Source organism: Anomaloglossus baeobatrachus, chromosome 8 (assembly GCF_048569485.1).
Source record: "Anomaloglossus baeobatrachus isolate aAnoBae1 chromosome 8, aAnoBae1.hap1, whole genome shotgun sequence".
Taxonomy (NCBI): Eukaryota; Metazoa; Chordata; class Amphibia; order Anura; family Aromobatidae; genus Anomaloglossus; species Anomaloglossus baeobatrachus.
This window is the reverse complement of record NC_134360.1, coordinates 78312989-78564106: the sequence shown is the minus strand read 5'-3', so window position 1 is coordinate 78564106 and position 251118 is coordinate 78312989. Positions and strand designations below refer to the sequence as shown.

Below are 251118 nucleotides of genomic sequence, written 5' to 3'. Positions count from 1 at the left end.
TGCTATTTATATGTGAGGCCGCATGGCACATTTTATAAAAATATTTTAGTGTAGGACTGCTTCAAATGAGATTTGCCGTGACGTGGCGAAGCAGCTCAAGAAATTGCAATTTTTTGCCAAAAATCTCAAAAAAAAAAAAAAAAAAAAAAAAAAAAAATTTTTATAATGCAGTTTGGAATATTTGATGCCTTAGTGCACATTGGTGCTGGCTCTTTGTTGTTTCTTTGTTGAATTGGTCGGTGGTTGACCTCCACCTTGCTATGCACCCCAATTTGGGATGTATTCCATCTGTATAGATTTTGGCGTTTGGTGACTGTTCACATTGGGTCATCAGGCTTTGTCCACAGGCTATATATATACTTCATGCAGCATTTGCTTGGACCTGTCCCGCCCACAGCCATGACTCAGTCATGGGTACGGGACTGCAATAGACCAGGTGAGTGCTGCTGAGAGCAGTTCTGCTATTTATATGTGAGGCCGCATGGCACATTTTATAAAAATATTTTAGTGTAGGACTGCTTCAAATGAGATTTGCCGTGACGTGGCGAAGCAGCTCAAGAAATTGCAATTTTTTGCCAAAAATCTCAAAAAAAAAAAAAAAAAAAAAAAAAAAATTTATAATGCAGTTTGGAATATTTGATGCCTTAGTGCACATTGGTGCTGGCTCTTTGTTGTTTCTTTGTTGAATTGGTCGGTGGTTGACCTCCACCTTGCTATGCACCCCAATTTGGGATGTATTCCATCTGTATAGATTTTGGCGTTTGGTGACTGTTCACATTGGGTCATCAGGCTTTGTCCACAGGCTATATATATACTTCATGCAGCATTTGCTTGGACCTGTCCCGCCCACAGCCATGACTCAGTCATGGGTACGGGACTGCAATAGACCAGGTGAGTGCTGCTGAGAGCAGTTCTGCTATTTATATGTGAGGCCGCATGGCACATTTTATAAAAATATTTTAGTGTAGGACTGCTTCAAATGAGATTTGCCGTGACGTGGCGAAGCAGCTCAAGAAATTGCAATTTTTTGCCAAAAATCTCAAAAAAAAAAAAAAAAAAAAAAAAAAAAAATTTTTATAATGCAGTTTGGAATATTTGATGCCTTAGTGCACATTGGTGCTGGCTCTTTGTTGTTTCTTTGTTGAATTGGTCGGTGGTTGACCTCCACCTTGCTATGCACCCCAATTTGGGATGTATTCCATCTGTATAGATTTTGGCGTTTGGTGACTGTTCACATTGGGTCATCAGGCTTTGTCCACAGGCTATATATATACTTCATGCAGCATTTGCTTGGACCTGTCCCGCCCACAGCCATGACTCAGTCATGGGTACGGGACTGCAATAGACCAGGTGAGTGCTGCTGAGAGCAGTTCTGCTATTTATATGTGAGGCCGCATGGCACATTTTATAAAAATATTTTAGTGTAGGACTGCTTCAAATGAGATTTGCCGTGACGTGGCGAAGCAGCTCAAGAAATTGCAATTTTTTGCCAAAAATCTCAAAAAAAAAAAAAAAAAAAAAAAAAAAATTTATAATGCAGTTTGGAATATTTGATGCCTTAGTGCACATTGGTGCTGGCTCTTTGTTGTTTCTTTGTTGAATTGGTCGGTGGTTGACCTCCACCTTGCTATGCACCCCAATTTGGGATGTATTCCATCTGTATAGATTTTGGCGTTTGGTGACTGTTCACATTGGGTCATCAGGCTTTGTCCACAGGCTATATATATACTTCATGCAGCATTTGCTTGGACCTGTCCCGCCCACAGCCATGACTCAGTCATGGGTACGGGACTGCAATAGACCAGGTGAGTGCTGCTGAGAGCAGTTCTGCTATTTATATGTGAGGCCGCATGGCACATTTTATAAAAATATTTTAGTGTAGGACTGCTTCAAATGAGATTTGCCGTGACGTGGCGAAGCAGCTCAAGAAATTGCAATTTTTTGCCAAAAATCTCAAAAAAAAAATAAAAAAAAAATTTTATAATGCAGTTTGGAATATTTGATGCCTTAGTGCACATTGGTGCTGGCTCTTTGTTGTTTCTTTGTTGAATTGGTCGGTGGTTGACCTCCACCTTGCTATGCACCCCAATTTGGGATGTATTCCATCTGTATAGATTTTGGCGTTTGGTGACTGTTCACATTGGGTCATCAGGCTTTGTCCACAGGCTATATATATACTTCATGCAGCATTTGCTTGGACCTGTCCCGCCCACAGCCATGACTCAGTCATGGGTACGGGACTGCAATAGACCAGGTGAGTGCTGCTGAGAGCAGTTCTGCTATTTATATGTGAGGCCGCATGGCACATTTTATAAAAATATTTTAGTGTAGGACTGCTTCAAATGAGATTTGCCGTGACGTGGCGAAGCAGCTCAAGAAATTGCAATTTTTTGCCAAAAATCTCAAAAAAAAAAAAAAAAAAAAAAAAAAAAATTTATAATGCAGTTTGGAATATTTGATGCCTTAGTGCACATTGGTGCTGGCTCTTTGTTGTTTCTTTGTTGAATTGGTCGGTGGTTGACCTCCACCTTGCTATGCACCCCAATTTGGGATGTATTCCATCTGTATAGATTTTGGCGTTTGGTGACTGTTCACATTGGGTCATCAGGCTTTGTCCACAGGCTATATATATACTTCATGCAGCATTTGCTTGGACCTGTCCCGCCCACAGCCATGACTCAGTCATGGGTACGGGACTGCAATAGACCAGGTGAGTGCTGCTGAGAGCAGTTCTGCTATTTATATGTGAGGCCGCATGGCACATTTTATAAAAATATTTTAGTGTAGGACTGCTTCAAATGAGATTTGCCGTGACGTGGCGAAGCAGCTCAAGAAATTGCAATTTTTTGCCAAAAATCTCAAAAAAAAAAAAAAAAAAAAAAAAAAAATTTTTATAATGCAGTTTGGAATATTTGATGCCTTAGTGCACATTGGTGCTGGCTCTTTGTTGTTTCTTTAATGACTGCCTAAAGTCTGGAAGTAATGGACGTCACCAAACATTCGGTTTCCTCTTTTGTGAAGTTTTGCCGGCCTTTACTACAGCTGACTTCAGCTGTTACTTGTTTGTGGGTCTTCATGCCATAGGTTTTGTCTTAAGCAGGTGAAATACATGCTCGGTGGGTTAAGATCTGGTGATTGAATCGGCCACTGCAGAATATTCCACCACTTTGCCTTAAAAAACTTCTGGGTTGCTTTTTCAGTATGCTTTGGGTCATTGTCCATCTGTACTGTGCTGCGCCATCCAATCAACCTTACTGCATTTGGTTGAATCTGAGCAGAAAGTATAGCCCTGTACACTTCAGAATTCATCCAGGTGCTTCTGTCTTCAGTCACATCATCAATAAACACTAGTGACCAAGGGCCATTGGAAGCCATGTATGCCCAGACAGCACACTGCGTCTGACATGTTTTACAGAAGATGTGCTGTGCTTTGGATTCTGAGCCTTTCAAACCTTCTCCACACTTTCTTCTTCCCATCATTCTGTTGCAGGTTGATCTTAATTTTAATTGTCCAAAGACTGCTATTCCAGAACTGGGCAAGTTTTTTTTTAGATGTCTTTGGCAAAGTCTAATCCGGCCTTTCTATTATTAAGGCTGATTATTGATTTGCACATTGTGGTGAACCCTCTGCATTTGCTCTCATGCAGTCTTCTTTTTACGGTAAACTTAGATATAAATGCCTACTTGGAGAGTGTTCTGCACTTGGGTGGATGTTGTTAAGGGGTTTTTCTTCACCATGGAAAGGATGCTGCGATCATCCATCACTGTTGTCTTCTGTGGATGTCTAAGCCTTTTTGAGTTCCCAAGCTCACCAGAGCCCCTTTTTTGCAGAATCTACCAAACTATTGACTTGTCCAATCCTAACATTTCAGATATCTCTTATGGATTTCTTCTTTTTTTTCAGCCTAATGATCTGTTTCTCTTATATTGAGAGCTCCTTTGACCGCATGTTGTGGGTTCACAGCAACATCTTCCAAATGCAAATACCACACCTAGAATCGGCTCCAGACCTTTTATCTGCTTAATTGATGCTGAATTAATGAGGGAATAGCTCATGTAGCTCATTAAAGAGTTTTTCAGGTAATTGTCCAATTACTTTTGGTTCCTTGAAATAGAGGCAGCTACATATTAAAAAGCTGTAATTCCTAAACCCTTACTTCAATTAGGATGTGAATACCCTCATATTAAAGCTGAGCGTCTGCCCTTTAAGCCCATACTGTTTATATAACTATATTTTGAATATGCTTTGGTAAACAGCTAAAATGCCAAAACTTGTGTCACTATTCAAATATTTCTAGACCTAACTGTATTTCCCTATGGCTCAATAAAATCCAGGAAGTTATGAGGATGGAAGACCTCACTTCATCATTCATTCTTTCAGCCTTCTTAAATTGTATTTTTGTATTAAAGGGGTTATTTGTGCAAAAGGACTTTTATTACCTGGAGTTCGGATTCCATAAAAAAAAAGCAAAATAAATCATACTTGCTGTCATCCTGGATTGAGCACAAGTTACGCCTTGGTCTGCACAGGTGTCAAGGAGAAAATACATAGTTTCAGGAAATCTCCTTCTTAACCGTGAATGTCTGCTGTAAGCTTGAATTGAGGGTCGCTGAAAGCCGGCTGAGATATTCAGACCACACAATATATCTGGTATGAACTCCTTCTCAGTGACGGTGCACATGTGACGTGCTTTATTTTTACAAGCCTTTTATAGAACAGTAATGGGTTAATCTCTTAGTAAAATTCCTAAGTATGCCATTGGCTATATTAAAGCATATGTCGAAAGCCTGTGACGTTTATCCATATTTGGAATTTTTCCTCTCCGTCTCTTCCATTGCTCATGGTGCCATTGTCATGTAGCTCCGGGATGCCTTATCTTCAATCCTTCATAGCTCAAGGGGCCCTTGACTCATGATGTCAGCTGCTGACCTTGGTGTACACATACTTTGTTCCTGATACGCAGCAGTAATCAGAATTCTCCAAGCAGTCAAAGGACCACAAGGATTGTGGTCAGTTTCCGCACCATAGCAAACATCTTCATCACAAGTAAACAGCCCATGTTTAATGTATCAGCTGGGTCTCCTGATGGAGCTAATTGTTTAATATATGCGCATGAGGCAGTTACCTCAGGTCAGGAGACCCGGTGGTCAGGTCCAGTGTTCTGATCCAGGCACGTTCCATGTTTCACAGTTGTATGCCTCCTGCCTCAATCATATGAAGGTGTGACTGCAGTTCACACCCTTACATCATTGCACTTATGCCAAGATAACTAACCAATATTTAGGGCTACATTTTTAGATGTTGGTTACTCATCCTGGCATAGGTGCAGTGTTATAGTGAGGGTGTCAACTGCAGTCACACCTTCATATGACTTATACTGCGACAATCACAGACATATAATAGTGTTTGCTTTCTGTATACATCGAATACTGGCAACTGGCCAGGAAAAAAACAGGATCTTATAAATGCATGATTTGCATTGATAAGGATACACTGTATAGTTTTTGAAACTATTAATTAGAGTTAAATGTATTGAAGTGATGGAAAATTGAAGCAGAGATTAAGCTGATTGTGATAGCAGACTTATTGGGTTTTCCACTTCTGTCATATTGATGACCTATTCGTAAAGGGACTTTGTCACCAGGTTTTTATCACCTAATCTGAGAGCAGTATAACGTAGGGGCAGAGATCCTGATAAAAGATTGGTGGGTAGAGACCTGGTACTCCCACTGATCATTAGTTACTACCGTAGCTGCCCGGCATATAGAATATAGTAGAACATCACCATTCTGTCACACTATTTAGTGGTCACTCCCACTTATAATACTCCCTAATAGGAGCCTGGACATATTTTCGTTCACAAATACAATGTGTTGACATGCACAAATATGCCAGCATATTATTAAGAAAAAATGAGAAGGCCAACTTGAAATCCCTCTTATCAGAGAAAGAAAAATGTTGCAAAGGGAAAGAAAACAATAGTAAGAAAACATGATTTATTTACCCAAATATTAATAACATGAAAAACTCACCACATATTGGTATTGTAGAACCTAAGGTTTAAATACATTTTGCAATAGGTCTGTAATGAAAAAGGTTAAGAAACATGGAGGAATTATATTATTTTATACAGTGGCATGCAAACGTTCGAACACCCCTTGTCAACATTACTGTTAGTGTGCAGTGTATCCTTAATGACTGTATATTGGGAACCTCACCCGTACATCTGCACCTAAGGAAATTAATATAGTGTGCACGCCACTTCTCGATTGTGAGCAGTTAAGCAAGTTGCATCTCTAAAACAAAAAGTTAAAGAGGATATATTTCCTTTGTATTTTTAGTAAAAAACAAACAAAAAAACAACAATAATTTTCATCTTTTACATTATAAAAATGTAAAACAAAAAAAAAATGGCAAAAGTTTGGACACTCTTCGAGATTTGTGTGCTCAATAACTTTGATCAAGGTTTCAGACCTTAACTAGCCTGTTAGGGTTATGGCTTGTTCACTATGATTGTTAGTAAAGGCCAGGTGATGCAAATTTCACAGCTTTATAAATACCCAGCCTCCTTTAACCTTGTACCAAAAGACACTAGCCATGGGATCTGCTAAGCAGCTGCCTAGCGCTCTGAAAATGAAAATGGTAGAGGCTCACAAAGCAGGAGAAGGCTATAAGAAGATAGCAAAGCGTTTTCAAGTTGCTCTTTCCTCAGTTCGAAATGTAATTATGAAATGGCAATTGGAGAAAAAGACATGGATCGCACATCCCAAAAATACATTGATCTAAAGCCGCTAGGCAAAAATTTAAATAGAACGTGAGGTTCTTAGTTACCATTCTGATCAGACTGTATTAAGCCCACTGCCACGTCACGGCGAACCTCTAGAGTGGGTCCCTATCCTAAGCCTTTGTAGTGCGGCACTGTGCACCAACCACTGCTGCAGCGACAAAGCACCAGCATAGCAGGCGACCCGGTGCCTCACAGCACCCATGCTGCAAGGCAAAGCCCCCAAGGCTCCAAGCCGCACTGCCCCACTGTCACGACACCACCACAACAGCGGCCACTGCACAGCACCAACACACAGTGAGAGGAGCTGCGCACTCACCTCCCACTGGCTCCCATAAGTAAACTGGGAGCAAAAAAGGCTGACCCCTCTTGCAGTCTCCTGCTAATTAAAAACACCTGTGCCGAATGGGGGGGGGAGTGCAGATCCAAGCAAAAAAAGGAGGGGGATAGAACATATTAATATGCCAATTGGAGAAAAAGACATGGATCGCACATCCCAAAAATACATTGATCTAAAGCCGCTAGGCAAAAATTTAAATAGAACGAGAGGTTCTTAGTTACCATTCTGATCAGACTGTATTAAGCCCACTGCCATGTCACGGCGAACCTCTAGAGTGGGTCCCTATCCTAAGCCTTTGTAGTGCGGCACTGTGCACCAACCACTGCTGCAGCTACAAAGCACCAGCAGGGCAGGCGACCCGGTGCCTCACAGCACCCATGCTGCAAGGCAAAGCCCCCAAGGCTCCAGGCCGCACTGCCCCACTGTCACGACACCACCACAACAGCGGCCACTGCACAGCATCAACACACAGTGAGAGGAGCTGCGCACTCACCTCCCACTGGCTCCCATAAGTAAACTGGGAGCAAAAAAGGCTGACCCCTCTTGCAGTCTCCTGCTAATTAAAAACACCTGTGCCGAATGGGGGGGAAGTGCAGATCCAAGCAAAAAAAGGGGGGGGATAGAACATATTAATATGCTAATTGGAGAAAAAGACATGGATCGCACATCCCAAAAATCCCAATTATGAAATGGCAGTTACCAGAAACCGTGGAGGTCAAGATAAGATCTGGAAGACCAAGCAAAATATCTGTGAGATCTGTTCGTAAGATTGCTAGAGAGGCAAATCGGAACCCCTGTGTGACTGCAAAAGACCTTCAGTAAGATTTATCAGACTCTGGAGTTGTGGTACATTGTTCTACTGTTCAAAGACACCTGCACAAAATATGGCCTTTATGGAAGAGTCATCAGATGAAAAACTCTCCTTCATCCTCACCCAGATGTTAAGCGTCAGAAGTATGCAAAAGAACATCTAAACAAGACTGATGCATTTTGGAAACAAGTCCTGTGGACCAATGAGGTTAAAATAGAACTCTGTGACCCAAATTATTAAAGGTATGTGTGGAGAACAAGAGGGCACTGAATTTCGGGAAAAGAGTATCTCACCAAACATGGGGGGTGGCTCAATCATGCTTTGGGGTTGTGTTGCAGCCAATAGCAGAGGGAACATTTCACGAGTAGAGGGAAGAATGGATTCAATGAAATTTCAACAAATTCTTGATGCATACATAACACCATCTGTAAAAAAGCTGAAGTTGAAAAAAGGAGAAAAGAGGATGGTTTCTACAAATGGATAATGATTCTAAGCACAAGTCAAAATCCACAACAGACAACCTCAAAAGGCGCAAGTTGAAGGTTTTACAATGGCCTTCACAGTCCCCTGATCTGAACATCATTGGAAATCTGTGGCTAGACCTCAAAAGAGTAGTGCTTGCAAGATGAGCCAGGAATCTCACAGAACTGGAAGATGAGCCAGGAACCTCACAGAACTGGAAGACTTTTCCAAGGAAGAAGGGATGAAAATCCCGCAAACAAGAATTGAAAGACTCTTGGCTGGCTACAAAAAGCGTTTATAAGCTGCGATACTTGCCAAAGAGGGTGCTACTATGTAATAAGCATGCAGGGTGCCCAAACTTTGTTAATTTAAAAATGTAAAAGATGAAATATACAGTATATGTAATTTTTTTTGCCTAAAATATAAAGGAAATATATCATCTTTAATTTTATGCCTTTTAGAGATAATTTTATCTTCAACTTGCTTTACCGTCCACAATAATACTAATTTTGACAAGGGGTGCCCAAACTTTGTACCTTTCAATTATACAACCAAAACTAGCTAGTTCTATCTATCTATCGATCTATCTATCCATCTATTCATCGCGTTGCACCATACATGTTTATATTCAGGACACGCCACTTGTTGTAAGCAGATGTGCCGGGGCAGGAGCCGGTTTCACGTCACGTTCCAGTAGGAGGAACAGACTCTGTGTCTCTGTCAGCTGTTCCTGGATAATCAAATGGTGCACTCCTTACCAGAGCACTTATTAAACTCTCAGGTATTCTGTTACCTGCATGATCAGGTATCATTGTACTTAGTGAATTATTAAACCATCCTCTCTTCCCCTCTCCCTGTGATCAACGTCCAAACTCCGCTGGCAGAGGTATCCTTCTTCTTTTTTCTTGCTGACTCCAGGAGAGAGCAGCCATGGCTCGAGAAATGGATTCCATATATACCTCCACAATTGCCTCTTATAAGGTGAGATTGCTCCCCTCCATTGATATTTCATGCATAGAATGATCTATTCTTATGTATATCTGATTTAATGGATGAAGGGAAATCTATAAATTTAGCCCAGATTCTTAGTTCTATAATTAGAAGATGGAGGTGAACGTATTGTGCTGTTTTGTACTGGTGGACATAGAAGAGGGTCCCTGTGCAAGTATATGGGTATATGGGTCCTCATAGCAGTTCCTCGTATCCTGCTTTGGAGTGGGCATTGGGCCCCTTTAGCCTTTGGGCCACTGGGCGGCTGCAAAGGATACATCAATGATATGTCTGCCCCTGCTGTTTTGAAAGAAAGAACAAAAGTTTCATGAAAAATTTAGATTCACTACTGTCTATGTTACTGGATGTCCTTTACCAGTAGGAGCAATCCGATAATGGATCAAGGAAGTCTCGGGGAATTCCCTCTCATTGTGACCCATGATGTTTTATAAGAGCGAATATCTACTGCCTCATAGATTTCAGATTAGTAATAGAAACAGGAGGGAAAGTAGATTGTCTGCAGCTTGGACTTATCTTAGGGAAACCTGCCTAAGGAGTAATGGCACCGATATGTATGTTCTGCTGTATCTGCAATTTCATCATACAACGGATCAGTGTCGATGACTAAATTGAGTTCAATTGTAAATAGTTAATGTGACTCTCATGATGAGAACCGGCTTTACAGGGAGAAATTAGTGATTTTTGCTGCCAAGGACATATATTAAATTTCATTATAGCACTGGTTCACTGTATTGTAGAATTTAGAAAGATCAATACTGGTAACATAAGGAAATACAGATACGCTGCTATAGTCGCACATCCAAAGCAAAAGGACTTATTCAGCCAATGTATTAACCTCATTTTTTATGTTTTCTTTGCAGAAAATTTTAGGTCAATTTAACCCAGCTCTGGAAAATCTTGTATACTTAGGTAATAACTATCTACAAGCATTAAGTGGTAAGTGTCCTTGCTAACCCATATACCCACTGTCTCCCTCCCGATTATATATTTATATATATACTAGAAGGTGGCCCGATTCTACGTATCGGGTATTCTAGAATTTACGTATTGTGTAGTTCATGTATGATTTTTGTTATATATATATATATATATATATATATATATATATATATATATATATATATATATATATATAGAGAGATGTTGTTGTCTGTAGTTACCAAGTGTTTGTGTAGGGGCTGTACATGTTCTGGGTGTTGTCTGGGTGTGACGGGGGGTGAGAGCGGTGTTGTATGTGTGTTGCGTGTGTTGCGTTGTTTGTGGAGCGCTGTGTGTCTGTAGCGTTGTGTGTGTGTTGCGCGGTTTGTGTGTGTGTGGTGTGTTTTGGGGGGAGGTATGTTTTGTGCAATGTGTGTGTTGTGCGGTATGTGCGTATATTTGTGTGTGCCGCGGTGTTTGTGTGTTGGGTGTTGTGTGTGTGCAGCGTTGTCTGTGTGTGTGGGTGTCTGTGTAGGGCAGTTGTTTGTGGTTCCCAGTGTGTGTGTGTGTGTGTGGTGTGTTGTGCAGTGCGCGCGCGCGTGTGTGTGTGTGTGTGCATCAGCCTCTCTTCTCTCAGCCTACCTCTCCCAGCCTCCCTCCTCCCAGCCTCCCTCAGCATCAGCCTCCCTCTCCCAGCCTCCCCAGCATCAGCCTCCGCCAGCATCAGCCTCTCTCCTTCCAGCCTCCTCCAGCATCAGCCTCCCTCTCCCAGCCTTCCCCAGGATCAGCCTCTCTCCTCCCAGCCTCCGTCCTCCCAGCCTTCCCCAGCATCAGCTTTCCCCTCCCAGCCTCCCTCAGCATCAGCCTTCCCCAGCATCAGCCTCCCGTTCCCAGCCTTCCCCAGGATCAGCCTCTCTCCTCCCAGCCTCCTTCCTCCCAGCCTTCCCCAGCATCAACTTTCCCCTCCCAGCCTCCCTCAGCATCACCCTCCCTCAGCATCAGCCTCCCGTTCCCAGCCTTCCCCAGGATCAGCCTCTCTCCTCCCAGCCTCCTTCCTCCCAGCCTCCCTCAGCATCAGCCTTCCCCTCCCAGTCTCCCCCAGCATCAGCCTCCCCAAGCATCAGCCTCCACCAGCATTAGCCTCTCTCCTTCCAGCCTCCTCCAGCATCAGCCTCCCTCTCCCAGCCTTCCCCAGGATCAGCCTCTCTCCTCCCAGCCTCCGTCCTCCCAGCCTTCCCCAGCATCAGCTTTCCCCTCCCAGCCTCCCTCAGCATCAGCCTTCCCCAGCATCAGCCTCCCGTTCCCAGCCTTCCCCAGGATCAGCCTCTCTCCTCCCAGCCTCCGTCCTCCCAGCCTTCCCCAGCATCAGCTTTCCCCTCCCAGCCTCCCTCAGCATCAGCCTCCCTCAGCATCAGCCTCCCGTTCCCAGCCTTCCCCAGGATCAGCCTCTCTCCTCCCAGCCTCCTTCCTCCCAGCCTCCCTCAGCATCAGCATTCCCCTCCCAGTCTCCCCCAGCATCAGCCTCCCCAAGCATCAGCCTCCACCAGCATTAGCCTCTCTCCTTCCAGCCTCCCCCAGCATCAGCCTCCCCAAGCATCAGCCTCCACCAGCATCAGCCTCCCTCGTCCCAGCCTCCCCCTCCCAGCCTCCCCCAGCATCAGCCTCTCTCCTCCCAGCCTTCCCCATGATCAGCCTCTCTGCTCCCAGCCTCCTCCAGCACGCCGTGCTCCTCTGCCGACACTCACACACCCGATCGCATCCACTCACACACACCCGATCGCATCCACTCACACACACCCGATCGCATCCACTCACACACACCCGATCGCATCCACTCACACACACCCGATCGCATCCACTCACACACACCCGATCGCATCCACTCACACACACCCGATCGCATACACTCACACACACAGACACTGACGATATCGCACATACGCGCTTATACTCACAACATCCGGGGATATCACATGCTTCTGGCCATGTGATCCTCCGGCAGGTCCTGGAAGCTCACAGCACAGTATCGAGGCCGAGAAGCAAGCGATATCCCAGGATGTTGTGAGTATGTGGATGCGATGTGATGTGTGAGGTGTGTGTGAGTGTGATCTGATTTGTGTGTATGTGTGTGCTGTTATGTGTGTGTGCTGTTATGTGTGTGTATGTTCCGCAGCTGCAGGACCTTGATGTGTGGATGCGATGTGATGTGTGTGTGATGTGTGTGTGAGGTGTGTGTGAGCCGGTGTACACTGGTAACTATGATACACATCGGGTAACTAAGGGACCTTAGTTACCCGATGTGTATAATGGTTACCAGCTTTCACGGCCTCCGTGAAGATCCCAGCATCGCAAGGTTATGTCTGGCGCTGCCGGGATCCTGACGGAGCCGGTGTAGAAGCAAGCGATATCCCAGCATGTTGTGATGTGTGAGGTGTGTGTGAGAGTGAGTGTGAGAGTGAGTGTGATCTGATGTGTGTGTGTGTACTCACCTGGGAATCGGGGCTCCGTGTCAGTTGGGCCAGAGTGGATTGCGTGAGGGGGGCGGGGCCTGCAGAGAGCCGGGGCGAGAGGCCAATCCGTGTGGGGGGGGGCGGGGCCATGGCGAGCCCAGCGGCCAATCAGCTTTGTGTCACCGTAAGGACACAATTTCGGAGCATGACAGACAGACAGACAGACAGACAGACAGAATAAGGCAATTATATATATAGATATATATACACACACACACACACACACACACACACAGTGTGTATATATATATATATATATATATATATATATATATATATATATATACACACAGTATATATACTGTATATATGTCCTCACATGTACAGGACTGTGGAATGAATGATGCTTTAAAAAAATATTAGTAGTAGCTGTAGAACCCGATGTTGCTCGGGATAGTAGCCAAGTCTCGCACTCTCACTCTCCCACCCTCTCCCTCTCACCACTGAAATTATATTACCTGACATATAAGCTGTCCTTCATTGCCTATAGCAACCAATCAGACCTCCTTGACCTATAGCAAAATAGAAGCATACCTGTGATTGGTTGCTATAAGCCACCTGATAAATAGCTAGGTGAACTGTCAAAACAGCCAATATATTACCTCAAGCATCCAGTTTCTGTGTGTGTTTGTGTGTGTGTGTGTGTGTGTGTGTCTTTCTGTGTCTGCATTTTTCAATGTGTGGCTCTTTCTGTGTGTGTGTGTGTGTGTGTGTCTCGGTGTGTGTCTCTTTCTGTGTGTGTATCTTTTTCTTCTTTTTCTTTTTCTGTCTGTCTCTTTCTGTTTGCGTCTCTTTCTGTGTGTGTGGCTCTTGTCTCTTTCTGTGTGTGTATCTTTCTGTGTCTGTATCTTTCAATGTGTGGCTCTGTGTGTGTGTCTATCAGTGTGTGTCTCTTTCTGTGTAGGTATCTTTTTCTGTCTGTTTCTCTTTCTGTGTGTGTCTCTTTTTGTATGTGTGTCTTTCTGTGACTCTTTCTGTGTGTCTGTCTTTTTCTGTGCATGTGTCTCTGTGCATGTGTCTCTTTCTGTGTGTGTCTCTTTCTGTCTGTCTCTTTCTGTGTCTGTCTCTCTTTCTGTGTCTCTTTCTGTGTATGTGTCTCTTTCTGTGTATGTGTCTCTTTCTGTGTATTTAACACACATCAATCTAAAATCAGTAGCAGGTAGAGCAATCAAACATATACTAAATCATTAGGGGAGGAATACTCCAAAAAACCATCACAAAAATAGGGGTGGATCCAGACTTTTCTGGAATCCAACCCAAATAGCACAAACTCATAAGCTTATTAGAAAAAGAGAAAACGAGTTTTTAAGGTGCAAAGGGTAACAAATTTTTATTAAACACAGGTGGGGGGAATCCAAACAGTCATTAAAAACATGTAAAAACATAAATGGCGGTTGTCCCCTACATTAGGGCATGGTACATGAATTAGAATGTTAATACATACAACATATGGACAGCACGTACTTGATGGTGCAGAAAGGGCACCTGGGTATTAATTCATACAGGCCACAAAGGAAAAAAGTAACAGCACGTTATCGGACAAGGTTACTGAAATATTCCATAATTAACACAAGACCACAGAGTGTGTCTATATCAGGCATAACAAGCTTATATGTGCAAAGGCACTAAATAGATATACTGCTTAGAGCGCTCTCAGGTCATGCTGCCGATAAAGTACATAGCATTGTAAAGTTTGTAGCCATAATAAAGTTTAAAACCCCAGTCAGAGCCCACACACATGAAGCACAGTGCAACAGGAGCCCATTACCAGTCCAACCACGTGAGGGGGAAAGGTCCGCCAGTCACTGCAGCCTCAGAAGACCTACGTACGTTTCGATATTGATTATATTAAATCTTCATCAGGGAGGAGGCATGAGGTGCACACACTCCCCTGTCGCTGGCTTTTAAATGTGCCACAATGATTGCCGCGGACCCGGAAGTCTCGCTCGCGGCAATCACACCTGGCGCCGGACGAAAGAACGCGAGATGACGGCCGTCACGTCATCTTCGCGCATGCGCGGGAGCGGGGACGCGTCACCAAGGCTCCCGCGCATGCGCGCGACGTATAGACGGCCCCAGCTACGCGCGCACGAGCGGCACCAGATGCGACTGCACCGAGACAACCGGATACCACGGCAAATATAAACAGATCTCTCCGTAATATGGAATAACATAATAGCATTTAACAAGAAGGTAACACTAAATCGCATAGAGAAGTCCATCTTTAGTTGTTCGTGTGATTTGGGAGAGATGGTGGATCTCAAACAGCAGGCATATAGTCATTTTCTAGGTCCTAAAAAAGGAACATGCATAAATCAATAAATAAGCCAGAACAATAGGGAGGGATGCACAAAAATTGAGGCAGATTAAAAACAGTTAAAAACATAAATAAAAAGGACAAAGGATACAGGTGAAGGAGCAAATGGCAAATTTAGAATGAACAACAGGCATAATCCCAAAATGGAGCACAAAATATATATATATATATATATGTGGTCCATTATATATATAGAGAGGTGATCACAAAGACCATAATATCACAAAAATACCAAATAAAGTGCCTTACAAGGAGGCAGACTATGCAGAGTCAAGGAGATATCCGCACTACAAAAAAGGGGCATAACTCACTGATTCATTTAAGCCCTTAGGGGCCAGTGTGTCCAGGGTCACTATCCACTTGGTCTCACACTGCGCCAAGCGCTTTTTAAGATCACCACCCCTGATCCCTCCAATTACCACATCAATCCCCCTTATCTTCAATTTTGAGGGGTCACAGGAGTGATGTGATCTAAAATGTCTGGGCAGTGTTTTGAGTATTGTGGGGTCCACCTCCGTTTTGGCCGCAGCAATGTCCCTTACATGCTCCCTGACCCTAATGCGGAGCTCTCTGGAGGTGAGTCCCACATAGGTCAGGGGGCATGTGCATGTTGCAAAGTACACCACATGTGTGGTTGAACACGTGATGTAGTGTTTGATGTTATAAGTTTTCTGTCCATCAGATGAACAAAATGTTTGGCTACGAAGGACATTGCAGCATGCCACACAGTGGCCACAGGGAAAACAACCCTGTAAAGGACCATGAGAACCAAAATAGTTGACTCGAGGTGGAACATAGTGGCTCTGGACCAGTATGTCCCTCAAATTCCTTGCTCTCCTAGATGTCATAAGGGGATTCTGAGTGAGCACACTAGCCAGAATAGGGTCGGTCATTAGAACCGGCCAATGTTTTTTCAAAATCCGGCGTATGGTCTCCCATTCCTGACTGTGTGTTCCAATGAACCGCACCGCGGTATCACGTTCCGCTGGTTTCTTCGGGGCACCAGTGAGTAGTTGCAGTCGGGGGGTGGTTTTAGCCCGATTGTAACCCGCCCTAATGCTCCTACCACTGTATCCCCTCTCACGGAAACGTTCCCTGAGGTCAGCCGACTGGGCCTCAAAGCTGTCATTAGAAGAGCAAATTCGCCTCATCCTCAGATATTGTCCGGTGGGAATGGCACGAATTGTAGATGGATTATGATCAGATGTAGCATGTAGCAGAGCATTGACGGAAGTCGTCTTGCGAAAGACGTCCGTCTGGATCACTCCCCTCTGATCCACCTTAATCAAGATGTCAAGGAAGTCTATCCTATGTCTGCTACTTTTATAAGTGAGTTTAATATTGAGATCATTGATATTTAACTGTTTCATAAATAGATCTAGCTGCTCCGCTGTACCCTGCCACACAAACAACACATCGTCTATGTATCTAAGCCAACACTGCACATGGGTGCTAAGCCCGGGGCCCTCGTCCGCAAAAATCTGCCTCTCCCAGTAACCCAGAAAGAGGCCTGCGTACGAAGGCGCACAAGCCGCGCCCATCGCAGTGCCGCGTTGCTGTAAATAATAGATGTCTTTAAAGACGAAGAAGTTGTGTGACAGCACAAACTCAAGCAGCTCGATAATCAGCTCACTCAATTCACCATTCCGACCGGACATCTCGAGAAAGAAGCGGACAGCTCGTATTCCATCCATATGAGAAATACACGTGTATAAGCTCTCAACGTCGGCTGTAACAAGGATCATGTCCTCTTCCAAAGAAATGCCGTCAATGCGCCTAAGGACGTCCGTAGTGTCCCGGACATAAGAGGGTAACGTTTCAACCAAGGTTTTTAGGTGGTAGTCTATGAATCGGCAAATGGGATCACATAAACCCTCTATGCCCGACACAATCGGACGACCAGGCGGGTTGACGGCATCCTTGTGGACTTTAGGCAGTATGTAAAATGTAGGGACTTTGGGATATTTCTTACACAGCCCATCAAACATTTTCTTGTTGATCAGGCCGGTATCCAGAGCCCTACGAAGTATCGCGGTGAGCTCAGTGGAAACAGCAGTCAAAGGATTGGAGGATAATTTTCTATAGGTGCTCTTATCCCGAAGCTGTCTAAGAACCTCCTGTTCATACTTAGCACAAGACAGCACCACAATGTTACCCCCTTTGTCAGCGGGTTTTATCACAATATCATGGAAACCCTGCAGCTCAATCAGAGCCTTCCTTTGGGAGTGAGTCAGATTATCCTTTTTCCGATTGGTCGGGATATTTTTCAGGTCCTCACTCACCATTTTAGTAAAGATATCAATTGCAGGGCTAATGGACAATGGGGGAAACTTAGTTGACTTGGGTAGAAGAGCATCTGGGAACATACCTGTTGTCGGGATCTCCTGTTCCTGGAGTAGATCCTCAAGGTTACGTATAGCCTCACGTTCCACCACACTGTCGGACCCGTCATTCCGCTTATAAAAGAGTTTTTTGAGAATTAGTTTTCGTGAGAACAGGTTTAGGTCCTTCAAAGTTGAGAACAAGTGGAAAGCATTAGAAGGAGAAAAGGACAGACCACGTGAGAGGACCTCCACCTGAGCCCCAGTGAGCACCCGTTGAGATAGATTAAGTACCTGGAGTTTGTTCCCTTGACGTTTGTTCTTATTATATGTCACTGGTGGCCGGTTTCGATGTTTAACTCGTGCCCCAACAGAGTCTCCAAGGTCCGTGGAGCTCACTGAGGCCCCGGAGGAGGAACCACCTGCTGAGGTCATAGACACTAATGATGAAGATCTTAAACGGGGGTTCTTGTTAGCAGTGTCCCCCGTGCGTCCTCTGATTGTATTGTTTCTCCATCTATATGCCCTCCGTAGGGTATAGTCCTGAATATCCCTATTCAATTTCTTTAGTTTGAAGGTCCTGATTTCCTGCTCCCATTTCTCCAACTCTTTATCGATCTCGGCGTAAAAACGGGTGACGACAGTTGGTGTACACGTTTCCGTCAGGCTTTTTTCCAGTGCCTCTAATTCCGCTTCAATTGAGACCAGTGAGGTGGAATTATGGTCCCACAGCAAGCCCAGGAAGCCCCGAGAGCATGTTTGTGCAAGTTCTTCCCATTTAGTTTTAAAGGCTTCATCTTCCAAAGGGAAGGAGGGGAAAACCTGCACACGGAGACCCCTGGGCACTAAATCTTTCTCTAGATACTTCCCCAAAAACGCTTTGTTCCACCAAAGTCTGGTGCGCTTCTTAAGTAACTCTTTGTATTTGGTCATGGTCACCTCATCAGACTGGATGCCATTGCTCACATCACCTGTAACCCCACCGGTCTTAAGGACGTCGTCCAACTGTAACTGCCAGGTGCTGTCCCTGGCCCGAAAGGTCATGGCGGCTGGAGATATATCTGTAATGAACAGAATGAATATGATTAGGGGAGGAATACTCCAAAAAACCATCACAAAAATAGGGGTGGATCCAGACTTTTCTGGAATCCAACCCAAATAGCACAAACTCATAAGCTTATTAGAAAAAGAGAAAACGAGTTTTTAAGGTGCAAAGGGTAACAAATTTTTATTAAACACAGGTGGGGGGAATCCAAACAGTCATTAAAAACATGTAAAAACATAAATGGCGGTTGTCCCCTACATTAGGGCATAGTACATGAATTAGAATGTTAATACATACAACATATGGACAGCACGTACTTGATGGTGCAGAAAGGGCACCTGGGTATTAATTCATACAGGCCACAAAGGAAAAAAGTAACAGCACGTTATCGGACAAGGTTACTGAAATATTCCATAATTAACACAAGACCACAGAGTGTGTCTATATCAGGCATAACAAGCTTATATGTGCAAAGGCACTAAATAGATATACTGCTTAGAGCGCTCTCAGGTCATGCTGCCGATAAAGTACATAGCATTGTAAAGTTTGTAGCCATAATAAAGTTTAAAACCCCAGTCAGAGCCCACACACATGAAGCACAGTGCAACAGGAGCCCATTACCAGTCCAACCACGTGAGGGGGAAAAGTCCGCCAGTCACTGCAGCCTCAGAAGACCTACGTACGTTTCGATATTGATTATATTAAATCTTCATCAGGGAGGAGGCATGAGGTGCACACACTCCCCGGTCGCTGGCTTTTAAATGTGCCACAATGATTGCCGCGGACCCGGAAGTCTCGCTCGCGGCAATCACACCTGGCGCCGGACGAAAGAACGCGAGATGACGGCCGTCACGTCATCTTCGCGCATGCGCGGGAGCGGGGACGCGTCACCAAGGCTCCCGCGCATGCGCGCGACGTATAGACGGCCCCAGCTACGCGCGCACGAGCGGCACCAGATGCGACTGCACCGAGACAACCGGATACCACGGTATACGTACTTGATGGTGCAGAAAGGGCACCTGGGTATTAATTCATAAAGGCTTCATGTGTGTGGGCTCTGACTGGGGTTTTAAACTTTATTATGGCTACAAACTTTACAATGCTATGTACTTTATCGGCAGCATGACCTGAGAGCGCTCTAAGCAGTATATCTATTTAGTGCCTTTGCACATATAAGCTTGTTATGCCTGATATAGACACACTCTGTGGTCTTGTGTTAATTATGGAATATTTCAGTAACCTTGTCCGATAACGTGCTGTTACTTTTTTCCTTTGTGGCCTGTATGAATTAATACCCAGGTGCCCTTTCTGCACCATCAAGTACGTGCTGTCCATATGTTGTATGTATTAACATTCTAATTCATGTACCATGCCCTAATGTAGGGGACAACCGCCATTTATGTTTTTACATGTTTTTAATGACTGTTTGGATTCCCCCCACCTGTGTTTAATAAAAATTTGTTACCCTTTGCACCTTAAAAACTCGTTTTCTCTTTTTCTAATAAGCTTATGAGTTTGTGCTATTTGGGTTGGATTCCAGAAAAGTCTGGATCCACCCCTATTTTTGTGATGGTTTTTTGGAGTATTCCTCCCCTAATCATATTCATTCTGTTCATTACAGATATATCTCCAGCCGCCATGACCTTTCGGGCCAGGGACAGCACCTGGCAGTTACAGTTGGACGACGTCCTTAAGACCGGTGGGGTTACAGGTGATGTGAGCAATGGCATCCAGTCTGATGAGGTGACCATGACCAAATACAAAGAGTTACTTAAGAAGCGCACCAGACTTTGGTGGAACAAAGCGTTTTTGGGGAAGTATCTAGAGAAAGATTTAGTGCCCAGGGGTCTCCGTGTGCAGGTTTTCCCCCTCCTTCCCTTTGGAAGATGAAGCCTTTAAAACTAAATGGGAAGAACTTGCACAAACATGCTCTCGGGGCTTCCTGGGCTTGCTGTGGGACCATAATTCCACCTCACTGGTCTCAATTGAAGCGGAATTAGAGGCACTGGAAAAAAGCCTGACGGAAACGTGTACACCAACTGTCGTCACCCGTTTTTACGCCGAGATCGATAAAGAGTTGGAGAAATGGGAGCAGGAAATCAGGACCTTCAAACTAAAGAAATTGAATAGGGATATTCAGGACTATACCCTACGGAGGGCATATAGATGGAGAAACAATACAATCAGAGGACGCACGGGGGACACTGCTAACAAGAACCCCCGTTTAAGATCTTCATCATTAGTGTCTATGACCTCAGCAGGTGGTTCCTCCTCCGGGGCCTCAGTGAGCTCCACGGACCTTGGAGACTCTGTTGGGGCACGAGTTAAACATCGAAACCGGCCACCAGTGACATATAATAAGAACAAACGTCAAGGGAACAAACTCCAGGTACTTAATCTATCTCAACGGGTGCTCACTGGGGCTCAGGTGGAGGTCCTCTCACGTGGTCTGTCCTTTTCTCCTTCTAATGCTTTCCACTTGTTCTCAACTTTGAAGGACCTAAACCTGTTCTCACGAAAACTAATTCTCAAAAAACTCTTTTATAAGCGGAATGACGGGTCCGACAGTGTGGTGGAACGTGAGGCTATACGTAACCTTGAGGATCTACTCCAGGAACAGGAGATCCCGACAACAGGTATGTTCCCAGATGCTCTTCTACCCAAGTCAACTAAGTTTCCCCCATTGTCCATTAGCCCTGCAATTGATATCTTTACTAAAATGGTGAGTGAGGACCTGAAAAATATCCCGACCAATCGGAAAAAGGATAATCTGACTCACTCCCAAAGGAAGGCTCTGATTGAGCTGCAGGGTTTCCATGATATTGTGATAAAACCCGCTGACAAAGGGGGTAACATTGTGGTGCTGTCTTGTGCTAAGTATGAACAGGAGGTTCTTAGACAGCTTCGGGATAAGAGCACCTATAGAAAATTATCCTCCAATCCTTCGACTGCTGTTTCCACTGAGCTCACCGCGATACTTCCTAGGGCTCTGGATACCGGCCTGATCAACAAGAAAATGTTTGATGGGCTGTGTAAGAAATATCCCAAAGTCCCTACATTTTACATACTGCCTAAAGTCCACAAGGATGCCGTCAACCCGCCTGGTCGTCCGATTGTGTCGGGCATAGAGGGTTTATGTGATCCCATTTGCCGATTCATAGACTACCACCTAAAAACCTTGGTTGAAACGTTACCCTCTTATGTCCGGGACACTACGGACGTCCTTAGGCGCATTGACGGCATTTCTTTGGAAGAGGACATGATCCTTGTTACAGCCGACGTTGAGAGCTTATACACGTGTATTTCTCATATGGATGGAATACGAGCTGTCCGCTTCTTTCTCGAGATGTCCGGTCGGAATGGTGAAATGAGTGAGCTGATTATCGAGCTGCTTGAGTTTGTGCTGTCACACAACTTCTTCGTCTTTAAAGACATCTATTATTTACAGCAACGCGGCACTGCGATGGGCGCGGCTTGTGCGCCTTCGTACGCAGGCCTCTTTCTGGGTTACTGGGAGAGGCAGATTTTTGCGGACGAGGGCCCCGGGCTTAGCACCCATGTGCAGTGTTGGCTTAGATACATAGACGATGTGTTGTTTGTGTGGCAGGGTACAGCGGAGCAGCTAGATCTATTTATGAAACAGTTAAATATCAATGATCTCAATATTAAACTCACTTATAAAAGTAGCAGACATAGGATAGACTTCCTTGACATCTTGATTAAGGTGGATCAGAGGGGAGTGATCCAGACGGACGTCTTTCGCAAGACGACTTCCGTCAATGCTCTGCTACATGCTACATCTGATCATAATCCATCTACAATTCGTGCCATTCCCACCGGACAATATCTGAGGATGAGGCGAATTTGCTCTTCTAATGACAGCTTTGAGGCCCAGTCGGCTGACCTCAGGGAACGTTTCCGTGAGAGGGGATACAGTGGTAGGAGCATTAGGGCGGGTTACAATCGGGCTAAAACCACCCCCCGACTGCAACTACTCACTGGTGCCCCGAAGAAACCAGCGGAACGTGATACCGCGGTGCGGTTCATTGGAACACACAGTCAGGAATGGGAGACCATACGCCGGATTTTGAAAAAACATTGGCCGATTCTAATGACCGACCCTATTCTGGCTAGTGTGCTCACTCAGAATCCCCTTATGACATCTAGGAGAGCAAGGAATTTGAGGGACATACTGGTCCAGAGCCACTATGTTCCACCTCGAGTCAACTATTTTGGTTCTCATGGTCCTTTACAGGGTTGTTTTCCCTGTGGCCACTGTGTGGCATGCTGCAATGTCCTTCGTAGCCAAACATTTTGTTCATCTGATGGACAGAAAACTTATAACATCAAACACTACATCACGTGTGCAACCACACATGTGGTGTACTTTGCAACATGCACATGCCCCCTGACCTATGTGGGACTCACCTCCAGAGAGCTCCGCATTAGGGTCAGGGAGCATGTAAGGGACATTGCTGCGGCCAAAACGGAGGTGGACCCCACAATACTCAAAACACTGCCCAGACATTTTAGATCACATCACTCCTGTGACCCCTCAAAATTGAAGATAAGGGGGATTGATGTGGTAATTGGAGGGATCAGGGGTGGTGATCTTAAAAAGCGTTTGGCGCAGTGTGAGACCAAGTGGATAGTGACCCTGGACACACTGGCCCCTAAGGGCTTAAATGAATCAGTGAGTTATGCCCCTTTTTTGTAGTGCGGATATCTCCTTGACTCTGCATAGTCTGCCTCCTTGTAAGGCACTTTATTTGGTATTTTTGTGATATTATGGTCTTTGTGATCACCTCTCTATATATATAATGGACCACATATATATATATATATTTTGTGCTCCATTTTGGGATTATGCCTGTTGTTCATTCTAAATTTGCCATTTGCTCCTTCACCTGTATCCTTTGTCCTTTTTATTTATGTTTTTAACTGTTTTTAATCTGCCTCAATTTTTGTGCATCCCTCCCTATTGTTCTGGCTTATTTATTGATTTATGCATGTTCCTTTTTTAGGACCTAGAAAATGACTATATGCCTGCTGTTTGAGATCCACCATCTCTCCCAAATCACACGAACAACTAAAGATGGACTTCTCTATGCGATTTAGTGTTACCTTCTTGTTAAATGCTATTATGTTATTCCATATTACGGAGAGATCTGTTTATATTTGCCGTGGTATCCGGTTGTCTCGGTGCAGTCGCATCTGGTGCCGCTCGTGCGCGCGTAGCTGGGGCCGTCTATACGTCGCGCGCATGCGCGGGAGCCTTGGTGACGCGTCCCCGCTCCCGCACATGCGCGAAGATGACGTGACGGCCGTCATCTCGCGTTCTTTCGTCCGGCGCCAGGTGTGATTGCCGCGAGCGAGACTTCCGGGTCCGCGGCAATCATTGTGGCACATTTAAAAGCCAGCGACCGGGGAGTGTGTGCACCTCATGCCTCCTCCCTGATGAAGATTTAATATAATCAATATCGAAACGTACGTAGGTCTTCTGAGGCTGCAGTGACTGGCGGACCTTTCCCCCTCACGTGGTTGGACTGGTAATGGGCTCCTGTTGCACTGTGCTTCATGTGTGTGGGCTCTGACTGGGGTTTTAAACTTTATTATGGCTACAAACTTTACAATGCTATGTACTTTATCGGCAGCATGACCTGAGAGCGCTCTAAGCAGTATATCTATTTAGTGCCTTTGCACATATAAGCTTGTTATGCCTGATATAGACACACTCTGTGGTCTTGTGTTAATTATGGAATATTTCAGTAACCTTGTCCGATAACGTGCTGTTACTTTTTTCCTTTGTGGCCTGTATGAATTAATACCCAGGTGCCCTTTCTGCACCATCAAGTACGTGCTGTCCATATGTTGTATGTATTAACATTCTAATTCATGTACCATGCCCTAATGTAGGGGACAACCGCCATTTATGTTTTTACATGTTTTTAATGACTGTTTGGATTCCCCCCACCTGTGTTTAATAAAAATTTGTTACCCTTTGCACCTTAAAAACTCGTTTTCTCTTTTTCTAATATACTAAATCATGTATCCGGCTGCGGACCGGACACTGAGTAAGTGAACAACTATTCTACAATAATTGTCAGAGTGATATTGCCCCACCCTGCCTAATAAAAGCTAACTAATGGCCTCCCCAACATGTTTCACCATGTTTGGCTTCATCAGGGGGCTAAGGCGGGCTTTGCACGTTGCAACATCGCACGTGCAATGTCGATGGGGTCAAATCGAAAGTGACGCACTTCCGGCGTCACTTTCGACATCGTTGTGTGTAAATCCTAGATAATACGATTAACGAGCGCAAAAGCGTCGTTATCGTATCATCGGTGTAGGCTCCGACTTTTCCATAATTATGCTGCCGCGACAGGTACGATACTGTTCCTCGTTCCTGCGGCAGCGCACATCGCTGTGTGTGAAGCCGCAGGAGCGAGGAACATCTCCTTACCTGCCGCCGGCGGCTCTACGGAAGGAAGGAGGTGGGTGGGATGTTTACATCCTGCTCATCTCCGCCCCTCCACCGCTATTGGCCGCCTGCCGTGTGACGTCGCTATGACGCCGCACAACCCGCCCCCTTAGGAAGGAGGCGGATCGCCGGCCAGAGCGACGGTCGCAGGGCAGGTGAGTGCATGTGAAGCTGGCGTAGCGATAATTTTCGCTGCGCCAGCTATCGCAAGATATCATACCTGCGACGGGGGTGGGGACTATCGCGTGCGACATCGCAGCATCGGCTTGCGATGTCGCAACGTGCAAAGCCCGCCTAAGGCTATGAGTCATATCACTCTGACAATTATTGTAGGACAGTTGTTTACTTACTCATAGTGTCCGGTCCGCGACCGGATATGTGTTTTAGTATATGTTTGATTGCTCTACCTGCTACTGATTTTAGATTGATCTGTGTTAATTTGTTAGGATTAATAGATAAGTTTTATTAATCTTTCGTTTAGGGTACCTCTAGTTGCCCTTTGGGCAAATTGTTTTTGCATTTATAAACCTACGCTGATTATGTGTATGGATTGAGGTTTAGTTCTTTCTGTGTATTTGTCTCTTTCTGTGTGTATCTCTTTCTGTGTGTGTCTCTTTCTATGTGTGTCTCTCGGTGTGTGTGTCTCTCGGTGTGTGTGTGTGTATGTATCTCTTTCTGTCTGTGTTTTTCTGTGTGTCTTTTTCTATGTCTGTGTGTCTCTCTTCTGTGTGCATCTTTCTGTGTGTGTGTCTCTTTCTCTGTCCATAATAGGAGACGATAATAACAGATTTGTTCCCAGCAGCATTGATTTTAATTTAAGCAGGTTTTATGGCGAATAACTGTAAAGCGTGGGGGTTAAATGTTCCCTTCAAAACATAGTCTATGACGTTCCCTGAGTCAAATGAAGTGGATGTGCAAAATGTTGTGATTGTAAATACGATGGTGTGGATTCCTTTAGCTGACGCACGCAAGCACACATACACACATACTGTACATACTGCGCTTTATATATTAGATTATTGTTGTTGTTATTATTATTATTATTATTATTAGTGCCATATAGTAAGTATTTGATTTTCTTGCAAAGTAACCAGAACATTGCACCGGACATTCGTTCTGAGCTTTTTATCTATGGATATTTGGACATTATTGTATCTGCACATAAACTAGAAGAGATAGTCCAGAATTCTGCTAACCATGGTCATTAGCCATTCTTTGCTACGTACAATCTGAATACCATTCATGCCCTTCCTAGCATCATATGAGAGGGATCGGTACTCACAGCTATCAGGGATTTAAGGGTCTTCAGGAGGGAATCCCAACCTGTACCCCTAGATGCCACTCTGTGTGGTCGCCAACCAACAGGACACAGATATACTTATCTGTGCCCAAACTAGACCCAGCTGGCATAGAGGCAGAGAGCAGCCGCATTCTTCTAATGTAGGGAACAGAGTGCCGTCATTAGATAGCAGCTTTGTTCCTTCTTTCCTGGATGCCCCCAAATATCATGGGTGTTAGTGGAGATTTTGGAAGATACAGGATAGCGCCCACTAGTGACTTCTCATATAACTCTTCCATATGTGAAAGAATAAGAGCAAGGAGCAGGTAAGAGTTCATGGTGCACTGTGTGGGGGGACACTATCTGGTACATATGGCCGACACTGTGTGACATTGTTATCAATGTGTCTAGTATAGTTGTGTTTGCCAAGAATGTGGTAGACTGCAACGTGCCATTAATGATAGAGATTATCTGATCTGATGTGGTTGGCCCTATTCACTTAAATCATAAAGTTATAGCATATGTTAGCAATTTGCCATCTGTAGTCCCAGACTGAAAGAGAGCAGGACTGTTCATGTAGGATGATCAGCCTTGTTTTGGTTACCCACACCTATGGTCCAAATTTTACTGACACATTATTATTATTATTATTATTATTATTATTATTATTATTATTTATTATTATAGCGCCATTTATTCCATGGCGCTTTACAAGTGAAAGAGGGTATACGTACAACAATCATTAACAGTACAAGACAGACTGGTATAGGAGGAGAGAGGACCCTGCCCGCGAGGGCTCACAGTCTACAGGGAATGGGTGATGGTACAATAGGTGAGGACAGAGCTGGTTGTGCAGTGGTCTACTGGACTGAGGGCTATTGTAGGTTGTAGGCTTGTTGGAAGAGGTGGGTCTTGAGGTTCCTATCCACATTGCCGTTATTATGATGGGAAACTAATTTTGATCACTACTGATGTAAAAAAAAACAAACAAAAAACCACAAAAACAAATACAAAAAAAATGAAAAAAACACACACAAAAAAACCCCAAAACTACACTGTGTGCAGAATTATTAGACAAATGAGTATTTTGATCACATGATAATTTTTATACATATTGTCCTATTCCAAACTGTATAGGCTGAGAGCCAACTACCAATTAAGTAAATCAGGTGATGTGCATCTCTGTAATGAGGAGGGGTGCGGTGTAATGACATCAACACCCTATATAAGGTGTGCTTAATTATTAGGCAACTTACTTTCCTTTGGCAAAATGGGTCAGAAGAGAGATTTGACGGACTTTGAAAAGTCCAAAATTGTGAGATGTCTTGCAGAGGGATGCAGCAGTCTTGAAATTGCCAAACGTTTGAAGCGTGATCACCGAACAATCAAGCGTTTCATGGCAAATAGCCAACAGGGTCGCAAGAAGCGTGTTGGGCAAAAAAGGCGCAAAATAACTGCCCATGAATTGAGGAAAATCAAGCGTGAAGCTGCCAAGATGCCATTTTGCCACCAGTTTGGCCATTTTAGAGCTGCAACATTACTGGTGTATCAAAAAGCACAAGGTGTGCCATACTCAGGGACATTGCCAAGGTAAGGAAGGCTGAAAAACGACCAACTTTGAACAAGAAACATAAGATAAAACGTCAAGACTGGGCCAAGGAATATCTTAAGACTGATTTTTCAAAGGTTTTATGGACTGATGAAATGAGAGTGACTCTTGATGGGCCAGATGGATGGGCCAGAGGCTGGATCAGTAAAGGACAGAGAGCTCCACTCTGACTCAGACGCCAGAAAGGTGGAGGTGGGCACTGGTATGGGCTGGGATCATCAAAGATGAACTTGTGGGACCTTTTCGTGTTGAGGATGGAGTGAAGCTCAACTCCCAGACCTACTGCCAGTTCCTGGAAGACAACTTCTTCAAGCAGTGGTACAGGCAGTGGCGTAGCTACTGCTTTTGCCGCCCGGGGCGGTTGTCAAATTTGCCGCCCCCCTCCATTGGCCGTCGATAATCCACAAACTTTCAAAAATCCGGAAAACCATCAAAATATTTATTTTTCATGGAACTACAATCAAAGATCTAATTAATACTTAGTGCAAACACACTAGAGGAGACTTATTCCAATATAAAAACTAATTTTTATTGAAAAATAAACATACATTAATATGAAGGTGCATTTTCCATATAATCAATAATGAGGTAGGTGGATTTTATCACACCCACCCACCTGGGAAACTAACCACATTAACCCATCTTTGCTCCATGAGCTAAGTAATAAATACTTAAGTCTAGTGAGCCATGTAATAAAGAAACACCACAGGGTCAAATAGTCATAGTGTGGAAACAAAGTAAATCAGACTTACCCATAGTGTAAAAATAGAGGGTTTTTGCTGGCAGTTCCCACTTGCCTGCACCCCGCTGAGGAAGCATTTGCGATAACGCGCGTCCGGGAGAAAAGGTTGCTCACTCACCCACTCTGGGACTGCTACATACATACAGACACACAACTCTGTAGCTGCTGCATACATGCATACATACAGACACACACAACTCTGCTACATACATACAGACACACACACAACTCTGCAGCTGCTACATACATACAGACACACACAACTCTGCTACATACAGACACACACAGCTCTACTGCATACATACATACATACACACACACACAACTCTGCTGCACATATAGACACACACACGGCTTTTGGGGGCCCGCACACGCGACTTCTGGGGGCACGCACACACTGCTCCTGGGGGCCCGCACACACGGCTCCTGGGGGTTGGGGAAAGCCCATGCAGCTCACTGGGGCCCATAAACCGGGTGGCTGGGAGGGAGTATACAGGTCGAGGGGGGTAGCACTTACCGCTCGGTCACGGAGGAGAGGGGGCCCACACAGCGCCGGAGGTCGCTGGCTGACACTGCGCCTCCTTCATCTGTGGGACTGAGCAGGCCGTGTGGTAGCTCCGCTCACAGATGAAGCTCAAACCAGGAGGACGCTGTGGTCTTAAAGCAGGGGTGGGGAACCTTTTTACTGCTGGGGGCCATTTGGAAAATTCTACCAGCCTTCAGGGGCCGCACCAAATTATTAACTTGAAAATGACCCGGCTATAATTGGTCAAACAATTAACTATACCCTATACCCCTACTGTGGCGGCCGGAGCTGATTCTCTTTGGTGCGACTGTGATATTTGCTTCTCACAACTGCTTTTCCAGGTTTGTCTTTGTTTGGAGCGCAGATTGGTAAATCATATATATCACACAGGAGACATTGTACATACACACACCGCTCTGACACACTGGCCGTATACTGCACACAGCCTTGACACAGTTGTCATATTTTACACCGGCCATACATATTAGTACACATGCACAGGAGATACACACACACACAAGCCATACATAGCATTCAACATGCCGTATACACAGTACACACACGCACGCCGTATACACAGCACACACACGCACGCCATATACACAGCACACGCGCGCCGTATACACAGCACACACGGCGTATACACAGCATACACACCATACACACCATATACACAGCACACACTTACACACGCCATATACACAGCACACACACACGCGCCGTATACACAGCACACACATACGCGCCGTATACACAGCACACACACGCACGCCGTATACACAGCACACGCACGCCGTATACACAGCACACACACGCATGCCGTATACACAGCACACACGCGCACGCCATATACACAGCACACGCGCGCCGGATTTTCCCCTCCCCTGCCTTAAAGGGACGGCAGCCACAGTTTCCTGCCGAGGACTGCGGTCCCCGGAACTCAGCCCGGGGACAGCAGAACTGAAGGCGAGTGGCCAAAATGCCGCCCCCCTGACATATGCCACCCCCCTGACATGTGCCGCCCGGGGCGGACCGCCCCCTCCACCCCCCCTTTGCTACTTCACTGGGTACAGGCAGAAGTCGGTATCGTTCAAGAAAAACATGATTTTCATGCAGGACAATGCTCCATCACATGCATCCAACTACTCCACAGTGTAACTGGCCAGTAAAGGTCTAAAAGATGAAAAAATAGTGACATGGCCCCCTTGTTCACCTGATCTGAACCCCATAGAGAACCGTTGGTCCCTCATAAAATGTAAGATCTACAGGGAGGGAAAACGGTACACCTCTCAGAACAGTGTCTGGAGGCTGTGGTGGCGGCTGCACGCAATGTTGATCGTAAACAGATCAAGCAACTGACAGAATCTATGGATGGTAGGCTGTTGAGTGTCATCATAAAGAAAGGGGGCTATATTGGTCACTAATTTTTTGGGGTTTTGTTTTTGCATGTCAGAAATGTTTATTTCTAAATTTTGTGAAGTTATATTGGTTTACCTGGGGAAAATAAACACGTGAGATGGGAATATATTTGGTTTTTATTAAGTTGCCTAATAATTCTGCACATTAATAGTTACCTGCACAAACAGATATCCTCCTAAGATAGCCAAATCTAAAAAAAAAACACTCCAACTTCCAAAAATATTAAGCTTTGATATTTGAGACTTTTTGGATTGATTGAGAACATAGTTGTTGATCAATAATAAAAAAAATCCTCTAAAATACAACTTGCCTAATAATTCTGCACACAGTGTAAACACAACTAATGACATCAATACGGATGGAAAATAATTTTCTTCTTCTGTATGAAAACTGGACATTTTTTGTACACACCTCTGAACTTAAGCTAGCAAGATTTTCTAGCATCAAAAATGCAACATTTTGTTGTGCAGGACAAAAATAGACATTACAGAGATTTGCTAATATTTGTCAGACTATGGTTATCTAAAGTTGAAGCTTCACGTTAAAGACATTAACAAGTTTACTGCACAGAAAGTTTAGATATGTCTTCACAATGATCTATAATACGCTCTGATGTCCTCTCTATCCACAGGTCTATCTGAAGTTGCTGAGTCTTATTTTAATGCAATTAGGAAGATAGGTGAACAAGCGTTACAGAACTCTGCGTGTCATAGCCTGGGTGAGTCAGTGCAAAGAACTTAATAGGTTTTTCTATAAAATGTATTCTATTGTAATGTATATGCAAAGGAAATGTGAAGATATTGGAAGTAATTAAAATGATTGCTACGGTTTACAGTTATCAGCATATCTACTGCCTAGGGAAATGACTGGATAGAGAGTAGTAACTAATCTTTCTAGTGGAAGGGAGAAAAAAAATAAAACATAGTAGAGAAGAAAAAAATTGTTGGGGGAATGAATCTGTAAATTTTAGAGTACGGTTGCAGTAAAGTTCTGAAAACTCTTGAAAAATAATTCACTAATGCCAAGTCTTTAGTAATTTGTCATGGGTACTTTTCATTTTAGCAGTGAGATCCACCATCCTCATAACCTTCTACATTTTATTGAGCCATAGGGGAATATAGGTCCAGAAATATTTGGACAGTGACACAAATTTTGGCATTTTAGTGCTATTCCAAAAAATACTCTACCATTCTATCATTCTATGATACTATATTCAAGATACAGTTACATAATAAATATGAGCTTAAAGTGCAGACTCAGTTTTAATTTGAAGGTATTCACATCCTAATTGGAGTAAGGGTTTAAGAATTACAGCTCTATAATACGTAGCTGCCTCTTTTCCAAGGGAACAAAAGTAATTGGACAATTATCTCAAAAGCTCTTTAATGGACTGCATGGCTTTTTCTATTGTTTATCTATCATCAATTAAGGAGGTAAAAGGTCTGCAGCTGCTTCCAGATGTGGCATTTGAATTTGGAAGTTGTAGTTGTGAACTCACAACATGGAGTCAAAGGAGTTCTCAATGGAAGAGAAATTGACCATCATTAGCCTGAAAAAAAGAAGAAATCCATCAGAGAGATAGCAGAAATGTTAGTGGTCAAATCAACAGTTTGGTACATTCTGTAAAAAATAGATGTGCACAGGTGAGCTTGTGAACTCAAAAAGGCCTGGATATCCAAGGATGACAACAGTAATGGATGATTGCAGGATCCTTTCCATAGAGAAGAAAAACCCCTTCACAACATGCACCCAAGTGAGGAACACTGTCCAGGAAATAGGTGTTTCAATATCTAAGTCTACCATAAAGAGATGTCTTCATGACAGCAAATACAGAGGGTTCACCACAAGGTGCAAACCTTTTATCAACTTTGAAAATAGAAAAGTCAGAATAGACTTTGCCCAAAACAATCTAAAAAAGCTGTCCAGTTCTGGGAATCATACTTTAGATAGATGAAATGAAGATCAACCTGTACCAGAATGATGGGAAGAAGAAAGTATGGAGAAGGATTGGAGTGTATCATGATCCAAAGCACAGCACAGCATCTATAACACATGGCGGAGGCAGCATGATGGACGGGCATGCATGGCTTCCAATAGCACTTGGTCACTAGTGTTTATTGATGATGTGACTGAAGACAGAAGCAGACGGATGAATTCTGAAGGGCTATTCTTTCTGCTCAGATTCAAGAAAAAGCGGCAAGGTTGATTGAACGGCGCTTCACAGTACAGATGGACAATGACCCAAAATATACTGCGAAAGCAACTCAGGAGATTTTTAAGGTAAAGAAGTGGAGTATTCTTCATTGGTGGAGTCAATCACTAGATCTTAACCCCATAGAGCTGCATCTCACATGCTTAAACAAAAGTTAAAGCAGAAAGACCCACAAACAAGTAACAACGGAATTCAGCTGCAGTAAAGGACGGAAAAGCATCACAAATGGGGAAAACCAGTAGTGAGTGACGTCCCTGGCTTCTAGACTTCAGGCAGTCATTGCCTGCAAAGGATTCTCTACAAAGTATTAAAAATGAACATTTTATTTATGGTGAAGTCAATTTGTCCAATTACCTTTGAGCCCTTGAAATGAGGAGACTGTAAATATATGGCTGCAATTCCTAAACAATTCACAGGATATTTTTGTTAAACCTGAAAGTCTACACTTTGATTTTAGATAAAAAATTAGTGGCATGAAGAGCTCAAATCACGAAGATCCAGTCGCTGACCAAATATTTCTGAATCTAACTCTATCTCCTATTATGTGTGTGCCGAGATTTTTTTAGACCCATAACTTTATTTTACTGTTGATAGAGCTTGTTCTTTTGCAGATCAAGCTGTAGTTTTTATTGGTACGGTGTACACATGTTTTTTAATCACTTTTATTGTAGCCTTGTCTATTTTCTTTTCCTCTACAGCATTTACTGGATGGATTTAAATATTTATATACGGTATTTTGAAAGGTTGGACTTTCATGGATGTGTTAATTTTTATATTTTTTTCAAATGGAAAACCTTTTTTTATATATATATATATATATATATATCGTATATATTTTTTAAAATAATCTGTCACCACTTTTTTGGCGTATAAGCTGTGGCCACCACCACCGGGCTCTTATATACAGCATTCTAACATGCTGTATATAAGGGCCCAGGCCGGGGGCATAACATAAGAAACACTTTATAATACGGTCGCGCCTTATGGGTGTCTCCATTGTCTGGTACCGGCGCCGCCTCTTTTGGCCATCTTTGTTCTCCTTCTTCTCTAGCCGCGGTGCATGACGGGTCCGATGTCATACACACTCGCCGGCATTCATGTCCTGAGCAGGCGCACTTTGATCTGCCCTGAGCAGGGCAGATCAAAGTATTGTAGTGCGCCTGCGCAGGACCGACGAGTGTGTATGACATAGCCGCGTCACGCACACAGGCTTCAGAAAGAGGACAAAGATGGCCGAAAGAGGTGGCGCCGGCAGCGGACAACGGAGATGCCCATAAGGCCCACCACACAACCGTTAGGTAAGTATTATAAAGTGTTTTTTATGTTATACCCCCGGCCTGGGCTCTTGTAGACAGCATGTTAGAATGCTGTATATAAGAGCCCGGTGGTGGTGGCCGCAGCTTATATGCCAAAAAAGTGGTGACAGGTTACCTTTAACTATTTTTTGCATATTGGTTTTAGTCCCCTATGGAATTTGAGCATTTATATAGTACAATCACTTTTTACCATGGTGCTCTGTCCTCCTATTCTCCAAAATGGAGCTGCAGAACTATGGGAACACTGTGGATAGTCTGAATCATACCTATCCTGTCTTTCCATTGGTGTGAAGTTGACCAGAGCCAATGTCACACAACCACATCCTGGGAATGAGGCAGTCAGACGGAGGCGTCCCTATTTGGAGCCTTATACAAGCATTAACTCCCTATGGTCCAGGCACCATAAAGCTACCAGCAAGTATATATTCAATTGAATGGCTAAAAAGACCTTTATCTTGGGACTTTCTACATGGTATATTGCTTTTCGAAATTTTCTCTTCACCTCACATTCCTTTCTTCTGCCATGCAGCGACTATGTATGACAAAGGCACATTAATGCTGAAATGTCCGTTTCTATTGGTCACCAGTAAATAAAAAATCCACACGTTTTTTGCAAAGAAATATTAATTTCTACTTTGTCTCATTTATTAAGAAAAATAAAAAAGTGCAGTGTTCCCTTCTGGATATATGACTTGGTCCTCGGTCCTTTCACTAGCACCTCTAAAAAATAATATTTAGTGCACACTAATACTATTTTGATTAAAAATAGCAGCATGCAGCCACCCAGGTTTGTCGCATCCATTAGATGTGACAATCCTGGAACTTTACCCGGCTCATCCATATTGCCCTGGTGTGGTGGCAATCAGGGTAATAAGGGGTTAATGACAGCTCACAGCTGCCACTAAACCCTAGATTAGTAATGGGAGGCGTCCATGAGACCCCCCATATTACTAATCTGTAAGCGAAAAGAAATAAAACACAAAACACAGAAAAAATCCTGTATTTGAAATAAAATACAAAATACACCCTCTTTCTCACGTTTATTAACCTCCAAAACACCCAGTTCCGACGTAATCAACACAAGGTCCCACAACTATTCCAGCTTTACTACATTATTGAAGGCACAGTGCTCGGAAACAGAACATGACTGCACACTGTGTGCTTTAGGCAGAGAATGACTGAGTTGCAGCAATTGAATGATGACGTCACTCAGTTTATTTGTGGTCACAGGTTTAGGTTCCCACGGTACCCCAGCTTTAACCGCAGGTAACCTGACCTCAAGTGACCTCATTAAACTCAGTGACCTCACAAACCTGCATCTCCTGCCAGAAAACCGTGGGGGGGTTTTTTGCGAAGAGATGCAAATTTGGTGCTTAAATTTATACATCATATTCCTGCACCCAATCTGCATCTTCTGGCAAAATATTGCACCAAAACACGATTCCTCAGCACAAATTGACAGGCTGCTGATTAAAAAAAATCTGCAACTCAGATCAATTTCCATGGGATTTGATCAACCCTTATCCACTTTGCTGCTGCTATATTGTGCTGTAGATTTTCCATCATTGTATTTGGAGAGAAAGTACACTGTTCGTCCATCCCATGTCAATTGATCTTTGTAATATCTTTGTGAAAAGCCATCATGTAGCAATGGAGTTTAAGTGCAAGTTATTTTTACCAATCTGTCAGTTTTCTTGACATGATTGTTTAAGGAAATATTTGCATTTTGCATAATATGACAATGATAAACACATTTTTCTTTTAAAACTGTGCTGGCATTCCTCCTAGAAATGTATAAATAAATTGACAACTGGGTGTTGCCAGCTAAGAGTAACCCTCTGACAAAGTTCAATCAGCACACTTTAAGCTTGTATAGGGACAAACCATTTTGATGAAGTGAATTGTAACACTCAATTGTCGATTTATTCTTAAATTACCAATAGAAATAACTGAGGACGGCAGTGCAGAATTAAAAAAAAAAAAAGTTACAGAATTGGAATCTCACGGGAAATACAAAAAATGAGTAGAGCTGGACCCAGCCGTTTCAGAACTATATTCTATCTATATAAGGCCTTTAAGATATTGGAGAATTAACCAATTGCAATTGTTTAAGTTCATTATTTAATTAGGTAACTTATTTAATTATTTCTGTATGCCAACCCAGTTTAAAACTAGAAAGATGAAAATCACTCTTCATCACTGCAATTTATGGGAAGGAATCATATCTTATTTTAAAACAATTAATTAAAAGCATTCAAGCTTTCTTTTAGCAGTAATGATGGGCGGACCCGGACTGCAAAAGTCCAAATCCACGCAGTTTCAAACGTACCCGAATGCCATACCTGGGATTGGAATTCTTGGGGAATATCGGCTAATGATCAAGATCCAGCAACTTGGGAAACAAAAAAAAAAATAAAGGAAAAATAAAGAAAATAAGAATGAAGCAATCGCTTCATACTTACCGAGTCTCTGGTGCAGAGGTAACTACTCCCAGGCCACTCACTCTTCTTCTGGGGCCACTCATTATTGCTCATCCATATGCACTGCTTTCCCCCATCCACCGATTGTCCTGGTGTCTGTGATTGGTTGCAGTCAGACCCACCCTCAGCCTGTGTGACCACATCTGATTGCAACCAATCACATGCGCTGTCTGCGGGTCACTATCGAGGTGTAACACTAAATAAATGAAAAAAATTGGTGTAGGGTCCCCCCATATCATGATACCAGCACAGATAAAGCATACTGCTACAGGCTGCAGCCCCCAGCCATGTGCTTTTCTTGGCTGTTTATCAAAATAGGGGGAACGCATGCAGCTTTTTTTTAATATTTAAATAACTAATTTAAAAAATCATCGTGCAGTCCCCACCATGTTTGATACCCAGCCATGATAAAGCCCAACAGTTGGGAGCTGTTATTCTCAGACTGGAGAGACTGAGGATGGGCCCTCTAGCCTAAAAATAGCAGACTGCAGCCTCCCAAGATTGCCGCATCCATTCGATGCCACAGTCCCAGAACTTTACCTGGCTCTTCCCAATTGCCCTGGTTCGGTGGCCATTTGGGTAATAAGGGGTTAATAACAGTCCACAGCTACCACTAAGCCTTAGATTAGTAATGGGAGGTATCTATGAGACCCCTATTACTAATCTGTAAGTGAAAATAAACAAACACAAACACCCAAAAATCTCATCTTCCTTCTATCACGATTTTTAACGCCAGATTCTGGTCCCCACTGGACTTATATAGGAACCGGCATCCGGCCAGATATGTGGAATCAATTCCGAGCCAGAACTGGATATTTTTTTAAACCCATTTAGATCCGCCAGTCCTGGTTATCTGCGAGTCTGCCCAACACTATTTAGCAGTCATTTAGGAGTTAATTTTTTTATTAACCTGAGAACAAATTGCCGTTTTCTACATCCTTTCTGCTTTACAGACTTCCCTTATCTTCTGAATGATGTTTTGACTTTGATATGGCTTTCAAAAGTTGAAGCAGTTGCTACAACAATTAACCAACAATGACTGAATATATACTGTATTTCTATACATCACACCCTCAAATGCCTAACAACAGATCTTTACAAAGAAAGTCTGCATTAAAAACAGAAATTGAATATAGACTGTCATTAAAAGGCAAAGGCAAAAATTCCCAAAAATAAAAATTCTATAATGAAAAAATGATACCTGAGCTCCATTGGTGTCCATAAGCACAGAATGACTGTTCAAACCAAGAACAGGCGCTTAGTGCATCAGCGCGGGGCTAATCATTTAAATGCACCTTCCCTTCTCTGACTCTATAAAGCCAGAGCTGTCAATCAAAGAAAGGGGGTGGAGATAGTGGAAAAGCAAGTAGGTGGGAAGATGCACTTAAAGAATTTGGTCACCCAAGGGTGCATCAAACGCCTATTCTTGGTTTGAACAGTCAGTCTTTGCTGATGGAGTCCATTTAATCCATAAACAGGCAAATACATCCCTGTGTTAGGATATTAAAGAGAAGACTACTGGGTTAGACAACAATTATGAGCAAGAATTACCCAAAATCAATGCTCCATAAAAATATATACTAATATCACAAATCAGTTGTAATAATTTCTAAATAATCACTGTCAAGTAAGATAAAAAGCACACATTTATGCAAAAAAAAGTCATTGTACTGATAAGACCCTGAATCACCTAAGTAAGGATTTGTTGTTTATTTTCCTAAGCGTTAGGGTACCGTCACACTTTAGCGACGCAGCAGCAATCCCACCAGCAATATGACCTGGTCAGGATCGCTGCTGCATCGCTACATGGTCGCTGGTGAGCTGTCAAACAGGCAGATCTCACCAGCGACCAGTGACCAGCCCCCAGCCAGCAGCGACATGCAAGCGATGCTGCGCTTGCACGGAGCCGGCGTCTGGAAGCTGCGGACACTGGTAACTAAGGTAAACATCGGGTATGGTTACCCGATGTTTACCTTAGCTACCAGCGCACACCGCTTAGCTTAGCGTTTGCAGGGAGCAGGAGCCGGCACTGGCAGCGTGAGAGCTGCGGAGGCTGGTAACGAAGGTAAATATCGGGTAACCACCTTGGTTACCCGATGTTTACCTTGGTTACAGCTTACCGCAGGCTGTCAGACGCCGGCTCCTGCTCCCTGCACATTCAGGATTGTTGCTCTCTCGCTGTCACACACAGCGATGTGTGCTTATCAGCGGGAGAGCAACAATAAAAAAACGAACCAGGGCTGTGTGTAACGAGCAGCGATCTCACAGCAGGGGCCAGATCGCTGCTCGGTGTCACACACAGCGAGATCGCTAATGAGGTCACAAAAACCGTGACTCAGCAGCGATCTCAGTAGCGATCTCGCTGTGTGTGAAGTACCCCTTAGACTATAAACACAGATAAGAAATCATAGATCAAGGAAAGTTGAACTTGATGAACTTGTCATTATGCATCTACAGTCTTGGCCGAAAGTGATGGCACTCTTGAAGTTATTGCAATTACTCATGTTTTACTATACACATTTTTATTTGCTTTGTGTGTATTAGAAATAGACAAAAAATAGGGAAAAAGGTAAATTGTACATAATTTCACATAATACCCCCAAAATGGGCTGGACAAAATTGTTGGCACCTTTCTAGAATTGTGGGTAAACAACTTTGTTTCAAGCATGTGATGCTCATTCAAACTCACTTGTGGCAAGTAACAGATGTGGGCAATATGAAAATCACACCTGAAACCAGATAAAAAGGGGAGCAGTTGACTCCATCTTTGCAACGTGTGTCTGTGTGCGCCACACTAAACATGGAGAACAGAAAAAGGAGAAGAGAACTGTCTGGAGACTTGAGAACCAAAATTGTTCAAAAATATCAACGATCTCAAGGTTACAAGTCCATCTCCAGAAATCTTGAAGTTGCATTGTACACGGTGCACAACATAATCAAGAAGTTTACAACCTGTGGCACTATAGCTAACTCACTGGATGGCAGAAAAAAAATGATGAAAGGTTGCAGTGCATGATAGTCCAGATGGTGGATAAGCAGGCCTAATCATGTTCAAAAAATGTTCAAGTTGTCAGGTTCAGAGTGTATGTGTCAGCACAAACTGTCTATCGGCATTTAAATAAAATGAAATGCTATGGCAGGAGACCCAGGAGGACCCTACTTCGGACACAGAGACATAAATCAGTTAGACTGCAGTTTACCAAAATGTACGCAAGTAAGCCAAAGTCCTTCTGGGAAAGTGTCTTGTGGATGGATAAGACAAAGAGATTTTTGGTAAAGCACATCATTCTACTGTTTATCGAAAACAGAATGAGTCCTATAAAGAAAAGAACACATTACCTATGGTCAAATATGGTGGAGGTTCAAAGATGTTTTGGGGTTGTTTTGCTGCCTATGGTGCTGGGAGCCTTGACTGTGTGCAAGGGATCATGAAATCTGAAAATTATCAAAGGATTTTGGATGGCAATATAGTGCTCAGTGTAAGAAATTAAATATTTATGAAAAATGACAATGTAGGACTTGTGGCAGCGGGACTAGCAAATAACAAAAGAGCTACTGCCCAAGCATAATGCAGAGCAGAACACGAGGGTGAGGTCCTGCCAGGATTGGGAGCGATTTTGATTTTTTGTTCTTGGGTCATTCTTTCTTCTATGACCATTATTTGGCGCAATTGTGTGAGTGATCTTGTTTTGTATTATTTTGGCCTAAAACATATAAATAAATATAGTAACATGTTTATTTTCAGGAGAACCTTAGCATTTCTGGCTTAAATGTCACAACCAAAAATGTCCAACCAGCATGGTGCACTGCATTTAGGCATAATGAATTAATGGTGTTATTGATGACTCCAAAGAGTGTGTGCAGTATCCTGGGAGTGTTTGTACTTTGAGCTTGTTAACTAAATTGCATCCAACATTCTTTTATTACACAACGTAAGGACTTGTAAACTGATATCTAGTTATAAAGTCAAAGTTCTTCTATAGTAAACTGAATGAAGGTGATAATCCTTACCTTGCTGTCTATTTATGTGATTTTTAGAACAAAAAAGACAGTTGCATTTGAAAATGCTAAATGTTAACAATGGATATGAGAATGTGAACATGCATTACTACTAGGAAAATTTATATAAAATTTGAGAAACTGAGCATATAAAAAAGGCCAGTTTTATGTGAGCCCAACAGCCAACGTCAAGGTGTATCTCTTAATGTTGGGTCTCTATCTATTCTAGTGCCTCTCTTTGGGTTAAGAAAAAAACCTCCAATGTGATTGGATTTCTGTGATTTTTATAACAAAAAAGAGACAGTTGCACTCTGAAATGCTAAGATATGTTAACAATGAATATGAGAATATGAACATGCATTACTGCTAAGAAAATATATATACAAATTGTGAAACTTACATACAAAAAAGGCCAGTTTTATGTGAGCCCAACAGCCAACGTCAAGTCGTATCTCTTAATGTTGCATCTTTGTCTACTCTAATGCCCCTCTTTGGGTTATAAAACCTCCAATGTGATTGGATTTATGTCATTGTCAGGAATCATAAAAATATATACTTCTCCTAGTTTTTCTCTCATGGGTTTCCATGGTAGAAATGATTACGGTAAAGCCAGAAGGAGCGTCCGTGTGCTAATAGCTGCTTTTGTTTATAATTTGATTTTGCGGATGAACAAATGTGTCGCCCACAAAACTGCACTACCATTACTATTGGACATGTGGTTGTGTCGAAGAAACAACTGTTTCCCTACAAAATAAAGGGATTGCCTTTTAAGCAACCAAAACCCCATGCTCTGATGACTGTTTTTTGACTGTATGACCCAATTTAATCAACGTGGATCACCAGCAGTAATGACCCTGCTAAACAACGTGCAGTCAAAGCTTGTTTGTTTAGGTAAAAAATGCATGAAGTCAACGGTAGACGGTTTGTGACCACGTGATGACCACGCCACAACAGTGCCATCTGGCATTACCCTTAAATATTAATGTGAACCTGTGAATTTTTGCTCTTTGCTTTGATAGTTTGAGTTAAGTGAGTGATATTGGGTGGTGACCCCTAATTTTTGATATCTGGCACTGGCAGCCTTTCTTTAAACATGGATGTGTTTAAGCATTGAGCCTTATAACTACAATTCTATTATCATGCTCATTTTTTTATATACTATTATTAGATTTTTCTTTTGGCATTTCCATGTTTATACATTTTTAGGAATTTGTTTAATTCTTGTCAGCAATTTGTTCGTCTAAGGGTTCATTCAGATGCCCATTTTTTTTCAACTTACGAGAAAAACATTCCTAAGTTTCATCAGTGATTTTGTTTAGATTTTCATCAGTTTGGTCCCAAGTTTCAGCAGTTTTTTTTCAGATGAGAAACAAATATTTTAACCTATCCAGGAGTGCTGTGCAATTTTTTCACTGACCCATATACTTGCATTGACAATTTTGATCCAACACTCGAGATCAATATCTGCAATTTTGCATGGACCAACCAGTCCGCAAAAAATCAGACATGTGAAGAGCGCCACATACATACGAGTGGTATCCGTGGGAAACACGGACAGAACTTGTATGAGAAAAATGGACGCCCGAACAAGGCCTTTCTTTTGTTTATCTTGATATCGTTTTTACATTTCATTCTAAGGCGGACTTTGCACACTACGACATCGCAGGTGCGATGTCGGTGGGGTCATGTCGAAAGTGACGCACTTCTCTCTTCTCTTCTCTCTCTCGACATCGTAGTGTATAAATCCTAGATGATACGATTAACGAGCGCAAAAGCGTCGTAATCGTATCATCGGTGTAGTGTCGGCGGATTCCATAATTACGCTGACGCGACGGTCCGATGTTGTTCCTCGCTCCTGCGGCAGCACACATCGCTGTGTGTGAAGTCGCAGGAGCGAGGAACATCTCCTACCTACGTCACCGTGGCTCCCATCGTCTATGCGAAGGAAGGAGGTGGGCGGGATGTTTACATCCCGCTCATCTCCGCCCCTCAGCTCCTATTGGTCGCCTGCCGTGTGACGTCGCAGTGACTCCGCACGACCCGCCCCCTTAATAAGGAGGCGGTTTGCCGGCCAGAGCGACGTCGCACGGCAGGTGAGTGCATGTGAAGCTGCCGTAGCGATAATATTCGCTATGGCAGCTATCACAATGATATCGCAGCTGCGACGGGGGCGGGGACTATCACGCTCGGCATCGCAGCATCGGTTTGCGATGTTGCAGCGTGCAAAGTACCCCTTAGAGCTTCGTAAGGCTACATTCACACATCTATGTATTTTTGAACATCTGTATAAAACGCTCTGTTTTGTTCTCATGTGCTTTCCTTAGTGCCTTGTAACACAGTGAAGGGTGTGGTGCTGGATGGAAGGTAGATTTCTCCCATCATGTGCCTTTCACACTGGTGAGCAGTAGAGAGCAGCAGAGAAGGAGGTCAAACTGCCCTGAACCTTCTCTGCTAGTCCGGGTTTTCGGACAACGCCCAAGTTGCACAGATGCAGGATTAGAATAGTATAAATAGGCAGCCCAAACTTCTCACTAGGGTTTGTGTTTGGGCTGTAGGTTTTATGGGAATAACATACCTGAATTGACTGACATGTCCGGGACCTATGCCATGCTGTTTAATAAGATGGACTTCTCCTTGACATAGCTGTCTGAAGGAAGACTGTTTGTTTGTTATCAGTGTGAATAAAACACTGACTTTTTAGACTGTACCGCCTTACTACGTCCCCGCCATTGCCTAACAGAGCTGATTCCCTGCAACCTCCATGTTTCTTTTGTTTTTTTTTCACAAACATTTTTAAAATCTGAAAAAAATAAACGGTCTGAGCTTTTATTTATCCATTGACTCTCAGCAGTGGATCAGTAAATAATGATGAAATAATGATGAAACGTGGATGAATCTGTACCGCCCCAGTGCCAGCAGACGGGCTGCTGCTCGGATCCGGATCCGCGGTGGCTTGAGGGATCTCCGGACCCGGGAGGAGCCGCATGGACACTCAAAATGAAAGGGGGGTATTTACAAGGGGTGTAGTGGTTAGAGTTCGTGACACCACCCACGGTTTGTGGTAAGGTGTAGTATGACCACTGCTGTGGAGAGTGCCCGGTGGCGATGGTATGGCAGCTAGGTGTTTAACCCCTCCGTGGGTAGGGGGAGAGTGCCCTGGGGCTTGGTGGTGGTGAGAGGGGAGCACCATTAGGAAGGAAAGGGTCACTGCGTACTCACTCAGTCCAATAACGCTGACACCGACAACTTGGAAACCAGAATTCTTAGCACCACTGTAGCAGGGAGGGAGTACGCTTGGATCCCGTGCCCGATGGTGTTGCTTGTTAGCCTGTGACCTTTTCCTTGGCACTTTCTTTACTGGTTGGCCCCTGTAGTGTAAAACTAGTCGGGTCCCGCTCACCCATATGGCTAACGGAGTGAGCTTGCTCTCAGGGTTCACACTTGGGATTTTCTGGACTGTGTATTGGGAAAGTCCTATTCCCCTCGTTGCGCTAGTACCCCGATTTTGGAGCGGGTGAAGAACGAATCATGAAGTCTTCACCCTCGTCAGGTAAATTACCAGGACGCTTGAAGCTACTTCCCGGCATAGGGTCCACGTACCCCGCCATGCCCTGGCCCCTGCCCGGAGATGGCTCAAGGCTGCCGGCTGCCCTGCTCGGCAGTTCCGTGCCCCTTGACACGATCCCTTGCGACCGGGGTTCCAGCTCCTACCAGGCCCAGACCAACGTCTGCCACCTAGTAACTGAGGACCCCAGCTCCTAACCTCCTCCAATAACTTGTGACCTCTCCTCTCAAGAGTCACCACTTGACTGACTACTCCTGACACTCATGACCCTCCCAAACCAACCCCCCAAGTGGGCGGCCCTATTCCCTTAAGGCTACCCATTGGTGTGTCTGGTGCGTGTGGTGCAGAGTGTTTCTAGGATTTTTGATTGGCTTGTTCTTAGCAACACCAAAGGCCAGGGACCCGTAACCAAGGAGGAGATGGACACCATGCAGAAGGGCAGATTGCAAAATGTCCTGTGACAACCTGATAGGCCAGGGCGTCACATTCCCCCTTGGTTAAACGTAGCTCGTCCCCGAGCTACAGGACACCAGAGTTTTTTTGTTTTTTTTTAAACTGTAAAAAAAGGTAGAAAATGTTAACATTATTTTATTAAAACTTTCATCCCACGCAAGGGAGGCACTTTTCTTAAACGTTACTTAACTATAGAGAGTTCATCGCCCAACGGTGGGACGCTACCGGTTTTTGTGGTAACGGAGGCTCAACCTACTCCGTTGCAGCCCCTTCCTGCGACAGTCCAGTCCCAATGTCCCGGATCCAATTAACCCACCACCCAAACAACCTGAACCCCTGGAAACCTACGGTGGGTCCGTGACAAGGTTAAGGTCCCGGCCATGGTCTTAGACGACTCTGGTTGGCACAGGAGGTGCAACTATATACAATACACAAGTTCGTGTTGGTCACGCCAGTCCTATAACCATGGTCCATCTTTACTTATATATATCTAAAACATAACGGAGTCCATGTACCGGGTGTACATTCTGTAAAGGAAACTGGTTGTTAATCAGGTAAGTTCTTCGTTCATTTGTAATTGGTTACTCAAGCATTCATTTGCTAACATCTCTACATGAAAAACCACAAACTGTGGAAAATAATAACCAAAAACACCGAGACCTAACAGTTCTATGGCATCGTAAAAATACTGGTATTTTAACATTTTTCTTAATAGTAGATGGCCGGGTCCCGTAGCCACGCTTCCTTGCGACTATGTGCTACTGACGCCGACACGAACCCTTCTTCGAACATCACATGCTTGGTTACTTCTAGGGCATACCAGCCCCGCTCCCCGCAGTTCCGGGTGTAGGTAACCATTTCCTCATGTTGAAGGTTGCGCTCGGGGTGGTCCCAAGGGAGATGCTGCGCCACATCTCATTGGGACACAAACACCCCGGCAGTGAGGCCTGCTTCTCGGATGAAACCCCATCCCTGCTCTGGGTCAAACTGGTCTACAAGGCCACGGCACCGTGGCCCCTTAACCCAGGAGGCAGCGATCCTCACTTGCTCTTTTTCTGCTCTATTACGGGCGGCAAGGTCCCGTCGTCGCCGGTCTCGGGTTGCTATCTCAGCTTGTAACTGGTATTGGTGTCGTTCCCAGTAGGGGTCGTCAGCGTCCGGCCTCAGCTCCCTAACTGGTACTGGCTTGATGTGGACTCTTGCGGTCCCAACAGACGTCGGGATGCCGCACAGTAGTGGAACCGATGGTTCTGCAGGCTCCGCTTCCGTAGCTGTGAACTGAAGAACCGACTGCTCCGCAGTGTCCGGGTGCTTCGCCTCTGAGGACTGGCCCGGGGATGCGGCCGCGTCTGGTCTGGCCGGGGCCAGGACGACCGCTGTCATGACTGGGATGATGGTCGAGATTGGGGCTTTTGTAGCTGAAGACTCATACACTAATACTGCGAGTTCCGCTGCCGGGATTGGTGTGGGCAGCTCGGTGTCTGCCGAGGACAGGGTAGGTGACGGTGGAAGGCTTGCTGCGAGCGGGGGCGGTCCGGATCTCTCAGCCACAGTGGCTGGATTTGGGCAATCAGTAGGGACTGGCAACCGCTTACCCTCTCTTCACGTGAGACTTCCATCTCACGGGCTCGCACCGCCATCGCTATGCTCCTCATCTCTTCCCTCCAGTGGTTCAGTATGAAAAGGAACTGCGTCTGCATTCTCCTGCACAGTTGTTCTGTCTCTTCCTCTCTCCATGTCGCAGTCCCGGAAACAACACGTTCCGGTGACCAGTCTCGCTCCGCCATCTTGCCTCTGTGTTGTCCAGGAACGTTATGGCAGAGTCCTGGCGTCCCTGCTCCACTTCCGCTGTTGTTACATTCTGGCACGCCCGCTTGGTTTTCACTCAGCACTTTTTCGCGCGCTGTGGCCCTCTGGGAACTTCCGGTTCCAGCCTCATACGCAAGACGAAGGGACCGGGCTTAGGCTTTGCGCGCTTTCTCGGGGAAGACAGCATTTTGGCGCGAAAAGATGGTGGAAAATGGCGGAATTGTCGGGAAGGAGAATTTTGACTCGCGGTTTTCGGCTTCAAGGCGCACGTCACCCAGGTAAGTGGGTCCTGCTCGTATGCTGTTCGCGACGCCAGAAGTTTCGAGGTGTACCGCCCCAGCGCCAGCAGCTGGGCTGCTGCTTGGATCCGGACCCACGGTGGCTCGAGGGATCTCCGCACCCGGGAGGGGCCGCGCGGACACTTGAAATGACAAGGGGGTATTTACAAGGGGTGTTGTGGTTAGAGTTCGTGATGCCACCCACGGTGTGTGGTAAGGTGTAGTCCCGCTGCTGTGGAGAGTGCCCAGTGGCGATGGTATGGCAGCTAAGTGTTTAACCCCTCCGTGGGTAGGGGAGAGAGTGCCCCGGGGCTTGGTGGTGGTGAGAGGGGAGCACCGTTAGGAAGGAAAGGGTCACTGCGTACTCACTCAGTCCAATAACGCTGACACCGACAACTTGTAAACTGGAATTCTTAGCACCGCTGTAGCAGGGGGGGGTACGCTTGGATCCAATGCCCGATGGTGTTGCTTGTAGCCTGTGACCTTTTCCTTGGCACTTTCTTTACTGGTTGGCCCCTGTAGTGTAAAACTAGTCGGGTCCCACTCACCCGTATGGCTAACGGAGTGAGCTTGCTCTCAGGGTTCACGCTTGGGATTTTCTGGACTGTGTATTGGGAAAGTCCTATCCCCCTCGTTGCGCTAGTACCCTGATTTTGGAGTGGGTGGAGGACGAATTATGAAGTCTTCACCCTCGTTGGGTAAATTACCAGGACGCTTGTAGCTACTTCCCGGCCTAGGGTCCACGTACCCCGCTGTGCCCTGGCCCCTGCCCGGAGATGGCTCAAGGCCGCCGGCTGCCCTGCTCGGCAGTTCCGTGCCCCTTGACACGATCCCCTGCGACCGGGAGTAACTTAGGACCCCAGCTCCTAACCTCCTCCAACAACTTGTTGTGACCTCTCCTCTCGAGAGTCACCACTTGACTGACTACTCCTGACACTCCTGACCCTCCTAAACTAACCCCTGTCTTCCCAAGTGGGCGGCCCTATTCCCTTCAGGCTACCCATTGGTGTATCTGATGGGTGTGGTGCAGAGTGTTTCTAGGATTTTTGATTGGCTTGTTCTTAGCAACACCAAAGGCCAGGGACCCGTAACCAAGGAGGAGATGGACAACATGCAGAAGGGCAGATTGCACAATGTCCTGTGACGACCTGATAGGCCAGGGCGTCACAAATCTCTGAAATATAAAGTCTGCCTTCCATCTTTCATCCACTTTATACAGATCTCCATAGATTGTAATGGCTGAGTTTGATTCGTAAAACAAATGAGAATAGGACCTGCTCTGAGTCTGTCGAATCAAACACACGGATCTGTTTTTAAAAGGGAAGTGTGTAAATATCAGTGAAACTCTATGGATCCATGAGCTTTAAGTCTGGAATGCCCTTTTAATACTTTTTGACGTATTACAATACATTTCTATTCAGCAATGTTGGTTTCTTTTGATTATTTGGCATTATTAGGATATAAACTCTCTACGGCGTATTTCTGATAGGTTGATTTACAAATACCGTAATCTATTGGACCTACATTAATTAAATCTTTTTTGTATGGAGATATAAAGATCTAATTTGAGTAATACCAAGGACACTTGTTTTGTAAGGATTCATTTTAAAGGCAACCTGTCACCTTTTTTTCCTTCTAAACTAAAACTAGCACCTTAAACAGCACCTGTGCTGCATTCTATCGAGGTGCACGTTAGCCCCTCCTTTCGCCGTCATCCCGCGCTGAATGACGCGGATGACGACTCAGACGCCATCCATGTACGCGGGCAAAATCTCCATATTCCCGGCTCACGCAGGCGCACTTAGTTCTGCTCTGTTACGTGCAGAGCCGAAAACATAGGTGCTCCTGTGCGAACTGGCGAGTTCTCTACGCAGACGCAAGATTTTGCCCAGTGATGTACATGACCTGTCCCGCTTTATCCACATTGCCGGGCACCTATGTTTTTGGCTCTGCCTGCAACAGGGCAGAGTGAAGTGCGCATGTGCGAGCTGGGAATATGGAGATTTTGCTCACCTACGTGGATGGTGTCTAAGGCGTCATCCATGTCAATCAGCACAGGATGACAGTGAAAGTAGGGATAAGAGGCACAGATTAGGTAGCCTGTTGGAGTGAGCAATTTGTATACTGGGAGTGAGATTTTATAAAGGTATTTTTGTGGTTAGGGGCTCAGGGGGTAACATGCACCTTAATAGAATACAGCACAGGCATTGCTTATGGTGCTAGTTTTAGTTTACAAGGCCAAAATCTGGTGACAGGTTCCCTTTAAGTTAGTGACCCTAATTAAACCCAGACAAGGAGAACCAATGTGGTACTGCACTATCGGGTCTTCTGATTCAATACTGCGAGGGACAGGAGGAGCGACTGTAACCATCAAGGCTCTGTACAGCAGTGCTCACCAGAAGGGAACCAGTCCAGCAAAGATCATAAGAGAAGGTAGAATTGTGGCACACTCTGTTGTATCAAAGTCCTTTCTTTATTATAAATGCATAAAAGGTGAGTGGGTCCGAGACCAAATGCTGGCACTCCAGAGGACGATGGCCTTTTCGAGCTGCTGTGCTTCTACAGGTCCTAGGAACCCAGTCTGACAGTGTCTCTCAGCGCCATTATGACATTCGGCTTTTCCATTTCATACAATGCCATACTCTCCCACTCCTGCTTTAGCACTAGTCTCTGCTTCTGTCCCCATGTTTGTTGATAGGTTTCAGCGGTGATGCCACAATAACTAAAGTGGATGTATTTTATCACTGGGCTCATTGGTCTCTTGCTGTCTGTATTGTCACGATGACCTCTGATACCTATGATTGGGAACAGCGGTCTATTCGTTCTAGCTGTGCCGTCACCACTGCAACCTGTTGACAAGAAAGGTCAGCACTGGACTTGGAAGGGTGACCATTATAATGTTGCTATTTCTATACCTACAAGCTTATTAGCAAATGAAAAGTAATCCTGGACAACCCCTCTAAAGGAGTTGTCGGGCTATGACAAAGTAAAGCAAAATTTATTGAACCTTGAAATGCATGTAGCTATTTTTTCTCTGCTCGATTTATGAAACTGAACATGGACAAAACAGAATTCATTATCTTTTCTCCTCCTCACTCAACCCCCCCAACTGACCTATCCATCAAAGCCAATGGCTGGTCAGTCTCCCTAGTCCCACATGCTCGCTGCCTGGGGGTAACTTTAAACTCTGATCTCTCTTCCAAGCCACACATCCAAGCCCACTTCACCTCCTGCCACCTCCAACTCAAAAATATTTCTCGGTTTAGTACATTCCTTTCTCATGAAGCTGCAGAAATGTCGCGGGGGGGGAGGACGCTGCCCTCACCACGCTCGGGTCCGGCGCTGCTGCTGCTCGGTGGCTCGAGCGGTGGGCCAGATCCGGGGACTCGAGCGGCGCTCCTCGCCCGTGAGTGAAAGGGGTGGTTTGGTTTGGGGATTTGGTCCGTGACGCCACCCATGGTTTGTAATGAGGTTGGGGGCACCACCGCTGCTATTGACGGGGATCCCGGGAGCGATGGCAGGGAGCAGCTGGGATGTTTCTCTCCCCTCCGTGGGTAGGGGGTTGGTGGTCTCGGGGCCCAGTGAGGTGACTGGGAGACAGGGTCGGGAAGGTGCAGGGTCGTTTGGACTGTGCAGCGCGGTGCCGGATGGCACGGTAGTACTCACTCAGCCACAAATGGATGCAAAGTCTCTGGTAAACCAAACGGCTGGATGGACGGGTCCCGCAGCCGGCTGCTGTGGTTTCTCCCGGACAGTTGGTGGTGGCTGCCTTTCCCTGCACCTTTTGTGTATGTTCGGTCCCGATGGCTTCCCACCGGTAACCCGCTCCCCAGCGTGTATATGTGCCGGAGGAGCCCTTTTGCCCGCAGGCTCTGGCCCTTGGAACTCTAGCTGTGGCGGTAGCTGTATTTCCTTGTGCTGGTTGGACGGTTGCCTTCAATTGGGTCTTGGCTGTTAGGAATCCCCTGGGGTTCTGATCACTGACTGATTTGACCTGTTTAACGGCGACTCCAAGCCTAGTCAGGATCCGCAGGCCCTGCCGGTTTGTGCTGGCTTCACTTCGCTCCCCGGTTCGGTACCGGCGGGCCACCGCCCGTCTCCGGTCCTACGGTTCCGCGTTGATCTGCCTCTCCTGCAGACGGCCACCACCGTCTGCCAACCTTGCTCTAGTGCCCGGGCCACACACCCGGACACGGTCAGATTGCTCCTCCACTACCACTTTACTCCTCTCACTTCCACCTCTCTAACTGATCTGCCTTCCTTTTCCTGCCTCCAGGACTGTGAACTCCTCAGTGGGTGGGGCCAACCGCCTGGCTCCACCCCACCTGGTGTGGACATCAGCCCCTGGAGGGAGGCAACAAGGATTTTGTGTCTGGCTGATGTGCCTATCTCGGGGTGGGGGTGCATGTTGCAGTCCCTGTGACGACCTGGCTAGTCCAGGGCGCCACATTCCCCCTTGGTTAAATTCAGACCGTCCGCGGGCTGCCCGTCCATCTCCGGTTTTATTTTTCAACTGTAAAAGATTTAAAACATGTGAAAACATTCAACAGAGGCATATTTATGAATCTTCCCTTAATGGGAGGCACGGTACTTTAACGTTAGAAACACATTTTTATTAATAACGGTCGGCTTCCGCTCTCTCACCCAAACAACCTGGCCCTGATGCTGCCCCTAAGAAGTGGGCAGCACCCCTTGACCCCAGTCCAGATCCAGGCTGCCCGAGCGGGAACGGGTACGGTGTCTCGCACACGACTGTCACTTCAGGGGACCCCACATCCATGGGGGACCCCTGACCCCCGGAGGAACGCCACCGGTTGCGGTAGTGGCGGGCCTGGGCCTACAACCTGCAGTAACCTTGAGTTGTACACAGTGCCACATGACCATCTCCAGCCTCACCTACTGTCTACTGTATCCTCACCCATCCCCTGTAGACCGTGAGCCCTCGTGGGCAGGGTCTTCTCTCCTCCCGTACCAGTCTGTGCCTTGCATTGTTCATGATTTTTGTACTTGTCCCTACTATGGTATACCCTTTTCACATGTGAAGCACCATGGAATAAATTGCGCTATAATAATATCTTAAGTGCTCTGGTGGGGTATGTGTGCTAGCACTTTGTTTTAGTCCCAGTGCATTCCTGGGAACATTAATGATTTGTATAATAATATCTGTGGCCTTTATCCTCTCTGTACATAGACCAATTATACCAGCCTGGACATTTTATACTGTATTTTCAAAGGTCTTACAATACACAATTTCACAATATTGTACAGGTGCATGACCTACATCACATTTTATTTTAAGCTTATGCTTTTATTGGTATGTGTATCCTGTATACTCATTTGTCTGGGGTTCTTTTCTTGAGAAAACAGTGAAAATGGATTATACATAACAATGTTTACTGTGCAGTAAATAGTTGCAGTGTTTAAGGTTGAAGGTAGACTTAAGTCCATTGAGTTTAAGCCATGACCTAACCCATGGGGCAGCCTCTCTTAAATTTTAGAAGTGTCTCAACCATTACAACATCATGTGACACAGAGTTCCATAGTTTCACTGCTCTTACAGTAAAGAATCTGCGTCTGTCATTATGATTAAACCTCCTTTCCTCTAATTGTAATGGATGCCCCCTTGTCCCACTTACAGGCTGAGGTGTAAAAAGATCATTAGAGAGAGCTCTGTATTGTTCTCTCATATATTTGTACATTGTAATAAGATCGCCCCTAAGCCTTCGTTTTTCCAAAGTGAATAACCCCAAGTTTGATAACCTGTCTTGGTATTACATTACCCAATTCCTTTAATGACCTTGGTTGCTCTTCTCTGCATCCTGCTCTAGTTCAGCTATGTCCTTCTTATACACCGGAGACCAAAACTGTACCCAGTATTCTAAGTGTGGTCGCACTACTGATTTGTATAGGGGTAAAACTATGCTCTTCTCATGAGCATCTATGCCTCTTTTAATGCATCCCATTATTTTATTAGCCTTGGCAGCAGCTACCTGACACTGATCTGTAAAACTGAGTTTGCCCTCCACCCATATACACAAATCTTTTTTAGTGACAGTTTTACCCAGCGTTTTATAATTGAATGCATAGTTATACATTTTATTTCCTCTGCCCTAGTGCATGACCTTACATTTATCCACATTAATCTTCAATTGCCATTTCTCAGCCCAAGCTTCCAGCCTAAACAGATCCCTCTGCAATATTAAATTATCCTCCTCTGTATTAATTGCCTTGCATAGTTTAGTATCATCTGCAAATATTGAAATTCTACTCTCAATGCCCCTACAAGGTCATTACTAAATATGTTAAAGAGAAGAGGGCCCAATACTGATCCCTGTGGCACCGACTGTTAACTGTGACCCAGTCCAAGTGTGTTCCATTAATAACCACCCTTTGTTTCCTATCACTGAGCCATTTCTTAACCCAGTTACAAATATTTTCCCCTATTCCCATTAATCTCATTTTATGTATCAACCTTTGGCATTGCACTGTATTAAACACCTTTGAAAAATCCATATCAGCAACAATAGTTCTTTTTTTTTTCTTTTCTTAACATTGGAGCCTATTGGTATACATCAACGTATTGCTAAACCAAGGTATAAACCAACACATGTCATCAATTACCATATTTTCCATACTAGAAAACACACTTTTTTCTTCAAAAAACTGGGGGAAAGTGGGGGTATGTCTTATAATTTTATAATCCGCATATAGCAATGGTGGTGGAGTGAGGTCACAGAAGGCAGGGTCGGGGATACTAAGGGCTCGGAGGAGGGGATATCACTGCAGTGGAGCGGCTTAGGAGGGTCACAGGATGGAGGGTAGGTAATACTGCGTGCTTCATTGCTCTGCCAGCAGTTGACGTGATGGATTTCAAGAAATAGTTGCGGAGGCCAATCTGTGCACGCTCTGCCTTTATGGCCATTTTCTTGAAGTTCATCATGTCATCCGCTAGTGGTTCAATGGAGCCCACAGCCTAGCGGCAGATCTATAGGCCCGCCGCCACAACACCTCGAAGCTCACAGTATTGCCAACCCTCCATCCAGTGACCCTCCTGAGCCGCGACACTCCATCCTCTGAGCCCGCAGCATTGCTGACCCTGCCTCCTGTGACCTTCATGAGCCGCTCCACCATTGCCGCTTCCCCCAGGTGAGCTAATAAAAGAGGCACTAGGATTATAAGACGGACCCTCATTTTAACATTAAAAATGATTTTTTCCTATTTTCCTACTCTAAATTTGCGGTGCGTCTGATAATCTAGTGCGTCTTATAAAATGAAAAATACAGTATATATCTGATACAAGGCTCAAACGTCAGCTACCAAAACCTGGATGTAAATCAGATTTAGTGCAGTGTACAGGATCCATGATTTGGAACCTGTCTCCCTTGATTGTGTGACTGAGATAATGACCATTAGGCCTCATTCACACATCAGTATTTTTGATCAGTATTTCATCAGTATTTGTTAAAACCAAGAGTGTTTCCAAAACAAAGAACAGGTGTTAATCCTTCAATTATAGTTTTCACTTTAGCATACAAACACTGATGAAACACTGATGCAAAAATACTGACGTATGAATGAGGCCTTAGGCTAGGTTCACACACTGCGTTTTTTTGGCGCTGCGTTTTTGTGCGTTTTTTGAGGCAAAAACCGCACAAAACCGCACCCGCGTCAAAAAACCGCGCGCGTTTTGCCGCGATTTGGTGCGTTTTTTGCTGCGTTTTTGCTCACTGCGTCTTTATGCGTTTTTTATCAGTGAACAAAAAAAAAAAGGTCTGATGTCATTTCCTTCTTCAATATGTTCTTCATTCTCCACTAGTGTATGCAGGAGAGCAGACAGCAGCTGCAGAACTACAAGGCTCAGCATGCTCCATCCAGGACTGTATGCTGGAGAGTCAGGGGGAGCAGACCTACAAGGCTCAGCATCCTCCATCCAATAGTGTATGCAGGAGAGCAGACAGCAGCTGTTGAACTACAAGGCTCAGCATCCTCCTTCCAGGACTGTATGCAGGATTTCTTTGCCCCCCCAAACAAAAAAAAATGACGTGGGCTTCGCCATATTTTTGTATGCTAGCCGGGTACAGCAGGCAGGTACGGGCTGCCCCCAACCCCCAGCTGCCTATTTGTACCCGGCTGGGAACCAAAAATATAGAGAAGCCCTTTTTTTTTTAATTATTTCATGAATTTCATGAAATAATTAAAAAAAAAAAATGACGTGAGCTTCGCCTAATTTTTGTATCCAGCCGGGTACAACTAGGCAGCTGAGGATTGGAATCCACAGTGTAGGGTGCCCATGCTTTCTGGGCACCCCCGCTGCGAATTGCAGTCCGCAGCCACCCCAGAAAATGGCGCTTTCATAGAAGCGCCATCTTCTGGCGCTGTATCCAACTCTTCCAGCTGCCCTGATGCCGGGTGGCTCACTGGGTAATAATGGGGTTAGGGCTAGCTGTATAGTATCAGCTGGCCCTAAGCCCAAAATTCATGGTGTCACGCCAATATTAGACATGGCCACCATGAATTTCTAGTAAAGATAAAAAAACCACAACACACAGAAAAATATTTTTATTAGAAATAAAACACAACACAATTAGTGACTCCATCTTTATTGAAATAAAGAACCCCCCTGCGCAGTAATCCTGGGTCAAGGGTCCCGCGCCGTCCAATCCGGATCCAATATCATCTGATCGGTTTGCTGGAAGGCAAAGCGATCAGATGATATGTCAGGCTCAAGGGGCTGAAGCACATCACACATCAGCTGATTGTATAAAAGCCGTTTATACAATCAGCTGATGCATCGGTGCAAAAAAAAACCCAAAAAACAAACTACTTATGTGCTGATTACCGGCAGCTCCTAGAGCGATTGGAGGAGTCTGATCCCGTCCGATCGCTGCAGCAGCTGCCGGTAATCCGGGATGAAGTCTCCTGACGCATCCGCTGATAACCGGCCGGGCGCCGGCGTCAGCCTGAGACTTACGATCAGCTGATGCGTCAGGTGACTGCATCAGGTGATCCATCGCCAGGTCCTGCATCCTGCAGGCATACGTACCCGGGGAGACTGCACATGTCGCGGGCGGGGAGGAGGGTGTCAGCACTGCGCTCACCCCTCTGCTCGGGTCCGGCGGCTGCCGCTGCTCAGTGGTGGCTCGAGCTGTGGGCCGGATCCCGGGGGTTCTCGAGCGGCGCTCCTCGCCCGTGAGTGAAAGGGGTTTTTGGGTGTGGGGATTGTTTATTGTCCGTGACGCCACCCACGGTTGTGGTGATTTCACCACCGCTGCTCTATATGGGGGATCCCGGGAATGATGGTGTGTAGCAGCGAGTTGTTGTGTTGCCCCTCCGTGGGTAGGGGTTGGTGATCCCGGGGCCCGGTGATGATGTGGGAGATGCAGGGCCTGGTGGGCGCAGGGACGCGGGGGCAGCGCTGTGCCTTGCGGTACTGTGGTACTCACTCAGCCTGAGACGGTGACACAGTTCTCGGTAAACAAACGGCTGGTTGGTCGGTTCCCACGGACGGCTGCACTTGCTCTCCCAGTAGGTAACGGTGATGTCCCTTTGTCCTGCACCTAATGTTCGTGTGTTGGTAGCGATGGGTTCCCACCGGTAACCCGCTCCCCGGCTTCAAGCTGGACCGGAGGAGCTCTACTCTTTGCCCGCAGGCGCTGGCCCCGAGGAACTGGTGCCCTGGCGGTGGCGGTGTTCCTCCTTAATGGTTGGACTGTTGCCTTCAATCGGGACTTGGTTGTTGGGGGATCTACGTCTCCTTCACTGACGGATTTGGCAAATTATGGCGACTCCTAGTCTTGCCGGGGTCCGAGAGGCCCCTGCCCTGGTGCTGACTGTCCTTCGTACACTGCTCCAGACCGCCGGGCCACTACCCGTCCGCGGTCCTTCCAGGAACTTCCAAACGGTCACCCCGCCAGACAGTCACCGCCGTTGCTGACCTTGCTGACCCTGTCCTGCACACAGCTGGACTCACTTCAGGCTTTCTCTCTGTCACCTTTCACCTTCCTTCAGCTCCTCTTACTCTCCTCCTTTACCACTTCACTTCACTTCCTTTCACTTTCACCTCCTGAGCTAGACTCTAGCTCTTCCCTGAGCTGACTGCCTGGTTTTCCCGCCTCCAGAGCTGTGTACTCCTCGGTGGGCGGAGCCAACCACCTGGCCCTCCCCCTGGTGTGAACATCAGCCCCTGGAGGAAGGCAACAAGGATTTTAGTAGCTTTGATGTGCCTACCTGGGGTGTAGGGTGTGATGGTGCAATGACCTGTGACCCCTGGCTTGCCCAGGGTGTCACATTCCCCCTTAGCAAAATGCAGACCGTCCGCGGGCTGCCCGTCCAACACCGGTTTTATTTTTCTGAAAAGGCATAAAAGTAAACGGTAACATATTTACATTTTTAATAACTCTTCCCATACGGGAGGCACATTTCTTTAACGTTTCAAATGGTTTACGGTTACGGTTTCCGCTCTCTCCCACCCAAGTAACCTGGCCCTGATGCTGCCCCTAAAACCCAGGCAGCACCCCTTGACCCACAGTCCAGCACACGGTACCCGAGCGGGATCTGTCCTTCCCCTCCAGAGGATAGCCACCGGTTCCTGTGGTGGCTAGGCCCCAGCCGGCTCTACTGCGGGCCCTCCCTCCAACCTGCCTCTCCGGAGGCGGCACTGCGGAAAACGGTAACGGTAACCAACTTATTTACAAGCCACTTAACGTTTGTGGGTGCCCTGCAAGTTCACGGGCTTGTCCATGGAAAGTCCTCCATGCAACTTTTTAAACGGTCCCCACGGGGACAACGGTGCCGGCAACGGCCGGTTCTTTCAATCACGGTAGAATCAGGTAACTTCTTCGGTAATTACTTTCATTATTTCAGAACTGTCACACAACTTTTTCAACAAGAACTCTGTAGTGGCCCCAACGGGGCTGCTGCTGCGGGCATCCGCTGCCCTACTCCGGACTTTCAGCTTCTTCCGAGGGAGGGGGTGCGGGACTCACCCTGCTCTCCTGGCTACCCCGCAGTTTTACATGCAGGGCAAACCACCCTCTCTCTCTACAGTGCCGGGTGTACTGTACCAGATCGCCTGGCATAAGGTTACGGCCGGGATGTTCTTCAGGCAGGTGGGCATTCACATCCCGCCGCGCTACAAACACTTCGGCATCCAGGCCCGGTTCATAGATAAACCCGTAGCCCCGGCGGACATCAAACCGCCTCACCTGCCCCTCGTACAGCGGTCCCCGGACACGGAATGTTGCTTGCCGGAGGTTCTCCTTTTCTCTAATGGCCCTGGCCACCAGCTCGGCCTTCTTTCTCTCCCGTTCACCGATCTCCAGACCCAACGGTACCGGCTCCCTATCCCAATACGGCGCTGCTGCGAGCTCCGGCGCACGGGTCAGGCCCCGCGGGACATTCCGGACGTTGCCCACTGTCAGGAATCTGGGCGGCGTGTCCCGCGGTGTCTTGGCCTTGGGCGCTGCCTTACAGCAACAACCCGGCGCTACCTCAGCCGAGGTGTGGGGGATGGGCATAGGGGCTTTCCGCTGCTGGGCCTTCGGCTCGGAGCGGGTCATCAGCTCCGGCTCGGGGGGGTCTTTCATGGGATGCCTCCGGTTCAACCTTCGGGACCTTCCAGGGCAACACCTCCGGTCGACTACGGGCTCCGGCTACAGGTCGGCCCGCCTGGGCGGGGATGCTGGGTATTGCTACCGGTTGCGGTGGTAGCAGGCCTAATGGCGGGGTCATGGCCTCCGGGACGGGTGGCGAGGGAGGCAGCGGGGGGAGAGGGCTTGGACCGGGTCCCGCAGCCGCGATGACCGGCCCTTTCAGGGCATCGGGGCGTGGGTCACTCACCCTCCCTTTCTCCGCTTCCTCCTCGCGTCTCCGCACGGCTGCTATAACGTCCGCCATGTCGATCTCCCACTCCTCCCTGAGGAGCTGCATCTTAACCTGCAGCCGTTGGTAGAGCTGCGCGGTCCGGATCTCCACCCACGCCGCGGTTCCAGGCGCAGGGGCTACGGTGTCGCGGGACGGCATCCACATGTTGCTGGCGGCTCTTCCCAGGTACAAGATGTCTGCAGAGTCCTGGCGTCCCTGCTTTTTTATAGCTGCGGTTACATGCAGCCAGCCGCCATCGCGTCCCCCTTAGCTCTTTCCGGCCCCTCCTCTCTCGGGGCGGGGTTTTTGGCCTTCGCGCCTCAACTACTCGAGAAGACGCTCGAGCGGGAATTTTTTCGCGCCAAAGATGGCGGCTTCTGAAATTTTCCTGCCGGATACCTCCGGCGGTCACAAGGCGCACCTCTACCAGACGGCAGAGCGGTAGGATCCTGTTCGTGACGCCAAGTTGTCGCGGGCGGGGTGGAGGGTGTCAGCACTGCGCTCACCACCCTGCTCGGGTCCGGCGGCTGCCGCTGCTCAGTGGTGGCTCGAGCTGTGGGCCGGATCTCGGGGGTTCTCGAGCGGCGCTCCTCGCCCGTGAGTGAAAGGGGTTTTTGGGTGTGGGGATTGTTTATTGTCCGTGACGCCACCCACGGTTGTGGTGATTTCACCACCGCTGCTCTATATGGGGGATCCCGGGAATGATGGTGTGTAGCAGCGAGTTGTTGTGTTGCCCCTCCGTGGGTAGGGGTTGGTGATCCCGGGGCCCGGTGATGATGTGGGAGATGCAGGGCCTGGTGGGCGCAGGGACGCGGGGGCAGCGCTGTGCCTTGCGGCACTGTGGTACTCACTCAGCCTGAGACGGTGACACAGTTCTCGGTAAACAAACGGCTGGTTGGTCGGTTCCCACGGACGGCTGCACTTGCTCTCCCTGTAGGTAACGGTGATGTCCCTTTGTCCTGCACCTAATGTTCGTGTGTTGGTAGCGATGGGTTCCCACCGGTAACCCGCTCCCCGGCTTCAAGCTGGACCGGAGGAGCTCTACTCTTTGCCCGCAGGCGCTGGCCCCGAGGAACTGGTGCCCTGGCGGTGGCGGTGTTCCTCCTTAATGGTTGGACTGTTGCCTTCAATCGGGACTTGGTTGTTGGGGGATCTACGTCCCCTTCACTGACGGATTTGGCAAATTATGGCGACTCCTAGCCTTGCCGGGGTCCGAGAGGCCCCTGCCCTGGTGCTGACTGTCCTTCGTACACTGCTCCGGACCGCCGGGCCACTACCCGTCCGCGGTCCTTCCAGGAACTTCCAAATGGTCACCCCTCCAGACAGTCACCGCCGTTGCTGACCTTGCTGACCCTGTCCTGCACACAGCTGGACTCACTTCAGGCTTTCTCTCTGTCACCTTTCACCTTCCTTCAGCTCCTCTTACTCTCCTCCTTTACCACTTCACTTCACTTCCTTTCACTTTCACCTCCTGAACTAGACTCTAGCTCTTCCCTGAGCTGACTGCCTGGTTTTCCCGCCTCCAGAGCTGTGTACTCCTCGGTGGGCGGAGCCAACCGCCTGGCCCACCCCCTGGTGTGAACATCAGCCCCTGGAGGAAGGCAACAAGGATTTTAGTAGCTTTGATGTGCCTACCAGGGGTGTAGGGTGTGATGGTGCAATGACCTGTGACCTCTGGCTTGCCCAGGGCGTCACACACACACCCGGAGCGGCGGTACCGGAAAGAGGAGCTGGGAGCGGGCATGGCACCGGAAGTCTGCAGACAGGTGAGCATGACTTTTTTTTTTTCTACTGTTAACTTTTGTTTTCGCAGCTGCTTCCACCTCCCGCCCAGACATGTCGCCGCACGGCAGCAGACATGCACAGGATGGGAGGTGGACGCAGCGGTGATGGTACCGGGAGGATTCACGCTTCTGTGTTTACTGACAGAAGGAATCCTCTTCCTGTACACGTCACTTTACTACCCTGCGTTTATAGCTGCGTTTTTGGTCTTAGAAACGCACTAAAACGCACCAAAACGCACCTATTTGCGTTTCTCATTGCGTCTTTCAACATCCCATTGCACTCAATGGATGAAAAGCGCAGTGAAAAACGCGGGAATAATTGACATGCTGCGTTTTTGTGGCACCACAAAAACGCAGGTGAAAAAAAACGCTGTGTGCAGACAGCAAAAATGAAAACTCATAGACTTTGCTGGGGAAGCAAAGTCATGCAGTTTTCTGAGCAAAAACGCACCTGAAAACTGTGCAAAAACGCCGTGAAAAACGCACTGTGTGAACTTACCCTTAGGTTGTGAGCCCCATCAGTAGGACAGGTGTAATCATTAACATAAAGATATGTGTAGTGTATGCAATAGGAAATAGTCAACAAAATTATGTTTTTTATTATTATTCAACTATCACTTGTACTCAGCAATGTAACTACTTTAGTGCAACACCATTTTGGTCAACTGACCAAGAAAAAAAAATCTCAACAGCCTTTACAGTATATGTCATTAATGATAAGAGTTCTTGTAAAACAAATCTGTTCCAGGAAGTAACCTTTATGATCGTTTGCACTTATCTCTTCTCTCTGCTGAGATTCACTTAATGACAAAGGACTTTGACACTAGAATATAGAAAAAAAAATCATACGGCGTACTTGCTTTCACACCCTCTTCATGGTTATTTACAACCACACTTTCTTGCTTTTCTTTGCTAACCCAGCTCAAATATGTCTCCTTGGTGCTGTAATATTAACCCTTTAAATACATATCTACCATTTTGTTTTTTAAAAAAGGTTGAGTATAAGCAGCAAGCATTTGTAAGATCATTCATGTTTAAATTCCTTGTTTGCCGTGGTTGCTGAGTATAAGCAGCAAGCATTTGTAAGATAATTCATGTTAATATTCCTTGTTTGCCGTGGTTGCTGACTATAATCAGCAAGCATTTGTAAGATCATTCATGTTTAGATTCCTTGTTTGTTGTAGTTATGGAGTATGGTGCTGGAAGACACAGAGTATTTATGCCTCTATTCTATAAAGTCATAGGCACTCATTGTGCCATTGTATGGTCAATATTGAGAGGTCCATTATAACCCTATAGAAGTATATGGGCTCTACATTGCAGATCTGACTCAAGCATATAAATCGGACAAGTGCAATCCGACAAAAAAGGAATTGCACTAGAACCAATGTTATTCAATGAGACCGCTCAAATCTGCTTGTCTTTTTCTTCTTAGCTCTCTTTGGCATGAAAAAAAATTGCAGAATGCTAGGATTTTACTCCAAAATTGGTACAGTTCGAGAAAAAAAATCGGATGCGTTACGGACCATCAGTATATCATCCGACATTTATGGATACATTTAAATTTTGTAAAATGGAAAACTTTAAATGGTCCTGAAAAAGATTAATAGCTAGTGAGTAAAAAACGGATTCCAGACAGACCACACACTGATGACAAGTGAAAAAAAAATCATCCCACTTTTCTGGATGAGAATGGGACCAATTTTTTTATACACTCATGTCACCCCAGCCTTACTTATATTATGGTTAAAGTGGTTGTCCCTTTGACAAAATACATTTTAATGAATAGAGCTTAGAATAATAATACGTTCCCAATTGGACATGTTAATAAAAATGTTCCTGTTCTGAGATAATCTTATATATGTGCCCCTGCTATGTACTGTGTAATGGTTGTGTCAGACCATGCCGAGATGCTCCAGTAGTCCATACATACCACAGCTTCTGGCCAAGGAGGAAAAATAAGTCAATTACAATAAGTGACTATAAAGATGAAAAAGCAAGGGTTCAAAACTGCTCCTTTCTAAGGTAACACATTTCCCAACCTGAGGTAACACATTTTGTGCCTGTGGCAGCACAGAAGTGAATATTTCTGCCATTTCTCCAGCCCTCTAAGCTAATCATAAATCATGCCAGTGAGGTAAGAGCTCTGGCCGTTGCTGAGCTTATATGTCACGGACTTGATTTATCATGAACTCACAGGACTGGTGATGTGGCAGAAACACTCGCTCCTGTGATAAAACAAAACAAACAGGGAAATGTGTAAGCTCAAAAAACAGAAGCTGTAAGCCCCTTCTTCATCTGTATACTCACTTATCAAAAGTGACTTACGCTTCTTCCACCCTGGCCAGGAGCTGTGGTATGTGCCAACAATGAACTGGAGTAGCTCTACATGGCCGGACATGGTCATTACACAGTACATAGCAGGTGTACATGTATATGATTATCTCAGCACAGGGACATTTTTTAAGACACACAATAATGGAACTTATTCTATTCCAATATCTATTCATTAAAATGTAGTTTGTTCGTGGGATAACCCCTTTAATTAAGAAGTCAATGCTGCCACAAAGACAAAACACTACAGAGATTCTATGGTATCATGTGAAAGGTTTATTCCCAGAATCATTACACGGTCTCAGTTTTCCGTACATAATTAATCATGCATTCCAATACAATGATCCCCTCAAGGCTCTCTTTACCTTGCATTGCCACTGGATCAGTCCTTGAGTATTTCTAATGCAATAGTTGGAGTATGCACAGATGCATCTAATGACCCTGTCTAATAAAACATTATCAAGGCAGCTTTGCTGCTCTGAGAGCTGGATATAATACAGCTCAGCTGTGCTATGCTTGGCTCTCAGGATACCAGTGATTCCAGCTGAAGCTGCACCTAGTAATCTTGGTTCATTCATGAAAACCAATTGCACCTAATCCCCTTGTCTGAAGCGGGCTTTACATGCTACAACAAATCTAACAATGTGTCGGCGGGGTCACATCGTAAGTGACGCACATCCGGCATCGTTAGTGGTGTTGTAGCGTGTGACAGCTACGTGCGATTGCGATTGAACGTAAAACCGTTCATCGCATACACGTCGTTCATTTCCATAAAATTGCACGTCGGGTTGTTCAATGTTCCCGAGGTACCACACATCGCAGTGTGTGACACCCCGGGAACGATGAACAGATCTTACCTGCGTGCCGTGGCTCCCGCCGGCAATGCGGAAGGAAGGAGGTGGGCAGGATGTTTACGTCCCGCTCATCTCCGCCCCTCCGCTTCTATTGACTGGCTGCCGCGTAACGTCGCTGTGACGCCGAACGTCCCTCCCACTCCAGGAAGTGGATGTTCGCCGCCCACATCGAGGTCATATGGAAGGGTAAGTGCGTGTGACCGCAATTAATCGTTTGTGCGACACAGTCAACAAATTGAACGTGCCGCACATACGATGGGGGCGGGTACGATCGCATACGATATCGTATGCGTAATTGCAAGGTGTAAAGCAGGCTTAACACCGAGCCAGCGTCATTACTGCACTGACAGCAGGGTTATAGCACAGCTCAGCTATGCTTTGCACAGATCTGATATGCATGCAGGAGGTAGCATGGTCATGTTTAATGGATTACCCATCACACTAAATACTTGATGTGGATATATATTTTTTAAAAAAGTAACCTTATGATTTATTTTTTTTTACAAAATCTTGTGTATGCGCATTGCAATAACTGAGTACAATGATTAGTCTATTACACTACTTTTCTGTCTCTCCTTTCTGTGTCCTTTCTATCTCCACTTTCTTCCCCTCTCTCTTCTTTCTGCCTGCTATACCTCTCTGAAGCTGGGACGCATACATCCGGCTTCACAGTGCGCATAACCGGAAGTGTCGGGACTTCTGATTATGTGCACTGAGCCTAAACTTGGCGTCGGAGGCAGTGACAATGTACAGGTACACGTGTCCATGTCGATGACCCTGGGCGTTTTATAGCATGTTAGCAGACTAGTCGGGGGAAATAACGCCCTTGTGACTAGTCCCTGCGCTCATTAGCATATTATAAAGGATCTTTAAGAATACTTTTTCTATAGATCCCTTTATCTATGCTAGTGTATACAGTAATGGTTAGGTAGGGATTAGAAATATGCATCCAGAACTGCCCATGTTTCTGGCTGCATTTTACAACAGACAGGTTCCCTTTAATTTAATTAAATTTTTCACTTTGCAGAAAGTAGTAAAATGCCTTTAAACATTCTCTCTCTCATTATTCTGGTATTTGGCAAATATAAATAATTTTGGTTCCTAAGTGACCTAAAACGGGAAAGGTTTATTCTCATTTCATGTCAGATAGTGAGAAAAACATTACATGTGTCTTTTTAGATAGTGTATGTAAACTTCTGGTTTCAACTGTATATGTCCCCCATCCTAGGCTTCTTTCACGTATACAGTATATGTCCCCTTCTCGGTATCTATGTCCCCAGTCCTGGTCCCATCCTGGTATATATGTCTCTCATACTGATATACATCTCCCCTATGCTGCTGCTGTTGTTTAACACAGTAACACATCCCCGACATTCTACTCACCTTCCTCCGCTCCTCCTGCCACCCTTCTACAGACAGTGCAAGATTTGGCAGCTTACATCGACGTGCGCTCCATGGTGCATGATGTAATTGCCATATGTCCTCATTCAGGGGCACACTGACCGTCTCTGATTGGCCAACACAGTATATTGCAGTGTAGGGACTGGAGTGGTCTCTGCACTGCAATACACTTTATCTGAATGTGCGTCCTCAGATGCACATCCAGCTGAAGCAGGCGCTGGGATAATTCCAGGTGTGCTGGGACTTGTGCAGACATGTCTCAATAATGATTTTAAATTGTGAAACAATATATTATGACATACTCAAAGAGACAAGATCTTCAGTTATGTAACCGCAATGTTCTCCCTTTCAACATTATAGGTCAGATACTCATCCAGATGGCTGATAACTGCAAAAATGCAAGTTCTGGACTTCAGATAGTGGTAAGGAATTGTAAATATAATGTTTCTACTATACAACCTTTATAATTTTTTTTAATACATTCATAAATTATCTGAGTGGCAAATATTTCAGAAGAACCAAATATAACAATGGTATTGAGCCTGCTTATTGCATTGAAGTATTCGATCTTGTGGCTTGATATCTGGAGAACTCAGCACAGAGAGATGGGTGGAAGCACGCCATAATTAAAGAGCCAAGAGGGGAAGAAGCTCATCCAGCTTATTTATCCAACAAGTCCAGATTCAGATAAAACATAACCTTTATTCTCAACGTAGAAGCAAGCCACCATGTGAATACACGACAGTATGTTTTCATTAAGCGGTCAGCAACAGACTACGCGTTTCGGCATCTTAATACACCTTCATCATAGTCTAGGTCAGTGATGGCTAACCTATGACACACGTGTCAGAAGTGACTCACCGAGCCATTTTTGCTGACGCGCGGCAGGGGCAGGCAGCTGTATCTCAATCTATAAGACAAGGTGCGGCCGCTGTTGATTTAACTAGAACTGAATGTGCAGCTAAACTGTTCTAAAATGACCGGCCTGGGTGGGCCGCACATGCAGTTCTAGTTAAATCGCCAGTGGCCTCGGCGTGTCTTATAGATCGGGATGCGGCCGCAGGTAATTTGTGTTCTGTACCTTTAATCAGGGTCCAGAGTGAGGCATGCTTACGTAACACGCCTCTCTCTAACCCAGGGGACTTAAACACGTGGACTGCGGGCCGCATGCGACCCCTGAGCTTCCTGTGACCCACTGGCCCCCTGACGATTGCAGCCCTATACCGGGGGCCACAGCCATTTGCGCTTTACTTCAGATTTTTTATTTCCTCTGCTGCGCACAGGAAATCTGCAAAGCTTCACCAAAGCCAACCGCCGGCCAATCAGAGGCCAGCAGGTGACGTTGTTGTATGATGGGGCCTGCCAGCCGCAAGACACAGAAAAGGTGGACACACAAATTTTATGTGGCAGAATCAACAAGTGGGACACAATTGTGAAGTTGAACAAAATGTATTGCTTATTTATTTGCTTATTTGAAACATTTATAAAAAATAATATACTGAAAATTGGGGCGTGCAATAATATTCGTCCCCTTTAAGTTAATACTTTGTAGCGCCACCTTTTGCTGCGATTACAGCTGCAAGTCGCTTGTGGTATGTGTCTATCAGTTTTGCACATCGAGAGACTGAAATTCTCGCCCATTCTTCCTTTGCAAATAGCTGGAGCTGAGTAAGGTTGGATGGAGGCGTTTGTGAACAGCAGTTTTCAGCTCTTTCCACAGATTCTCGATTGGATTCAGGTCTGGACTTTGACTTGACCATTCTAACACCTGAATACATTTATTTGTGAACCATTCCATTGTAGATTTTTCTTTATGTTTGGAATCATTGTCTTGTTGGAAGACAAATCTCCGTCACAGTCTCAGGTCTTTTACAGACTCCAACAGGTTTTCTTCAAGAATGGTCCTGTATTTGGCTCCATCCATCTTCCCATCAATTTTAACCATCTTCCCTGTCCCTGCTGAAGAAAAGCAGGCCCAAATCATGATGCTACCACCATCATGTTTGACAGTGGGGATGGTGTGTTCAGGGTGATGAGCTGTGTTGTTTTACGCCAAACATATCGTTTGGCATTGTGCCCAAATAGTTCGATTTTGGAGTAATCTGACCAGAGCACCTTCTTCCACGTTTGGTGTGTCTCCCAGGTGGCTTGTGGAAAACTTTAAACTACACTTTTTATGGATATCTTTGAGAAATGGCTTTCTTCTTGCCACTCTCAAATAAAGGCCAGATTTGTGCAGTGTACGACTGATTGTTGTCCTATGGAAAGACTCTCCCACCTCAGCTGTATATTTCTGCAGTTCATCCAGAGTGATCATGGGCCTCTTGGCTGCATCTCTGATCAGTCTTGTCCGTGTTTGAGATGAAACTTTTGAGGGACGGCCGAGTCTTGGTAGATTTGCAGTGGTATGATACTCCTTCCATTTCAATATGATCGCTTGCACAGTGCTTCTTGGAATGTTTAAATTTGTGGAAATCTTTTTGTAACCAAATCCGGCTTTCAACTTCTCCACAACAGTATCACGGACCTGCCTGTCGTGTTCCTTGGTCTTCATGATGCTCTCTGTGCTTTAAACAGAACACGGAGACTATCACAGAGAAGGTGCATTTATACGGAGACTTCATTACACACAGGGGGCTTATATTATCATCATTAGTCATTTAGGACAACATTGGATCATTCAGAGATCCTCAATTAACTTCTGGAGTGAGTTTGCTGCACTGAAAGTAAAGGGGACGAATAATATTGCACGCCCCCATTTTCAGTTATTTATTTTTTAAAAAAGTTTTAGCAACAAATTTTGTTCAACTTCACAATTGTGTCCCACTTGTTGTTTATTCTTCACCATAACATTCATATTTTTATGTTTGAAGCCTGAAATGTGGGAAAAGGTTGAAAAATTCAAGGGGGCTGAATACTTTTGCAATGCACTATATCTCTTCTCTCCCTCCCTCCAGCAGTCATTATTTCCTCTCCCCTGCTCCCCCAGCAGTCATTATCAGATAACGTTTTGTTCTTAGAGCTACAAATATCACAAAATGATAGATTTTTCAAGAAGTGACACACCATCCGAGTTATGCTGTTTTTTTTACGAATTTTGACATACCAAGCTCAAAAGGTTGTCCATCACTGGTCTAGGTGATGATGAAGGCAAATTAAGACACCGAAACACGTAGTCTGTTGCTGACCGCTCACTGAAAACATATTCTCGTATATTCACGTTTCCCCAAAAATAAGATCTACCCACAAGAAAAGCCCTAGTAGGATTTTGTTGTTTTTTTTTTTTTTGAGCATGCTTAAAATATAAACCCTACTCCAAAAAGTTACCCTAGTTGCAGTTCCATAAGGAAGTGTCCAAGCAACTATAAGAAGTTAAGGAATACAGCAGGACTCTTCATCAAAGAAAGCAGACATCCCTAAAAGAAAGCAGACCCACCCCAAAACAGAAATCGCACTCACCCAAGCCCAAATAATCACAGCTGGCAAGTGCCGATGGTGAATGGGCTCTCACACAGAGATCTGCATTGCTGCCAGGTCCTCACTGTTCCAGCTGCATTGCACTGCAGCTCTTACAAACAGATTGTGTACCAGTATCACTCCACAAATGTGATACTGCTTCCAGTCACTAGGGGGAGCCAACCGCTGTAGAACACAGGGCGATGCACATTTGTATGTGAGAGCCCATTCACTTGCCAACTCTAATTGTTTGGGCTTTGATAAGTGCAATTCTTCTGGGGGTGTCTGCTTTCTTTTGGGGGTAAACTTAGCAATACATAGAGAATAATACATTTAAGCAGGTAATTGAAACCTTTGTAAAAATGGTCTGTACCCACCACTATAGGACTGGTTCTGTACCATGAGAATAGCAGATCAGATAAGATTAATGCAAAATGTTGATGTTCCAGAATGTGATGACAGGATTAGATCTGAATAAATGTGGATTGTTGTTCAGAGCAAAAAATAAGACCCTGTCTTATTTTCGAGGAAACATGGTACTTTCCATGGAGAAAACTAGCTGCCATCAAACAACCTTGGCAGTAACTTATCTCCAGGAAGAAGAAAAGTATCAAGCATGAAAAATCCAGCACGTTATTTCTTTGTACCATAGCATCATCTGCGGGAGAAGAGTCGGAATTCATTAGATGATAGGCCAGTTCACCAAAATAATTTTAACCCATTCACGACCATGGAAGGAAAGATCCGTCCTTGTGCCCTGGGCCTTAACGACCAAGGACGGATCTTTCCGTCATGGCGGAATCGCGGCACCGGAGCCTCCGGTGACTGCGATCGGTTAACATAAACCGCAGATTCGGGGAGGAGGGGACCTGTACCTCACTGCAGGAGGGGTGGTGCCTCCTCCCCGGACCTACGGAGGCTGTGATTGGCTGACGAACGCCGCTCAACCAATCACAGCCACTGTAATGTTCCAGCCACTTAAAGTGACTGAAACATTGAAATCCAGCCCTGGCCAGTGCAGCTATAGCACTGGCCATTGGCTGGAGCTGGGTGACCTCACTGGATCACCCTCCCCCAGCTCCAATAACTCTGATTGGAGAGATCGGCCTTGTGACCGATTTCTCCAATCACAGTGTACCTGTTGCCGGTGACCGCCCCCGTCATCGTCCCTGCAGCACGCCAGCACAGTGAGTGTACACAGTGCAATGGCAGGGCGACAAGCTCCGGTCCCATGCTGTTATGAGACCGGAGCATGGGACCCGGAAATTGCCGCGCTGCCATTGCACTGTATGAAACCGGCCTCCCGATCCGCCGCTGCCGCTGCCCTCCGCCGCGATCTGCCACCCGCATCCCCACCCCTCGTATCTGCTGCCCGCACCCTCATCCCCACACCTCCCGATCCGCCGCTGCCCTCCGCCGCGATCTGCCACCCGCACCCTCACCCCCACACCTCCCGATCCGCCGCCGCTGCCCTCCGCCGCGATCTGCCACCCGCACCCTCACCCCCACACCTCCCGATCCGCCGCCGCTGCCCTCCACCGCGATCTGCCACCCGCACCCTCACCCCCACACCTCCCAATCCGCTGCCCTCCGCCGCGATCTGCCACCCGCACCCCCACCCCTCGTATCTGCTGCCCGCACACTCACCCCCACACCTCCCGATCCGCCGCTGCCCTCCGCCGCGATCTGCCACCCGCACCCCCACCCCCACACCTCCCGATCCGCCGCTGCCGCCCTCCATCTGCCACAGTGCCACCGGTCCCCCCTGATCTGCTGCCCGGCCCCTTTCCCTCGTGATCGGCTGCTCGTCCCCTCACCGCCGTGATGTGCGCTCCCTCCCCTGTCATCGCCGTGATGTGCGCTCCCTCCCCTGTCACCGCCGTGATGTGCGCTCCCTCCCCTGTCACCGCCGTGATGTGCGCTCCCTCCCCTGTCACCGCCGTGATGTGCGCTCCCTCCCCTGTCACCGCCGTGATGTGCGCTCCCTCCCCTGTCACCGCCGTGATGTGCGCTCCCTCCCCTGTCACCGCCGTGATGTGCGCTCCCTCCCCTGTCACCGCCATGATGTGCGCTCCCTCCCCTGTCACCGCCGTGATGTGCGCTCCCTCCCCTGTCACCGCCGTGATGTGCGCTCCCTCCCCTGTCACCGCCGTGATGTGCGCTCCCTCCCCTGTCACCGCCGTGATGTGCGCTCCCTCCCCTGTCACCGCCGTGATGTGCGCTCCCTCACCTGTCACCGCCGTGATGTGCGCTCCCTCACCTGTCACCGCCGTGATGTGCGCTCCCTCACCTGTCACCGCCGTGATGTGCGCTCCCTCACCTGTCACCGCCGTGATGTGCGCTCCCTCACCTGTCACCGCCGTGATCTGTGCTTCTCACCTGTCACCGCCGTGATCTGTGCTCCCTCCCCTGTCACCCCCGTGATGTGCGCTCCCTCCCCTGTCACCCCCGTGATCTGTGCTCCCTCACCTGTCACCCCTGTGATCTGTGCTCCCTCACCTGTCACCCCGTGATCTGTGCTCCCTCACCTGTCACCCCTGTGATCTGCTGTCCGCTCTCCCTCACCTCTCACCCCCGTGATCTGTGCTCTGCTCACCTGTCTCCTCCGTGATCTGCGCTGCGCTCCCTCCCCCACCTCTCACCCTCCCCGATCTGCTGCCTCCTTCATCTCCTGTGATCCAGCTGCTTAGATCCATCCTGTAGGGTAACTATCCCCAATCTTACCTCCCACTCCCCTTCCCACCCATCCCCCCCTCCCCCCATCCTCTGCCGCTCCTGCATCCACTGCGCCCTCTCCCATCCACCCCCACCCTATCCCAGCCGCCGTCTCACAATCACAGATGCTCCCCTTATATGCCGCTGCCCCTCCATCTGCTGCCCCCCCCATCTGCCGCTGTTTTTTTTTTCTATGCCATGGGGGTCTAGTTTCCAAAATGGGGTCACATGTGGGGGAGCTCTACTGTTTCGGCACCTCAGGGGGTCTCCAAACAGCATGGAATACGCTAATTATCCCAGACAATTTTGCGTTTGAAACGTCAAATGACGCTCCTTGCTTTCCGAGCCCTGCTGTGCGCCCAAACATTTGATTTCCACCACATATGAGGTATCTGCGTACTCAGGAGAAATTGCACAATACATTTTATGGTGCAATTTTTCCTGATACCCTTGTGAAAAAAAAAGCTACCTGGTTGAAGTAACAATTTTGTGGTAAAAAAATTTTTTTTTATTTTCACAGCTCAACTCTATTAACTTTTGTGAAGCCCCCAGAGGCTCAAAGTGCTCAATAAACATGAGGGGTCTAGTTTCCAAAATGGGGTCACATGTGGGGGAGCTCCACTGTTTCGGCACCTCAAGGGGTCTCCAAACGCAACATCGAATATGCTAATTATCCCAGACAATTTTGCGTTTGAAACGTCAAATGACGCTCCTTGCCTTCCGAGCCCTGCTGTGCGCCCAAACATTTTATTTCCACCACATATGAGGTGTCTGTGTACTCAGGAGAAATTGCACAATACATTTTATGGTGCAATTTTTCCTGATACCCTTGTGAAAAAAAAGCTACCTGGTTGAAGTAACAATTTTGTGGTAAAAAAATTTTTTTTTATTTTCACAGCTCAACTCTATTAACTTTTGTGAAGCCCCCAGAGGCTCAAAGTGCTCAATAAACATCTAGATAAATTCCATGAGGGGTCTAGTTTCCAAAATGGGGTCACATGTGGGGGAGCTCCACTGTTTCGGCACCTCAGGGGCTCTCCAAACGAAACATGGTGCGGCTAACGATTCCAGCTAATTTTCTGTTCAAAAAAGTCAAATGGCGCTCCTTCGCTTCCGAGTCCTGCCATGCGCCCAAACAGTGGTTTTTCGCCACATATGAGGTATCTGCGTGTTCAGTAGAAATTGCCCAACAAATTTTGGGGGTTCATTTAATCCTGCTACCCTTGTGAATATGCAATATTTGAGGCTAAATTAACATTTTTGTTGCAAAAAGTAAAATGTTCATTTTTTCCTTCCACATTGCTTTAGTTACTGTGAAGCACCTGAAGGGTTAATAACCTTCTTGAATGTGGTTTTGAGTAGCCTGAGGGGTGCCGATTTTGGAATGGTGTCACTTTTGGGTGTTCTGTGTCATGTAGACCTTTCAAAATTGCTTCAAATGTGATGTGGTCCCTAAAAAAAGTGGCTTTGTAAATTTTGTTGTAAAAATGAGAAATTGCTCATAAACTTTGAACCCCTATAACTTCCTTAAATTTTTATTTTTTTTTCCCAAAATTGTTCTGATGTAAAGTAGACATGTGGGAAATGTTATTTATTAATTATTTTGTGTCATATGTCTCGTTGGTTTTAGAGCATAAAAATTCAAAGTTTGAAAATTACAAAATTTTCAAAATTTTCACGAAATTTCCGTTTTTTTTCACAAAGAAACGCAAAAAATATCGGCCTAAATTTACCACTAACATGAAGCCCAATATGTCACGAAAAAACAATCTCAGAATCACCGGGATCCGCTGAAGCGTTCCAGAGTTATAACCTCATAAAGTGACACTGGTCAGAATTGCAAAAAATGGCCTGGTCTTTAGGGTCAAAATAGGCTTGGGGCTGAAGGGGTTAAATAGAAACTGTCACCTGCAGAAATGCCATTTCCATGCAGATATCGGGGTAATCTGCAGATGAAGGGAATTTTGTTACTTACCGTAAATTCCTTTTCTTCTAGCTCTTATTGGGAGACCCAGACGATTGGGGTATAGCTACTGCCCTCCGGAGGCCACACAAAGCACTACACTAAAAAGTGCAAGGCCCCTCCCCTTCTGGCTATACCCCCCCCGTGGTATCACGGGTTCTCCAGTTTTAGTGCCAAAGCAAGAAGGAGGAAGCCAATAACTGGTTTAAACAAATTAACTCCGAATAACGTCGGAGAACTGAAAAACCGTTCAACATGAACAACATGTGTACCCGCAAACAACAAAAAAATCCCGAAGGACAACAGGGCGGGTGCTGGGTCTCCCAATAAGAGCTAGAAGAAAAGGAATTTACGGTAAGTAACAAAATTCCCTTCTTCTTCAGCGCTCTATTGGGAGACCCAGACGATTGGGACGTCCAAAAGCTGTCCCTGGGTGGGTAAAGAGAAACCTCATGTTAGAGCTGCAAAACAGCCCTCCCCTACGGGGATGTCACTGCCGCCTGCAGGACTCTTCTACCTAAGCTGGCATCCGCCGAAGCATAGGTATGCACCTGATAATGTTTGGTGAAAGTGTGCAGACTCGACCAGGTAGCTGCCTGGCACACCTGTTGAGCCGAAGCCTGGTGTCGCAAAGCCCAGGACGCACCCACAGCTCTGGTTGAGTGGGCTTTCAGCCCTGAAGGAACCGGAAGCCCAGCAGAACGGTAGGCTTCCAGAATTGGTTCTTTGATCCATCGAGCCAGGGTGGCTTTAGAAGCCTGCGACCCCTTGCGCTGGCCAGCGACAAGGACAAAAAGTGCATCTGAACGGCGGATAGGCGCCGTGCGAGAAATATAGATTCTGAGTGCTCTCACCAGATCTAGCAAACGTAAGTCTTTCTCATACCGGTGAACCGGCTGAGGACAAAAGGAAGGCAAGGATATATCCTGATTAAGATGAAACGAGGATACGACCTTAGGGAGAAACTCCGGAATGGGGCGCAGCACTACCTTGTCCTGGTGGAACACCAGGAAGGGAGCCTTGGATGACAGAGCTGCCAGCTCAGACACTCGCCGAAGCGATGTGATCGCAACAAGAAACGCCACTTTCTGTGACAGGCGAGAAAAGGAAACGTCCTTTAGAGGCTCGAAGGGCGGCTTTTGCAGAGCAACTAGTACTCTGTTCAGATCCCATGGATCTAACGGCCGCTTGTACGGGGGCACAATATGACAGACCCCCTGTAGGAACGTGCGCACCTTAGGAAGACGTGCTAGACGCTTCTGAAAAAACACAGATAGTGCCGAGACTTGCCCTTTAAGGGAGCTGAGCGACAAGCCCTTTTCCAACCCCGATTGCAGGAAGGAAAGAAAGGTGGGCAATGCAAATGGCCAAGGGGATACTCTCTGTGCAGAGCACCAGGATAAGAAAATCTTCCCAGTTCTGTGGTAGATCTTAGCAGACGTTGACTTCCTAGCTTGTCTCATTGTGGCTACGACTCCTTGAGATAATCCTGCGGACGCTAGGATCCAGGACTCAATGGCCACACAGTCAGGTTCAGGGCCGCAGAATTCTGATGGAAAAACGGCCCTTGGGACAGTAAGTCTGGTCGGTCTGGCAGTGACCACGGTCGACCGACCGTGAGATGCCACAGATCCGGATACCACGATCTCCTCGGCCAGTCTGGGGCGACGAGTATGACGCGGCTGCAATCGGATCTGATCTTGCGTAACACTCTGGGCAAGAGTGCCAGAGGTGGGAAGACGTATGGGAGCCGGAACTGCGACCAATCTTGAACTAATGCGTCTGCCGCCAGAGCTCTTTGATCGCGCGACCTCGCCATGAATGCCGGGACCTTGTTGTTGTGCCGGGACGCCATTAGGTCGACGTCCGGCACTCCCCATCGGCGACAGATTTCCTGAAACACGTCCGGGTGAAGGGACCACTCCCCTGCGTCCATGCCCTGGCGACTGAGGAAGTCTGCTTCCCAATTTTCTACGCCTGGGATGTGAACCGCGGATATGGTGGATGCTGTGTCCTCCACCCACATTAGAATGCGCCGGACTTCTTGGAATGCTTGCCGACTGCGCGTCCCTCCTTGGCGGTTGATGTATGCCACCGCTGTGGAGTTGTCCGACTGGATTCGGATCTGCTTTCCTTCCAGCCACTGTTGGAAGGCCAGTAGGGCAAGATACACTGCCCTGATTTCCAGAACATTGATCTGAAGGGTGGACTCCTGCGGAGTCCACGTCCCCTGGGCCCTGTGGTGGAGAAACACTGCTCCCCACCCTGACAGACTCGCATCTGTCGTGACCACTGCCCAGGATGGGGGCAGGAAGGATCTTCCCTGAGACAATGAGGTGGGAAGGAGCCACCATTGTAGAGAGTCCTTGGCCGTCTGGGAAAGAGAGACTTTCCTGTCCAGGGACGTTGACTTCCCGTCCCATTGGCGGAGAATGTCCCATTGAAGTGGGCGCAGATGAAACTGCGCAAAGGGAACTGCTTCCATGGCTGCCACCATCTTCCCGAGGAAGTGCATGAGGCGCCGTAAGGGGTGCGACTGGCCTTGAAGGAGGGATTGCACCCCTGTCTGTAGGGACCGCTGCTTGTTCAGCGGAAGCTTCACTCTCGCTGCTCGAGTATGAAACTCCATGCCAAGATACGTTAGCGACTGTGACGGTGACAGATTCGACTTTGGAAAGTTGATGATCCATCCGAACGTCTGTAGAGTCTCCAGCGTAGCATGTAGACTGAGTTGGCATGCCTCTTGAGAGGGTGCCTTGACAAGTAGATCGTCTAGGTAAGGGATCACCGAGTGTCCCTGAGAATGCAAGACTGCTACCACCGCCGCCATGACCTTGGTGAAGACCCGGGGGGCTGTCGCCAGACCGAATGGCAGAGCTACGAACTGAAGATGGTCGTTTCCTATCACAAAACGTAGAAAACGTTGATGTTCTGTAGCAATTGGCACGTGGAGATAAGCATCTTTGATGTCTATTGAGGCAAGGAAGTCTCCTTGAGACATTGAGGCAACGACAGAGCGGAGGGTTTCCATCCGGAACCGTCTGGCGTGCACATGTTTGTTGAGCAGCTTTAGATCCAGAACAGGACGGAACGAGCCGTCCTTTTTTGGAACCACAAAGAGATTGGAGTAAAACCCTCGCCCTTGTTCCTGAGGCGGTACAGGAACCACTACTCCTTCCGCTCTTAGGGAGTCCACCGCCTGCAGCAGGGCATCTGCTCGGTCTGGATGTGGGGAGGTTCTGAAGAACCGAGCTGGAGGACGAGAACTGAACTCGATTCTGTACCCGCGAGACAAAATGTTTGTCACCCACCGGTCTTTGACCTGTGACATCCAAATGTCGGAAAAGCGGGAGAGCCTGCCCCCGACCGGAGATGCGGAGGGGGGGGGCTGGAAGTCATGAGGTAGCCGCTTTGGAAGCGGTTCCTCCATTTGCTTTCTTGGGGCGTGCGTGAGCCCGCCAGGAATCTGAGACTCTTTGCGTCCTCTGAGTCCCTTTGGACGAGGAGAATTGTGTCTTGCCCGAACCTCGAAAGGACTGAAACCTCTGCTGCCATTTTTTCTGCTGAGGTTTGCTTGATCTGGGCTGGGGTAAGGAAGAGTCTTTACCCTTGGACTGTTTAATGATGTCAGCCAATGGCTCGCCAAACAGTCTATCTCTAGATAAAGGCAAGCTGGTTAAACATTTTTTGGAACCAGCATCTGCTTTCCAGTCCTTTAACCACAAGGCTCTGCGCAAAACTACCGAATTGGCGGACGCCATTGAGGTGCGGCTGGTAGATTCTAGGACCGCATTGATAGCGTAAGACGCAAACGCAGACATCTGCGAGGTAAGGGACGCCACTTGCGGCACCGCTGGATGTATGACAGCATCCACTTTTGCTAAACCAGCTTGGAGTGCCCATACGGCTGCGAATGCTGGAGCAAACGACGCGCCGATAGCTTCATAGACAGATTTTAACCAAAGGTCCATCTGTCTGTCATTGGCATCCTTAAGTGAAGCGCCATCCTCCACTGCAACTATGGATCTAGCTGCAAGTTTGGAAATCGGGGGGTCTACTTTTGGACACTGGGTCCAGCGCTTGACCACATCAGGGGGGAAAGGAAAACGTGTATCCTTAGAACGTTTAGAGAAACGCCTTTCTGGATGAGCGTCGTGTTTCTGGATTGACTCTCTGAAGTCAGAGTGATCCAAGAAAGCACTCAATTTACGCTTGGGATAGAGGAAACGAAACTTCTCCTGCTCTGCAGCTGCCTCCTCTGCAGAAGGAGCTGGGGGAGAAATATCCAACAGTCTATTAATGGCTGAGATAAGATCGTTTACCATGGCGTCCCCATCCGGGGTATCCAGATTGAGAGGGGTTCCAGGATAAGACTCCTGATCACTCTCTTCAGACGCATCACAGGGCGACTGATTGCGCTGAGACCCTGAGCAGTGTGATGACGTTGAGTGTCTTTCCCAGCGAGCTCGCTTAGGGTGGCTGGGGCTATCATCTGAGTCATAATACTCAGCCTGGGAAGCCGGGGACCCCCTTGCAGTCTGGATTAATTCCAACTGAGGGGGATTAGAGGACAGAGACCTCGCCGTGTCCATAGACTGAGCCCCAGTCATGGATTGCAAAGTTTCAAGGATTTTTGCCATAGTCACAGACATTCCATCAGCAAAAACTGCAAAGTCTGTCCCTGACACCGGGGCAGGACTTACAAGCGTCTCAGCCTGGGTCACTACCCCTCCGGACTCCGGCTGGCGAAGCAGCACCGGATCTGAGCATTGCACACAATGGGGGTCTTTGGAACCTGCTGGTAGAGCAGCCCCACATGCAGCACACGCAGTGTACACAGCCCTAGCCTTGGCAGCCTTGCGTTTTGTGGATGACATGTTGCTGCCTCCTCAGAGCGATCTGGGGTATCCAGCCAGGAAGCGACCTCACAGCGCAAGAAATAAATAAATATATATATCTGGTGACACAGTACACCAATACACACTGAGGCACTAGAGGGGCCAGCTGAAATGCCGCTTAACTCCCGCTTAAGAGCGGGTGTGTGGTCTCCAAAAGCCCCCTAGTCCAGGTCTCCCAGAGCCTTGCGTCCTTCCTCTAGCCAGACTGCATGTAATGGCTGCCGGCGTCCTGGGAGAGGAGGGGGGGCGGGCCCTGGGCGTTCCTGGCTAAGAGCGGGAAGCCTGCTTCCCTCTGTGCCTAGTGAGAGGGCTGGAGCATGTAAATCAGGCTCCAGCCCTCGTCGCTGCTGCGAAACAGCGTCTCTCCCCTACCCTGATTGACAGGGTGGGGGCGGGAACGAAGCGGAGCTAGGCCGCAAAAAACCGGGGACTGGATTTATAAACGCCGCCGCCGTAAAAGCGCGGTCGGCGTGTCCCCGGCGCACTACAAGTCACAGCAGCGCCGCCGGTCCAGTGGGGGTCGGCGCTGCGTTCCCACAACACAAAAGTCCCCCAGTAAACTGCAGGAACACCAACTCAATCGTTACGGTCCCCGGCGCACTACAACACCCAGCCAGCCCGGAGTGTGTCTGTGCCTGCCGGGGACACAGAGTACCTGTATGATGCAGGGCCTTGTCCCTGATTGTACTCCTGCTCCGTATCCATCAGGTGCTATGGGTCTGTGGATGGAGCCCGGCGTCAGAGCTTAGAGGCCGGCAGGATCCCACTTCCACAGAGCCCTACAAGGGGATGTGGAAGGAAAACAGCATGTGGGGCTCCAGCCCCTGTACCAGCAATAGGTACCTCAACCTTACAACACCATCCACGGGTGAGAAGGGAGCATGCTGGGGGCCCTATATGGGCCCTCTTTTCTTCCATCCGAAATAGTCAGCAGCTACTGCTGACTAAAATCTGTGGAGCTATGCGTGGATGTCTGACCTCCTTCGCACAAAGCTTGAAAACTGGAGAACCCGTGATACCACGGGGGGGTATAGCCAGAAGGGGAGGGGCCTTGCACTTTTTAGTGTAGTGCTTTGTGTGGCCTCCGGAGGGCAGTAGCTATACCCCAATCGTCTGGGTCTCCCAATAGAGCGCTGAAGAAAAATAGAATTTCAGTCTTGCCTGGCTGCTTTACTGGAGCAATGACTTTATAGTCCCCTACACCCTCTGTCAGTCTGTAGCAGCAGGAAGAATAGCCAGTTGGTGTAAAATGTCTACACACCCCTGTAAAGATGACAAGTATTTGTCATGTAATAAAATCTTACCAAGAAGAATATTTTAAAAACTTTTTCTGCTCTTAATGTCACCCATAACCTGTATAAATCCATTGAGTGTAGTCAGTACACAGCTGCTATTATTTACAGTGCTCCTCATGAACCCCATATAAAGTTTAAAGGGAATCTGTCAGCAGGTTTTTGCTCTGTAAGCTGAAGCCAGCATGCTGCAAGGGTTAACCCAGAGAATGTAGGGATGCCTGTTTTGTGAAGGTCCGATCTGCTGTTTATTTGCTATGCTTCTTTAAGCAGCAGGACCCTTTATCATTGCTGGACTACAATGTCACGCACATGGCAGTCCGGCATGCCCCCTCCCCTGATTGGCACCTCACTGCCAATGTACAATCTCTCTTGAGAGCCTGGTGGGCGGGGACAGCTCCCTGGGCTCAACTACGTGACTAAAGCTAAAAATTCTGATTGTATGAGAACGGCTGCAGCCAGTAATCTAAGTGATACATCATTGGATTCAGGGTCTCTTTGCTTACATTATACTGCTCTCAGATGAAATAGCAAAAATCTGTTGACAGATTCACTTTAACTGTTCTACTGTAGTAGTTTTTTTTTTATACATCTGCTATAAATTAATTTTCTGCTACAGTAAGGCAGCCCAACAGGAGTACCACCATATCTGAAGGTAAATAGTATTTCTGAAGGTGACAGGTTCCCTTTAATGCGCATGGGGGCATTGAGGAAACAACTTTCTACCTGTATTTTTGTTATGTATTATATCTTAATAATTTTAAAACTATGGACAAATGATCGTCACTTCTTTAACTCATTTATTAAAAATCCACAGACTTTTGAGCCACAGTAATTTGTGAATGTTTTATAGGTTCAGACATTACACAGTGAGATTATCCAACAAATGGGAAAGAATACAAAGCTGGACATGCAGTTTATACGAGTGAGTAAGATTTATAATATACTGTATATATCCTGAATTTACATTCTGTAAATGTCCTTCCAGAAATTTCATGTACCGGTATTTACCCCAAAGTGTTCTGAATATGCAACCACTACTGGACAACCCCATATTAATGGATGCAGGGAGATGGAAAAAAAAAATCGATATTCACTTCACAAACTGGTGCTAAATTGTTTCTTCCGGCTCAGACAAAATATGAATACTGTAGCCAATCAGCGGTTTGTGATGCCCCCACTAGATGTTGATGCCAGGAGACTGGTAGTGGACGCATAATTGAGTTTGGAGGGAGGTATAGATTTTTTTCATTAGCTCCTTTGGACTGTTAATAAGGGGTTATCCAGTATTGTGCAACCCCATCCCAGGGTGATTTTCCGTTTTTCGTTTTTGTCTTTTTGCTCCGCCTTCTTCCGAGAGCTGTAACTTTTTTATTTTTCCATCAATCTTGCCATATGAAGGCTTGCTTTTTTGCAAGATGAGATGTACTTGTAAAAAAAAACCAAACAAACATAGGTTTTACCATACAGTATGCTGGAAAACGGCAAAAAAATTCCAAGTGAGGAAAAATTGCAAAAAAAGTGTGTTTGCACGATTGTTTTTTGGGATATTTTATTCGCCATGTTCACTATATGGCAAAACTGAAGTGTCTGTGTGATGCCTCAGATCGGTATGAGTTCGTAGAGACCAAACATGTATTGTTTTACTTTTATCTAAGGGGTTAAAAAAAAATCAGAAGTTTGTCCAAAAAAGTGGCACATTTTTTGTGCCATTTTCCGCAACCCGAAGCATTCTCATTTTTCAGGATATGGTGGTCAGTGACGACATATCTTTTGCGTCCTGAGCTCACATTTGTAATGGTACCATTTTTGCGCAGATGCTACGCTTTGATTGCCTTTTATTGCATTTTGCGCAAAATTTACGACGACCTAAAAGCATAATTTTGGCGTTTGGAATTTTTTTGCCGCTACCCCCGTTTACTGATCAGAATAATTAATTTTCTACTTTGATAAATAGGACATTTCTGAATGTGGCAATGCCAAATGTGTGTATATTTTTTATTTTATTTAACACTTTAATTTTCAATAGAGGGAATGGGGGGGGGATTTGAACGTTTAGGTTTTTTTATATTTAAAACATTTTTTAAAACTTTTTTTATTTTACTGGTCCCCAAGGGGGTTATAAGGATCAGCAGTCTGATCGCTCATTAATTTCTCCAGATCAGAGCCGCACAGCTCAGATCCGCCGAAATGCTCGTCTTCTGTTACAGCCTCTGCTCTGTCGGCTGTAACAGGAAGTGAGTGACGATAGCGACAGGAGTCATCACATGACCCTGTGCTACTATGGCAACCATCGGCTCCCTGTAATCACGTCACGGGGCCTCCGATGGTGGCAGGTAAGTGTGTGTTACCTGCTGCAGGCATTTAAATCATGTTATCACATTTTGACACTGCGATCTAAGGGGTTAACAGGTGCGGGTGGATCGTGGATCCACCTGAGCCTGTGTGGCACACGTCTGCTGTACAAATCAGCAGACTTACAGGGATCTCTGCTGGCTCACCGCAGCAGCCAGCGGTGATTACCCCTTCGTCATTTAGGAGGTACCGGTACGTCTTCGGTCGTGAAAGGGTTAAATGGAATCTATTAGCAGAATATAGAGACATTGCTGCAATCAGAGTTTATATGTCACTTACTGAGCTGCTTCCTGCAGTTTTGATAAAATTAATGCTGGAGATTATTACTAAAGAACTAGTAAATCCGCTGCCATGTAGTCCAACCAGACCCCCACCGCTGTGGCTTTCTGCCTATGCACCGTGTACACAAAAAGCTCAATCAGTGGAATGGGAGAGATTATACAGAGCTGGTGGCTTTGCAGCAGATAAAAAAAGTGATTTTATCAAACCTACTAGTAATCAGAATCAGGGTATCTGCCCCTACAATTCCCTGATCTCAGATGAGGTAACAAAAACCCGGTGACAGATTCCATTTAAAGGTATTTTTCCAATTTAGACATTGGCTATTTAGAAAGATCACTTGACAATAAGCAGATCATATTATCTTCCTGCTCTGTTCCTCAAAGATTAGCCGTAATTAGTGGGTCACTTGACAGCATATATTTCCTTGCAGCGCCCCCAAAGGGGAAAATAAGCATTACACAGTGCCCATTCTATAATTGTTTATGTATAATGCAAGAAGGATCGGTCCTCTAAAGTCAGTCTTCAGGTTACCACCACACACAAGAGATATAGCTTTTGTGTTCAGAATTTCAATAACACAAACAATTCCCTAAAGGGATTGTGAGGGTAGGCCTGGGCTATGGGCCGTTTGTCCAAATGTAATCAGATGATCTGTGTATGTAAATAATCAAAATATAGATGTCGTTGCATACTTATCTGTGTGTCTATATGACAATCGCAGAGACTCCATAATATGATTCTTTCTAAGATGTGTGTACAGTAAGGTGTTAATGGAGATAACAAAGCCAGAATGCACAAAGAACAAAGAGGGATTGAAAGAGAATTTATCATCATGATTTTCTCACGAGCTGGCATGAGGGATGTGAGATGTGGGATGTTCACTCCTTGTTGTTGCTTCTGTGTCGCCAGGGGTTAAGGGGATACCCAGAACCGGGCCAAGGGGTTGCTTCTGGAAAGGGGATCACGGTGTCGTGGCCCGGTCCGTGCTCCCTGGTTCCACAATAAAAAGGGGGGTTATGTTCGTGACGCCACCCGTGGAATGTGATCAGAGATGACCACCGCTGCTGCAGAACCTCCGGGGTGATGGAAGGCAGCTTGAGATGGGACGGCTCCCCACGGGTAGAGCCTTTTCCCCGGGGCAGTGTGTTAGTCTATGGGGGGAGTGCAGGACACGAGCACAATAAACAGGCAGACTCACGGTTTTGCAGTTTCTTTGTCCTTTACTGTAGATGGCATTCAGCAGAGTACTGTCCACGGAGTCTGTGAGGGGTTCAGGGCTTCTCCCACCCAGCCGGGCCGTTTTGGCTTCCTTGCCTGCACTGTGTGTCTGTGGCCCCGCTGCTGAGTGAACTATGCAGCTGGCTCTGTGCTCCTCGGTACCGACCTGACAGGCAACTCGAGTCCTTACTAGTATGTTCCTGAACTCTGCGTTTGTTGCTTGTGTCTGTGGTACAGGTGAAAGATCTGGAATCTTCACTTCTCTGGTGGTAACTGTGCAGCATGTAACCTGCAGTCTCGGATCCAGCATCCGTTCTGTGTGCTCCACTGGGGATGAGCTCAGCAATGCTCTGCCTCCCAGGAATGTTCTCTGTGTAATCTGTCTCCTTTCCTCAGACCCTCAGCTAGGCCTGGAATTGGTCAGTGGATCCTGAGGTGAGCTAAAGCCAGCTTCCAACCTGCAGAGATCTTGTCTCCTCAGTGCTCTGCACTGAACTTCCAAACTGAAACTACTTCTGACCATTTCCTCCCCCCCAGCAGAATGTACAGGGAAGCAGCTTGGTCTCCCCCTTCTGGCCAGGAGGTCTTGGTGTTGTGTGTGGGGAGTTAACCCTTTGTGTTGTTACTGTGGCAACCCTGGGGTGCCACATTCCCCCTTAGTGAAGAACAGTACTCCGGGACTGTGAAACAAACAAACAAGTTATCACAACAATTGTATATATACAGAGTCTCAAAAGGAAAAAATACAAAAACCTTAAAGCTCAAAAAGAGTCCAAAATGTTCAAAAATATGTAAGTGGTCATACAGTATAGTCTCTGTAGGTACTGGGCTTTTGGTCTTAACGTTGCAATTAAATAAACATTTCAATCAACAAACACTTCTTAAAGGTGTCTCTACTCTGGTCATAAGTGCAGTAGGCCTCACGGCCCTCGGGCCACCAACAATGTGATCAAGTTGTAACTCTCCGTGCTGCCACCTTACACCACTCTTCTCTCACCTTTTCTGTACAATAAACTGTTACGGTTTTTCATATAAACATTATAACATATGTACATTTTATATGCAATTCCACATTAGTCTTTATATCTTGCTGGTATCTGACCCTGAGTACTACGCTGTGACCTGCGTACTGCTGGTGTACTGGGTGTACTTAGCATAATGGTGTGGGTGGAAGTGTACCTATTTGGTGTTTCTGGTACTTGTGAGGATGGGGGGCTGACTGTAGGACTGGCAAGCTCACTGGGACCAGGAATCTGTTCTTCCTCTACGGTTTCAACTTCCAGTTCTTCTTGTCTTGAGACTTCTTGTGGTATGGGTTCTGATTGTGGTTCCACCACTTGAGGGAAGGCGATCATTGGGACTACTACTGCTCCATAGTAATTTGGCCATGTTTTTGGGAAATCTCCTAAGACTGTATGGAATACATCTTCTTCCTTCTTGACAGGTTGTACCTGTATGGGTAAGGTGACTTCTGGTGTCTTCAGGGTTTCAGGACACGGTTTGAGTTGATCTCTTGACACGACAGCTGATGTCCTTCCTTCATCCTTACTGATTAGACACACTTTGGGATTATCCATACTGGATGGTAAGACTGTATATGGGGTGGTTTCCCACTGATTATCCAATTTGTTTGTGCGCCGTTTCCTCTTGAGAACTTGGTCACCAGGTTGCAATGGGGTTGCTAGAGCATGCTGGTTGAAGTTTCTCTCCTGTCTTCCCCTAGCTTGTTGGAGACTTTTCTCTACGCACTCTTGTACTTGGCGATACTGCTGCTGACGTAGGGTATCCCAATTGGATTCTTGAACTTCTGCATCTGGCTTCAGAATTCCCATATCTAAATCAATTGGCAGTTTACCGGGCCTTGCACGCATGAGGTAAGCGGGGGTGCAGTTTGTAGAACTCACCGGGACATGATTGTACAAGTCCACCAAGTCTGGCAATTTCTCTGGCCATTGATTTCTTTGTGACTCTGGTAAGGTCTTCAACAGGTCAATCACAATATGGTTCATCTTCTCACATAAGCCATTTGTTTGGGGATGGTATGCTGTTGTGCGGATCTTTTTACAGCCATACATGTTGCAGAATTCTTGGAAAATCTGTGATTCAAAAGCTGGACCTTGATCTGCAAGGACTTGTTCTGGGTAACCATGGGGTCTGCAAAAGTACGTCTGGAATGCTTTAGCTGCTGTTCTAGCTGTAAGGTCTTTCACGGGTACCACCACTAAGAAGCGTGAGTAATGGTCCACGATGGTTAAGGCATAGACATAGCCGGACCGGCTTGGTGACAACTTGACGTGGTCTAATGCGACTAGCTCGAGTGGTTGCTTGGTTACTATGGACTGGAGTGGAGCTCTCTGGTTCTGTTGATCCTTTCTTCTGAGGTTGCACGGTCCGCATTTTCTACACCAATCTTCAATTGATTTTCTCATGCCAACCCAGTAGAATCTTTCTCTTAAGAGCACTTCCAACTTTTTCCAACCAAAATGACCAGCACCGTTGTGGTAAGCTTCCAGAACCATCTTGACATCTCTCTTGGGCACGATGATCTGCCAGACCAACTCATGTGTTTTTGGAGTGGTGTGCCTTCTACAGAGCTTCCCTTGGTACAGGAACAATTTACCTCTCTCCTTCCAGAGATGTTGCGTCTCAGCTGGGGCATTCTGATTAGGGTAAGCACCTTGTTGTGTAAGCAGTTCTTTCACTAGCTTCACAGCTGGATCGCTGTCTTGTGTGTCAGCCCATCCGTGGTGTGCTAATGGGTTGAGAGTTGCCTGCTGTTGTTTTTGGTAGACACTCGGTTGATACTGTCCCACCTTAGGACGGTGAAAGGCCGGCAGCTCAATTTCTTCCAGACCCTCCGGTTCCTCTTCCACGTTCCCCGAGTGTGGCATCCGGGATAAGGCATCTGCATTCCCATTCTTGTGGCCTGCCCTGTACTTGATGACAAAGTTGTAGTTTGACAGTCGGGCTATCCACCGCTGTTCCAGTGCACCTAGTTTTGCAGAGTCCAGGTGGGTCAACGGATTGTTGTCAGTAAAGATGGTAAATTCTGCAGCTGCCAGGTAGTGTTTGAAACGCTCTGTTACAGCCCAAACTACTGCCAGTAGTTCTAACTTGAAGGAGCTGTAATTCTCTGGGTTTCTTTCTGTAGGCCGGAGCTTCCTGCTTGCAAAGGCAATAACTTTCTCCTTGCCTTCCTGCCTTTGAGACAATACTGCTCCCAGTCCCACGTTGCTGGCATCCGTGTACAAAATGAAGGGTTGATGGTAATCTGGATATGCCAGGATCTCTTCTCCTGTCAGTGCCCACTTCAACTTCTTAAAGGACTCTTCTCTCTCATCACTCCACTGGAAAGGAGGATTTCGGGCTGCAGACTTCTTTGACTGTCCTACCAGGATGTCTTGTAGGGGAGCTGCTAGCTTCGTGAACCCTTTTATAAATCTTCTATAGTAGCCTACCAGTCCCAGGAATTGCCTCACCTCTTTCACGCTGGTGGGTCTCGGCCAATCTCTGATCACGGTAACTTTTTCAGGATCTGGTGCTACCCCTTCTGAGCTCACGACATGTCCCAGGTACTGTACCCTTGGCTTTAGAAGGTGACACTTGGATGGCTTGATTTTCATGCCGTATCCGGATAAGGCTTCAAACACTTCTGCCAGGTCTTGTAGATGCTGTTCATAGGTCTTGGAGTAGACTATGACGTCATCCAGGTACAGGAGGACAGTTTCAAAGTTCTTATGTCCTAGGCAGCACTCCATCAGTCGCTGGAAGGTTCCAGGTGCATTGCAGAGTCCAAATGGCATACAATTGAACTCACAGAGGCCCATCGGCGTGGTGAACGCTGTCTTCTCCTTGTCAGCCTCTGCCACAGGAACTTGCCAATACCCACTAGTCAGATCTAGGGTGGAAAAGTAAGTAGCGGATTTTAATGCAGCCAATGACTCCTCTATCCTAGGTAATGGGTATGCATCCTTGTGTGTAATGCGGTTGATCCGTCTGTAGTCTACGCACATCCTCATGGTCCCATCCTTTTTCTTAACTAGCACTAGTGGGGCTGCCCAGGGGCTACAACTGTCTCTTATTACCCCTGCTTCTTTCATTTCTTTGAGCATGTCTTTGGCGCATTGGTAGTGAGCCGGTGGTACTGGTCTATACCTCTCCTTTATGGGTGGATGGTTACCTGTGGGTATAGTGTGCTCTACCCCTTTGATCTGCCCAAAGTCTAATGGGTGTTTGCTGAATATTTGTTCATATTCTTTCACTACCCTGTATACTCCATGCTTTTGATGGGAGGGTGTAGAATCGGTACCTACATGTAGCTTTTGGCACCAATCCTCCAGCTTTCCCTCTGAGCCATTGTCTTCCGCCTGACTTGACGGCTTCAAGGGCTCAACGGTGGTGATGGCGTTGTTATCAACCGTATATAGCTTAGCCATGGTAGCATACTTTGGTAGGGTGACCTCATCTTCCCCACAATTTAGAAGGCGTATTGGCACTCTTCCCCTGTGTACCTCAACTATTCCTCTGGCCGTCAGTACAGTGGGCCTACTGTCTGAGTACACGGGTTCTACCAGGGCCTGATAGTCTCGCCCTCTGATGCCTATTGCAGCTCTACACCAGACCAGCATTTCCGTTTTGGGAGGAATTACAATAGGTATTGGGTCACTTACCCTTGCACTGCCAATTTCACCTCCTGACATTTCTACCTGCTGCTTCAGCATCAAGGCTTTAATTTCCTTCTGCAGGAGTCTCTGTTGCCCAGGTTTGGCAGTCTCGACGATCTGCTGCAAGACAGTAATTACCTCTGCAAAACAATTTTCAATTACATTCATTCCTAGCAGCATAGTTGGTTCACGTTCTCGTCGGTCAACATCAACAATGATAATACCCTGATTCTGCAATTCTACTCTCCCAATCTTAATGGTCATTTCTCTGAAACCAACCTGTGGTACTAATTCACCATTGCTAGCCCATATATTCAATGCAACATTAGATGGACCACTGCTAACGTCTGAATCAGCCCAGTACCTCTTATAAAGGACATGCGGAATTGATGATATTTGGGAACCAGTGTCCAGCAAGGCGTTGAGCGGAATGCCATCCAGCACGATGGGGATGACTGGACGTCCCCCCACATACTTGTCGTGCCAGGGTGAAGGACCTTGAGAGTTCATTCCTGAGGAGCGGCCCGCCTCCCCAGGGAATCCCCATTTAAAGCACATTCACGGGCAAAGTGACCTGGCTCCTTGCAACGGCGGCAAATGGGCTGTCCATCCGGCTGGTAGCGGTCGCTGGGTCGTCCTCTCGTCGCTTGGTATCTCCTAGGCCTCATCCACGGGACATCCTCCTTGCTGGTCGCCATCTCAATCTTAGGTGCAGACTTGGATCCACGCAGCTCCTGGACGATTCTAGCCATGGAAGCAACAGTGTCTGTCAGGGCATCAAGCCTTTGATGGAGAGCCTCATTAGTGATCGGCTCCAGGTGGTTAGCAGCAGCCGCTGACATGGCCGATGTCACCGGTACTACTGGCTGCTGGGGTGCCACTGTAAGGTGTTGAACAGAGTCTATATCCTGCGGCTCCTCCACCTGCTGGAGGCGGATGGCTCTATCCTTTAGCTGGGCAAATGTTAGTCCTGGATCCTGGATCACCATCATGCTCAGTTGTCCCCGGTGGGAAGGGGATGAGAGTCCATCCAGGAATTGGTCTATCAGCAGCTTATCTGCTCCAGGGGCTAAGGCAGGTTCTGCTAATTTAAGTGCTCTGAGCGCCTCCTGTAAGTTTAAGGCAAAGTCTCTTGCGCTCTCTCTAGGTTTTTGCTTGCATCCAAAGAACCTCATTTTAGCTCGGCTGCCAGCAGTGGATTCAAAAGCTGCTTTTAGTCCAGCTACTATATGCTCTACAGTGTCCTTTGCATCGTCCGGCCAGGATGTAGCCTCCCGCTGGGCATTGCCAGTTAACTGTCCCATAAGCATACCAACACGCTGGGTTTCTGTCAGGGGGTACATGCTGTAGTAGATTTTTAGCTTTCCGATAAAGTCAGTAAGTGTGTTGGGCTCACCTGAATACTGCGGCAGCCACACTGCACCCGGGGTGTACGGCATCAGGAACGGCATGATAGGTGCCGCTGCCCCTCCGGGTACAACAGCGTCTCCCTGCTGCGACATCTTTGCGCCCCCTTAGTTAATTTCACCAGTCTTCTTGACAGCAAGCCTGGGACACTTTTCTGCGTTTTCGTTCGGGTCGCAGCACCGAGCGCACCTCCTCCGCAAGCAGTGGGCGGAGTCTTAGTTTAGGCGCGCTGTTCTCCCGCGCGTAGCAGCTAATGGCGTGATTAAAGATGGCGCCTGGAAAATTTTACCAATGATGTTTTTGGATTTTTCCAGGTATCTTTGCAAAGTTTAAAGTCCGTTCTTTGTTGCAACAATTCACAGTGCAAGTCTTTTATGCGATGCAATAAGTCTTTACAGGCGCACGTCACCCGGGTTGCAGCCGGGTCCAGTCCGCATCCTGTTCGTGACGCCAAAGTTGTGTCGCCAGGGGTTAAGGGGATACCCAGAACCGGGCCAAGGGCTTGCTTCTGGAAAGGGGATCACGGTGTCGTGGCCCGGTCCGTGCTCCCTGGTTCCACAATAAAAAGGGGGGTTATGTTCGTGACGCCACCCGTGGAATGTGATCAGAGATGACCACCGCTGCTGCAGAACCTCCGGGGTGATGGAAGGCAGCTTGAGATGGGACGGCTCCCCACGGGTAGAGCCTTTTCCCCGGGGCAGTGTGTTAGTCTATGGGGGGAGTGCAGGACACGAGCACAATAAACAGGCAGACTCACGGTTTTGCAGTTTCTTTGTCCTTTACTGTAGATGGCATTCAGCAGAGTACTGTCCACGGAGTCTGTGAGGGGTTCAGGGCTTCTCCCACCCAGCCGGGCCGTTTTGGCTTCCTTGCCTGCACTGTGTGTCTGTGGCCCCGCTGCTGAGTGAACTATGCAGCTGGCTCTGTGCTCCTCGGTACCGACCTGACAGGCAACTCGAGTCCTTACTAGTATGTTCCTGAACTCTGCGTTTGTTGCTTGTGTCTGTGGTACAGGTGAAAGATCTGGAATCTTCACTTCTCTGGTGGTAACTGTGCAGCATGTAACCTGCAGTCTCGGATCCAGCATCCGTTCTGTGTGCTCCACTGGGGATGAGCTCAGCAATGCTCTGCCTCCCAGGAATGTTCTCTGTGTAATCTGTCTCCTTTCCTCAGACCCTCAGCTAGGCCTGGAATTGGTCAGTGGATCCTGAGGTGAGCTAAAGCCAGCTTCCAACCTACAGATCCTTTCTCCTCAGTGCTCTGCACTGAACTTCCAAACTGAAACTACTTCTGACCATTTCCTCCCCCCAGCAGAATGTACAGGGAAGCAGCTTGGTCTCCCCCTTCTGGCCAGGAGGTCTTGGTGTTGTGTGTGGGGAGTTAACCCTTTGTGTTGTTACTGTGGCAACCCTGGGGTGCCACACTTCAAGGTTGAAGTTGAATGTTGTATTGTATAATCGCGAGGGTTTTTTAAATACAAGAGTCAGAAGTATGCTTCTGCTCAAACGATGAACACATATCATTGCCTGGTTCATTAATATCTGCACAGATTTGATTTGAACTCCGACTCTGTGACCCAAAAACGAGAGACCCCATTAAATTCCCAACCTTGATAGGATGACCCCTTTAGCTGAGAACCTGCTTGATTGTACAGGGACTGTTTTATCCACATTATCTTGTAAATCAGTTACCCATATCTTGCGATCTGGAAAATCAGAGTGAACATTTTTTTTTGTAACAGTATAGAGTCAGCTGTCTATATCTGTTCTATACAAGGATACAGTGGAGGGACTGTCACAATTTGATGAGGGCCATCATACAATCCATGATGTGCTGACAACTCCCTGTAGCTGAATTGCTTCTATTAAGGGCATAGTGTTGTATAATATATTGTACACATATCAGTTTATTGCTTGTATTGATTTTAGCTCCGGTATTTTATTTTCCATTCTTACATAGGACAGCCAAAACCGTTATGAAATGGAATATCGCCAGAGAGCAAGCATGCTTGATAAATGCATGCAAGATGCTTGGAAAATGGAGAGACAAAGGGACCGTAACTTGCAAAGTATGAAAGTAAGGACAAGATACAAGTCTTTATTCCAGCCCTACTGGCATTGCAGATAATAATCAATATTTCCAACATCATGGCAATGTCATGTAATGGAATCTGTTAGCTCTTCTATGTAGGTGTTATTGTGTGGTATAACCTTTGTATAGTTTAATAGCATTGCATAGTCGCCATGTTCATTGGGCACATTGCTATAATAGATAAATTGCCGCCACATTAGTTATCAGAAGATTAATTAAGGATAGGTGATATGTGAGGCTATAGAGAAATGTATTAGTAGTATCACATCCTTGTAAATGAACAGGATTCAGTTTTATTAACCTTTTGGATTGACCAACAGCACAGAATCATTATTAAAGGGTGAACCTGAACTGTAACGTTCAGGGTCCATACCAGACACATAGTGTCTGCGCATGGACCCCGAACACAGACTTCTCAGGGAAGTCCATGTTACTGTTTGGGTTTGGCCACCTGGATAAAAAAAAGGAAGTAAAATGGGGATTAAAACAGGACCATTTTACTTACCGTGTTTCCACTTGGCTGTCACACTGCTTCCTGATCCGCACATTAGAACTCATGAATATTCACTGCTTCCCCCGCCCACCCTCTGTGATTGGTTGCAGTCAGACAGTGTGACAGCTGCACGGAAACTCAGTAAGTATAACTGTCCTCTTTTAATCCCTCTTTTGTCCCTTTTTTGTTTATCTAAGTGGCTGAACCCGAACAACAAGGGTGCTTTCACATCAGCGTTTTTTTTGCCGGTCGGCAGATAAACGCAAACTGCATTTGACCAGTGTAGTGCTAATGTGGCGCCCCTGACCTGGTCAGGCACCACTGAGTACTGCACCCATGCTGGGGACAGTACAAAACAGGTAATCCAGAAGGCTGACCGAGGTGTGACTACACAGGCGCATAGTGATCAGGTCTCAAACATTTACCTTTGAGAGGACCCCTGGGGATCCCAGGAGGGGGCGAAGCCTCCATCTCCACTCGAGGGGTGGAGGGGGCGAAGCCTCCATCTCCACTCGAGGGGTGTGGTAGAGAGCCTGGTTGCTAGGTGACGTAGGCAAGAATAGGAGAGGAGGAGCAGTGAGCCAGTTTAGTGTGCAGCTCAGGGAAAGCAGACGTGAGGAGCAGACCCTGGAGCTGTTGCAGTCTAACAGCGTCCGCGCAGTGACTACCGACGGGGGAGAACGGTCACCTGGTAGTGCTGCCCGAAATCCACACACAGCTAAAGAGAGAGCAACGGAGTGGAAAGTAAGGAGACTGTCAGGGAGAACCAGGCCCAAACGGGTAGCAGGTCCCAGTGCAGGGATAGATTCACCTTTCCTTTGCCAAACCTGCATGAGGGGGCACTTTACACCCCCAAGACAACACCACAGAGTCCGCAGCCACGTAGCCACAGTGAGGGCCCATAGCTCACAGGAGGCAAGCAGCCGGAGTGATCTGGTCCAGGCTACAAGCAAACGGGCCAAAACGAAGGGGAGAGAGGCACCAGCAACTTCCCTGGGCGACCCCAGCAGGGCTTCAAGCAGGGGTTACCCCAAAACACAACGGGCTAAGGAAGGCGAGTTGGTAGTCACCCTCATCAGTCAGCCTGAGGGACACCTGGTTCCAGCCTGGTTCATCCCAGCTATGCCCGGGTTACTCACCCTGCCATCATCAGTGAGTAAAACCCCTGAAAGACATCCTGCTTGTGCGTGTGAGTCATTCTGCGACTTGTAGTTCCACACACCTACACGGGACCCTGGGGCATGCCTCACTCTCAGGAGGCTATTACAACTGACTGCACCTACCATCAGCCCCAGGCACCCCTAACCTGCAGTGGCGGTCTCCACTGACCGCAATTCTGAGAGTGGCGTCACGACAATCAAAATAGAAGATTTCCTACCTGTGACAAGATCCAGCCGCGTGGAGTCCCTGAAGGTAATGCACCGCTGCACAGACACCGAACCTCGGGGCCCCACACATCTGGCGTCACGAACAGGATAAGGACTAGACCTGTTCAGACAGGTGACTATGTGCCTGGGCGGTCCGCTTGGAAAATTGGAAGCGCCGCCATATTGCCACCATGAAAAGCGCGCTGAAAAACAACAGCAGCCCGCGCTGGGAGAAGTTACCGCCCACGAAGAGGTGTGGCTACCCAGAGATCCCCTGAAGGGTCCTGGTCTCGCAAGTGATGAGAGCGGAGGCGTTCAGAGACGTCGGGAAGGAAAGGGAGCCAGAAGCCTGCTGCTGGAAAAGGCAGAGCAGAAACTGATAAGCCTGCTGTTGGGTGAAGAGTTCAAGGCAGTGAAGGAACTGGCACTGAGGCTGCAAGGAAGAGTCGGAGGCCTGCTGCTGAGAAAAGATCTGCAGAGCAGCGACGACGCGGTGAAGATGGCGTCTGAAGATAGGAGCCCAGAGCCGGGTTCCGCTGCCTGGTGGTCCTGGGAGCTTGTCCAGTTCAGTAACCGACTGGAAGCGAGGATCGTGCAGCAGATCCGAGAGGGACGTGCGGAGCTTCTGGAGATGGCTGCAGCGGTTCGGGCCTATGAGAGGGGAACCGCACGACGAGTGCCAGACCGAGCGGCGACGACTCAGGCCCCGACGACGTTACCGATGGGTGAGTCCTGTGTTGCCCCTGTCAGCGCGAGTGTCCCGACCCTTGCTGCCATGCCCGCGGTCCCTGAAGAGGCGCCCGGCGCTGCGACGCTGAACCAGGCCGCAGCCACGCCAGGTGCGGCCCGCCGAGCCCAGGCCGCCGCAACGATGCCCAGCCCGGCCCGCAAAGATCTGGCTGCCACCGCGACCCTCCTCCACGCCGCAGGTGTGACGCTGACCCAGGCCGCCGCCATGCTAGGCCCGGCCCGCCAAGACCCCACCGCAGCAGCGACGCTCGTCCGCGCCGCAAGTGAGGTGCTGAACCAGGCCGCAGCCACGCCAGGTGCGGCCCGCCAAGGACCGGCTGCAGCTGCGACGCCAATCCAGGCCGCAGAAGCGCCCAGCCCGGCCTGCACAGATCCCATCGCAGCTGCGACGCCAATCCAGGCCGCCGCAGCGATGCCCTGCTCGGCCCGCCAAGACCAGGCCGCTGCCACGCCAGGCTCGGCCCGCCAAGACCAGGCCGCTGCCACGCTAGGCTCGGCCCGCCAAGACCAGGCCGCTGCCACGCCAGGCTCGGCCCGCCAAGACAAGACTGTACAAGTATTTACCCCGGCCTGCAAGGCCAGAGCAGACACTGCTCCCCAGCCTAAGGAAGTCCCTGCTAGGAAGTCCCTGCTGGGGGAAGACCCCGAATACTGGAAGCTGAAGGCTGATCTAGAGGCCCACTTCCCAAAGGAGATGGTGGACCGGTATCTGCTCCCTCCGCATACTCACCGGAAGACCCCTGCAACATTCATGCCAAAGAGTCCCCCGCCCTGGCCTGCTGATGAAAATCCATCCCTAGCGCTGCCACAAGAGGAGTGCCCAGAAGAACTAAGGGGGAGGGGAGGCCAGGAAGCTGAGAAGCTGACCCCAGAGCCATCAGCAGTGGATGCAGCACCAGTCCAAGAGCCAGAGATGCTGCCGTACTCCCGCTGGGATGAAGAGGGCCCGACATCCTCCGCTGAGGAAGATTTGCCCAGATACCACACCTGGGAGCCTGCAAGCAGTGAAGTAGCAGCCCAGCAGAACCCAGCCCGCAGGACACGGCGCCGCAGCAGGACAAGGGATCCACCTGCACAGCAGTCTCCCGAGAAGAAGGACGAGGTCACGGCCAGAGACTTAGAGGAAAAGCGGTCCTTGAGAAGAGCCAAATCGCAGGTCAGAGGCCCACTTTGTCGAGGAGTAGTGGAAGACTTTAGTTTAAAATCAGGATATGGCTTTATAGTTGTACCTGGAATGAAAGAAGGCATATTTGTGAACAGAAGGGATGTTAGAGCACATTTACCTAGAGGACATCCAGGAAGAAACCTACAGATAGGAGACTCAGTAGAATTCACAAAGCACCAAGGAGAACGCGGATGGTACGCACTAGATGTCAGACCATGTACCAGAAATCCCTACAGTAACCCTGCTGTCTCAACACTACAAGATAAAGAAAGAGAAAAAGATAAAGACACAGAAGAAGAGGAAAGAAAAGACAAAGAACCCATTGATGAGACCACTACAGATGATGACAGAGATGGAGAAAGCAACAGGTGCCGCAGCCCTACAGGCCCAAGCCCTGGTAAGGAGGAAGAAGGAGCAAAGTCCATGTAAAGTAAAGTAAGAAGTACAGCAAGTTAAAGTACAGGTTTGCAACGTTTACAAGTTCAAGCATGTGCCCACATGAACTTATGTGAGAAACCCTTTTGCACTTTAACCCATGAACCTTAAGGCTATGAACTGGCTATAGCCACAAACTCTCGCAGTGTTTATAGTTACCCCAGAGGTACAACCACTACCAGGGAGCACGCCTGTTTATGGGGCCTGGCTCTCCACCACAAAGAGGGTACCTGGTCAGCACCAACTGTGGAGGCCGCCTCTACATCCTGCCAGAAGTGGCTGAAGGCGCGGCTCCACCAGGCCAGGTATACCCTGAAACCACCAGACCATGAAAGCCGCCTCTACATCCTGCCAGAAGTGGCTGAAGGCGCGGCCAACGGGAGAGGCAGATGGGAAGAAAGGTCTGGGGAAGCTGATGGCCCAGACCTGGTTACCAAAAGAAACCGGTGACCTGCCGCCTGAGAGGGTTTAGGGTGGGTTAACGGACTTGTGGGTGGAGGGTGGTGATGTATGGTACCTGATGGTTTTAAAACGTTTTACCATGTTTTACTGTTTTGCGCATTTTAAAATGTTGTCTTGCAGCCCGAGGACGTGCTGGTGATAACTAAGGGGGAATGTGGCGCCCCTGACCTGGTCAGGCACCACTGAGTACTGCACCCATGCTGGGGACAGTACAAAACAGGTAATCCAGAAGGCTGACCGAGGTGTGACTACACAGGCGCATAGTGATCAGGTCTCACACATTTACCTTTGAGAGGACCCCTGGGGATCCCAGGAGGGGGCGAAGCCTCCATCTCCACTCGAGGGGTGGAGGGGGCGAAGCCTCCATCTCCACTCGAGGGGTGTGGTAGAGAGCCTGGTTGCTAGGTGACGTAGGCAAGAATAGGAGAGGAGGAGCAGTGAGCCAGTTTAGTGTGCAGCTCAGGGAAAGCAGACGTGAGGAGCAGACCCTGGAGCTGTTGCAGTCTAACAGCGTCCGCGCAGTGACTACCGACGGGGAAGAACGGTCACCTGGTAGTGCTGCCCGAAATCCACACACAGCTAAAGAGAGAGCAACGGAGTGGAAAGTAAGGAGACTGTCAGGGAGAACCAGGCCCAAACGGGTAGCAGGTCCCAGTGCAGGGATAGATTCACCTTTCCTTTGCCAAACCTGCATGAGGGGGCACTTTACACCCCCAAGACAACACCACAGAGTCCGCAGCCACGTAGCCACAGTGAGGGCCCATAGCTCACAGGAGGCAAGCAGCCAGAGTGATCTGGTCCAGGCTACAAGCAAACGGGCCAAAACGAAGGGGAGAGAGGCACCAGCAACTTCCCTGGGCGACCCCAGCAGGGCTTCAAGCAGGGGTTACCCCAAAACACAACGGGCTAAGGAAGGCGAGTTGGTAGTCACCCTCATCAGTCAGCCTGAGGGACACCTGGTTCCAGCCTGGTTCATCCCAGCTACGCCCGGGTTACTCACCCTGCCATCATCAGTGAGTAAAACCCCTGAAAGACATCCTGCTTGTGCGTGTGAGTCATTCTGCGACTTGTAGTTCCACACACCTACACTGGACCCTGGGGCATGCCTCACTCTCAGGAGGCTATTACAACTGACTGCACCTACCATCAGCCCCAGGCACCCCTAACCTGCAGTGGCGGTCTCCACTGACCGCAATTCTGAGAGTGGCGTCACGACAATCAAAATAGAAGATTTCCTACCTGTGACAAGATCCAGCCGCGTGGAGTCCCTGAAGGTAATGCACCGCTGCACAGACACCGAACCTCGGGGCCCCACACTAACAAATTAGTGGCCATCAGGAATCCATATTGGAAGTCTGTCTTTAAGAAACCCTTTAAGATATTAGAATGGTTCATATTAGCTTGTTTCTCTATAAGATTCCCAGACACCTGGAGTTATATTCTACTGAGAAAAACATGTCTTTTCTGTAGTTTTCCCAGACACCAGGAGTTATAGTTCTAGTGAGAATCACTCAGTCCCACATAGTTTTCTTATCAATAGTTACTGAGAATATGCGTGTTTATAGTTTGGTAAAACGTGTGAAACCAGGAGCTTTTTGGCATGTCTCATCCGATGATGCATTTGTCCAGTGTATGTTGGCATCTGAAGAGTAGGCCACTCAGAAGGGGGATACTATATTGGACAAATGGAACCTGTTAGAGTCTGCATAACAATTGGTTACGTAAGCATTTTGTTTTTAAGTAAGATATTGACTGGTGAAGATTTCAGCAAAGTCAGAAGCCTGTTTACCTGTGGAGGGGACGCCCGTGACACCACAGTGTGGATCCTAGGAGTTTCTCTGTCTTTGCTGTTTTGCTTCTCATAGCTGATGTTTCCGGGCACATGATGTTTGGCTCCTGGTGAAGTTTCTTTCTTCTGTAGTGTGTAATGTAAGTACTTTACCTTTGTGATCTATATTATGCAAAAGTGTACGCAATATCACACTATTTCCTATTTTCTGTAATCATTTAATCATAATAAAATTTGTTGCCTTCTGTAAAGCCGTATTCGATCCCTTTAAATACTTGTCAAAACAACTGGATCATTTACAAATGCGTTGTCATTTCAATTTATTTGCAATGGAATCGTAGCATGATGCGGTTACATGCGGTTGCGTGCGGCATACACTGGATCCATTGTTTTGCGGTATTTTACCATATGTCAAAAACGTTACTTGTTGCCTTTTGTCCTCGGGCAAAATACTGCATGTCAATGAATCCGTTAGATTGTGGTGGTCTAGTTCAATAGATGCCGGATCCTGATAGACAGGATCCTGATTTCTGTACTGAGCATGCCCAGAAAGCAGCCTGGCGTGTTCAGTACAGAATTTTCTTTCTTTCTTTCTTTCTTTCTTTCTTTCTTTCTTTCTTTCTTTCTTTCTTTCTTTCTTTCTTTCTTTCTTTCTTTCTTTTTCTTTCTTTCTTTCTTTTTCTTTTTCTTTCTTTCTGTCATTTCATTTTATTTGCAATGGAATCGCAGCAAGATGCGGTTACATGCGGTTGCGTGCGGCATACACTGGATCCATTGTTTTGCGATATTTTACCATATGTCAAAAACGTTACTTGTTGCCTTTTGTCCTCGGGCAAAATACTGCATGTCAATGAATCCGTTAGATTGTGGTGGTCTAGTTCAATAGATGCCGGATCCTGATAGACAGGATCCTGATTTCTGTACTGAGCATGCCCAGAAAGCAGCCTGGCGTGTTCAGTACAGAATTCTTTCTTTCTTTCTTTCTTTCTTTTTTTCTTTTTCTTTTTCTTTCTTTCTTTCTTTCTTTCTTTCTTGTACCGCTGCATCAAATCGCATGTAGAAGGATCCACTAGAATTAACAATTGCGGTTGCATGCGTTCAACATTCAATCCACAGGATCCAGTCACATGTGTTTTGCGTTTTTTTTTTTTTCCGACCGGCAAAAAATGCTGATGTGCAAGCACCCTAACATGGACTTCCCTAAGAAGTCCTTGTTCAGGGTCCATGCATGGACAGTTCGGGTTCACTCATCACTATTAACATTTTGGAATGGATTTTAATCATAAAATGAATCATGACACATACAGACTGCCAAATAATTGTGCGCACAGTGTGTATATGCATATATTGATTGTTATTGGTACAAAATAAACAAAGTTATCAATGTGGGGGATTTATCAATTTTGGTAATAGAAATCTGCATTTCATAGTTAACAATGTTATCTATTTGTGTACAACATAAAGGCACAATGTTTTCTATTTGTAAACACACACATTATATACTGTATGTATGTTTGACCTTCATCTGTCAGTTCACCCCTTTAATTATTTGGCTAGTTGTCCTGTCCAGTTTGCCTTCCCTATGTTATTCTCCGTTTCCTTAATGGTGACTCCCTGTACCTTACTTCTGAGTTGAGGAGGTCTCCATTGGATATTGGATCCCATAGTCTCTTACACTAATCGTAACTTCCTTGGTGATTTGATCTTACATCTTTTGCAGGAGAAAGTGAACATGTTGCACTCCGACATGCTTTTATTTGTCAGAGAGAGTCAGCAAGCAGCAGAACTGGAGGAGAAGCGAAGATACCGGTTTCTGGCAGAACGACATTGGCTACTGTGCAATACCTTCGTGCAATATCACAACCGGGTACGGAGTTTCCCCTTTTCTCTTAAAGCTTTTAGTTACATAAATCAATTTGCAGACAGATTACCAAAGGAGAGTGTTGAAGGCAAAGAGCTGCTGCGGATCAGGAATGTGATCATTTATACTCGCCAAGTTCAAAATTACAGTACAGTGTAAAAATTCTGCAAAGTAAAAATGCTTTCAAAAACAGAAATGTTACTAATTTATTTTTATCAATTAACAACCTAGAAGAATTGATTCTATTTTGAATGCAAAGGGCGGTCACACCAAATAGTAATTTTATTCAGTTTTCTTTATTGTTCATTCACTGTGTGTCACTAAGAGGTTTTTACAAGCATTACCAACTGTCCTGGCGGCATCCGGATCTGTGGAGGCTACAAATTTTTGCACTCTGCCTGCTAAGTCCTCTGATATCTGTGATAACGCAAGGGAGACTCCGGATTTGACCCACAGACTTTTAGTTCACAGGCGGGTTAGCAAGCAAGAGTTCATCCCTGCTGGGCTGCTTGTTAATCTCCTTTGATCACATCCTGTGGGGGAGCCAGTCACATTCCCTCCCCTCCTATATATGCTGGCTAGACAATTCCATTATTGCCAGCTAAAGCTAGTCTGTACTGGTCTGGTGAGGTATTGTGATCCAGACTTACTGATCATTGTAGCACTTTATTGTTGTTAGTGGTTGTGATATTAACCCTTGTTTTCCTCTAGTTACTGCCTTAGTTCTCTTGCTTTTCTCCTTAGTTTCTTACTCTTTCATTCTGTGCGTTTGCAGTGCGTCTGAGTTTTGGGTTTACCCTGTCTGTCTTTAGTTTCATTAATGCCAACTATAGCTAGTCTATACTGGTCTGGTGAGTAGAGATGAGCCACCCCCCTAGAGTTCGAGTTCGGTTCGTCGAACGGTGCCCCGTTCGACGAGCCGTTCGACGAACCTCTCGAACCCCATTGAAAACAATGGGAGGCAATCACAAACACCTAAAAACACCTTGAGAACACCCTCAAAGTTGTCCAAAAGATGACAAACAACTCCCAAGACAACACAAACACATGGGAAAGTGACAAGAACAAATACCAATGCGAAAACTAAACAGCTGGACGAGGAAAAAGAGGAGGAGACCCAGATATAGGCATGGCATGCCCTTATAAAATCATGTAAAACACAGCAAGGGGACTCCAAGCAGACTCTCCCTTTTTTCCAAAAATTGGGCGCCACAGACACCACTTCAGTGGCAGCACTTGTGCTCCAATTGTACACTTCACAGGTATATTTGCATTAAGCACATTAAAAAATACACCAGCCTTAACTGTCCCCAGGATGACACCGGGGTAGGTAGCAAAGTCTTTGCTGAACCATGACTTGTTCATCTTGTCTCATTTTTAAAAACACAGCAAGCAAGGGTTACTCCAAGCGGAGTCTCCCTTTTTTCCAATAAGTAGGGCCCCACAGACACCACTTCAGTGGCAGCACTTGTGCCCTAGTTGCAAACAGGATGTTTTTATTTGCATCAAGCACATTCCAAAATACGCCAGCCTTAGCTGTCGCCCGGATGACACCGGGGAAGGTCTAGCAAAGTCTTTGCTAATCCCAGATCTGTTCATCTTGGCTCATTTTTAAAAACACAGCAAGGGTTACTCCAAGCGGAGTCTCCCTTTTTTCCAAAAATTGGGCCCCACACACACCCACCCATTCAGTGGCAGCACTTGTGCCCCAGTTGCAAACTTGACAGGTACATTTGCATCAAGCACATTCCAAATGCACAAGCATTTACTCTCCCCAGGATGACACAGTGGTAGTAAAGTCCTTGCGGATCCATGACTTGTTCATTTTGATGAACGTTAGTCTGTCCACATTGTCACTGGACAGACGCGTGCACTTATCTGTCAGCACACACCCAGCAGCACTGAAGACACGTTCAGAGACAACGCTGGCAGCTGGACACGACAAAATCTCCAAGGCGTAAGTAGAGAGCTCTGGCCATTTTTCAAGATTTGAAGCCCAAAATGAGCAAGACTCCATTTGCAAAGTCATGGCATCGATGTTCATTTGGAGATACTCCTGTATCATCCTCTGCAGCCGTTGACTACCGTATGTGTCAGACTTCTTGTCTCTGTTGGCCTTGCAAAGGATTGTCTAAAGAAAATTATGAAATGATTCAATAAAATTGCTGTTACCAGCACCAGATACGGTGCTGCTGGTACGGTTAGGCTATGTGCGCACCGTGCGTTTTTCGCGGCGTTTTTGCGCGTTTTTCGGGTGCGTTTTTGGCCTCAAAACTGCAGGACTTTGCTTCCCCAGCAAAGTCTATGAGTTTTCATTTTTGCTGTCCGCACACATCTGTTTTTTTTCAGCTGCGTTTTTGTGGTGCCACAAAAACGCAGCATGTCAATTATTCCCGCGTTTTTCACTGCGCTTTTCATCCATTGAGTTCAATGGGATGTTGAAAGACGCAATGAGAAACGCAAATAGCTGCGTTTTGGTGCGTTTTGGTGCGTTTCTAAGACCAAAAACGCAGCTATAAACGCAGGAGGTGGGTAGGAAAGTGACATGTACAGGAAGAGGATTCCTTCTGTCAGTATATACAGAAGCGTGAATCCTCCCGGTACCGTCACCGTCGCTTCCACCTCCCGTCCTGTGCATGTATGCTGCAGTGCGGCGCCATGTACAGGCAGGAGGTGGAAGCGTCTGCGAAAACAAAAGTTAACAGTAGAAAAAAAAAAAGTTATACTCACCTGTCTGCAGCCTCCCGGTGCCATGCCCGCTCCCATCTCCTCTCACGGTATCGCCACCCCCGCTCCGGCTGTGTGCAGACGGCCGGGAAACCTCCGATGGATGCAGGACCTGGCGATGGATCACCTGATGCAGTCACCTGACGCATCAGCTGATCGTAAGTATCGCGGTGACGCGGGCGCCCGGCCGGTATCAGCGGATTCGTCAGGAGACTTCATCCCTGATTACCGGCAGCTGCTGCAGCGATCGGACAGGATCAGACTCCCGCCCCATCGCTGCAGGAGCTGCCGGTAATCAGCACATAAGTGAGTATTATTTATTTATTTTTATTTTTTTGCACCGATGCATCTGCTGATTGTATAATCGGCTTTTATACAATCAGCTGATGTGTGATGTGATTCAGGCACTTGATCCTGACACATCATCTGATCGCTCTGCCTTCCAGCAAACCGATCAGATGATATTGGATCCGGATTGGACGGCGCGGGACCCTGACCCAGGATTACTGCGGAGGGGGGGTTCTTTATTTCAATAAAGATGGAGTCACTAATTGTGTTGTGTTTTATTTCTAATAAAAATATTTTTCTGTGTGTTGTGTTTTTTTTTTATCTTTACTAGAAATTCATGGTGGCCATGTCTAATGACACCATGGCGTGACACCATGAATTTCGGGCTTAGGGCAAGCTATACAGCTAGCCCTAACCCCATTATTACCCGGCGAGCCACCCGGCATCAGGGCAGCTGGAAGAGTTGGATACAGCGCCAGAAGATGGCGCTTCTATGAAAGCGCCATTTTCTGGGGTGGCTGCGGGACTGCAATTCACAGCGGGGGTGCCCAGAAAGTATGGGCACCCTGCACTGTGGATTCCAATCCCCAGCTGCCTAGTTGTACCCGGCTGGACTCAAAAATTGGGCGAAGCTCACGTCATTTTTTTTTTAAATTATTTCATGAAATTCATGAAATAATTTAAAAAAAAAGGGCTTCCCTATATTTTTGGTTCCCAGCCGGGTACAAATAGGCAGCTGGGGGTTGGGGGCAGCCCGTACCTGCCTGCTGTACCCGGCTAGCATACAAAAATATGGCGAAGCCCACGTCATTTTTTTTGTTTGGGGGGGGCAAAGAAATCCTGCATACAGTCCTGGAAGGAGGATGCTGAGCCTTGTAGTTCGACAGCTGCTGTCTGCTCTCCTGCATACACTATTGGATGGAGGATGCTGAGCCTTGTAGGTCTGCTCCCCCTGACTCTCCCTCAAGCATACAGTCCTGGATGGAGCATGCTGAGCCTTGTAGTTCTGCAGCTGTCTGCTCTTCTGCATACACTAGTGGAGAATGAAGAACACATTGAAGAAGGAAATGACATCAGACCTTTTTTTTTTTGTTCACTGATAAAAAACGCATAAGGACGCAGTGAGCAAAAACGCAGCAAAACGCAGCAAAAAAACGCACCAAATTGCGGCAAAACGCGTGCGTTTTTTGCCGCGTTTTTTCGACGCAGGTGCGTTTTTGTGTGTTTTTAGCGGCCAAAAACGCACAAAAACGCAGCGTCAAAAAAACGCAGTGTGCGCACATAGCCTTAGACTGTTGATGACGAGACCGTCCCATGTTTGTCAAGTTACAACTGGGAGATTCACTTCGTGCACCACTGGGGTTTGGTGGAAAAGCCGAGCTAAGATTGAGTAACAGCTTCTGCTGATACTCCTGCATACGTGCGTCCCTTTCTATGGCTGGAATTATTTCACAAAATTTGGACTTGTACTGGGGATCTAATAGTGTGGCAACCCAGTAGTCATCATTACTTCTAATTTTGACAATCCGAGGGTCATGTTGTAGGTAGTGCAGCAAGAAGGCGCTCATGTGTCTTGCGTATCCATGCGGACCAAGTCCTTGCTGTGTTTGTGGCATAGAGGTGCTAACCGTTCGTTCTTCTTCTGACATCTCCCCCCAACCTCTTTCAACGGAAATGTGACCAAGGTCTCCCTCATCTGCTGAGTCTTCCATGTCCATGGACAGTTTGTCCTCCTTTTCTTCATGTTCTCCTGCACCTTCCTCAACATTTTGCCATCTACCATGCGCCCTTGTTTATCCCTCTCCCCCATCATCCCATGCCTGCCGCCTTGGTGATGATGAACGTCTGGACCTTGGTGATGTTGTTATCCCTTGCGCATATGAATCCTCCTGTACTTCCTCCCCTTCCTGTTGAACCACCCCCTGACTCCGAATAGTGTTTAGCGTGTGCTCCAGCATGCAAATGACTGGAATTGTCATGCTGATAATGGCATTGTCAGCGCTAAACATATTCGTCGCCATGTCGAAACTGTGCAGAAGGGTGCATAGGTCCTTGATCTGAGACCACTCCATCAGGGTGATCTGCCCCACCTCTGCATCTCGTTGGCCCAAGCTATACGTCATGATGTATTGCACCAGTGCTCGGCGGTGCTGCCACAGTCGCTGTAACATTTGGAGAGTCGAATTCCAGCGTGTCGGCACATCACGCTTCAGGCGATGAACCGGCAGGCCGAAAGACTTCTGGAGCGATGCAAGTCGCTCAGCTGCGGCGGTTGAACGGCGGAAGTGAGCAGACAGTTTTCGTGCCCTGTGTAGAAGGCCATCTAGGCCGGGATAGTGTGTTAAAAATTGCTTGACAACAAGGTTCAACACGTGAGCCATACAAGGCACGTGTGTCACCTTGCCCAGGCGAAGGGCCGCCCCCAGGTTTGCAGCATTGTCGCACACGGCCTTACCTGGCTGCAGGTTGAGTGGAGACAACCATTTATGAAACTCGGACAGCAGAGCTGACCACAACTCAGCCGCTGTGTGACTCTTATTTCCAAGACATTTCAAGCTAAAGACCACCTGATGCCGTTGCGCTCTGCTGCCAGCATAGTAAGGAGGTGTGCGTGATTCCTTGTGCGCAGTTACAACACTGGTGGCCTGACCAGGCAGGCTTGGGGCGGAGGTGGAGGAACCAGACGAGGTTGAGGAGACAGAAGCGTTGGAGGAACTTATACATACAGAGGATTGACGCACAAGTCGTGGGGACGGCAAGACTTGTTCAGCAGACCCTTCTCCATCTATCACCATAGTTACCCAGTGCCCAGTCAGCGACATGTAACGCCCCTGTCCATGCTTACCTGTCCAAGTATCGGTGGTGAAATGCACCCGCTCACACACAGAGTTTCTCAAGGAAGCAGTGATGTTCTGTGCGACATGCTGGTGTAGCGCAGGCACACCTTTCTTAGAGAAGTAGTGGTGACTGGGCATCTGGTACTGGGGCACAGCGACGGACATAAGGTCTCGAAAATCCTGTGTGTCCACCAGGCGGAAAGGCAGCATTTATGTAGCCAAGAGCTTACAGAGGGATAAAGTCAACCTCTTAGCTTTGTCATGGGTCGGAGGAAATGGCCTTTTATTTGTCCACATCTGAGGGACAGAGATCTGGCTGCTGTGTGTAGACGGTGGTGAGTAGGGTGTCCCTGGAAAAATGCAGGTTTGTGAGGAAAGTGCAGGCGTAGACATGATGTTGCCTTCATCCAACTTTAGTGCTATCGATGTCTAAGAGAGCTGTACACCCGCACTTGTTTCCCCTTCCAAACCAACTGACGACCTACCAAGCAAACTGCCTGTTGTGGTTACAGTGGTGGAAGGTGTGCGTGGAAAACCAGGTGTGACAGCTGTCCGCACAGTCATAGCAGATGAAGAGCGCGCGGATGCACTGGAAGGGGCAGGCAGTGGTTGGCCCGCTACGCTAGGCCGCATTGCAGCACAGTGAGCTTCCCACTGGGAATTATGCTTGGTATTCATGTGATGATTCATGGAAGAAGTTGTCAAACTGGTGAGCTTTTTGCCTTTACTTATAGATTCCCGACAAATTTTACAGATCACATGATTTGGGAGATCCTTTGCAAGGTCAAAAAAGGACCAGGCTAGGCAAGGCTTAGAGGACATGCGACCTGCAGAGCCACCCCGACTTGTGCTCAGAGGCAGAGTGGTGGCTGAGGATGCAGTTGTAGACGTGCTACCAGTACTCCGACTCTGTCCAGGAAGGCGCAAGGTAACTTCGTCGTCAGTTGCATCCTCCTCCACCGCCTCTGTTGACCTCCTCAAGTGCCTGACTGTGGATTGAGAGTAAGTGGGATCTAGAACTTCATCATCAAACGTTGTGTTTGCACTTCCCTCGCCCTCAGACCTAGCCTCTTTCAGCCCTGACCGAATATTTAAGTTGTCATCCCAATCTGGTATCTGCCTCTCATCGTCATCAGTATGTTCCTCATTGTCTACACCAACAGACGTTACAGTTTGTGAATGGGGGTCTACATTATGCTCATAAACATGGTCAGCAGGGCCTGAATCTGAGTCACAAAGCTTCTGGGCATCACTGCAGGCCATTTCCTGGTCTGTACTCACTGTAGCTTGGGAGCAGACCTCTGATTCACAGGCTATAGTGTGACTGAACAGCTCTGCAGACTCAGCCATCTCTGGTACACCATACTGTGCAGGGCGGGTGGAGACTTGATAGCTGGGAGAAAGCAAGTGTGATTGGGATGACAACTCAGAGGACTGTTTTGTTTTTTTTGATGTGGTAGTTGAGGTGGAGGAGAGGGCACTTGTTGGAGCACTTGAGATCCATTCAAGCATGTTTTTTTTTGTGCATCATCTACCTTTCTTACAGTTGTTCGGGTCCGTAAAAAAGGGAGCACATCGGATTGTCCACGGAAAGTAGTAGACCTCTTACTTTTGCTGGAAGATGGCCTATCTTCAGCAGATGTTAATGTAGCTTTGTCACCTTCCCCATGGACACAAACTTTTTTCCTTTTCCAACACGCCTGTTCCCCTTTCCACCAGCATCTGTCCTTTAGCCACTCATTTTGTTAGCGACAAGATTAGCCACTTAAAATGTGGTAGCAAAAATTGAGAGGTGGTGTAGATTGCAGAGGTGGTCTAGCTTTGACAGCTGAAGAACCAACACTGACTATCCCTGACAATGCAACTATGGCCCTAAAACTGGCAGCACTGTTTGCTATAAAAATAGCGTAGCAAAATGTGCATGAGGGTTGAATGCAGAGGTGCTGGAAAATGCTTGGCACAAGTGGGACACAAAATTAGTATAGCAGCCACTTTTTGGATGCCACTTATGTTCAGCACTGTTTGTTATAAAAATAGCATAACAAAAGTGGGCAGGTGGGTTAAGTGGCCGGGTTCTCTGGGTCAGTGGACAGGAAAGGAAGCCTCACTTTCTATCCATCCTAATGGTGAAATGCAGTAAGGAATTCCCTGAGCTTAGGCACACAGAGGCTGTTATCTGAAGCTGTATACAGCATTTCCATGGACCTGACTGTTACCTATGGCTCTGAGCCCGAGGAAATGAGCCCTGAAAAGGGCTGAAATAAACTACTGTCCTTAATCTGTAGAGCGCTGTGTGTATAGCGTACACAGCCGGAGCAGCGACAGGAGCTGTATGAGTGGTGACTGTCACCTACACGCAGAAAGCATATAATGGCGCCGTGAGGGAAAATGGCCGTATTTGTAATGCAAGGACATGTGACATGGACAGCCTATGACACATGCCCTTGCTTGTCTGGCAAAAAAGACCACTTAGCTGTGTGTGTGTCTGGGATTGGTTGACATGCTGGTCCGCCCCACTGCACGCACGCTTAGGGGAAAAAAAAAAAAAAATGGCGATCGCCATTATCCCAGCAGCACTGATCTAAACGCGCCGTCCCCGCACACTATACGCTGGAATAAGATAGTAGTGTCAATCACAGAGTGACTCACACTATTACAGTGACAAGCCAGCTAGTAACTAGCTAGGCTTTTTGCTGATCGAACCGTTCTCGAACGTAACTCGAGCTATCGAGCTTTTAGCATAAAGCTCGCGTTCGAGTTCGATGTCGAGCACCCCCCAAAATCACTCGAACATGAAATTGGCGAACCTCGAACATCGCTCAACTCTACTGGTGAGGTGTTGTGATCCAGACTTACTGATGATTGTAGTACTTTATTGCTGTGAGCGGTTGTGGCGTTAACCCTTGTTGTACTCTAGTTGCTGCCTTACTTCTCCTGTGTTTCTCCTTAGTATCTTACTGTTGTTCCTGTGAGTCTTCAGTGTCTCTGAGTTTTGTTTTTTCCCTGTCTGTCTTTAGTTTCATTAACACCAGCTATAGCTAGTCTATCCTGGTCTGGTGAGGTGTTGTGATCCAGACTTAAGGCCGCTTTACACGCTACAACATCGCTATAGCGATGTCGTTGGGGTCACGGAATTTGTGACCCACATCTGGCCGCGCTAGCGATGTTGTTGCGTGTGACACCTGTGAGCGATTTTGAATCGTCGCAAAAATGTTCAAAATCGCTAAACGGCAACATGCCCCCCTATTCCCAATTATCGTTGCTGCTGCAGGTACGATGTTGTTCATCGTTCCTGCGGCAGCACACATCGCTATGTGTAACACCGCAGGAACGAGGAACCTCACCTTAACCTGCGGCCGCCGGCAATGTGGAAGGAAGGAGGTGGGCGGGATGTTAAGTCCTGGTCATCTCCGCCTTTCCACTTCTATTGGGCGGCCGCTTAGTGACGTCGCTGTGACGCCGAATGAACCACCCCCTTAGAAAGGAGGCGGTTCGCCGGTCACAGCGACGTCGCAAGGCAGGTAAGTAGTGTGACGGGTCCGCGCGATTTTGTGCGCCATGAGCAGCGATTTGCCTGTGACGCACAAACGATGGGGTGGGTACGCACGCTAGCGATCTCGCTAGCGAGATCGCAGCGTGTAGAGCGGCCTTTACTGATGATTGTAGCTCCTTCCTTCCCTGGTTGTGGGGGAGAGGGAACAGATTAGTTCTCATCAGGCATCTCTACCATTAGGGGTAACCCTGAGGTTAGGGATAGCCTAGGGTTCCCTAGCATGAGGGATAATATAGGAGCCCCCTGTCCCTTTCTATCCTACAGTCACATTTTGACAGTTTGGATTTTGTTAATTGTTAAAAGTAACACTTCAGTTTTTTAAAACTACATTTTTACTTTACAGCATTTTTGTCACAAATGATAGGTGTGGAGGTATTAATCTGTGTTTTCTTTGTGTTTAGGCTCATGGTGTGCTTAACGTACGATTGTCTAATTGGAAAGAACAGATTGATGCAAGCAGAGCTCAGGTGGGTTTAGCTCATCAGAATTTTAAATCTGGTCGGTAAATAACTAGCCCAAGGGATTCAATAAATATGGTCCTATTACAGGAAGCAACACTCATTGTTTAAAAAGTGGATCTGCCACCAAATTTCACAATACAAACTACATATATTATTAGTAATGATGAACGAATAGTAACTATTGTGTGTCAAGAAAGGATTCACGACCTTTGACGTAAACTTATGTCAATGCGATCATGCTGGCACAGGAACTGTGCCTTGCCCGATCATCGCCTGGAGTTCAGCATGAGTGATAGCAGAGCTCTGGCTGTTACAGCCAGGGACAGTGTTCCTTCCACCTTTAGCTGTTTAACCCCCTAAATCAATAGCGATCACTGTATTTAGGAGGCTAGGAGGAGTTTGTTCCCTCACCCACATGATCAGAACCCCTGCCAAGTGATCACAAAGGCCTGATCATTGCCATGGCAACCCAGGTCTATCAGCTATGGTGGCCTGTTAGACCATGCCGGGGTGTTTATTCAGAGTAACTCTGACTGGTCTAATACATTGCAATGTATTTGTATTGCAATGTGTTACTGTGGCGCCCCTGACCTGGTCAGGCACCACTGAGTACTGCACCCATGCTGGGGACAGTACAATACAGGTAATCCAGAAGGCTGACCGAGGTGTGACTACACAGGCGCATAGTGATCAGGTCTCACACATGTACCTTTGGGAGGACCCCTGGGGATCCCAGGAGGGGGCAAAGCCTTCACCTCCACTGGAATAGTGGAGGGGGCCAAAAGCCTCCATCTCCACTCAAGGGGTGTGGTAAGAGAGCCTGGTTGCTAGGTGGCGTAGGCAAGAACAGGAGAGGAGGAGCAGTGAGCCGGTTTAGGGCAGAGTCCAGGGAGCTCCGAGTGGAGCAGACCCCTACCCCTGGGCTGTTGCAGTCTGACAGCGCCCGCGCAGTGGCTACCGACGGGGGAGAACGGTCACCTAGGAGTGCTACCCGAAACCCATCTCCAGCTAAAGAGAGAGCACGGCGTGGGAAGTAAGGAGACTGCTAGGGAGTACCAGGCCCAAACGGGCGGCAGATCCCGGAGCGGGGATAGATCCACCTTTCCTTGCTAAACCTGCCGGTGTGGGGCCCTCAAAGCCCACACCACAACACCACAAAAGCCGCAGCCACGTAGCCACAGTTAGGGCCCATAGTTCACAGGAGGCAAGCAGCTGGAGTGATCTGGTCCAGGCGACAAGCAAACGGCAAACGAAGGGGAGAGAGGCTTCAGCAACTTCCCTGGGTGACCCCCATAGGGACTAAAAGTCGGGGTTACCCCAAACCACTAAGGGCTAAGGAAGGCGAGTCGGTAGTCACCATCATAAGTCAGCCTGAAGGATACCTGGTTCCAGCCTGGTTCATCCCAGCTACGCCCGGGTTACTCACCCTGCCATCAACTGTGAGTAAAACCCCTGAAAGACATCCTGCTTGTGTGGGGTTATTCTGCGCCTTGTGGTTCTACCCGCCTACACAGGGCCCTGGGGCTTGCCTCACTCTCAGGAGGCTACTACACCCTACTGCACCCACCATCAGCCCCAGGCATCCCTTAATCTGCAGTGGCGGTCCCCACTGACCGCAATTCTGAGAGTGGCGTCACGAAAAATAGAAGATTTCCTACCTGTGACAGGATCCAGCCGAGTGGAGTCCCTGAAGGTAATGCACCGACACAACACCTGTGGGGCTTCACATCTGGCGTCACGAACAGGATAAGGACTAGACCTGTCCAGACAGGTGACCATGTGCCTGGGCGGTCCGCTTGGAAAATTGGAAGCGCCGCCATATTGCCACCATGAAAAGCGCGCTGAAAAACAACAGCAGCCCGCGCTGGGAGAAGTTACCGCCCACGAAGAGGTGTGGCTACCCAGAGATCCCCTGCAGAGTTCTGACCTCGCTTGTGAAGAGAGCGGAAGCGTCCAGAGACGGCGGAACGGAAAAGAAGCCAGCAGCTTGTTGTTAGAGAAAATGGCGTCTGAATGCAGAGACCCAGAGCCAGGCTCCGCTGCCTGGTGGTGTCGGGAGCTTGCCGAGTTCTGCGAACAACTGGAAGCCAGGATCGGAAGGCAGATCAGAGAGGGACGTGCGGAGTTCCTGGGAATGACCGCGGCGGTTCAGGCCTATGAAGAGAGAGCCGCGCGCCGAGTGCCAGACCGGACGGTGACGACTCAGACCCCGATGCTGCCAACGATGGGTGAGTCCAGTGTTGCCCCTGCCAGCGCGAGTGCCCCGATCCCTGCTGCCATGCCCGCGGTCCCTGAAGAGGCGTCCGGCGCGGCGACGCTGAAGCAGGCCGCAGCCACGCCAGGTGCAGCCCGTCAAGCCCAGGCCGCCGCAGCGATGCCCTGCTCGGCCCACCGAGAGCCGGTCCCCGCAGCGATGCCCAGTCCGGCCCGCAAAGATCCGGCTGCCACCGCGACCCTCATCCGCGCCGCAGGTGTGACGCTGACCCAGGCCGCCGCCATGCTAGGCCCGGCCCGCCGAGACCCCACCGCAGCAGCAACGCTCGTCCGCGCCGCAAGTGAGGTGCTGAACCAGGCCGCAGCCACGCCAGGTGCGGCCCGCCAAGCCCAGATCGCTGCAGCGACGCCCAGCCCAGCCTGCAAAGATCCCATCGCAGCTGCGACGCCAATCCAGGCCGCGACAGCGACGCCGATCCAGGCCGCCGCAGCGATGCCCTGCCCGGCCCGCCAAGAACCGGCCATAGTAGCGATGCCCGCTAAGCCGCCAGCTGCAACAGCGACGCTGATCCAGGCCGCCGCCATACAGGGCGCGGCCCGCCAAGACCAGGCCGCCGCCATGCCAGGCGCGGCCCGCCAAGACAAGACAGACGTACCATTGTTTACCCCGGCCTGCAAGGCCAGAGCAGACACCGCTCCCCAGTCTAAAGAAGTCCCTGCTAGGACGTCACTGGTAGGTGAGGACCCCGCATACTGGCAGCTGAAGGCTGACCTGGAGGCCAAGTTCCCACAGGAGATCGTGGACCGGTACATGCTACCTCCGCATACCCCCAAGAGGATTCCGGCAACCCCTGCAGCAACCACGCCAAAGAGTCCCCCGCCTGGGCCTGCTGATGAAAGTCCATCCCCAGCACTGCCACCAAAGGAGTGCTCAGAAGAACTAAGGGGGAGGGGAGGCCAGGAAGCTGAGGAGCTGACTCAGGAGCCACCAGCAGTGGATCCATACCCAGAGCCGGAGATGTTGCCATACTCCCGCTGGGATGAGGAAGACCTAACACCGTCTGCTGAAGAAGATCTGCCCAAAAGCCTCACCTGGGAGCTTGTAAGCTGTACCTCGCAGAATCCAGTCCGCAAGACACGGCGCCGTAACAGAACCCAGTCTTTCCCTGCACCGCAGTCCCCAGAGCAGAGAGATGAAATAACGGCCAGAGACCTAGAGGAGAAACGGTTCCTGAGAAGAGCCAAAGCCCAGGTCAGAGGACCCCTTTGTCGAGGAGTAGTGGAAGATTTTAGCCTAAAATCAGGATACGGCTTCATCGTAGCACCTGGTATGAAAGAAGGCATTTTTGTCAACAGAAGAGACGTTAGAGCCCATTTGCCCAGAGGACATCCTGGAAGAAACCTACGGATGGGAGACTCAGTGGAGTTTACAATGCATCAAGGAGAAAGAGGCTGGTATGCACTAGATGTTACACCATGTCCTAAAGAAAAAGAAACAGACAAAGAACCCACTGATGAGACCACCACGGATGATGAAAAAGATCGAGAAACCAACAGGTGCCGCAGCCCTACAGGCCCAAGCCCTGGTATGGAGGAGTAGAGGAAAGTAAAGAAAGAAGTACAACAAGTTACTGTTTTGACCAGTTTGAAGTTTTTTTTTTTTTGCAACGTTTATAAGTTTAAGCAATGTGCCCACATAAACTAATGTGAGAAATGAACCTTAAGGCTATGAACTGGCTATAGCCACAAACTCTCGCAGTGTAAATAGTTACACCAGAGGGTACCACCACCAGGGCCAGCCTGTTTAGGGGCCTGGCTCGCCTGCAACCAGGGAGCACGTCCGTTATGGGGCCTTGGCTTACCTGCAACCAGAGAGCATGCCTGTTTATGGGGCCTGGCTCTCCACCACAAAGAGGGTACCTGGTCAGCACCAACTGTGGAGGCCGCCTCTACATCCTGCCAGAAGAGGCTGAAGGCGCGGATCCACCAGGCCAGGTATACCCTGAAACCACCAGCCCATGAAAGCCGCCTCTACATCCTGCCAGAAGTGGCTGAAGGCGCGGCCAACGTGAAAGGGTTTGGGTGGGTTAACGGACTTGTGGGTGGAGGGTGGTGATGTATGGTACCTGGTGGTTTTAAAAATGTTTTACATGTTTTAATGTTTTATGCATTTTAAAATGTTGTCTTGCAGCCCGAGGACGTGCTGGTGATAACTAAGGGGGAATGTGGCGCCCCTGACCTGGTCAGGCACCACTGAGTACTGCACCCATGCTGGGGACAGTACAATACAGGTAATCCAGAAGGCTGACCGAGGTGTGACTACACAGGCGCATAGTGATCAGGTCTCACACATGTACCTTTGGGAGGACCCCTGGGGATCCCAGGAGGGGGCAAAGCCTTCACCTCCACTGGAATAGTGGAGGGGGCCAAAAGCCTCCATCTCCACTCAAGGGGTGTGGTAAGAGAGCCTGGTTGCTAGGTGGCGTAGGCAAGAACAGGAGAGGAGGAGCAGTGAGCCGGTTTAGGGCAGAGTCCAGGGAGCTCCGAGTGGAGCAGACCCCTACCCCTGGGCTGTTGCAGTCTGACAGCGCCCGCGCAGTGGCTACCGACGGGGGAGAACGGTCACCTAGGAGTGCTACCCGAAACCCATCTCCAGCTAAAGAGAGAGCACGGCGTGGGAAGTAAGGAGACTGCTAGGGAGTACCAGGCCCAAACGGGCGGCAGATCCCGGAGCGGGGATAGATCCACCTTTCCTTGCTAAACCTGCCGGTGTGGGGCCCTCAAAGCCCACACCACAACACCACAAAAGCCGCAGCCACGTAGCCACAGTTAGGGCCCATAGTTCACAGGAGGCAAGCAGCTGGAGTGATCTGGTCCAGGCGACAAGCAAATGGCAAACGAAGGGGAGAGAGGCTTCAGCAACTTCCCTGGGTGACCCCCATAGGGACTAAAAGTCGGGGTTACCCCAAACCACTAAGGGCTAAGGAAGGCGAGTCGGTAGTCACCATCATAAGTCAGCCTGAAGGATACCTGGTTCCAGCCTGGTTCATCCCAGCTACGCCCGGGTTACTCACCCTGCCATCAACTGTGAGTAAAACCCCTGAAAGACATCCTGCTTGTGTGGGGTTATTCTGCGCCTTGTGGTTCTACCCGCCTACACAGGGCCCTGGGGCTTGCCTCACTCTCAGGAGGCTACTACACCCTACTGCACCCACCATCAGCCCCAGGCATCCCTTAATCTGCAGTGGCGGTCCCCACTGACCGCAATTCTGAGAGTGGCGTCACGACAAATAGAAGATTTCCTACCTGTGACAGGATCCAGCCGAGTGGAGTCCCTGAAGGTAATGCACCGACACAACACCTGTGGGGCTTCACATTACACCATTGCTTAGACTAATAAAAGTTAAAGTCCCAGACAGGGACTAAATATAAATATATGAAGATAAAGGGGAAAAAAAAAATCATCTCCTGCAAAAAACAAGCTGCCACTCATCTCCATCAGCTGAAAAATTAAAAAGCTATAGCTGTCCGAATACAACAATGCAAAAACAATTCTTTTTTTTTATAAAAATGTTAGTGTGTAAAAGCAGAAAAACATAAAAAACACAAAAGCTCTGGAAAAGCTAAATGGCTCCTTTCCTCCCCAAAAGAAATGCATTGAATTCTGAGCTCCCAAATCCAAATGTCCCCCTCCCTTTCTGAGCACCACAGTATACCTAAACCACAACTAGTGACCACATGTTTCAGTACTGCAGCAATAAGAGCACGCTTAATTTATGAGTTTGTGTCTCCAGATGCACGACCTGGGCACAATGTACTGGGCATTACAATGAACTGGGCACTACAATGGCAGATTTGCAATTTTTACTCAGCAACTTCAATTGCGTGTTTGTTTCTGGAAAACATCTATGGAGTCCAAATTGTTACTACACTTGTAGATTGATTCCCAGAGGGGTGTAATTTCCATATTCGGGTCACTTGAGGGGGGATTCTGCTCTGTATACGGAGTCCGTAAACTATTTTACAAAAATTTGTTCTCCATTAATCCAATAACACGCCTTCCCTCCCTAGTCTTGACGTGTCGCTAAGCCATACTGTACAGCCACATTCAGGCTATTGCCACTTTGAGCAGAAATAGTGTGACAAATTTTGATAATTTTTCCCATGTGAAAATCTAAAATCTGGTGATAAAACAAAATTTTTCTGATAAAAATGTAATTATACTAGTGATGAGTAAGTGTGCTCGCCACAGCTTGTTACTTGATTTGAGCCTCGAGCATATGAGTTTGAAATGCTCGAGTTTCCCTCTGACTTACATTATACTCGGGTTTTTAGTTGCGACGGAGCACCCCGATGCTTGATCGAGTAAGGAGCAGTGACGAGCTTGCTCGCCCATCATTATTCATACCCAATGGTATAAAATTCTGTGACACACTTCTGTTGTCAATATGATCACTGATAAATTCATTGAGATGTGTAATTTGTAAAATGGGGTCACTTGTGGAGGGGGGGGTGGCTGCTCTGGCTCCTTAGTGACTTTGTCAATGTGACATGCACCCACAAACCATAACTGCAAAATCTGCACTACAATATGGCGCTTCTTCCCTTCTGAGCTTTGCACTGAGCCTCGAAAGTAGTTTTTGACCACATATGGGGTATTTCCATAGTCAGGTCAAATTGCTTAACAAATTGTACTATTCATTTTCTCCTATTTCTCCTTTTGAAAATTCAAAGCTTGGGGCCAAAGCAACATTTTATTGGAAAAAAATGGTAATTTTTCATTTACCCAGCCCAATGTTAATCAATTCTGTGAGTCGCTTGAGGGTTAAAAATGCTCACTACTCCCCTAGATGATAACCTTAAGAGGTGCAGTTTCTAAAATAAGGTCACTCGTGGGGGTTTCTGCCATTTTGGCATGTCAGCGACTCAACTGTGACATGGCATCGGCAATTTATTCAATCCAAAATACATTTCAAAAATTGCACTAATGTAAAGTAGACATGTGGTAGATGTTATATATTAACTATTTTGTGTGCCATAATTCTGTGGTTTAATGGCATAAAATTTAAACGTTTGAAAATTGTGAAATCTTCAAAAATTTCGCCAAATTTCCAATTTTTTTCCCATAAATAAACGCATAAATTATCATACAAAATTAGCACTAACATAAAGTAAAATGTGTAATGAAAACACAATCTCAGAGTAATCGGGATCAGTTGAAGTGTTCTAGAGTCATTATCTCATAAAGTGACACTGGTCAGAATGGTAAAATTTGGCCTTGTAAGGCTGGTGAAAATAGACTGGGTGGTGAAGGGGTTAAAGGATTTTTCTCATGTAAGTTAATTGTTTTACTTAACTAGTTAACATGAAAACAAGCAAGTTTGCAATTGGTATCCATGGATCTCAGCCACTAGTGACTGCCCATACCATAGAGGAGTGTGTGCAATCGTTACTTTTCAGGAGAATAGTTAGCGCCTAACATGGAAGTCATCACTCTCCAGCCCATTCAGTTCTATATAGCAATTAGCTGCTCACCTTCCTCACACTTCCGATGAGTCACTCTTATTAATCCTGTAGAATCTTTATGCCCAGCACCTACCATCACAACTCTCACTTTTCTGAGCTGTGTGTTTGTTCAATTGCCCTGTCATCTCTTTGTAAATGCAGTGGCAACTGTGTAGACACTGAACAAACCACTGATAGTAGAATGTGTTACAGTAGAACATGCGCTGAGCTTTATAGTTCTACTAATACTACAGCTCTGCTACTCACCAGAACTGTCACTTAAAGAGGAGAGTCTTCCCCGCCAGAAACCAGGAAGTGAGGAGACTACTGAGTTGTGAGTGCTCAAGAGAGAACATGAAAATGTCACTTCAAAATACTCATTTAATAATGTATGCAGATTGTGTTGTGAAATCTGGTGACAGATTCCATTTAATAGGCTTTAAGTTAGTAACCTTGTGAATTGTATCTAAAAGTGAAAGGGAACCTGTCAGGTGCAATATGCACCCAGAACAACAAGCAGTTCTGGGTGTATATTGATAATCCCTGCCTAACTGTCCCTGTATCTAGTAGGATAGATAAAGGGATCTTTAGAAAAAGTATTTCTAAAGATCCTTTATGATATGCTAATGAACAAATGGACAAGTTGAAAGGTATTATTTCCCCCGACTAGTCCGCCCTCTCAGCATGTTAGCATGCTCACAGGGGCATACTAATATGCCATTCAATTCCCATTGCCCAGTGTCAATGGCAATGAGGCGCGTACCTGTGTCCATTGTCACCACCTCTCAGACACCAGGTTTAGGGTCAGTACGCATGATCAGAAGTCTTCCGGCCATGCGCAGTATGAAGCTGGGTGTATGCATCCCAGCTTCAAAGAGGTCTAGTGAGCATGACCAGAAGTGGAATGACTTCTGATCATGTGCATTGAGCATAAACCCGGCTCCAATGCTCCTCTGGGAAATATGCGAATTGTCTCTTCAGGGAGGAAGTAAACAAACTAGCGCCATCTATTGGAAGAAGTCCTAATTGTCAAAATTTAACGAGACTTGTCATATGACTTAGGATGTTTGCCAGATCAGAACCTCAATTTGCACACATGATATTTCGGATAGATTGCCCCTCGTCAGTGCAAAGTATGAGATCTGATCTGGCTGTATGAGAAACTATGTGAACTATGCTAAATGTGTGAAATTATGACCAATTTGCCTTTTTTCCCCAGGTTTTCTTGTGTTGTTTCAATACACACAAGGGAAATAAAAGTATATAACGAAACATACGTAACTGCAATAATTTTCTTGGAGACAATACTTCATTTCTGGAACAATTTCAAGGGTGCCAAAACTTTCTGCCATGACTGTATGCATTTACTTTTGTATGTACTATCCAAATATGTTTATTTTTATTTATGATTCAGACACCAAGATCTGTAGTTGATGTTGTATCCATGGTCCATCGACAAGAACAGAATAATACAAGAGCTCCTGTTGAGCATACTACACGAGGCTTGCGTAGGACACCATCTAATGGTAAGTCAAATATTTTCATGTCTGTCCTTATTCTCTTATTCCTGAACATATTAAAACATTTTTGTTTTTTTATTCCTTTTCTTCCAGGAACGTTAGGCAGCTCTCGCTCTCGTTCTAATTCCTTTGGCGAGGTAGCAGTAGCTGCAGTTGCAGCTGCAGCAGCGTCAAATGGTGGAAATAGGAAGGTCCAGGCCATTGTAGACCATAAACCAGGAGGAAACCCTACCATGTTGCAGTTTTCAAAAGGCAGTGTGATCACTTTACTGGTATCAGAAGCACGTAATGGTTGGCTGTATGGAAAACTGGATGCTCTCTCCACGTAAGTCAGGTTTAGGCAACATGCGTCAATATAGCCGAGTAGAGCACTTGGCTGTCAGGTTCATAAACTTGGAATGTGGTACTTCTTGGTGGGGGTTACAGCGGTGGGCTTCCTAAGAATCAGACACTTACCCTTTTTTTTTAAATTCTTTATTTAACATTTTAGAATACAACATAGATGGGTAGGGAACCATCATGACACTTTCTTACAAATTATGACAATGTGGATTCAGAAAAAAAAAATTAAGTATATTAACAACTTATAACACTGTCAGGTGGTTTCAGGAATAAAGAAAAGGGGATGTAAGAAGAAGGTGGAAGGGGATGGGGGGAGAATTATGAGGAAGAATATAGGGGTATAATACATGAGACAGTAAGATAAAAAAGGGGGAGCAACAGGAGAAAAGACAAAGAAGAAAAAAAATAAAACCTGCTAAGTTTTTGGTTTTTTTTTATCGAAATGAGACTTCTCATTGCATGCTGATCAGATGCAAATTTTCAACTAACTTCTTAGTATGATAACGATGCATTTAGCCAAACCTCACAGTCAGTTAAATCTTTTCCATGTTTGGTTTTTGGCAGTCTGATTTTTTCAAGTGTACCTGTCTGGACTGTCTCTCTGATCCATTCTTTAAATGAAGGTGGCTCTTCACTCTTCCAATGTCTTGTTATGACTATTTTAGCAGCATTAACTATTTGTGGTAACAGAGAATTTTTCCTAAGGAGTGACTTTGAGGGATCTAAGTTGAGGAGAATGAATTCGGAGGATAAGGGTATTTCCGTATTGGTCACCTTTTTAATATGGTCTCTAATTTTTTCCCAGTAATTTTGGATTTTTGAGCATTTCACCAGGATATGTGACAGGGTACCTAGTTCAGATCCACATCTCCAGCAGAGTGGGGAAATTGAGCTGTTTATTTTATTTAATATAATTGGAGTTTTATACCATCTTGAGACTATTTTGTAGTTTAATTCTTGATACCTCACCGAAGTAGTGAGGGAGTGAATGTTCCCTAGAATTATTTGGATTTCTTCTTGGAGGAATTTTGTATTTAATTCTGTTTCCCATTTGTTCAAAAAGTCTGGAACATCAACATCTTGGGATAAGTTTTTATGTATTTTGGATATTATTTTTTCATTCTTTGTTGTGTTTAGAAAGAGTTTGAGTAATGGTGGGTCCGCAGTTGAGGAAGAGATATCTGGAAGGTGTAGATTTATTGTATCTTGTAGGATCTGAATATCTACTTTCTCCAGCTTTAGTGTGGAAATAAGTGCATTAAATTTACCTTTATTCAGTGAGTCCTTTTTGTCTATTAATGACTGTATTGGCATGGTTTTATATTGATCCAGGTGGCTCAGTTTTTTCTTGAGTGATCTGTAGGTATTGGGGATTAGGTGAAGAATAGGGGTGGCTTTGCAGATCCTTGGTATCAGATTCATTTTTTATTTGTTTTATGCCAAAGTTTGAGAGTTGTTATGGTATAAGGATTTGTGATACTTTTGTATTTGAATTTGTTAAAGGAAGTAGGCCACAAGTAATGTAGAAATCCTCTATGTAAATCGCTCAATTCAAGTATCATCCAAAGTTTTGTTGATGTGTGGGACTGAAGCTCAACCACTCTTGCTATATGTGCTGCTGTCCTATATTTTTCGAAATCTGGAAGGTCAAGACCTCCTCTATGTCTCAGATTTACTAGAATTTTGTGTTTAATCCTATGACTTTTCCCTGCCCATACAAACTTTGATATTATAGCATTCATTTTTTTAAAAAATTGTTGGGAGGGTTTGTAAAAGGTAAAGAGCTTTGGGTAGAATTATCATTTTTATCAGATTAATTCTACCAAACCAGGAAATCGGGGCGTCTTTCCATGACATCAGGGAAGATTCTACTGCCTTTAGTAAAGGCATAAAGTTGAGTTTGTAAAGGTGATTGGAAGAATTACTGAGCTTTGTACCTAAATAGGTGATGGAGGAACATTCTTTAAAGGGAGAGAGAGTAGACAGCTTTTCTTTGTTTTCAGATTATAATAGGATATACATTATATTGGACTTAGAGAAATTTATTTTAAAGTTAGAAATTGTGTTAAAGAGACGCAGTTCTGATAGCAATTCTTGTATAGAGTCATTTGGGTTTACCAAAAAGAATAGAATCTCATCTGCAGAAGCAGCGCATTTATGTTCAATTGTGCCAGTCTTCAGTCCTTTGATTTTGGGGGATTGTCTCATTTTTTGTAAAAGGGTTTCCAGTGTAAGGATGACTAGAAGGGGGGGGACAATTGGCAGTCCTGCCTCGTACCATTCTGTATATCAAAGCTGGGGGACAGTATATTATTCACTTTGACTCTGGCTGAGACTTACCCTTTTTTAAAGCTGGCCATACACAAACCGCTGACAGCTTTTTTTATCAGGTAAAATTTAGGATCCTGCTGCACTCTTGTAACTCCATGTTTCTTGTTACTGACTCTCTAAACGGTCGCTTAACTCAGGAACAGAAAACAGGCATTGGGTATTTCCAAAACTTTCTTTATTGCATCTTAATTGAAAATTTTTAAACGTGACATGTTAAATTCCATCCACAAATGGCTTTTCTCAAGCTAACATTAAAGAGAGAAATAAGTCACCAGGTTTTTGCTACCCCATCTCAGAGCAGCATGATGTCCTAGAGGCAGACTGCAGATATGCCCATAACCCTAAACCATGAGCTAGCCTCCTTTACGTGACCCCAAAGAAAACACAACAGGAGACCATATTCTTGTTGGATGGGGACATACACAGCTTTATTTTACTTTCATCTCCATGAAAGCTCAAACTCTACTTTAAAACAGTAAAAACAGTAAAACACTGTCTCCGGCACAGTAGGCACGCCCATCTCCAGTAGGACAAGTCAGCCCCCGGGTCTGTACTCTCCATCTTTTTCTTGGACCCCCAGCTGTGACTTGCACTCTAGATAAAAGAGAACATATTACAAAAGTTTTCAATAGAGGGAGGGCGGGAAGCTCGGTCAGCGGATGCTGGTTAAGAGGAAGCGGGAACATGCATCCCAGCCATATAAAAGGCCAGGCGCAACCATCCTATAAAAACCACTTAGGGGAGAAGGCAAGGGGCACAGAATAAACCAATAAAGGGGGAGGCATATAAACCACAAAACCCCCATAACTCGGACCATGGCTCTGCAATCTTACGCCCTTTCCCCCACGGACCACCTCATTATTCTATAGCCCTTTTATTAAGGGAAAAAAAACAAGGGAGAGAGTAATAACAACCTGAAGCAAAAACCTAGAAATTTGCAGTCTGGGACCACTTCCCTACTGCAGTTCTACCAGTTCTATGAATGCTGAGCTCTGTATAACCTCGCCTCCAACACTAATTGGTAGCTTTTTGTGTACATTCTGCATAGGCAGAAAACAATTGTCTTGCTGCATATGCACATGGGATATGAATAATGTTATATATTTTTTCAGTGTCTTTTCCTGGTTTTGTACAGTCTTTGAGACGCCCTGATATTTCCAGACAACTATCTGTCATCTAATAAAGTTTATAAGCATTTGTTAGACCTTTGTTTGCCATCTTTATCCATTGATTCTATATTCCTCTCAGATTTGGTAGAAAAAACCTGGTGACCTATTCTATTTAAAATAAACAACAACCACATATCATATCTTAATCCATAGTTTATGTACACTGACGAGCAAAAGGGTAACAATGTTTTGACTTTTTGGCTTTAAAGCTCCATATCTCACCCTCCACTACACCATTGAGTGTGAGATGACCTTTATTTTATAGACAATCACTTTTGTTATCTCATACATAAATTTGACTTACAACTATTTAGCATATGATTAGTTATGCAGATTCTTGTCATGTCACTGCATTGTTACTGTTTTGCGCCTGGTGGTGGAAAAATGACAAATTACAACCTGTTCTCACATTCCCTAATAGCTCAGTGTGTTATTAAATTGATTCCAAACTGAAAAAGTCACTGGTTCAAATCAAGAAGCAGCCATGAAGAAGATTTCCCAATAAAAGAGAAACCGCATCATCCAGCTCATTGATGGTGTTCTCTCGGCCAAGAATATTGTTAAACTGCATCATGTGAGGGCCAAGACAGTTGAAAGAATATTAAATAAAGTCTGTCCTCTCAAAAGCCAAGAGATGGATGTCCAGGCAAAATATCGGAATCAACAAGTCTGCTCATCACAAGGCCTATCAGTTCTTCCTCGAGAAACATGACAGTGGTGGTGGCTTGTATGCTTCATAATAGTGAAATAACAGATGTCCGTGCAAGTACCGTGCGATGCAGGTTACACAAGTCTGAAATGGTGGCACAAAAAAAGTGAATAAGCCTCAACTTCAAGAAGTGTTGGCTCAAGTTTGCAAAAAAGTATGAAAAGTGGACAGTAGAAGATTGGAAACTGGTGATTTGAAGGGATGAGACAAAAGTCAATAGACTAGGCTCTGATGGGTGCAAATGAGTCTGGAAGAAACAACAGAAAAAGGGGCTGACTAAGAAATTGAAGGAACTGTTAAGTTCCATGGAAGAAGTCTGATGATATGAGTTATTTCACAGTCAAAGGAATTGGATACTTGACCAGAATCGATGGTGGTCTCAATGCTGAGCTACATGTGAGTATCCTACAAGAACAATTACTTTGTACACTCGAGTACTATGGGTATGAGAAGGACAACATAGTGTTCCAGGAGGATAATGACTTTGAAGCACACATCGAGATGGTCGAAGAAATGGTTCAATGACAATGAATTAGAGGTGCTAAATTGGCCCCCACAGCCCCAGACCTCAACCCAATCAAACACTTGTGGGTAGAGTGGAAGAAAATCGTTATATGTACTCAAGTAAGTTAACCAGTATGTGCCAACACTGGGAAAGGTGTAGAAGAGACTGGGATCAAATTTTGTCAAGATATGCTTGAATCTGATTCAGATTCTTAAAATTGCTGATTTTAAAATGAAAATCTTAAAAGAAACTCGTTGATGGCTATGGGAAGCGATTGATAGCAGTTATTTAATCCAAAGGGTGTACAACCAAATATTAAGTTGATAAAATGATATCCAATTTTCCTTTTTAACTCTGTTTTGTTTTGTGTTGTTCCAATACATACAAAGGTAATAAACATGTGAATAACACATGACTGTATCTCTGTTAGCGGCTTATCTTTTAAGAACTGAATGATTGGGAAGCTGAAATCAGAAATGCTGGATCCATACTTTCCCCGACATTATTGGTCAGGTGTCCCCATACCCATAGGCTGACCTGCCAGACCCTTCAATATTGGCAAGTTTGGCCAACCGTAGTCTAATAGACAGGCGGTAAGGATCGGACACTTGGATTTAATCTGCCTGAACCTTCTGTGCTCAGGGAGATGAGCTGCCCCAGTGGTTTACTCCTCACTTCCTACTGAAGACACATGCTGATGTCAAGAGGGATAACCAAATAAGACAATAGCTAAGTGTATGGCCAGTGTTAGGTTAAATCTCCTTTTAAAGGTGTTTTCCAATCATCATATTGATGACTAAAGCCTGCTTTACATGAGTCGATCTATCATGCAAATCGCTGCCCGTGGTGCACAAACTCATTTAACCCCCGTCACATGCACTTACCTCCCGGACGACCTCGCTGTGGGCGATGAACGTCCACTTCCTGAAGTGGGAGGGACGTTCGGCGTCACAGCGACGTCACATGGCAGCCGGCCAATAGAAGCGGAGGGGCGGAGATGAGCGGGATGTAAACATCCCGCCCACCTCCTTCCTTCCATTAAGCCGGTGGGTGCCGTGGGACACAGGTACGCTGTGTTCATCGTTCCCGTGGTGTCACACGGAGCAACGTGTGATGCCACGGAAACGATGAACAATCTGCATCCATGAAAATAAACGATATTATGAAAGTTAATGACGAGTACACGACTCACGATTTGTGAGCGATAGTGCATTGCTAAGAGGTGTCAAACGAGACGACGTCGTGCGCTATGCCGGATGTGTGTCACGAAAACCGTGACCCCGACGACATATCGCACAATATATCATCTCGTGTAAAGCCCGCATTATCCTTAGGATATGAAGAAGAAGAAAAATCGGCACATCCAGAATAAAATGTATTCTTGCTTTATTTGCACATAGAATTAAAAAAAAGTCCATCCAAAAAATGAAGACCCTGATGCGTTTCTGACGCAGGAGAGCGTCCTTAATCATAGGCTAACGTTCTTAGCAAACACTAGATATTTATGTGTGCAGATTAATAATATAATTAAGGAAAATTAGAAAAACAGGTTTAAAACCACTCATTAAAAACAAAAAAGGGATTGGACAAAAAACAAGGGGGGAGGGATTGTGAGACAGCGAAGTATATCATACAGTATCTTATACAAAATACTATCAACATAGCAATATCTTCACTAAATATTTCCATAAGGTATGAACTATAGATATGATTGATATTATATATAGTGAATGTAATTGGTTCTGATGGTGTTTGCAATGTGCTTAGCTATTTTGGACATATTTTATTTATTTGTTTATTTAATTTTTTTTTTTTTTGTAATTATAGAGAAATTCATCATGGAATGTTACACATCATATTTAGTGGAGATATTGCTATGTTGATAGTATTTTGTATAAGATACTGTATGATATACTACGGTGTCTCACAATCTCTCCCCCCTTCTTTTTTTGTCCAATCCCTTTTTTGTTTTTAATGAGTGGTTTTAAACCTGTGTTTCTAATTTTCCTTAATTATTTTGTTAATCTGTGCACATAAATATCTAGAGTTTGCTAAGAATGTTAGCCTATGATTAAGGACGCTCTCCTGCGTCAGAAACGCGTCAGGGTCTTCATTTTTTGGATGGACTTTTTTAAATTCTATGTGGACTAGAATACAAGAATACATTTTATTTTGGATGTGCCGATTTTTCTTCTTCTTCTTCATGTTATAGTCCATCTGGTGGACTTTTATTTGTTGCACTCCGTGGATGTGTGATGACTCATTAGGAGTGTCAAGCTTTCCTCTACCTTCTGTTTAATTCTTAGGATAGTATCAGATCGGTGGAGGTCTATCAAGAATCAGCTGTTATTAGCTCTGGTCACAGCCAGATATAAACATTGAATCAAGCAGATCTGACCCGCCTTCCTTATTGCAACTCATCCGTAATTGTCCTTTCCTTTTGTCTTCATAGGACTGGCTGGTTTCCTGAGGCCTATGTAAAATCTATGGATGCTGATTTCAATTCCAGGCAAGACACACGTCATGGTTTATAATGAATGGGTGATTTCAGTAATGTGTCAGACCAGTGTTTCTCAACTCCAGTCCTCATGACCCACCAAACAGATCATGTTTTTAGGTTTTCCTCAGTCAGGTTTTCAGGATTTCATTAATGTTGAACAGGTGTTGGCATTATTCCCTGTCTAATATGGAGGAAAATCTGAAAACATGATCTGTTAGTGGGTCTTGAGGACTGGAGTTGAGAAACACTGTATTAGAGTAATGGTTGCACCTAAACCACTTCCCTTTATCCTCTCTCGCTCTTCATTTGGCCTTCATGGACATGTGTTGTTTTTTTTCATCCATACTAATGATGTAACTATGGAGCAATCCTGATCATCACGCTGCAGTACACATGGTTTCTATACATGATATGCTGTAATGTCAGTATTGATCTGTCCATCCAGGCCCTCCATGCTACGTAGCGCACACAGTGCCAGCGATCTCCTGGAGGCTACGAACAACATCCCACAGCCGGACTACAAGCAGAACTCCGCAGATCAGAGGTTTATCCCTAAAGCTTCCAATGCAGCTCCTCCACTACCTCCAATGAACAACAATGTAAAAGTAAGAGCAGCAATGCTTCCCGGCTAAAATCACACTGATGAAGACTGAATGAATACAATTGACTGAAGTGTATCAATCCACAAGCCATACTTTGTAATGTATTGGCCCATATACACTCAAGTACTAACGAGACCAATGCCGACTTGCGCTTTTTTTCTCATGCCAAAACATCATGAGAAAAAAAATCGCAGCATGGTGCAAGTGCATCCAATATTCGGATGACATGCAACCATACAGGTTTATGGGTACATAGAAATAATCGGACTGCACTGTCATGTCATCTGAGTGCAGTCCGGTATACGCCGGCACAGACAATGGAGAACATAGAGAAATTAATTTCCCCGTCTTTTCCTCACCTGTGCTCCAATTCTCGTAAAAAAAAAAAATCAGATTTCTCTGATAAGATATATTACAAAGTTGCTTATTTTCATGAATAACAAATAAAACAGTTACTCTTTAAAGAGGTTGTCCACTACTTTTATATCGATGGCCTATCTTAGGATAGGTCATTAATGTCTGATCGGCCAGGGTCCGACACCCGGCACCCCCATGATCAGCTTCAACGGTGCCGGCGGTGGCATTAGGAAAAGCTTAGTTCCGGAGCTGCTCTGTCTTCTCCTAGCGGCAGCGGCCAGATACTACACATCCGCCTCCTATTTATTTTAATGGAAGGCGGATGTGCAGTGCCGCTATCAGAAGATGGGGCAGCTCCGGAACTGAGCATTTCTTGCTGCCGCCGGCATCGGCCGCAGTTTATTGGCGTTGGTGTGGGTATCTGACCCTAGATGATCACACATTGATGACCTATCCTAAGGATAGGCCATCATTGTTAAAGTAGTGGCCAAACTCATTAAGACAAAGGCATATGTATTCTGATAAAAATTGGATTTTGCCACCCACAGAAGGTTCAGCCAGTAACAGACTGCAGAGTGCAACATTGCATGGTTATACAGACTTGTACAGTCAGTAGCTCCCCATGATCTTTCATCCTTTTCCCCTATTTTATATTCTCGGATATATACTACCACATACTCTCAAACTCCTCTCTCTTCCCAGCAGGGTCCCTTTAGCTCCATCCTCACATCTATGACACCTGAGCCACACTTCTGGTGGATACAGGATGAAAGCTCTGACTGTTAAACGTATGATACTTGTTACCAACCCTACAAGGAGGTCCTTAGACTGTGATAGAAGCGGGGATAGATATATACATCCTGTATATAGGACGCTACAGTGTGGAAGATACTCACTGCAGGGCGTGGCTTGTGTGTGTGTGTGTGTGTGTGTGTTACGCAGAAGGGATACACAAATTACATTACTGACACTTGAAATTTCTCAAGGACCCACAATGTAGAGGGATATACTTTAGATTCATCTATATAAACACGAGCATTCAATAGTTAAAGGTGTTTTCCAGCCCCCAAAAAATAAATAAATGTGATTAAAGGGAATCTGTCAGCAGGTTTTTGCTACCTCATCTGAGAGCAGCGTGATATAGGCAAAGAGATCCTGAATCCAACAATGTATCACTTAGATTACTGGGTGTAGCCATTCTGACATAATTAAAATTTTTAGATTTAGCCATGTAGCGGAGCTGAGAGAGCTGACCCTGCCCATACCAGGTTCGCTATAGATATTGTGCATATACCGTGAGGTATCAATTAGAGGAGGGGGTGAGCCCGACTGCCGTGCAAGTGACATTGTAGTCTGAGCAATGAGAAGTCCTGCTGCTTAAACAAAAGTAGCAAATACACAACATTTTTTATTTTTTTTTCACAACATATCAAACCTTGACAAGACAGGCATTCCTGAACTTTCTGAGTTAACCCTTGCAGCATGCTGTCTTCAGCTTACACAGCAAAAACCTGATGATAGATTCCCTTTAAAAGGGTAATATATAAATTACTAATATAGTTCAATTCAGACGTGGACAGAGACAGAACAGGGTCCATGTTCAAAATCAATATATGAGCCAATTGCAGTCAAATAGCTCATCATAGCGCCCAATTTCATCTGTTTTGGAGATGGACCTGGTATCCCCTTATCTTTTAGGCCCCTGTGCGGCTGCATAGGTTGCACCCATGGTATGTCCGACCCTGGTTCACTCATGCCGGGTGCTCCATTCCCTCTATTAAAAAGGTCTTGTCCCTGGTCTCGCCAGGTTCCCTTCTATTTCTTCGGACAGTGGTTCTTATGTCAACACATGACCAGAGCAGTGAGTGAAGAAGACTGGCTTAGCTATTGAAATGTGAAGTCGGCCAGCCCTCTTTACACGCTGCTGTGGTCATGTACTAAAACAGGAACCAATATCCTGTATGAAGCCCTGGGCCAGAAGTAAGGTCGACTAGACCCTAAACTAGCTCTTCTAATAGAGGATTGGGGCACCTGAGCCCAATGACCTACATAAGTATGTTACGGTATTTAATTTAAATTGAATGTATTATATGGATTTTGGGATTTGACAACCCCTTTAACTATTCCATAATCCCAAGCATGTTACATTGGGCTCTGTCATCAGTAGACACATAGTTATAACATTTATGTTTTCTATCTTCCCATCTTTGCATGAACCTTCTTTTTCCCTAGAAAGCTACATGCTAAAAAGTCTAAATAACAGGATATAGACAACATTTTGCAGTGGCTACATTTTTTGCATTTTAGCATTTACATCACATACAGTACAGTGCAAAAAATTTAGGCATGGATGGAAAGAAAATGCTGCAAAGTAAGAATGCTTTCAACTATTGAAGTGATCATTTTTATTAAAAGGGTTGTCCATTACTTGGACAATCTCTTCGCAATGTTTCTCCTTTTTTAAATAATAACACTTATATTCACTTCTGGTACCTCACCGGCATTGTCTTTCCAATGATCACGTAATAGTGTGACATTATGCGATCGCTATGGCCAATCAACAGCCGCTTCTCTATCCTCGCCTTTGACAAATCACTATTATGCAGAGGAAGTGAGCATGCCTGCTCTCTCACTTTCTCTGGATGCATGTGATATGTCTGAAGGTACAGTCAAGTGGACACTAATTTGGCCACAGGGATCACGTGATGTCACACTGGTACATGATCATGGGAGAGACGGTGCTGATACCGCTTCAGGTTACTCTGGCAAACATATTCGGTTTTCGGCTTCCTCTGGCGAACATTTTTGGTCTTCGGGTTCCTCTAACGATTATATTCAGTCTTCGATTTCCTCTGGCGATGGTATGTGGTCCTTAGGTTCATGTGGCAGTGGAATGCGGTCCTTGTATTCCTCTGGCAATAGAATGTGGCGTTTGGGATTCTCTGGTGACAATATTCGATATTTGAGTTCCTCTGGCAGTGCTATGCGGTCTTTGTGTTCCTCTGACAGTGGTATGTGGTCTTTGGGTTCCTCTGGCAGTGCTATGCAGTCATTGGCTTCCTCTGACAGTGGTATGCGGTCTTTGGGTTCCTCTGACAGTGGTATGCGATCTTTGGGTTCCTTTGGCAGTGGTTAGCAGTCTATGGGTTCATCTGACAGTAGTATGCGGTCTTTGGGTTCCTCTGACAGTGGTATGCAGTCTTTGGGTTCCTCTGACAGGAGTATTCGGTATTTGGGTTCCTCTGGCAGTGGTTTGCAGGCTTTGGGTTTCTCTGGCAGTGCTATGTGGCCTTTGAGTTCCTTTGACAGTGGTGTGCGGTCTTTGAGTTCATCTGGCAGTGGTATGCGGTCCTTAGATTCCTCTGGCGATAGAATGTGGTCTTTGGGTTCCTCTGGTGACAATATTCGATATGCGGGTTCCTCTGGCAGTGCTATGTGGTTTTTGGGTTCCTCTGGCAGTGCGGTCTTTGGGTTCCTCTGGCAGTAGTTTGCAGTCTTTGGATTCCTATGGAAACAATATTCAGTCTTCATGTTCCTCTGCAGTGGTATACAGCTTTTGGTTTCCTCTGGCAGTGGTTTGCAGGCTTCTGGTTCTTCTGCTCTCAGTGCGCATCCAGATAATTCCCTTGCAGACTATACAGTTCTGCTCAGCTGCGCATACGTCCATTGTCCTGATGATCTTGGCGGCAACTCTGTCTTCCCGCTGCTTTTATATTTACTAACTGTGACACAGTGTTCACCTGACTCAGCGTCTTCTCGTCCCTTGAGGAAACACACCTCCTTAGAGATTGGTTCCTGGTGACTCTGGTTCCCCAGCAGATGGCGATGATGGTGCACAATGTCCATCCTCTTATACCTAGAAGAATTTATTCTGTTTTGAAGGCAATGAGTGGTCACAACAAATATTGACGCAATATAGATTTCTCTTCTCTTCAAACGCTTTGCATTTTGGTTAATTGAATATAAAATCGAAGTATTAATTGTTTTGATTTTTTTAAAGCATTGTTACTTTCTATCAGTTTTTCCACACGTGTCTAAACCTTTTACACAGTATCGTACATCTGCATGTATTTGTTATGTATTTGTCTGTGTGTTATTAATTGTTCGCTTTTTTTAGTCGCAGAGGTCTGGAGAAGATGGGGTTCGTGGAAATCTGTTTCCTAAGTAAGTCCTGCTAAAAGAAAGTACCTTGATATAATAGGAAGTTTAATTCAATATATGTTTGTCTGGAAAGTAAAATGGAAAACTATATACTTAGCATGCAGATTTTCCTCTTAGTTGTTATTGACCCCGAGCCTTATTACTGCACAGCAAAAATGCTATCAACTAAACTACTGTTCTACCATTGCTGTGATTAGCAAAACACGCTCACACTGGCGCATAGAAAATAAGTCTCATTCTCATCCAGAAAAGTGGAAGGAGAGAAATCCGTTTGGTATTCCGTATGTCATACGAGTGCGCAATTTTTGTTTTCCTCGCCTTGCATCTGTAAGCAAGTTGATATTTTTTCTCAGCAGCTATTACTCAACAATCATTTACTGAGTTCTATGCTACAGAATGGCAATGTATCTGTAAAAAATGGATGCCACTATTATGGTCTGGTTAATTTGGTGCTCCTTGCACTGTCCGCCTCAGCTAATCAGTGGTGCAAAGCACGGGGAGCATGAATCAGAGTCTGGCTGCATGATTGCAGCCATGTTTGTTTTACTATGAAACCCTCCAGCATTTCAGAAAAAATATAGTTAGAAGAACTGACTGGGGACCATAGCCGGATGCGAAAATAGTCTGGTGCAACCCTGAACTGACTTCTCCTAGTGTCGCTGCAAGTAATTGATCAGACAATCACCAATCACCTGAAGCAGTGCTAGGAAAGACCTCCCTTGGCTGTTGGTGGACTAGTCCTTCTGGCTATGGACCTCTGTCGGATCTTCTAAGGCAGTGGTATAAATTTTTTTTCACCTAGGCCACCATCAGCAATATATGGTTGCCTTCAAAGGGTGGCTAGTAATTGTAAGGGCTCATGCAGATCTCCATGTAATATGATAGAGCATGAATTGCAATGCACAAATTGGCTAGGGGCTATAAGCTGTGCATGGGTAGTAGGGATGTATGAGAACTGTCTCTCAGTAATAGGGCTGTACCGCAGCTGTTCCTGGGTAGTAGGGTTATATGAGAGCTGTCCTTGGATAGTAGGGCTATACGACAGCTGATCCTGGGTAGTAGGGCTATACAACAGCTGTCCCTGGGTAGTAGAGCTATATGCCAGCTGTTCCTGGGTAGTAGAGCTATACGACAGCTATTCCTGGGTAGTAGGACTATACGACAGCTGTCTCTGGGTAGTAGAGCTATAAATGAAATGTTCCTGGGTACTGGAGCTATACGCCAGCTGTTCCTGGGTAGTAGGGCTATACGACAGCTGTTCCTGGGTAGGAGGGCTATACGACAGCTGTCCCTGGGTAGTAGGGCTATGCGACAGCTGTCCCTGGGTAGTAGGGCTATACAACAGCTGTCCCTGGGTAGTAGGGCTATACGACAGCTGTCCCTGGGTAGTAGGGCTATAGGACAGCTGTCCCTGGGTAGTAGTGCTATACGACAGCTGTCCCTGGGTAGTAGGGTTATACGACAGCTGTCTCTGGATAGTAGGGCTATACGACAGCTGTCCCTGGATAGTAGGGCTATACGACAGCTCTCCCTGAGTAGTAGGGCTATACGACAGCTGTCCCTGGGTAGTAGGGCTTTACGACAGCTGTCCCTGGGTAGTAGGGCTATACGACAGCTGTCCCTGGGTAGTAGGGTTATACGACAGCTGTCCCTGGATAGTAGGGCTATACGGCAGCTGTCCCTGGGTAGTATGGCTATACGACTGCTGTCCCTGGGTAGTATGGCTATACGACTGCTGTCCCTGGGTAGTAGGGCTATACGACTGCTGTCCCTGGGTAGTAAGGCTATACGACTGCTGTCCCTGGGTAGTATGGCTATACGACTGCTGTCCCTGGGTAGTAAGGCTATACGACTGCTGTCCCTGGGTAGTATGGCTATACGACAGCTGTCCCTGGGTAGTAGGGCTATACGACTGCTGTCCCTGGGTAGTAGGGCTATAAGACTTCTGTCCCTGGGTAGTAGGGCTATACGACTGCTGTCCCTGGGTAGTAGGGCTATACGATAGCTCTCTCTGGGTAGTAGGGCTATACAACAGCTCTTCCTGGGTAGTAGGGCTATACGACAGTTCTCCCTGGGTAGTAGGGCTATACGACAGCTGTCCCTGGGTAGTAGGGCTATACGACAGCTCTCCCTGGGTAGTATGGCTATACGACTGCTATCCCTGGGTAGTAGGGCTAGGGTAGTGGGGCTATCCGAGAGCTGTCCCTGGTAGTAAGGCTATAAGAGAGCTGTCCCTGGGTAGTAGGGCTATCTAACAGCGGTCTCTGGGTAGTAGGACTATAAGAGAGCTGTCCTTGGTAGTAGGGTCACGCAGGAAACAGAAGAGGTGCAGCACTGGAGAAGTCCTGAAGCTCATAATCTATTTAGAACTAAGGAGAAAAGTTCAGATGATAAGTGATACTGAACACATACACTGGGTATTTTCTGTACTTTTTAATATAAAAATAATAATTTTGCAGACTTAACACCCAACGTTGTCTCTGGGAGATAAGAGCATATATCTATAATATAATAATCCTGCATTGCGTTAGACAATGCGACCATTTTCATTTTCTTTTCCTTTCTACTAGGGGAACAAATCCATTTGCAACGGTAAAGCTTCGTCCCACCGTGACCAATGATCGTTCTGCTCCTCTTATACGGTGAGACAAGATCAGGAGACGATAAGTTATATTTCTGAATCATGCCACCGTTTTCTGGAGTCCAGAGGGTTCAACAATAAATGAAGCACCTTATAATCAAGAATGGCCAAACTGGTGTCATTAAATATAGACCTACAGCCAGTTTGCACCCATGGGTTGGAAACTATTGCACGTTTTGTACATTGATGTTCCAGCGATTGTAAATATCTCCCATCAGATCTTCATGTTGGATTTATTGTGGATGATGTCATCTCCTTGTTGCTTCTGTGAAAATGACCATTTTGTGGTGTTTGCAGAAATAAAATAGATTTGGTGACTTGCACTTAAATACCTTGTAAATATATATATTAATAAGACGTGATTATGGAAAAATACTGATGGATGTAAATAAAGATCAATATATTACAAAATTGTGTGAGATCCCTGTTTTGCTTAATACTCAGAATTCTTTCTATTCTTCTTCTTTACATAAATCCCTACTTCTGCTTATTAATGTGAGAACATAAAGGGGTCACACTGTGTACAATATATGGGGAAATATTCCGCTACCCACTGTACAGGCCTACGGAAAAAGAGACGGCCAAATAGGTGAGAAATTAGAACCTAAACATTCTGTTACACTGCCATCTAGTGGACTTTAAGAATATTTCAGTTTTGGGTATAGAGCAAGATATTTTCATATCAAATTGTCCAACTCTTTTTTTTTTTTCTTTTCTCTTTCTTACATGTCTCTATTTAGGGCTAAACAACATTTTTTTCAATTGGGTTTCCTTAAAAAATTTGCACCGTTTTGCCTTACAGGCTCTTTGTTTTACTGCACAATTAACTTTGATGTGGCCTTGGGTCATAAATCAGCTGAGGGGAGCAAAACAAACCCAAAACAGCAAAAAAAGATGCATAAGAGTTAGAATCTCTGGTACAATGAGCTCACTGACAGATTCCCAGTTAACTCATGCAGTGCAACATGAGGCTAGAATTCAAACGATGACAAACGTTCATCTAGCCCCAATTTTAAGCAAAAAATATATGTATTTAAAGGGGCTGTCTGATCTTTAATGACAAGTCTGCAGTAACTCTATTCCTAGTTACATTTTTCACACTTTCTCCTTATTTTCTATGGGTAAAAAAACACTGCAAAAACACAAAGAATTTTCACGTTGCAGTTTTCTTATTCGATCAGGAAATAAAAAAACGTGTATGAGATTTTTTTTAAATCTTATAGCTTTTGCTATAAGATCTCAAATTTGGACTCATCAGACCAAAGCACAGACTTCCACTGGTCTAATGTCCATTACTTGTGTTCTTTAGCCCAAACAAGTCTCTTCTGATCGGTCCGACTTGCATGAAAAAAACTCGGCTGATTTTAGTTCACGTTAGGTCAGTGTGCAATGCAAGTGCGATGCTTTTTTTAAATTGTTTCCAGGCTAGCAGAGAGTGTGTAATGCGTGTGTGATCCATGTGTGATCCTTTTTTTTCTCAGCAGCTGTCATCTGCCATTCAGCTCTACTACATGGCCGCTGACAGCAGCCACAGACAGCCATGTAGCAGAGCTGAATGGCAGATGACAGCAGACACAGACAGAGCCGCACGATCAGAATGAAGTCGGATGAACGTCACCAGACTTCATTGTCATCCCGTGGCTCTGTCTGTGTGGCATGGCCTGATTTTCGGTCACCGGTGAAGGTCTCACCGGTGACCGCAAATCCCCTGAGTGACCACAGTGAGCCGCGCGATCAGCGGTGCTGTCACTAAGGTTACTCGCGGCCACAGCTGAAGTCCTCCCGCTGAGATCTGTGGCCGCGGGTAACCTGAGTGATGTCATCGCTGATAGCGCGACTCTCTTCAGTCGCTGCGGGGAGCTCACAGAGAGCGGTCGTGATCTGTGACCGCTCTCTGTCAGCTTCCGATGTAGCAGAGCTGACAGCGTCGAGGGACCTCTGTGGATTACGTCGGACATGGAAGGGTATTTGGGGTCTTGAATAAAATGGTGAAAGAGGTTGGTTTTTTTTTTTGTTATTTATTTCAAATAAAGGATTTTTGGGTGTATGTCTTCATTTTCTTAATCTTACAGGTTAATCATGGAAGGTATCTCGGGGAGACGCCTGCCATGATTAATCTAGGACTTAGTGGCAGCTACGGGCTGCTTCCATTAACTCCTTATTACCTCGATTGCCACCGCACCAGGGCAATTCGGGATGGCCGGGTACAGTCCCGGGACTGTCGTATCTAATGGATGCGGCTATTCCGGGCGGCTGCTGGCTGATATTGTTAGGGTGGGGGGCTCCCCATAACGGGGGGCTCGCTATCCTGAGAATACCAGCCTGCAGCCGTGTGGCTTTACCCTGGCTGGTATTAAAATTGGGGGGAACCGCACACCATTTTTTTTTAATTATTTTTTTTTTGTTTACTGCATTATATAGACCCGCCCACCGGCAGCTGTGATTGGTTGCAGTGAGACAGCTGTCACTCATCGTGGGGGCGTGTCTGACTGCAAGCAATCATAGGTGCCGGTGGGCGGGGAAAGTAGGGAATACGAGATTGAATAATGAGCGGTCGGCTTTTTCAAAAGAGGAGAAGCCGCCGGAGCAGTATGAACGTCGTGCAGCGCCGCGCCGGTGACCGGGGATCAGTGAGTATGAGAGAGGGGGGGAGAGGGATAGACCGACATGGACAGAGAGAGAATGAGAGACCGACAGAGAGAGAATAGAGACCGAGAGGGAGAGACTGACTGACATTAATCGCATGTTTCTCAAAACACTGTAAATGAGTGAGGTCTCACAATGTCTGTCAATATCTCTATGATTGACAGACATTGTAAGACCTCACTCATTTCCAGTGTTTTGAGAAACATGCGATTAATGTATTTAGAAAAATGAATGTCACCAGGATGGTGTGAGTGCCGGTCCGTGTGACATACTTTTTTTCCACGCTCCCATAGAGTTGCATTGGAGAGACTCGCGTGAGAAACTCTCAAAAACGCAGCATGCTGCGATTTTTTTCTCAGTCCGATTTGGACTGAGAAAAAAATAGCAGATGGGAGCTGCCTCATTGTTTAACATGAGTCCGAGTGCAATGCGAGAATTTCTCGCATTGCACTGCTGCGAGAAAATCGCAAGTGAGAAGCCGGCCTAACAGTTGTTCTAGAGATGAGAAGCTGTGTCCAAACTTTTGGTCTGTACTCTCTCTCTCTCTGTCTCTCTCTCTATACAGTATATATGTATATATATATATATTATATATATATTATATATATATATATATATATATATATAATTCTTATGTCGCTTCTGTCAGCCACATCGGGGTTGGGAGACCCTCTAGTGGTTAAAAGAAGTGACATGCTTATTTTAATGCACATAATCACGTCACTTTTTTGTCTAGTTTTGCATATTTTTGTCTTTTTTTGTTGGTACCCATTACATTATGCTGTTTTTGCCTTTTTTAGCCTATTTTATGTATACTTGTCTAATTTTTGTTCTTTTTTTTGTTTTCTGGTTTGTGGGCAAAGTTTAGTGAACCCAGATGGTTTCAGCTCATTCATTAATTGCGACTTTTTAAAACATCGCAAAATGTGTCACCACCTGGTGTAGTTTAATGCAGGGTTTCAAAAAGCGCATATTTTATGATACTTTTTTCAAAAGATGCTACTTTTTGTTCAAAAAGTTGCAAAAATAGTTAACGACGAGAATAAGCCTTTTTTTTCCTTGCACAAAATTTATGGACCATGTGTGCCATTTTGAAGAATTTAGCAAAATAAGTGATAGCAAATGCCTCAAACCCCCCAAAAAAAGGGGGGACTTAAAAGCAGATGATGAATTGGGGCCTTTTTTTTCTTTTTCCTTGTCAACTTTGCTTATCTAGAGGTTTTAGACAGATTCATGAAATGCGCAATTTACCAAACATCACATTTATTTAGCTCACCTGTCTCAAGTCCCTGCCCTCACCCCTAAAATAAGCATTCTGGAGGAGGGTGGTTTTAGCACATTTTTTTTTAACTTTTACCCACTTCACAGCCTCTTTTCAACTTCCTAACAAGGCCAAATGTTACCATTCTGGCCAGATGATAGTGGTGAATTTAGTACAATATTTTTCTAGTTTATTTGTGAAAATATCAGAAATTTGTTGAAAATTTAGCAATTTTCAAACTTTGATTTTTTTATGCTCTTAAACCAGAGTTATGTCACCCAAAATATTAATAAATAACATTCCCCACATGTCTACTTTACATCAGCAACATTTTTTAAACATAAAATTTTAACCTTCTAGCTTCCTGACAAAAAAATGATCAGTTATTTCTCACTTTTCCAACAAGATTTGCAAAACTAATTTTTGGAGGGTCCACATCACATTTGAAGTGACTTTTAGGGTCCTATATGACAGAAAATACTCAAAAGTTACATCATTTTAAAAACTGCAGACCCTCTCTCAGGAGGTCACTGATCTGCGTTCTCAGGTGGTGCAGAAACTGCAACATATTGCTGGGTTTCTGGTCTCAGCGCATGCCCAGGCACAAGCAAAACCCCAGATAGCCCTCCGGAACAGGTTTTCTTTCAGGAAAGTTGTACTTCAAGCTCCTCCCTCATTCTTCAGGGAGTGAGGAAGGGCAAGTGGGGATTTTTGTCTCTCTGTAGCCGACCGACTCTCAGTCGTTGCATTCGGTGTCCAATTTTTTTGCAGCTGTGGTCTCTGGTGATCCGGATGGCGTCATGCTGGCTGAGTCTAAACTCTGTAAGCTCCACCAGGGGGCACAGCCAGAGGAGAAGTATTGTCCCCTGTCGTTCTCTCCAGGGAGGAGTTCCCACTGGTGCAAGCTGATGAACCCATGCAGTTGGGGGAGCCTCCCCTCAGGCTAAATCGTCAATCTGGGGCTTGCTTCTACTGTGGAGATAAGGGTCATTACATTGGGGCCTGTCAATTAGAACCTAAGCAGAGTCCGTCTGGTAATAAGCCGCATCCTCCTGGTCGCATGGAAGGAAGAAACCAGGCAGTGTATATTTCCTCCATCTTTAAGTCCCTGTTATCCATTACAGCCAAGGTGTTTCTTGGTAGAAAGACTGAGACAATATCTGCCCTTGTGGACAGTGGAGTGGTTGCTAATCTGGTGGATTCTTGCGTTGATCAGACTCAGGTTCCGACGCATAGTGCAGCGTTGGGACTAGCGATCCTCACCTACCAGTTCACTAGCCAGGTTGGCTACAGGGTACCTTAGGGTGACAGTTATCCAATTCGGCAACAGGTTGAGAGAACCTGTAATGAGACTGGCTAGGAGAGTAGTGAAAGCTACAGGTGAGTGCTGAAGGTGTCTTATCTTTCCCACTCATTAGCACCAGGGCCTACCATTGTTATTTTGTCCCCCTTTGTACATGGCAAGATAATTGTGAAATGAGCATGTTTAACAATGTGTAACAGTGTAGATGCCCCTTGAAGGGAATTTATCTGCAGGTTTTTGCAATGTAATCTGAAGACAGCAGGAGATAGAGGCTGCCACACAGAGTTCAATGATGTGTTATTTATTATCCTGAGTGCTATTGTTTACTTATAGAGAAGGTTTTATCACCTGGGATTATCATTACCCAGACTACACTAGTTTGGCACACCCCATCACCCCCTGTTTAGCAGCTCACTGTCTAACTACATTGTATATAAAGAGCTTGATGTGAGTGAGTTAACTTTTTGAGGTCCTCTGTTTTGCTAAGTCTAAAATCTCTGATTGTGTCACATCTTCTGCACCCAGCAATCTAAATGATACATGGATACAGAGTCTGTTTGTCTACTCTCAGATGAGGTAGCAAAAACCTGCTGACAGATTCCCATTAACGCGCTCTGTCTTTTTCTGAGCTCTTCTCCACTGATCTATGAGCATAGTCCACATTAAAGTTGAATGTGCCAGTAAACCAAGACCCTGTGAACAAAAAAGGGTGCAACGTTTGTAGTTACACAAAATTGCAAAAATGTTTTTTTTTAGCCCAAAATACATTCCTTTAATTAAAAAAAATGTCTCCAAAGGTGACCAAACCCTTTAATGCCAGAAATAAAGAGTTTACACAATGGGTGCTAACAATTGTCATATAGCAAAAAAATGGACAGTAGTTTCAGACCTATAGATAAGGATTGGTTGTGGTTATACATCATCTTCCTCAGGGCAAGGCTTTAAATTTGCTAGTGTCAGTGGGCAGGGGACATTTACCCACTAAGCCTTTACTTTCCGAAGAAAAAAAGAATTTGCAAAGCATGCAGAATCTGTATGGATGATTAAAGGAAGCAATGCTTTGTAAATGATTGCTATCATGGTGTACCTTTGCCCTCTGTTATGTATTGGCATTATATGAGACGTCATACTTCTCCATGCGTCATTGGCACAGAGGGGTTAGGGGGTGGGATTTTTTACATGCCGAATTGACCCTGCGACCCCATTGCTCTGCCTGAGGGTTTTGGGTGATAAAAAGGCAGGGGATGAAAGGGAGCACAGGCCCCCTGCATCCCCCAGTTACAGCTTGTGTGCTCCTATTGTTCATGTCCTACAGATGCCCAATTGTTCTAGGGACGCAGTGCCAGCCAATCAGTGGTATACAAGCCTGTTCCTTTACTTCTCCTATACCAGATAAGATCGTGTCCCTGCTCTAATTGTCCTTCTTTACTACGTTTTTGCTGTTTTAATTTCTTCCCATTGAAACTGCTCATTAGAATTAATTTATACATTGCACAGTATCAGATATCCATTCTTGTCTGCAGACTCACATTGTAGTGACAGCTTAGTTTCTTATCTCTCTGAGGTTGGATGCACATCGCAACGTTTTTTCCATATATAACAATGTGTTATTTGTCTTATTGCTTGTTTTACAATCACAGTAAGAAATCAACTACACTGTGTGGAGAATTATTAGTCATGGGAGTATTGTGAGCATATTTGTGCAGATTTTGCAACTCCAAGCTGTATAAACTAGAATGCTTATTGGCAAAGGTTTATCATGTGATGCTGCATTCTTGAAATTGCTAAGGTATTGGGCATAATCAATGAACCACCAAAAGTTTTGCTGCAAATAGTTAAAAGGGTCCAAAAAAATGTGTTTGGAAAATAAGACGCTCAACTACCGAAGTTTTGGGAAGAATCAAACATGAAGTAACCCTGAAGCTCTATCCTCTAGTGCAGTGGTGTAACTAGAGTCCGATGGGCTCCAGTGCACTATTTGAGCCTGGGCCCCCCTACCTGTTAGTCAGATGTATGGGGCACTGTAGCATTCTAAATTCTATAAAAACATGAGTTGCCCCCCATCCCCTTAATTGTGTAGTACTGACCCCCATTCTGTACTAATAGCCCCCATCCTTGGTCACTTTCTGGTAACTATGTCCCCCATCCTGGTGTATGACCTCATCATGGCTATATCCTGGTATATATAGCCCCATCATGGCCTCATCCAGGTACATATATATCAGAATTGCGCCATGATGGGGTCATACACCATATTATGTGGCCATGATGATGACATATGTCCCCATCCTGGTATAGATGTTCCCTTCATGGCCTCATCCTCATATAGATGTCCCCATAATGGCCCCATACTGGTATACATGTCCCCATAATGGCCACATCCTGGTATACATGTCCTCATAGCGACCCCATCCTGGTATTCATGTCCCCATAATGGCCCCATCCTGGTATACATGTTCTCATAATAGCCCCATCCTGGTATACATGTCCTCATAATGGCCCCATCCTGGTATACATGTCCTCATAACGACCCCATCCTGGTATTGATGTCCCCATAATGGCCCCAGCCTGGTTTATATTCCCATCCTGGCCGCATCCTGATGCATTTGATACCCCTGGGCACTACACAGTAAAAAAAACCCCCAAAAATATTATACGCACATTCCCCTGGTTCCCCGATGTCCTCCTCCGATGATGGTATACCACAACAACTGACCAGCGTGTAAGCAGTGCAGCTCATGACGTCACTGTGCACCCACTTACAGCGGGGTCAGCTGCCAGTGCCGTCATATTCTCTGCTCCCCACACCTTGGATTATGAGCGTGTAGAGCAGTGAATATTCATAGCCTTAATCGGCGGCCGGCACATTGCAGTGCAGGGACCCAATCAGTCTCTGTGCTGCAATGTATTTTAGCTGAATGTGCACCTTCGGACGCACATTCAGCTGAAACAGGTGTAGGGATGTTCAAGGCTACGCCAACCCTGCAAGAAAGGTTTATTAGATGTATTAAATTGTAATGTGGTTTTTTGTTTAAATGCCCACCAGGTGGCAATGTGGCTTAGTGACGGCTGTCCTGGCACCTACTTAAGTAGAAAAAGGGTTAAGTTAAAGGAGCGTTATAGTGTATAAATAGGACAGGATGTAGAAGGAGGGCAGGAGAGTCCCCAGTAGGAGAAAGCAATAACAAGCCCAAATATTCTATTATCAAAGATCCTAAGGGTCAACCCTTTGACACCAGACATGCTGAGTCTTGCTCTTGAGAGGACTGGTGGAACTGCATCCCCAGAAGTGGGGTTGAGTCCGGTCGGTCAGGCTGGTGTCCGTCTTCCTTGGATTGAAAAAGAAACAAAATCCCCTGTGAGACTGAAGGTCAGTTGGCTCTTAAAGGAGAATAGGTCCTGGCCAAAAGCATGGGTGGATGAGTGCTGTCGTAATAAGCCTCTTCAATAGTGTCAGCTAAATCCCTGTGGTTGTGACGAAGAGGCTAAAGGACTTTTTGAATGGGCTAGCAAGGCCCAGACCCAAGTATTCTATTATCAAAGATCCTCAGGGTCAACCCTTTGACACCGGGCATGCAGGGTCCTGCTCTTGAGAGGACTGTTGGAATGTGTCCCCACAAGCGTGGTTGAGTCCAGTCGGTTGGGGTGGCGTCCGTCTTTCCTGAATTGAAAACCCAACAAAATCTCCTGGGAGACCAAAGGTCAGTGGGCTTTTAAAGGAGAAGAGTAGGTCCTGGCCAAAAGCTCGGGTGGACGAGTGCTGTCGTAATAAGCCCCTTCAATAGCATCGACTAAATCCTTGTGAGTGGAATGGATAGGCGGACTTTTTGAATGGGCTAGTGCAGTGTGACGTCAAACAGGAGAATGTGGGGCCTAGCAGTATTCGAAGGAGCTCAGGCACCAGGAAAGCTGTCGGCGGGTAAATTTAATTATGGAACGAAGTCTGGAAGGAACTCCGTCGGGGTCAGAAGCAGTGCCCGTGTCATGTGAGTTGAAAGTATCCCTGTAACAACATCAAGTAAAGTTCTGCTGTTTGAAGAAAGGATCTTTTTGTCTTATTTATTGACTCAGTGGAAGAATGAAGTGTGGCGAAAACATCCCTGCAGTGGAGTGGTGACCGGGAGGCACAGAGTTACCAAGCGGCTGCACTGCGGCCTGGCAACCCCTGCACACGACTACTACTGCCTGTCCCGTCCCCTCTACAACTCAGCGTAATCGGCAGTATGGACTTTCATGCTTTGGACTAGCCTGTAGGGCGAAAGTTAGAAGACGTGCCATTGGTCATGTGCGGCTTAGAGAAGCCAAGATGGCAGAGGTCGCCTGGGAAGGGCGATGAGCCCATCATGGGCAGACTCAAGGTGTGAGGATGCGAAGTTGTGGCCAACTCCCGGGAGGTCTGGTGTCTGTCAGTCAACCCCGTAGAGTGCGGCTTGAAGGAGAACCCCACCCGTTGCTGGATTGTGAAATACCATGGGTAGGAAGAAGAAAAAGATGGCTGCGGCAACAGAAAAAAAAATGCACCCCTACAGGAGTGGCCAGGTGGAAGGGACTTTCCTCGATGTAACCCGGAAACGAAGGGTTGAGGTGAAGCCGGTCGTCAGGATGGAATGCAGGCCTAGACTTGAGCAGCAGCGGGAGGCCCACTGGATCTCCCACAGAACCCCAGGCAGTGGATGGAAAGCCTGTGAAGATCAGTTGGAGTGAGCAGTAGCCCGGTGGCCTGGAGGTCTGAAAAGCTAGTCGAAGACTCCCACCCCACAGATGTGGTGAGTCCTGCTGATGTGTTGGGGCCTGCAGTAGTAAAACTCCCCGCGCTGATGGCCCTTATAGGCCATAACCACGAGGCGCGTCTTCGCCAGGTGGAAGTGGCAGTGTGGGCCCGGTAAGAAGTGAGGTGGGCCAAGATGGAGGTGGGGGAAGCGTGGAAGAGAGCGACCAGGGCCAAGGAAGAGGCGATGCAGGACCAGGATCAGGCCCTGAGGACTCATGAGGAAGCTACGCGGACTATGTAGAAGGCCTCATGGGAGACAGCAGTGGCGGAGGAGCTGGCCCATAAAAAGCCGGTGGCCTGTGTGACCCCTCTGCATTAGGGGGGTCCAGAAAATGACCCAGAGTGGGTCCAGAATGTTATCAGGAGAAAGAAAGCCAGGGAGAGGCAGATGCGGGCGCAGCTGGCATTGCCTGGAGAAAGCGCTCCGGCATCCCGTTTTACACATGGCCATATGATTTACAAGGACTGCGGTCACGGCTATGTCTTTTTATTGGAAAAAGGTACCCATGACAAGCTGTATCTCAATGTTGGCTCATTAGATGATGGCCCTCTGGTGTAGGTGGGGAACTAGTTGAAGTTTATAAAGGAGAAGGGGCCATGAGGGTAATTTGCGGTGGTGGCCCAAGTGGTAGCAGAGGAGGCTGCGGTCGCTGCAGCTGCTATATCAGAGCAACAGCCCTCTTGCACCACCCCCAGTGAGAACACCGGGAGTGAGGATTCTGCAACCTCCAACAAGGGTCGCGTGGAAGTTATGGCAGCAGTTACGGTCTTCAGTAGTTCCCAGGAGGACAATGCTTGCGTAAATGTGCACCTGGGAAGTCAGGATTGAATGAGTGGACGGGTAAAATGAAACATTCTGATTGCTGTGGTTTTCCCTGGGTAACCTTTCCCCCATGGTTGCACCTAAAGGAGGTGAAGGACTTTGAGCCGGCCATAGTTGTTTCCTGCAACATTCAAGGAAAATGCCTAGGGGAGGAAAAGAACCCCCTCTGAGAACTAAAGCAGTACGGTTCGGTTGCGGTTTATTTTTGCGTTTTGTTTTTTTAAAGCAGGTTTTTACAGGGCTTCACTCCCTGCCACTAAAACACCCTTCTGACCGGTCCATTTTCTACAATTCTGACCAGTGTAATTTTGACAGGTTATAACTCTGGAACGCTTCAAAGGATCCTGGTGATTTTGACCTTGTTTTTTTCGTGATATATTGTTCTTCATGATATTTGTAAATTTAGGCAATTTTTTTGCATTAATTTGTGAAAATATCAGAAATTTGGCAAAAATTTTGAAAATTTCACAATTTTCAAACTTTGAAATTTTATGCCCATAAATCCAAGAGTTATATCACACAAAATAGTTACTAAATAACATTTCCTACATGTCTACTTTACAGCACTGCAATATTTGAAACAATTTGTTTTGTTAGGAAGTTAGAAGCGTTCAAAATTCATCAGCAATTTCTCATTTTTCCCAAAAAATGTACAAAATCATTTTTTTAGGGACCACATCACATTTCAAGTGACTTTGAGAAACCTAGGTTACAGAAATACCCAAAAGTGACACCATTCTAAAGACTGCACATGTCAAAGTCCTCAAAACCACATCCAAGAAGTTTATTAATCCTTTAGGGTCTTCACAGGAAGCAAAGCAATGTGGAAGGAAAAAAAAAAAAATGTTACTTTGCACAATAAAATTTATTGTGCAATTTGTCCCGAGTACGTCGATACCTCATATGTGGTGGAAATTAATTCTTTGGGCGCACGGAAGGGCTCAGAAGGGAAGGAGCGCCATTCCAATTTTTGAAAGCAAAATTAGCTGGAATCATTAGTTGATGCCATGTCGCGTTTAGAGACCCCCTGAAGTGCCTAAACAGTGGAGCTCTCCCACAAGTGACGTTATTTTGGAAACTAGACCCTTCAAGGAATATATCTAGATGTTTGCTGAGCCACTTGAACCCCCGAGGTCTTCAAAGAAGTTTATAACGTTGAGCCATGAAAATAAAACAAAATTATATTACCACAAAATTGTTGCTTGAACCATGTAGCTTTTTTTTCACAAACGTATCAGGAAAAAAATGCACCATAAAATGTATTATGCAATTTCTCTTGAGTACGTTGATACGATACATGTTGTGGAAATCTACTGTTTGGCCACACCACAGTGCTCGGAGGGGAAGGAGAACCATTTGATATTTGGAGCACAGATTTTCCTAGAATAGTTTGCAGACTCCATTTTCAGAGCCATTAAGTGCCAGACCAGAAGAAACCTCATCAAGTGACTAAATTTTGGAAATTACACCCCTCTGGGAATTCATCTACAGGTGCAGTGATTATTTAGTCTCTGAAATACACCCATGGTGTCAAACACAGTGAATGCTGCAGAATTAAAATTGCAAATAAGCCCTTGTAATGCCCTGTACATTGTAGTGCCCAGTACATTGTGCCCAGTTCCTGTTTCTGTAAACCTTTTTGCTACTTTTTTTTTTATTTTATTTTTTTTACTGTGTTCACTGAAGGGGTTACGGTAACTAGTGTGACAGTTTTATGTGGCAATAACAAATATGTGTACTTCTTTTATTTATTTTAATTTTTTTATACAAATATAACTATTTATTGGAATTTTTTTTTGTGCTTTATTTTATGATTTTTTTTAATATTTTTGCTGTCTTTAAAAACTTTTTTTTACTTTTCACTATGTCCCTTTCTGGCACAACACCTCACAGTGCTCTGATCGCAGCTGCAATGCTCTGCAGTTCTTGATCAATGCAGGAAATTGCAGCTGTCAGTTCTGGAGGGGAGTGTGTGTCTGATCATGCTGCAGGTATGATCACAGACACTCTTGACGCACCCACGGGGACCCAAATGTTACTCGTCACCGGCCCGGTGTCGATTTGGGTTGTCATAGCGGCCTGGTCCGGTTCCGTGACCCCGGCGGTGTCAATAAAGATGGGGATGGGGATGATGGGGGTAGTTATTCGTGATGCCAACTGTGGTGTGCAGCTAGGTATCAGCCACCGCTGCGGAAGTCTCTCTCTCCTGGGGCAGATGGTGACACAACTCGGATGTTGCAGCTTTCCACAGGTTGAGCTAGCCCCAGGGAGGATGATTGGAGTGGTAGTCACCTATGGCACAGGGGCGCGATGCTGGGAGCGCTGCCAGGAGCGCTGCCAATGATCGGACGACACAGATGGTGCTGTTCAAGTTCTTTACTCACTGAAATCACACCGTCTTTGGAGTGCCGCGTTCCGCTGTGATGGGCTTCAGCCGATCCCGGATAGTTCGGAGGTCGAGGGCGTTGTTTCCCTCTGTGTGTCCTTTCCAATTGTCTTCCCTCCACCCTAGCTCCTGGGTCATGGAATGCTGCACTCCCCGCGCACCCTGGGATTCCCCTTCTTCCTAAGAACCCGGGTCGAGCCTCCAGCTCCTGACCACGGATCCCTTTCTCGGCAGTGTCTTCCGACGTCTCTTCATGAGTCTACCCTGATGCTTGCTTTGCCGCAGCTAACTTCTCACTCAATGCTGTGTGAGATGGCTCTTCACCTCCCCTCCAGGTGCCCCGCCTCTCGGGTTGCTGAACTAGTGGGCAAGAGGTCCCATACCTCATGATGGCCACCCCTAGCTCCTACCCTGGCCCAGTCCCAGTGACAGAGCTCCCGAGTTATGTGTTGGATATGTTGTGGTGGTTTACCGGGGATGACCTCCTCCGTATCCGAGATGAATAGTGCACCCCGGGTGACGTGCAGTACACTGTGGCACCTGAAGCCGCAGGGGCGCCACACTCTCTGTAGGCCCCAGCAGTCAGGTGACTTCGGGTCACCATGACAACGATCAGGTTCTTGCGATTACATCGCAGGGGTCCGGATCAGAGGTAAGCGGGAGTGCGATCCCTCTCCTAATCCCCTATGTGTTGCGATCGGTATTGATTGCGGCAATTAGGGGGTTAACCAGCCAGGGATGGTGTAGGTAGGCACTGTCTCTAGCTGTTGGGGCAGTGACTCAGCTGTCGGGTAAGCCGAGTCACAGGCCTCGATCGCGCATGCACAGCCCCCTGTGTCCCTGCGATTTTTGGAATATAAGGGTATGTCCCTGGTCATTAAGTCATGTAAAATAGGACGTACCCATATGCCCCGTGGTCGTGAAGGGGTTAATGCATGAAGGACTTGTAGTTTGGCCTTGTATGCCAAATTGTGTTATTAAACTTTCATTGATATCAACTGGCACCTGTGTAGATAATTACATTTTGTGTGAATTCAAAAAATAAAAAAATTCTTTGCAGGTTCCAGAAGCAGATGGTGGATATCTGGTCCCTTGGAGCAGCTGTGTGAAGCTGCTCGGTAAGAGGTGGGGGTGTAGCCGGGTTGCGTGTCGTGCACAGCAAGCGTGTGCAATCCCCGTTGTATGTTCAGCCGGAGACGGCCTAGCTCAAAGGAAAGGGGTATGTAGGAGGGTTCAAAGCTACGCCACCCCTGCATAAGTGGCCAGCACACAGAAAGGTTTATGAGATGTATTAAATTGTAATGTGTCTTTTGGTACATGGCCACTAGTTGGCAATGTGACTTAGTGACGGCTATCCTGGCATCTTGTTAGGTAGAGAAAGGGTTAAGTAAAAGGAGGAGTATATTGTATCAATAGGACAGGATGTAGAAGGAGGGCAGGAGAGTCCCCAGTAGGAGAAAGCAATAACAAGCCCAAATATTCTTTTATCAAAGATCCTAAGGATCAACCCTTTGACACCGGACATGCGGGGTCTTGCTCTTGAGAGGACTGGTAGAACTGCATCCCCAGAAGCGGGGTTGAGTCCAGTCGGTCAGGGTGGTGTCCGTCTTTCTTGGATTGAAAAAGAAACAAAATCCCCTGTGAGACTGTAGTACTGACCCCCATTCTGTACTAATAGCCCCCATCCTTGGTCACTTTCTGGTAAATATGTCCTCATCCTGGTGTATGACCTCATCATGGCTATATCCTGGTATATATAGCCCCATCATGGCCTCATCGAGGTACATATATATCAGAATTGGACCATGATGGGGTCATACACCATTATGTGGCCATGATGATGACATATATCCCCATCCTGGTATAGATGTTCCCTTCATGGCCCCATCCTCATATAGATGTCCCCATAATGGCCCCATCCTGGTATACATGTCCTCATAATGGCCCCATCCTGGTATACATGTCCCCATAATGGCCCCATCCTGGTATACATGTCTTCATAATGGCCCCATCCTGGTATACATGTCCTCATAATGGCCCCATCCTGGTATACATGTCCTCATAACGACCCCATCTTGGTATTCATGTCCCCATAATGGCCCCAGCCTGGTTTATATTCCCATCCTGACCGCATCCTGATGCATTTGATACCCCTGGCACTGCACACAGTAAAAAACAAACAAACGATTATATGCACATTCCCCTGGTTCCCCGATGTCCTCCTCCGATGATGGTATACCACAACTGACCAGCGTGTAAGTGGTGCAGCTCATGACGTCACTGTGCACCCACTTACAGCGGGGTCAGCTGCCAGTGCCGTCATATTCTCTGCTCCCCACACCTTGGATTATGAGCGTGTGGAGCAGTGAATATTCATAGCCTTAATCGGCGGCTGGTACATTGCAGTGCAGGGACCCAATCAGTCTCTGTGCTGCAATGTATTTTAGCTAAATGTGCACCCTCGGACGCACATTCAGCTGAAACAGGTGTAGGGAAGTTCAAGGCTACGCCACCCCTGCAAAAGTGGCCGGCAAACAGAAAGGTTTATGAGATGTATTAAATTATAATGTGTTTTTTTTTTTTTAAATGCCCACCAGGTGGCAATGTGGCTTAGTGACGGCTGTCCTGGCACCTACTTAAGTAGAAAAAGGGTTAAGTAAAAGGAGGAGTATAGTGTATAAATAGGACAGGATGTAGAAGGAGGGCAGGAGAGTCCCCAGTAGGAGAAAGCAATAACAAGCCCAAATATTCTATTATCAAAGATCCTAAGGGTCAACCCTTTGACACCGGACATGCGGGGTCTTGCTCTTGAGAGGACTGGTGGAACTGCATCCCCAGAAGTGGGGTTGAGTCCAGTCGGTCAGGGTGGTGTCCGTCTTTCTTGGATTGAAAAAGAAACAAAATTCCCTGTGAGACTGAAGGTCAGTTGGCTCTTAAAGGAGAATAGGTCCTGGCCAAAAGCATGGGTGGAGGAGTGCTGTCGTAATAAGCCTCTTCAATAGTGTTGGCTAAATCCCTGTGGTTGTGACGAAGAGGATAAAGGACTTTTTGAATGGGCTAGCAGTATTCAAAAGAGGTGCCAGGAAAGCGGTTGGCTGGTAAATTTAATTACAGAACGAAGTCTGGAGGGAACCCTGTCAGGGACAGAAGCAGTGCCCGTGTCATGCGAGTTGAAAGTATTCCTGTAACAAGATCAAGTAAAGTTCCACTGTTTGAAGAAAGGATCTTTGTATCTGATTTATTTACTCAGTGGAAGAATGGACTGTGGCGAAAGCATCCTTGCAGTGGAGTGGCGACCGGGAGGCATGGGGTTACCGTGTGGCTGCACTGTGGCCTGGCAACCCCTGCACACACGACTACGACTGCCTGCCCTGTCCCCTCTACACAGGCGCTGGTGGGCCCACTGTGGCCAGGGCCTGGTCGCGATTGTTGCGACTGCTATAATTATGCCCCTGCTTCAGTGCTGTTATATTTCCGAACTGCACCCCCTGATGGGCCAGAAGTACAACGTGTTCAGTCCTGAGAGACATGGCCAAGGTAAGAAAAGGTGAGACCAACCACCACTGAACAAGACACAGAAGTTGAGACGTCAAGACTGGACCAAGAAATGGCTAACCAAAAAGTGGAGTACAGTCTTCGATACCTTGGCCGTGTCTCTGAACTCATACTCTTTATGCGGAGAAATAGACGAAAAACAGCAAATTTGCTTTTGTGTTGTTTTTTTTTAACATAGTACAATAAAAACAATGAGCAAAAATTATTTTTAGTGATTTGTTTTTGTATACTAAAATAGTAAACCATAAAAAAACTTTCTAAGGCCCTGTGCGCACTTGCCGTTTTTTGCCACGGATTTCTTGCGGTTTTGCTGTATGTTTCGCTGCAGAAAATGTTCATAACATCTCTGCAGTGATTCACCAGCAAATCCTATGGGAAAAAAAAAATGCTGTGCGCACTATGCGGATTTTGACAGCTGCATGTTTTGCTGCGGGATTCCTGCAGCAAAAACAATTGCATGTCACTTCTTTTCCGCAGGTAGCTGCGGGATTTCACTCCATTGACTGTAATGTATTCGTGAAATCCCCCAGGGAATAACGCAGGCAGCAAATTCTGTGAGGGTCATTGCGTTTTTCCCTGCGGTATTTCGCGTTTTCAAGACATAATGTTCATCACTGCCTGCGTTTTGCAGGGAAGTGATGTCAGTATGACAGGAAGAGGAAGCCGTGCAGAGAGTAAGCACACACATATCAGACGCAGACATATAGAATACACACACACATATCACACTCACACACAGACATATAGAATGCATATATAAATCAAAGTACATATATAAAAAAAAACGTGGGCTCCGCCGTATTTTTACCTTCCAGCCGAGATAAACACACAGCGGCGGCCCGGTATTCTCAGGCTGGGGAGGGTCAGGGCTATGGTAAATGCCCCCCCCCCTCCCGCAGCCGAGAATATCAGCCCACAGCTGCCGTGGGACTGTTGCATCCATTATGCGACAGTACCGGAGTGCCCCCGGCTCTTCCTGATTGCCGTAATGCGGTGGCAATCCAGATAATAAGGAGTTAAATGGCAGCGCATCGCTGCCATTTAAGTCCAGGCTTAATCATGGCAGCATCTATGAGACAGCTTACATGATAAACCCGTAAGTAAAGTGAATAAACACACACACCGAGAAATCCTTTATTTTAAATAAAAGACGAAAAAGCCCCCTCTTTTACCCCTTTATTAACCCCTCCCAACACACAGCTCCAGCGGAATCCACCGAGGTCCCACGACGCTTGCATCCAGCCGCGACTGACACACTGTACAGAATTCAGCCTCATAACGAGCCTGCAGAGAGGTAACCACAGGTCATTTCCCACGGTCGGTGCTTTATTGCATTAAAACACATGTACCAACCCGCGGAAAACTGCACCGAAACCGCACTGAAACGCATGTGGATTTCGGTGCGTTTTTTTTCCGCGGGTGCGGTAATCTTTCAGTGCCTGCGGAATTTTCTTAAGAAAATTCCGTTTTCCAGGGTGCACAGGGCCTTACTTTAGTATTGTCTTTATGTACTTAAATACCAGAAATTATGCTTTTTTTTTTGTTCATTCGACCTCCAAAAAAATTAAATAAAAATTAATTTAAAAAAATCGAATCTATCACAAAATTGTGCCATTGAAAGCTACATTTTGTCATACAAAAGCTAAACTTTCATTCAATTTTGGTGATGAGAGAAAATGTAAAACTTGTAGTTCTTAAAATATGGTGACACAAAAACATTTGCCATATTCTTGCACCCATAGCTCTTTTTATTCTTCCATAGGCAAGACTGTGTGCTTACTTTTCACTGATTTTCTGGGCAGGTATAACTTTTTTTATTTAATTTTTTTTATATAACGCATTCACTTTGATGTATAAATAGTTATTTAATTTGATAGTATGCTTCTATATCAGGGGTGGGAAATAGTGATGAGTAAGCACTAAAATGCTTGAGTGCTCTGGAGGGCTGACACCAGAATTTCAGGGCCCCATACTGGCCAAATTTTCGGGCCCCCTTGAGACTCCGCCCAGGCTCCACATCAGCTCCTCCTCTACCCCTCAAACTTACCAGTCTCACCACCAATCTTGGAAAAACTTCACTTCTGCACTACACTCTCACCAAACATACATTAATAGCTCTCATCAAATACCATCTATTGGCTGAAAATATTATTTATATAACATAAATGTATATTTATTATAAAGGCTGCTGACTGTGTATATGTAAAAAAAATTAAAATATATATATATGTGTAACGCCCACACAAGCGCCCCCGCATGGTCCTGCCCCCTCCACCGGCAGGGACGTTGGCTCACTCACTCGTCTGTCCCTCCTGCAGTGGCCGCTCCGCTCCCATCCCATGCTGCTGTCTCCATGAGGCTGTGTACTTATCGCAATCTTCCTGGCTCTGCACTAGGAGTTTGCGTGCGGCCACACCCCCTTTCTTAAAGGGCCAGCATACACTTTACCCTTTAGCTATTTAAGGTACTTCCTCCCCTTAGGAAGTGCCTGGGCAATGAGTCTTGCTAGTTCTCAGGTCCCCTAGCACTGTGCTGCTGCTGTTATATTGTGCTAGGTTTTGCAGCTGACATATGTTTGTATTCAGTGTACTGCTGCTGACTTCTCTCCCAAAACCTCGACACCTGCTGCTGCTGTTATCTCTCTCCAAAGACTGTCACTCCCATACTCCTGGGGTCAGCAGTCGCAGCACCAGTCTTCCTAAGTGGCACCTAGTCTCACACCTGCAGCGTAACACCATCACTATTAGATGCTCTGGTAAAAACCAGGTGTAGTTATGCAGTCAAGCACCCCAGCATTTTCTGTGTGATGTGGCCCAGTGGGTTCACTAAAATCCCTGCTCGCCAAACGAGCATAACAATATGAACACACTGTCATGGCCAAAAGTGTTAGCACTCTTAAAGATGTTCCAGAAAATGAAGTATTTCCCTCACAAAATTAATAATACACACCCTACACCGCCCCTCTGCATAATACATCCTCTACACTGCCCCTCTCCATAATATCTCTGCCACACTGCCCCTGTGTATAATATCCCCCGACACACACTATCCCTCTGTATAATATCCCACCACTAGAAAAGATGGTGAGTAGTGTTGAGCCACGCCCCTAGTGTTCTATTTCGGTTCGGTTCGTAGAACAGCGGCTTAGTTCGGTGAACGTTCGACGAATGTTCGATGAACACCTTCGAACCTCATTGAAAACAATGGCAGGCAAACAAAAACACATACAAACACATTATACATGTACACATACCATTAATAAACATTGCCATTACACTTACAGGTCCCCGCGACGTGTCCTGCACTCTTTCTCCCTCCACTTTTCCTTGCGATCATCGCTGCGCCCTCCCGGTAACCAGCACTGATGATAGGACCTTCCATGATGTCGTCATAGCATGTGACCAGTCACGTGTCTATTATCTCATTGGCTACAGACTGGTCACATGGCTAGAAGTCATGCTAGGTCCTGTCAGTGCATCTCTCCGGTACGCGGTGCTCCTTTGAGCATCTACGTGTACCGGCGAGATGCTTGGGCACATGGTCGACTCCCCGTCCCTGCATGTCAGCGCTCTTTACAGAGTCAGCCCACATGCAAGGACTGGATGCCACAGCCGGTTACTATAGCAATGGTGGCAGCGGTGACGTCACCGCTTACAACCCGCAGCCTCTGCTCACTCACTGAGTGATTAGACTGCACGGGAGCAGCAGCATCTTCCTCCCATGCAGTGCTGTCTGATGTAGCAGAGCTGCATGGGTTGAAGGAGAAAGAAGACAGAAGAACAGGATCGTGGAGGAGTGAGAGGGAGTAATAAACATGGAGTCTCTAAATGTGTCTGTGTATTTATTTCTATTAAAGTATTTTTTCTCTGTGTGGTGTCTTTTTTTTAACCCTTTATTGGAGATTCTTAATGGGCGGGTCAAACTTGCCTGACATTAAAAATCTCTGTCTTAGTACTAGCTAGTAAAACAAAGCTAGTATTAACCCAACCCATTATTACCCAGCAAGCCACCGTCACCAGGGCAGCTGGAAGAGTTGGATACAGCGACAGATGATGGTGCTTCTATGAAAGCGCCATTTTCTGGGGCGGCTGCGGACTGCAATTCGCAGCAGAGGGGCCCAGAAAGCTCGGGCCAACCTGTGCTGCAATTCCAATCCCCAGCTGCCTAGTTGTACCTGGCTGGACACAAAAATGGGGCGAAGCCCATGTCATCTTTTTTTTAATTATTTCATGAAATTCATGAAATAATTAAAAAAAAGGGCTTCCCTATATTTTTAGTTCCCAGCCGGGTACAAATAGGCAGCTGGGGGTTGGGGGCAGCCGTACCTGCCTGCTGTACCTGGCTAGCATACAAAAATATGGCGAAGCCCACGTAATTTTTTTGGTGGGCAAAAAACTCCTGCATACAGTCCTGGATGGAGTATGCTGAGCCTTGTATTCTGCAGCTCCTGTCTGCTCTCCTGCATACACTAGTGGATGAAGTATGCTGAGCTTTGAAGTTCTGCAATCCCCTGCCTCTCCCTCCAGCATACAGTCCTGGATGAAGGATGCTGAGCCTTGTAGTTCTGCAGCTGATGTCTGCTTTCCTCCATAAAGACAGACAGCAGACAGCAGCTGCAGAACTACAAGGCTCAGCATACTCCATCCAGGACTGTATGCAGGAGTTTCTTGCCCCCCCAAAAATGTACGTAGGCTTTGCCATATTTTTGCATGGTAGCCAGGTACAGCAGGCAGCTACAGGCTGCCCCCAACCCCCAGCTGCCTATTTGTACCCGGCTGGGAACGAAAAATATAGGGAAGCCCTTTTTTTTTTTTAATTATTTCAAGAATTTCATGAAATACTTAAAAAAAAAAAAAAAAAAAAATGACGTGGGCTTCGCCCAATTTTTGTGTCCGGCCAGGTACAACTAGGCAGCTGGGGATTGGAATCCACAGTGCAGGGTGCCCAAGCTTTCTGGGCACCCCTGCTGCGAACTGCAGTCCGCAGCCACCCCAGAAAATGGCGCTTTCATAGAAGCGCCATCTTCTGGTACTATATCCAACTCTTCCAGCTGCCCTGGTGACGGGTGGCTCACTGGGTAATAATGGGGTTAGGGCTAGCTGTATATTATCAACTGGCTCTAAGCCCGAAATTCATGGTGTCACGCCAATATTAGACATGGCCACCGGGCGGTAAAAAGTCAGCCTCACCGCTCGACTTATAGTGTCAGCTGATGTGGCAGGTGACCGCATCAGCTGATCATCACCAGGTCTGAGAGAGAGAAAAGAGAGAGAAAAGAGAGAGAGAAAAGGGAGAAAAAGAGAAAGAGAGAGGGAGAGAGAAAAAGAAAAGCGAGAAAGGAGAGAGAGAGAAGAGAAAGAGGAGAGAGAGAAGAGAGAGAGAAGAAAGAGAGAGAGGAGAGAGAGAGAAGAAAGAGAGAGGAGAGGGAGAGAGAGAAGAGAGAGGAGAGAGTGAAGAGAGAGGAGAGAGAGAGAGAGGAGAGAGAGGAGAGAGAAGAGAGAGAGGAGAGGGGAACATAAATACCCTAAAAGGACTTTCAGAGCCCAAATTGTGCCCCCAACTCCCCATAACCCTGATCCCTTCCCACCACACTTACTGTATTTCTCTTGCTTTGGCAACACTAATTGTATTTTGGTCCTGCCAATAAAGCATATTTGAATTTGAATTTGAGAGAGAGAAGATAGAGAGAAGAGAGAGAGAAGAGAGAGAGGAGAGGGAAAGAGAAGAGAGAGAGAGAGAGAGAAGCGAGAGAGGAGAGGGAGAGAGAGGAAAGAGAAGAGAGAGAGGAGAGAGATAAGAGAGAGAGAAGAGAGAAAAGAGAGAGTAGAGAGGGAGAGAGAAGAGAGAGAAGAGTGAGAGGAGAGAAAGAAGAGAGACAGAGGAGAGAGAGAGGAGATAGGGGAGGGAGGAGAGAGAGAAGACAGAGTAGAGAGAGAGAGGAGAGAGCAATGTAGCCTCATTCCGTGAACTGCTCCGATTTTAGAGGTGTGTCCCACGGCTCACAGCTGATGTCCGGTTCTCCCCTCAGTGCATAATTAAATTAAATTATAAATAAATAATTATTATAATTTAAAACTAAAAATAAATTAACTTCTTTACCGGGACGGCCGTAACTCGAACTCGTGAGATAATGCTTCTAAGGCCGGCTTCTCACTTGAGATTTTCTCGCAGTAGTGAAATGCGAGAAATTCTCGCATTGCACTCGGACACATGTTAAACAATGAGGCAGCTCCCATCCGCTATTTTTTTCTCAGTCCAAATTGGACTGAGAAAAAAATTGCAGCATGCTGCGTTTTGGAGAGTTTCACGCACGAGTCTCTCCAATGCAACTCTATGGGAGCATGAAAAAAAAGCATGTCACACGGACCGGCACTCACACCATCCTAGTGACATTCGTTTTTCTAAATACATTAATCGCATGTTTCTCAAAACACTGGAAATGAGTGAGGTCTCACAATGTCGGTCAATCATAGAGATTGACCGACATTGTGGGACCTCACTCATTTCCAGTGTTTTGAGACACATGCGATTATTGTCAGTCGGTCTCTCCCTCTCGGTCTCTATTCTCTCTCTGTCGGTCTGTCTCTCTCTCTCTGTCCATGTCGGTCTATCCCTCTCCCCCCCCTCTCTCATACTCACCGATCCCCGATCACCGGCGCGGCGCTGCACGGCGTTCATACTGCTCCGGCAGCTTCTCCTCTTTTGAAAAAGCCGACCGCTCATTATTCAATCTCGTATTCCCTACTTTCCCCGCCCACTGGCGCCTATGATTGGTTGCAGTCAGACATGCCCCCACGATGAGCGACAGCTGTCTCACTGCAACCAATCACAGCTGCCGGTGGGCGGGTCTATATAATGCAGTAAAATAAGTAAATAAATAATTTAAAAAAAACGGCGTGTGGTTCCCTCCAATTTTAATACCAGCCAGGGTAAAGCCAGACAGCTGCAGGCTGGTATTGTCAGGATGGGGAGCCCCAAGTTATGGGGAGCACTCCACCCTAACAATATCAGCCAGCAGCCGCCCGGAATAGCTGCATCCATTAGATGCAACTGTCCCGGGACTGTACCCGGCCATCCCGAATTGCCCTGGTACGGTGGTAATCGAGGTAATAAGGAGTTAATGGCAGCAGCCCATAGCTGCCACTAAGTCCTAGATTAATAATGGCAGGCGTCTCCCTGAGATACCTTCCATCATTAACCTGTAAGATTAGGAAAATTAAGACATACACCCAAAAATCTGAAATTTGAAAAATTTGAAATAAATAACAAAAAAAAAACAACCTTTTTCACCACTTTATTCAAGACCCCAAATACCCTTCCATGTCCGACGTAATCCACAGAGGTCCCTCGACGCTGTCAGCTCTGCTACATCGGAAGCTGACAGAGAGCGGTCACAGACCACGACCGCTCTCTGTGAGCTCCCCGCAGTGACTGAAGTGAGTCGCGCTATCAGCGATGACGTCATTTAGGTTACCCGTGGCCACAGATCTCAGCGGGCGGACTTCTGCTGTGGCCGTGGGTAACCTCAGTGATGGCACCGCTGATCGCGCGGCTCACTGCGGTCACTCAGGGGATTTGCGGTCACCGGGGAGACCTTCACCGGTGACCAAAAATCAGGCCATGCCACACACACAGAGCCGCAGGATGACAATGAAGTCGGGTGACATTCATCTGACTTCTTTCTGATCGCGGGGCTCTGTCTGTGTCTGCTGTCAGCGGCTATTCAGCTCTGCTACATGGCTTTGTCTGTGTCTGCTGTCAGCGGCCATTCAGCTCTGCTACATCGCTCTGTCTGTGGCTGCTGTCAGTAGCCATGTAGCAGAGCTGAATGGCAGATGACAGCTTCTGAGAAAAAAAAGGATCACACACGCATTACACACGCTCTGCTAACCTGGAAACAATTAAAAAAAAGCATCGCACTTGCATTACACACTGACCTAACGTGAACTAAAATCGGCCGAGTTTTTTTTTCATGCAACTCGGACCGATTTTACACGCATAGGTGTGTTTCCAGCCTTAGGCAGTAGCTCTATCCATTGAGCCATTGTCTCTAATGAAAAGCAAAGGAAGATTTGGTAATTTTGACCTCTGTATTGCAGTAGAGATATATCACGCGCAGGCACTACCTGAGTTAAGTCTCCGGTGACAGCGCGGCTCATTTCAGCTGCTGCGTGGCTCTGAGATAGAGCGCTCGTGTTCTACGGCGCTCCTGTCAGCTTCATGTAGCAGAGCTGGATGTGTTGTGGGACCTCTGTGGATTACGCCGGACCTGGAGGGGTATTTCGGGATTTTAATAAAATGGTGAAAGAGGGTGTTTTTTTGTCTTTTATTCCAAATAAAAGATTTTTCGTTGTGTGTGTTTATATACTTTCAGTTACAGATTAATCATGGAAGGTATCTCGGGGAGATGCCTCTCATGATTAACCCCTTATTACCCCGATTGCCACCGCACCAGGGCAATTCGGGATGAGCTGGGTAGAGTCCCGGGACTGCTGCATCTAATGGATGTGGCAATTCCGGGCGGCTGCTAGGTGATATTGTTAGGGTGGTGGGCTCCCCATAACGTGGCGCTCCTCATCCTGACAATACCAGCCTCCAGCCGAGTGGCTTTATCCTGGCTGGTATCAAAATTGGGGGGAACCGCAGTTTGTTTGTTGTTTTTTTTTATGATTTATTTATTTTACTGCACGATATAGACCCGCCTGCCAGCGGCTGTGATTGGTTGCAGTGAGACAGCTGTCACTCATTGTGGGGGCATGTGTTACGGGGGGCTGTCTGATAAGAACCTAAAGGAGTATCAGACAGTCAAGGTCCACCGTGCAAAGACTCTGCTGCAGACTATGGCAGAGTGCAATACCTCTGTTAACTCACAGAAGGATATAATAAGTAAATAAAGCAATTCCTCCCTTACTTGGAGGGTGTGTGGAATGATCTCTGTTAATAATCACAGAGACAAAGGCAATGTGTGCGAAATGGCACCTACCTAGGTCCGCTCTTCTAGTGGTGCAAAAGAGACGAACAGCAGCGTAAGCCGCACAAAGCTCCTACCTGCGTTCGCTCCACTAGTGTGCGAGGACACGAACCACTAGATATGGCACCTGCCTAGGTCCGCTCTTCTAGTGGTGCAAAAGAGAAGAACAGCAGCGTAAGCCGCACAAAGCTCCTACCTCTGTTCGTTCCCCTAGTGTGCGAGGATACGAACAACTGCCAGACGCAGTATAAGGAACGTTACCCTAGCGGCAACGTCCACCTACGAGTCGAACCACTTGGCCCAGCCAGACCATGTGCCTCAGGCACCTGCCTATGTCCGCTCCCCTAAGAGGTAAGGATACGGACAGCAGCCGAAGCTGTAAGGTATAAGAACGCTACCCTGCCGGTAGCGCTCACCTAGCATAGACAGAGGAATGCCTAGAGGAACGCGCACAGAGCGTCTACTCTTATGCATGAACCAAGAGGACTGAGCGCCATGCGGCGTGTGTGAGGGTCTTATATAGACTCTGTGCCTCATCCAAGATGGAGGACACCAGAACCAATCCGCTGCCAGAACGACAGGAGTGACGTCATGCTGGCCTATCACTGAGCAAGGCATCACAAGCACATGACCAGCGACCAATCGGCATAGAAGGTGTCAGAGACATGTGACCTCGTGTCAGCGATGATGTCACCCGCACATGTGCAATGGCTCCAAGATAGGACTTAGTCTCTGGCGCTCGCACATGTGCAGTAGCAAGAAATCTGGACTTAGTCTCCAGCGCTCGCACATGTGCAGTAGCAAGAAATCTGGACTTAGTCTCCAGCGCTCGCACATGTGCAGTAGGAAGAAATCTGGACATAGTCTCCAGTGCTCGCAGCAACCGTAACAGTACCTCCCCCTCAAGGGCCCCCCTCCCGGCGACGCAGGTAATCGGCAACTAAGTCGGGAGCATGGACAGCCTCCTCAGGCTCCCAAGAGCGATGTTCCGGGCCGTAACCCTCCCAATCTATCAAGAAGAACCTGCGCCCTCTAACCATCTTAGAACCAACTATGGCTCGTACCTCATAGCTACAGCGAGAGGAATCAGAGGCAGGAGAGTGCACTTCACGAGCGTGAGGTAAAATAGCCGGCTTTAGCAGTGAGACATGGAATTTGTCATGAATCCTAAGATGGACGGGTAACTTCAATTGGTAGACTACAGGATTTACCTGTCGAAGAACCTCATAAGGACCCAGGAAGCGAGGAGCAAATTTGACAGAGCTCACTCTAAGTCTCACGTGTTTTGCAGAGAGCCACACAAAGTCCCCTGGAGAAAAGACAGGAGCCGGGCGACGAAACCGATCGGACACCGTCTTCATACGGTCCTTAGCTGCTTGGATCGACTCTTGAGTCCGATCCCAAACCTCTCTGGCATTAGTTGCCCAGTCGGCCACAAGAGGAGGAGGTGCAGCAGCGGGAAACGGTACCGGTACCCTAGGGTGTTGCCCATTATTGAGTACGAACGGTGTCTGCCCAGTGGCCTCAGCCAGCGAATTGTTAAGGGCAAATTCTGCCCAGGGTAGGAGGGAGGACCAGTTATCATGGTTCTCAGCAACAAAGTGTCAAAGGTATATAATCATAGATTGATTGGTACGCTCAACCAAACCATTGGTCTCCGGATGGTACGCCGAAGAGAGATTCAACTCAATTTGCAGAAGGCTACAAAGATCTCGCCAGAAACGGGAAGTAAATTGAGGGCCTATATCACAAATGATACGATCTGGCATCCCGTGAAGCCTAAAGACATGCTTGAGGAATAGTTTGGCTAGTACCCTGGAAGATGGGATTCTCGATAACGGTACGAGATGAACCATCCGGGAGAAATGGTCCGTAATGACCCACACAAATCTATGTCCCTGTGAACATGGAAGATCACCCACAAAGTCCATGCCTACCACCTCCCATGGTCTATCTGGCACTGGTAAAGGATGCAAGAGCCCAGCCGGTCTCTGCCGTAATGGACGGTTGCGAGCACACGAGTAGCAGGAACCAACATATCTCTTGACGTGGCTGGCTAAGTGTGGCCACCAATACCACCTCTCCAGTAACTCTCGTGTCCGCCTAATACCAAAATGCCCACCCACCTTTGAGGTGTGGGCCCATGACAGTATATCATTCTGTCGATCAGGCGGAACAAAGGTCTTGCCCGGTGGGATTTGGTCTAACGTCACAGGGGAGAGCGTATGAAAAACCCTGGAGGGTAGGATAAGACGAGGTTCGTCAATCTCTTCCTGGGTAGAAAGCATAGAGCGAGACAGGGCGTCTGCCTTGTTATTCTTACTCCCAGACAGATAGTTGATGGAGAAGTAAAAGCGGGAGAAAAACAAGGACCAGCGGGCTTGGCGAGGATTCAGACGCTGAGCGGTTTGTAAGTACGTCAGATTCTTATGGTCTGTATAGACCTGGAAAGGATGTTTCGCTCCTTCCAGCAAGTGACGCCACTCCTCCAAGGCTAATCTCAAGGCGAGCAGTTCCCTATCCCCAATGGTATAGTTTCTCTCTGCCGGTGAAAAGGTTTTCGCAAAGAAGAAACACGGCCTTTTTCTACCTGCACCGTTCTTTTGATACAAGACCGCACCAGCACCCACTGAAGAGGCATCAACCTCTAAGAGGAAGGGCTTACTCTAATCGGGTCTTTGAAGAACGGGAGCAGTTGAAAAGTGTCTTTTTACTGCCTCAAAAGCCTGAGATGTCTCAGTAGACCAGGCTTTGGGATTAGCACCTTTCTTAGTCAAGGCCACCAAAGGGGCCACCAAAGTAGAAAAATGGGGTATGAACTGCCTGTAATAATTTATGAATCCTAAGAAGCGTTGCACCGCCTTCAAGGAATGAGGTTCGGACCATTGCAGGACCGCAGAGAGCTTTGCAGGATCCATAGCCAGGCCCTCTTGTGAGATAATGTAACCCAAAAAAGGCAATGAGGACTGCTCGAATACACATTTCTCGAGTTTAGCAAACAATGAGTGCTCCCTTAAACGGGAAAGGACACGAACGACATCCTGGCGATGAGTCTCCAGATCAGGAGAAAAAATCAGGATGTCGTCCAGATACACCACTACTGAGGATAACAGTAAATCCCTGAACACATCGTTTATGAAGTCCTGAAATACTGCGGGTGCATTACATAACCCAAAAGGCATGACGAGGTATTCATAGTGACCGTCTCGGGTGTTAAAAGCGGTCTTCCATTCGTCACCCTTTCGAATTCGTACCAAGTTATACGCACCCCGCAGATCCAACTTCGTAAAAACTTGAGCTCCTCTCAGTCTGTCAAAGAGCTCCGAAATTAAAGGTAATGGGTATTTGTTCTTTATTGTGATTGCGTTGAGACCCCTGTAATCTATGCAGGGACGCAAATCACCCTCTTTCTTCCGAACAAAGAAAAACCCAGCTCCTGCGGGAGAGACAGACTTACGAATGAACCCCTTCTCTAAACTCTCTCTTATATAGGTCGACATGGCCTCCGACTCAGGTATCGACAGGGGGTAAACCCTGCCTTTAGGTGGAACCGAACCTGGGATAAGGTCTATGGCACAGTCATACGGCCTATGGGGTGGAAGAACCTCAGCACCCTGTTTGGAGAACACGTCAGCGAAATCCAAATAGGGTGTAGGTATGGGAGAGAGATCAGTAGATGCAACCGCAATGACCTTAGGTGGTAAGGGAAGACATCGGGACTGACATTTCGAACCCCAACTAATAATGCTGTCAGACTCCCAGTCAATATGAGGAGCATCAGTCCGAAGCCATGGGAGACCAAGAAGGACGTCGTCTATACCCTCAGGCAAAACAAGAAAAGAAATCTCCTCTATGTGACCCTGAGACAGGGAAAGGCGCAAGGGAACTGTCCTCAATGTAATGGAGTCAGACAACATAGTTCCATTAAGAACACGGACAGGAATAGGCGCCTCTAACATGATAGAGGGAATATTGTGTCCCTTTACAAATCCTGAGGACACAAAAGTCCCGTCAGCTCCAGAATCCACAAAAGCCATAATAGGCCATGTATTCTCAGATAACGAGAGCTGACCTGGGATACAACACTTAGAGGGTGCAGAAGACGTCTCTAGTAACCCCCCTCTAATGGTTACTAGGCCTGGGAGTTTCCCTGACGACTAGGACACTTGTTGGCATAGTGCCCAGCCTGACGACATACGTAACATATAGGAGGACCAGACTTGCGTAATCTGGAAGACGTATGACCTAACTCCATAGGAGTGGGAGATGTTTCAGATGCTGAGGAAGATGGTAGTGGACCCTCAACAACTGGAATAGCCCGATGCTTAGGGCGTAAGGAAGAGACCTCGAGTCTACGTTCCTTATGGCGTACATCGATCCTCGTTGCTACTGTGATCAAGTCCTCCAGAGAAGCAGGGACCTCACGAGTAGCAAGAGCATCCTTGACATAGCCTGCCAACCCTCTCCAGAAGATAGGAATCAACACCTTCTCTGGCCAATCTAGTTCTGCCACCAGAGTTCTAAAAGCAATGGCATAAGAACTAGTGGATACCGAACCCTGAGATAGATCTAACAGTCTCAGGGCCTCATCATGGGTAACCTGCGGACCCATGAATACCGCCTTAAGAGCATCAAGAAAGTCTTGATGTCTCAGAGTAACCACATCAGAGCGCTCCCATAGGGGAGTCGCCCATTCTAAGGCTTTGTCCTGAAGTAAGGAGATGATAAAGCCTACTCTGGACCTCTCCGTAGAGAAGCGAGAAGAGTTGACCTCTAGGTGTATCTGACACTGACTAATGAAACCACGACATGATCTGGCATCGCCAGAATATCTGTTTGGCAGAGCAAGTCGAGGATCATGTGCAGATGTCACCATGGTCTGAGGTTTATCCTCTATACTCTTGAGCCGTGACTCAAGTACTTGTATGTAACGGTGTAACTGCTGATATTCTGCCATAACTGCCAGACCCTTGGCTCAGTCCTAATGTTACGGGGGGCTGTCTGATAAGAACCTAAAGGAGTATCAGACAGTCAGGGTCCACCGTGCAAAGACTCTGCTGCAGACTATGGCAGAGTGCAATACCTCTGTTAACTCACAGAAGGATATACTAAGTAAATAAAGCAATTCCTCCCTTACTTGGAGGGTGTGTGGAATGATCTCTGTTAATAATCACAGAGACAAAGGCAATGTGTGCGAAATGGCACCTACCTAGGTCCGCTCTTCTAGTGGTGCAAAAGAGACGAACAGCAGCGTAAGCCGCACAAAGCTCCTACCTGCGTTCGCTCCACTAGTGTGCGAGGACACGAACCACTAGATATGGCACCTGCCTAGGTCCGCTCTTCTAGTGGTGCAAAAGAGACGAACAGCAGCGTAAGCCGCACAAAGCTCCTACCTCTGTTCGCTCCCCTAGTGTGCGAGGATACGAACAACTGCCAGATGCAGTATAAGGAACGTTACCCTAGCGGCAACGTCCACCTACGAGTCGAACCACTTGGCCCAGCCAGACCATGTGCCTCAGGCACCTGCCTATGTCCGCTCCCCTAAGAGGTAAGGATACGGACAGCAGCCGAAGCTGTAAGGTATAAGAACGCTACCCTGCCGGTAGCGCTCACCTAGCATAGACAGAGGAATGCCTAGAGGAACGCGCACAGAGCGTCTACTCTTATGCATGAACCAAGAGGACTGAGCGCCATGCGGCGTGTGTCAGGGTCTTATATAGACTCTGTGCCTCATCCAAGATGGAGGACACCAGAGCCAATCCGCTGCCAGAATGACAGGAGTGACGTCATGCTGGCCTATCACTGAGCAAGGCATCACAAGCACATGACCAGCGACCAATCGGCATAGAAGGTGTCAGAGACATGTGACCTCGTGTCAGCGATGATGTCACCCGCACATGTGCAATGGCTCCAAGATAGGACTTAGTCTCTGGCGCTCGCACATGTGCAGTAGCAAGAAATCTGGACTTAGTCTCCAGCGCTCGCACATGTGCAGTAGCAAGAAATCTGGACTTAGTCTCCAGCGCTCGCACATGTGCAGTAGGAAGAAATCTGGACATAGTCTCCAGTGCTCGCAGCAACCGTAACAGCATGTCTGACTGCAGCCAATCATGGGCGCTGGTGGGTGGGGAAAGCAGGGAATACCAGATTTAATAATGAAGCGGCAGCCATTTTCAAAAGAGAAAAAGCCGCCGGAGCTTTGTGACAGCCGTGCAGCGCCGCGCCCGTGATTGGTGAGTAGGAAAGAGAGGGATTGTGCTGGGGACGCAGGACGCATGCAGATACGCATTGTGCGTACATAGCCTAAAGGGGGCTTTACACGCTATGATATCGTTAATATTTGGTCGCCGGGGTCAAGTTGTTAGTGACGCACATCCGGCGTCATTAACGATATCGCAGCGTGTAATACTTACCAGCGACCTTAGGCGACCTCAAAAATGCTGAAAATTGTTCACTATGGAGAGGTCGTCCCAAAGTCAAAAATCGGTAAGGGTTGTTTAGCGTTGTGGTTCATCGCTCATGCGGCAGCACACATCGCTATGTGTGACACCGCATGAGCGAGGAATGTCTCCTTACCTGCCGCCGGCCCCAATGAGGAAGGAAGGAGGTGGGCGGGATGTCACGTCCTGCTCATCTCCGCCCCTCTGCTTTGATTGGCCGGCCGCTTAGTGACGTTGCGGCGACGTCGCTGTGATGCCGAACGTCCCTCCCCCTTGAAGGAGGGATTGTTCGGCAGTCACAGCGCCGCCGCCGACCAGGTGAGTATGTGTGACGCTGCGTAGCGATAATGCTCGCTACGGCAGCGATCACAAACAATCGCATGCGCGACGGGGGCGGGTACTTACACGGTCGTTATCGCTAGAAATTGCTAGTGATATCGCTACCGTGTAAAGCCCCCTTTACTGTAAAAAGCCATGCTTTTGGTGATCGAACCGTTATCGAACATAACTCAAACAGCCGAACTTGAAGCAAATCGTTCGAGTTCATCGAACGACTCGAACGTCGCCCAAAATCACTCGAATTTGAAATTGGCGAACCGTTCGAATTGAACATCGCTCAACTCGAATGGTGAGCACACGGCACATAAATTCAGGTGCTAGCAAAGGGGATCCAAAGCCCTTACATCAAATAGTCCAAAAATTGCTGCACATTTAAATTGGAATATAAACATTTTTTTAATAAAGTGCAAAATGTACAGTGTATTTTAACAAAATGGCGACCTCTGAAATTAACGTTTTGACCAATCGGTTTTTATCATAGAGTCACTCAGTATGGCTTGTGCAAAATATTCAAATGAAGGCTTTTAGGGCAGACAAAGGTAACCCTGGTTGAGGAGGCTTTTTCCGTTGAAGGTATAGGATGCCTGGTAAGACTGGTGTGTCCTGGCTGCCTCTACACTCCAGCCAGGACACACCAGCCTAACCAGGTGTCCGACAAATATCAATTAGATTGTGGGACCAGAGTCACCACCCTGCCCTTTTACCTCAATTATATGGACCTTTTCATTATACATAAGTATATAAATACCCTGATAAAATGCAAGGGAGAAGCAAAACATTTGAGGTCGGGTGACACCCATGGCGGCCATCTGCAAAGCCGCCATTTTGAATTCAACTTTACTCTTTTATATCAGGGTGTATCTATACTTATGGCCCACCCAGGGTTTATCCATACTTATACTGCAAATAGAGGAAAAGTCCTGCACCGCCCGCCTCAGGTTACCTTGTGGTTTTTTACACACGTGCAGAGGATGGGGTTGTAGCGCTTAGTAAGCTCCGGGTGCAGCATGCACATCAGAAAATAAGATCAATCTCAGTCATCCAACAAGGAAGGAAGAAAACTGACTGCATTCAGCTGCTGTGCCGGAAGATTTATTTAGGATTTTTCTCCATAAGTGCAGGTAAAAAAGCGGGAGGTAACCTGGATGCGAGTCCCTCCAGGAGGACGACGGCCGTTTTGCCTGTCAATCAGGCTTCTACGGGTGGGGGCGATCATGTGGAGGCGATCGTACACTCCTTAAATAGGGGAGTGCACCCAGGTCACATCACCACACATTAAAAACAGAGGAATCACCACAAGTCAGTGATTGCATATATGCAATCAAATGCTCAACATTAAAAAACGTGTTTACAAAACATCACTGTACAAATTTAAAAACATATCCAACAGAAAAAGGAACAAAGGGTTACATGGGCATAATCCAATGACATATCATAATATACGAAATATTATTTTTGCAGATTCAATTGTCTGCTTCAAAATTATTTAGAAGAACACCGTTAAATCGTTGCGGTCATTCAGTCCCAGCTTACCCTGTACTCCAAATTTTATTATTAATTTAGCCTCCTTTTGCAACAATAATTTATGGAGATCGCCCCCCTGGGGGGGCAAAGAGATCTGAACTAAACCTGCAAAACGCAGGGTATTAGGGTTACCTTCATGTGCTGTACATATATGTTCTATTAATCTCGGGGAACCCTTCCCAGTGGCGATGGATTTATAATGTTCCCTAAAGCGTATGTACCGTGTTTCCCCGAAAGTAGGACCCCCCCGAAAGTAAGACAGGGTGGGGGTTACGGGGGCCTCCCCCGAATGTAAGGCAGGGTTGGGGGGCCGCTGTGAAATGTAAGGCCCTTACCTTTGGGCCGCCGCTGTCCCCCATTGGGTCCCCAGGCTCCAGAGGTGTCCTCAGGTGCAGCTGGGCGGGTCCGGCGCTCATGGGGTTAACTCGCCGTGTTAACCCCGCAATCCGCCCAGCTCAACAGCTCATTGGCTGCCCCTGCTCCCCACGTCACCGCCGGCCCCCGGCTCGAGCGCTGATTGGCCCAGCAGCTCGGGCTGTAATTGGCCGCCCCAGCCCCACGTCACTGCTGTTTCCCTGCTGATTGGCACAGCGTTCCCTGCAGCACAGGCCTTCCGCACCCACAGCCGCACCGCAGAGGAAAATGTCCAGCATTTAAAAACCAAGTAGGAAAACATGTACTGTATAGGGTATGGGGCTGTGTGCAGTGGGATACGGCACTATTATGGGGTGTGGGGCTGTGTGCAGTGGGATATGGCACTGTTATGGGGTGTGGGGCTGTGTGCAGTGGGATACAGCACTGTTATGGGGTATGGGGCTGTGTGCAGTGGGATACGGCACTGTTATGGGGTGTGGGGCTGTGTGCAGTGGGATACAGCACTGTTATGGGGTGTGGGGCTGTGTGCAGTGGGATACGGCACTGTTATGGGGTGTGGGGCTGTGTGCAGTGGGATACAGCACTGTTATGGGGTATGGGGCTATGTGCAGTGGGATACGGCACTATTATGGGGTGTGGGGCTGTGTGCAGTGGGATACAGCACTGTTATGGGGTGTGGGGCTGTGTGCAGTGGGATACAGCACTGTTATGGGGTATGGGGCTGTGTGCAGTGGGATACGGCACTGTTATGGGGTATGGGGCTATGTGCAGTGGGATACGGCACTGTTATGGGGTATGGGGCTGTGTGCAGTGGGATACGGCACTGTTATGGGGTATGGGGCTGTGTGCAGTGGGATACATAAATCTTGTTTTATCTTCCAGTATAACTCATTCAGACTGTTTGTTGTTGTTAGTTCGTTGTTTTACATGTTATACATGGAAATACCGTCATACGGTAATACGGTAGTAACAAGATATTCTTGATACGCTACATTTGTTTTATTCTACTGTTTGGTGATGACCGACTCTTCAGCATGTTAATAAATGTTAATTTATTGGTTAAAAAGAAATTGTCATTTTTTTTCGGCTAATGTAAGACCTCCCCCGAAAGTAAGACAGGGTGGGACTTTTTGGGGTAAAATTAATGTAAGACAGGGTCTTACTTTCGGGGAAACACGGTACATACATCTGATTGTTTTCCCAATGTAGAATCTTCCACATGGGCAATATATAATGTACACAACATACTTCGTTTTACAAGATATGAACTGCTCAACCTGGTGTGAATAAGAATCAATCTGGAGAGAGGTGCCGGTGAGGTGCAAGCTACAAAACTTGCATTGACCACAGTGGTAATTCCCTACTGGGGAGCATTTTTCTAACCACGTGGATGAACAAGTTAACCTATTTTTCACCAGCAGGTCTCTCAGATTGCTACATCGTCTGTAGAAAACTAAAGGTCCTGCATCTGTCATTTTTTTCAAATCGGAATCATTTGCAAGAATGTGCCAATTTTTATTTATAGCTTTTCTTATTACGTTATCTAGGGGGCCGAATTTAAAACTGAACACGAATCTATTTTCAGTATTTTTTCTCTTTTTTCTCTTTTTTAATTTCACTTCATCCTGTCCTGGAGTACAGACATGCGTCACCCAGGGCTCCTCCAGCTCCTCAACTAACATTCTCTTATAGGCTTTATCCATACTTATGGCCCACCCTGTAAATATCGGTTGGACCTTTACTGCTTGATCACTGGCTATCATGTATGCAGCACTATAGGATGGCATTTATTATAACAGATCATAACTCCTCCCTCTGAATCTCTCAGTATACACCACTACTTTACATATACCTGCAACTGAAACAGCCTCCTCAACCAGGGTTACCTGCAAAATTGGTGAGAGCATATTAAATAAAAAGTATCTTAATGTATAATGAACACAAGGGTTTACCTAATAGATGGAATCACTCATGTGAGACCAAGCTGAACGCCAACTCTGACGTACGTTTCGGTGTTCCTTCATCAGGGTCCAAATTATGTTAGTGAAAAAAATCGTTCATCTGCACTACTCCATTGAATAACATTGGTCCGAGTTCGGTTTGTTTTTTTCGATAGCACTGAAAATACGGTCATGTGAACGAGCCCTAAGGCTCTCTTCACACGTCCGTGCATTAAACGCATGTGTGTGATGGTCCGTGTTTCAGATACTTATGACCGTCCATGTGTCCCTGTGTGTGTTCTTCGTGTGCTATCTGTGTGACATCCAGATAGCACACAGACAGCATGAACTTGTATACTTACCTGTCTCCGGAGCTGCTGTCACATTTGCTTCCGGGTCCGTAGTCAGTGCAGTGAATTTTCATGAGGGATAATGAGCAGGAAGCATCAGCACAGACAAGTAAGTATAAAAATCAATTTAATTTCAGTGAATGGGTGTCCTCCGGTACGTGTCATACTGATGCCATACGGATCACATCAGTGTGCGGTCCAAGTGACATCCATGTTGCTGGCAGAAAACAGACATGTCACTGTGTGGAACACACGGACATGCATGTACACCACATGCACACACGATCTGTGTCAAAACATAGACGTGAGAAAACTAATTGATTTTAATTGGTCTATGTATGTCTGTGTCTCCAGTATGTGTGGAAATGAACACCTTATGTACCTAAAACACAGACGTGTGAAGGAGACTTAAGAAAGAGACCCGTTCTACTGCCAGATTCAGAAAGTAGTGGGCCCTGTTATTCCGTCAGATCTTGGGCCCCTTGGAAGTTGATGTAAGGTTTTTAGTGGGCCATTCTGACCCTAATTTCATTTTTTCCCCATTACATTCGATAATGTCATATAATGCTATTATGTCGTTCTAGGTTATTATAATTTTACTTTATACCTACATGCTTTTTGGGTTGTTTTTGTTGTTATTTTTGATACATGGCCATAAAAAGAGAACTGTACAGAACTTTCTGTAACTTTCATTGTCAATCTTGCCTTAGTCCCTATAATTATAGTACAGCAGTGTAATTAGTTCTCTCTGGTGTAGAACAATGATGAGCCTGCATCCCTGACACAGTGGGGATTAGATCACTAACGTTAATTAGCCATTAAACCACTAAGGTCAGAGGCCACATGGGTCCTAATTAATCCTGAAGTGTATTATGGACCATCCATGAACCATTATCTTCTTTCTACAGATACATTACACTGGAAAATGTCATCACATGGTGTTTTCCACTGATCTTTGTTTCCTACAAAGGGATATATCCCTAATACTGAACTAATGATTAAATGGCTGAAAGCTGAATGTACAAATTCTTCATCAGTCAAATTGTTTTTGTACTTAAACATGTCAAAATTTTCTTTTTTTTAAAAAAAAAAAAATACAAAATATATAAATAAATAAAATAAAAAATTAAATGATATAATTTAACCCCTCAATGCACCCTCTTCATGTTTCAGACCAAATAACCACTTTAATTATTTCTCCAGGTTATTATGATTATGTGTACAGTAGGGTATTTATTCATGTACATTTTTGTCATTATTATTACCTGCATTCATTTGCTAAAATTGCATTTTTTTCATGTTTTTTTTTGTGGTGCAAACTTTTTTTTTAGGATTTTTTTTCCAGATTTCTTTTTAATGAGATATGGCGGTTATTTGGTTAAAATATCACTCAGCACTATTGTTTGAACCACATAAATGTTATGAGGGCTGAATCTTCATCACATGAGCCTTTCTGCTTTTTTGATTGATATATGAGCATTTAAATGCAATTTTATAAACTTTGCATGAAATTAAAAGTGAAGGACCACAATTAATACTTATCACGATCTCACAGGATGGATGATAAATATATGATTGGTGGACTTTCCACCACTATAACCCCCTCCGATCACTTTCAAGGTAATCAGCCAGCAGGTTTTTGCTACCTCATCTGAGAGCAGCATGATGTAGGAAAAGAGACTCTGAATCCAATGATGTATCACTTAGATTACTGGCTGCAGCCTTTCTGAGTTTTTAGATTTAGCCATGCAGCAGAGCTCAGAAAGCTGAACCTGCCCACACCAGGCTCTCTACATACAAATACAGTGAGGTGCTAATCACAGCAAGGGGGCGTGCTGGACTAGCTGACCTCTAATTGACTTAATTAAGCATTAATAATCTCCTGAAGCTAAACAAACAAGTAAACAACTGCACACTGTGTGATAAGAGACGGATAACTGAAATTTGTGTGTTAACCATTATAACATGCTGTCTTCAGATTACATAGCAAAAGCCTGTTGACAGATTCCATATAACAAGTTCTTGTGTCCTTGTTTAAATTGAACAGGCCTCGCAATGGTCGACTGAAGAAGTTGAGTGCACCTGGTTAGCGTCATATCTAGAGGTTGTCTTTTCAAATGAGTGCTACAGGGGTAGGGGGTCAGCCTTGCCTGATCGCTTCTGCTGTACAGAGTAGAGCATCAGCATCAGCACTGCTCTGTACAGCAGAAATAATCTCCTCTGAACACCGGCTCCCAGCTGGTGTTCACAGGGAGTTTGTTATGACTGACACAGGGGTTATCAGCTGACCCCTGGCTGTCATGGCAACCCATCGGTGCCCCGCGATCACTTTATGGGGCCTGGCGATGGGAGCAGTAATGATGCGCTCCCCTTCCGGCGCATGTTAAATCCCTCTGTCAGAAATTGACCTGCGGCATTTACAGAGACATATCGGCTGATCAGGTCAGAAAGATGCAGGTCCGTATCAAAGGCAGGGACATGTTCTTGGATATACCAGTACTTCCAAGGTTGTGAAGAGGTTAAAGGCTGTATGTCGAGTTATTTAGAGGACACACCAAATTTACACTGTTATACAAGCTGTACACTGACACTGTACATTGTATCACAGGGTGAGATCTTCTGTGTTGTCCCATGAAAAGATATAATACAATATTTACAAAAATGTGAGGGGTGTACTCAGGGCCGTATTTAGAGTTCATGCTGCCCTAGGCACTGTCAGTGGTGGCGCCCCCTTGTGATCAGTCAGATTAAGGGTATGTGCCCACAGCATTTTTTCAGCCAGATCCGCCCTGTAACCCGCCCAAAAAACCCAAACTTTAAAAAATAAAAAGAATGAACTTATACACTGCAATGTAAAAACGACTTGCTGTCCATATGTTCAGTCTTTGGAGTTTTTTTTTTTTTTTTAAGCGTGTCAGTTTCCTCATGAAGCCGATAAAAGTGACCGGTCCATTATATGGCGGCTTCTGCTTGGATGCCACTTACTAGTTTATTTAAAAAAAAAAGTAAAATCCAGTAGCTAAAAGATGTTGGAAAAAAACAAGAAGCCACAGCAAAAAAAAAAAAAAAAAAATATTTGCATCAGGATAAAATGATGATTGTCCTGAAGTGTATACTGTCTGAATAACTCAAAAGTACAAGACGTGTGCACATGCCCCGAGACTGCCCAGAGCCTTCAGAGAGTAGTTAAGACCTCCATACACATTAATCTAAAGTTGTCTAAACCAGTCAATATCGACAGGTTCTGCTGACAGTCCAATTCTGATTGTCGGGGGGGGGGAATAAGGATCCAGCATGTCCAAATAGAGTGAAGATCCGATTATCCTCTAAATGATAAGCTGCTGCCACTTATAACACTTGGCAGAATGAGGGCTCCTGTATATGGGAGAGCCGAGCAAGATAGGTGTTGGACGAAACATCAGACGATAGTGTATGGGGGATTTAGTATATTACTTATTAGGCCGGGGCCACACGGGAATTACTGCGATCCCCTCGCATGACACTCGGCTCACGCTGGCAGTACAGCAGAGCCGAGTGTCACTGTGACTGAGGTCCGATCGGACACCGGTGTACCGCGAGTGCAGTGCGATTTTTCTCTCGCCCCATTGACTTGAATGGGTGCAAGAGAAAACAGGATCGCATTACAGTCTCAGCATGCTGCAATTGTTTTCTCGGTCCGATTAGGGCTGAGAAAATCGCTCATGTGCGCTGACAAACAGGCTAATATTGGTCCGAGTGGAACGCGTTTTTTTTATTGCACTCCGCTCGCACCGTTTTTCTTGCCGTGTGTCTTAGGCCTTAGGCTGACAGACATGCAGATAGCTATATTTTTAGTCCAGCACACTGTCCTTTGTTTTAGGATCAAGACAGATAAAGGTAAATATTACAACATCCACATGACTGTCATCAGAACCACCATCAGTACAGTAATACATCACTAAAACCACACTAAATACAAGAATACAACACCAAAACCACAGTTAGTACAGTAATAAATCACCAGAACTACTGTCAATACAGTAATACATCACCAAAACCACCCTAAATACTATAATACATCACCAAACCCACCATCAGTACATGACTGCACTTGATTGCTGTACACAGTTGGCAATGTAGTGTCAAGTTAGACCCATATATGTCGCGGGCGGAGGAGGGGACGCTGCACTCTCCTACTGCTCGGGTCCGGTTGCTGCTACTGCGGCTGCCGCTGCTCGGTGCCGGGTGTATTGCACCAGGTCCCCTGGCATCAGGTTGCGGCCTGGGTGCTCTTCTGGCAGGTGAGCATTAACATCCCGCCGGGCTATAAAAACTTCGGGCTCCAGGCCCGGTTCATAAATGAATCCATAGCCCTGGCAGACATCAAACCACCTCACCTGCCCCTCATACAGCGGGCCCCGGACGCGGAAGGTCGCTTGTCTCAGGCTCTCTTTCTCTCGGATTGCACGGGCCACCAACTTCGCCTTCTTCCTCTCCCTCTCCTCGATTTCTGGGCCCAACGGTACCGGCTCCCTGTCCCAGTACGGTGCTGCTGCGAGCTCCGGCGCACGGGTCGGGCCCCGCGAGACCTTTTGGACACTGCCCACTGCTGGTGATCTGGGCAAAAGGTCCCACGGTGACGTGGCCTTGGACGCCTCCTTGCAGCGGCAACCCGGCGCTACCTCGTCCGAAGCGTGGGGGATGGGCAGAGGGGCTTTCCGCTGCTGGGCCTTCTTCACGGAGCGGTCCATCAGCTCCGGCTCGGGGGATCTCTCGGGGGGTGCCTCCGGTTCAGGCTTCGGGGCTTTCCATGGTAGCACCTCCGGTCGGCTACGGGCTCCGGCTACAGATAGGTCCTCCTGGGCGGACATGCGGGGTATCGCTACCGGTGGCGGTGGTAGCGGGCCTAGTGGCGGGGTCATGGCAGCCGGGACGGGTGGCGAGGGAGGCAGCAGGGCGAGAGGTTTTAGACCGGGTCCCGCAGCCGCGATGACCGGCCCACTAAGGGCATCGGGGCGTGGGTCACTCACCCTCCCTTCCGCAGCTTCCTCCTCGCGTCTCCGCACAGTCGCTATGACCTCCGTCATGTTGGTCTCCCACTCCTCCAAGAGGAGCTGCATCTTGACCTGCAGCCTCTGATAGAGCTGTACGGTCCGGATCTCCACCCACGCCGCTGTTCCAGGCGCGGGGGCTACGGTGCTTCGGGACGGCATAAACATCTTGCTGGCGGCCTCTCCCAGGAACAAGATGGACGCAGGGTCCTGGCGTCCCTGCTTTTATAGCCGCGCTCACATGCGACCCGCCGCCATTTCGTCCCCCTTAGCCTATTTCCGGCTCCTCCTCTATCGGGGCGGGGTTTTGGCCTTCGCGCCTCCACTACTCGAGGAGACGCTCGAGCGGGAACTTTTCGCGCCAAAGATGGCGGCTTCTGAAATTTTTCGGCCAGACACCTCCGGCGGTAACAAGGCGCACCTCTACCAAACGGCAGAGCGGTAGGATCCTGTTCGTGACGCCAAATTGTCGCGGGCGGAGGAGGGGACGCTGCGCTCTCCCACTGCACGGGTCCGGCCGCTGCTGCTGCTGCGGCTGCCGCTGCTCGGTGGTGGCTCGAGCAGTGGGCCGGATCCCGGGGACTCGAGCGGCGCTCCTCGCCCATGAGTGAAAAGGGTGGGTTTGATTGTGGGGATTTATTGTCCGTGACACCACCCACGGTTGTGGTGATGTTGGTGACACCACCGCTGCTCTGTATGGGGATCCCGGGAGCTGTGACAGGGAGCAGCTGAGTTGTTAGTTCTCCCCTCCGTGGGTAGGGGGTTGGTTGTCCCGGGGCCCAGTGATGGGGGTAAGGATGGGTGATGGCAGGCGGGTTGCGGGGCCTAGTGAGGTGCAGGGTCGCGGGGGCAGCTGGTGAGGTGCACGGCACGGTGGTACTCACTCAGCCTGAGACGATGACACAGTTCACGGAAAAACACACGGCTGGAAAGACGGGTCCCACGGACGGCTGCTGTTGCTTTTCCCCGGAAGGTTAACGGTGACTGTCCTTTCCCTGCACCTAGTCCTGCTGTTGGTTCCAATGGGTTCCCACCGGTAACCCGCTCCCCGGCTTGGATATGGGCCGGAGGAGCCCATTTTTGCCCGCAGGCGCTGGCCCTGAGAAACTGATACCTTGGCGGTGGCAGTGTCTCTCTCACTCGGTTGGACTGTTGCCTTCAATCGGGACTTAGTTGTTTGGAAACCCAGGAGGTCCCCTTCACTGACGGATTCGGCAAATTCAAAGCGACTCCAAGCCTTGCCGGGGTCCGAAAAGCCCCTGCCAATGGTGCTGGCTTCTCCTTGTGTACTGGTCCGGTACCGCCGGGCCACCGCCCGTCCACGGTCCTTACGGCAACTCCGATAGGCCACTCCTGCAGACGGTCACCACCGTCTGCCAACCTTGCTGTCTCTGTCCGGGCCACACACCCGGACGCTGTCAGATAGTTGCTCTACTGCCACTTCACTTTACTCCTTCCACTTTCACCTCTCAAACTGATCTGCTCTCTTTTCCCGCCTCCAGGACTGTGAACTCCTCGGTGGGCGGGACCAACCGCCTGGCCCACCCCCTGGTGTGATCATCAGCCCCTGGAGGAAGGCAACAAGGGTTTTGTGTCTGGCTTAGATGTGCCTAACCGGGGTGTAGGGTGTGATGGTGTAATTACCTGTGACCCCTGGCTTGTCCAGGGCGTCACATATACACATATGCATTGCATGAACGTACAAATCCCAGTATGTCCTTAACAATGGTAAGGAGATGCTGGTAGTGGTTACTAGCCATCATTAGATTGTGGACCATATAGGAACTACAATACTAATTAGTCGAAGGCAGTAGACGTAACCTTTGGAGGATATCTTATATGTTTAGGTCCATTAATTCTGAGGAGATTAGTAAGGGCAGAGGTGGGCATCATGGGGTGTACTTGAGACTCCCACCAATTGCTCAAAAGACCTCTTAAGTGCACAACTCAGGAGACAGGACTGTGAAATTCTACTCCCAGAATCCATTCTGTCTGCATGTTCTGGTACTTGGAAACACTCGGGGCCACGGTAGTCGGACCCCCAGCAATTGGAAAATTATTTCCCATCTCAAGGATAGGGGGTAAGTTTCCAATGTGAGAAAACCCCTTCAAAGCAGCATTAACACTGCAGCCAAAGCTGGGAAACTGATTTATCTAAACAGTGTCAATCACCCGATGCACGAGCAAAAACTTACATTCGTCAGGTGAGATGATTTTTAAGCTGAGTGAAAGGGATCTGTCACCCCAAAATGACACCTAGACTGCAGAAATATTAATATGTGGGACGTGGTCCATGGAGAAATAATCCCACCCATATAGAGTTTAGTTTAAAAGGAACCCGGTCACGTCATTTTTTAATATTAAAGTGCCCCAAATATCTTGTTAGTCAGAAAATGTGCATCACTTACACTGCGTCACTAACAAGACATTGGGGGCAGTTTAATATCGAAAAACTGTGCAACAGGTTCCCTTTATTATTTACTGAAAAAGCCACATTTATTTAGTATGAAAATGAGGACATTTCTGCGCACCCTCAGCGCGGCCTAAGCTTTGGTGCACCATTACCACCTAAGGCCCTGTGCGCACTAGGCCGTTTTACCCGCGGTTTTGCTGCAGAAATTTCTTGAGAGATGTTTGAAATCTTTCTGCAGACATTTCCCAGCAAAACCTATGGGAAAAAAAAATAGATGTGCGCACGCTGCGTTTTTTTCTCAAGAAAATTCTTTGTGAAGATTTTCTTGAGAAACTTTCTTGAGAAAATGTGCATGTAACTTCTTTTCCGCAGGTACCTGCGGTATACCCCCAGTATTTCACTCCATTCACTGTAATGTAATCGCGAAATACCGCGGGTATACCGCAGGTAGCAAATGATGTGCGGTATACCCCCGGTATAGCAGCGATTTACCTGCGGTAATGCTCATCGCTGCCTGCGGTTTTGCAGGAAGTGATGTCATTATGCCAGGAAGAGGAAGCGGAGCAGAGTAAACATACACACACACACACACACACGTCACACTCACTGGACGTCGCACAGAAGCACTTCTGTCACGGGCGGAGGAGGGGACGCTGCGCTCTCCCACTGCTCGGGTCCGACTGCAGCTGCTGCTGCTCGGTGGTGGCTCAAGCGGTGTGCCGGATCCCGGGGACTCGAGCGGCGTTCCTCGCCCGTGAGTGAAAGGGGGGCAATGGTTTTGGGGATTTATTGTCCGTGACGCCACCCACGGTTGTGGTGAGATTGGTGACACCACCGCTGCTCTGGACGGGGATCCCGGGAGCGATGACAGGGAGCAGCCTGGATGTTAGTTCTCCCCTCCGTGGGTAGGGGGTTGGTTGTCCCGGGGCCCGGTGATGGGGTAGGGATGGATGGCAGGCGGGTTACGGGGCCTGGGGAGGTGCAGGGTCGTGGGGGGCAGCGCGGTGCCGCACGGCACGGTGGTACTCACTCAGCCCAATGATGTACACAGAGTCTCTGATGAAACAAACGGCTGGATGGACGGGTCCCACAGACGGCTGCAGTGTTGTTTCTCCCGGCAGGTTGATGGTGACTGCCTTTCCCTGCACCTGTGTAGTGTAACGGTTCCAATGGGTTCCCACCGGTAACCCGCTGCCCAGCTTTGAAGGTTGCTGAAGGAGCCCCTTTTGCCCGCAGGCTCTGGCCCTGGGAACTGTAGCCTTGGCGATGACTGTGCTTCCCTCTCTCGGTTGGACTGTTGCCTTCTGTCGGGACTTGGTTGCTGGGAAACCCAGGAGGTTCCCTTCGCTAACGGATTTGGCAAATTGCACGGTGACTCCTAGCCTTGCCGTGGTCCGCAAGCCCCTGCCGGATGGTGCTGGCTTCTCTTTGCGTACTGGTCCGGTACCGCCGGGCCACCGCCCGTCCACGGTCCTTACGGTTAGCTCCGATAGGCCTCTCCTGCAAACGATCACCACCGTCTGCCAACCTTGCTGTTCTGTCCGGGCCACACACCCACCAACTTCAGTCTGCTCAACTACCACTTTCCTTCCTCTCACTTTCACTTCCAAAACTGAACTCCAAACTTCAACTAACTTTTTCTTCCGCCTCCAGGACTGTGTACTCCTCGGTGGGCGGGACCAACCGCCTGGCCCATCCCCTGGTGTGAACATCAGCCCCTGGAGGGAGGCAACAAGGGTTTTGTCTGACTTCGGTGTGCCTGACCGGGAGTGTGGGGTGTGTTGGTGTAGTGTTTGTGATGTCCTGGCTTGTCCAGGGCGCCACATTCCCCCTTAGTAAAATGCAGACCGTCCGCGGGCTGCCCGTCCATCACCGGTTTTATTTTCACAAACTGGAAAAGATAAACGGTAAAACAGGTTACAAATATAATAACTTCTTCTCACATCGGGAGGTACGGTGCTTAAACGTTACTAAACGGTTTTGGCTTCCGCTCTCTCCCACCCAAGCAACCTGGCCCTGATGCTGCCCCTAAGCAAACGGGCAGCACCCCTTGACCCCAGTCCAGCACAAGTTGCCCGAGCGGGTTCTGTCCTTTTCAGGGGACCCACGTCCATGGGGAACCCCTGAAACCTCCAGAGGATCGCCACCGGTTCCGGTGGTGGCTGGACCCCAGCCTGCTCCACTGCGGGCCCTTCCTCCAATCTGCCTCTCCGGAGGCGGTCACGGTCAAAAGCCATTAAACATTTCTATCTACAGACCACAAGTTCGTGGTTGCCCTGCCAGTTCTCGGGCTTGTCCGTAGTAGTCTCTACGCAAAAACGTATAAAACAGTCCCCACGGGGACAACGGTGCCGGCAACGACCGGTTTCAATCAGCTGCAAATCAGGTGACTTCTCGGTAATCATTCTTTCTTATCATTTTCTCAAAAGTGTTAAAACGTTACTTTTAACGCACAATGCCCCCCTCTACAGAGGAGTCTCCCGGTACCTAAGTTGGGGTCTACCTAGGTTGGGACGAGTGGACCTTCGGGGTCCGGTATCAGTGGTGACAGGCAATGGGGCAGGGGGAACAACTAGTTCCTCCTCCCCTCTATCATGTGGGGCAGGCGGAGGCATAGGGGAGCTGGGTACAGGTTCATCCCTGGGCACTGGTTCATGGTCGATCACTTCCATTACTCTCTCATCCATGGGTTGTGGGAACAGTATCACTGGAAGAATCACCGCGCCGTTCTGCATAGGCCAGTCTGCCGGAAAATCGCCCATCATGGTATGGATTACCTCTTTTTCTCTCTCCGCCGGTCTGGGAACTGGAGCTTCAGCTGCTACCCTCAATGCTGGTGGACATTTCTTTAGATGGTCTCGGGAAACCATGGCCAAGGTTCCTCCTTGGTCACGGCTGATCTGGTAAGCCTTCCCGTCTCCCCATTTTGTGGGCTGTATTACATATGGGGTTCGTTCCCATTGATCATCCAGCTTGTGGGTACTCCTTTTTCGCTTCAGTACTACATCTCCAGGCTGGAAGGGACCAGCAGACGCCTTCTTGTTGAAACACTGCTCCTGCTGTCCCCGACTCCGACACAAGTTCCTTTCAACATATTCCTGAACCTGGCGGTACTGCGCCCTCCGCTGAGTGTCCCAGTCAGCCGTTGAGGGGAGTGCTTCCGGGGCTTCCAACGCCATTTCTAGATCCACTGGTAGCCGGCCGGGGCGAGCCCTCATCAGGTATGCTGGAGTGCATTTCGTCGAGCTGGAAGGGATGTTGTTATACATATCGACCAAGTCGGTTAGCTTCTCCGGCCACAGGTTCCGCTCTTCCAGCGGCAACGTCTTAAGGAGGTTCAGGACCAGGTGGTTCATCTTTTCACACATGCCGTTGGTTTGGGCATGGTAAGGTGTGGTCCGGATTTTCTTACAGCCGTACAACTGGCAGAACTCTTGGAAAACCTCTGCTTTGAAGGCCGGGCCTTGGTCGGTAAGCACCTTCTCAGGGTACCCATGTGGTCGGCAGAAATAAGCCTGGAATGCTCTAGCGGCGGTACGGCCGGTCAGGTCTTTAACTGGGACAACCACCATGAACCTTGAATAGTGGTCTACAATGGTTAGAGCGTAGGTGTATCCACTTCGGCTGGGGGTGAGCTTTACATGGTCAAGGGCAACCAGCTCCAGCGGTTGATGCGTAACAATCGGGTGTAGGGGTGCCTTCTGGCTGGCCTCATCCTTCCTTCTCAACACGCAAAAGCCACATTCTCGGCACCAGGCCTCCACAGATTCCCGCATTCCATAGAACAATGAGAGACAGGGCAGCACTCACCGATAAACTAGGACTATTTTATTTTTTAATGCTGACAGGTGAGACGGACATGAGGGAATGCAGGGAGGGGAGCACGAGGACGACCGTACCGTTTCGCACCACTAGGGGTGCTTTCACGGGTCCATGGACCCGTGAAAGCACCCCTAGTGGTGCGAAACGGTACCGTCGTCCTCCTGCTCCCCTCCCTGCATTCCCTCATGTCCGTCTCACCTGTCAGCATTAAAAAATAAAATAGTCCTAGTTTATCGGTGAGTGCTGCCCTGTCTCTCATTGTTCTATGGATATACTTGTTTAAACTGGGCAATAGCACCTCGGTAATGGACGTTGTTGGATCCATCAAGATGAGAAAAAATGTTTTTCTGTGACATCTGAAAATCTAATGGATATAATCAAGGCAACTCCATACTGAACTGTGTTTGGGACAGAAATACCACACTACCTCCAGTATAGGTAAGCAGTGCGGTGCACAATCTCTTCTTATTTTTCAAAGATTCCCGCATTCCATTTCAGTAGAACCGCTCTCTCAACAACATCTCCAACTTCTTCCACCCGAAGTGCCCAGCACCATCATGGTATGCTTGCAGGACGGTGGGCACATTAGCCTGGGGAATCACTAGCTGGAGGATCTTCTCGTGGGTTTTTGGATTAATCAGCTCACAATACAACTTCCCCTGGTGGAGTTACAGCCGGGTCCGTTCTCGCCACAGACGTTGGGCTTCGGCAGGGGCAGCAGGGTCTATCCCAGCAGAGCCCTGTTCTACCAGGGTCTTAACCAGGCGGACGGCCGGTGCCTGGTCCTGAGCTTCCTGCCACTCCTGGCTGGGCAGCGGGTCCAGATTCAGCCGCTGTTGATGGACATACACCTTCTCAGTTAACGGCCGGTGAAATGCAGGCAACTCGATCTCCTCGAGGTCATCGTCCTCGGGCCCCTCTTCCGACAGGTGGGGCATCCGGGAGAGCGCATCAGCATTGACGTTAGTATGGCCGGCCCGGTACTTGATGGTGAAGTCATAGTTGGCTAAGCTGGCCACCCACCGCTGCTCCAACGCGCCCAGCTTGGCCGTGTCTAGATGGGTCAGCGGATTATTGTCCGTATACGCGGTGAACTTGGCTGCTGCCAGGTAATGACGGAACCGCTCGGTGATAGCCCACACCAGGGCCAAGAGCTCAAGCTTGAAGGAGCTGTAGTTTTCAGGGTTTCTCTCAGTCGGTAGGAGTTTTCGACTAGCATAAGCTATCACCTTCTCCTTTCCGTCCTGGACCTGGGATAGAACAGCCCCCAAGCCCACATTACTGGCGTCAGTGTAGAGGACAAATGGGCGGCTGTAATCAGGGTACGCTAGGATTTCCTCCCCGGTCAGGGCCGTCTTCAGCTGACGGAAGGACTCCTCATGCTTCTCTTCCCACACCAATGGGGCTCCTAGGGGCCTACCACCCTTGGTCTGTCCCACGAGGAGGTCTTGCATGGGGGCAGCCATTTTCGTGTACCCTTTAATGAAGCGACGGTAATATCCCACTAGGCCCAGAAACTGCCTCACCTCCCTCACCGTGGTCGGTCTCGGCCAGTCCTGGATGGCGGTGATCTTCTCGGGGTCAGGGGCGACACCTTCTGCACCAACCACATGCCCTAGGTACTGCACTCTGGGTTTTAGCAGGTGACACTTCGAGGGCTTCAGCTTCATCCCATATTTAGCAAGGGACGTGAACACCTCAGCTAGGTGCTCCAGGTGGGCCTCATACGTCTGGGAATACACAATCACATCATCCAGGTACAGCAAGACGGTCTCGAAATTTAGATGCCCCAGACAGCATTCCATCAGCCGCTGGAAGGTTCCGGGGGCATTGCACAGCCCGAACGACATGCTATTGAACTCGCAAAGTCCCATAGGGGTGGCAAATGCAGTCTTCTCCCGGTCTTCTGGCGCCACAGCCACTTGCCAGTACCCACTGGTGAGGTCCAGGGTGGAAAAATAGTTAGCGGTTCTCAGCGCAGCCAGGGACTCTTCAATGCGGGGCAGAGGGTAGGCGTCTTTGTGTGTTATCTGGTTAATTTTTCGGTAATCCACACACATCCGCATGGTGCCATCCTTCTTCTTAACCAGTACCAACGGGGTAACCCAGGGACTACAGCTGTCCCTAATAACCCCTGCCTCCTTCATGTTCCTCAACATGTCCTTGGCACATTGGTAGTGTGCAGGGGGAATAGGCCTGTACCTCTCTTTAATAGGGGGATGCTCACCGGTGGGGATGTGATGTTGGACTCCTTTAATATGCCCAAAATCTAGGGGATGCTTGCTAAAGACTCGCTCGTACTCCCGTACCACCCGGTATACCCCTTCTTTGTGATGTGTAGGAGTGTCATCAGTGTCTACGTGTAGCTCTCGGCACCACTCATCTAACTCCCCCTGGGATGGGTGAGTGCTAGCAGTAGGTGGTGAGGTTGGGGGAACGGCCTCATGGATGGTGCGGGGATCCAGAGTGAACAACTTGGCAAGGGTAGCGTACCGGGGAAGCCTGACTTCTTCCTCCCCACAGTTCAGCACCCTCACGGGCACTCTCCCCTTCTTTACGTTTACCACCCCTCGGGCGGCCATTACTGTGGGCCAGTGTTCAGAGGGCATGGGTTCTATCATAGCGGGGTAGTCACGCCCCTGGGGGCCTACTGCTGCCCTACACCAAATCATCATCTCGCTCCTGGGAGGCACAATCAAAGGGGCAACATCCATCACTCTCACTCCACCAATCTCTCCTCCTGTCGAGTTCACATGTTGGCGGTACATCAGGGCCCGGATCTCACGCTGCACAGCTCTCTGTCGGCTTCCCGCCGCCGTGGCGGCCAGCTGCTGCAGTAGGGTCAGCACGTCACTCATACAGTGCTTCATCACGTTAGTCCCTAACACTACCTTCGGGTTATGATCACTGGGTTCATTCATTATCACAATCATACCCTGCTGTTGCAGTTCAGCTCGCCCCACAGTCATGGCCACTTGTTTGTATCCCACTTGGGTCAATGTGAGTCCATCAGCAGCAATCAGTGTCATACTGGCGTCTGGGGGAGCCAGTTCGTCTTTTCCCCAGTAACGGTGATACAGTGTGTATGGTATGGTGGTTACCTGTGATCCAGTGTCCAGGAGAGCCATCAGCGGGATACCGTCCACTGCCACGGGGATGATGGGTCGGGCTCCAATGTATCGGTCCCGCCAGTCTGGGGAGCCATGGGGTTCTACTCCTGAGGATTGGCCCGTGGCCCCAGGGGTTGCTCGTTTAACAGGCACCGTCTAGAGTAGTGGCCGGGCTTGCTGCACCTGTAACAAATAGGGGGTCCATACCGTGGATCATTGGCCCTTCTCCGCTGCATCCAGGGAACGTCCTCGGGGCTGTCAGCGAGCTGCATCTTCACTGGGACCTGGGACCTGGTCGGAGGCTGGAGTGTGGCAAGAATTTTGGCGAGGTCCCCATCCATGCGGCGGACTTAGGCAGCCAGTTCTTCCATCATGCCACTTGGAGTTGCTGGTACTGGAGGTGTTGGGAGGACAGGGGCCACCACGACGGGGGCCGTCTCAGCTGGCCATGGGGCTGTCTCAGGGACTATTGCTGCTGCTGGGGGCTGCAGGGCTTTAATGGCCCGTTCCTTTAACACGGCAAAGCCGACATCAGGGTGTTCCAAGGCCCAGAGCCGAAGTTGCTTGCGGTCCTCCGAAGACCTCATCCCTTGTACGAACTGTTCCACCAGCATTTTGTTGCTGTCCGCATCGTTGATGGGGTCTACCCGCTTCAGTGTGCGAAGGGCGGTTTGTAGACGCAAGGCGTAGTCCCGAATGCTATCTGCAGGCCATTGCCGGCATTGGTAAAATTGCATCCGCAGTTCGGCTTCAGTACGGGTCTCAAAGGCAGTCTGTAACTTCTCAAAGATGGTGGCTACAGAGAACCGGTCCCCCTCGGCCCAGGTCTCCGCCTCCTGCTCAGCCGCGCCGGTTAGCTGCCCCAGCACTACCGCTGCACGTTGCTTATCGGTTAGGGGGTACAACTCTAGCAGCGGGCTAATCTTCTTCCGGTAGACCTGCAACGCATCAGGTTTCCCATCGTACTGCGGCAGCCAGGTAGCTCCGGGCACATAGGGCAAGGAGAACGGCATCAACTGGGCGAGCGCTGGGGCCACAGCACCTCCCGCCAGCGCGGCCGGGACTTGGGTAGGCCCATTCTCATCTACGGGTGCCACCGCGGCTGCGTCCGCCGCTCCTCCAGCAGCTCCGTCGGGCGCAGACATCTTGGTTCTGTCCCCCTTAGTCTTTTTCCGGCTCCTCCTCTACAGGGGCGGGGTTTTGGCCTTCGCGCCTCCACTGCTCGAGATGGCGGCTTCTCCAATTTTTCGGCCGGACACCTCCGGCGGTCACAAGGCGCACCTCTACCAGACGGCAGAGCGGTAAGATTCTGTTCGTGACGCCAAGTTGTCGCGGGTGGAGGAGGGGACGCTGCGCTCTCCCACTGCTCGGGTCCGACTGCGGCTGCTGCTGCTCGGTGGTGGCTCGAGCGGTGTGCCGGATCCCGGGGACTCGAGCGGCGTTCCTCGCCCGTGAGTGAAAGGGGGGAATGGTTTGGGGGATTTATTGTCCGTGACGCCACCCACCGTTGTGGTGAGATTGGTGACACCACCGCTGCTCTGGACGGGGATCCCAGGAGCGATGACAGGGAGCAGCCTGGATGTTAGTTCTCCCCTCCGTGGGTAGGGGGTTGGTTTTCCCGGGGCCCGGTGATGGGGTAGGGATGGATGGCAGGCGGGTTACGGGGCCTGGGGAGGTGCAGGGTCGCAGGGGGCAGCGCGGTGACGCACGGCACGGTGGTACTCACTCAGCCCAATGATGAAGACACAGTTCTCGGTAAAACACTCGGCTGGATGGACGGGTCCCACAGACGGCTGCGGTGTTGTTTCTCCCGGCAGGTTGATGGTGACTGCCTTTCCCTGCACCTATGTACGGTTGATGGTTCCGATGGGTTCCCACCGGTAACCCGCTCCCTAGCTTGGATATGGGCTGGAGGAGCCCCTTTTTGCCCGCAGGCTCTGGCCCTGAGAAACGGTTACCTTGGCGGTGGCGGTGTCTCCCTCTCCTGGTTGGACTGTTGCCTTCTGTCGGGACTTGGCTGTTTGGAAACCCAGGAGGTCCCCTTCACTAACGGATTCGGCAAATTCACGGCGACTCCTAGCCTTGCCGGGGTCCGTAAGCCCCTGCCAGATGGTGCTGACTTCTCTTCGTGTACCGGTCCGGTACCGCCAGGCCACCGCCAGTCCACGGTCCTTACGGTAATTCTGATAGGCCACTGCTGCAGACGGTCACCACCGTCTGCCAACCTTGCTGTACCGCCCGGGCCACACACCCGGACGCTGTCAGTCAGTTGCTCCACTACCACTTCTCCTTCCTCTCACTTTCACCTCCAAAACTAAACTGTCTGTCCTTCCCTCCTTCAGGACTGTGAACTCCTCGGCGGGCGGGACCAACCGCCTGGCCCACCCCCTGGTGTGATCATCAGCCCCTGGAGGAAGGCAACAAGGGTTTTGTGTCTGACTTCGGTGTGCCTGACTGGGAGTGTGGGGTGTGTAGGTGTTGTGCTCTGTGGCCCCTGGCTTGTCCAGGGCGCCACAATTAAACTTGGGGTTATTTAGTTTGGAAAAACAAAGGCTTAGTGGGGATGTAATCACAATGAATAAACATATGAGGGGACAGTACAGAGACCTTTCCAAAGATCTCTTTACACCTAGGCCTGCGACTGGAACACGGGGGCATCCACTACGTCTTGAGGAAAGAAGGTTTAATCATAATCACAGACGAGGATTCTTTACTGTACGAGCAGTGACACTATGGAACTCTCTGCCGCATGATGTTGTAATGAGTGATTCACTACTAACATTTAAGCAGAGCCTGGACGCCTTTCTTGAAAAATGTAATATTACCAGTTATGTATATTAGATTTTATGACAGGGTGTTGATCCGGGGAACTAGTCTGATTGCCGTATGTGGAGTCAGGAAGGAATTTTTTTCCCCATTGGAGCTTGTTTGACACATTGGGTTTTTTTTGCCTTCCTCTGGATCAACATATTAGGCTACGGGTTGAACTAGATGGACTTAAGGGGGCTTTACACGCTACAACATCGCTAATTCGAACTCGTTGGGGTCATGGAATTGGTGACGCACATCCGGCCGCATTAGCGATGTTGCTGGGTGTGACACCTATGAGCGATTTTGCATCGTTGCAAAAACGTGCAAAATCGCTCATCAGTGACATGGGGTCCATTCTCAAAAATCGTTACTGCAGCAGTAACGAAGTTGTTCCTCGTTCCTGCGGCAGCACTCATCGCTCCGTGTGACACCGCAGGAACGAGGAAGCTCTCCTTACCTGCCTCCCGGCCACAATGCGGAAGGAAGGAGGTGGGCGGGATGTTACTTCCTGCTCATCTCCACCCCTCTGCTTCCATTGGGCGGGGGTTCAGTGACGCAGCTGTGACATCGCTGTGACGCTGAACGAACCGCTCCCTTAGAAAGGAGGCGGTTCGCCAGTCACAGCGACGTCGCCAGGCAGGTAAGTAGTGTGACGGGTCTGGGTGATGTTGTGCGGCACGGGCAGCGATTTGCCCGTGTCACACAACAGATGGGGGCGGGTACCCACGCTAGCGATATCGGGACCAATATTGCAGCGTGTAAAGCGGCCTTTAGAGTCTCCCTTCAACCTTAAAAACTATGAAAACTATGAAACTATGAGGTGAGAGGGAGTTAATCGCTTGTGTCTGGAGCTTTACACAACATCCTGTGTTCATATCAGATTACACAAACAAGAGACCAGGTGCATTTATACTGAAATCAGGTCAGAGGTGGTTTCCATGGCAGTGGGGAACTTCCTGGGCAGAGTGAGTCATCCCAAGGGGGGGTGGGCACTGGGAGTGAAGAGTAAGAGCAGACAGAAAATCACACACTTCAGCCTGAGACAGAGAACTAACAACAGGTCCCTGGGGGGGTCTGTGACCCAGCTCCCCCCAGGGGGGGACCGGCCGGGCAGAACAGTCAGGCACACGGGGTAAGTCAGAGACAGAGAAGGAGAGAGAGAGAGTACCAGGACATCATGGACTCGTAGAAGCTGGCAGACTGGAGGGAACTTTAACCAGGTGGACTGGGAGTAGCTGCAGACTGTCGGGTGAGCCTGTGAGACTGAAGAGGACACGGAAGCCGAGGGGAAGCTTACTGAACCGCTCCCTTGGAGGCCGACGCAGACAGGTTTCAGACCCCTAGGATAGACCATACTTCATGTTGCTTCATCAATTCTGCAGGGTCGTGGGTAGACTAGGTAGTCCCCGGGCTAACCCCACTTCGAATGGGATGCAACGTGGAAGTGGAGTCCCTAAGTCGCTTCAGGCCATGAGGATCCACATTACACCACAGGCACAGAGGAGAAAGGTCTTACATGGTCACCAGGGCCAGATTAAGGTTGGTGGGGGCCCCTGGGCAGAAAATCTGGTGGGGGCCCCATAACGTTAACATTTTTAGCCATAACAGAAGAGCGCGAAGTGTAGCATTTAGATATAAATCCAATGAACATTTATCTTGTCCTGTTCTGCCACATTCAGATTTACAGTACTACAATACAGATACAGTCCAGGATCACTCACAGCAGTTACATATACACACAGTACAATACAGATACAGTCCAGGATCACTCACAGCTATCACTTATACACACAGTACAATACAGATACAGTCCAGGATCACTCACAGCAGTTACATATACACAGAAAGTAGAGTTACTGACATATTTCTTATTGATCCCAATGTTAAGGCAGCCAGGGCTGGCTCCAGGGTTTTGTGGCCTCCGGGAGAAAGAGTCTCAGTGGACACCATCCACACACAGACACGCACATACACATACAGGCATACGTACATATACATATTTGAAGACAAATTCAGAAAAATACATATAAACAGACAAATATATGCACAGTCATATACACTGACATACATGCAGACACAGACGCATTAGGGCTCGTGCGCATGTGGCGCCCTGGACTAGCCAGGTCGTCACAGGTACTACAATACAACGCCCCCCACCCCGAGACAGGCACATCAGTCAGACACAAATCCTTGTTGCCTCCCTCCAGGGGCTGATGTCCACACCAGGTGGGGTGGAGCCAGGCGGTTGGCCCCACCCACTGAGGAGTTCACAGTCCTGGAGGCGGGAAAGGAAGTTAGTTGAGATCGGAGTAGGAGTCAGGAGAGGAGTGAAGTGGTAGTAGAGGAGCAAACTGACTTTGTCTGGGTACGTGGCCCGGGCACCGAGAGCAAGGTTGGCAGACGGTGGTGGCCGTCTGCAGGAGAGGCAGATCAACGCAGAACTGTAGGACCGGGGACGGGCGGTGGCCCGCCGGTACCGAACCGGGGAGCGAAGTGAAACCAGCACAAACCGGCAAGGCCTGCGGACCCCGACCAGGCTAGGAGTCGCCGTTAAACAGGTCAAATCCGTTAGTGACCGGAACCCCAGGGGTTTCCAAACAGCCAAGACCCGATTGAAGGCAACCGTCCAAACAGCACAAGGGAAATACAGCTACTGCCACAGCTAGAGTTCCCAGGGCCAGAGCCTGCGGGCAATGGGGCTCCTCCAGCCCATATACACGCTGGGGAGCGGGTTACCAGTGGGAAGCCATCGGGACCGAACACACACAAAAGGTGCAGGGAAAGGCAGCTGTGAAGCCCCACAGGTGTAGTGTCGGTGCATTACCTTCAGGGACTCCACTCGGCTGGTTCTCGTCACAGGTAGGGAATCTTCTATTTGTCGTGACGCCACTCTCAGTATTGCGGTCAGTGGGGACCGCCACTGCAGGTTGAGGGACGCCTGGGGCTGATGGTGAGTGCAGTTAGTTGGAATAGCCTCCTGAGAGTGAGGCAAGCCCCAGGGCCCTGTGTAGGTGCGTAGTACCACAAGGCGCAGAATAACTCCACACACGCAGGATGTCTTTCAGGGGTTTTACTCACTTCAGGTGGCAGGGTGAGTAACCCGGGCGTAGCTGGGATGAACCAGGGTGGAACCAGGTATCCTTCAGGCTGACTTCTGATGGTGACTACCAACTCGCCTTCCTTAGCCCTTGGTGGTTTGGGGTAACCCCGACTTTTAGTCCCTATGGGGGTCACCCAGGGAAGTTGCTGAAGCCTCTCTCCCCTTCGTTTGCCGTTTGCTTGTGGCCTGGACCAGCTCACTCCAGCTGCTTGCCTCCTGTGAGCTATGGGCCCTAACTGTGGCTACGTGGCTGCGGCTTTTGTGGTGTTGTGGTGTGGGCTTTGAGGGCCCCACACCGGCAGGTTTAGCAAGGAAAGGTGGATCTATCCCCGCTCCGGGATCTGCCGCCCGTTTGGGCCTGGTACTCCCTAGCAGTCTCCTTACTTCCCACTCTGTGCTCTCTCTCTAGCTGGAGATGGGTTTCGGGTAGCACTCCTAGGTGACCGTTCTCCCCCGTCGGTAGCCACTGCGCGGACGCTGTCAGACTACAGCAGCCCAGGGGAAGGGGTCAGCTCTCCTCGGAGCTCCCTGGACTCTGCTCTGAACCGGCTCACATCTGGGACCTTCACTGCTGCTCCTCTCAGAGCTTCACTTTCCTGCTCCTCACTCCTCCACACTCTGCTGCAGACTGTTTACTCCTCCTTCTCTTTTCCCTTTTGTGCCTGCCTACGCCACCTAGCAACCAGACTCTCTTACCACACCCCTTGAGAGGAGATGGAGGCTTTTGGCCCCCTCCACTATTCCAGTGGAGGTGAAGGCTTTTCCCCCTCCTGGGATCCCCAGGGGTCCTCTCAAAGGTACATGTGTGAGACCTGATCACTATGCGCCTGTGTAGTCACACCTCGGTCAGCCTTCTGGATTACCTGTATTGTACTGTCCCCAGCATGGGTGCAGTACTCAGTGGTGCCTGACCAGGTCAGGGGCGCCACACAGCCACCACCACCCGTCCGGGAGAAACCACAGCAGCCGGCTGCGGGACCCGTCCATCCAGCCGTTTGTTTTACCAGAGACTTGCATCCGTTTGTGGCTGAGTGAGTACTACTGTGCCGTCCGGCACCACGCTGCGCAGTTCCAGCACCCCCCTGCACCTTGCCCAGCCCTGCTTCCCCGTCATCTCAACCGGGCCCCGGGACCACCAACCCCCTACCCACGGAGGGGGGAAAACATCTCAGCTGCTCCCTAACAACACTCCCGGGATCCCCGTCAACAGCAGCGGTGGTGCCCAACCTCACCACAACCCGTGGGTGGCGTCACGGATCAAATCCCCAAACCAAACTTCTCCCCTTTCACTCACGGGTGAGGAGCGCCGCTCGAGTCCCCGGATCCGGCCCACCGCTCGAGCCACCGAGCAGCAGCAGCGCCCTCCCCGCCCGCGACACGCAGGTTGCGTAATTCCAAGCATTTACGCTGCGTATAGCACTGCAGTGTAAATGCATGCGTCCTGCGTCCCCTGCACAGTCTATGAAGATTGTGCATGATACGTGCACACGTTGCTTTTATGAACGCAGCGATTTGGGTGCTAAAATGTTGACCCAAATCTGTGCGTTCATAAAATCAGCATGTCAATTATTCTGTGCGCTATGGATGCAACTCCCACTCTGTCTATGGTGGGGGCAGCAGCCAGAGCGCATGAAATCGGCTTTTTTTGTACAGAAAAACTGCATCCATTTATGCAGTGTTTCTGCCGCGATTTGATGCGCACATGTGCTGTCAAATCGCTGCAGAATATTCAGCAGTTACGTGCGCATGAGCCCTTACAGGTATTAATATGGGGAAGTCGCCAGCAGCCTCACTCACCTCTCCTGCTTGTTTCCGTCCAGCTCCTTCAGGACACGTGGCTATGTTTCACGATGGCTGTCACTAACAGACATGACTGCACACTGACAGCACTGCTGTATATACATCACAGGAGGGGCTGGGGGCTACAATATATACATTACAGGAGGGGCAGGGGGTATAGACGTTACTGGTGTGGCAAACAGCTCTGGTGGTGTACTCATTACTGGAATGGGTGACATAGCGCTCTGGGGGACCCATATAGTTCTGGGGGGGCCGCACAGACTGCTCTAATTCATATATACACACACACAGTACTGCTTCTTACACACACAGCTCTGACACACACAGCTCTGACACACACACACACGCACACACACACAATGCACCCCCCCATTACTCCATACACACACACACAAAACAATGCACCCCCCATCACCCCCTACACACACACACCCAATACAATGCACCCCCCATCACCCCCTACACACACACACACACACACACACACACACACTATGCACCCCCCCATCACCCCCTACATACACACACACACACACACACACACGATGCATCCACCCATCACCCCCCTACACACACACACACACAATGCACCCCGTATCACCCCCTACACACACACACACAATACAATGCACCCCCCATCACCCCCTACACGCGCACACACACACACACACAATGCACCCCCCATCACCCCCTACACACACACACAATACAATGCACCCCCCATCACCCCATACACACACACACACAAACGATGCATCCACCCATCACCCCCTACACACACACAATGCACCCCACATCACCCCCTACACACACACACACACAATACAATGCACCCTCCATCACCCCCTACACACACACACGCAAACACACAATACAATGCACCCTCCATCACACCCTACATGCACACACACAATGCACCCCCCATCACCCCCTACACACACACACAATGCACCCCCTACACACACCCAAACACACAATACACCCCCCATCAGCCCCTACACACACACACACACACACACACACAATATGCACCCCCCATCACCCTCTATACACACACACACACACACACACACACACGATGCATCCACCCATCACCCACTACACACACACAATGCACCCCACATCACCCCCTACACACAGACACACACACACAATACAATGCACCCCCATCACCCCCTACACACACACACACAATACAATGCACCCCCCATCACCCCCTACATGCACACACACACACACACACACACACAATGCACCCCCATCACCCCCTACACACACATACACACACACACACACACACACACACAATGCACCCCCATCACTCCCTATACACAATGCACCCCCATCCCCCCTCCCCCCACACACAATACAATGCACCCCCCATTACCCCTCCCCCCACACACAATACAATGCACCCCCCATTACCCCTCCCCCACACACAATACAATGCACCCCTCATTACCCCTCCCCCACACACAATACAATGCACCCTCAATTACCCCTCCCCCCAAACACAATACAATGCACCCTCCATTACCCCTCCCCCCACACACAATACAATGCACCCTCCATTACCCCTCCCTTCACACACAATACAATGCACCCTCCATTACCCCTCCCCCACACACAATACAATGCACCATCCATTACTCCTCCCCCCACACACAATATAATGCACCCCCCATTACCCCTCCCCCCACACACAATACAATGCAACCTTCATCACCCCCTACACACACAAATTACACTGCCCCATCCCTACACACTCCTGTCTCCCCCCCTCCCTCGGAATACAGTACTCCCCCTCTGCCTGTCACAAAGCTGTGTTCCTTCACAAATGTTCCCCGTTATGTGTCCTCAGCCCCTCCCCACTCATCCCCATTCATTATACCTGTCTCTTTGGCTCCTCCATGGAGCGCTTAACGCTGCCTGATGTCCCCTGTGTGGCGCCCGCAGCACTGTGATGACGTCAGCAAGGTGCTGATCTCATCACGTTGCTGCACATCAGGAGCGGGGCCCAGTCCCGGCGCACTGTTCAAATGTATTTACGTCTGAAAGACGCAAATACATTTGAATAGGAAGGAGGAAGCTGTGGTCAGCGGCACCGGCTCTGCTGCACTCTTCTGCAGTATGTACATGTCGGGCACACAGCAGGGCCGGCACAGCACACTGCCTCCTGCTGCAGCTAGTGTGCCCAGCATGTACACACTGCGGAGGAGCGCGGCGGGGACAGCAGATACAGCGGCCCACTACACCGTGCCCCTGCTTCTGGGGGGGGCACCTGCCCCCCCGCCCCTCGCTGGGTACGCCCATGACGGCCGCAGCACATAGCAGGGAGCTCATTGGCACACCTCTGACCCCGGAAGTGCAAGCGCTGGTACTTCTGGGGTCAATTAGCGTCCTGTGCCCGCAGTTTGTTTTTGCGTCTTAAAGACGCAGATACAAATAAATGGCGGTGCGCCCCCCCCCAAAAAAAACACAGCTGATTTATTAGACTGTCTTTATGGAGGGGGAGAGGGTGTGAAGAAAAAAAAAATGCTGACAGGTGCCTAGTGGCAAGTATGGCCCTGGTGGTGGGGGCCTCCTTAGAAGCTCTTTTGGTGGGGGCCCCGGGGCTGGAGCCCCACCTGCCCTGCCTATAATCCGGCCCTGATGGTCACGGACACCGGTGTTTGCTCCTTGCTTACCCGGGATCGGCAGGGGCCCAGCATGGCGATGACCGGTACCCCGAGGGCAGCCTTCTTAAAGAACTGTAAGTAAAAGTTAAGGACCCACAGTCGCTGCCTCGTACTGTTATTACCGTCGCCCTGCGCTTTGACGCCAACAGCCCCCGCCCCCAGTCGCCACCGTCTTCCCCGGAGCTTGCTCCACCTGTGGGGAGCTGGACTACCTGAGCTGCGTGAACATCAGCTCCCTAGGAGATCAACAACATCTCGCAGCGGCGGCTGATACCTGGCCGTGCACCACGGGTGGTGCTGCAAAGCATCCCTCATCCCCTTCCAACACCGCTCCTGGGAGAGAAAAAGTCGCAGGAGGAGTCGGCGGCCAAGACCCCAGTCACCAATGCAACCGGTATGGGGAGATAAGGTATGCACACCAGTGACTATGTAAGGGGAATACATGGAATAGCAGAAACTGCTGTGTGAATACTGACTTGAAAAATCCAATAGCTATATGAAGAGTGAAAATGTGAAAAATGGAATCTGCATTACTGCCATGAACATATGAATCAAGAGAAATTTAGCTACTGAATTGATCAATGCAATAGAGCCCCAACACTACGCCAAAGTATTTCTCTACGTTGGGGTCCCTAGCTTGTGTGTGTCCTCTCATGCAGTTAAAAAACTTACCGTGTGTGGGAAGCTGAGACCCAGGCTATTTATGCGTATTATATGGATTGGCATGACCCTGGAATTGTAGATTCCGGCCAAAATTAAGCACACACACCCCTTTTTCAATTCCCCCTTATCTGCTAATAACCACTCAGACACCAATTTATCTTTGGATAATTTTGGCCATAGCAGCCATTTATTAAACAAATACATAACATGTAAAATTTTGCATTGTGGTAAAGGTCCTTGAAGCTAAAACCCTGGTGATTCCCATAACCAAGCCATATAACCAAATTGCTCCCAGCCGTTACCCACACTGGCTCAGGAGCACCAAAGTGTAAGGGTTATTCCTTCATTAACCACCAAGAACACCCACGGGGGCCCCGACATACCCCGTCGGGATCCCCCAAAAATCACCAGGTGACCAACCATTCTGCCAATGAGGGGATCCATACCCGGATGGGTTCCCCGAACCAATTTAGAACCAACTTCAAGGACCCACCAAAAACCTGCCACTAGGCCACTACGACCCGATAAACTTCCATATCGCCTCCCACAAAACTTGCAGCCCATTGCGAACTCAAAGTCTTTAGGGAGGGCGGGTGGGACTCTCACTGGTGTCCCAGAGCGGGAAAAGTGCCGCTCCTCCCCCAGCTTCACCTTTTTACTATACCCTGACTTACTCCTCCTCCCCTACCCGTGACATCATGACCTCCACTCCAATCAGTGTCATGCTGGCCTCCACACATGCCCGGGGGGAGGGGGGGGTCAGTGCTCCGGCCATTCTTGACCCTGGAATTGTAGATTCCGGCCAAAATTAAGCACACACACCCCTTTTTCAATTCCCCCTTATCTGCTAATAACCACTCAGACACCAATTTATCTTTGGATAATTTTGGCCATAGCAGCCATTTATTAAACAAATACATAACATGTAAAATTTTGCATTGTGGTAAAGGTCCTTGAAGCTAAAACCCTGGTGATTCCCATAACCAAGCCATATAACCAAATTGCTCCCAGCCGTTACCCACACTGGCTCAGGAGCACCAAAGTGTAAGGGTTATTCCTTCATTAACCACCAAGAACACCCACGGGGGCCCCGACATACCCCGTCGGGATCCCCCAAAAATCACCAGGTGACCAACCATTCTGCCAATGAGGGGATCCATACCCGGATGGGTTCCCCGAACCAATTTAGAACCAACTTCAAGGACCCACCAAAAACCTGCCACAACGAGGGTACCTTGATAACCTTCAAGTGCCTGAGACCCCCCTCAATAGCAAAGCTCGCTCAATACCTCCCTGCAATCCAAGGGCCCACAATCAATCCGTACTGCATCCAAATGCACCCCATCCGCCTACCAAAATTCGTCATCCTCTCGCTCCAGCTCAAAATGCCGAGCTGCAACTCCCACGTTGCAGCCCACAAATTTTTTGAGATAACCCTATTAACTTTCACCCGCGCCTTATCCAGCTTCTCCACCGACCATGCTTTCCGCCCAAACCCTTCTTGGAACAATGTCCCACCACACAATTATCACGCCTGGAAAAGACACCCATAACCGCAACAAGTCATGCTTAATATCTTTATCAAAATGCGAAAAAGCCGCTCACCCAAATAAGTCCCTCGACGCGAAAAACCAAAATGTCAGGGGGCCTGCCCTAATGAGCATAGTTATGCACCCCCTGCAACACCGTATTCCACCCCATACCCCTGATCCCAAGCCATCCGACAAGAGCCCTATCCCTCCAACAAAATTAGCTGTCTCCTGTTCCTTCTCGTATCTGCTCTCTGTGTTCCCCAGCACACATTAGAATGGCCCAGGATCCAGACCAGGCAAGAAAAAAGGGGGGGGGGGAGGGGGCGTTCCTGGAAAACAAAGCACTAACAAAAATACCAAGTAGCTCCAATACAACCACAAAGAATGACACCCCCCCACCCCCCCCCCTCCATCAGAACCAGTCTTCCGACCAATTACCCCTGAAAAACGTTGCGACCCACGACTTACAACGCTGAGACTTCCAGCGACCAATCTGTTTAACTGTCTCAGCAGGGAGACCACACCCAGAGGTTTCCATTGCCGCCCCCATACGAAAAGAATGCAACGCAAACATCGCAAAAAAACCAGTCCCAATGATCTCAAACATGCCCAAAAAAACACTAATGAACTAACATCTGGACAAAAAGACCCGTCCTCGAGACATAACAATGGGCCATCCTGACTCGGGTGGACCTTTGCAAAGCTCAAAACGCACTGCCACTGGCACATACCTGATGCCATAACCTTCCCTAAACGAACCCGCCTGCCCCCACTTAATCCGTTTTTGATTTCTGGATCCAAAATTCGATCCCCATGCTCCAAAATTAGGACGTCACTATTACCCAAGCCCCCGGGGCACGTCATACTGGGAAATACCAATTCGCCAATACACCAAGCCCCGAAAAAACCGCCAACGAAACGCCCGCAACAATGATACCTTAATTCCCTACCCAGACCTTCCAATAAGCTAAAATAACACAGGCCGTCTACCTATGGCCCCTATGCAAACAGTCAACGCCTGAACTACCCAAAAAATTTTTTCCAATCCTGTACACCTCGCAACCAGAAATAGAATGCCAACCCTGCAATCAAATGACTCAACTTCGTGGAAGACCAACCTGTTATCGCCACTCCCCCGATTTTCCCAGGAACAGTCCTAACTGGGAATCCTCATTCAGCATGCAACCACCCAACCACTACTCCCAGGAACCCATGTGGCCTGATACGCCGCCCACGTGGTACCAGTCAAACTGCCTGAATCCGTGGTCTTGCTGCTTGAAGACCACGCTCCAAAGCTGCGCAGGGGACTACAAGCTGCTGCCGTCCGCCTCTACCGCAAAATCCCGGAAACAATCTCACTGAAACAGGAAAGGAAATCCGCTATTAGGTTCTCTATACCTGGTACCTGAGCTGCTGTGACCCGTATTAATTTCCAAACAAATAAAGACCAACTGCCGCAACACCCGAACAACTTGTGATAGAATATGCCGAGCCGTTATTAATCGCCAGCACCACCCCCATATTGTCCCAGTTGAACCGGATCTACTGATTCTACAACTGGTCACTCCCCAAATGGAGTGCGACCATCATTGGAAAAAATTTCCAATAGCGACACATTCCTTGCCAACCCCTCCGCCATCCAACTTTCTGGTCACCAATCCGCACATCACTGACCCTGAAAAAAGGCCCCGAAACCCGAGTCACCCGCAGCATCTGTAAACGAATCCAATTTGAAATTAACCACTACCTCATCCTTAAGCAACGAACCACCATTGCCCTGCTCCCCAAAAAATTCTCCCCCAAACCAACAAGTCCGCTCAATGTTCCTCCGACAAACTTATGTAGGGGTGAAGAGCAAGCACTCCAGCTGTAGCGCAAGCTAGCCGACGTGAAAACTCGGCCCATTGACATTACCCGACACGCAAAATTAAGTTTCCCCCAATAGTGATTGAACCTCCTTTAATTGTAACTTCCTCACCCGGCATGCCCTTGCTACCTCAACCTTAAGCGTGGCAACCTGTCGTCAGGAAGCCGAACCTCCCAAATCACTGAGTCAATTATAATGGCCATAAACTAAATACAGGTAGTGGGCCGAACAGTTTTTCCCCCCAGGTGCCAAAGGCACCCCAAAGCCTCTCGCTATCCATTCCATTGCTGCTAGAATTCTTGTGCCTGTGCCGAAACAGCCAATCCCACACACCAACAATTCATCCCGGTAAGGTACCAGTGATGCCAAACCAGAAACATCACGCCCCCCCCATTCTAAAAAAGAACTAAAGGTTTCAACAAATGTGTACGATACTGCACAACTCACTGGCAAGCAGGGGTCTCCAAAACAATCTCCCTTCCAAAAACAAACCAATAACGAACACATTTTAGATGAACTGGTAAGAGCCGGACAGCTGCCTCAATATCTATCTGTTGCCATCAACACACCCCTCCCACAACTCTTTACCTACTTTGTAGCCTCATCAAACGACGTATACACCACCTAACGAAGCTCAGCCAGTATACCATCATTCGCTGACCTACCCCTGGGATGAGACAAATGGTGGATTAGCCGAACTTTCCCCGGCTCCTCCTCGGGCCCCCCCCCCGAATGACGAAACCACAAAATAAGAAAAAGGTAGGGGGGTGACTAACTGTGCCCCCCATTCTCCCCAACGCCACCTCCTTTCCTAACTTTCCACCTACCAGCGCCAAATGTTGAGACGCCGAGGGAGATTCCTGGTTGTCCCTGGAACTTCAAAAACAGGGGAAGGAATCCTGAAACCCTCCCCAAAACCCAACCTCAAACTTCAGCTTTGTCCCTAACAGGATCCCTATTTAGGTACGGCAGCATCGCAACCAAGCTCACCGGTGTCTGACCCATGGACACCCCATGGGATGCTCCGTTACAATAGGTGCGGAGATGTCCAAACAACGACAAGTGGCACTGACTTGCCTTCCCCCTCATTAACTTACCAACACGAACATGACGTCTAGGACCCTTTCTGTCCGTACTGACCACTGGCACCCCAGCTTCCTGACCGGCCGGGGAACCCTGCCCCGCCCTGAAATGACTGCCCATATCTGGCTGCCACCATCACCCGCAACCACAAGCCTATATCCTTCTGATCCCATCTTATGGATGTACGGTAGCCATCCTCTGATGACACTGCTCCTCATAACGGATCCAGTTCTACCCCCCATAAATCCTATAGGCCTCACCAATCGAGCCCATATAGCAAAACAACTGAAAACAATTCTCTGGCGCCTTTCGCCAATTACTCTTGCCCAAACTGCAACGCCTTAAACCAATTAGCATAAGTCTGAGGAATCAAGTGCCATCGCCACTTCTCCCCATCTTCCTTCTTGCTATCGTCTTTTCCCCCTTTGTCAAAATAAATTTTGCCACCTCCTTACTCCTTTCAGTTTGAACCGCTACTAATACTGGGGAAGAGATACTCCCAACTGTGGACTCACTAGCCCCAATGACGGACAAAGTAACCCAAGCCGCCACTGGCGCCGGGGTTTCCCTGGCCCCTAATCCGTGCCCGCAGCTGGCGAACGCAACTTCAATTCTGACAACTCCCCACTTAACGCATTCCCCCTAACACCCGCTGGCACCCCCAAACCTAACCCCAGCTGACCCGTCACCCCCCCTTTGCTGTGTACCTAACCAGCATGTGAAGACAAACAAAACATGTACTCATACTCACCAGGCTGCACCAAGGTATAACCTCGCCAGCCGGACCACCTGTATCCTGACGTCCCTCCTGCCGATCTAGCATGACTTGGCTCCTCCCATCCGACTCTGCTCCATTGCTGTTTTAGCCGCGCGGCCCGAGGCCCCGCCGGCCGCATATCCTGGACCTGACGATCAGTAGCGCCGACCAACAGGGGGAGCTGCATATTATCCTCAGGGCTCTCCAAGCACGGCCCCCCCTGCTCCGCTCCATGTGGCCCCTCTCCCAGACAGGGCCTCTGTAGCCGCAGGCCCTGAATGCCAGGCCCGATGCAGTTCCGACCGCAGCCGCCTGGCTCCGCCCACCTCACAGGGATCCATCCGGGATACTATCGCTGCAGGGAGGAGGGGCTCAGGGCGCTCGGCCGGTACATCACCAGAGCGCCCCGCCGCACCGCTGACATCACTCGCCGACAAGGCAGCAGCAGGCCCCGCCCCCAACTCCCGCGCAGGCCTGCCAACTGCCGCCGGGCCCAGCCGCCCGTCTGAATTCCTCCCAGGCCGGGGCCTGCCGGACCTCGCAGCTCGTGGCGTCCGGCCTGGAGGGTCCCCGGAGGGGCTTCTGTGGCGACGCTGGGCCCTGGGAGTCAGGTCAGGTGACCGCCTCTCTGCCGGTCCAGACCTCCGGGGGCGCCGCTGTCGCAGGGGTGCCGTCCTTGCCCCCCCCCGGACTCCCACCGAAGATCCTCGCTACCATGCTCTGCAGCCACCTGGGGGGATGGTCCCAGCAGCAGCTCTCAGCCGCTCCAGGAGCTGATCCACGGAGTCCATAACAGGTACAGAGATGGGGACTCTCACTGGTGTCCCAGAGCGGGAAAAGTGCCGCTCCTCCCCCAGCTTCACCTTTTTACTATACCCTGACTTACTCCCCCTCCCCTACCCGTGACATCATGACCTCCACTCCAATCAGTGTCATGCTGGCCTCCACACATGCCCGGGTGGAGGGGGGGGTCAGTGCTCCGGCCATTCTATAGGTGTGGTGGGGAGGGTTCACAAACGAAAAACTACTACTACTACTACTTGCCAATCCATATAATACGCATAAATAGCTTGGGTCTCAGCTTCCCACACACGGTAAGTTTTTTAACTGCATGAGAGGACACACACAAGCTAGGGACTAGAGATGAGCGAACCGGTCCCGGTTCGGCTCGAGGCCGGTTCGCCGAACGGGGGTCCCGTTCGAGTTCGGTTCGTCGAACGTTCGACGAACCGAACTAGAACCAATAGGCTATAATGGGAGGCAATCACAAACACATAAAAATGCATTATAAATGTACACAAACAGTTAATAAACATTGCCATAACACTTACCGGTCCTCGCGATCCCTTCTGCACTCTGTCTCCTGCCGCTATTCCATCCGATGATCGCTGAATCCTCCCGGTGACCTGCACTGCCAGCAGAGAAGCAGGACCTATCGTGACGTCAAAATAGCCATGTGACCAGTCACGTGGCTATTATCTCATTGGCTACAGACTGGTCACATGACTATGACACGTCATGTAGGACCTGCGAGTGCATCTCTCCGGTACACGGTGCACATATGTGTATCGCCGTGTACCGGCGACATGCTCTAGCACACGGTCGACTCCCCGTTCCGTTAGGGACCGGCTGACACAGCCGGTCATTAACGGAGATCACCGTTGCCATAGCAACGCAGTTAGCGGTGACGTCACCGCTAACCGCGGCTCCGGGAGCACCGTTGCTATGGTAACGCGTCTGTCAGCGTTACCGCTGTTACCGCTAGCAGCCAGCAGTGATCACTCACGGAGTGAAGGCTGCACGCTGCTTCCCGATTGTAGTGAGTGTGGCGCCCCTGACCTGGTCAGGCACCACTGAGTACTGCACCCATGCTGGGAACAGTACAATACAGGTAATCCAGAAGGCTGACTGGGGTGTGGAACACAGGCGCATAGTGATCAGGTCTCACACATGTACCCATGAGAGGACCCCTGGGGATCCCAGGAGGGGGAAAAGCCTTGACCTTCACTGGAATAGTGGAGGGGGCCAAAAGCCTCCATCTCCTCTCAAGGGGTGTGGTAAGAGAATCTGGTTGCTAGGTGGCGTAGGCAAGAACAGGAGAGGAGGGGCAGTGAGTCAGTTAGAGCAGAACTCCATAGGGCTCAGTGAGGAGCAGACCTGTGGGGTTGATGCTGTCTAACAGCGCCCGCGCAGTGGCTACTGACGGGGGAGAACGGTCAACTAGGAGTGCTACCTGAAAGCCAGCTTCAGCTAGAGAGAAAGCACGGAGTGGGAAGTAAGGAGACTGCTAGAGAGCACCAGGCCCAACTGGGCGGCAGATCCCGAAGCGAAGATAGATCCAGCTTTCTTCCGCTAAACCTGCCGGTGTGGGGCTCTCAAAGCCCACACCACAACACCACAAAAGCCGCAGCCACGTAGCCACAGTTAGGGCCCATAGCTCACAGGAGGCAAGAAGCTGGAGTGATCTGGCCCAGGCAACAAGCACACGGCAAACGAAGGGGAGTGAGGCTTCAGCAACTTCCCTGGGTGACCCCCATAGGGACTCAAAGTCGGGGTCACCCCAAACCACCAAGGGCTAAGGAAGGCGAGTTAGTAGTCACCCTCACAAGTCAGCCTGAAGGACACCTGGTTCCCGCCTGGTTCATCCCAGCTACGCCCGGGTTACTCACCCTGCCACCTGAAGTGAGTAAAAACCCTGAAAGACATTCTGCCTGTGTGGAGTTATTCTGCGCCTTGTGGTACTACGCACCTACACCGGGCCCTGGGGCTTGCCTCACTCTCAGGAGGCTATTCCAACTAACTGCACACACCATCAGCCCCAGGCGACCCTCAACCTGCAGTGGCGGTCCCCACTGACCGCAATACTGAGAGTGGCGTCACGACAAGAAGAAGATCTCCTACCTGTGACCAGATCCAGCCGAGTGGAGTCCCTGAAGGTAATGCACCGACACAACACCTGTGGGGCTTCACATCTGGCGTCACGAACAGGATAAGGACTAGACCTGTCTAGACAGGTGACCATGTGCCTGGGCGGTCCGCTTGAAAAATTGGAAGCGCCGCCATATTGCCACCATGAAAAGCGCGCTGAAAAACAACAGCAGCCCGCGCTGGAAGAAGTTACCGCCCACGAAGAGGTGTGGCTACCCAGAGACCCCCTGCAGAGTTCTGACCTTGCCAGCTATGAGAGTGGAAGCGTCCAGAGACGTCGGGACAGAAAGGGAGCCAGAAGCCTGCTGCTGGGAGAGGAGCTGCTGAAAGAGGCAGAGCAGAAACTGAACAGCTTGCTATCAGAGGCAACGGCGAGTCCACAGCTGGAGAGTCGTGCAGAAGACGGCGCAGAAGAAATGGCGTCTGACCGCAGAAATCCAGAACCGGGCTCCGCTGCCTGGTGTTATCGGGAGCTGGCCCAGTTCTGCGACCGACTGGAGAACCGGGTCGTGGAGCAGATTAGAGAAGAACGAATGGAACTGCTGGAGATGGCTGCCGCGGTTCGGGCCTATGAAAGGAGAGCCGCGCGCCGAGTGCCAGACAGGACGGCGATGACGCAGACCCCGATGCTGCCACCGGTGGGTGAGTCGAGTGATGCCCCGGCCAGCGCCAGTGCCCCGACCCCTGCTGCCACGCCCGCGGTCCCCGAAGAGGCGTCCGGTGCGGCGACGCTGAAGCAGGCCGCAGCCACGCCAGGTGCGGCCTTCCAAGTCCCAGCGGCCGCAGCGATGCCCTGCTCGGCCCACCAAGACCCGGTCCCTGCAGCAACGCCCAGTCCGGCCCGCAAAGAACCGGCTGCCACCGCGACCCTCATCCGCGCCGCAGGCGTAACGCTGACCCAGGCCGCCGCCCTGCTAGGCCCGGCCCGCCGAGACCCCACCGCCGCAGCAACGCTCGTCCGCGCCGCAAGTGAGGTGCTGAACCAGGCCGCAGCCACGCCAGGCGCGGCCCGCCAAGCCCAGACTGCTGCAGCGACGTCCAGCCCAGCCTGCACAGAGCCCCCTGCAACAGCGACACTGATCCAGGCCGCCGCCATGCCAGGCGCGGCCCGCCAAGACCAGGCCGCCGCCATGCCAGGCGCGGCCCGCCAAGACCAGGCCGCCGCCATGCCAGGCGCGGCCCGCCAAGACCAGGCCGCCGCCATGCCAGGCGCGGCCCGCCAAGAGATTGCATCACCATTTTCCCCGGCCTGCAAGGCCAGAGCAGACACCGCTCCCCAGTCCAAAGAGGTCCCTGCTAGGAAGTCCCTGATAGGAGAGGACCCCGAATACTGGAAGCTGAAGGCTGACCTAGAGGCCCAGTTCCCACAAGAGATGGTGGATCGGTATCTGCTCCCTCCGCACACCCCCAAGAGGATTCCGGCAACCCCTGCAGCAACCACGCCAAAGAGTCCCCCGCCTGGGCCTGCTGAAGAAAGCCCATCCCCAGCACTGCCACCAAAGGAGTGCCAAGAAGAACTAAGGGGGAGAGGAGGCCAGGAAGCTGAGGAGCTGACTCCGGAGCCACCAGCAGTGGATCTATACTCAGAGCCGGAGATGTTGCCCTATTCCCGTTGGGATGAGGAAGACCTGACACCGTCCGCTGACGAAGATCTGCCTAAAAGTCTCACCTGGGAGTTTGCAAGCTGTACCACGCAGAGTTCAGGCCGCAAGACAAGGCGTCGCAACAGAACAACGCTGTCCCCTGCACCACAGTCTCCAGAACAGAGAGAAGTCACAGCCAGAGACCTACAGGAAAAAAGGTTACTGAGAAGGTCCAGAGCCCAGGCCAGAGGACCCCTTTGCAGAGGAGTAGTGGAGGATTTCAATTTGAGAAGTGGATATGGATTCATTGTAGCACCTGGTGTGAAGGAAGGGATATTTGTCAACCGAAGAGATGTGAGCGCTCATCTGCCTAGAGGACACCCTGGCAGAAACTTAAAGATGGGGGATTCAGTACAGTTTACCATGCATCAAGGCGAGAGAGGACTGTACGCGCTTGACGTAGCACTATGTACCAGCAAACCTTACAGCCACCCCATGCTACAGGAAAGAGAAACAGATACAGGAAAGGAAACAGATGAAGATAGAGAAAGCAGAGACAAGGAACCTGCAGATGACACGACAACAGATGAAGAAAGAGGCCAAGAAAGCAACAGGTGCCGCAGCCCAACAGGCCCAAGCCCTGGTATGGAGGAGTAAAAGTAAAGTAAGAAGAAAAGTTACCAGTTTGACAAGTTTTGAAAAGTTTGTTTTGCAACGTTCACGTTTAAGCAATGTGCCCACATAAACTGATGTGAGAAATGAACCTTAAGGCTATGAACTGGCTATAGCCACAAACTCTCGCAGTGTAAATAGTTACACCAGAGGGCACCACCACCACCAGAGTCAGCCTGTTTAGGGGCTTGGCTCATCTGCAACCAGGAGGAGCCCGTCCGTATATAGGGCCTTGGCTCACCTGCGACCAGAGAGCATGCCTGTTTATGGGGCCTGGCTCTCCACCACAAAGAGGGTACCTGGTCAGCACCAACTGTGGAGGCCGCCTCTACATCCTGCCAGAAGAGGCTGAAGGCGCGGATCCACCAGGCCAGGTATACCCTGAAACCACCAGCCCATGTAAGCCGCCTCTACATCCTGCCAGAAGTGGCTGAAGCCGCGGCCAACGTGAGAGGGTTTTGGGTGGGTTAACGGACTTGTGGGTGGAGGGTGGTGATGTATGGTACCTGGTGCTTTTAAATGTTTTAACATGTTTTAATGTTTTATGCATTTTAAAATGTTGTCTTGCAGCCCGAGGACGTGCTGGTGATAACTAAGGGGGAATGTGGCGCCCCTGACCTGGTCAGGCACCACTGAGTACTGCACCCATGCTGGGAACAGTACAATACAGGTAATCCAGAAGGCTGACTGGGGTGTGGAACACAGGCGCATAGTGATCAGGTCTCACACATGTACCCATGAGAGGACCCCTGGGGATCCCAGGAGGGGGAAAAGCCTTGACCTTCACTGGAATAGTGGAGGGGGCCAAAAGCCTCCATCTCCTCTCAAGGGGTGTGGTAAGAGAATCTGGTTGCTAGGTGGCGTAGGCAAGAACAGGAGAGGAGGGGCAGTGAGTCAGTTAGAGCAGAACTCCATAGGGCTCAGTGAGGAGCAGACCTGTGGGGTTGATGCTGTCTAACAGCGCCCGCGCAGTGGCTACTGACAGGGGAGAACGGTCAACTAGGAGTGCTACCTGAAAGCCAGCTTCAGCTAGAGAGAAAGCACGGAGTGGGAAGTAAGGAGACTGCTAGAGAGCACCAGGCCCAACCGGGCGGCAGATCCCGAAGCGAAGATAGATCCAGCTTTCTTCCGCTAAACCTGCCGGTGTGGGGCTCTCAAAGCCCACACCACAACACCACAAAAGCCGCAGCCACGTAGCCACAGTTAGGGCCCATAGCTCACAGGAGGCAAGAAGCTGGAGTGATCTGGCCCAGGCAACAAGCACACGGCAAACGAAGGGGAGTGAGGCTTCAGCAACTTCCCTGGGTGACCCCCATAGGGACTCAAAGTCGGGGTCACCCCAAACCACCAAGGGCTAAGGAAGGCGAGTTAGTAGTCACCCTCACAAGTCAGCCTGAAGGACACCTGGTTCCCGCCTGGTTCATCCCAGCTACGCCCGGGTTACTCACCCTGCCACCTGAAGTGAGTAAAAACCCTGAAAGACATTCTGCCTGTGTGGAGTTATTCTGCGCCTTGTGGTACTACGCACCTACACCGGGCCCTGGGGCTTGCCTCACTCTCAGGAGGCTATTCCAACTAACTGCACACACCATCAGCCCCAGGCGACCCTCAACCTGCAGTGGCGGTCCCCACTGACCGCAATACTGAGAGTGGCGTCACGACAAGAAGAAGATCTCCTACCTGTGACCAGATCCAGCCGAGTGGAGTCCCTGAAGGTAATGCACCGACACAACACCTGTGGGGCTTCACATCAGCATTGTAGTCAGGATGGAGGTTCCCCAGCCCCAAGTGATGCCCCTCACTACAATCGTCACTACTACTACACTAGAAAGAAAGAAGACAGAAGAGCAGGATCGTGGAGGGCTGACAGGGGTAATAAAGATGGAGTCTCTAATGTGTCTGTGTATTTATTTCTATTAAAGTATTTTTTCTCTGTGTGGTGTCTTTTTTTAACCCTTTATTGGAGATTCTTAATGGCCGGGTCAAACGTGCCTGACATTAAGAATCTCTGGCTTAATACTGGCTGGTAAAACAAAGCCAGTATTAACTCATGATTACCCAACAAGCCACCCGGCTCCAGGGCTGTTGGAAGAGTTGGATACAGCGCCAGATGATGGCGCTTCTATGAGAGCGCCATTTTCTGGGACGGCTGCGGACTGAAATCCGCAGCAGAGGCGCCCACAAACCTCGGGCTAACCTGTGCTGCGGATTCCAATCCCCAGCTGCCTAGTTGTACCCGGCTGGACACAAAAATAGGGCGAAGCCCACGTCATTTGTTTTTTAATTATTTCATGAAATAAGTGAAATAATTAAAAAAAACGGGCTTCCCTATATTTTTGGTTCCCAGCCGGGTACAAATAGGCAACTGGGGGTTGGAGGCAGCCCGTGGCTGCCAGCTGTACCTGGCTAGCATACAAAAATATGGCGAAGCCCACGTCATTTTTTTGGTGGGCAAAAAACTTCTGCATGCAGTCCTGGATGGAGTATGCTGAGCCTTGTAGTTCTGCAGCTGCTGTCTGCTCTTCTCCATACAGACAGACAGCAGCTGCAGAACTACAAGGCTCAGCATACTCCATCCAGGACTGTATGCAGAAGTTTTTTGCCCCCTGAAAAAATTATGTGGCTTCGCCATATTTTTGTATGCTAGCCAGGTACAGCAGGCAGGTACGGCTGCCCCCAACCCCCAGTTGCCTATTTGTACCCGGCTGGGAACCAAAAATAAAGGGAAGCCCTTTTTTTATTATTTCATGAATTTCATGAAATAATTAGAAAACAAATGACGTAGGCTTTGCCCCATTTTTGTGTCCAGCCAGGTACAACTAGGCAGCTGGGATTGGAATCCGCACCACCGGTTGGCCTGAGCTTTCTGGGCCACACTGCTGCGAATTGCAGTCTGCAGCCACCTCAGAAAATGGCATTTTCATAGAAGCGCCATCTTCTGGCGCTGTATCCAACTCTTCCAGCACCTGCCTGCTATACCTGGCTAGCATACAAAAATATGGCGAAGCTCACGTCCTTTTTTTGTAGCTTTTTGGCAAAAAAAAAAAAAATGCTTCCCTGGATTTTCCATTGCCAGTGAAGGTAACACCAAGCAGTGGGGGTTAGCAGCCAGTAGCTGCTTGGATTACCCTTAGCTAGCAATACAAAAAATGCAGTGGGAGCTAACATATATTTTTTTTAATTATTTATTTAAATAACTAAAAATAAAATGGGCTTCCCTGTATTTTGATTGCTGGACATCACAGTGCTGTAAAAATAAATCTTTAAAAAAATGACGTAGCGCTCCGCGGTATTTTTGATTCTCAGCGCAGATAAAGCAGACAGCTATGGGTTGCCACCCCCATCTGCCTGCCGTTACCTTGGTTGGCAATCAAAATACAGGGAAGCCCATTAATTTTTTCTATTTAAAAAATAGTTAAAAAAAAAAAATTACGTTGGGTCCCCCCATTTTTGATAGCCAGCTAGGGTAAAGCAGACGGCTGTAGCCTGAAAACCACAGCTGGCAGCTTTACCGTGGTTGGGGATCCAATGTGGAGGTCCCCTCAGGCTCTTTTTTATAATTATTTTATAAATATTAATAATTACACAATAAAAGTAGGGGACCCCCCAAATTGGATCACCAGCCAAGGTAAAGCGGACAGCTGTGGTCTGGTATTCTCAGGGTGGGAAGGTCCATAGTTATTGGGCCTTCACAGCCTAAAAATAGCAGGCCGCAGGCACCCCAGACGTGGCGCATCCACTAGATGCGCCAATCCTGGCGCTTCACCCCAGCTCATCCCGTGCCCTGGTGCAGTGGCAAACGGGGTAATAAATCGGGTTGATACTAGCTGTAAAGTCACCTGAGATCAAGCCCAGCAGTTTGTGATGTCATGGCGTCTATTAGATACCCAACATCATAAACTGTCAGTACTAACAAAAACAAAAAATCGACAAAAGAAATTTATTTGAAAAAACAGTCCCCAAAACATTTCCTCTTTCACCAATTTATTGTAAGAAAAAAAATAAAGGGGTCCCACGACGACTCTGGACCGTCTAGAATATGGGGGGGAGACACTCAGGGAACGTATCCCCCATTTTCTAGGAGTGCGGACCCTTCATGTGAGGAGTGTGGGTGCAATGAATCTGCACTCACTCTCCCCGGGTCCACAGCAGCAGAGTCCATGTCGTAATGGTTGCTACCAAAGCTGCAATGCCCTGCTCATGAGGTAAGGGCATGCCTAATCAGGAGAACTACTGTAGAGGAAGCTCTGCTCACTGGTATATAGGTGCTCAGAGGTAATAATAGATAAAATTAGTGAGTAACCTCGGCACTCTATATCTCCCAGACTAAGTCAGTAAGTCACAACGGATAGTAATGCAAAATCACTCTTTATTGGTCCGTATTAAGAAAAATTTTTTTTCATAAGCATATATGTTTTTGTCCAAAACAAGTTACAAATGACGTTTCGGCCTGAGCCTTCGTCAGATTGGACTTATCTGCATGTAATCATGAAAAATGACAATAATCAGTATCACATAAGAGTGAGAGAACAATAACATAAACTCGAACAATGTAGAGGTACAATTGGGATGCAGCAAAAAAATTGCAACACAGCAAGAAATGAAACACATGATACAAATGTCATAATACAGTACAAGGACAATATAGTAATGACAAATATGGGGTCAGAGTAGACTTAGACAGCTCTGGTACGAAAGAGATGTCAATCATAAAGTAACATGTGCAGTAGGTGTAGAGCTACACTATGCATGGCAGAGCTAATGGGTAGACCGACCATAGAAAAAGTAGAGAAAAAGTGGAGAAAAAGTGGAGAATAAGTGGAACATAAGAGGAGAAAAAGTGGAGAAAAAGTGGAGAAAAAGTGGAGAAAAAAGTGGAGAAAAAGTGGAGAAAAAGTGGAGAAAAAGTGGAGAAAAAGTGGAGAAAAAGTGGAGATTAAGAGGAGAAAAAGTGGAGAAAAAAGTGGAGAAAAAGTGGAGAAAAAGTGGAGCATAAGTGGAGAAAAAGTGGAGAAAAAGTGGAGAAAAAGTGGAGCATAAGAGGAGAAAAAGTGGAGAAAAAAGTGGAGAAAAAGTGGAGAAAAAGTGGAGCATAAGAGGAGAAAAAGTGGAGAAAAAGTGGAGAAAAAGTGGAGCATAAGAGGAGAAAAAGTGGAGAAAAAGTGGAGAAAAAGTGGAGCATAAGAGGAGAAAAAGTGGAGATTAAGAGGAGAAAAAGTGGAGAAAAAGTGGAGCATAAGAGGAGAAAAAGTGGAGAAAAAGTGGAGAAAAAGTGGAGAAAAAGTGGAGAAAAAGTGGAGCATAAGAGGAGAAAAAGTGGAGATTAAGAGGAGAAAAAGTGGAGAAAAAGTGGAGAAAAAGTGGAGAAAAAGTGGAGCATAAGAGGAGAAAAAGTGGAGAAAAAAGTGGAGAAAAAGTGGAGAAAAAGTGGAGAAAAAGTGGAGATTAAGAGGAGAAAAAGTGGAGCATAAGAGGAGAAAAAGTGGAGAAAAAAGTGGAGAAAAAGTGGAGAAAGTGGAGAAAAAAATGGAGAAAAAGTGGAGAAAAAGTGGAGAATAAGAGGAGAAAAAGTGGAGAAAAAGTGGAGAAAAAGTGGAGAATAAGAGGAGAAAAAGTGGAGAATAAGTGGAGAAAAAAATGGAGAAAAAGTGGAGAAAAAGTGGAGAAAAAGTGGAGCATAAGAGGAGAAAAAGTGGAGAAAAAGTGGAGAAAAAGTGGAGCATAAGAGGAGAAAAAGTGGAGAAAAAAGTGGAGAAAAAGTGGAGAAAAAGTGGAGCATAAGAGGAGAAAAAGTGGAGAAAAAGTGGAGAAAAAGTGGAGCATAAGAGGAGAAAAAGTGGAGAAAAAGTGGAGAAAAAGTGGAGAAAAAGTGGAGCATAAGAGGAGAAAAAGTGGAGAAAAAGTGGAGAAAAAAGTGGAGAAAAAGTGGAGAAAAAGTGGAGAAAAAGTGGAGAAAAAGTGGAGAAAAAGTGGAGATTAAGAGGAGAAAAAGTGGAGAAAAAGTGGAGAAAAAGTGGAGCATAAGAGGAGAAAAAGTGGAGAAAAAAGTGGAGAAAACGTGGAGAAAACGTGGAGAAAAAGTGGAGAAAAAGTGGAGAAAAAGTGGAGCATAAGAGGAGAAAAAGTGGAGAAAAAGTGGAGAAAAAAGTGGAGAAAAAGTGGAGTAAAAGTGGAGAAAAAGTGGAGAAAAAGTGGAGAAAAAGTGGAGATTAAGAGGAGAAAAAGTGGAGAAAAAGTGGAGAAAAAGTGGAGCATAAGAGGAGAAAAAGTGGAGAAAAAAGTGGAGAAAACGTGGAGAAAACGTGGAGAAAAAGTGGAGAAAAAGTGGAGAAAAAGTGGAGCATAAGAGGAGAAAAAGTGGAGAAAAAAGTGGAGAAAACGTGGAGAAAAAGTGGAGAAAAAGTGGAGAAAAAGTGGAGCATAAGAGGAGAAAAAGTGGAGATTAAGAGGAGAAAAAGTGGAGAAAAAGTGGAGAAAAAGTGGAGAAAAAGTGGAGCATAAGAGGAGAAAAAGTGGAGAAAAAAGTGGAGAAAAAGTGGAGAAAAAGTGGAGAAAAAGTGGAGATTAAGAGGAGAAAAAGTGGAGCATAAGAGGAGAAAAAGTGGAGAAAAAAGTGGAGAAAAAGTGGAGAAAGTGGAGAAAAAAATGGAGAAAAAGTGGAGAAAAAGTGGAGAAAAAGTGGAGAATAAGAGGAGAAAAAGTGGAGAAAAAGTGGAGAAAAAGTGGAGAATAAGAGGAGAAAAAGTGGAGAATAAGTGGAGAAAAAAATGGAGAAAAAGTGGAGAAAAAGTGGAGAAAAAGTGGAGCATAAGAGGAGAAAAAGTGGAGAAAAAGTGGAGAAAAAGTGGAGAAAAAGTGGAGCATAAGAGGAGAAAAAGTGGAGAAAAAAGTGGAGAAAAAGTGGAGAAAAAGTGGAGCATAAGAGGAGAAAAAGTGGAGAAAAAGTGGAGAAAAAGTGGAGCATAAGAGGAGAAAAAGTGGAGAAAAAGTGGAGAAAAAGTGGAGAAAAAGTGGAGCATAAGAGGAGAAAAAGTGGAGAAAAAGTGGAGAAAAAAGTGGAGAAAAAGTGGAGAAAAAGTGGAGAAAAAGTGGAGAAAAAGTGGAGATTAAGAGGAGAAAAAGTGGAGAAAAAGTGGAGAAAAAGTGGAGCATAAGAGGAGAAAAAGTGGAGAGAAAAGTGGAGAAAACGTGGAGAAAACGTGGAGAAAAAGTGGAGAAAAAGTGGAGAAAAAGTGGAGCATAAGAGGAGAAAAAGTGGAGAAAAAAGTGGAGAAAACGTGGAGAAAAAGTGGAGAAAAAGTGGAGAAAAAGTGGAGCATAAGAGGAGAAAAAGTGGAGATTAAGAGGAGAAAAAGTGGAGAAAAAGTGGAGAAAAAGTGGAGAAAAAGTGGAGAAAAAGTGGAGAAAAAGTGGAGCATAAGAGGAGAAAAAGTGGAGAAAAAAGTGGAGAAAAAGTGGAGAAAAAGTGGAGAAAAAGTGGAGATTAAGAGGAGAAAAAGTGGAGCATAAGAGGAGAAAAAGTGGAGAAAAAAGTGGAGAAAAAGTGGAGAAAGTGGAGAAAAAAATGGAGAAAAAGTGGAGAAAAAGTGGAGAAAAAGTGGAGAATAAGAGGAGAAAAAGTGGAGAAAAAGTGGAGAAAAAGTGGAGAATAAGAGGAGAAAAAGTGGAGAATAAGTGGAGAAAAAAATGGAGAAAAAGTGGAGAAAAAGTGGAGAGAAAGTGGAGAAAAAAATGGAGAAAAAGTGGAACACCCTTTGGTACCTTTCATGTGGCACTAAGGGGTGCTTAGCTTTGTATTTAGCCAAAAAAATGAAAAAAAAAATGACATAGGGTTCCCCCTAGTTTTGTAGCCAGCTAGGGTAAAGCAGACGGCTGCAGCCTGCAGACCACAGCTGGCAACCTCACCTTGGCTGGTAATCCAAAACTGAGGGCACCCCACGCTGTTATTTTAAATTAAATAAATAATTAAAAAAAAAAAACACGTAGGGGTCCCCCAAAATTGGATCACCAGCCAAGGTAAAGCAGACAGCTGGGGCCTGATATTCTCAGACTAGGGAGGTCCATGGTTATTGGAATCTCCCCAGCCTAAAAATAGCAGGCCGCAGCCGCCCCAGAAGTGGCGCATCCATTAGATGCGCCAATCCTGGTGCTTCGCCCCAGCTCATCCCGCGCCCTGGTGCGGTGGCAAACGGGGTAATATTTGGGGTTAATACCAGATGTGTAATGTCACCTGGCATCAAGCCCTGGGGTTGGTGAGGTCAGGCGTCTATCAGATACCCGACATCACCAACCCAGTCAGTAATAAAAAAAAAATACACGACAAACACATTTTTATTTGAAAAAACACTCCCCAAAACATTCCCTCTTTAACCAATTTATTAGATTGAAAAACAAATCCAGGTCTGGTGAAATCCAAGGGGTTGCCATGACGATGCACACTGTCCCAGTCAATGAAGAGCAGGATGTTCCCCATTGGCTGGGAGAGCAGTGCAGTGACCTGAGCTAACATCAATGGGTCAGCCCAGGTCACTGCAGGGGATGACAAGTGCTGCTGTCAGCGAGGTACATTACCTGCGCTGATCTCCAGCACACTGACAGCCCCTGTCACTGAGGTCAATGACCGGCGCCTTCACATCAAGTATCGCGAGAGGTCCGTGACGTCACCGCCAGTGTCAGTGTCGGGTCGGAAGCGATAGGTGATGTGACAAGCGGCGGCCATGGAGGACAGTGACAGCGCTGAGGTCGGGATGGCGGGACTTCATCACCGCAGGTAAGCCGAGCGAGCGAGCGAGCGAGCGGGCGGGCGGGGGGGGGGGGGTGGATGTGTGTGTGTGTGTGTTTGTGTATGTGTATGTATGTGTACATGCCGCGGGCAGGAGGGGGTGGAGCGAGCTGAGCGGGAAAGTGTGGGCTTCCTGCACGTAACTAAGATAAACATCGGGTTACTAACCAAAGCGCTTTGCTTGGATACCCGATGTTTATCTTGGTTACCAGCTTGTGGCAGGCTGCCAGCGATGGCTCCTGCTCACTGTAGCTGTAAAAAGCCCTGCTTTTTGCTGCTAGAACCGTTCTCGAACGTATCTAGAACTATCGAGCTTTTAGCAGCCCAAAAATCACTCGAGCCGCGAACTGGAGAACCACGAACCACGAACCGCGCTCAACTCTACTAGGGACCCCAACGTAGAGAAATACTTTGGCGTAGTGTTGGGGCTCTATTGCATTGATCAATTCAGTAGCTAAATTTCTCTTGATTCATATGTTCATGGCAGTAATGCAGATTCCATTTTTCACATTTTCACTCTTCATATAGCTATTGGATTTTTCAAGTCAGTATTCACACAGCAGTTTCTGCTATTCCATGTATTCCCCTTACATAGTCACTGGTGTGCATACCTTATCTCCCCATAGTGATGTTTTTTTAGGTTTTTTGCACCCAGTTCAGACTTAGAATGGTGTTCCAAACGTTATTCGTTATTACCAATGCAACCGGTGACTGTTCCCAGGGACCCTTCACCCGCCTTCCATCCCCCTTTTACAGCTGACAAGCTGTCACACATCATTTACCTATAGCCGACGGGTTCACGGAGCCGGGTCAGGCCAGTCACAGCAGAAACCCCACGAAACCACTGGCCCGGTGACAAGTAAAACCCCTTAGGTCCTGTGGAACATTAGCATAAAGCATTTTAGTATGTGTAATGTAGTAGATACATCCTGGTTGCTGAGGAAACTAGAGCCACGATGGGAGGAGTGTGTGAGAGCAGAGGACTGGTCAGTGAGACAGGCCAGGAAGAGGTCAGTTTTGCCAAGTGTTGCTGAAGTAAGGACAAGCTCTGTACAGGAGTCTGTTGCAGAACCAGGAGGTATCATCCATCAGTTCAGAGCCTACGGCTCACCTCATGATGGGCTTAGAAGAGTCCAGTGACCAGTTGGGCATTAGGCAAGTGTATCACCATGGGCCCACATACAGGTCAAAAGGCTAGAAGCCGTCCGAGGTAGTGAAGCGGACTAGGGAATCTGCGGGAACAGAAAATAGAGGAATCAGAAGGTTAAACTCGTCCTCTGGAAGGCTAATATCCAGATCGAGGGCTAGTGTAAGGAAAAGTACCCCAGAAGAAAGGCGGCAGAACAAGAATGCATAAAGAAAGTGGCCACATCTGTCCGGAAGATTGAAAGACAAATAAAGCATTTGTTATTGTGTTGCAAGGAATCTCTCTGATGTGTTGCCCTGCTACGTCTATGACGGTGACCAGCCGTGGGGTGGTAGACGCACCACTGAAGACTCAAGTAAGTGTTGCTCCCCCCGGCTGGAGCAGAACACAAACACAAGTTTAGTTTAGTAAAGTAGAGCGAAGCCCTGCCAGCCATCCCTTGACTCTCCTCTACAATATCACAGCCGGATACCTATAGCTACTTATCTGGTTGACTCACTATTCTGAAGACAATCTGATGTCTCATTGATTAGACTACCGTTCAGATACTCCAACACTGTTGGATAATAATAGATTCATTAATCCATTAAAGAACAACAGCTTCTAAACTTTGTCATAAATTTCCAGAAGCAATTCAATCCCTTAATTCTGTACTCCAGGTAAGAATTTTGGAAGCAGTGTATCTCTTCCTATATATCAGCAACTGCAGTTTGTTTGTTTTTTAAATTATGACTCAGCTTACTCAGATGGAATAGCCCTCTGCTTTGATTTTAGCCAAAGCTACAGCCAAATTAGATTCCAACTCAGCCCAAATTCTATGAATGTCTTCTTGAGATGCTGTTCACAGCAGGAAGTTGACTTTTTGATGAATTTGGATGAGGAAGTCAAGTTTCTTGACCAGAAACTGTGATAAACAGAGCTTTCCCAGAAGACTCTGAAACTAAATTGTTGGAAATCTGGCCAATTATCTTGATGAAATTAGAATTCGTATGTATGGTTCCATACACTTGTTGGACCTCTAAGTTTGCCCGGTACATTGGGTGTGATTGGCAGGGTAGAGGTAACTTTTAGATTTTTGCAGTGCTTCCTCCTGAACCTTAAAACAAATTGCTCAACATGTTCAGACATTATACACGCTGGAAAACCATGGAACCTGAAAATGTATTTGAAAAATACTTGGACCAGCTGTGGAGCAGATGGAAGTCCTTGTAATGGAACAAAATGAAACATCTTGGAGACTTGGTCCAATACCTAAATGGTAGTGAAAGTGATTCCTTGTGCCTTAGAAAGATTATTATCAAAGTTCATAGAAATTTCAGCCCAAGAGGTGCTTAACACTAGAAGTCCCAGAGAGGGGTCATTTAATATTTCTACCTTTGGAACCCAGAGAGCTCGAAATTTCTGGGACTTCTAGTGTTAAAGGGAACCTGTCACCACTTTTTTGGCGTATAAGCTGCGACCACCACCACTGGGCTCTTATATACAGCATTCTAACATGCTGCATATAAGAGCCCAGGCCGCTGTGAGAACATAAAAAACACTTTATAATATTTACCTAACAGTCACGCGGTGGGCCTAATGGGTGTCTCCGTTCTCCGGCGCCGGCTCTTTCGGCCATCTTCGTGCTCCTTCTCTAGCCGCGGTGCATGACGGGTCTGACGTCATCCACACTCGCCGACATTCAGGTCCTGAGCAGGGGCACTTTGATCTGCCCTGAGCAGTGGGTCCATGCATCTGTGAGCTGAGCTGGGCGATCCACCACCATGCTGGGAGAGTGAGTCCAAACAGGGGAGGATAAGTCGCCCCATTAAGGCTGTCTCTATAGAGCTGAGCTGGTTAGAGAAGTCGATGTGTATAAGAAATGATGATGATGATGACGTCTCTGTCCTAAGGAAATAGAAAGCAAATGTAAAGCATCTGTTCAGTAAAATCATTTAAGTTTAAGCACGGGTCACGAAGCCCATGGAAGTGTATGGGAGCCAGAGAAGCCGGCTGAAGAAATGGAAGCATAGCAGTCAGCAGGTACCACTTCCACACCACATAACACCCATGCCACTCTGCCCCCCATGGCTGTACTGTGCCGCAGTGGGTTGTGGCCCACAACTGCCCCTCTCCGGAACTTTACACAATCACAGTACTCCTGTGAAAACCAGCCCGTGGCCAGTGTTCATAGGAGTCTGCTGTACCCAGCAATGCTGTGGTATTGCAATATATAGAACAAGTGATCAGACTATTGTAGGTTCAAGTCCCCTAAGGGGACTAGTAAATACAGTATAAAACTAGAAAAAAAATGTTTTAAAAAATATGAAAGTTCAAATCACCCCCCTTTTACCATATAAAATATTAAGAAATATAAAATACACATATTTGGTATCACTGTGTTCGTAAAAGTCTGATTTATCAAAATATAAAATAAATTAATCAGATCAGTAAACAGCATAACAAGAAAAAGCAGCTGCAACAACAGAAAAAAATGTAATACTGTAGTGCCCCTGAAACCATCAGGGTGCTACAAGGTTCTGCATCACCACCAGGATCTGGTCACTAGTGAAACCGGTGACCTGCCTCCTTAGAAGGTTTCTGGGACCAGGATCTTTGGGTGGTGAGTGCAGGGAGGGGTACCCCAGCTTTGAAATGTTTAAAGTGATGAACCTCCCCTACGTGGGAAGACCTGTTATGTTTACCTGTTGGGAAAAAAAAAAGTGTAACCAGTTTTACCTTGCAGCCCGAGGACGTGCTGGAATTCCAAGGGGGAATGTAGCGCCCCTGAAATCATCAGGGTGCTACAAGGTTCTGCATCCCCACCAGGATGCAGGGCCTTCCCCCTTAGGGACCCAGAACCCCAGTGCCGGTAACAACAAAAACCCAGGCAATCCCAGTTTTTCTCCAACAATCCCCTGTACAATGGTACCCAGCTAGGTTGGGACCAATGGATGGCCGCCTAGAGGTGGAGCCACTCCAGTCCATTAGTTGACCAGGTGGGAGGGGCAGACTGTGGAGAGTAGTCAGTTGAAAGTTGACAGCAGAGGAGAGAAGGTGGATGCAAAGTGACGTACTGACTCGGGTTAACGGTGACCTGGTATCCAGGAAAAGTGGTTGCCGGTGGAGTAGGGTGGAGTACTCCCGGAACTATGCACCGACGGGGTACAGAATCCTAGGACAGGAAAGAGCTTTAAGCCGACCTGTTAACACCTGCACAGCAAAGGGACCTGCACAGCAAAGGGGACCATCAAGGACCTTGCTGACCCTAAAGAATCCGAAGACTCAGTAGCAAAGGGAGAACCGGGGACAGGACCAGAGACTCCAACCCCACAGGGTTCACGCTACCGTCAGGCAGATAGAAGTGGACAAACCACAGAATGGAGACCCCCAGTTGTACTATACCACGGGGACCCACTTACCAGAAAAAGTGCAGGGGAAGAAGGTACCAGAGAACCAAACTGGCACTGGGACGAAGGGGACCGGGAGGCGAAACCAGCCAGCCTCAGGCAACCAGTTAACATCTTCAGCAGTGAGTAAACCAGTTGCACTGAATAACTGTGTGGACTACCTTCTTCCGGCGCCCACTGCGCCATACACCCTCTGGGGCAAAACCCTACTTGTGGAGAGACTACCATTCTAGCTGCCAATATCTGCAGCGGCGGCCCCCTACACTTAGCCGCAACACTGCAAGTGGCGTCACATTTGAACATTATCATATGCTGTCCTATAAATATCCCCATTACAAAAAGGGCTCAGGTAACGGCCACCACCGTGACATTCCCAACAGAGACACTGCCCGGAACCGAGTATCCCAGATCACTGGGTGCTACAATAACAGCTGATCAAAACATCATATATACCCCAAAATAATATCAATGAAACATCAACTTGGGGTGCAAACAGCAAGCCCTCACACAACCCCATATCCCCAAATTTTAAAATGCTACGACTCACGGAAATTCGTGAAAGAAGCAAGATTTTTTTTCAAAATTTCAGAATTTTTTCCCCCACTTAAATAAATCAAAAATTATACATGTTTGGTGTCTATGTAATTACAGTGACCTGGAGAAGTTATTGCTCTTGGAATAAGGTGGGAAAAAATTGAAAGCGCAAAAATGAAAAATCACTCTGGTCTTAAAGGCGTTGGCCATGTTACCGTAATAACTTGCTTGGCGCAGACTTACACAAAGCGAACCAGGTATAGAAAAAGGAAACAATGACCGGCGTCTGAGCTAGTACAGGTGAGTATCACAGAGAAGACTGATTTACAAGAGATCCCCATTGTGGGGTTTCTTTTTGCTAAATCTCATTTGTTCTCCACCTGGTATATAAGGGAAGCATATATACTTAATGTCAATCTGCTCAGCCGAAGTCTCCCACCCTATACTCCCACTGGACAGCACGGTGGCTCAGTGGTTAGCACTGCAGTCTTGCAGTGCTGGGGACCTGGGTTCAAATCCCACTAAGGACAACATCTGCAAGGATGTTCTCCCTGAGATTGAGTGGATTTCCTCTGGTTTCTGCCCACAGTCCAATGACATAGCGATAGGGAATTTAGATTGTGAGCCCTAATGGAGACAATGATGATGTCTGTAAAGTGCTGTGGAATATGTTAGCGCTCTATAAAGATTTATTTATTATTATTTTTTATTTATATTCTGCATTATAATAATAACAACAACAACAAGTTGAGGGCTAGATGCCCTTTCGTGATAACACACGGAGAACGGGAACTTCCTGCTCACCTGTCCCTGGCTTCGCTGTTCGTGGTGCTGATCTTCTGTCTCCGGTCCTGCCGACTCCCCGCTGCTGCAGCTTCCGGCCGCAGTGAAGTGAATATTCAATTAGCACAATGAGCGGCAGTCGGCAGCAAGTGACAGCAGCGGCAGAGACAGGAGGGCTGGAGAAGGTGAATAAAGGTTTGTTTTTTTTCTCACAGACACATGTCTTCTCTCCGATGCGTGTCACACGGAACACATCCGTGTGGTCCGTTTGTGTTACGTGTGACACGTTTGCGTTCCGTGAGACACCCGTGATGCCGGAGAGAAAACGGACATGTCAGCATGAGAAACACACGAACACATGTAAGTATGGAACGGACACACATTGTGTGCGCAAATACTTACGTGTGTACAAAACCATAGGAATACCTAGGTCTACGTGTGTAAGTATCTCCAGTACGTGAGAAAACTGCCAAACACATACCGGAGGCATGTATGTGTGAAAGAGGCCTAAGAGAAATCCATAGTTAAAGCTGTATATAAATGAGGTGTAAGTGCAGTGGGCGGACATTGCACTTACAGCTCTCCTGCCTTCTCTGCCTATTCCCCGTCTACTGCCCACCCTCTATCTCTGACTGACAGGTCACTCATGTTTCACTGAAGGGAGATCTTGATCCTTCTGTATTGCACAGAAGTTTGAACAGTTCTATGCTTCCATTTTTGTAGGAACATTTTGGGGAAGACCCTTTTCTGTTCTGCATGACTATGCTCTAGTGCACAAAGTAAAGTCCATAAAGGCATGGTTGGTTGATTTTCATGTAGAAGACATGATTGGTCCACACAAAGCCAAGACATCAACACTATCGAACACCTATGGTTTGATCTTGAGAGCAGATTGTGAGCCATGCCCTCTCATCTAACATCTTTGTCTGACCTCACAAATGCTCTCCTGGGTGAAAGGACCAAAATTCTTACAGTAACACTTGAGTATGTTTTAGCTATGAAAGGTGGGCCCAACTTCATATTAATGCTTATGTATTTGGAATGGGATGTCCCAAGAAGCTCCTGTGGGAGTAATAGAGGGGAACTAACACACACTTCTTTTGCCGAGGCTCTGAAAAGTCGGTGTCTGTTAGTGAGCCAAATAAAAGCCAACAATATAAAAGAAAATGCAGAAAACGGGCGCCACAGATAATGACTAGCCAAAGAAGAGAGGATGCAATTAAGGTTGCCTTTTTAGTAAGATATTCAGGCTATTCAGGCACTTTTGGCCCGATGAAGATACAAATTAGGTATTAAAACCTGTAGCTTGAATGTCTTTTTAAGAAAGGAACCTCTCTTGTTTGAAGGCCATTATCAGCATTTTCAGCTACATTGTTTGGTATCACGTGGTGTTGCTTGTCCATCGTTGCTACGTAAAGAAGCAGAAGTTGACATACCAGAAGTCTTCGAAAAGCGCCTGCATTTTCACAACCTCAGATGGTGAGTGCCCCATTAACCCACCCATATCTATACTTTATATTGGGGTTATTATCTCTTTTTTATCTCTTGCAGCAACAAAATATATATCAAGAAAGACCCAACTAGAAAACAGGACATTCCGGAGAAAAATGTTTTTATGATGCACTACAATCAGAAAACACTTGACCATAATAACAAAGTAATTCATCCTATAAAATTAGCAGGGCCATCAACAGAGAAACTTAAATGTCTGGGGGTAAAACCATATGACACACATGCAGGTGGTGATACGGGGTTCACAGGTCAGTGCATAGCTATTTCATTACTGTACCACAGCTCTGACCTCTGTAAGACTGAACAATGAATTCTGCCTTCCCTCCATTTGTCCTCCCCCTGCAGGGCTATGTCTGAATCACCCATGGAATCATGCGCTACATATTTCTTTTTTTTCCATATTTATTTCCTTCTCGGCCCTAACAGTGAGAACATCGCCATTAAAAAGCAAAGGGAAGGAGCCGGGGGCCTTGTGTCCCGCCAACTCAGATGCCGGACCATGAATGGCTTTCCTTGTTCTTTAAAAGGGGGAACCGAAAAACAGATGAAAGCAGGCTGAGCATGTGACCTCATAGAATTTAATTTAGCCTCACAAGCACCCCTGCCCTCCCTCTCCCCCCATGCAATGCCCCTTCTTACATTCCTTCCATCTCACTGTCCCCCCGCATCCCACCCTTTCTTTTTTCCAAGTCCCAACATGGCCCAGTTCTGATGTCCTGTTTACATATAGTCACAGGCAATACAAGGCTTCTTGTCCTATTAACCATTTGAACAATCTCTTGGTCGCCCTGTTTTCCTCAGCTCCTATTGATTCTTCAGTGATGACGAGATTTATTAGTAAACCCATTACTAGTTACTTGTCAGTAAAATCGGATGGATTTTCTTACGATTTCTTCATTTAGTTTATAATTGACAGATTTCCTTGACTTTCAGAATTTTTTAGACATACTAGAAATGCAGGTCACTCCAGAGCCCTAGAGTAATATGAGTAATGTGTCATGCTAGTGTCTAAAATGGCAGGAGTGTCTTCAGACTCCACGGCCCAAGTCAACCCTCTAAACTCTTTGTAGCTGCACTTCTGCACTTGCATTGATCCAATTTATTTTTTCCACTCAGAATTACAAGGGCGATTCATTCAAAATATTGCAGAGAATAGTGCATACTGCCATTTTTTTATTACGAACACTTGGTCTGTATGAAAACACTATCATCTGCACAGACAATCTGAGTGACATGGGCCAGTGTGCTATGCGATTTTAAAGGGAACCTGTCAGGTGCAATGTGCACCCAGAGCCATGACCAGTTCTGGGTGCATATGTAGCGCCCCACGGGGCAGATGGTTGACCTACTCATTGCTGGGCTGTTGCGGGTCAGGACACGCTATGTAATGGGTGGCCTTGCCCGGTTCCGTTGCCCCGAGGCGTACACAAATGGAGGGGAAAGTTGGGGATGGTTTGTCATGACACCACCTGTGGTATGTGGCCAGGGAGTAACAGAATTCCTCGCCAGGACAGGTGTTGTGGCAGCCAGAATGGTGTCGCTCCCCACAGGCGGAGCGGGCCCCGGGTGGATGACAGAGGGGGAGGTTGTGGCCGTCAGCGCTAAAGCGCTGTGTGGCGATGCCATTATGGACAAGCCAACACAGTCTTTGCGGGTTCAAGGTGTATTTTACTCACAACTTCAGTTGCCAACCCAGTAGTACCTACCGGTCACTGCCGTGATGGCCTCCAGTCAATCCCAAGCAAGTAAGGGGCCACCACCAGTGTTTGAAGAGAGAGAGTATCTTTTCCTTAGCGTATCCCCCGTGGAAGTTAGGAACCCTGGCTGAGCTCCCGCTCAAAGCCCCGGGCCCTGTGTAGATCAAGGAGTTCCAGGAGTCTCTTGTCAGAACTATGGTCCCGACTGGTCTGACTGTGTGGGTATCTTGTGCCTACCTCTAGCCCCAATGGTGCCGGCCCCCTGGTGGTTGCCCTAGCGACTGGAAAGGCCCATGTCTCTATATGGCCACCCCCCGTCTGCCCCAAGACAGCTCCCCAGTGGGAAGCACCTGACTGTATGTAAGATGAAATGTGGTGACACCGATGGTTAACTTCCCCTCTTACCTGAGATGGATACCACACCTTAACTGAGGTGCAGTATCCTGTGGCGACCAGAGCCTCAGGGGCACCACATATATTGCTAATCCCTGCCTAATCGTCCCTGTATACACTAGCATAGATACAGAGATCTTTAGCAAAAGTATTTCTGAAGATCCTTTATGATATGCTAATGAGGCCGGGACTAGTCACAAGATAAGCCTATCCTGTCGGTTACTCCTGTATTTTGCATGTTTGGCTGGAATTTTAAAGCATACTTTCTTCAATAAAGGACCAAAGATTTTTTTAAGGAATCAGTGCCGAGTTCAAATCTATTTCCTACTCACTAGTCACAAGGCCTTAGTTTCTCCTGACTAGTCGGTCCTCTGAGCACGTTAGCACACCCACAAGGGCGGGCTAACATGCTATTCAATGCCCAGTGTCATCGGCATAGAAGCGCGTACCTGTGTCCATATTCACACCTCCTACCGAGTTTAGGCACAATGCGGATGACCAGAGGTCCCGTCATGAAGCTGGATATACGCATCCTGGCTCCAGAGAGGTCTAATGCACATGACTGGAAGTGCCGGGACTTCTGATCATGACCCTCGCCTGGTGTCACAGTCTGAGTGGTGACAATGGACACAGGTACACGCGGCACAGCTGATGACGCTGGGCATTGAATAGCATGTTAGCACGCCCCTGTGGGTGGGCTAACATGCTCAGAGGATCGACTAGTCAGGGGAAACCAAGGCCCTTGTGACTAGTCGCTGGCATCATTAGCATATCTTTAGAAATATTTTTTCTAAAGATCTCTTTATCTATGCTACTAGATACAGGGACGGTTAGGCAGGGATTAGCAATATGCACCCAGAACTGCTCGTGGCTCTGGGTGCATATTGGACCTGACAGATTCCCTTTAAGGCTATGTTTACACATCCAGTAATCATCCATTAGAACGCACTCGATGGTAAACAAAGTTGTTCAGACACAACTTTTTTGTCCGTTTTGACAAAATTGATTTTTGCAGGTTCTGCTTTTTTAACATTGGAGTCTGTGGAAAACCAATTCATTGACGCAGGGGTGGGGAACCTCCGGCCCGCGGGCCGCATATGGCCCACAATTACCTTTTATGCGGCCCCCAGGCAGATTCCCGAGGGCTGCAGTGCTGCAGCCGCCGGACCCTTAAATCACCACATGCGCTGCTTGTGCGAACCAATGGGCTCTCCCGCTGTCCAGTGTCAGTGTGTTCAGTGATGTGTGCCCGCTCCTCTGCTCTTCGAGTGGTGTGCCCGCCCATCTGCCCTCTGAGCGGTTTGCCCACCCCTCTGCCCTCCGAGTGGTGTGCTCGCCCCTCTGCCCTCCGAGCGGTGTGCCCGCCCCTCTGCCCTCCGAGCCGTGTGCCTACCCCTCTGCTCTCTGGAGCGGTGTACCCGCCCCTCTGCATTCCGGCGCTGAGTGTCCATTACCTGCTCTCCAAGGCTGTGTGTCCGGCGCCTGCCGTCTGTGCGCTCTGTGGCCCGTTCAGTGCTTTGTGGCCTTCCAGTTCTGTGTACCACCCCCCAGAGTTGTGTGCTACACTCAGACGATCAGTGCTGTGCCCCCCACCCATGCTGTGTATCACCCCAGTGTTGTGTTGTCCGTGCCCCTAGTAGTGATGTTTGTGCTCTGAAAGTGCTGTCTGTGCCCCCAGTCCTCCCAGTGATGTCTGTGCCTCCCAAGTGATGTCTGTACCTCCCCAGTGATGTCTATGCCCCAGCCCCTCTTGTGATGTCTGTGCCCCCAGTGATGTTTGTGCCCCCTAGTGATGTCTGTGCCCCAGCCACTCTTGTGATGTCTGTGCCCGATCCTCTCTTGTGATGTCTGTGCCCCATTCCCCTCTTGTGATGTCTGTGCCCCCAGCCCCTCTCGTGATGTCTGTGCCCCCAGTAATGTCTGTGCCCTCAGTCCCTCTTGTGATGTCTGCACCCCCAGCCCCTCTTGCGCTGTGTATGCCCCCCAGCACTTCTTGCGCTGTATATGCCCCCAGCGTCTCCTGTGATGTGTATGCCCCCTCAGCCACTCTTGTGTTTGCCTCCAGCATCTCCTATGATGTGTATGCAACAGCATCTCCTGTGACTTATACATCACATTGGAGATGCTGGGGGCATATACATCACAGGAGACACTGGGGACATATACAACACAGGTAGAGCTGGGGGCATATACATCATAGGAGGGGCTATGAGCATTTACATCACAGGAGGGGCTGGGGGCATATATATGTCTAGCCTCTCATGTGATGTATGTGCCCCCAGGGTCTCCTGTGATGTATATGCCCCCAGCTTCTCCAATGTGATGTATAAGTCACAGGAGACGCTGGGGCATACACATCATAGGAGACGATAGAGGCAAACACAAGAGGGGCTGAGGGGGCATACACATCACAGGAGACGCTGGGGGCATATACAGCGCAAGAAGTGCTGCATATGAGTCGCCCACCACAGCGCTGCAGCAGTCGCCTGCGGGACACTGCGGGGACTTCTCTGTAGGGACCCTTCTGGCAACAGGTATCTCAGGTTAACTTCAATAGGAATCGTGACGCCACTCTCGGTAATTGTGGTCAGGGGGTGACCGCCACTGCAGTTTAGAGAGCGTCTGGGGCTGATGGTAAATGCAGTCTGGTGTTATGGCCTCCCGAGAGTGAGGCTAGCCCCAGGGGCTCGGGTATATGTGTGTGTAACCACAGGTCGCAGAAGAACTCACACACAGGCAGCAATGTCTTTCAGGGTTTTTACTCACTTTTGGTTGATTGGTGAGATGCCCGGGAGATGCTGAGATTATACCAGGTGGAACCAGGAATTCCTGCAGGCTGTTCTGAGGGTAGCTAGTAACTCGCCTTCCTTGCACTTCTTTTGTTTCGGATAACCCCTCACTTGCAGTATCATGGGATTCATTCAGGGAAAGTTGCTACTGCCTCTCCTTCCCTTTCTGGCCCGTTTGCCGGCAGCGTGGACCTGGTGAGATGGCTTCTGGCCCTATCTCCTTATGGGTCCCCCTGTTGCTGCTGAGGCTGGAGCTTTGTATCTTTGGTGGGGAACCTCTAGTCCCCTCACCGTCACGTTGAGCAGGGTCTGGATAGTGTGGCTGTACGTCTGCTCCCTTCAGCAACGTCTGTACACTCTGCTGCAGACTGGCTTGCTCCTCCTCTTTTTCCTGTCTGCCACTGTATCTAGCTTCCAGCCTCTCCAGTCCACCCCTTGGTGAGAATTGAAAGTTAACCTCTTCAGGGCTACCCAAGAGTCCCCTCTCAAGGTGTGGGAGTCCTGGTCACTATGTGTCTGTGTGTACACACCTCATTCTGACCTTTTGGAATTACCTGGAAGCACTGTCCCAGCATGGGTGCAGTACTCAGTGGTGTCTGACCAGGTCAAGGGCACCACATTCTTCCTTAGTTATCATCAGCACGTCCTCGGACTGCAAAGACAAGAACAAAAATGGTGAATGTGGCAGCTGCCATGTAGTACTTGAATCACTCTGTGATAGCCCAGACCATAGCCAGGAACTCTAGTCTGAACGAACTATAGTTTTCTGGGTTTCTTTCAGTAGGCCTGAGCTTCCTGCTGGCATAGGCGATCCCACGTTCCTTGCCTTTCTGTACCTGTGAAAGCACTGCTCCCAGTCCCACATTACTGGCATCTGTATACAGTACAGGTAGACTGTACAGTACAGACTGTACTGTACAGTACAGGTAGACTGTAATCAGGGTAGGCTAGAATCTCTTCACCCGTCAAGGCCTCTTTCATTTGTCTTAAGGAGTGTTCTTCTGCTTCTCCCCAGTGAAATGGTGGACCGGAGGTCTTTCCCTTCTTTGCTTGGCCTACTAAGAGCTCTTGTAAAGGCGCCGCCATCTTCATATAGCCCTTGATGAACCTTCTGTAGTAGCCTACCAAGCCAAGGAACTGACGTACCTCCCGGACGGTAGTGGGTGTGGGCCATTCCTGGATGACTGTGACCTTCTCTGAGTCCGGTGCTACTCCTTCTGCACTGACCACATGACCTAGGTATTGGACCTTCGGCTTCAGTAAATGGCACTTAGATGGTTTCAGTTTCTTCCCATATCGAGATAGTGCTTCAAAGACTTCAGCCATGTGTTTCAGGTGGTCCTCATAGGTCTTGAAGTACACGATGACGTCATCCAGGTAGAGCAGGACAGTCTCAAAGTTGAGGTGCCCCAGGCAGCACTCCATCAGCCTCTGGATGGTCCCGGGGGCGTTGCAAAGTCCAAATGGCATGCTGTTGAACTCACAAAGGCCTATGGGGGTGGTGAAGGCCGTCTTCTCCCGATCTTCCTCTGCTACAGATACTTGCCAGTAGCCACTAGTGAGATCTAGGGTAGAGAAGTAGTTAGAAGCTTTTAAGGCAGCGAGGGATTCCTCTATCCGTGACAAAGGATAGGCATCCTTGTGTGTTATCTGATTTATCCGTCTGTAGTCTACACACATCCTCATTGTGCCATCCTTCTTTTTCACCAGGAGCAGTGGAGCTGCCCAAGGGCTGCAACTGTCCCTAATGACTCCTGCCTCTTTCATGTCCTTCAGCATGTCCTTTGTGCGCTGGTAATGGGCTGGTGGTATAGGCCTATGCCTTTCCTTAATGGGAGGATGACTGCCTCTGGGTATATGATGTTGCACCCCTTTGATCCTACCAAAGTCTAATGGGTTCTTACTAAAGACCTGCTCGTATTCCTGCATGACCCGGTGAACCCCGTGTTTCTGGTAGGTGGGGGTAAAGTCAGTTCCCACATGGAGTTGTTGGCACCAGTCCTCTAACTGCTTTTGGGAGGTCTCGTCCTCCTTTGAGTCAGCTTGTGTCAGGGGACTTACATGTGTTATAGCGTCATTTGGGCAAGTAAACAGTTTGGCTATGGTAGCGTATCTTGGTAGTCTGGTTTCCTCCTCCCCACAGTTCAGCACTCGTACAGGTACTCGTCCCTTGTGTACGTCAACTACCCCTCTGGCTGTTAGAATCGTGGGCCAGTGTTCTGAATGAGTGGGCTCTAATACAGCCTAGTAATTCCATCCTCTGAGACCTACCGCTGCTCTACACCACATCATCATTTCACTCCGTGGGGGTATCACAATGGGGTTAGCATCCATCACTCGTACGTTACCAATTTCACCACCAATCTGGTTTACCTGTTGCTTCCTCAGAAGGACTCGGATCTCTTTCTGCAAGGCTCTCCGTTGTCCACCCTCAACACCTTCAGCAATCTGGTGAAGCAACAACAACACTTCCCCTAGGCAATTTTCTATGACATTAGTGCCTAAAATCACTTGTGGATTCCTTTCCCTTGCATTATTATCTACAACAATCAGTCCTTGTCCCTTCATTTCCTGCCTTCCCACCTTTATGGTTACCTCTTTGACCCCAATCTTGTCTATAGGTTGTCCATTGGCTGCATAGATGGTAAGGTCAGGGTCTGGTTGTCGGAGATCGTCGTCCGACCAAAACTTGCGATAAAGGACATACGGGATTGTCGTTACCTGGGAACCAGTGTCCAATAATGCCGGGGTAGGGATCCCGTCCAGGATGATGGACAGGACCGGTCGTCCACCCACATACTGATCCCGACAGTTAGCTGGGCCTGCTTTTCTTAATCCTGCGGACTGGCCCTTGGCCCCAGGTTTGACCCGTTTAAAGGACAAGCCCTTGCATAGTGGCCTGCCTCCTGGCAATGGCGACAGATGGGTTGTCAAGATGAGTCATAGCGATCACTGCTCTTCCCTCGGGATGTGGGACCTCTTCTCCCTTGCATCCAGGGGACGTCCTCTGGGCTGTCTGCTAGCAGGATCCTATGAGGGGCTTTGGGTTCTGAGGGGAGTTGCATTGCTTTCAGGATTCGGGCGACATCCTTGCTGAGCTGTTGCCCCTGGGAGGATAGGGTATCTATGGCTCCAGCCGAGGTGATGAGTCCTTTTGCAGCTATCAGGGCTTGCGAGGAGGATTCTGCTCCGGCAGTCGGGGTGCTGGTAGGCCATGCTGGTGAGATGGGGTCTGTGTCCATAGGGGGTTGGAGTGCTTTCACTGCCCTGTCTTTCAGAATGGCAAAGTCCACATCAAGGTGTTCCAGGGACCACAGCCTCATCTGTTTTCTATCCTCAGGGGTGTGCAAGACCTGCAAGAATTGTTCTGTCGTCATCCAGTTCCCTTCCTGATCACTGACAGGATCCACAAGCTTGAGAGTCCGTAGTGCGGCTTGTAACCTGAGGGCATAGTCTCTTATACTATCTTGGAGCTTCTGGCGGCAGTTATAGAAGCCCTTTCTCAGCTCTGCCTCGGTGCGGTTTTCAAAAGCAACTTTTAGTTTAGCAAAAATGGCTTCTGCAGAGCTCCGGTCATCACTGGTCCAGGCCTCAGCCTCTAATTCTGCCGCTCCAGTCAATTATCCCAGAACCACGACGGCCCTCTAGTTACCGGTCATGGCGTACATATCCAGCAGGGTGCTGATCTTCTTCTTGAACCCGGTCAGGATCTCTGCTTTGCCAGCATATTGGGGCAGCTAGGTCGCCCCAGGGATGTACGGCAAGGAGATCGACATAATCGGGGAGACTTCGGCCGGCGCAGCTGCGACCGCCGCACCGGAACTAGGCGCTGCTGTATTCATTGCGCCGGGACCTGGCATCGCTTGGGCTACGTTACCCTGGCCGAGGGCATTAGCACTCACGGCGTCCATCATCCTCAGTGTCCCGCTTCTTCTTCTTCTTCTGCAGGTTACTCCCTTCTCTTCCGGGGTCAGAACGCTCTGGGGGGTTCTGGGACAACCCCACCCCTTCATGGGTGGTTACTTCTTTTTCCGTGGGCTGCTGTTGTTTCTTTGGCGCGCTTTCCGTGGTGGCAATATGGCGGTGTTTCAAACTTTTCAATCGGACCGCCTGGGCACACAGTCACCTGTCTTAACAGGTCTAGTCCTTATCCTGTTCGTGACGCCAGAAATGAGTCACCCACCACAGCGCTGCAGCGGTCACCTGCGGGACACTGCGGGGACTACTCTGTAGGGACCCTTCTGGCAACAGGTATGTCAGGTTAACTTCAATAGGAATCGTGACGCCACTCTCGGTAATTGCGGTCAGGGGGTGACCGCCACTGCAGTTTAGAGAGCGTCTGGGGCTGATAGTAAATGCAGTCTGGTGTTATGGCCTCCCGAGAGTGAGGCTGGCCCCAGGGGCTCGGGTATATGTGTGTGGAACCACAGGTCGCAGAAGAACTCACACACAGGCAGCAATGTCTTTCAGGGTTTTTACGCACTTTTGGTTGGTTGATGAGATGCCCGGGCGATGCTGAGATTATAACAGGTGAAACCAGGAATTCCTGCAGGCTGTTCTGAAGGTAGCTATTAACTCGCCTTCCTTGCACTTCTTTTGTTTCGGATAACCCCTCACTTGCAGTATTGTGGGATTCATCCAGGGAAAGTTGCTACTGCCTCTCCTTCCCTTTCTGGCCCGTTTGCCGGCAGCGTGGACCTGGTGAGATGGCTTCTGACCCTATCTCCTTATGGGTCCCCCTGTTGCTGCTGAGCCTGGATCTCTGTATCTTTGGTGAGGAACCTCTAATCCCCTCACCGGCAGGTTTAGCAGATCAGTAGATCGATATCTGGCTCTAGGGACCTGTTCCCTGTGCGTGTGTAGTTACAAGCAATCCCCATACTCGACTGCCTCTCTTCAGGTGTCTTTCTGGCTGACTTTCTAGTCACTGTACTCCCCCGCTAACGGCTACCACACAAGCAGGGTCTGGCTAGAGTGGCTGTATGTCTGCTCCCTTCAGCAACTTCTGTACACTCTGCTGCAGACTGGCTTGCTCCTCCTTTTCCTGTCTGCCACTGCATCTAGCTTCCAGCCTTTCTACTCCACCCCTTGCTGAGAATTGAAAGTTAACCTCTTCAGGGCTACCCAAATGGCCCCAGGCAGTAAAAAGGTTCCCCCACCCCTGCATTAACAAATTGCTGGTTATCTTCCATTTGAAACTGATCCAGTAAGAAGAAAACAGATCCTTTACAAATTCAAGAAAACCGGATGGCTAAATAGCAATAAGTTAATGGATTTGTTTTCCATAGACTCCAATGTTAAAAAAACTGATTCTGCAAAAATCAATTTTTTCAAAATGGACAAAAAAGTTAATGTTTGCACACCTTTTTTACCAACGGTTCCGTTTTTATGGATGATTAATACACATGTGAGGTTAGCCTGACTCACGCCACACATCTGTATACGTTCATCTGAATGAGAGTAGGTAGTTATATGAAGTCTCAGTGCCCTTCCTTAAAGGGAATCTGTCACCAGGTTTTTTCTCCCCCATCTGGAAGCAGCATAATGTAGAGACAGAGACCCTGATTCCCGCAATGTGTCACTTACTGAGCTGTTTGCTATTATTTTGATAAAATCAATTAGTTGCTAGTTGTCATAACCATGGATACCTAAGGTCCTGCAATGCCCTGCACCTAAAACAAGTGACATAGTGAATGAGAAGAACTATACTACATTTTTAATTGGAGGCATTTGCTAATATTATTCTTATTATTACACCTACTACATATTAGGATAGGATCTTGGAGATGGTAATAATCCTTTACAGTTTCTGCAGTGGCTCTGGCAGAGATGCTGGATACTTCATGCCCAATGGCTGTCCAACTAGGATGACAGACAGTGCTTCTGATCAATTAACAGTTGGAACGCTTGTCTGACCTGTCAAATTGAAGAATAATTAAGCCCTTCCTGACGTGTCGAAATTCTATGTTTTTGTTCTTTTTTTTCTTCCCTTCTTCAAATTGCCATAACTTAAATTTTTTTTTCATCTACATAGACATATGTGGGCTTGTTTTTTGCAGGACAAGTTGTACTTTTTAATGACAGCATGTCCAGTTTTTTTTTTATATATTTTAGCTATAAAAAAAATGGAAATTTTTTATCTAAAAAAAGTTAGTATCATGTCACCATTTTCTGAGACCTGTAACATTTTGGTTTTTGTTGATGGCGCTATATGAGAGCTTATGTTTTGTGGAGAAAACCAACGTTTTTTGTATTTTGCATTTATATGACAGTTTGAGTGCTCTTTCTTACTTGTTTTTGTGGCATTGCGGCAGCTAAACGCTATGTTAGTGTTTTGCTTTGTTTTGTTTTTAATTAATTGTATAGTTTTCTGGATCAGACGACTTTTATGGACAAAGTGATACCACTTACGTGAATTTTTTACTATCTTTTTAATGAGGGGAAAAAGGGCTGATTTTAATTTTTATGTGTTTTTCTGATTTTATAAAACTTTTTTTTTCTTCTTACTTTATATGTTAGTCCCCTTAGAGGACTTGAACCTGCAATCATCTGATCGCTTGTACTATACACTGCAGTTCCACAGTATTGCTATATGCAGTGTGTCCTGTCCACCCATATCCTGTCCTCCGCTATTAACTTGACAACGGTGGCAGCTATAAGCATAGAAGTGGTGTCTAGGTAAAGTAGCCATGCGCTACGCAATAAAACCACCTATAGCGCCACCTGTTGGAAAACAACGGAGTTAGCATTTTATTCTCCAAAACGGAACGAGATAGAGAAAAAAAATGAATTACAAAGTTGTAGGGCATCATCAATTCAATATGAATCGACACCTTGCATACAGAAATGCTATGATTAGAACGTGTAAAACTCACAAGGCTGTGGACGTGAGACGATACCTCATGGAGACCTTCCTACAAGTCATTGGGTATGGTGGCTGCGTGGAGTGGCCTCCACGCTCACCTGACCTGACCCCATTGGACTTCTTTCTGTGAGGTCACATCAAACAGCAGGTGTATGCGACCCCTCCACCAACATTGCTGGACCTACGACGACGTATCACAGATGCTTGTGCAAACGTGTCACCTACCATATTGCACAATGTGCAGCAAGATACAGTATGCTGTCCAGAGTCCAGATGTGCCTTGCAGCTGATGAGGGCCACTTTGAGCATCAAAGTTAAATGAGCGCCATTTGCGTGACCAGCATTCAATGTTTTGGGGGGGTCATGGGTTTCATATCATAGCATTTCTGTATGGAAGGTGTTGATTAGTATTGAATAGATGATGCCCTACAATTTTTTAATTCACTTTTTTTCTCTATCTTGTTCCGTTAAAATGCTAACTCCGTTGTTTTCCACCAGGTGGCGCTGTAGGTTGTTTCATTGTGTAGCACATGGCTACTTTACTATACCTAGACACCACTTCTATGCCTATAGCTGCCGCCATTCTCAAGTTAATGGCGGTGGACAGGATATGGGTGGACACACTGTATAGTAAAAATCAAGGTCTCCTTTGAGGCTCAGCCTGAGTTTTTCCCATAGCTCTGTGATGGCAGGCGAGAGGGTCTTCAACAAACCCTCAGCTTCATAACAACCTATCGGTAATAATGTGCTTCCATGTTGGCGCACTGATACCGCCACTGTTAGAGACTGACTGTAGCATTTAGAGGGTTTATAGACGTGAACGAAGATCCATTTCCACTCACGGCCATTAGAAACAGATCATGGCTGTCACAGGCAGCCATTATTTGCCGAGTATGTGGCGGGCTCAGCCTGTGAACCTGCTGTTGACCTGTGCCATACATGTACAGCGGATGTCGGGAATGGGTTAAAGAGGTTGCCCACCATTTGGGCAACCCTTTGTCAAATGCTCTATTACCATTTAAAATTGAAAATGCAGAGCTCTCCTGCACTGGCACCATTCCCGTAATAGATCTGTTTAAGCATTAAGAAGGGGTTGTCCAAGAAGTAGAAAACCCCTTTAACTTCTCTAAGTGTTATCTCCTTTCTAGCTGTTCTATACTTTATACTACCCTTCATGCTTTTTGGACTGTTATATGTTAAGTTTTGGTTTTTTCTTTGGAATAATGCTTGGATGTCCCCTCTGGTTTGACCACTCTTCGTCTGTCTGACTACTCTGTGTCTGTTTATTCTTTTTGACGTCCTAGACTCTGATTTGGCTATTCCTCACTACATTTCTGGATATGATTCTGCCCCTATCATTGATTCTCTGGTTTTCATCCTGACTTTTTTCCTTTTTCTTCAGATTGTTTCACTGATCAGCAGCTAATCTACAGGCGAAACCTAGGTACCCCAAAGGCCAAAATGGCCAGCGAAAGCCAGATCCCTGTAGAAGGCTTAAAGGGTAAATCTTACCAAGCCCTTCAAAGTAAACATGGTAAACTATGCAGAGCGTGACCATGTGTAGCTACTTTGAGCTGACAGCTTGTTACAGCTATTAAAGAGAACCATTTTATTAAGTAAAGTACAGACAGGGCTATATTGGTGCTGTCATACTGATAAAAATGATATCTGAGGTGAAGAAATCCGGACGGTGCATGTGCAGATTGATCTCTTGGTAGTCTTCAGGAAAATGGCACCGGCTGTTACGCATGCGCAGATTGTCCACTGCCAACTGTGCCATTTTACTGAAGTCCACCATGAGATCAATTTGCACAAGCTCCGCGGCGGCTAGAATGGCACCAGCGCAAAATTTAAATATGCAAAAAGAAAAGACACCCAGTGGCAGCGGAGGGGACGGAACAAGCTGAATACCCTTCCATTAGTCCCGCCCCACAGTCCCGTCTTGAGGCACGAAGATATGAATAGAAAAAAACTTCAAACTCAGATTAAAGAAAATATACAAAACAGATTTCTTCACCTCAGGAATCATTTTAATCAGTATCACGGCGCCAATATGGCTCTGTATATACTTTACTTAGTAAAATTCTGATGATTGGCTCTTTAAGATCTTGCTGGTGATTCAGATGTTTGTGGTGTTGTGGTTCTCAACATTTAAGTTGTGAGTCAGAGATGGATGAGCCCACCTTAGGGCCAGGGGACCCTCTTGTGGGTAGATTTAGCAGAAGACAATTACATTTGGAGCTGACATTGGAGATAATCACTTATTGCTAGAATTTATTTCTTCTTAACTCATTTGACCTGTATTGTGAAGATGAAGATTACTCCAGCCAATGTTTCATAACGTTTCTTTATATCTGTGGCTTCATCAGGAGTATGGGATACAAATGTAGTGAAATATACGATTTTATTTCCCCAAGTTTCATCATCTGCTGTATTCCTTTTTAATTTAATGTAAAATGCTGTACGTATATAAGACATTTTTAATTCCAGAGGTCACAGGTAGCAGTGGGATGATTACACCCTGAGGCTGCTATTTGCTTTATTTTAGGAGGGGTGTCTTCTGACTGATATGATAGTCAAGGGTACATATGGGAAAAGCAGCATGTAATTTTAGGTATACGGTATTTAAATAAATAGTGTAGTTTTCCTATAGAACACTAAAGTAGGTCTTCTTGTTCTGCAATATCCTCATATTAAGGCTGGCTTTACAAGTTTCAATTCAAAGTCCATGTCCAGAACTGACTGATGGTCTCGTGACCCGATGTCCGGAACAAGCTGCTGGTTTTGTGGTCATATAAGGTTGTTGAGTTTGGAGAACTACAGCTGGTCTGCACATTGCGGTCTGCACATGGGGCATGATAAACTGCGGATGTGTGAAATCAGCCAAAAGGGTAGAAAATTTGTGCCCTGGTACATTTAGGTCAATTTAGTATTCGTGTAATGCGGGCACACATCATGCCCTTTTTGAGCGATAGAGATTAGTGCAGTCAGTTGTACTATTCTATACATAAGAGTCCTTCGGATAATCTATAGATGATTTATTCCACTTTTGGCTTTTGCTGGTCTGGCACTGTGAGGGCCAGTCCTGACATTGTGCTGGTGTGTGTGGTTCTGCCACACACACTGGCACCTGGGCTGCCTTTATTCGCGGTTGTCAGTTCTGGCAGCATGGGAGCGGTCCAGACATGTCTCGGGTAAGTGGTGTTTTCATGTGGTCCTGCTCATTATATGAGACCTTATGGTACATAATAATTTATAATATAGCGTTAGGGACCCCCCTATAGAGATTTGCCGTGACGGGGCAGGGGGGCTCAAATCATTGATCAATCATTTGCAAAAAATCTCATTGAATTTTTACAGTAGGAATGAATTTGTGAATTTACACTTTTTATTTCTTTATTGTTGCATGCCATTCATGAGCAGTGCTGGCTCCCCCCCTTCTTCAGAGATGGATGAGCCCACCTTAAGGCCAGGGGACCTTCTTGTGGGTAGATTTAGCAGAAGACAATTACATTTGGAGCTGACATTGGAGATAATCACTTATTGCTAGAACTTATTTCTTCTTAACTCATTTGACCTGTATTGTGAAGATGAAGATTACTCCAGCCAATGTTTCATAACGTTTCTTTATATCTGTGGCTTCATCAGGAGTATGGGATACAAATGTAGTGAAATATAGGGTTTTATTTCCCCAAGTTTCATCATCTGCTATATTCCTTTTTAATTTAATGTAAAATGCTGTACGTATATAAGACATTTTTAATTCCAGAGGTCACAGGTAGCAGTGGGATGATTACACCCTGAGGCTGCTATTTGCTTTATTTTAGGAGGGGTGTCTTCTGACTGATATGATAGTCAAGGGTACATATGGGAAAAGCAGCATGTAATTTTAGGTATATGGTATTTAAATAAATAGTGTAGTTTTCCTATAGAACACTAAAGTAGGTCTTCTTGTTCTGCAATATCCTCATATTAAGGCTGGCTTTACAAGTTTCAATTCAAAGTCCATGTCCAGAACTGGCTGATGGTCTCGTGACCCGATGTCCGGAACAAGCTGCTGGTTTTGTGGTCATATAAGGTTGTTGAGTTTGGAGAACTACAGCTGGTCTGGACATTGCGGTCTGCACATGGGGCATGATAAACTGCGGATGTGTGAAATCAGCCAAAAGGGTAGAAAATTTGTGCCCTGGTATATTTAGGTCAATTTAGTATTCGTGTAATGCGGGCACACATCATGCATTAGAAAACCTTTTTGAGCGATATAGATTAGTGCAGTCAGTTGTACTATTCTATACATAAGAGTCCTTCTAAAGGATAATCTATAGATGATTTATTCCACTTTTGGCTTTTGCTACAAACTTGTTGAAAAGTAGAACCTCAAACAAAAATCCTTCACAATCCATCAGAGCTGAAGATGATGAAGGCTCGGATGGACTGTGAAGGCTGCACCCAATTGGATATTGACGCCAGGAGGTCATCAGGGGACAGAATTCCAAAAGTGGAAGAGTGGATGTAGATTATTTTTCATTTAATACCCCATCAGTAATATACCAGTATGTTTCTTCATTTTTTGTTAAGTCCATGGATGTACAGAATGTATAAAGAATATCCTCGAGAATTTTAGGAAATTATTCTAGCTATGAAGTGTCCTAATAATCCGAACGGGGCTTGTAGAAATTCATGCATTTGCTGCTGATACAAACCAACTTACGATACTTTTGTGGATTTATGTTTTACTCTTAGTAATTTCCATAACAAATCTGCTGTTTGTGAACCCAGTCTCTTAGGCTATGTGCACACACTGCAGATTTAGTGCAGACATTTTCTGCACCTTCTGGCACAAAAACACACCAAAAAATGCATCTGTTTTAGGTCTAGTTTTGGACTTGCTGCAATTTTTTTCTGCATCCAAATCTGCCCCCAAATCTGCATGGAAAATAATGCAGCATTGGCCCAGCAGAAATCTCATAGACTGTTGGCTTTAGAAAAGGCATGCAGATTTTGGAAAAAATGCATAAAAAATGCATAAAAAAGAAGCATGTGCACAAGACCTTAGGCCGCATGTTTAGGTAGGACCAAGGTTCAATATTTTGGGTGGACCATTTGTAAATATTTTCAAAAGCTGTGGAAAACACATTGCAATTTTAGCGCAACTGCAGCAAAAACAAAATGCACCACGGCCACAAAGTGTGAACACAGCCTTAGTGTCCTGCTTTCTATTCTATTGAGAAATAACATGAAAAAAAAAGTATTTTTCCCCTCTGTGAGGAAAAAATTGAATATCTTGAAAGGTACGTTTATTACATTGCCCACTAGGGGATGCCCTGTGCTGTCCTTGTCTTTCTTAGTGAATCCAAGGTGGATATTATGGCTATAAGACGTTCTGTAGCTAAAGGGTTGATTTCGACAAGGTGCCTTATTACTTCTGGTGCCTTGTGTCTATATAAAGTGGTAAACATGATCGTTTGTAATACTCAGTATAATAATGTAAAAAAACAAATAATAATATGTAAAATAACATCTATCCAAATGGGATAATTACTTTTACTATAGCTGCCTAGTGCAATGTGAGAATTAAAGGGTTAACGTATTTAGACTCATACTAAGAATATTTGCCCAGATTAGGGTTCTTGCATTGGTGCACACTGGCACTTGTAGTTCTGCCGTTCACGTACCATTGCAGTAAATTATGGCTATGTTTCTGGGAACCGAGGTACCATGGGGCACTTTCCCAGAATACAGTTCTTTGTCACCTTGTCCCTGTCACATTAGGTGGGAGGCGTCCTGTGCCCGAGGCCTGTATCATCTACACGTTTCCTTAACCGCAATGTGATTTGCTGGCTGTTCCACATCATCCACATCAGTAGGGACAAAAGACTTCATTGTGCCCGGTGGAGTATAGGGAGGGGGTCTGAGTACTGAAGAGGCGGAGGGGACATAACCAAAAGCCCTTGGGCTTGGGTTTGAAACTAGAAACGAGTTCTGAGACTTATCTCCAAAACATGCTGGCATAATGCCCTTCATTGCCTTAACTATTGCAGTTACAAACAAAACAAAGTCAGTGCCTTTTCCCAGTCACCTCTAATCTCACCTGTTGACGGCATGAGGCAATGAAACGTCCCTGTATGTACCACTAAGTTCTCACATGAATTCCAATTAACGGCTGTGTATGATTTCACAACATTTTGTTCTGCTCCAATGTATCTACAATGGAAAAAAGATGCAACTTTTCAGTTTCCCCAAAAACTTTCCTGCCGTTTTGTGACTACTGCTGCTATTTAAACCTATGGGGCAGTGTCCACTCTTGGGCCAGTTGTCGTAGCCTACAGTCAACTACCTGCTCCTCACAATCTTGCTTTAGGGAAGCAGTTATAAGTTTTTAGCTACGTATGCTCATATATTATTCTATCATATTTTCATTACATAAAGGGATACGCTCAACAGATTTGTTGCAATCAGTTCCATTCAATCGAATGACTTTGTTTAATTGACAGAATGTGGAATGCCACCTGTTCTGACCGTGTTCCCTTCAAATATGGCTGCCTCCCTTTGCAGTAGTTCATGACGGGTTTATCGGGTAACCCGGCAAACTGCAGCAAACTCCTTTAAGGCTGGATTTGACAAAGGTCAGGTCCTTGGATATTAAGTAGCATTGTTCAGAGTTTCCTTAAGATTGCCAATAGTTTGCTTCTTCACTTGTCTTAACTTTAGCAAGGTGTGTAATCATTCATCTCTGCTCTACCTGACTTCTGTGCTAGAGCGAGAAATAATTCCAAGCTTGGTCCAAATTTCTAGTGTTTGTCTACACCTACTTCAGAGCCCCTCTCGTGTCACTCCAGGGTGAGTGGTGTGTTGCGCAACACAAAGGGAAAACCAAGAAAGAGTTTACATGAAGGCCCTGGCGATAGAGAGTAAAGAGACATCACCACATCACACTCACCTGTGACTGATCCCTACACTCCCTAACATCCCTAAATGGGTTCTTCCCCCCGTGTGAGGTCATCTGCCTAGGCCCTTGCTGACTCTGAACTTACCCAGACTAGGGTGTAATCCACTAGTCCCACTACTACAATAAAACAGCTCAAGGAAGGTAACACAAACAGGTGAGGAAAGATACAACAAAAGCACTCCTTGGTTTATTCAGCAGGAAACGTCACAGCTTCAACTGACACCTCAGCTACTCCAGAGACAGGCCAATTCAAAGTGGTCAGTAGAAGATCTATAATCGGCATGGAATAAAGTCAGGAGTGGGTATATATATTGGAAGGGAGTGATGAAAAAAATCTGTAGTTATGATTAAGGCTAAGACTAATCTCAGACAGCAGGGAAAGAGTCCATAGTAGAGATGGGTGAACCCGCAGATATTCGGGTTTGGGTGGTCTGGCCAGACTTAAAAGACAGTGTTGTTTAGGACTGGACTTGAACCCGAACATCTGCTCGGACACTGAACCCTATATTAGTCTGTGGGGACCCAAACATTGTGCTGTAAAATGGTGGTAGAAAGGGCTATGGGGCTGCAAAGCTTGAGAATTATACTTGGAGGGTAAACATAAATAAATAATTTGACAAAATGATGCAGGGTCCCTCGTATATTGATACCCAGCACATGTTAAGCAGATGGCTACAGGCTGCAGCCCAGAACTGTGCACGTTATCTTGGCTGTGTATCAAAATATGAAGGACCACATGCATATTTTTATAATTAATTAAATAAATACTTTAAAAAATCAATGTGTTGCCCCCCCCACCCACATTTTGATACCCAGCCAAAATAAAGTGGACAGCTGAGGGCTGGTATTTTCAGGCTGGAAGGTCCATGTTTATTGGCCCTCCAGCTTAAAAATGGCAGCCTGCATCTGCCCAGAATTGTTGCATCCATTAGATGTGACAATTCTGGTACCTTTCCCGGCTCATCCCAATTGTCCTGGTGCGATGACAATCAGGGTAATATAAGGGGTTAATGACAGCTGTGATTTGTCAAAAAAAATAACAGCTGTCAACAAGCCCGAGGTTACTAATGGAGAGGAGTCCATGAGACCCCCCATTACTAACCCTGCAAGTAAAAAGAAAAAACATAGAGAAAAATCCTTTATTAAAAAACCCTTTCACTTTCTCCAATTTCTTAACTCCCAAAATACCCCTGTATGTCCAACATAATCCACACAAGATCTGACGACAATCCCGGTTTTGCTACATCTGAGGTTGCAGTGCGTGGTCAGATTACAAAATGAGACCACTCACTGCGGCTTCAGGAATACACTGAGCCAAAGCTGTGAGCGGTGACATCACTGGGTTCACCTGAGGTCATCGCTGGAGGTTCCCACGGTACCCCAGGTGTGACTTCAGGTGAAATGACCTGAGATGAACTCATTGAACTCAGTGACCTCACCTCAGGTGAAGTCATTGAACTGAATGCCTGATTGCCGGATTAGGCAATGTGTAAACATTGAACATTTGGTTGCAGAATTTCAATACCACAACTGCATCTCTTGGCAAAATACTGCACCAAAACCACATGCATTTTGATGTGGTTTTGGTGCGTTTTTTTGCCAGGAGATGCAAATTTGGTGCAGAGATTAGGTCAATGAGTTCAATGAGTTCACCTCAGGTCAGTTCACCTGAGGTACTGTGGGAGCCCCAGCTGTGACCTCAGGTGAAGTCATTGAACTCAGTGCTGGATTATCGGATTAGGCAATGTGTGCACAGTGATTATTTTCATGCAGACATTTCTCCAGGAAAAAATGCACCAAAACTACATCAAAACCAATGTTCTTCAATTCAGTTGTTCATCGAGATAACTGGCTCGATTTGCCTCCTTTTACCGAATTTGCCTGTAACAACTCTGTCTCAGGGAATATCTCTTTATCACACACAGTGTAGTTTCAAGAGCCTCATCTTCCTCTGCCATACCCATCAAAAGTAAACTTTCTACAGTAAACAGTCTCAGGACACTCATGACATCTGGACTGAGGAACAATCAAATTTTGCAGCAGTGGTCAAAGAAAAGAAGAGTACAGTACTGATAAACACCATTAACCTGCTCCCAGTATTCTTTCTGGTGGGAAAGTTTGGGTTTCCACTAAAAATATCAATTTCTCATTGAAAGAACTGGCTCCCAAGTCCATCATTATATTCCAGATAATTCAATAAATCCATCCAGTCACTTTCTGTCAAGATTGTCTCTGTAGTTCATAAGAGAGGAACGTTTGTTGGTTATGTTTGATAAAGCAAGATGGTATAGCTGTTATAGTTCAGAAGGCTAACAGGTTAGTGGTTATAGTTAATAAGGGGGAAGAGTGTGGTGGTTTGAGTTCACAAAATCAGACAGTATAGAGCCAATATTTCATAGGAGAGGTCAATGTGTTGCAATGGTATAATATTTTGTGCAGGTACCACAGTAATGAGCAATTATTTATCCAGAGGCAAAGCTTGGACCGATTTTTTTTTTAAACATGAGGCATTATAATCACACTGTTGTTATTATTAAGGGAACTGTGTTTGAATTTGCTGTAGAGGGCCGAAGAAGACGGAAGTCTGCATAAAAGAGCTATGGATGTAAAACGTCATCATGGCATCTGTACCAAATGGAAAAGAATGGGATTAGTATCAGACTCTCCGCTACCGTGGAAAGCTTCAAGAGGAACCTCAAGACCCACCTCTTCCAACAAGCCTACAACCTACAATAGCCCTCAGTCCAGTACACCACTGCGCAACCAGCTCTGTCCTCACCTATTGTACCATCACCCATTCCCTGTAGACTGTGAGCCCTCGTGGGCAGGGTCCTCTCTCCTCCTATCCAGTCTGTTTTGTACTGTTAATGATTGTTGTACATATACCCTCTATCACTTGTAAAGCACCATGGAATAAATGGCGCTATAATAATAAATAATAATAATTAGTACCTGCCTTTACCACTGTTAAGGACATACTGGGAATTTTAGGTTCATGAAATATAAGTGCATTCAGAGGGGGATAACCTGATATTGCAATTGATCACTGTACTAAGCTTGGGTCTGTATTTGTGAACTGATGATGGTTCTGCTGCTGAAGTCATGAACTAATAGTGGTTCTGATCCTGAATTTATGTACTGATGGTGGTTCTGGTGTTAGATTCATTGATGCCTTCATGTACTGATGTTGGTTCTGGTGATGTATTCATGGTGTAATGGTTGTTCGGTTGATGTATTCCTGTATTGAACCCTCCTTAAAAAATGCAATACAAATGATCAAAATGTCCTTTGTACCCCAAATTTTTACAAATAAAAATTTCATCTCACCACAAGACAGGTCCTTTCACAGCGCAATAAATGGAAAATAAAAAATGCTACGAGTCTCAAAAATGAACATCACAATTCACAAACTAAAATCTATGAAAATTTGGTATCAACATAATCAGGAGCATAATCACAGGTAATACCATGAAAGCAAAAAACAATAACATAAAATGTAGAACAAATGTTTTAAACAAAAGAAAAAAAGAAAAAAAAAAGAAAGTAAATTCCAATCTGAAAGAAAGAGAAATTTAAAAAAAAGCATATTTGTTATCATCGCCACAGGCATAAAGGTCCAATCTATCAAAATATAAAAGTAAGTGACCTGTAAATTAACAAAGTAAAGAAAAAAAATTGAAACTCTAGAATTGCAGTTTTTCAGTCATTGAACCATCCTCCAAAAAATACAATGAAAAGTAATCCAAGTATAATAATAATAATAATAATAATAATAATAATGATTTTTACTTCTATAGCACCAACACATTCCGCAGCGCTTTTCAAGTCAGAGGGGACATGTACAGACAATATGAGACAATACAAAATAACAAAATTAAGATACCAAGATGAGTGAGGGCCCTGCTCGTAAGCTTACAGTCTATGAGGAAATAGGGGAGGCACAAAAGGTGAATGGGGGAGGGGGAGGGGGGGGGGGAGTTTGTCATATAAGTATGTACCACAAAATAGTAAGAGTAAAAACTGCAGACTTTTCACAGATTCTCTGTGTTGGTGCAAGGATGCAGTTAATTTTGTTTTCCTGCTCATGGCGCTCTAAGTTCCTGATTTGCATTTAAAAAGACTCTGGCAGCAGGTTTCTATAATATAATCTGAAGACAGCATGCTATGAGAGTTAAAACAGAGAATTCAGCCCTGCTTTTCTGATCTCACAGTCTTTTTTTTGTTTACCTGAAATGTTAGTATAAGCCTCTTATCTTTATCATTAGTGGATCTCAGCAGTTGTGAGATCTAGTCTGACTGCGCCCCCTTCTGTGATTAGTAGCCTCTGCCTATGGTAATATACACTGAAAGCCGGGTGTGGGCGGGGGCAGCTCTCAGAGTTCTGCTACATGCAAAATCTCAAATCTTTCACTGTGTCAGATCGGCTGCAACCACTAATTTAAGTGATACATCATTGAACTCAGGACCTCTTTGCCTTCATCATGAAGTGCTTAGATGTGGTAGCAAAAACCTGCTGACAGATTCCCTTTAAACATAAAGAGTGGGTATTTTTTTTTCAAAACTATAAAGCAGATTTTGAAATTAAATCTCTCCTTCTAACATAAGATACCTGCAAGGACCCATTGTCACCCTCATAGCAAGTATCGAAGCATGACGTGACTATGAATTGGGAATCAGGGTCATGGGAAGAATAGCTGATATTCTTACTATTTGTTCAATGGCACCCCGTTGATCAGAGGGTCTGTGTTGCAGCAACCTCCTTTGATATTGTCAGTACAAATATGAAACAACTGGTTTATGTGATCACACTTTTCTGTCCCTTTGTTAGGCCAATGTCCAAGACTTTAATGGAGCCACATTAAAATATATGAATACTGATTTTTTAGGGATGAGTGATTGATCCATATCCATATCAATTATTACTGTGATATGGACTTTAAAACTGACAAACTCCCATCAAAGGAAACATATCTAATGTCTGTGTGAGTGCATATTTTTCAGCTGTATAGAAATTACACACATACAGTTGTGCTCAAAAGTTTACATACCCCGGCAGATTTTTTGCTTTCTTGAACTTTTTTCAGAGAATATGAATGATAACACAAAAACTTTTTTCCCACTCATGGTTAGTGGTTGGGTGAAGCCATTTATTTTCAAACTACTGTATTTTCTCTCTTTAATCATAATGGCAACAAAGCACATTCAATGACCCTGATTAAAAGTTCACACACCCCAGTTCTTAATACCGTGTATTACCCCCTCTAACATGAATGACAGCTTGACGTCTTTTGTGGTAGTTGTGGATGAGGCTCTTTATTTTCTCAGATGGTAAAGCTGCCCATTCTTCTTGGCAAAAAGCCTCCAGTTCCTGGTAATTCCTGGGCTTTCTTGCATGCACTGTGCGCTTGAGTTCTCCCCAGAGAACCATCCCTTTGTTCTGCTGTAGCCAATGACAGGTTGAGTTGGCCTTGTGTTTTGGATCGTTGTCATGTTGGATCGTTCAAGTACGTCCCATGCGGAGCTTCCGGGCTGATGAGTGTAAATTTGCTTACAGTATTTGCTGAAAACGTGCTGCATTCATCTTTCCTTCAACGTTGACCAAGTTTCCTATGTAGCTCACACATCGCCACATCATCAGTGATCTACCTCCCTGCTTGACAGTAGGAATGGTGTTCCTTTCATCATAGGTCTTGTTAACACCTCTTCAAATGTAACATTTATGGTTGTGGCCAAAAAGTTCGATTTCAGTCTTATCACTCCAAATTACCTTGTTCCATAAGTTTGGAGGCTTGTCTCTGTGTTGTTTAGTGTATTGTAGGAGGGATACTTTGTGGCATTTGTGCATTAATTGCTTTCTTCTGGCGACTTGACCATGCAGCCCATTTTTCTTCAAGTGCCTCCTTATTAGAGTTGAGCGCGGTTCGAGGTTCTCCAGTTCTAGGCTCGAGTGATTTTGGGGGCTGTTCGAGATCGAACTAGAACTCAAGCTTTTTGCGAAAGCTCGATAGTTCTAGATATGTTCGAGAACGGTTCTACCAGCAAAAAGCAGGGCTTTTTACAGCTACAGTGTGCAGGAGCCATCGCTGGCAGCCTGCCAGAAGCTGGTAACCAAGATAAACATTGGGTATCCAAGCAAAGCGCTTTGGTTAGAAACCCGATGTTTATCCTAGTTACGTGCAGGAAGCCCACACTTCCCCGCTCAGCTCGCTCCGCCCCCTCCTGCCCGCGGCATGTACACATACACACACACACACACACACACACACACACACACACACCCCCGCTCGGCTTACCTGCGGTGATGAAGTCCCGCCATCCCGACCTCAGCGCTGTCACTGTCCTCCATGGCCGCCGCTTGCCACATCACCTCTCGCTTCCGACCCGAGACTGACTAGCGGTGACGTCACGGGCCTCTCGCGATACTTGGTGTGAAGGTGCCGGTCATTGAACTCAGTGACAGGGGCTGTCAGTGTGCTGGAGATCAGCGCAGGTAATGTACCTCGCTGACAGCAGCACTTGTCATGCCCTGCAGTGACCTGGGCTGACCCATTGATGTTAGCTCAGGTCACTGCACTGCTCTCCCAGCCAATGGTGAACATTCTGCTCTTCATTGACTGGGACAGTGTGGATCTTCATGGCAACCCCTTGGATTACAGCAGACCTGGATTTGTTTTTCATTCTAATAAATTGGTTAAAGAGGGAATGTTTTGGGGAGTGTTTTTTCAAATAAAAATGTGTTTGTCGTCTATTTTTTTTTTATTACTGACTGGGTTGGTGATGTCGGGTATCTGATAGACGCCTGACCTCACCAACCCCAGGGCTTGATGCCAGGTGACATTACACATCTGGTATTAACCCCATATATTACCCCGTTTGCCACCGCACCAGGGCGCGGGATGAGCTGGGGCGAAGCACCAGGATTGGCGCATCTAATGGATGCGCCACTTCTGGGGCGGCTGCGTCCTGCTATTTTTAGGCTGGGGAGAGTCCAATAACCATGGACCTCCCTAGTCTGAGAATATCAGGCCCCAGCTGTCTGCTTTACTTTGGCTGGTGATCCAATTTTGGGGGACCCCTACGTATTTTTTTTTTAAATTATTTATTTAATTTAAAATAACAGCGTGGGGTGCCCTCAGTTTTGGATTACCAGCCAAGGTGAGGTTGCCAGCTGTGGTCTGCAGGCTGCTTTACCCTAGCTGGCTACAAAACTAGGGGGAACCCTACGTCATTTTTTTTTCATTTTTTTGGCTAAATACAAAGCTAAGCACCCCTTAGTGCCACATGAAAGGCACCAAAGGGTGCTCCATTTTTTCTCCACTTTATCTACATTTTTTTCTCCATTTTTTCTCCATTTTTTCTCCACTTTTTATCCACTTTTTCTCCACTTTTTTCTCCACTTTTTCTCCACTTTTTCTCCACTTTTTCTCCATTTTTTTCTCCACTTTTTCTCCATTTTTTCTCCACTTTTTCTCCATTTTTTTCTCCACTTTTTCTCCACTTTTTCTCCATTTTTTCTCCACTTTTTCTCCACTTTTTCTTCTCCACTTTTTCTCCACTTTTTCTCCCCTTTTTCTCCACTTTTTCTCCACTTTTTCTCCACTTTTTCTCCACTTTTTCTTCACTTTTTCTCCACTTTTTCTCCACTTTTTCTCCATTTTTTCTCCACTTTTTCTCCATTTTTTCTCCACTTTTTCTCCATTTTTTTCTCCACTTTTTCTCCATTTTTTCTCCACTTTTTCTCCACTTTTTCTTCTCCACTTTTTCTCCACTTTTTCTCCACTTTTTCTCCCCTTTTTCTCTACTTTTTCTCCACTTTTTCTCCACTTTTTCTCCACTTTTTCTTCACTTTTTCTCCACTTTTTCTCCATTTTTTTCTCCACTTTTTCTCCACTTTTTCTCCATTTTTGTCTCCATTTTTTCTCCACTTTTTCTCCACTTTTTCTCCACTTTTTCTCCATTTTTTTCTCCACTTTTTCTCCACTTTTTCTCCACTTTTTCTGCATTTTTTTCTGCATTTTTTTCTCCATTTTTTCTCCACTTTTTCTCCACTTTTTCTCCACTTTTTCTCCACTTTTTCTCCAATTTTTTCTCCACTTTTTCTCCACTTTTTCTCCACTTTTTCTCCACTTTTTCTTCACTTTTTCTCCACTTTTTCTCCATTTTTTTCTCCACTTTTTCTCCACTTTTTCTCCACTTTTTCTCCATTTTTTTCTCCACTTTCTCTCCATTTTTTCTCCACTTTTTCTCCATTTTTTTTCTCCACTTTTTCTCCATTTTTTCTCCACTTTTTCTCCACTTTTTCTCCACTTTTTCTCCATTTTTTTCTCCATTTTTTTCTCCACTTTTTCTCCACTTTTTCTCCATTTTTTTCTCCACTTTTTCTCCACTTTTTCTCCATTTTTTTCTCCACTTTTTCTCCACTTTTTCTCCACTTTTTCTCCATTTTTTTCTCCATTTTTTCTCCACTTTTTCTCCACTTTTTCTCCACTTTTTCTCCGTTCTTTTTCTATGGTCAGTCTACCCATTAGCTCTGCCATGCATACTGTAGCTCTACACCTACTGCACATGTTACTTTATGATTGACATCTCTTTCGTACCAGAGCTGTCTAAGCCTACTCTGACCCCATATTTGTCATTACTATATTGTCCTTGTACTGTATTATGACATTTGTATCATGTGTTTCATTTCTTGCTGTGTTGCAATTTTTTTGCTGCATCCCAATTGTACCTCTACATTGTTCGAGTTTATGTTATTGTTCTCTCACTCTTATGTGATACTGATTATTGTCATTTTTCATGATTACAAGCAGATAAGTCCAATCTGACGAAGGCTGAGGCCGAAACGTCATTTGTAACTTGTTTTGGACAAAAACATATATGCTTATGAAAATTTTTTTTTCTTAATACGGACCAATAAAGAGTGATTTTGCATTACTATCCGTTGTGACTTACTGACTTAGTCTGGGAGATTTAGAGTGCCGAGGTTACTCACTAATTTTATCTATTATTACCTCTGAGCACCTATATACCAGTGAGCAGAGCTTCCTCTACAGTAGTTCTCCTGATTAGGCATGCCCTTACCTCATGAGCAGGGCATTGCAGCTTTGGTAGCAACCATTACGACATGGACTCTGCTGCTGTGGACCCGGGGAGAGTGAGTGCAGATTCATTGCACCCACACTCCTCACATGAAGGGTCCGCACTCCTAGAAAATGGGGGATACGTTCCCTGAGTGTCTCCCCCCCATATTCTAGACGGTCCAGAGTCGTCGTGGGACCCCTTTATTTTTTTTCTTACAATAGATTGGTGAAAGAGGAAATGTTTTGGGGACTGTTTTTTCAAATAAATTTTTTTTTTTTTTGTTAGTACTGACAGTTTATGATGTTGGGTATCTAATAGACGCCATGACATCACAAACTGCTGGGCTTGATCTCAGGTGACTTTACAGCTAGTATCAACCCGATTTATTACCCCGTTTGCCACTGCACCAGGGCACGGGATGAGCTGGGGTGAAGCGCCAGGATTGGCGCATCTAGTGGATGCGCCACGTCTGGGGTGCCTGCGGCCTGCTATTTTTAGGCTGTGAAGGCCCAATAACTATGGACCTTCCCACCCTGAGAATACCAGACCACAGCTGTCCGCTTTACCTTGGCTGGTGATCCAATTTGGGGGGGGCCCTACTTTTATTGTGTAATTATTAATATTTATAAAATAATTATAAAAAAGAGCCTGAGGGG

At 47.3% G+C, this 251118-nt stretch overlaps 1 protein-coding gene across 1 annotated transcript; it reads left to right on the top strand.

The window, feature by feature from the left end:
• The first annotated feature begins 9256 nt into the window (after positions 1 to 9256).
• BAIAP2L2 (BAR/IMD domain containing adaptor protein 2 like 2) lies at positions 9257 to 134411 on the top strand. The gene is made up of 14 exons (XM_075320865.1): positions 9257 to 9379; positions 10270 to 10345; positions 31208 to 31294; positions 65284 to 65345; positions 80101 to 80172; positions 91133 to 91249; positions 99446 to 99592; positions 109393 to 109458; positions 118586 to 118697; positions 118785 to 119016; positions 126200 to 126256; positions 126693 to 126852; positions 131324 to 131370; positions 133938 to 134411. The coding sequence occupies exons 1-14, from the start codon at positions 9329 to 9331 to the stop codon at positions 134011 to 134013; spliced, it is 1362 nt and encodes a 453-aa protein (XP_075176980.1). The 5' UTR covers positions 9257 to 9328; the 3' UTR covers positions 134014 to 134411.
• Positions 134412 to 251118: the final 116707 nt, after the last annotated feature.

Coding starts and splice junctions, on each gene's coding strand:
- BAIAP2L2 (XM_075320865.1), top strand. CDS start 9,329: ATGGCTCGAGAAATGGATTCCATATATACCTCCACAATTGCCTCTTAT. Junction 31,295..65,283: donor CTCTGCGTGTCATAGCCTGG/GTGAGTCAGTGC, acceptor TCAACATTATAG/GTCAGATACTCATCCAGATG. Junction 131,371..133,937: donor CGTGGAAATCTGTTTCCTAA/GTAAGTCCTGCT, acceptor CCTTTCTACTAG/GGGAACAAATCCATTTGCAA.